The following is a 288,358-nucleotide window of genomic DNA, read 5'->3' as shown; positions in this document are numbered from 1 at the left end:
GGCGGGGCGGGGGAACAACGGCCATATCGGTTCAGGTCTGAAAGGCTGGGGTACGGCCAGGCGACGCAGACCAAGAACTCACGGCCGAAGACCACGGCTCCCGCATGCGCCAAAGCTGCCGGACCAGGATGGGGATAAACTCCGCTCCTCATACCAAACTTTACGTGACAGCCAGCCGAAGTGTGAGACGAGATGACCGATGGAAATGAGATGGTTTAATGGCGGCTGGCCTAGCGAGCGCGCTCCGTCTCGGGCCACTACCAACTTCGTCTTCTTCGTCACTATACGTCGGCTACTCTTCTGCAAAAATAATTACGTTGCTTACTTCCACGAAAATCGCTGGTCCTCCTTGAACTAGGAAGGTGGTGAATTCTGGGTTTTGTCTTCAGCCAGAAAGTTCTTAACCCGCGAAGGCATCGGCTTCACCTTCTATGCGGATGTCATCACAATATGGGCAACGCTGGTATCGTTGGCGCAGAAGCAGCTCTACAAGCAACTGCATACCTTGTTGTTGTTGTTGCCTTCGTGACATGGCATATCCCCATGACGGGGGACTGGCCAGGGTTCAGTGGGGAGACCACGTACAATAAGATAAACCCATACCTATAGTGTAGTTTACCCATTATGTAGTTTACCCATAGGGTGAACTACATACCTGGTCAAGCAAATCGCCGAAGAAAGCGGTCTCCAATGCTCCCCAAACTTATCAGGCTATACGGGACAAATAACAATTCCCCGGGAGAAAGTGAGCTCTACCTGAGAGACTAGAAAATTCAAGAAAAAAGGGTTTTAGATAGTGCTTTGGGGCTGTGGTTGAATTGAAAGTGGACTGTACCTCCAAGACTTTTAAAACAGCAGCAAACCAAATTTCGAGGATAATTTGAAGCGTATCCTGGAACAGGAAAGAGATGAGGCAGGAAGACACTATTCTCCTGGTCCAAGCCCTAGTCGTAAGCAAGATTACCTACAGGCTCCTCTATCAAAGGTTAAGAACCGTTGATAGAAAGGTTATTGACAACATCATGATGGGAGCACGTAAAACGTCCCTAAACCTCTCAACACCATCAACGGAACATTTTCATAGACTTGGGGTACAAGCGTGCTTCGAGCAGCTATGGTAAGCGGTTCTGGAGAGACAAAAACAAATCCTAAAAACAAAGCAGGCGGGTAGCGAGATCCTGTCGAGACTCGGGCTATGTCAGACACTAAGGACTAGTGAGAGCAAGTCTCGAATCCCCACACGCGAAAGAGAGAAGATCCACGTAAAAGCGATACCTAGAAACATGCACCACGAGCAGCAGAAGGGCTCAAGGAGAGCCACAGCCTAATCCGTGGCAAAAAAAAACATCCAAACACTTAATTGCGATCTAAGTGAACCGCCTATGTGGTCAACAACCACTAAAGGCTCATTATCAGAGCGTCGATCTATGCTAAGGACCCTACGGAAACGGAATCACCGGCCATAGACGTAGCCATCAAGACCACAGGGGGAAAAAATGGCACGTAGTGACGGACTCCCAACAAGCCGGCAGGGACTACCTTGTCAGAAAACCACAAGGAAGGCGAGCATACCATTAAGGCGGCTTTCCCATTCACATAGTATAAAATGAATACCTGAACACGAAAGCCTGGACGGAAACGAGGCAGCGTATGATCTAGCTTGAGCTCTCACAAACCGGGTGGATCCCCCTTCATACCTCACCCACTTCCTAGGACAGTACCCCGACAAGTTAGCTGACCAGCGGAAACCTGTTCCAGCAAGCGTGGTTTATCCAGCTAGTACGCAAGTCAGCTGCCGCCAACGGAGCCCTATACTAGGGGCCCCGATCACCCAGTTCCTACAAATTCTCGAGATAAAAGTTTCCTCTCCCTCTCTGCCTCTGTCAGCAGCTGCGATGCTTTAGCGTTATTTGCAAATAATGATACTTCTGTGACATGTCTTTTCCATTTTGTAATCACATATCTATCCGTGCACGCAGATGTGCAGTTTTGCATGCGCATTGTTTTTCGCCAGTATGCTTCCGAAATAAAACACCCAGACATCAGTTAGCGCCCATCCGTTCTTCTTCGTAATGTGTTAGCGCTCTAAGCCTTTGTATCAAAATGCAACACCAGCCAGCAAAAAGCTGCACTTTGCTCATGCAGTAATCGCGGGTCCACTCCTCGATGTGCGAACTTTTCGTTAATCGCTGCCGCTTCAGAACGCTGTGTGTCACGCATATTTCAAGATACGGCTGCAAAGAGTGTCATCTGAAACGCGACTCGAATACTGAAACCCCAAACTCTACAGCTAGCATTCGCAGCGAAATTTCGAATGGAAGGGCTTAAGGGCTGGGGAAACTGCATAGTCACAAAATCGGAATAAAGTACGATGCGCATTGGATAACGATTTATTTCATCCAGTACATTTGAGCTAGGGGACGCAAACTCACCTCACCACGTCGCCTGCACTGGCGACTCTCTCTCCCGCGAGCCAGTACCCAGAAAGAGAGGAGGAAAGAGAGAAAGCGCAGAGGGCAGCGAACTCCTCATACTGTCTTGACAACTTTCATTTTTGTGCTTCCTTGAATGTTACTATGTGGCAAAGAAAGTCAGAGACAGCGGACATAGCAACACTGGACAAAAGTACAGTGCCTATTCGCTGACTTGTCAGACACTTTCAGCAACCGGCCGCTGTCAGAGTGCCAACACCGATAAAGAAGTGCAGGATGGGTGCAAAAATACAGAGATGATACTGGAACGGCACTTCCCAAGCAAGGCTGTATTCTTTCAGGCCAGCGGACAGCACGAGAAGGCCTCGGGGCAAGCGCGTTTGAGACCACCGAGTTAGGGGAAGAGCTATGTAGCGGTACGGCTGCGTGCTGGCCGAAGCTAATGACAAATCATTCCAGTTGTCGATTTTATTGCACGTGCTATAATAACGAACACATCTCAGAGCAGCGCTGCGCTGCGATAAGGTGTTAAGTAGGGAGATTTTGATGCTCCTTGATGACTGCCTTTTTTGCGAGTAAACGAACGGTACTCCGGGCTTTTGTCCTCATCCAGCAAGAGACCTGAATGAAAGGAACCAAGAAAGAAAGAAAAAAGAAAGAAAGAAAAGAAGAAGTAAAGAAAGATAGGAAGAAGGGATCAATCATTATTTTGGTCAGAGCTATTTGGTTAATTGTTACAAAGATTGATACAATGCCCGTCCTGTGTTGTATTCTCTGGTGTGCTTGTTCCCTTGCGCTCGATTAATTTTTTGCAAGAGATAAACGCTAAGAAAGTAAAAAAAGTTTGAGGTGTGAGCAGTAGGAGGCCTACATTTGAGGCATGCAGCAGTTAGCCCTCGTATCAGCGCGAATACTGCAGCCCACTGACTGCAGAGGCTCAATGTCAAGTGGTGGACACGTCAGCACTTCAGCAACGCGCAAAACTTGCGGAACTTTTGCGCGCTCAAAGTCACAGCGCTACCTGGAGGGTTTCCGAAAATAAGCACTTTTTTCTCTGTTTTAAAATTTTATTTTAACTGCGATTGCACTCTTAGGGGATTCATCACCGCTTTATAGGGTCGCCGTCTTGACGTCATTTAATGAAGTACTGATTGATGAGAATGTGATGGAGGCGATCGTTTTCTCATGGGCAGAAGGAGTAGGTAGTCGCGAGGATGCGCCATCTGAGGAAATATGAAACAAGGTCACGCGGCTGGGTGTGAGGATGCAATGCAGTGGAGGCAAATGTGAATGATACGCCCATGTACGGATGCTCGGTTACCCTACAAAGTGAGATGTTGTTGAAGGAGTATTTTAAATTTAGCTGCATATTCGTTTTCTCACCTGCCATAAAAACTGTTTTGTGCACATTGATTACCATCTCCACAATACTGTCCGACTGTGTTTAAGGCATTTTATAGGATAAATTCATCACTTCCTTATTTTCTTCGTGAGAAATCACGCAGTCCTCTGCGAAGAGGCGAACAGCGACGTTCACATCGCTGTTTATATGTTCAAGAACATCATAAATACAACCGTAAGCAAACACTGACGCATGAGGGGGGTGGTGCAGACTGAACACAAACTGCGCCAGAAGCGTACTTGAAAAGTTGCATGAGCTCGTAATAGTATGCGCGGTAATAATTAATTGAAATACGAATCAGTTCGTCTCGAAATAAAAAAATTAGTTTAAGTAGGAACGTAATGAAATACTCGCAATCAGAAAGCCAATCCGGCGCTACACTAGTTGCTATACTCTGTGTTCAGTGCTGTATATAAACTGCAGTGCGTCCCGCAGAGGGAGAAAACTAAGGGACGTTTTTTTCCTAATACTCCCGTGCTGAGTTTTCTGCAATGCATCCACAGGGGATTTTTTTTTCTGTTTGCCTGGTTTTAGCAAACATTTAGGCATTTATTGCAAACTGACATTCATTCATTTTCTTTTCTGTCTCCTTGGTATCCTATCAGATTTTATAAACTAAAAGAGCTTTGTATCGCATTTAAACAAAAAGAAGAGTTACTGGTCTGGCACAACGGCCAATCATCATCATTACACTTTTACAGACACCTCGCAAGCCTTTCCACTACCTGCTCAGACGGTTTGAAGCTTCTAGCTGGACAAGGTAAATTTTGAGTTTACACGCGGTTTGCGCTCTTAGAGGTATACCTGGAAACACTCTTTGAAACCTTTACGGAAACGAGCTTTTTCAGAACCTTCCAATTCACTTTGTCATAGCGTATATATACGGCTTCACTTTTGCAGCATGCATTATCGTGTTCCGCCCCTGCGGCGTGTTGCGCTCCAGTATAGGAGGTCTCCCTTTGCGCACAAGCAAAGCAGCCGTTGACGAGGGCCACCGTGCTGGCGGTCAGCATGGCCGGCGCAATGAGGCCCGCCAGCTCGTCGATGTGCAGTGGTGAGAGCAGCCGTACCGCCGCCATCGCCACGCCACTCGACCAGAAGCTGGCCCAGTTGCACATGCACAAGGTGGCCACGGTCCGGCTCCGATTCTGCGTCAGGTGGGTGATAATGGTGGTAAGGATGCTGCTGTTGCTGCTGCTGCTGATGATGATATGACTAGTTCAAAAGCACAAATGAAGGGACTTCTTGCGACGAACGTGCCCAGTTCATGGCGTCAACTGTGCACGCGTTCTACCAGGGCAGTAGCCCGTGAGATCTTTGAAACCTCTGCTTCGCCTTGGACTGCCCGCAAGATAGTATACTTAATGAGTCGCTATATGAGTTCCATGCGGCCATCTGGCCAAGCGATGGCACTGAATGAAATATGGTTCGAGGTGTTGGCGTCACATTCATAATGCTGGTCTGACATGATCGGCGAATTTGTGCCAAGTTTTGGAGCCGCCTGAATCTGAAATTTGGATCCTGGTAAAACAATCCGATAGGCTTTCTGAGATAATTAGATCAGTGATATACATCATGTATGATTAGGCTTCCAAAAAGAACTAAATATAGTAACGTCTGTGCCGGCATCAGTTACGTAGAACGCGCTTGTGAGTGAAACAAAAGCATTAGTACAGAAGTTTAGTGAACGAAGTAAAAATAGTATCGCCCAGTCTGCGAGTGGTACGCATACTTTAGGGAGGGCGAAGAAAAATAAATAAAAGCAAAGTGACCCTCCCGCACCGTGTAGGGTTCATTGATGCACATACAATAGGATGTTGTAGAAAAAGAAAAAAAAACGATAGTGCCCTGCCGGCACCGCCGATTGGCATAACGGGTTTGACGGTATGCAGTCGGCAATTCTCGCACAGCTGGTTTAGGAACGGTCGCACCGAAACCGAAGCATATAGCCGGAAAAAGCCACTCTCTCTGGATGCGACGCCGTAATTGCCCCGCATCTTGTTCAATGGTCTCTCATTTGCGATCGAACACCGATGAAAAATGCGGTCTAGCAATACCTCCTGGCTGGCTCGGTGCATCATTCAGTCATTAGAACACTGTGTGAGAAATAAAAGACGGTAACTGACAAAACGTCAGTGCATACATAAGGCAAATGCTTTTCTTATTTGGACGCAGTATACCCTGAAAAGTTCCCAGAATATGAGTAAAAAGTACTAGATATACCCTCTTGAGGGCTTTTAGTTGCACCTTGTTTGTTGCCTTCGTTTCTGTTCTGCCGTACTTGCAATTTTTCCGAGATTTTATTGAAGATTGTGCGGTAAGAGCGATTGCGGTTACAAGTGCAGGAGGGTCTTCTCATCATGCGACCAAGGGGTACGCAATTTGAGTTTTGAAGAGACATCAAGCACTCACGAACCTAGCAGATAGGCTACGCCGAAAACATCTACTCTCTTGAGAGTTGCATTTTTGTGGCGATAGCCATACTAGAATTCACTGCAAGAAAGCGGCTTTTCCGTTGGAGTTTAAGTAGAAGGTCGCAACGAAAAACTGCTGTGCTCGCCATTGCAAATGTCGCTTGCTTCTTACTTTTTCTTATTTTGGCGAAGAATATTTTTCACATTGTTTTGATAGTTTTGCTCTAAAATTAGATAATTACGTTGCGACACGGGCGCCTAACACAATGTGTTATTAGTCACAAAAGATATTTACTTCGACATACATGCAACATCGCAATTTCTTCCCTTCTCAGCGTTCGGCTTCCATAAAGAATGGCTGATTTCATGCTGAGTGTTTCTGAATGCAACGCTACGTACTACTACATCCTGTGAAATAGATGACCACTTGCAGCTCCTTACCCCTATTACTTCTGCGTGCTTCTTGAGGTAGGTGGCCGCGTCAGGTTCGCTCAGCAAAAGCTTGAGTGACATCACTCGCGACACCACCTTGGTGTGATTCCACGGTAGCCCGAAGACGCATGCAAGAGGTCTGAACATGGTGCCCACAGCCGCCTGCATATGACAGCGGACAATATCGGATAGGCGCATGGAGCGCGACGAGATAGAGACGGGACGAAACGGATCACTGCGATCGTTTGGCATCGAGTGTGTGGCAGTGCTTGCGGTGTCTTACACAAATGAACGGCTGGAGGGACATCGCGATTGAGAATACGTCAGGTAAGCCAGGAGAGCCTGGGATTTTTACTTAACCTATCGTTGATTCTTCGCTCAGAGCCACAGAATGCGACGCGTATGATACTAGAGAGCACATGCGAAGCAGGCGCGGTGGGTGAAGTCTGGAGTTTCTGTTGCCTTTTGACACTTGAAAACAAAACCAATGAAGATATTTGCGCACGGAAGAAAATGCTATTATATGGTAGAATGACAGAATAAAATTCCTTCAAGAATCTTGTTAATCTCTAGATTATAAGTAATGCTTTTTATTGCATGCTACAATCGATATTCTGTGAAACAATAAGTCCGTTTTCGACTTGAGTCCTGTATTCCTGGGCACTGAAGGAACACTGTGTCAGTAGAACAAGTATTATACTTGCGGTGCCCTGGGGTACGGCGTCATCTGTGCCGAGAAAAGGCACTGCGTTGGCACAGAAAGAATGGCGAGGTTTAATAAGTATGCACTGCCAACACTACAATGATATGTGCGCACCTTCCGCACTTGAGTACAATCTGCTATGCAGGCAGGCACTCAGAAAAATCCGATTTTAGACCTCGTAGTAATGATCCTGTAGCTCTCTTAGAGCTTTAAGCACAATCACCAGGGTGCTCTTTGCTCTTCAGACCTTCAGAGTAAGCCCGTACAGTCTTCACAATCAGAAGCGGCTTTATTTAGAGCATGAACATGATTACATCAACAGCTATGCAACAAGAAGCGGGAACAAGAGGCGTAGACCCGTGACGGTGAAATTCAGATTGACGTTTCCTGCAGGTATCATATCAGTGAATGAGGAGATACTAGACCAACACCTATCTGTAACGTAAGCATATGCTGTAGCGCTGCTCTAGCCGGCAGGGGTGAAACACTTAAGGCTACGCCTCATAATATTACAATCGTGCTCCTTTGTTGTGTGTTGTGTGTTGGGTTTTATGGCACATAGGCGGCTAAGGCCATCATGCACCAAACGCCGTGCTTCTTTGATACGACCCCCCTTAGTATTGGCGATTCGAACTATGGGTAATTTTCGTGGGGACCAAGCTTTTTCATTTTTTTACGTCTCATTATTATGGAAACTCTTTGTCCGGACAACAGATTGTGTGGAAATATAGGATGTCCATAGGGGTTCATGTATTTTGCGGGTTAATATGGAGAGCGGGAAGGCGAAAATGAAGAAATGACCTAACCAGGTATTTCTTTTCCTTAATTTTGAGTCAAGGGCACTAACAAAATGCAGCGGAAAAGAACAAAAGCTTGAGTGAGAACATTTTTTTTTTAGTTTTTATTCTTTATATGGCCAAGGTGCCTGGTCGACGAGAGTTACTATATTGGCCGTATTGCAGGAATGGCAGTGAAGTAAACTCTCTCTACAGCTTGTGCTACGATGAAAACCACATTGAAGAGCTGATAACGAAGTACAGATAGCACAAGCGGTTCGTGGGAAAAGAAAATTCGTAGTAAGAGATGCGACACCATCCTGTGAGACGCCGTCACGTGTTTTATGAATGTCTAGGCGCTTCAAACTGCAATTCACTGTTTTAAAGATAATGACGACTAATGTAATGGACATGGGAGCTCCGAAACTTTTGTCTAATTTCCCCTTCACGGCCAACCACTGCACAGAACTGGATCTTAATAATGTGCGCTTTCCTGAACACTTTTCTGTCTTCGATATTCGTTATTATGGATGGCTCGCTTTATGCACTTTGTTGCTCCGGTACCAATGTGTCCATATTAACGAGGCACGACTGCACGTGTAAGCAGAAGCCTTCAAAGCAATTTTCTGATTTCGCATTGCACCCATGACGCCGTACCTTCTTAAGGAAAAGCGAATCACAGCTTAAAGCAGTATGTGAAAATATGAAGCATAACTTCAAAGGCGGTATATTTTAACATGGCGAATAAGTGCGCAAGGCAGTCTCCCCCATTGAGGATACTGGGCTGGATCGCATCACTAACACATGCAAAAAACACTTGGCGGAAAGATTTTTGTTTGACTGTGTACGCACGGAGGTGGTTTCTCGTTAGAAGTTGGGGAGCACTTTGAAGAAGCAAGAGTGTGACAAAGTGTGCAACGGCATTTATATGCATTTATATTTTTAAGCGTCACAATAACTGTGTGTTCAGATGCGGGACATGTGCCCAAATGCTCTCTATAACCTGGATGTTTCTCCGAATAGCGCACAAGCTTCTCATTGAGTCAGACATGCTGCAGCGTGCGCTTTATTTGTCCACTAATATAGTCACTCTAACTAGACAGCATACACAGCTGCACATGAAACACGAATTATCAAACGCCATGGAGAGTGAACAAATGCAAACCGCGCACTGTAGCCGACGATGGCGCAGACGATACCCCCAGCCGCTTTCGGCGTCCACGAGCGTGACCTACATTTGCAAACATGGTTTTGGTCTTTATGAGCAGCCATAAGCCACACAGGCATTTCGCTGAGTCACTGTTTAAAGTACGACACTTTTCTGCCTTCGTCGAGGCTGGAAGCCGCCCAAAATGTTTCCAAAAAAGCGGCCGTGCTACTGTTCTCTTAGTATATTTCGGAATGTCGAGCACAGAAGTTTTGAAGACCGCATCTGGTGGTGAGGAAGAAGAAATAATACGTGATGCATGATTCACGTGATGAAAGGCATTATATAGGTGGCCGCAATTCCTGAGCTTTGAGCAAAATAAAAATGTCATAACCTGCTTTCTATGATGTTTAACCGCTCACGCCGATATGTGTTGCTCCAACTTCGGAGACTCATAATGTTTCAAGGAGCATCTCTGACAGCAGCAGTGTGCATGAAGTAATAACACTGACGAACAAAGAAAAACTTACGTCGGCACCGATTGGCTCCACGCCTGCGCTGTCAGCAATCCAGCTGATGATCGTGCCTGCGGCCGCGTGGAACGTCACAGACGCGATCAGGCAGCCGGACATGCTTGCAGCCAGCGTCAAGCATACCATAAGCTCGCTGCTCAATGTTTCCACGCACCAAAAGGGCTGCCTGCGGCCGCGACAAAAACCACAACAGATGTTTTTCTGCGAAACGTTTGCGCAAGAGTAACCAGGCGCGCAGTGCTGGGGGCCAGATCCCACTGCGGTTCCGTCCGGGAACCAGTTCCTTTCGCCTCCTCTCATTGGCCGTCCGTCGTCACGTCCGGCGTGACGAAAAACTTCCGGAGGCGGCTCCGCGTTTTTCGATTACGTCACAGGGCGTGGCCACGGCGCCGAAAGGAACCGTTTCGCCGGCCGGCACAAGAACCGCGGCGAGTAGGTCCGTTTCGCGGGAACCGCTGTTGCACGCTTGTAAACAAACATGGCGGCGCCCATGACCCCGTATCTTTTCGCGGCTCTTTGCAGCCGCACTGGGCAGAGAAGGCCCAGAAACAGGGAAGATGCCTTCGATCTGCCGGAGTAAGGTTTCCGCCGCCATTTCAGGATGAGTAAGGCGCTGGTGCGTAGGCTGTGTGCTGATCTTGAGGGCGAAATCGGGGCAAGGGGGCCGACCGGACTGCCGACAGAAGCGAAAGTTCTCTGTGCGATTCGGTTTTTTGCAACCGGGAGCTTTCAGACTTCTGTCGGCAGTGAACTGACCATCCAACTCTCGCAATCCTCAATGAGCCGCTGCATCAGCGCAGTAGCGCTAGCTATAACTCGGGACGTAGGTAAGCGAAAAGGGTGGGTAACCTTTCCGTCCATGCCAGCGGAAAAGCAGCAGGCAGCGGCAGAATTTTTGCACCGCGGCAAATTCCTGGTGTTGTTGGCTGCATCGATGGAACCCTCGTTGCCATCAGTCAGCCCAAAGGCCTCAGCCCTGGTGAAACGCAGGCATTCATGACCAGAAAGGGCTACTATGCACTAAATTAACACGATGTTGGTAAGAACTACAAGTGTGTCCACTCGTTAAAACAAAATCATAATTCGCGAATTTCAGCCGCCTGTGTGAATTTCGTGCATTTGTATGCTTAAATTTTAATGCACTCAAAATCGGAGTGAGGAAACGTCATTTAAATTGTCGGGTAACCTGTTAACGATACTTATGAGAAACAAATTCTGCCGAGGTTTCCGCTTTATTTTTTTAATATACTGCATTCTGCATCGCAATACGGTTATTGTGGCCCTACATGAAAACAGTTAAAATTGATATATATAACAGCGATACTCGACAAGGCAACATATAAATGGCATCATTTATTATTAGAATTATTTCTGGCGTCAAAACATGCGACCCTTTCACGAGCCACAGGTGTTCCTCCATGAACTCTACAAGCAGAGTACGCTGTCGCGGCGAAACATGGGGCCCAAGAGGCCGGCGAGTCGCTGCTTCTGCCATGTTCAATTAACCATGTTCAATGTACCTTCCTGAGATTTTTTATTATTTTGTATTATTATTTTTTTTTCATGTTTTGTTGCCATGTATTGTTACAATAGGCATTTCTTCATTTAGTCGTGTCAAAACGACTGTTCTTCTGACATGCTTTTTGTTGTTAAATGTTTGTCAAGTGCCACCTGTCGTTTTCATATAGGGGGGCGGGGACCAGTCAAGCTGCGGTTGCAGCTTTTAGCCCCGCCTCCCTCCATCTTTTTTTTTGATGGAAAATAAAGTTTATCTTATCTTATCTTGTCAGAAACGGAACCAAAGGCACACGAAACTTCAACGCGCGCCAAAAAGCGCATGTTTTCCCAGACGGCACTGCGCGCGCGGCGTATGCGACACCATCTACCTACAGAAAAGAGAAACATGGACCAAAAGAAACGTCAAAATAGTTTTTTACTGCGCTCTCTTGCACGTGCTGCGACTTCTTATCAAATATGTACTACAATTTATTTGTACTATTCGATTTCTTATTAAAACAACCTATTTTTTAGTGTACGGCCCCCGAAAAAGTCAGGCAGTCGTGGGCCGGGCTCCCGCGAGGTCGGGCGCTCGCCGATTGGCCGTTGACTTCCCCTTCTTTCTCCTCCCGTACTTCGCTGCCGTCATTTTGACGTGACTCCGAAAAGGAACGGTTCGGGGACGGAACCGAACTGGAATCATGCCCGTGATGTGATCTAGGCTAATTTCGACAATTTCAGGGAACAAGGAATACATTAAAGGAAACAATAGATTAATAATAGGCCGGAGTATTTCACCATGAGGCTGAGGGACAACAGTAAAATCTGGATCCGGCTCGGGCAGGCTAAAATGTCTGGATGGAAATAGTCTCCATGATTTTAGACACACGTTCAACGTTGTACGCGGGTTTGACGTTTGTAAACAAACTTGGGTGCTGATGATAATCCTAATGGGCCCGGCTTTTGAAAAGGTTTCCGCCGGTGCAGGGGACGTGTGTTGCGCTGGTTTTGGTAAGGCAGAGCAGCACTTGAAGCATTCCGCGCAGTGTTTGATAAAGCGCCGGTGCAGGTGACGGGCCACCTCTCTTTCAAACAAGTGTCCTGAGGCTAAATGGCAGTGTTTCCAGTGGTAAGTACGTTCGACAGAACTGTGTTAACCCTTGACTGCCATAACTTATGCCACATGACAAGTTCGCGAAATAAATTTTAAGGAGCAAGTGTTAAGATAGGTCGATAGGCGATTGTTCTGCACAAAAAAAAATGTCATTTTTTTCAAGACCAGGGCTTTATTTGAATTGCTAAGCTCGGAAGGTCGGACTTATGGACTATTTGGTAGAAAAAAAATTGACTTGGATTTCAATTTTCAGCATCTTTTATTACGCGATGATGTCACCAAAGGTGAGTCAGCCGCTTTGCCATCGCCACTCATTCTAGAACATCCTCTATACGAAGCAATGGCATTGTGGTTAAAGAGGATTTCTAGACATGAAAAACGCGACCTTGTTTTCCATTCTGGTGTCGCTACAGTGCGCTGTCGCTTAACGCAACCAACTAAATGCATAATGAAGCTGCTTTCAAGATAGGTAAATGCAGGACATCTGTCCCGCTACTGGTCTTAATTCTTGCAACTTGTGGACGTGAGAGTTGCGAATTTTTATACTTAAACCAAGGCTCAGCTGAAATTCATTTCATCTATTCGACAAGTTCTATTACACGCATCAAATCTGGAGGAATAACACAAAACATTTTGCACCACGTGCGCTTGCTTTACAGCCAGGCTACAAACACTCCGCAAATGAAATCATAAGTTAAAACAGAATAGTTTGATGGAAGTTGCCTGTCTGGTTTGGGTTTGTCTTAGAGGCTGCACACCGCACTACCTCCTGTCATCTCCGAAGAAGGAATCAAACCGGTTGCGAAACGTCGGGTTTCCAAACCTTAGCTTAAAGGTAATCTCCCTCCCCCTTACCCCTGCCACCCCCTCCCTTTGCCTGTAAAGTATATTTCGTTGTCACAGATTACGATCCCGGCTAAAAAGAAATGTAAGCTAGTAATTTGCAGCAACGGCGCGTATTTTTTGTGATAATTCAGTTTAACAGGTAACACGGTATTCTAGGGCTAGGTATTCTAGGGGTGGCAACTCCGGACATTTTTCGAACATTACAAGTTGGTAGTCATATCACACTTCTTGGAGCCCCCTCTTTTTCCCACAACAAACTGCTGGAGTTTTGAATGGGGTGCCTCAATGCCTGTACGTCCGCTAGTTTTGAAGGTATAGCAGCGCCGCTTAATGGCGGCCAAGGAAAGAAAATTGGCCTGCCTTGCGGCAAGATATTGAAAGCAAGCGGCGTCCATATGGCCGTGCATAGTCCTCCGTCTTGAAACGTCGTCAGCCTCACTTCTACTGCGTTTGTTTCCAGTGCATGGATCTACCGTCTTCAGAGCCGTACGAAGCTAAGCTGTGGTGCCGTGAATAGGGGCAGTCCGGGCACTGGAGAGAAAAATAGCTCGCGCTATGCTGGTTGGTCCGGCGTGCTCAAAGCTGATAGATATCGTGAGCAACCAGGTCCCTGCACGTGTTCATCCACAGGCGTGAGAGAAACTGTGCATTAGAGTGCTCTGTTCAGCAATTGCGCATGTAAAAACTGCACGTCAGGCAACAAACTTCGAGGAGTTCTCAGCAAATCACAGTTCACTTGAAACTGAATACCTTACTGCAAACAATAATTCATTGTCAAGCCGAAATAATAAGAGGCCTAATTTAGAGTATATTCACAAATCGTTCACATCCGCCATTGTAGCATTCCGACTGTTAAGAATCGCAGAAGCAACTAAAGGTAGCCGCGTTCTTTAGCTGTCAGTGCACCAGTTTAAAGAACGCCGAATGGGCGAATTTGATGCAATGCACCCCCTCCTACAACGGCGAGTGTAGACGCAAGAGTTACAAGTGCATAATCAAGTTAATGGGCAGAGAAATGACGAGGAGGCTCGCGACCTTTCGCTAAAGCATACATTGTAGCGACGAACACCGGAGCTCCTGCCGCAGCGCGTTTCCAACGTTGTTACGCTCTCAGATTCGTCCTTAGGTGCCGATTTTCAATTGCTAAGGGCATAGGTGGACTTTATATTTCTCAACATTGTGTGCGTGTGTGACTGTTTAGCGATATGCAGAAAGCAAAACCAGCGTAGGACACACAAAAAAAAGTAAGGGGTATTTGCGGTCAACGGAGGCCCAAGCATGGCCGCCAGAAAGTATGAGCGCAAGAGCACGATTGTTTTCTCCTTAAACTGATTATTTGCGTTGTCTCTCACTGTTGAGACTTCGTTATTGAAGACCTCTTCTCTGTGTTTAGGGGCCCGAACTTAGCCCACATGTAAAGGTTTCCTAGAGCTCCACTTTTGAAACTCGCGTGGCTAGTGACTGGCAGCGCGCTTAGATTCGCCTTCGATTAATGCAAGTTATGTAAATGCTTAGCCTTGGATAATTTTTAGCATTTTCCACTGTGCTAGCCCTGAAAACTTTTTCAGTACCCTAAATTTGTTGTAATATCCGTAGCGCAATGCAACCAAAGCCTGTGGCTCCATACCAGATGCATTCATTCTAAACCAGACGGAGGGGGGGGGGGGGGGGGCTTTGTACTTCCAAGCAGCGTCTGTCCTGCCAACACCTGGCATGATTAACCTGAATAATGTGGACTTAAAGAGGCTGCGAAACACTGCTTGAACGGATCCCGGCTACATTTCAGATGGATTCTTTATGTCACACAGATGCTGACTCAAAAAGAATTACAGGAATCGATGGATAGGAACGGGAGTTATTCAATATAGAAGTTTAAAAATACAAGCAAACAAAATGGTGCCCTCAACTCTATTTTCGCTCAGCTTCCCCTTTCCATTTCACTCTCCCTACGTCGAAACGAGGCGGAATCAATCAAAACAGCCTATCTGAGCACGTCGCGGAAGTCTGCACACCATGGTTGCCTAATCGCTGCAACTCTTTTTTGTTAAGGCTGGTAGCGCCGTTTTCATGGTTACAACAACGTGAACGCCCATCTGACCCAACGATGCTTTAACGTCACGTCGACGGTGCAGAATGGAACACTGATCACTTTCGTTCTCTTAGTTATGGATTCCAACTCGAGCGCGAGATACAGCGACGAAGTGACGGCCACCACATCACGCTAGATACACATAGCAAGGCGCGGACCGCTACTGGTTACCGCCTACCATGGCCCGCCGCTAGGAACGCGCTGATTGGTCATGGCGAGCAAGGTGCGCGCGCTGTTGACTGAAGAGCGGAGCTATCTGGCGCCGCCACCCGGTAATCCTCCACAAGTTGAAGACGCGCGCTGCTAACTGTGAAACGAATGGCTTTTTTCTTTACATCCTTTTTTTGGGACCAAAACTAACGCTGGTAGAGTGCAATGGCTTGATCGGATCGATTCCGCAAATCCGATCTCAGATACATAGAGGGCAGCCATAAAAGCTGTGTGCTAGGCCTTAGGATGTGTACAGAGAGGCGCAAAGTCCTTCGATGAGAAGAATAGCCAGAGCCTCTGGTGGTGTATTTTTGCTTTACTGGCTTTACAGCGCTCTTATTTAAGACAAAAAAGTTGGTTTACTCCATGTAATATAAAACGCAAAACTTGACAAAACATATCTCTATTTATTAACAAGATCTGAAGTATATTTACCGTTTGTCCTACCATCAAGTACCGCCCAGTGATGTCATATCCACTGCAGAATACCGCCACTGCATTTTGACACCGTCGGCGCCATGAATTTGTTTTTGCGAGCTAATAAAAATATTAAGAACAGGAGCATACGCGGTACGACCGATGCTAATAGCATCACTATAACTCGTTATATGCAACCAAATAGCAAAACAATGCACTTATTATGTGTTTCGGGGCCACTTTAACAGTGATCGTAACTTTATTTCTCTAGAAGAGTGGCTTCAACTGCACCCGTGGACAGCGCACGAACTATATACTCATTCTGTGCAATGCGCACTTTAGTAGTGCAGGTGCCGCTCATTATGCTCAAGGGACATAAAGCGATAGACCTATTCTCAAAAGACGTTATAGCACATTTTACAACGAGGGCTGATTCTGCGACCCCCGCCCCCCAGACACACGCGAATGTTTGTCGAAGAACACGTGACACATGACCGTGCCATCCGTGGACGCTCGGGTGGTGCTCGCACTCTCCCGTGATCACGTGACCACGAGTATCTGTTCCCCGGTGTCAGGCGGCCACCCTGTGTACACAGCCTGCACCTCGTGCATTGTGCAAGCTAGGTTCGTTGGGACACGCGGTCGTAAGACGCCGCCAAACAATTCAAACCGACTCCCGGGTGTTCGGTGAGTTATAAGTATACTAATAAGGAAAAGCGAGGTAGCGTTCATAGTGAGTGGACACTTGGAGCATACTCTGAAGAAAGAAGGGATTAAGGGAGAAGTGAAAAGAGAACCGATGTAAAATGTTCATGCTTACTCTACCTGAGTCTAATGGACACGACTTATGCAATAAGGTGTAAAGGGTGGTGAACTTTTTTATAAATTAAAGCGCTAATAGACGACGGTTATTTCGCCTATTGGTGGCCTTCTACCTTGGGTGTCCGGCTCGTCAGCGGGAGGTTGGTGGTTCGAATCTCAACCACGTATACTCGCCGGCGAAAAAATGGGTACAGCCTAGCGCGATTTCAAGTTTAACACGTTTGTTCTGGCTGAAAAACAACAAGAAATTTCTCCTGCCGTGACGGTTCCCTAGGAATCCTTCTGCAAGCTGAGCAGATGTATTAGTTGAAGCTTTATCGAGAAAGTAAGCAAACTTAGATACTACTTTATTCCGAGTTGTTTAAGCATGAAGTGATCACCTCGAAATCGCGTTAGATTTTAAAGGCGTCCTTCCGCTCGGCGCTAGGCATTCTCAGAGGCGTGCGCTTGCCGGAGGCTCCGCAAACAACGCTGCGCCCTTTCGGGAGAAAACCCTGTTTTGAACAGCTCAGCCTGCAAACGTGGTTCGTGTCGCCGAGTCTATAAGTGCGCATTCAAGTTCTTTCGTGCGCCGATAGATGAACTAGTGCATGAGGCTCTCCAAGCTTTAACCAATCCTTGCTAGAAAGAGGTAGTGATTTTTTTCTTTCTGGACATTGCAAGTGAGCTTTATTATCGACATTCGAAGGTAATACGCAACAGACAGCTTCAGCTGTGCGTACGCAACGGCTTAGCGTACACAAGGAGTTTGCGCGGACGGTAGTGCGCATGCGCAGAATGGAAGCGCAAGCCCTGCGTCTTGCGTACGTGCGCTAGCCAGCGGACTTTGGGTTGCGGCGCTTGCGTGGTTGCGTGGTTAGCGTTCACAAGATGGCGGCGCCCTACTCGCGCGCTTCGGAATAAACACATGTCTCCGCTAGATTCTCCAACGTAATAGCTCGCTCAAATGGTAGCGGCTCGCTTTTATTTCGCCTACTTTTGCCTACACGTAGCGGTATAAGCGATAACTAGCCCCTTCTTATCACATAATTTGGCGATTTTCAAGTTCCTAGGCCTAACTAAATGCAGCGTGTTTCCCTGGTAGCAACGACACCTGAAAAAGCAGTTTTCTAGCTTTTAGTCAATTCTTACATTTTCTTCGGTTTGCATAGTTTTTCTTTTAAGAACAAAAAAGGCTCGCAATGCACTCACCCTAGTTATCAGTAACTACGGATGAAAATTTCTTCAACTGAGCGTTGATGTGCTTTTACGTCTTGTCACTAAATGGCGCTTATGTTTACGCGTGCGCCTGAGGGACGCTACGGCACGGGAACTAAGAGCGTCATGTTTACACTATTCACAGCGTACGCAACGCAGTAAGAGATGCGTACGCAAGCTTCCTGCGTACACAGCTAAAACTGTCTATTACCAAAGGATATATGCCGCGGAAGTTATAACTGTTGTGCTCCGAAAATTTGGCATATTGGGATTATGGCCGAGAATTACTCGCCCTTGATGCGCTCTGCCATTTATTTGTTGACATTTATTTATTTGCTTATGCAATACTGCTCAAGCTGTGATGCTGTACGCAGGAGGGGCAGGCATGAAGTACAGACACAAGTAATAGATGCTAAAAACAAACCAAGGGACAAATAGACTGCGTCCGCAAATCGGCACAAACAACCGAGGAAATGCCCGCGCTGATTGTCAAAATAGTATAACAAAATGGTGAAACATTTAAGTCACACGTGGGTAAGTTCAAACCTGTTACAACTCAAGGCTTTCAACGAATGATTCAGTAGTTCAGCTTTCCACAGCACTGGCTGGCAGCCCATTCCACTCACGTGTTGTATTCGGAAAGAATGAGTTTGAGAATGTGTTTGTATGACCGAAATAATCTTTTAACTTTTTATTGCTGTGTGGTCGTGTGGTTCGCCTGCACACTGGCTGAATGTACACGATTTTGCTGATACCAGGTTTATCGCAAGTTTATGCCCCTGTAGATAGGCCTAGTAAACAAGGCCAACGCACCACCCATCATTTTCCACTATAAGACTTTCAAAACCAGTGCTCACGAATTGTCGATGCTGAAGCCACCAGTCTTCACTTTGACCTTGTCTACTTCAGGGATGACGAGCTTGCTCATGCAGACACAACCCAAGGAACCAAGGATCGCGCTAGTCATGATGTCATTCAATGAAACCTGCACGAGAACGGGCAATCTCGTGGCACAAAAAAAAATGTATCGGATACCTTTGTAGCAGCGCAGCAAAGCTGTGGTGCTCACATGTGAACAATGTGTTGCATCACTCCCGGATATGCCCATAGAGCGATTTTGAGTCTAACTTACGCCAAACAAGCCTTGACACATTTCAAAAACAGTGACGTATTCAACGAAATTATTCACCCACATCTATGCCAGGAGTTCTAGAACTCGTCTTGACCGAGCAGGCAACAATATAAATGGCCGATAGCTTCACAATGTTTTGGCAACCCTGTCTCTTGTCCTCTGCTACATTTTTAGAGCAAAATACTTTGTTCGTAGGGCGGTCATTTCGCGCCAAACGTCCCTGACGTTGCGCTTGACCATCTCCAATTTGTTCAAAAAATTCATGGAAACTTAATTTAATATGCGTAATCAAATCCTGAAATATTTTTGCCGAAAAAAAATTATTTGTGGGGTGAGGGAAGTTTGAATATTTAGAAAAGGCGACAAACCAGGCACTGCTCAAAATTTAATTTAAAAAATTCAAATTTATAGAAAACACTTCGGAATTTTTGCAGTGAAATTTGCACAGATTCTGGCTTTCGATAAATTCGGAGCATGCAGCTTTATACAGAACAAATGTTTTTAAAAATCAAAAAATTATGAAAATGCGCCGTTTTTTCTATTTTAAATATCATCTTTCTCTGAAAAATTTTGAAATAGCCGTTTTGTTTCTGTAGATGTCTAGAACCTATAACAAATGTTAGAGGTGATGAAACTATGTACATCGAGGTAAAAAAAATAAATTTGCAAAAATTTTGTTTTGAGCCAAATACACTCGTTAATTTCTTCCAGAGGTGGTCTAAGTAAAAATACGAAAGATAGCGGGTTGCATAGAACAGATCATTGCCTTTCATTTCTGACATTTTTATACAGTAACTTTTTGTGTAGAGTGATAACAGAATTTTCGAAGTTGAGCTCTCGCGCCGCAAGTTGCATAGTCTCTTAAGTTAACGCCTCTTCACCGCAGAACCCAGCACCTGGAATGGCACGACTATTATGACCAGATAACAAATGTCATACATTTTTTAGGGCTGAAGCTGAAGAAGATATCTTGCAGCATTTAGCGGATGGTATAAAAAAACGAGATCGTTTCGCCTTCGAAGTTCGAACAGACCCGCTTTGGTCGCGGAGAGCACGCGCCTCGTAGTACACGTGAATATGCGAAGTGCACACCGCTGCGGGTTTGCGGCGAGTAACGCGAGCCGCGCTATCGGTGAGCGCGGCCCGCTCGCGCGTAGGTGCTTCACTCGCATGAAAGTGCTTCGCCAGCATAGTGGCTCGTCTACAGTTGTATATGAAATACTATTGGAGAAATTGCACTGTTTAAATTAAATACAACCGAGACATCACATCGGAAGCAACAGGGCATGAGTCTCTACCGGCCACAAGGGTCACGTACCACATGGTGCTGCTGCGACGCGGAATGTTTAAACACAGGGGCGCTCTGATCATCTCCAGATCAGCGTCTCACAAGCTCTTATGCTGTTGCCTACGTCTGTCATGGCGCTGGCAACAATGACTGAGTGCGACAGAACTACACCGAACTAGCTCACTTCGGCATGTGCCGCCCCGGCAGCGTTGAGAAAATCTTTTCGCACGGATACCTGTTCGACTACTCAACGTTGCCATGCTTACCTGCAGTGCACACCTCACTTAAGCACAAGAACTCTACATTTCGTCTATCCAGTGTCGGAAGTGTCGTGCTCTGCGGTGAAGAGGCGTTAAGAGACGACGACGCAAGTTGCGGCGCGAGATCTCAACTTCAAAAATTTTTTTTGCACTTTGAACAAAATTTTCTCTATAGTTAATTTCACAAATGAAAGACAATAAATTGCTCTACGTAACCCGCTGTTGTCCGTAATTTTATTTAGATCATCTGAGGGTGTAATTAACGAGAGTTTTTGCCTCGAAACTCACTTGTTGAAACTTTACTATTTATTTTTACCTCGATGTACGCAGTTTCGTTGCATGTAACGTTTGTGATAGGTATTAGGCATCTATAAATTAAATAAGTTGTTTCAGAATTTCCGTGAGCAATATTATATCTAAAGCAAAAAACGACAAAAATAGTACATTTTGCATACATTTGTTTGATTTTTAAAAACTTTTATGCCGTTTAAACCTGCATGCTCCGAACTATATCGAAAGCCAGAATCTGTGCAAATCTCAATGAAAAAAAAATTGTGAAGTGTTTTCTAAAAATTTGAATTTTTAATCCATTATTCAGCAGTGCCTGGTTTCTCGCCTGTCGTAAATATTCAAACTGCCCCCAATTCCCCATTAACTTTTTCGGCAAAATAATTCATGGGTTGATTACGAACATTAGGATAAGTTTCCGTTAATTTTTCGAACAAATTTAAGATGATCGAGCGCAACGCAACGTCTGGGACGTTTGGCGTGGAATGACCCAGAAATTAACAAATGTTTTGGCAATTTTTTTTTCTATTTTCAGCACCATGTGTCCCGTTTTAGAGGCGGAATGGCTCAGCAATTTCCGCCGCCCTTACAGATTACGTCTCCTCGCTTGACACCGTTGCTTATAGGAATTTCATTTCTCACTTTATGGAGGACTATGGTAGGTGTGCAGTCGTTACGGATATCTTCCAGTATATTCTTATAAGACTGTTCTACACCCTGATTGCACAATGCCTGCATGACTGGTAATGTTTCCACCGAGTCAAATGCGTTCTCGTAATAAGAGAAGGCTATATATAGGGATTGGTTATATTCTACACATTCCTCTATCACCCAATTGATAGCGTGAATATCTTCTATTGATGAGTATCATTCACGAAATCCTGCCTGATATCTTCGTTGATTGAAGTCTAAGTGTAGTTGATTGAAGGATGCCGCGATGGCGTAGAGGTAAAACACCCGCCTCGTGTGCAATACGATCGGGGCTCGAATTACGGTTCCGCGAAATTCTCCACAGGGTTTGAAAAAAAAATACTCTGTGTCTCGATGGAATTGAACAGCCAAGTCTGAGGTGCGGCCTGATCTCGGTGGCCAGAACCGACAGAACACTCCCTCACTTTGGCCACCCTTGTGTAGTACTCGACCACAACCTTCTCTGAACAAAGCACTTAACACCCGGCTCTCAGTCCCCAGCGGCTAAGGCGGCGGTCGGACCTGTGACGCAGCGGTGGGTGCTAAGAATCTCTGGCTCCGGACAAGCCGCCATTGGAAACTGAACCTGTCAACGTTTAACGCTCGAACCTTATCCAGTGAGGCTAGCGCAGCAGTGCTGTCGAGGAACTAGAGGGTATTAAATGGGATGTCATAGAGCTCTGTGAGATTAGGAGAAAAGATGAGACGTGTAAAGTACTAAAGGGCGGACACGTACTGAGCTACCGTGGATTAGCGGACAGACGAGAAATAGGTGTGGGTTTTCTCATCAATCAGGATACAGCTAGCAACAAAGGAGTTCTTTAGTATTAATGACAGGGTGGCAGCTGTCGTAATTAGGCTTCACAAGAGGTGCAAGCGCAAGGTGGTGCAGGCCTACGCACCTACACCTAGTCAGAATGACCCGGTCGTTGAAAGCTTCAATGAAGATGCCGGATCGGCAACGAACAAAGTAAAAATTCAGGGGGGCACTTTGTTTACGTAAAGTGCGGTGAGGCGAAAGCCTTTAGGGCGATGTTGCTGCTTGTGTCACTGATGTGTGGTTAAGATGATGATTAAGTACAAAACTGTTTGTGAGTCTTAAATGCTGGAGACACTGTAGGGCGTTTGGGAGGCATCCGTTTGATTGGACGCCTTTCCGCAAGCTCTCTGCAGCGTTCTTACGGTAGACAAAAGCTTTTGTGGGACTCTAAAAAAACGAAAAATGAAGTGAACTACATATGGGTTGGCTGGAAGTAGCGTAGTCGTTAGCACGTTCGATTGTGGAACGGAAGGATGGTGGTTTGAATCACGCTGTGCACAAGGATTTTTTTCTCATCGGGTTGATGTCATTTGATTGACAGCTATAGTGTTACAGTTTCCGCGGACGGCCAGACGGACGGACGGACGGACGATGGACAACGATGAGCCATTAAAGACTTTCGCCTTAAAATCATAGCCCACAGTTAATCTGAAAGTGGGCAATAAGCAGCCCGCAGAACAGGCGGTAGATGACTATGGGATCGGCTCTCGCAATAGCAGTGAGGAATAGAGTTCGCAGAAAGAAGTAACTTTCGGATCATGAATACCTCCTTCTGCAAACGCGAGAAGAGGAAGTAGACATGTAAGGGCCCTAGTGGTAAGACTAAAAATGAGATAGACTTCATACTATGCGCTCATCGTGCATGATATCGATATCCTCGGAAAGGTGCGTTGTGGCAACCAGATAAATTATGTCTCGAATTAGCTTAGACTTCAAGGGAGACTGGAAGGAACTAGTAAAATGGAAGCCCATTAACGAGTTAGGGGTAAACTGGAAAGTAGACAAATTCAGAACACCGCTGCCAAACAGATATTCGCCTTGAACCGAGGAAGACAATGTTAGTGTTCAAACAAGGAACGATAACCTCACAGCCGTTATTACGGAGCGCGCGGTAGAAGTGGGCGGTGGGATGGTTAGACAGGATGCCGGCAAGCTATCTCAGAAGACGGAAGATCTGTTGCCGCCACGGTGGCTCGGTGGTTATGGCGCTCGGCTGCTGACCCGAAAGACGCGGGTACGATCCCGGCCGTGGCGGGTGAATTTCGATGAAGGCGAAATTCTAAAGGCCCGTGAGCTGTGCGATGTCAGTGCACGTTAAAGAACCTCAGGTGGTCGAAATTTCCGGATCTCTTCACTACGGCGTCCCTCATAGCCTGAGTCGCTTTGGGACGTTAAACCCCCTAACGACAGAAAAGATGTGATTAAGAAACGCCAAAGTATGAATGCGTCTGACCCTAAAGACAGAATATAACTGGCTACATTAATCAATAAGTGCAAAGTAGCCGACATAAAGAAGTTTAATATGGAGAGAATCGAGGATGCCCTGAGGAACGGAGGTAGTCTAAATGCGGTGAAGAAGAAGTAGGCCTAGTCAAAGACCATACGTATTCATTTAGAGGCAAAGACGGCAATGCCATTAGCGATATGGCTGAGATAGTTAAATGAAGTGAAGAATTAAGCACAAATCTATACAGCAGCCAATGTAATAAGAACGTTAATGAGAGGAAGTAGGGCACAGCAACGGGACATTCCACCAGTAACGAAAGAGGAAGTAAAGAAAGATTTAGGAGCAATGCAAACGGAGAAAGCAGTTGCGGAAGATCAGGTAACAGCAGCTCTTTTGAAGGATGGAGGGGAGATTATGCTAGAAATACTCCACCCTGTATACGCAATGCATTATGACCTCGAGCGTACCAGAAGCTTGGACGAACGGTAACAGCATCTTAATTTATAAGAAAAGAGACGTGAAGGACTTGAAAAATTGCAGACCTATTAGCTTACTGCCCATTGCCTACAGGGTATTTACTAACGTAATCACAAATACAACAAGGACAACCTTAGACAACCAACGAAATGATCGTTTTACAGCAGTGGGTGTTAAAGGCGCATTCCTCGACTTCGTGGAGTTCTGTACTGTCCTCGCGTCTTCACTGCGCTGCACAAAAAATGAGCGCGAAGGGCGGAGAAAGGCGCAGCATGGGAAAAGATAAATGTAGTGGCGCGCCACCCCATAGCAAGGCGATATGAACAGGCGCAGCGCAATTGGCACCGACTTGCAGCTATACTGCCAGTTAGAGTGACGGCTCAGTACAACCACTGAAAGCGGATATACTGGCTTGTAAACTCGTTGGAGAAGTTTTCCACTGAATCGATTGGCAGCTATAGTGACTGCCTCGTGGCGCTACGTGGTGGGGCAAGATCGAAAGTGGCGAGCTTGGGCGAGCATGGCGAGTTGCGGAATACCGCAGCTCAAAAGATAGCGAGCTGTAGAATAAAGAGGTTGAGCCTCTACGGAAGTCTGAAAAGGAGCTTTACTATATGAGGATCATTTGGCGAATCTCACGCTCTCACTATTCCCATCCCAATTCCCACAATCCATTCCTTACAACATACGTCATATTCCTCAGGACCCATCCCAGCCCGTTACGTCCCAGGGTAGATCAGGGGAGTCTCCCTGGGCCCGCTCCTCCGACTGTGGGTCCCTGTAGTCGCTCTTCCCTATTGACTTCTTTCCACCTTCCGGTGGGAAGATCCCAACTGGCTCGTCATTTATATAATAAAATTGGGATTATAGACGCGATACGTCAGTGGTGCAGGCGAGGCCCAATTTTTTAAATTTATTTAAATGCCTCACACTACGTAATGCTAGTCTTTTTATTTTTGGGAGGCGTGAGGCCCGCCGTAATTATTATCCGTCTTGGTTTCTTAATTTTGAAAACACAGTTACCCTCGGCACTATAGCGCAACAAATTCTGGCTCCATAGCACAAAAGTAAATGCGTCTTCGAGAAGCACGCAGGAAAAGCAAGCACTCCAGAGCACACTCGTCAAAATAGCCAAAAGTTGTTCTGGTAGAGCGGCAACAGTAACTTAGATTTCGGAATTCCAAAAGTTGATATGGGTATTACTTACGGTGGGCTACATTTCTCTCAGAATGACTGTGGCGCCACAGTTCCTACTTGTCACGTGCGCCATGTTAGTCTTGGAAGCGTACTTCAATAGTCGGACGCCTATGGTGTGCGCTTCATTTCTTCGTCCTTCATGTTTTTTATGCTACCCGATCTGTGCCATCAATTGCCGATTTGCCCAAGTATCCACCCTTCTCAAGGAAGCAGGTGATCACTGAAAAGACCCTAGGCTGCGCAACAGGCTCCCGTAGGTGGGTTCGAGTGGCGTTAGCGACATGTTCATCACAGGGGCTTTCAGATAACAAATATGCGGCGGTTCATCTTTGTGGCACATTCGCATCGCGAGATTCGTCGTTAATATTCGCTGCGAGATTGTGCCAGTGCTTGGATTAAATACGGTTGCATTTTGTGCGTGGATGCTTTCGGATTGAAAGAAGTTACCTGCAACATCATAAAGAAAATAAGCTGCTATTTATGTGCAAACACAAAACGCATTCCGGCACTTACGCCTGCGTCCACGAGCTCGGGAACGACGTTGGCTGACCAGGTGGCGAAGCCGCAGGTCAGTGCGGTGAAAACTTCTGATGGTGTCATCACCGACATGTACGGGTGCGCCAAAAGCAGGGACTCGGCCTGCAATGGCAGATCGACGAGAGAGTTTTGATCACTTTGTCTTCCTTTGTGGTACGGAGGAAAGAAATGACCGCTTTACGTTATGAGACTGAAGCATAAACAGAGGAATTAGTTGCCAGGTATTACATGAGAAACGAGGAAAAGCTTCTCGATACTGCTTGATAGCTTCAAATGTATGGGTTCAACGTGACCAGCCAAGCAAAGCGGACATCATGTTTAACGAGTTTTTGCTGTAAAAATTATTGCCACTTTTGTGTCAAATATTACAAGTAACTGATCAAAGCACATTGCTAGGAGAGTTGTTCGCTCCCCGTTAATAAAGGCACTGCGGAATCAAGAGTTCAACGAAACAGTGCACGGGATAAGTGCAGACAAGCAACTGATTTTATCCGTAAAGAAACACACACCTATGTATTGTCACGTAGCGGTGACGGTAGTCCAGCAGTCAGGAAAAAATCGAAAAAACTTTCAAAAGAAACTCTTTATTGGAGCTGACTCGAGCCCTCAAAAAACTGACTGACTCGGCGGTCGTAGAACAGAATGCCCGCCGCTATCGGCCGTGCTCAATTTAAAGCTGACAGCGAACTTTCGAGATACGGCGCGCAAAGTAACCGCAACAGTGTCGAACCAAGTAGAATCGGTTCCGCCGGGCTACGATTATTCCAGGTAAACCTGGTCGCATCTTGCGACGCAGACATAGTGGCAAAGCCACGCAAGGACGGCACTGAACACAAATAAATAAACACTGCAAAGTTTTTTTGCAATATCTTTAAACTCGTGCCAGAAAGTCATGGTTCGTGCAATGCTTAGAAGATTCCTTTCTAATTTATACAGAACAATTGAAGGATTACTTACACAATGGTTTACTTTTATGCGTAAGGAAAAACGGTGTGTGTGTGTGTGTGTGTGTGTGTGTGTGTGGGAACAGTGTTGGTCAATTGGTCACTGCTGGTCAAAGCATTAATGTATGTCAGGGGCACCTGTTTGAAACAAGGGTGGGGCGGGAGGTCCCCATTCTCGGCATTTCTTGTTATTTATATTTATCAAACCAATTTGTCAAATTCATTTTCATTATCTATATATTAGCTATTTTTCCTTATATATGAATTGTACTGACTGAAAGTTTGAACAATTTTGAGTGCCGAACTTGTATCTTTACGTCTTCGCCCTGGATTTTAACCACCAATCTTCCGATCGCTCTTTGATAACGCGTACCGGTGATTCAGTCCCATTACCTTTGTTATCTATAAACCCCATTGGACTAAGGGAGAGTGACAGCGCCAGTATGGACATGTGGATGGGCACTGAAACATTACCCTAAAATATGTTCCACACTTTCTACGGATTTACCACCCACTGCTCATATGCCATCTTCGTGGATACGTTGCTCTTTGTGCCTTCGCGTTCAAGACACCCTGATCTCACTTCAAAGATTATTGCACTGCCTTTTTGAGTCATTATTGATCGATTTCTTCTTGATTTTATTTTCTATTTTCTCGACAGGTCAAGAGTGCACTTTTTTCCTATTCAGTTAAACCAGTTCTTAATCTCTGTGGTTTTGACACGGCGTTTAACGCTCATTATTTCTCCGTTCTGGTTTCCTGCACACTTACTGGATAGTTTTCTCATTCGTTTTCACCACAGTGAATCAACACCCTTTGCGTACAATTTTTTAAATACCTGAGCTGCCTACCTGTTCTTTTCCAATTTCTTCACAAGTTTTTCATGGAATATCACTCGTTAAGTTCGCGTGTCATCTGGTGGCGGCTTTTGCTGACAATTTTGTTTTTGTCTGGGATGGCGGGTAAGGCTTGCCTCGCATAGACCTGGGACAAGCACCGCAAAGCAGAGGTAATTAGACCCTGCTTTGTTTATTCGCAAAAGTTGCTGTTCTCTTGCCATTCATTTGGCCATTGTAAACATTCACGCCGGTAGGCGGATTTCATACCTGAGACGCACTTCACGGACGGAGTGGCACAGCGCTACACGCAGTCCGGAGCACTCTTCCCTGCATGTGCACGGTCCTGAGGCGTAGTGCGGCTAAATTTCACAATGATTGAAAACTACTAGTGGACCTCATCGATTAAGCACATTTTCTCGAAATAGGAAGATAGACACAAATAATATCTCCACCTCAGTTGAAATTGTGGCGAATCGTTACGGTATGCCGGTAGTTTTAATGATACAGCACTTAGAGCACGTTTACAGGTACTGCGGCGTTGGAATTGAGATTCTCTAAATGGGGGAAGGTCGGTGGGGGGGGGGGGTAGGGGGGGTGAAATTAAAGGGAAAGCGCAGCCCTATAACTGTCTCCTATAAGAAGGGAACACCGCAACGGTGCTGCGCAAGACAGTGGGATTCAAGATATATGTGAGAGGAGGGGGTGATGACAGGGGGAGGGGGAGGAGCACGGCGAAAGGAGCACGGCAAAGAGCGGCGCCAAAAGCACTAATTATCGCAAGGTGTCATGCGAGCACCCACCTCGCGTTAAGGCTACCGCATAAGCGGATGGCGGGGAAGGAATTTCTGCGCAATGGAAGAAGTAGGATGCTGCGAAGGGTTGGGGGCATGGAATGCCCGTAAAGAGACGCAAAGTCGACCCAAGGCGGGAAGGGCACGCAAGCAAAACAGCCTGACGGCAAAGAGAGCGGGAGGCCACGGGAAACGAGGCGCCCGATGAGGTGAAGCGGTGGCGGCAGAAGCGGATGAGTCCGAGGTGTCCCTGTCCATGAACACGACAACGCAGACTACCGCACATAGATTGCGAAGGCGTGTCAATGCACCCCGTGTGTGCCGACAAGTGCGGCCAACCCCCGGGAGCCCACGCCACCACGAGAAAACCCAGAATACGAGCCGACGGGCCGATCGCTCGAGTAGAGAATGCCTTAGAGGGCGGACGTAAGTTTTAAAAGGAAATGCGACAAGAGACGCGCAAAGAGAGAAATTAGCGGGCACGAAGTGCTCGCGAAGGGAGGGGGTCTGATGGACACGAAGGAAAAGCGGGCCGTTGAGGCGCGCCGAAAAGGGCGAGGTGTGAACACCCGCAGGGAATGCCTTGACGGCAGGAAAATTTGGCAGTACCGCATGGGCGGATGGCGGGCAGTGTAGTTGCGCGCAGTGAAGAAAGGGAGCGAGGAAGGCACGAAGAGAGGATGGCGCGGAAAGCGCGACGAGAGGAGTGGAGACGGCCCCGGGCGAAAAGAGCGCGCGAACAGAAGCGCAGCGCGGCGAAAGGACCGGGCGGGAAAGTGCAGCGAGGCGCCCGACGGAGCGAAGCGGTGGCGGCAGAAGCGGATGAGTCCGGGGGCCTCCCATCGCGAACGCGACAACGCAGACTACCGCCCTTAGATAGCGAAGTACGCGTGCACGCACCCCGTGTGTGCCGCCAACTGCGGCCAACCCTTGGGCGCACGCGCAACAACGAGAACGCCCGGAAAATGCGCCGAAAAGCGGACTGCCCACGTGATAGCCATAGAGGGGCAGAATGGAGATTAAACTGAATAAGAAGCCGTGAATGTGGAATGCGGGAAAAACCGCAATAAGCGGGCACAAGTAGCGCGCGAGGGAGAAAAGCGGGCCGGAGAGGCGCGCGGATAGGCGGAGTAGAATTTACTCGCAAAGGAGTGCCGTGAAGGCAGGAGAATGAGAGCGGGCCAAAATGGCGCGCGGGGAAGAGGATATTAGGAAGCCCCGAAGGACAAAGTTGCCATTGAGGCAGGAGGGGAAAGCAGGCACACGAGGTGCGTGCGAAAAAGTCACCGTTCGTCCAGGGTCCACAGGGAGATAATGTCCGAGCAGCAGACACACGCGGACACCGAACAGTGGTAATCCGTTCGAAGGAGGTGGGAAAGTCTGCTGGGTAAACCGCTGCAGTGCAGGCGCACAGGAGTTTAGCTGCTGTAGGACCGCAGAAGATGAGGCGCAGCAAGGTTTCCTTGGATGACGGTTGAGTAATCCATGGTAGCGGGCCGAAGTAGGGCGCGCGTAGTGGAAGCGAGGGCCTCGGAGGACGCCCACGGGCGAGAACAAAGGGCCTGGGTGAGAGACGCCGGCCGCCGGCGAGTGCTAGGTTTTCCATAAATTATGAGACAACATTGCTTATTATTTTTATGATCTTAATGTTTATCTGTGTGCTATTTTAGTTATTTCGTTACTTGGTCATTTGACGCTGTGGTCGGTAACACACCCCACGCTCAAACCTCGCTACGAACCACGCGCAGCGCGCGAAAAGAATAATTTTCAAGATGTACTTGGGGACTATGTTGGTCAGTTTTCGCCAGCTCACACTGATGTTAACAGGTTTTGCGTTCCAGCTTTCGCCACCCATGTTTCGCAGAAATGTGATTGTTCTCCCCGAAACCAAGACCCGTTTCACTTATCTTTGTGATGAAACCGTGAAAAAACAGGCACATTAATTACGAAGCAGCTAATTCACCAGTTTGAAACTCGGAGGACTTTCGTACAAATGCAGCCGTAGTATGTCGTTTGTGTCAGCCAATATCATGCTATGTCAATGTCAGCCAGTCTTGTACACACTTAAGTGTAGGTGGCTTTAAACTTCACGAAACTGAACTTCGCGTTAGCTTCTATTAAGGAGATACAGGTTATTCTGGGATATTTAACCTCCTCTAGACATGAATTTCTTTATTGAACTGTCTGTCAGGAGAAATTTGAAACTCAATGCATAAATAGTTAATATATATGCTGGTAATGGGGCTTGTCTTGGAAAAGGCCTGTTCGTTTAACGGGACACTGAGGAGAAATTGATGTTGCCTTGTACAGATAGAATGCCAGCTACTGATCACAAAAACGCCACTCTTACTGAAAACAAAGATCTTGTAAGGCAGAAAATAGCAAGAGCAAAAATACAGATATCGCCGCCACAGGCCAATTTCGCAAGTAGAAGCGTCTTAATGAAATAGGAGTAAAGACTCCACAGATCTGTGAAGCTGACAAAGGTGCATGAAGGTTACGTGTTTCATTGATATTGAAGTATAAAAGTATTGCTTGGAATCTGAACCTGGCATCGTTTAACGTACGAACCTTATATAGTGTGGCTGGCCTAGCAGTGATGCTCGAGGAACTAGCGGTCATTAAATGGGATGTCATAGGGCTTATTGAAGTTAGGAGGATAGGTGAGGCTTATACATTGCTAAAGGATGGGCACACACAACGCAGGGAGCTATAGAAAGAAAAATGATTGATGTAGCGTTAAGAAACCGGAAGCGGGCAGAGTGGTTGAGGGAACAAATGGGGGTTAATGACATCCTAGTTGAAATCAAGAGGACGAAATGGGCTTGGGCAGTGCATGTAATGAGAAGGCAAGATAACCGCTGGTTATTGAGGGTAACGGAGTGGATTCTAAGAGTAGGCAAGCGTAGCAGGGAGCGGCAGAAGGTTAGGTGGGCGGATGAGATTAAGAAGTTTGCAGGCATAGGCTGGGCGCCGCTGCCAAAGAACAGAATCAGTTGGAGAAACATGGGAGACGCCTTTGCCCTGGAGGTGTGTAGTCAGGCTGATGATTATGATGGTGAAGTTTTGTTTTTAAATAACTAGTGCACATTTATCACACGAGGAAGACGGAAATGAACAACTTCAATGTTGGAAGCCGAACAAAACCTGCGAATGGCGGCGCAACAGGCGGAGAGCTCAGTTTTGCTATGTTTTCGAGTGTTTCGTGGCTATGCGCTCTGCGTGCCCGCATGGTTTCGTTATGCACCTCGCTTTACAAAGGCGGAGCAGCAGAGGACCTCCAAGTTCCTCTATAAGTGCTGCTCGGATGAATTTCGTCCAACGGCGCGCAATAGTGACAAGGAAAAAGAGCTGTGTATAGCCAACGTTCAACGTGCCTCTACGTCATCAAACGCACCGCTCAGCGTATTCGTATCGTCACCGTACCAAGATGATAGGCTTCATAACCAGCCCTACGAAGACTTTTATTACATAATTTAAATATGCCCGCACGTACCAGTCGCTACACATCAGTCGTGACGGTGGCTCGGCGGTAGCAGGCACGCAGTCGACTTCTGGGCGCTAGGACTTTCTCGCCAAAGTCGCCGCCTGGGACCTCAAAACATCTCACTCTGGTGCGGTTGAGGTCTCTGAATGCAGGCCGCTGTTCTTTGCAAGACCTTCGTTGTCCAAATCGTGAACGGGATCCACCGTAACTTTGGTGAAAACGTAAACGAAGCGACGACGGCTGATAGAGGGCTTCAGCGTCCGGCCGGCAGTAGTTTTCATTTCGGCTGCTGCTGGGCGAGACCGCAGCGCTTGACGCCAGCAGTCACGAAGTCTTCGTTTCCATTTCCGCCGCTTTACGTCACTGTTGTGATATTTCGTTATAAGAGAGTCCTGAGTTCGAATGGTAGTGGCGGGAAAAAGGTTTTCGATTTCGAATCCAAATTTCTTAACAATAAATGCACCTTTCGCTGCCGGACAAGCGGCAACAAAGCCACAAAATGCTGAACTATTACATTTTACCAAGAAGTTTTGTAGCGTTATCTTCAGCGTCATTTTAAGTAGCGCTACAGAAGGCAAGTATCTTTTTCTACACATTTCTTCAAGTCCGCTCTCCATTACATTCTTCTATTCCGCTGAGTTCTTGCCATGCAAGTGTTCTGACTAACGTTTCAGTAAGTAGGTCTTCAATGATTGTTCTGTGAGCAAAGCTATTTGTATAATTGGTAATTGCAAGATGGAATATACAGTATTCATCATTAGGTGGTCTTGATGCAGCAGCTGTATTTTTTTCATGGAGCTCAGTGACAATGGATGCATAAAGCTCTCCTCTGTGAACTGCGTAGTCTTTGTTCTATTAAGACGAAAACTTTCAGAAGCAAAGTATTCTTATCCAAGGTCAGCTTTTTATTTGTCACTTATTCTTCTTTCCTAAGCTGTGTTTATGAGAGCTGGCGGTTTGGCAAGGTTATCACCTGAACTCCTGGCAGGCTAGGCTCCTTGGGTTCTTGTAAAGTACTTTTCACAAATAACACTACCAATGCTTCACTTTCTGGTTCTCTCCAAATTTGCAAGCTGTTTACATCTCTAGCGCTTGTTTATTTTGGTGAGCAGGTACGTCGTGGGCTCCTGATATTGTTCCTTTTTCACATAGTACTTTTATTTTTATGCGCAGGTTGCTAATAGTGGCTTTCGGGGCGTCGCCTAGCTGGCTGAAATAGTTCAATTTCTCGTGAGTACGGTATATAGCCTGCACTTTGATTGTTTCGCTTTGTTTTTCTATATATCTGCTACCAGGTTTGTTAAACTGTGCATCGTTACAAACAGTTCACCGTTGGGATTCATGTAATAAAAATCCTGAATATCCATAGAAAAGGCAGTGTTAGCTCCCAGTAAGCTGTCCTTTAGCACTTCTACCAAGTCTGCTTAGCTTCGGAGGGTGAACGGGTCCGCTGGCGTCAAGGTGCTCAGATTCGCCTTCCGTCACAATAGCTCTAAGTGGGCGTCCACCTTATGGGTCTTCCTTGTGAATAACTCCTGAAGCTGGTCGTTGCTGCACTTTTCCGCTGCCTTAGCTAAACATTCTTAGCTGCTCTGCTTTAACAATCTCACTGTGTTCGTTTTTGCTTATGCATGTTTCATCGAAGCTGGTTTGAAGTGTTTTTATATCGCTCTGTACGCTTTTTCACTGAAGCAATCCGTGCTCTGAACAACCAAATTCTCCTTCTTGTGTGACGGTAGCAAGCTTGTGAACCCACTTTGACGGAAATCGTAAAGCACCGGGCGAAAAATATCCTTCTTTCCTTTCTGTCACCGGTCATGAGTGCGCAGGAGACAATCTACGCCCACAGAAAGGCATCTGTCCTTTTTTCTGCAGTGGTGTTTTCGCTGCGACTGCCCGGACCTTTGCAAACAACTCATGCTTCTCGACATGCGAAGGTAGGCTGCGCAGTGGTCACTTTCTGAGAGGGGCGTCCTTGTCCGGTGGTAACGCAGTGCCATCATCATGAGGAGGCGCCATGTTTTTCTTTGGTAGGTGGGGTGTACCCTATGCAGTAAAACTCAGTCAGGCGTGCAGAAACGCGAGACAGATACTCAAAATCACGCATGTAGACCCAATCCTCGTGCTCTCCAATACTCATACACTTCAAACAGTCTTTTAGATGCCTCAACTGCCTTCAAAACTGCGACTTTACAATCCTGCAGATGCGCCTGCGATCATCAGATCAAGGCTTTATAGAACACCAAACAGTGCGCCGACTTCTTGTGACAGCGAAAAACATTTTCGGCAGAGTGAGAGGAAATGTTTCTTGCATTTTGTAAATGCGATGGCACACACATAAACGCCGGCACAATCTTGCCAAGCTTTTTAAAGTTGAACATGCACCATCGCACCCAAGAGCTAACATATTTGCACGCATTTTTCGCAGAGTATTTTTTACCGAGTGTTTGTAACATTTACAGACAGGCATTATTATGTACAAGGGTGAATTTTTCTGCGTAGTAGGGTCAGCGGGGGCGAACGCCTGAAACTGGATGTGCCCCTGTTATCATTAGCCGTATTTATTAAATTCTAACAATTCGTTTTTTTCACTACAATTAAGCGCATTAAGGTAATTGATAAGTGCAACTAGTCGTGTTCTGATTCGTCCTGAGTGTTGGAAAATATAATTTTCAGCAGTTCAGCGGTTGAGGGATGTTTTGCTTTTTGTCTGCATTGAACCAAAACCGGACGGCCCGAAAATCGCATGAAGTCACGTCCACAAACTCTCGGTGAGTGTCAACCTTGGTGGCGCATAGGGTCAGTGAAAGTTTCTATGGACACAGGGTCCGCTTTTGAGCTGTGTGCAGGGGCGTTTACGACTCCCAACCAGCTCAAAAGCTCTGGAAGGTGAGGAGCTCGTTCTCACCCTACATGACCACAGTAGCTTCATAGGCGCTGTAACAGGCCGACGATATTGCTCTACAGCACACCCTGTGGCTTGAGAACATTTAGGCAACCCTGTACGTGTCACGCATCCTGCTACTGTACGGCAGGGGTTCGAGCGGCTAGACTCGGCCCAGCGTTTCCTGCCGGCCCGCCCTGCAGCCACACTGAAGACACTAACACGCCTGTATGAGAGTAAAGAGGGAGGAAGCTGTCCTCTGGCGTTATCGCTTTTATAAAATGGATAGCGCTGGAGGACAGCTTAGTCCCTTCTTACTGTTTTCTGTTTAGAAGGCAGGGAGGTGATTAAGATGAGTTAAATATATTATTCCAGTTCAGCCCTTCGAATCACGATCCTCTAGTTGATTAGCGGAGCGGTGCAGCTGAAGACAACTGAAAAAATTAAACCTAGGCACCTTACCTTTGCTTGCGCAAAGGTAAGGTTAGGTGACTGTATTTAACGTTTAAATATAGAAAGCAAAATAATAGAACTTGGGCACTTAGTGGTGAGAGAAGCTAAAAGAAGATGCAAAGAAGCGAAGGTTATTAATATGTATTATCGCGGAGCAAACCTTTATCGCCACCAGAGAGCGTGCTAGAATGCCGCTCCCTTTGCCACCTGGTTTGCATGTTGACGATATCTGCGTGGGCGGAAGTACGTTTTTTTTTATCTCGCAAGCACACCAAAATAATTTTTCCTTCCCTGCTAGATATTTGACACAATGCTGGGAGGTGATGGCGGTGGTAGTGAGATGTTATTACAAATACCCCTAGTCCGCGGATGTAACAGGCCCGCGCTTTGTGAACTATTCAATATAGCACTTCTGACAATGGCAGATATTTACGTTGTTGGTTGAAGCGCACTTCCGTGCTTACTCGACTTGAGACATAGTAATTCACGCTATAACAAAACGAAAGGAAGGCTGCACTACTCGTGAACATTTTTTCTAACGGCTTTGCCGGTATTCGCAGCAAATTATACCGTTACGTTCCACTTTGTTGCTTTCACGTTACTTTGGTATGTATGACTCCCGCCTCCATGATGATCCACCTCATATAGAGAAATACAGAGACATCTTTCTCTAATCTACATTTTTAAGTAGCGCAACAGGAGCCCATCAACTAAGTGCTCCTCGTGATGCGGGAGTATAATATATCGTTTCTCAACAAGGCAAAGCACTTGCCTCATCCCGCGGGCCTCACCTCTCGTGCAATGCCTGTTATTTCTATTTTACGAATCACCATGTTTGCCTTACGGCAATCGTCACTCAAGGCGACCTGAGAAGAATGCTATCAGGAAGCAAATAACATTTGAAACCATCTGTTTAAATTATCGTTAACAATTGAAGCAAGCAGTGATGTTTCCCTTACCATTGGCACAAAGAAGTTGGACACGGAAGATATGGTTTCAGTCAAGGTAGTCCCAGAACAAAATCTAAGCATACGAAACACGCTGACGAAGCCGGTCCGCAGAGGGGAGCTACAGTGGACCACGTTGATCCAGAAAGCCACAAAGAAAAATCTGGGTAGAACCTGCACAGACAGCAAAAAGATTTAGGTTGCAGAATTCTTTGTCTGCTTTAGGCTTTGCTGATCCATAGTGAAATCCGCAACAGGGTTCAAGGTGCATACCGCAAGTACTTGCTACGAAGTTCCGTTGGCACACGACTGCAAGTATCTTCTACGCAAAGACCAAGACCCGGCTCATTCTAATCGTCCTGTCCTTCTTCCAGTAACATACTTTAAACTGACCTGATCATTTTATTTAGACGTTGACAAGTCCTGTCGTGGAAGCGTTGGCTAGCACCTTAACGTTTTCCACTGCCCTGTTCACTTTGGGCTGCACTTCATAAGTTCGTTCTTGCGCCCTTTCAAAACTGCGTCACGTTTCCATCTTCCTAGTTCTATCCGACTGCTGGTCGCAACAGTCGTGAGGCGGTCGCTGTTCACAAATGCAGAAAAAAAGTGTTTTGTGTGCGAAGGCACCCAATTTTCGGGGCCGCCATTTTGAGTCACAATGGAATACCACCCGCATGGGTGCTTCGGAGAAGAGGCTTAAAAAAAATTCTGCCAGTGGCGCAGTGAGGCGAAGCCTCACGTCCGAAGCAAGAAAGGCGGCGGGGCGTCGTCAGCACCCCGAACGATGGCACACATGCAGGCGCACTGCAGCTGATATTCCTCTATTTAGTGATATCCACTTTTCCTGCGTACTAAAAACTTAAGAAGAGGAAGGGGTTGGATCCAGAGCACGAACAGCGAAAATGCTTTGACTTGTTGCATGCAATGCCAAGGTGTGCGATTTGCGCAGAGTGGTTACTGTACTGTTGTTCGCCAAACTAGCAGGACACGAAGCGACAGAGAGATACAATGTACTTTATTCGAAATTCAAAGCAAAAGCATAAAAAGTAGAGCTTTTTGAAAATACCACAAAGTCTGATTGAATGAGCGCATGACCGAGTTCTCGGGTGGTCACTGTGACAATGGCTCCAGCAGCAACTCTCTCTACGGCAGTATGCCTCTCAATAGAGGCTGGTGACTCACCGTGAACACCCATTATGAATATTTCACATTACATTTGCCCGTCGACGGTATACTGGCTCGATGGTGCTTATATAGAAGGCGTATTTATTGTTTGTAGTCCTTGGGTTGCGTCGGGTTCGCCCGGGTTTCTTCAGGCCCATACTCAGAAGTAACACTTGTGAGGAATGATGTGGTCAGTAGACACCTCTGAGCGCACGTCATCATCATGTTGCTATGTCCGCTACGGTAGATATTAAGACGAACTCCAGCAGATGGGGCGGGTGACTCAACACAGCCTCGAATTGATTGAACAACGCCCGAAGGCGCAGCACGGGATGACGTCTCGGTCACGGGTTGTTAGTAGTCTAGCTACTTGCGTTGGGGGGTTAGCTAGTAATGCCACAACCCACGCTGGGGTCCGTGGTGGCTCTGAACCTGTTGCAGGACTCAGATCACCATCTGTGTATCAATCGCTTGCACCCTTCCAGAAGGTATTCATCACAAGCTTGTAAGCGTCATTCATCTTAACCGCACTGCGCAATCGGGGTGGGCATTAGCAGCGATTTTTGCCGGATGCTTGATCATAATAACAAAATATTGCTCCAGACTGCCACCGCCGTGCCGTTTCACGAGCGGCGTAGAACTCACCATATTAGCCAGTAGGACCTTCAGAAGCCCTACCGAAGACCCCTGGGGTCTGCAGTTGGCGTAATTACGATCTTTCAACGCGCCCGCAGGCCTCAGCGTTTCCCAAGGATGGCCCTAGCTTTTGGCCGGATGGGAGAGGGATGGAGATGAACCCAGGAAACGCTCTTGAGTGGAAGAAGAGCTCGCGATTAACAGGAACGTCGCTAGTCACATGGCTTTAGTCAGTGGAAACTTGCCTGCGGGTAATACTGGCCTAATACCGAGCCCAGTAGCCCATTCCTGAACTGCAATGGCTTATAAGCCCTCCTCTCAGTGTCTTCTATATTTGGACCTGTATAGGGCCCGCCAACACCCTATGTCAGGACCGGCTTGTGCAGGACATCGCTCGTGTGGCCTAGTGGTTTGAGCATCCGCCCCGCATGCGAGAGGTGCTGGGTTCGATCTCCTGAGCCCCCGAAAACAGCCACGACAACGGACCCAGCCTATATTCAGTGTTAGCGGCGCTTGAGTATACACGCCTTCGCTATAGCGTAGCAATGGATTGTTTTGACCATATAGGCCCGACATTTCAGTACAGTATGACACACTTTAACTGTTTAATGAGAGCTACTACACCACATACTGATGATTATACTGAACGACACGGATGAAGCTGCAGTGCATTAGCATAAAAAGATGAAGCTTCAAAAACGCGCCACTAAAGTAGAATTGTTAGAGAATTTGTAATTTAACATGAAAAATATGGGGAAGCCTCAGATTCAGGTGGAGGTCAACGAGCGCAGGAAATCGCGATGATAAAACAACAAACCCTAGAGAACACCTAATTTGATGAGCCATAATGAAATTTTAAGTTATTGTTATGACATAAGTCTTGCTCTAGCAGATTGGAAAGCCCAAAAGGCGATTCTAAAGGGTCAGTCATGCCCTAACCTCGAGTGCAAATCTGCTTTTCGGCGTGTAGATGGACTAAATGAATGCTAGAAGATAGCAACACAACTAATTTTTGCGAAGACCCTTTTCTCCACATATCATGTTGCTTTGAGAGCGCGTTGCTCGCAAAAAAAAAAAACCGGCACGTCCAAAATTAAAGGCAGCGAAATTTTAAAGGAATTTTTGTTGAGGAAACACAATTTTCGAAAGGCTTGTTGTTAGAGCGCTAATCTCGGTAGCAGGGAATGCGAAAACATGAAGGAAAGTATTATGTTACGCAGGCAGTTCTTGCAATCGTGCACAGATACATAGGCATACAGTTGGCACTGGTAAATGTACCATGGCGCTAACAGAGAACTTGAGTAATGATCAGAAATCTTCAACCAATCGTTTCAGTAACAAGCACACCCAATATGGAGGAATCCATAAATTCATTATGCGTATCTAGGACTCTCTAAAATTGGTCTCGAATGTTGGATACCTTGTGAGCTTCCTGGTGACAAGGCAAAACTAAAATTATGCAGGTTCAGAGCTGTATTCCTCCCGTGACCTGGAATACATAATTTCCTGAACCTTCTTTAATGCAGAGTGAATAGTTATGTGTGGCTGAGATTTTTTTAACCAATCATAAAACGAAGCTTTATCGAAAAGATACGAATACAAGGTTTTATGGTTGTTTGTGCACTTAGTCATTGCCGATGGGATTGTTCTCAAAGCCCGTCATTTCAAATGGTATTGTCTTGAGTTTGGCATCTAGGAATGAATTATCAATGTTCTCAGAATTCTCACCGCACTAATTTTATTCTTGGCCTATTCAATATAAATGACGATGTGAACTTTTCAGAGTACGGTTAGAAAGAATGTCATCGAGTTAATAAAAATAATTTTGACTTGGTCTGGCTTCACGTCCAGTAGCTCACCCGTAATAGGAACGGTGCCTCCACGTCTAAGACATCACGAAACTCGAAGCCTGTTCTCTGCAGCGGCGAGGTAATGTTGATGCCAACGGCGAAGCCGCCGAAGATGGCGTCGAGGCCCGAGGAGGACAGCTGTGCAGTGGCCCTCAGCTCCGAGCCCAAGCCGGTTAGGAAGGGGACTAAGGCCTTCCACTCGAGTAGGGCGACCGCGGACACGTACCAGAGGACAAAGCTGCGAGACACGTGCTTCACAGAGATCTGCGTCAGTGAGAACGTGGGGAAAAAACTCCACATCACGGTGCTGCTTCTTCCTTAACGTCTCAGGTGAGCTCCTGTTTATGGCAAGGCTCTTACGAAAACTTTTTTAGACAGAGTAAAGACTGTCCGCAGATTTTTGTCACTAAAGTCTTTAGATTTTCTACAGACGAGCCTTATAGACTAGTCTACAGAGACTAAAATCCTGTCGACGCTTTATACACAATGAAATATTTATGGCCACACACGTTTAGTATATTTTGTCTACGGACAGTCTTTAGACTATTAATAGGCAAAAGAAGCATCTATACGAAAGCAGCAAAGTGCATACGAAGCCTACAGAAAGTATGTAGACCTTTTTTGTAAGAGCGGACCGATCGCTTAAACACACCACTTCTTCGTAGTGCTCCAAGGTGCGTATGATCAAGTGAAATTTCCACCTTCTAAACTTAAACTGAAACCTGATACCGTGCAAATGCGTTGTCCTGCGTTTCGAAAGTTGTAAAATGTACGCAACTAAAACCGACCTGACGAGAGGATGTGTTGTCGGGCTAGCTGGTGCGCGCGCCAACTATCGCAAACAGCGCTGATAGGTGACGGTAGCAGTAAAGTTGCATGCCATGAGAGAACATTTCCTGAAATATACTCAAAGTTCTCTAACCCAGGCACTTTTTCATGCAGTAGCTTGAAAACCCTGTTTGCAGTGTAGTAGCAGTGTGATTTCTGGTAACCGAGTTGTTTTCAAAATAAGGCAGCAAAGACGAGGAAATGCCGGTAAGACCGTGGTATCAATTCCGCACGCTGCGTCGGGGCTCGAAAAACTGAGGTAAGGCCGGGGTTCTTGTACCCTTTACTTCTTTGAATTCGAATACGCGTGTCTGTATCCTATTACTGAGAAAGGAAACAAATTACTGCAGTAAGATAGGCAGCGATCTGTTAGGAAGTGCAGCCAAGCTAAGAAGCAGAAAAATGGGTAATGAATCTGTAAAACCTAGTGTGTAAGTCTAATCGCTGATAATTCTGAACTCCTCTGTGGCTGGTGAGTACGCGCGTGCGCTCGCACACACACGCACACACACGCGCGCACACCCGCACACGCACACGTGCACACACGCGCACACAATCACGCGCACACGCACGCACACGCGTACACTGCGATTCCAGCAAGAGCCTAGTCAAAGGAACCTCTCCCAGCATCCATGATTCTACCCTGAAAAAAACATGGCTGCCAAAGAAATAATAAAAATGGCGGCAAGCGTGCGCCAGAGGCCTACAGGGCGAATCAATGCGTATGCTCGGGGTGAAAAGTCTCTGGACCACATGATTCGCAAACCGAGCGGATAGCGCTATAACACGCCCTTTGGGCACCACACTTAAGGAGGTAAAAGTCAAAATCCTCTCCTTTCACCTCCACAACTGTGGGCTCCAGCCGGCGGCTAATTACAAAGTCATCAGGTTTGGTTACGGATCAGGTTGTCCAGAGACTTTTGTTGATAACGGACGTGCATGCCGGTTGGACAGTCTAAACTGCAAGAAGTGTGTGGGTGCGTGTTAATGGCATCGTGGAAAAAGAAACTGCTAAGCATAGTCGGGAACAAAAAAAAACCGCAGCGATTGGAGAAGTTTCAATTTGTGTCTGGCTGGCCATGACTTTCACATTGAATGCGGCACCCGCCCAGCCTGCCCTCCCGTTTTGCGCGCTGCAACACGTGCAGGAAGCGCTCACTGAGCACACAGTGCAGCTGTTGCGCTCTTTGCGCACATGCACCGTTCTATATTTGTCCCTTCACGGGTCCGCGAACAACAGATGGCTCTGTGGCGCGTCGTTGATAACCAGCTGGGCAGATGTCGGCTAGAATTACTTCGTTAGTGCAGATGCCGACAATGAAGTATCATGCCCTGACGAAGCTATTGGAGGTGACGTGCAAACACTCTCCTGCCCCGAGGAATCTGATGAATACGGTGACAAGAATGACGACGTGCCACCAGCTGCCGTGAATGCTTGAACCGTGGTTGGTTTCATCCAGAATTGTACAGGTAATTGATTACTTGTAATCAAATGCATTTTCTTCAAATTTAGTTACAAATCAATTAGTTTTAAAATGGTAACGGTTCAGGTAATTCAATTACTTTTTCTCTAATTGATTACTAGCAATCAGTTTCATGTTTTTCGAAAGAAAGTTGTAGCCAACGGTACAGTTCTGAGAACCTCAACCTCACGCAAACACTTCAGCACTAGCGGGATGTTTCCTTCCTGACTGAGCGACAACGGAACGGCTGCTAGAAGCATTGTGCGTGATCGTGCCCGGATCACAAGCGGGTTACCGCATTGTTCTACGGCAGTAGGGCGCCGCGGTGGCTCGGTGGTTATGACACTCGGCTGCTCATCCGAAAGAGGTGAGTTCGATTCTGGTCGCGGAGGTCGAACTTCGATTGAGGCGAAATTCTAGAGTCCCGTGTCCTCTGCCATGTCAGTGCACTTTAAAGAGCCCCAAGTGGTCGAAATTTCCGGAGCCCTCCAATACGGCGTCCCTCATAGCCTGAGTCGCTTTGCGGTGGTAAACCCTCATAAACTTTTGAAATCTACGGCAGTTTCCGTAAAGAGAAATGTCATATGACTGCTCTGCAGGGAGGCCGGGTCATGTCACCTGGCGCCTCAACTAACCCCCAACTAGGGCGCAGCGATGTTCATGCCTAGGCGAGCTAGAACCCAGGCATCTATACCTCGCACTAAACCCTACTCGGAGGGTTCCACACAAAGCACGGAGCAACAACGAAGCGCTACGCTTCATAGAGGACTTCGAAACTGGCATGGAAGCATTGTGCAGCCATACAAGCTGGTGCGCAATGTGTTCATAGGCTATAATACCATCCTCCCCCACAGCATTCACTGAGAGAGCGTTCAGTACAGCTGCTGTGGTACTCGCGACGGAATGCGGAAAAATTATAGCTACAACTTCAAAAAACAAGTCACCTTGAAAACTCACAGTGTGTAAAAAAATATCAAGCAAGCCTAAGTTGTTCAATTTTACACGAAAAACTTGTGCGATGGCAAAAAAAGTTGAAAAGAAAATGACGCAATAGCAATCGATTACTTTTCTGGGGCTGTAATTGACCACTGTAATAAGTTGCATTTTGGATGGAATATTCGTAATTGTAACCATTTATTTTCTCTAACGACCACAAGGCTGGTTATATTGTATAAAACCCACAGCTATGCAGCAACGGCGTCGGCAGAGAGCTGATGACCGCGCTGAAGAACTTCGAAAGGGCAGTGATACGGTCAGCTTTGAAGGAGCTCATGCGCTCAACGTACTTCATTTAAGAAACGCATGCCAATTATTTTAAATCAGCATTTTAATACTGAGTTAATAACCCGCAAAAAAACCCTTTGCAGGCGTTGTCTAGCAGCAGAGGCCCCCTCCCCCTTACAAAAAAAATTTTTGACGTCACCATGGTATGAAAGAAAATAAATTTTCTACCCAAGCAACGGGGAATAGAACCCAGGACTTTGCGAGGCGAGTACGAAACCCATCGGCAACGAAATCGATTGGGTTCCTGGCGATAAAAGGTGAACCTATAATGTACCAAGCCGAGGCTGGTTCCTGTAGAAGGAGGAGGGTATCGCTAGAGTGGAGCCATCCCCAACATAAGGATGGTTAACGTTAAAGGAGAAGGGTATTGGGATAGCTTAAGAAGGCGCAACCGGTGGGCGGCCATTACTGGAACCACTTGGAATGTGCTTACTTTGGAAGGAGGAGGATATTTAGAGGGCGGAGGAGCCTCTGCTTTCGCGTGCTGTCTCGTGGTGTATTCTTTGTGTTATCTGTTCCGAGGTTAGCGCACCCCTATGTCATTATGACCCACCTACCAGCCCCCTTTCAAGCATTGCGGAGCAGTCTGCAACCGGAGGGGGTTTACCTTGGATGGATGAAGGCATGGCGAGAGTGGATGGCGCATGAAGAAGGTGGTTTTTGCGGGAACCACCCTGAGGGTGTTTACTGCGTGCCTGGATCGGTGGACCTAAGAGGACAGTGGTTCGAAAAGCCAGGATGTGCATAAAACTAAAAAGAGCTCTCTAGAGCTGTTCAGGTATATAGTCGCTCTCACATTCTCCACCTCAGCATATCACTAGTTACAAATATCTTATAAGCTGTTGCTGGATTGGGCGTCATACATTGGTAACCGTGATGTCAGTTTTTCTTCGTTTTTTTTATTTTCACTCGTGCTTTGCAGCGCGAAGGAAAGCGAAGCATTGCATTCGCACCGCCTCCGCTCAGATTTTTACGGCCCTGGAGCGGCCGCCCGCTGAGAAACTAATTGTTAAAGCAGTACTCCTCTTGTAAGCGATTGATAGTGCTAGCATAAAATAAAGAAAGAATAGAAGGTGTGCATTGGTACTGAAGATCGTGCACGTATCTGCAGCAAATTTCTTTAACCTCCCTCATGCCTTCTCTTCGCCTGGAATTTTTCCTCAAACAATCCCCCGGCCAATTAGAAGGAAGCAAGTTTGGAAGCGAATTAAGCCTCACCCTAATGTAATAATTTAGGAGAAATGTAAATGGTCGCGCCAAATCATAATACGATATCGAGCCAAACCAACACCAGCTGAAGCGTAGTATATTATAGCGCCGCCAGCATCAGTGAGTGGATGTTGTTGGCAGACCCTACGAACCAAGGCGGCATCTAGGGCTTCTCTAAGCTCATATTTTGTTATGCTTATTTGTGGCCATTAGCAATTTTATTTCTACCTTTTACGCTATAATATTTTAATTTCTATCAGAGTACGTAAAGTTTTCTTTTCTGCTTTCACCCCTCGGATTTCGTTAATATACACTCTGAATATTTTTCCGCATAGAGTCATGCCGAATACCGGTTTGAAGCGTGAAACGCTCATCTTCGCGACGTTAAGTTCGTTTCGAGCACAACATGACTTAAAATACGCGTGGTTTTCGTGTACTACATAAGTCTGACGATTGTTGAAAAAACCTCCACTCGCGTTCTTTTACGCCTGATGCAACGTTTCATGCGTGACCGCAAAAGTCACGGTAAGGAGAAATCGGTTTTGCCGATCGCGCTTCTCCTCATATATATATTAGCAGACAAGGTAAAGGAAATGAGGGGCTCGTTTGACAAACTTATAAAGGAAGCTAACCATAACCGAAACCAAAGTGCATAGGGGAAAGTTTATTATTTTTTTTCTTAATCTGTAGTGCTGATCAGTGGGATAATAATGCTCAGGTTAATCTATCTTTTAAGGAAAATTATAAAAGTTCAGAAAAACAACCATGCCGCCGGTGGGATCCGAACCCTCGACCTTCGAATATCGCGTCCGGTGCTCTACCAACTGAGCTACGGCGACGGCTGCCGGATCTGCAGCTCTCGTGGGTATTTATGTTTATTGGGTGTAAGCGAACCTTGAAGCATTCACCAGCGCCACTCTCGTCCATAGCAGTGGACGTAGCACGTCCTGTATTACCGGGAGTGTGACGTGGAGCGTCATCTAATGGCGAGGGCGGAAACTGTGCGAGCTCCCTCTTATAGCACCTATGACATCAAGACTGCCAGAACCGAGACCCTCGTTAAGCTATTGGCAGATAAGGTAAACGAAGTGAGGAGCTCGTTTCACAAACTTATGATGGGAGCTAACAGTCACCGAAACCAAGGTGCATATGAGTGGAATGCTTATAATTTTTTCCCCTAATCTGTAGTGCTGATCAGTGGAATAATAATACTCAGATAAATCTATCGCTTAAAGAAAATTACTTATAAAAGACGAGGAACTCTCTTTTTTCTTTGAGCAGTAAAACATACACACACATCATAGAGTAGTTTTTCTTTTTTCTTTTTGTTCTTTTCTTGTCTTTCCGTTTTTTTTCATTTTTTTTCCCCTGTGCTCGATATTCTCGCTTCCGCAGAAGGAAACCTTCCTTGCTTAAGTCTTCTCGGCGAAAATACAACCCTCTCCGCCTCTGGGACACGTCTGTCACTTCCGTATTTTAACTTGTATTTTAACTTGTTTCACAACCCTGCTCCTTTTCCCTAATGGACGCCGACACTGTTGTCTTCTACTCCCTGATGTGTCTGTATGTTTTTCTCCTCAAAGAAAAGAAAGAGAGAGAGAGTTCCACCTCTCCCCCTACATTTAGGTATGTAAATAACCACATCTCTGTATTCATTTCACTTGAAACCCTGATGAAGGACGGCCCACTGTCTGAAACCGTTAGTAAATAAACCAAAAAAATTGTACCAGTTTTAACCTTTTCACTGTGCAAGTTTTGACTGGCCCGTTGAGCAACCCCGACTGCTTTCACTATATATATATATATATATATATATATATATATATATATATATATATATATATATATATATATATATATATATATATACATGAGAAAGCCAACAGTAACCGAAACCAAGGTGCGTTGGGGAATGTCTTTTTTTAATTTATAGTGCGGATTAGTGAAGAAAAATTCTTCAATTAAGCTTTGATATAAAGAAAACTACTTATAAAGCAGCAGAAAAAAAACCATGCCGCCGGTGGGATCAGAACGCACGACCTCCGAATATTGCGTCCGGTGCTCTTACCAACTGAGCTACGGCGACGGCTGTCCAATCTGCTGCTCTCGTGGGTATTTATGTTTATTGCGTGTAAGCGAACCTTGAGAGTGTTCACCAGCGCCACCCTCGTCCATAGCAGCGAACGTAGCACGTCCTGTATTACCGCGAGTGTGACGTGGAACGTCATATAACGGTGAGGGCGGATACTGTGCTAGAGCCCTCTTATGCTACCTATGGCAACAAGACTGCCAGAACCGAGACCCTCGTTAAGCTATTAGCAGACAAGTTAAGGGAAATGAGGGGCTCGTTTGACAAATACATGAAGGAAGCCAACAGTCACCGAAACCAAGGTGCATTGGGGAATGTCTTTTTTTTAATTTATAGTACGGATTAGTGGGAGAAAAATACTTCAATTATGCTTGTTGCTACGCCACCGCCGAGAGATTCAGTCCATTGCGGGCGCAAGTCAGCCCAAATAAAGAGTTTTATTTAGGCACCATTTTCGCAGCGTTTCTGTTCCCCGGAGTGCAGCCACCATTTAGTGAGATCTAGTAGAGGTGCGGAGTAGCCTTCCTTCATGTTTCACACGCCCCCTTTAAGTCATGACGCCAGCCCTCTGCGCTTCGCACCTGAGGAATTGCCAGCAGCTCAGCGAGCCAGCAGACGTCTCCAGGGAGAAGAGCCTGAGTTCGGGACCCTGCCGGACCGCACCAGACAGCGAAAAGAAGCAGCTAAAAGCACCACTAGTTCGCTAAAGATGTCGACCTTGATCATACTGCAGCAGCTGCGGGTGCCGCCAAATTTTAATGGATCCCTAGGCGAAGACCCCGAAGAACGGTTGGACCAATATGAGCACGTGGCGTCATTCAACTATTGAAATGATGCAGCGAAACTCCGGCACATGTTTTTCGCACTGGAGGGCTCTGCACGCGCATGGTATGAAACCCACGAGTCTTCTCTAACGACATTGGAGCTATTCAAGAAGGAACTCTTGAAGGTATTAACAATTGTCGTGAACGAATCCTCGAATCCAAGATCTAGCTTCCGAATGAGCCCTTCCGCGTTTACGTGGAAGAAATGAAGCGCCTCTTTCGCTGCGCCGATCTTGGGTTGACCGAGGAAAAGAAAGTTCAGTTTTAATGCGCGGCGTAAAGGAAGAACTCTTCGGCAGCCTCGTCTGCCAGCCTCAAAAACAGTCGACAAATTCATGCAAGAAGCCTGCATAATTGAGAAGACCCTTGACATCCGGGCTCGGCAGTTGGATCGGCCTTTCTCTGTATGTGCAATATGTTCGGACACGACGACCACCACCAGCCTCAACTTCCGCGAAATCGTCCGCGAGGAGGTACGCCGATTCCTGCCATCCTCGCCACAGCCGCAAGTAGCGACTCTCATGGACGTGGTAGGGGAAGGAGTGCAACAGTGACTTGGCACCCCGACGGCCACAGAACCCCAAGCAATGATCTATGCCGCCGCAGTACACACTCCTCAGCCCCAACGACAACCCGTACGTCCTCTCCGACATGAACCACTTGTTCTCGAACGCCGCCTCCCAGCCCCCGCTGGCCCAGTCTATGAGAGCCGCTCAAACCCTAGGAATTGTGACGCCTGGAGGACTTTCGACAACCGGCCGTTGTTCTTCCACTGCGGTGAGGCCGGCCATATTCTTCGTCACTGCCCGTACCGACGTATCGGTCTTCGAGGATTTGCCGTTGAAGCCAAACGACCACGCTTCGGCCAACATCCGCAGGAAATCTGCGAGTACCTGCGTCGAGAGGAGTACACGCCGAACCGCCTTTCGCGCTCACCATCGCCGTCAACCTCGCGCTTTCTTCGCAACGCCGCAGCTACGCAGCCGCAGTACTAGGAAGTTCTCCCAGCCCCCGTAGGGGATAATAAAGACAGCAACCTCTGGAGGTGAGGTTGCTCACGAGTGAAGCGCCGAAGATCCTCCACTGACCACGCCCCATGAAGACGCTGCCCCCGCTACGCCACATGAAGACGCTATACTTGCTGCACCGACGCCGCAAAAAATGACAACCTCGACCACGACGTCACCTGCATTTCTAAATGACGCCGGCACACAGAAAATATTCGACGACACGCCCCACCCGCGATTCGTATACGCGACGAAGCCGTGACCCGACGCCGAGGCCGAATTGCAATGCAAGAGCCAGGACACCAGACTTAGAAGTGACTCTCGACGGCCGGGAAGTTACCGATTACTCGGTGATGAATGAGTTATGGAGGTTTAACGTCCCAAAGCGACTCAGGCTATGAGGGACGCCGTAGTGAAGGGCTCCGGAAATTTCAACCACCTGGGGTTCTTTTAACGTGCACTGACATCGCACAGTACACGGGCCTCTAGAATTTCGCCTCCAACGAAATTCGACCGCCGCGGCCAGGATCGAACCCGCGTCTTTCGGGCCAGCAGCCGAGCGCCATAACCATTCAGCCACCGCGGCGGCCGGTGAAGAATGGAGTATTCATTGCTCAGCTAAGAAATGTCATGACCGCTTGGGATGGCCCTCAAATTCGCACCATAGGAGGCCACCTCATTACGCCATCAAGGCGATGCACAGCGCGAGTGATTTTCAAAGGACATACCTATCCTGCGTCTTTTTTGTGCTACTGCAATGGTCCCGCGAAGTGATCTTGGGCATATATTTTCTTAATGAGCATCAGGCGATCATTGACCTGCGATCAAAGCTGATCACACTTTCGACGGACGAGGCCATTCCTTCGATGAAAACTGCAGAAAATCACGTTGCGCTCAGCGTCCTAGAGGATGAAGTGAGCGTTTCACCCAGTTCAAGCGTTATCGTGACCGTAGGCGCAACGAAAGCCACTAACGCTGAAGCAATCATCGAGGGGAACATGCAGTTGCTTCTAGACCGATTAATCAGCATAGCAAGAGGCATTGCACAATTCCTCAATGGCCAGGCCGAAGTACTGCTGACTAACTTCAGCGCAGAATACCGGCACATGAACAGAGAAACGACGATTGCTTTCTTAGACGAAATATCCGACGAACGAGACTACTTCGCCCTCTCCAAACCATCTGTAGAAGAATCGCCTGAACAAGAGATCTCGACCACTTTCGACATAAACCCAGCCCTGTCCCGGAACAGACAAGACCAGATCTGCAATCTCCTTCGAAGCTACAGTGAGTGTTTTTCGTCATCGCCGAAGGTGCGACAAACGCCGATTGCCAAGCATTGCATTATAACGGACCAACCCGTCCGACCTCTCCGTGAAAGCCCCTACCGTGTGTCACCGCGAGAACGACAAGTAATCCTGGATCAAGTGGAAGTGCTTCGCGACGACGTCATCCAGCTATCAAACAGCCCATGGGCGGCACTGGTTGCTCTAGTGAGAAAGATAGACGGCGCACTTGGATTATGCGTTGATTACCGTCGCCTGAGCAAGAAAACAAAAAAGGACGTCTACCCCCTCCCCCGCATCGACGACACTCTGGACTGGCTTTGCAACGCCAAGTATTTCTCATCGATGGACCTCAAGAGCGGCTACTGGAAAATTGAGGTAGATAAAAGAGATCGCGAGAAGACGGCATTACCCACTCCGGGTGGGCTGTTTGAGTTCAAGGTAATGCCATTTGGTCTCTGTTCCATACCAGCGACGTTTCAGCGAGTAATGGATACAGTGCTGGCAGGCCTGAAGTGGCAAATGTGTCTGGTATATTTAGACGACGCCGTTGTCTTCGCCTCGAACTTTGAAGAGCACCTCAAAAGACTTCGAACAGTACTAGACGATATCAAGTCGTCTGGCCTAACCTTGAAAGTAGAGAAGTGCCACTTGGCTTACGAAGAGCTGCTGTTTCTAGGCCACATCGTTAGCAAGGATGGAGTACGCCCGGACCCGCAGAAAACAGCAGCTATTGAACAGCTTCCACCGCCGGCCGATAAGAAAGCAGTGCGCAGGTTCCTCGGACTGTGCGCGTATTACCGATGATTTGTGAAAAACTTTTCACGCATCGCCAAGCCCCTGACAGAACTGACGAGGACAGACGTGGCATTTAAATGGGAACCCCGCAAGCAGAAGCCTTCAAAGAGCTTCAGCGTCGTTTACAGTCCCCCCCAATCCTCGCGCATTTTGATGAAACCGCCGATACTGAAGTTCATACCGGCGCAACCAGCGTGGGCCTAGGCGCAGTCCTCGTTCAAAGAAGCGACGGCTGGAGAAAGTCATCGCATACGCTAGCCGTTCCCTTTCCAAGGCCCAGGCTTACTATTTGTTGAGTGAGAAGGCCTGCCTTGCCATCATCTGGGCTACGTCGAAATTCCGTCCCTACCTGCACAGACGGCCGTTCAAGGTAGTCAGCGATCACCACGCGCTGTGTTGGCTTGGCAATTTGAAGGACCCCTCTGGCCGCCTCGCTCGATAGAGTCTGCGCCTCCAGGAGTTTGACCTCATCGTTGTTTACAAATCCGGACGCTAACACTCTGACGCTAATTGCCTCTCACGACCGCTGTAGATGCGCCGCCGCCGGACGACGATGAGGACGCCTTCCTGGAGCCCATCAGCTCCAGCTCTTTTGCCCAGCAGCAACGCTCGCACCCCGACCTAAAACGCCTCATCCAGTACTTGGAAGGCAAAGTTTCTTCACCCCCCGCCTCATTCAAGCGAGCACTTTCTTCCTTCTGTGTACAGAAACATGTCCTCAAGAAGAAGAATTTCGCAGCGAAAAAAAACAGCCTAAATCCTTTCTGTACCTGCTTGTCTTCGCGAAGAAGTTCCACAGGCTTCACACGACGAGCCCACAGCTGGACATCTCGAGTTTACTGGCACCCTCCACCGCATTCAAGACAAGTATTGCTGGCCCCGACTGTCTGCCGATGTAGCACAAAATGCGAAAACCTGCCGAGATTGTCAGCGACGAAAGACCCCCCCTCACTCGGCCAGCAGGATTTCTGAACCCCATTGAACCTCCCTCAAGGCCCCTTCAACCGATCGGCATGGACTTGCTTGGCCCTTTTCCAACGTCAACGTCTGGAAATAAGTGGATCATCATAGCGGCCGACTACCTGACCCGCTACGCCAAGGCAAAAGCCCTACCGAATGAAACAGCAGCAGAAGTCGCCAAATTCTTCGTGGAGTGCATTCTCCTGCGACATGGCGCTGTCGTTGTGTCATCACGGACAGAGAAGCAGCATTCACGGCAGAAGTAACGGAAGCCATCCTGCGTTACAGCCAAACCAGCCACCGGAGGACAACTGCATACCATCCGCAGGCCAACTGACTGACCGAGCGCTTGAACAAAACCATCGCCGATATGCTCGCCATGTATGTCGATGCCAAACATAAAACCTGGGATGTCATCCTGCCTTACGTCGTCTTCGCCCACAACAACGCAGTGCAGGAGACCACCCAGATGACGTCTTTTAGGCTCGCCCATAACAGGGAGAGAAGGACCACGCTAGACGCCATGCTGCCCACCCAACGTTACCGAATAAGAGAACGTCGACGTCACGCTCAAGGACGCTCCATTCCCACATTGTGTGTTTATTTTCGCACGATCCGCTTTATCTGTTGTTAGTCGCATTGTTTGTTTTAATGCATCGGGTCGATGCTTCTTTGATAGGGGAGTAATGGCACGAACCTTTGCAGTGTTTGTTCCTTCTCTAAATCAGCCGCCACGCCACATTATCGCTTTGCGACGCAAGACGCGACTATATTTATCTCAATTAATCGCAGCCAGGCAGAGCTGATTCTACGTTGTTCCAGACTGTTCAAGTAACTTTGCACCCTTTATCTCCAAAGTTCGCTATCAGCTTTAAATTGAGCACCAGACAGCGGCGGGCATTCTGTTCGACGACCGCCGAGCACGCTTGTTGCTACGCCGCCGCCAAGTGACTCAGTCCATTGGGGCGCAAGTCAGCCCAAATAACGAGTTTTGTTTAGACAGCATTTTCGCAGCCTTCCTGCTCTCCGGAGTGCAGTCACCACTTCGTGATAATACAGTTGCATTACCTCTACGAATTTCAGGCTGCTGGGTGAATCGCACTCGCGCGCAATAAGTATTTTCATTGCTGAAAGGCAGCACAAATAGGTTTCCGCTATAGTAAGTACCGCCAGTGCCGCTTCGGGTGGGAGCGTAAGCTGCCGCGGCGGCAAAGATGAAGCACCGTGTGCATTAATGATGGGTTCTCGCAATGACAACATTGAAACGGGCAAAAAAGCTTTTTTCTCTTAGCGGCTCAAGAATAGCAGACGTGCTGAAGCCGTAACTTCGGATTTGCACGTTTAACTGCAAAACCACCAAAATGCTCTCACTACAAGAAGTCTGTACTTCGTATGGTGCCGATTGCTGTGACTAATAGCCTTTCTCTGGAATGTCATTCCTTAAATTCGTGACGAAAGCTTGATTGATACAACGAAATGTAGACAGAAGGATCTTCAGGTTAACGATTTTTTCTGATTGAGGAATAAATTTAAGATACCGTGCTGATCCTATGTTCTTTAGATGTAAATAGAGTTCAATAATACGAATTTCAGAACAAAGATTTTCATGACTATAATATAAGCGAGTTGCGATCATTTTTTAAATTTGCTTCGATGTCATGAATTCCCCTATACTACAAATTTTGAATTCTGAACCGATATTTTTATAATATCGCTCGTACCGTCGCCGGAAAGCGACCTGACATGCTATAGCAAGAGCGTACTACAAGAGCACGAAGCGAACACGTCGCTTCAGCAACAAAGCAGGGGCCGAGAAAACTGGAAAGGCTCTTTGGAATCATTTGGGTGGCATCAGTTTAAGGATCGATGGCAGTATTATATTGTAATTTATGATCAGTAACAAGTTTGCTGCTCGACTTGTTATTTGAATCCTTTGAGGCATTGCATCCTAAAAATATTCACCTCTACGCCATAGAAGTAGATGTAGAATCTGCTATTCTTTCTAGTAAGTTTTTGCAGGTTGAGCAAATCAACGACGTACTCACACACGCAGTGCGCAGAAAGGAACTGCACGTTGTGCATAAATAGAAGGTGAAGGAGGAGGAGAGAGAATTTAAATGAAAAAGAGAGGTCGGCCTGGTTGTTGACCTGGCATATGCTACGCCAGGATAACTGTAGAAGACGAAAGCAAGCGTCATGGCCATTAATAAGCAGAAGTTATTGACAAAGCACAAGCTACTGTTGTATTGTTTTCTTTTCAGAGCAGTCTGTACAAGCCGCTACAAAATGCGACCAACAGCGTCCAGAGTCCTCGGCAAGTAAATATTAGTGGGGAGCAACCACCATGGCTGTTGATGGTAAGTTTCCATACGTCTCCATTTCGCCACATGACTAAGTTTTTCGAAACAGTCGTGTCAAGTGGGACTCATTACACACAAGCTAATGTGCTCGGTGCAAAGAAGGGATTATGCAAGGGACCGCTGTGTAATGAGCCGTGAGACAAAGCAGCGGCAAACATGGCATCCCTAGGGGAACCGTTGTACACTGGCACCGACACATACCTGCGGCGAAGGCTAGCTTAAACTGCCCCAAATTCAGCAGTGAAAAAAATCGTTTATCATAATCGAAGTTTTACGCTTAATTCTAAACCTGTTCATTTTGCCAACACTACTCATTTTGAGGTGTGTTTAACGGAGATTTAACGCCACAATCGCAATGCGAGACTTCGATAATAAATATAGTTTTTATAAATTTGTAGTTCCTTCACTCAGTGTGATTTGTCAAGTGTTCGATCCATCAGGTACCACTTTGTGTTATTAATTTTATCTTTGCCAGGTTTCACCCGTGGACATCTTTTGCCCGTGCATTTCGTGGGGCGACGTGAAGCATCTGGCTCGTATGCGGCAAAAAGCCCCAAGAAATCGTCAACTTGCTACTTGGCACATCACAGAAAAGACCTTAATGCTTTGTTGGTGCGTATATTACGTGAAGGGCATCACGTACGCGGCGGCTTGGTTCAAGCAGTGATAGGATGTATCGGAATAGCCGAAATTACATGCGCACAAAAAGGGTTACGGGATTTTGTTGTCGAAGGTACACTTTGAGAGAAGTACGCTCAGGCCGGAATGAAAGGGGAACAGTGCCTGCCAATAAAACAAAAATAGCTGTGTAGTTGCAGCTGCAGGGCATAACTAATCTGATTCATGTTTTAGGGCAAAAAGGTCTAACGAAGTATATATTAATAAAATGGTTATAAACGAACATCTAGCTGCAGAGTGGAAAAGTACAGCATGTGTGTGCTCTCGTTTTATTCCGGTCAGACTTTACATAGCAGTGTTCACGCGCTCCTTTAAAATGGCATCAAAGAAACATCTTGAGCCTATTTTTAAGTTCATATGTCTTTTTCTCTGATTGTTCTTCTTTGCAAGCGTATTGTAACTTATTATCAATAAAAGCTTCAACTCATATTTAAAATTCGTTGTACTTTGCGTTACATTTGTGCTCCTCAGCTTTGCTTCTACATGTAAAGCCTGACAGCATTCTTCGATCGCTTAATGTTCTTTATAAACTTACAATTGGTAAAGCCACAAGATTGCACATTAGTTGTAGGACACGCTAGGTAGACTTGCGCAAGATAATTATAAAAGCTTTTCATGCACTGCCTTCAACCATGCTTGAATTCGCCTAAAAAGTACTCAACAAATTTCGCGCTAAGCTTTCCGATTGGACATAACAGCTATCGACTTCATGAAATCGGTATTCATTCATAAAGACGCTCCTAAACAATGCTGAAATGAGATTGCATTCTCTTCCACAACTTTCGTTAGCTATGCAGTCCATAGGTAGGAACATGTTATTATGAAAGTACAATATTTGAATGACAACAAATGATTAACTTTTTCTTACAACTTTCAGATCCAAGTTAAGATTGTAAAGGCAATAGCAGTGAATAAGCGTATATAGGCACAATTTTTAAATGTTAAGATACCGACTTGTTATTCAGTGTATACGCGAGAAAACGCGTTGTTGTGGGGGCATACTTGTTTCAGGAAACATAGCACACAATGAGGAATTGCCAATCTTCAGCAGTGCGTAACCACGTATTAAGTGCCGTTGGTACAAAATGGTGAGCGAAGCCAATGAACTAATGAAAGGACTTGTTTTTGCATATATGCTTGTATAAAACCAAAGACCAAACCTATGTTTTGTTGCGATCGCCCAGCGCATTGTTGTTGTTGGTCCATAGGTGCAAGATGAAAGCGAAAGTTAATTTTTTTAATTACATATTTATTCATTTGCATCAGTACAAACGCGGCGCAATAAAAATGACCTGCTTCCACCATTCTTTTTAATTTATTTGTTACGGCCACAAGAGCTCAAGAATGCCGCATCAAGCAAGTAAACACCCACTATTTCACGTTCAGCGTTAGGTAGCTCGCCACACATGGATGGCAAGCGTGAGCTCTGAAAGTGCACCACACCTAAGACAAGCATGGAAAAAGTTGCCTTCACTCATGCTTTGCAAGCGTTAAGCATCCCGTGAGTGATGCTCAAGAAGTGTGATTTTTATGCGTGAAAACACACCACACTGAAAGCAAGCGTGATAAAATCACCGACACTCACGCTTGCTAACAGTGAAAAGTTTTTGAGTGTACACTCTAAAAATTTTCACGCTTGGCAAGAGTGAGTGTCGATGATTTTTTGTACGCTTTTTCAATGCGTGGTGTGTTTTCACGCTTAGTAAACGTGAGTGTCGATTGAGAAATCACGCTTCCTAAGCATGACTCACAGGAGGAGTAACGCTAGCCAAGCGTGAGTGGAGGGATTTTTTGAACGCTTGTTTTACACCCTTGTTTTCACGCTTATGTGGCGAGCTTTCAGCGCTCACGCTTGCTATGCGTGACTGGCGATCTCCCAAGTTGTAAACGCAAAATAAAGGTTTTTCACTTGCCCTGCTGTGTAGGCCGTCAAAAAACATTTAAATAAAGCTGAAAGGAGAAAATTATTTTTGCGCCGCATTTATGGTCTTGGTGGCTGCTTGTAAAATACGGATATTTGCCATTATTTAGGTAATTACAAAAGTTAACTCCCAATTTTCATCTCGCGGCTATATGCAAAGAAGAACACTGCGCTGGGAGAACGTAACAAAAGATAGCTAGCTTTTTAGAAAATCATAATGTCATTAATAGTACAGGGAGAAAGCAAAAATAAGACATTTCTTCATTAATCCGTTGGCTATCCTCACAATTTTGTACTTTACGGCAATATCGCGTGCTTACGCACTGCTCAAGACTGGCAATTCCTCATTGTGTGCTATGTTGCCTGAAACGACCAAGCCTTCACAACAACGCTTTTTCTCGCGTATATGGTTCGTGTTATTACAAGCGGGTTTCAAAACACTTAGAAAGTGGCCTATCTACGCTTATTAACTGTCGTCATCTTTACAATCTTAGCATGAGCCTGAAAGTTCTAAGAAAAAAGTGAACTTTTTTTGCTGGAACCCTTGTTTCATGACATCTTCCTACATATGGACTGCGTAGCTAATGAAATCAGTACAAGAGAAGGTCACTATGAATCACTATGAAATCAGTACAAGAGAAGTTCACTATGATGCATTATGAAAATAGTCATTCCGTAAAGTTGGTAGGTTTTATATCATGCCAGAAATTAAGATTAGAGAGCGCGAATTTATTTAGTTTTCTGATGAACCCAAGCTTCGTTGAAGGTGGGAAGAGAAATTTTCCTAAAATATCTTGTGCAAGTGCGCCTAGCCAGTCCTACAACTAACTCTCTGATGTGTGTTCTTATGGCGTCATCACTTAAACGTTTATAAAGAAAATTAAGTAAGTAATGTGGTTAGGCTTTACATGTAGAACAAAGCTGAGGAGCACTATACCAACGCGAAGTAAAACGAATTTTAAATATGAGTGAAACTTTTTATTGATCATAAGTTACAAAAATGTTTCGCTAGAAAAGCAATCCGAGAGAATATATATGAAGTAGAAAATGGGCTCAAGGTGCATCCTATATGCCGTTTTAAAGGAGCGCATGAAAACTGCTATGGGAAGTCATGCCGGAATGAAACGCGAGTACGCATATACCGTACTGTTCCACTTTGCAGGCAGATATTCATTAATAACTATTTTATGAATATATACTTCGGTAGACATTTTGCCCTTAAATATTTATCAGTCTTGTTTTGCGGAAGTACACAGGTGAGATATTTTGTTTTGTTGGCACGAGCTGTTTGTTTTTATTCCGGCCTGACTGTATACTTCACTCAAAGCGGAGCTTCGACAACAAGATTCCGTAGCCTTTCTTGCGCGCATATAATTTCGACTATACTAGCACATCCTAACCAGAGCTTGAATAAAATCGCCTTATACGTAATGCCCTTTACGTAATATAAGCGCAAACAAAGCACTAAGGTCTTCTCTGAGGTGTGTCGGGTTGCAATTTGAAGATTGCACGGCCTCTCTGCAGCATACCAGCTGCTTCCTGTGGCGCCACGAAATGCACAGTCCAACGATGACAGCGGGTGAAACCTGGAAAAGAAAAAATAAACAAAATAAAGTGGTACCTGATGGAGTGAGCCGTTGATAATTCTCACTTAGTGAAGTAACTGCCAATTTATAAAAACTTTTTCACTGGTGCAGCGGCACACCTTCACGTTGCGAGTGCGGCGTTAAATCTTCGTTATACGCGGTAGAATGAACAAGTTTAGAATTGCGCATGAATGTTCGGTAGTGGTAAACAATTTTACTTATCGTTGAGATTGGGGCAGTTAATGCGGAATTCTTGGCCGCAGGTATGTGTGGAGGCCAGTGTACGACATCCAGTTTCGCTGCTGCTTCGTATCACGGCTCATCACACAGCTGTCCCTTGCAGAATCCCTTCTTGGTCCCAAGCGCATTAGCTTTTGTGTAATGAGTTCCACTTGACAGGGCTGTTTCAACAACTTTAGTCGTCATCTGTGAATAGAGCGCTTAGCTCTGTTAAGAAGAAATACCATTGTAAAAGCTGGCGAAATGCGGATGTATGGAGACTGACTATGAAAAGCCATGGTGGTTGCTCCCCAGTAATCCTCCCTCGCCATGGGCTCAGGACCATATAGGTCGCATTTTTCAGTAGGTGGTGCAGACTAGTCTGAACAAAAGAGCTCAATATTAGCTTGCGCCTTTTCAGTTTTTCTTTAAAAACGGCTTTGATTGCATGGTTTAGTCTTCTAGAATTACGCACAACGTGCAGTTGTTTTATGCGCACCACGTATGTGAGTATGTCGTTGATTTGTTCAACCTGCAGGGAATTTACTCACTAGAAATAACGCCAGATTCTACGTCTGTTTCTAAGGCACAGAGTTGAGTTGTTTAAGGACACAATGCCTCACAGGATTGCTACAATAAGTCGGGCAGCTAAGTTCATGCTGAGCAGAAATTACGATATATACTACCATCGATTCCAAGCTGACGCTACCCAACCAACTGCAAGGATCCGTTCCAGTTTTTCTTGACCTCTGCTCAGTTGCAGAGGCGAGGTTTTCGCTTTGTGATCTTGTAGTCCGCTTTTACTATTGCTTATCATCTACGTGGCTTGCCGAGGACGGTAGAAGCGAAGTTTATAAATATATCGGTTCAGAATTATAACTTTCGTAGCAAAAGAGAGTTCATGACACCCAAGAGAAACAAAAAATGGTCGCAAATAGTTTAAATCATTGTCATAACAGTCGCTATTGAAATTCATGGTAACCCTATTCACATCAAAAGAATATGCGCTCAGCACAGCGTCTGAAAAATATTCGTCAATCAGAAAAAATTGTTAACCTAGAGTTCATTGTGACAACGTTACGTTGTATAATAAATATTTCGTCGCGAATTTCTGGAATGGCATTCCAGAAATAAGCTATTATTCTCAGGAGTCGGTACCAAACAAAGCACAGGCTTTTTGTTGTCACGGCAGTTTTGCGGATTTGCTGTTCTTGAGCTGCTAAAAGAACAGCTTTTCTGCCCGTTCCCGTTCCTATGCTGTGATTACGAGAACAAAGCATGACCGCAACTGTGTTGCATCATTGCCGCCGCGACACCTCTACGTACCACACCGCAGACCTATTTGTGCTGTTCCCCAGCAATGCAAATAATAATTGCACACGACTGCTACTTCGCCCAGCAGACTGAAATTCGTAAAGGTAACAGAATTCTATCGTAAAATATACGGTCAGGTTGTAGTGCCACCCACAGTCACATGCGACTCCAATACTATACTCTTATATCGATGCGTCGCGTACTCTCAAAAAACAAGCGAACTGCAGCCGCGATGTCCAGCACAAACAGGCACGTTTTTAGTGTGGCCTTAACGCGCCGTTCTGTATAATGTGACAAGTTTCAACGCGTCGTAATGTAAGATTCGACTGTGAATTGCCGTATGCTATATTTATCTCGTTTTCGATGCACTCCGCGGGGAACGGTGGGAGCAGGCACTTTCGACTCCCACGCGCGAGCTGCCAGGAGGCTCAAGGAGTGCAGGTGGTACTACTCCTCTCCAGAAAATGGCCACTGACGCGAACCGCAACGCGGCCACGACACTTTGGCGCCAAAGAGCACACGCTAACGAGCGCAAGACGCTGAGACAGGCGAAACTGGATGGCGAACGAGACGACTCACAGCAATGGCAGCGAGAGCAACTCTCCTTTCTTCCTTTCTTCTTGTCATCTTTTCCGGTCGACCACGGTCGAACGGAAGCTAAGAACTTGACCAAACCCTAAGGCGATGTTCAGAGGTAAATAAGAAGATCTCTTACAGTTTACTCTGAAAACGTCGTTGCAAGAAAAATATTTCAAAAACATATATCGAGTGAAGACAATAAAAATAATTTGCTTACCTAGATGTTCAAAAATGGCCAAAGGGCACCCACAGTTCGCGGAGAGCGGCGCCAACATGGCACGTGAACTCTGGGCAATCGTACTCGGTGTTCTTGCACCTACTGCGCGGCACACCAAGCAGGTCAAGCGTTGTCAACGTACTCATAACATTGTTGCTTTTCCTCCACTCTTCACCATTAGAAACGAGCACACCACACAGCACACGCTTGAAACGCAAACAGACACGACGCACAAAAGAGACAGCTATGGCCGGTGGCTCCAACGGCTCTGGCGGTCAAACCACGTTTTCCCGCCAAAATCACTGAAGCAAGCGCCTCCTTTCATTGCCTTCACATGAAAAAAAGAATAGATGAAAGGAAGTCACAGCAGCAAATCAGAAGCGAGCAACGACCGCGTCGCCTGCCTCTGTTGGGGATATGTATCAGTATATATATATGCGTGATCAGAAAAAAGGAGATCGGCCGCACGGGTTTTTTCTTAGTGTGAGGTTTCTGGCCATCACGAATGGAATCTTGCATCACGCGTAAAAGAATGCGAGTGGGGGTTTCCTGAACGCACTTCACGCTTGCATGCACGAAAACACTTATTTTCAGTGAGGTGGGGCACAAAACGATGTTCATGCCTGTGAGGAGCGCGTTTCACGCATAAAACCGGCCCGTGGCAGGACTCTATGCATGAAAATGTTTAGAGTGTACTGTAGAGGGAAAACTGCATATCCAGCCCGTGCATTGAAAAAAAAGGGCAACGTGTGGCACCGTCATGATCTAATTATTCGGGGTGGCAGCAGCTGAAACGTTACCTAAGCCTGACCATGAAATGTTTCAACCTGGCTACCTAGCGTTTTTTCAGATGGCGGCGTGCAGTTCAGCTCTGAAAAACAAACGAGGCGTCGTGTTTGGAACATTACAGACATTACAGCTACTACTGAAGGCGCGTACCTACGGTGATGTCATCAGTTTATATTCTCTGCTCATACTATGGTGGAACTGAAGAGAAATGTAAGAGTAATGTACGCGTCTGATATGAGCACGGATCTGCCTCTGACCTGGCGAGTACACTAGCCTTAATAGTGTCAATGCGTTTCAATATCCTTGTTTGGTTTACGGATCAACGTAGCGGATGACTACCAGAAGAGTAGATAGAGCGCTCTGTGAGGACTTCTTAGAACGCCAGATGGTACCAATAGCCGAAATACAGCTATACATAAGCCCGGTGATTTTTGTATTTCATATTCGCAACTAAAGAATGGTGCTTATTCTTTCATCAGGGGAGGATGGGCCCACAGTATGATCGCTCATAAGCAGTGTTGCTTTTTTTTTGGTTTACACCAGTCACCATGTATATTTAGAATTACGTTTACACTTACAATCATATTTGTCTACGCATACGCTTACAGGTACGACCACGCTGAAATATTAGACTGAAAACGGCAGAAAGTCGGCCTGTTGCCGCACCTGCATTATGCGCAATTCTGTCACAGCAGTTTGTGGTTGTCTATATGTATATTTATTTAAATTGGTCATCTTTATTTCCTTTCTTATTGTCGTGATGATTTTAAAACTTTTTGTTTTTCTAGAGCTCTGTGTGGTTGGCACATTGTTTTTAATGTGATCAGCAATGCCTTGTTGTCCATGTAGTGGCAGGTAACGTACTGTCTTTGCTGCAACTAGGCGTGAACACTCAGGCCGCGCCGCTACAGTACACAGTAACGCCGCGTGTCATAGAAGACGCCTCACATCTGTGAAGCGAGTGAAGCGCCTCTCTTCGAAGTCCTAGCCACCTTTCTTCCCCTCCATCGTCCTCGCACTTTGCCTTCCTGTTAAACTGCCAACGCAAACATCAACGCCGCCGAACCAGGAAACGTGCCCTTGATTGCTCTGGTACTAAAAAAAAGGAATTCCATGCATTAAATGATTATGGAAAGGCTACTGACGTTTCGAAACATCGGCGTTAAGAAGGAGCCGAAAACTACCCTTCCGATAAAGTCAGTTTCGTCTGTACATATTACCATACGCGCGTTGGCATTTTCCACAACGTGAAGGTTCTATAGGCACGGCATTAGATTTAAAGGCTGTTTATGGCTGCTGAGGAAAGAAATAACAAATTAGTACAGCGGGAATCAATTTGCGCTTGTTCAGTAATACCCTGTTAAAAGGTTAAAGACCTGCGTTGCTCAGTCTGGATATGTCTCCCTCATGAGGATGTGGATCTAGAAGGTGCCGAAAAGTTGATTTGCATTTATGTTCGGTTTCGAAGTTAGTACTTGGTTTTCCTTTATGGCTGCTTAACTGAATGAATAGTCACTTGTCATATATCAGTAGTGAATATTCACGTTTGCGCACGTTCATGATCATGGGTGACTGTTAACGTAACCTACAACAAAAGGCGGCACTTTAAAGGAGAAAAAAATGCGATTTTAAACGCTAAGGCTGTCTCTACAAAAACTTATTTTGACAATCTATTTAAAGGCAGGTAAAAATAGAATAATAGGTTCTTTTGAGCATATAAATTGACTTTAATCTTTTTCAATCCACGTAATAATTGCATATCCTATAAGCTGCACGATGTTGTGCACAGCCACAGTGTAAATTTCGACAGTTCCAAAAATAAAAGAAATGCTGGCCACAATCAAAATTTCAAGTTGCTAGCATGCTCCTGCGGACTGTATCTTGTGGCCAAGGTTTTGCTTTTTGACTCCCCCTTTACCTTAGTCTTCTCTTGCTGGTCTCTACTGTTGATGAGTAAACCTCGCTTCCATTTCGCCTACAAACAACACCTTCAGAAAGGCTGAGCGTGTCTTTCTTGATATCTACATGTATAACTTCACAGTCTATCAGAACATGTTTAATATTTTATGCGCTGTTCCCGCAGGCTACGCGAATACCGTCTTCCTGCTGTGTTTACTTCTATATTGCGTATTTCTAAGGCAACGTGATCTGGCCTCTGAATGGAGGACACTGCCTCTTGAATTGTGATCAACATTTGTTTTCCTTATTTCAGTTCTTCTGGCTCTGTTAATGATTCTATGATTCTTCTGAGTACCTTTTTTGGCTCCTGTTAGTAGTCTCTGTTTCACGGATTTTTTTATGTTAATGTCAACTTCCTTTTTCCTCTTGTTGCCTGTGAACTCTGTAGTGAGCGCCGTAGTCCATATTTTCATCCTCGTGCGCGTCTTCACTGCACAGTACCTGAAAAGTGTGGTTCATTCATTGATTCATTCAATCGTTTAGTCATTCATTTTTATTCTCCAATCGAAAAGAAGGAGCGGGGATTACAAGCTGTAAAAAAGGTTTATAAAATTCCTGGCCCCTTACCAAGTCCAGATTTCTTGGACATCACTTTTAATTCCTAGGCAGCTGTGATATTTTGAGACACTGTTGTGAATATATTGATCCGAATGGTATAACCTTCCGATGCGTAGCAAAATTTTGCTTTTAAGGTTTGTCCGGCGCTCAAACCTAGCAGCTGTTACCGTGGCCATCAAGTTGTTTTTATCCCTGAGTTCGACTAATAAAGAGTTCGACTTTAACTCCAGTATCTTCTCCTCTGGAGGAGAGATTGTGCTAGAGAAGCTGGCCACACTGTATACACAATGCCTTATGACCTACAACGTGCCAGAAGCTTGGAAGAAGGCTAACATTATCTTAATTCAAAAGAAAGGAGACGCTAAGGACTTGAAAGATTACAGAAGGATCAGCTTACTGTCTGTTTCCCACAAGGTTTTTAACAAGGTAATCGCTATTAGCGTCAGGACAACCTTACTTTTCAATCAACCAAATGATCAACCAGGCTTTCGTAAAGGTTATTCCACAACCTATCATATTCACACTATCAATCAGGTGATAGAGAAACGCGCAGAATATAACCAACCACTATATGTAGCCTTCATAGATTGCGAGAAAGCATTTGACTCAGTGAAAACGTCAGCAGTCATGCAGGCATTGCAGAAACAGGGTGTAGAAAAGTCATGTGAACATACTGGAAGACATCTATAACGACTGCACAGCTACCAAAGTCTTGAATCAATTCAGCAATAAAATTCCAATAAAGAAGGGTGTAAGCCAGGGAGACGGGATCTCGCTCATGCTATTCACCGCCTGTTCACAGGCGGTATTCCAAGACCTGGGTTGGGAACAGTTGGAGGATTAACTTCATTAACTCTTCTTAATGAAGAATACCTAAGAAATCTGCGACTGGCTGATGAAATTGCCTGGCTAAGTCATTCAGGAGATGAAAAGCTAGGCAAGATCACGGAGTTAGACAGGTAGAGCAGAACGGTGGTTCTAAAAAGTAATATGCAGTAAACAAAAATTCAGGGGGGCAGTTTTTTTATCTAAAGTGCGGTGAGGAGAAACCTTTAGCGTGGTGTTGATGCTTGTGTCACTGATGTGTGGATAAGATGTTAAGTTCACAATTCTTTGTGAATCTTAAATGCCGGAGACACTGGAGGGCGTTTGGGAGGCATCCGTCTGACTACACACCTTCCGTCAAACACAGTCAGCGTCCTAGACAAGAAGAACTACATATGCGTTGGCAGAAAGTATTGTAGTGGATAGCACGCTCGGCTGCGGAACGGAAGGATGTTAGCTTGAATCGCATCGTGCACAACGATTTTTTTCTTATTGAGTTGAAGAGGGTTACAGAAGGACGGGCACTGCGACTATGAGCCATTACAGGCTTTCGGCTTAATAATGTTCAACAGGCTCGCAAGGAAACAGCAGTTTACAACTGTGAGCTAGCTGCTGGAAACAGTATGGAAATACGCCTACTTAGGGCATGCAGGTAGTGACCGCTTTTCCGAATCAATACAGTTTCTCTCAGTTTACAAATATTCCTCAAGAGAAGACTATTCAACAGCTCTATCTTACCGGTACTCACATATGGAGCAGAAACGTGGAGGGTAATGAAAAGAGTTCAGCTTAAGTTAAGGACAACACCAAGCTATAGAAAGAAAAATGATAGGTGTAACATTGAGAGACCGGAAGCGGGCAGAGTGGTTGAGGGAACAAACACGGGTGGATGACATCCTAGCCGAAATCAAGGGGAAGAAATGCGCTTGGGCAGGGCATGTAATGCGAAGGCAAGATAACCGCTGGTCTTCAAGGGGCGGATTCCAAGAGAAGGCAAGCGTAGCAGGGCGCGGCAGAAAGATGAGCGGAGGAGGTCAAGCAGTTTGCGGAGATACGAAGGCCACAGCTGGCAAAGGAAAGGGAAGACATGGGAGAGGCCTTTCCCTTGGAGTGGGCATTGTCAGGTTGATGATGATGTCTTGTCCTCAGCGTCCGTGGTGGCAATGTGAATGATGGCTAGAGCTGCTGGTTATCTGTGCATGGCATGTACTGGTTAATTTCTGCGCCCCTTTTGACAGATAAAGTGTACCAACTAGAGGCCAATAAGAGCCTAGTCGGATCTGGGCCCGTGTTTGACCAGAAAATAGGCGAAACAAAAGCTGTATTATTGACGGCGACATAATGACCGCACAGACTGCTTGGTCATTCTACAAAGGATGAGTCTTTTAATGAGCCAGCAACAGCAAGGAGGACGTGGAGGATAGTGCGAAAGCCAAGGAGAGATTGTAATTTTTTGCCAGAGTGTCAAAGAACCTGGAGTTCATGCGACAATAGCCTGGCCAATTTGACAGCCATGTCTGCAGCTGCCTTTATTCAAGCGTGTAAAAGAGCGAAAATGAAGGGAGAAGAAACGAAACTGGAATCCCGCGTCGTTTACTAGCAGCTGTCCGTTCTTTTTATTCTCCCCGCTGCCCCAACGACCCGCAGCAGGAATAAAAATTTAATTGTGTAGTTGAAGAGGCATTTACACATGCTTTGACGTGCGTACACGGGATAGCGTTGCGAGAAAACAGTGGAAGCCTTCTACGCCTGCAAATAAGGAAATATCTGTTTATGACTGAAGTAAATAAGCCTTGTCTGGATTGCGCTTTTAGAGACACTCAAGCGTATACCGAGTGCCCAGCCTCTGGAGCTTTTCTGCTTATTATGGACATCCCCTGAGGCCTACACCGGATTGGGGTGGTCGTGCCGCGTGTCCTCCAAGGACTTCAAAAGACTTACGTAAGTTACTCAAGATTGCATTCGTCCTTCCCATTATAACTTCACTCTCCCATTAGACCACTACCAGTGGCGGGCCGAAGCGTTCCTTCGAAACGAAGTCGCGAGCGGAAACCAGATGGGGAGAGGGCGACTGACCCGAAAGCATTCTAATGCGTAGCATTTCCTCCTGGTACTATGGTCTTCGCGAGGAACTACATCTCGGTGTTTCAGCGTGTTGCAGACGCGCACACTACACAAACGGATTGGTGTCATTTTCCTATGTGGGCGCTGACACCGAAGGTTTTTCGTCATCTCCGGCCGTTGCTGGTGGTGGCGCGTCAAGAGCCATCGACGTTAGACGTGTGTCGCCTAGGCGTGCTTCGCGCATCGCTGGCGTCAACCCTTCTTCGCATGGCTCTGCGCGGCTAAACACTGGGGTTTGTAGAGCGACTTGTGAGCGCCCTTAGCTCTGCGGTCACGCGTTTACTCTGTGCTTTGCGGGCTTGGCTCTGTTGTCCCCATTTATTGGTGCTTATGCAGGGCTACGCCTTATTTTCAGCTCCGAGGATCATCACTGCATGATTTTAAACTGCAGGTAAATGCGTTACAAACGCATGAACTCTCAGTGAGCGCTATCTTCCCTCCCGAGTGAGGCCGTCTACGTGTGGTGGAGGCTGGCTGAGCATTTATCTTGCTCTTTGTCTAACCCCCTCCTCCCCTATTTCCTGTACAACGCACTCAAACCCATATGAAAAAGAAACTGCCGTAGGTTGCGAAAGGTCCTGATCAGCGAAGTTGGTTTTTCATATTTGACTCTATACACAAAACAGCAAGGAACAGAAAGCACAGAAACGGAGCGAAAACTATTATTTTTTATTGCATTGCAATTGTATTATCCGGGCAGTTAAAAACATGAAAATAAAAACAGCAAAATTTGGTGGTATCAGGTGGCTTGAGTCTACACATTTTTGTCCTTGGTTATTGGACATGCGCAGAGGGTCCAGCTTTTTTCACTTGAGCAAGTCCACCCCTTGCTTCATCACTGTGACTGACGGGCCACTGGCGGACGTGCCTTCACTTACGGACATCACGCAAAAAGCTTCAAACAGCTCTCTTTTGCATCGTATCTTGGTATCAAATGAAGGCTGTGGTGTTATCGAACAGTGGTATGCAACCCTTGCACCTACAGCAATGTGCCGCAATGTGTCTTAACAAGCCGCATGACCTGCGATGCTCTCGGAGCTTTTCGTTCAGGCATCATCCCGTCTGGCCGATGTATGCCCACCTGCATGACAATGTATTTTATATACAACTTCGGAGTGGTGTAGTTGTGTAAATCATTAACGAAGGCGTCTCTGACGGTGAGTTTTCCGATGATGAAACGGGTGGGCTTTAGCGAGTGGCTCTGTCAGGGCAAAACTTGCATTATTGACCTACGGATATATAAAAACAATGGAGGATGCTTGAGCTTGACCTTTAAGAATGGAACGTGACAGCGTGCCCGTTGTCCGTTGCGCAAGTCGCTCAGAGTCTCTAGGAGGCCTCTGAAAACAATACAGACACTGCTCAACACTAGCGCTCGTAGACGGCTGCCGTTCCATCACACCTGTTCCGAAATGAGTGACACTACTGCGACACAGAAAGGTCGCCTACGCGCGTGCCATCTACCGGGGTGCTTGCGCCGTGGTTTCAGTGGGTGCCAGACGCAACTAAATCGGGCGCAAATGCGAAAATGTTTTGTCTAATATTTAACGCTTGGGTTCCAATATGTCTTGTGATCATTATTTACAAAATAATTTTTCCTCTCTACCGGTTTAATTCGTGCTTTAAGGGGATATATAAATTAAATACATGAGTGGGACCAGAACCACCGTTAATGCCAGAACTATATTTTATTAACAATATTCATCTCAATAATGTGTTATGCTAAAGGTACCTTCGCGTTAATATACCTCATAACCTTTCTTGAAATCTTCATATAAAATTCAACATTTCGAAGATTAAAATGCAGGCTCTTATACATTAGAAGAAATGTTTCTTTCATTGAACAAACTTCTACACGGTAATATATTCGGCCGACTTGATTATGCGTCCTACAGGTGCGACTCCGTCGCAATTGCCATAATAAAGGAATTAGAGGCTGTACAAAATGACTGCGTCTTTTTCAAAATCTTAGTTAACTATCATCGGGCAGCTGGAGTTACGCATATTAAGTCTAGTTTTCATCTTTCACTGCTCTCTACTTGCCATATGCTTAACAAAATTTCAAAAATTTGGTACTAATAGATACGTGATATCCACCTCTACACAATATTAATGGGGCCAGAGGGACCCAATTGGAGATAACTATAACCGCCACTGGTATAATTAATTAAAATTTATTAATTAACTTCTTAGTGATTGAAGTAAGCGGCCATGCTTATATTGAAAACTATGAGGTAATCGCAATGCTACACAATTCCATTTGGTCGAATTCTCTTAGCACGCATGTATGTCGAGATTTTCGCGTCGAAATTTTCAGCTCGATTTGCATACTCGGGCATGCCCTACGCTGACGCTCGGTGCGAACCTCCTCCCGGCGTGACGTGGCGTCTCGCCTGCCAACGAGGTAGAGTGGTCAGTGAAGCTAATACCTGTTTTGCCTTCATTTTCGACTGTGGAAATGGAAGAAGTGCCCGACGCAGCAGTTTTGTCTCATTGGCGAGGAGTTAAGCGTATACTGCCACCGCCTTACATGCGTAATTACGCGAAATCTGTCGAAACTTCGGAGGCGTATATCTCAGAGCACGCATGCCCTAGAACAACTCTAGGAAATGGAGCAGCCTAGAAATCCGACCCCCGCCTATAGACCAACATCCGTGTTTACTAACAAAGCGGAGGTTTTCGGCTCGCGGATCTGACTGGGGGTGGAAAGTGGTTTAGCACCCACAAATATACACGGAAGAAAAAAAAATTTGGAAGAAGTTTTTTGATTTAACAGTGTGCCTGTGATGCCGTCCCTTCGTGAAGTACAACCAAAATAATCCTAGACCAAGTTTTGAAAGTACGAAGCGTCATTTCGGAGGCGACGTATGTTTAAAAAATCGCGAGTCGTGGGCTTGGAAGCCTCTTGCCGCTGAGGATACGAGGTGGTAGAGCGACCCATAGAAACACATGTAAGCAAAACTTGCCAAATTATATTTCTCGTTTCACTGAGCACCCATGGAGGCGCGGCCGTTCGTTTACAGCTGGCGGGTGCTTCGAAGGAAAGCTAAAGAATACTGTACGATAAATGTGCGTTATGAAGCCGGACGCACCGCAAGAGGCGCCCTATCCGCTGGGTGTTTCTCTGAATTGCGGAAACTTCTCGTGTAGTTCTGCCACGCACGCTATATTCCCTCACAAATATCGCCGTTTAAACTATATCAAGGTTTACTTTGAAGGCGGTCCCCAAACAGTACGATGAACTAACTGCGCACTGTAGCAGACGAATAGCACCGTGTTTGCATACATAGGTGGCGCTGGCGGACGCCAGGGCTTTACCGCAGGCGGCCGGGGGTGTCGTCTGCAGTGCCGTCTGTGCGTGGCTATAATTCCTGTGCATTATATGGCGTTTGAGAACTGCTTTTTCAGATAATGCTGTCTAGGCTGTTTACTTTTACCGACTCTATTAGAGGGCAAATTTTGCACACACGGAAGCACGTCCGAAGTAATGTCGGACTACACGAGAAGCTTGTGCGATTCGAGGAAACACTCAACGGATAGAACGCCTATTGGAACGCCTATTGGAGGTAAGGCCGGCTTCATAAGGATGTTTATCGGGACGTTTTAGTAAAAAAAGCTTTGTAATTACCATACTTTCTGACACACTGCATCAAAACACTTGCCGACATTTAAAAAACAGGCGCGTTCATTGGTATTCTCTGAACCGAGCACATATTTCGGGAAGTTTTGCTTGCATGTGATTCAATGGCCCGCACTATGTTCCGTAGCCCCTGCCGGCAGTCACCCGATGCGCACGTAACACGGCGTTTCAAAAATGCATCATCTTTGAAATGAAGCTTTCTACTATCAGAACCTCTTATAGGATGAATCTGGTTGTTCTTCAGGAAGGGATGACATCACAGGGGCACTGTGAAATCAAAAAAGGCTTTGAAAACTTTTCCTTCCATGTGTTCCTATGGGCACCAAGCCTACTTTTCACCTTCCAAGTTTTTCCCTAGTCGTTCCAGCCGACGACAGCAGCGCGACAGTATCTTTCTTACGTCACATATCGGTGTTAGTCTATCCAGTATAAATATTCACGCTAGCCGCAGTGGCTATAAAGTTCATTAATATATTATAGTCATTTTGTTGTCCGACGGTAAGAATTATCTCACTTTGTGTCCTCCACGCCGTGTAACTTATGTGCAGTGATGGTTTTCACGTACCACTAAGCGCCTAATTCTAAGAAATCAGCATGCTTAGTTTTGAACACCCTGTAGTAGTAGTAGTAGTAGTAGTAGAAGAATTTATTTACGACAAACAATATACAAAATTTGTCATCGGCAAGAAGGCTAAAGGCATTTTCGCCTGACGAGGCCATCCCACCCTTGACAGCCCATTTGAGAACTATGTATGTAAAGGCACCATCACTGATCTCATCTCGCATCTTCCACAATTAAAAAGCTGCAATCCGTCATTATTGGAAAAGGCCGCCGCGGTGGCTCAGTGGTTATGGCGCTCAGCTTCTGAACCGAAAGACCCAAGAATTGACCCCTGCGGCACGCTATACAATATATTTAACATTGACAAAGGTTCATTATTTATTCTCACATACTGGGATCGATCAGTTAAAAAACTTCTCATTAGTTTTAATGTAACAGTTCGTATACCGTAGTGATCAACCTTATTATTATTTCATGGTCCACCGAATCAAAGGCATTTTTGATGATCAAAATATATCCCTATTGTATACACTCTATGTTCAGTATTGTGTATTAATTCGTTTTTAATGTTTAATGATGCCTGTCCAGTTGACTTGTTTGTTTGGATTCCGTATTCTGCTTCATAGATTGTTATTTTTTTGTTATAAAACCTTCCAGTCTAACGTTTATGACAACTTTGAAAACTTTTGAAAACACGGGGAGCACTGATATCTGACGGAAGTTACTGGCTGAGTGATCACTCGCACCCTTATGAATTAGGCACATTCTTGGTACTTTGAGCTCGTCAGGAAATAACGCTGTCTCAAGCGTACTATTTATATAATGAGCTAGAACATCAGAGATTAGATCGGAATATATTTTATTTAAACTGACTTCATATCGACGAATCCAGCCACTGTGCTTTTATCAAGATGTGATATCAATTTCTAACTTCGAGCAGTATAGTTAGTGACATTGCTAATGAGTTCCGTATAGTAGCTTTGGGCAAGACAAGCGCTTGTCGAGGTGGGCAAGTAAGGCTATATTTTTCACCGACTATGAAATGCTTATTGAGTATATCGACAGTCTCATTGTCATGAAGGTTTCCCTGTGGAGAGGACACATGGGTAATTCTTGTATGAGAACTGCAGCCAGTAAGGGTTCTCACCTCTTGCTAAATTTACTAGTGTAACTGAAAAAACATGCGAAAATATTTTCGTAGTAGTCTAACTTTCCTTGCTAGAAAACGAAAAAGAAAACCTTGTTCGGAAAAAAGATGTTTTTCTCACAATTTTTTACTGTGAAAACATCCCTCTTCTCTTGCTTCCAAGAGAGGACGCAGTTGTGATAACAAACCCAAAAGTTTTGAATAGACTGTAAAATTTCGGAAGCACTAAGTAGATTCTAGCCGTCAAAAAAATTGTTCTTATTGAGCCGTGTACCTGAGACAAAAAGGCGGTAGTATTATATACGCACAAGCCATAAGAAGCTATAAATGGCCATTAGAGTATACTGCTCTTCATGTATACTTTTACACTTATACTATTCCACTTATATTGTACCCAACTGTTCCACATTGACTGTGCACAATTTTACGATAGCAAAAATATTATTGGCATTCATAAAACTCTATTCTAGTTTGTGTGAACAGGTGATAAAACAGCCTGCTCATGTTAATGAGCAAGTGCATTGCTATGACTAAAAATCTCTGGTCCGAAGAATTGTATTATTCCCTAGAAAAAAGAACTTTTACATAAAAAATCTGCACTTCACTACAACGCACACCGCAGTGAAAAGCTTCTGCATTATTTTACCTAAATCTAGGGGCACTTTGCTTTTTACGCTGGGCAAACAGTGGGGCGCCGTCTTCACGCTGAACGCTACCAGCGGCGGCCAGGGCGGCTTCGTCATTGACGATTGGTTGCATAGCGTCGAGGATGGTCGCAGTTTATCTCCAGTGACCGAGCAATTTTGGTGTTATCTGTGGTATTATCTGCACAGCTGTGTTATAGGTGAAGACTACGTGAAGCGGGGCGGCGTCTGAGGTGTTTTGTTTGATGTCAGCGTGCATGCGCGGCATGCCTTTGACGGCTTTGTTTACGCACCACGTTTGTCGGTTTGCATGTGAACGCAATTTTTTTACATCATTTCTCTTTTTGTTTACTTATTTCTGAAGTTTAACTATAATACCTCAAAGCCAGGCCCTTATATGTCGGGAGCTTTCACACAAGCGGGCTGTAGTCGAAAATCTTTAATGAAAGAGATTCATCTCGCTCATTTAAATTTGTCTGCGGATGGTAGGCGACTGCCTTCCGGTGGCTTGCTTTGCTGTAGCGCAGGATGTTTTGTTTGAGGTCAGCAGGAAACTCCGTTTCTTCGCCGCTAATCACGATCGTTAAAACAGGCATTGGTATGCCCCGCTGTGTGCTACAGTCCGGACACGGAATAATATTTGCCCGTCAAAGGTGGTTTGAACGGGTTGAGCTGGAGCAGTGGGCCAGCGGGGCACTCCACTTACACTCGACGGGTCGCGAGAGCAAAGAGTGGCGGCGCAGAATAAGAGCACGGCTCCGCTCAGCGGTAGCAGGCGCCGCATGTCGCCCCGGCTTACGCGGACGATGTGGCCCATGCACATCGCCGCCAGGGTCCTCCAAGCTGGCTCCGTGCTGCACGCACGTATTCTGTCCTTGAGGATAGATTTATGCAAGTAACAATCTCATATTATATCAGTTACCAAACTCTAAGGAAACATGCTAACAAAGTGAAGCCGATGACTGTTATAGTCATACAAAAAGCCGTAGTCTGCCCTGCGCTACAAAAGCAGAGTCCGTAACACTGAGGAACTCAGAACTATGTATGTAGCCTCCCCCTCCTAACTCGGCTAGCTCGGAAAACTTCAACACATCACGCAAATGATGAATGATTTTTGTATGGTCCGAGCTCTAATAGCGCACAAGGACTCTATTCACGAGTAGAACACAACGGCCTAGGATAATACAGCTTGTCTACTTCAATTCTGTTGGGCACTTCGTCGTTGGCCCAAACGGCTCAAGGCCTCCGTTGTATCGCGCATAGGCCACTGAGAGCGGAGGATGATAAAAATACAACAGCACCTACTGGAAAAAATTGCTATAATATACTTTCTCCATCCTGTCTTAAGGGGAATATTCATATAGGAGGTTGTGGCAAAGTACTAAACCAGGGTGCCCAAATACACTTGTGGTGAGGGAGCGTGTTGGCTCTGGCCATAGAGGTTAGGCGCACCCCATTCCTGGTCATGCAATCCCATCGACACACGGTTTTTTTTTTCTCAGGCAGACAACTGCGCGACATCAGAAATCGAACCGCGGTCCTATTGCACACGAGCTGGATGCTCTACCTCCAAGCCATAGCTGCCAGGACCGGGTTAATTGGATACGTATGTGGTAGCTTTGTCCTGCCGTGGGCATAGTCAGGCTGCTGCTGCTGATAATAATGATGACGTCCACAACACACGTGCTGTTAACCTTTGTCCACCCTTGGGTCCTAGGAATGCAAGATGGGTAACGCAAGACGGTAATGCGAGACGGTAACCGCGTTTTTGAAATTCTAGAAACTCATGTGGATATAACTTATGGTGGGCTACCCGCCCCTCAGTAATCAAGGAGCCTAACAGTAATTGTTAAAGAGTTAACTATTTATATTAGTTAACCAGGCTTCTAGCTAGCATATCTTAGCATTATTCTGATGTACTACACTGCTGACAATCATATGCCGAAAAAAGCGCTCTTGTAACTAAAGAAGACTATTTTTAAAAATGTTTTAAATCTTAGGTGAAACACCTTGTATAGCTAACCGCGAAAAACTTTTTGTTTTGCGTTTGAAACACCCACTTCTCAGAGCGAATAGTTTTTCAAAAAATTGCCAGTGCTAAAAAGATTACACTTTAAAAGCTTTGGTATTCGTATTGTGAAAAACAGATACCTTTAATTCGTGTAGTATACTATTGCGGTACGTGCATGGTGTCCGTGCAAAGGCTATGTTAGTGCCATGAAAAACCTACCCGAGCCCCCGCTTTTCTATTAAAAACAAGTTCTGCACGCACCGGGTTCTCGCTTTGTCATGGCGCTGCGCTTACAGATTTTGCCAAAAAAAAACACGAATTAGGAAGCGCAAAACCTTTACCACAAATAAGGGGCAGCCGCGTTCATGCTGAGAAGTCAAAAAGGAAAATTTATTTTCAGGAAAGCAAATGGCGCAGAAACTGTCTCACTATCCTGATGGACATTCGAACCACGCCGTAAGTTAGGAATATAGGAGGGAGTGAAAGAAGAAAGGAAAAAAGAGGTGCAGTGGATGCAGTAGTGGAAGGCTCCGAAATAATTTAGACCAACTGGGGATCTTTTACGCGCACTTAAATTGCACAGCACTCTGGCACATGCGGGTTTTCCAGCGAACTAATTCATGTAGTGAAAATCGTTTCTGCATGCAATGCGCGGCCTTCGCTAGTCTTCGAAATGACTCGAACGCAGTCCTCGGCGAGTGCGGTTAACATAAGTTGCGCTTGTCGAAGTACTTCGCCCTTCAAAAGAAGTGTGCAGAGCAGTGACGGCAGCAGACTGCTGAATTCTCAATTTACAAAAAAAATTTGTTCCCTTCCTTCAGATTTAAATGTGCAGGCAGCACAGCTTCCCGGTGAGCAAGCCAAAATTGCTGCCTAAATGACTCCCAGCGGGGGGGAGACACTGTGCTCATCTCACTTCGGGTCAAGGGCCTTTGGATGCTTCGGATCTCAAATGAACTGCGTGCGTAGCTGCACTTACAGCCACAAAGTGTACAAAACATCAGTAAAGACTACAGGGATTAAAACAAAACTGAACGACGCAAAAAAGCCAAACCGTAGCACGGTCTACAAGCCACCAAATATCAACCTAAAGAGCTGTCTGGCCTCGGGCGTCCATGGTGGATGAAGTGCAGAGCCGCCAGCTTTTCCTCTAGTGAGTAGTAAGAAACTATGCCTTGGCGCGCCGGCGCTGTTCTCCAGCCGCCCTTATCTAAAAACGCTGGCGTCGGCGGCGAGCGCAAGGACGTAGAGACAAAGGTCACGTGACTCGCGAGGCGCGGCAGGGAGACGGCTCAGCTCCTGTGTGCTGTAATTATTCCATGGGCGACAAAAAAAGAGGGCAACAACAATATGAGTCGACAGGCCCTGCGGTCGTAGCGAAGCGACAAGCAGAAGCGGGGCTGCATCAACAGTATAAGCATGCCAGGCAACAATTTGAAACTGCCTATAAAGTAGTGCACCGACTACAAGCGGATGGCCTTGCCCACAAGTGGAAATGAATTCCCAAGACTCCCGAGGAGCGCGCTGCCGAATTGCGGGCTCGACAAGTTTCGGAAACTGCAGAGCAGAGAGCCCTTCGACTCTAAGCGGACTGCTTAGGTAAGGAAACTCAGCGGAAGCGGTAAGCGGTGGAAAGACAGCAGCAGCTCGTCGCCGCAACAGGCATCTTCAAGCGGCAATTTCTGTACAGTCCATTTGCCCATGCATGCTCTGCACGTGACAGACTCTGGAACAAGTGGGACCTAACACGAGTGATTACGAACATGCTTGGCGTTAGACAATCATTTCCTAGATGAGTTAAGTGGGTTCCTGTGTGAACTACATGTGAAATGTCCTTAAGGCAAGAAAAGATCATTTTATACTCTGTGTGTAATGGTCGTGTGTATCCTCCCAAACCTACTAATTTGCTTCCGTTAACTCCGGCTGCGGAACGGCTGATCTCGCGCCGAATCCCGTTTTTACAGGTTCGCCGATTCTTGTACAACTCTGGGAAGTGCGGGATCAAAGGGCAGATAGTTAAGTTTCCGGTAGAGACAGAAACCGCGCTCAAGGCTTTGCCGTGTAAATTTGAGAGTGATCATTCCATTCTGGTAAACATTAAGCGGAAAATGGTTAGCCAAACGTCCTACCTTAGGACTTGGCTTCAAAAGACAGCCTTATGCCGTGGAGCTCAACAGAGTACTTCATAGCCGGACAGGACTACACAGGGGCGTAAAACTGCTATCGCACATATAAAGCACTTACAAACAGGATCAAATTAGCAATAATCTGTCTATATGCTCAATATTTTCTCAAAGGCGCTTAGCAGAGCTTCGATGTAAGGCTTTGAACGGGGTCAGCTGCTGCGGTGGCGCAGGAGGGATCCTGGTTTTTATAACACGTACGTTTTCCGTGCGTGAGAAGGAGCTGATCGCCATACTTTAACGTAGAATGATTGTGGCGTCATTGCTGCAGCCACGCTGCGAAGACGACGAAAACATCGAAGGAGAAGCCCCCGCATGAGGAAGAAAAGGCAAAAACACGATGCGAGCCACCGTAGGAAGCGGCGCCTTTTCTCCTTCAACTGACGCTAGCGCCACTCTAGCCGTAGGTTCTGTCCCTTCTGAACAGTTATTTCACCACACAGGATTTAGAGACAGAAGGTTTGGTACTGAAGCTCCTTGCCTTAATTTGGCAGTCGTTAGAATAAGGAGCCAGTAACAGTGGCCACAACACTCAACATGGCATTTAATGATAATGATTTCCTGAACGACTCTAAGGTTACAGTTTTCAGGAGCAAGCGGTACTTACACTAAATCGGCCACGAAGGCCTCTGCTTTCTCCCTGAACTCCGGCCAGTTGTCGAGGGCGTCGCTCGCGACACGACCGACCAAAGGGACCACGGTGACGATAATGGCTCCGACTACCGCAAGGTTCCGCACGCTGCACCATCCATCCGCCCCCTGCGCGCTAGCCCGGTAGGAGCTGAAAACCAGGTACGTTCCGAGCGCGAACAGTGGTCCAAGATTCGTCGCCAGATGGGGCTTAAATCGACCCGATTCTCTGCAAGGCCAGATAGACGATTCATTCGCAGCTTATTCTGCTAGCAGTGGGAAAACGTTTAGAGATTTTCTGACCCGCCGGATAACCTGAGCATACCCAGCAATTCTGGACAAAAGCAGTTTTGAAGGGGAAAGCATTTATGAACTCATTTTTTCATATAATGTAAGATTTCTCTATAACAACCAACATATCTGCCGATAAACTGACGGCAGTCATGAATTTTTGTTCCAATTAACGTTTTTCTATCGTCAAAAAAGATCCACATTGGTTTTCTGTGGGAGTTTTGACTGTTTGATGCGACCGATTGAAACAATTTAAAAGGAAGATTTCGCTACATATCAGAACAATGGACTATTACCTTCAATACTACCCTAAAAGTAACTTCCAACTTCCCAAATATCGAAATGTTTGTCCGAAACAGCTGGACATGGATGCGAGAAAATCAGGGTGTCCACCACGAATGGAGATTGCTTGGTGTTGGTTGATAAAAAATGGGGAGTAAGAAAACTTTACGGTCCTTGTATTTTTCAAAGCAACAGCGACGGCAGCCGAGGAGCTGCATGCTTTGCGGCGCACACGCGGAAGTCATACTGCCAAAACTCGTCCTGCATCTCTAATCATAACATATTACCGCACAACACCCATAATAACTTATTAGGACTGAGGTGTTTCGATAAATTTCGACAGTCGACCCTAGGAGGGTCCTTTCCTGATTTCAACATCTATTTTTTGTGTTTGGGTGTTTGTCAGCTCTATAAATCTGCATTCATAACTCGCTGCCGCCGGGAGAAAATCTTGTACGGTGTTCGGCTGCTGAACACGAGGATGCATTATAAAATCAATTTATTTGCTGTGCACAACGGTGCCTCATTCACTCTTTGTCCGTTCACTCCCTCTTTCATCCCTTCTCTCAGGGCAGGGATGGTGTGTCCACCGAGAGTGAGACAGTTACTGCGCCTTTCATTGTGCTGATAACCAGCGCACTCTTCTCGCCTTCAAAAGTTCAGCCTGTAGTAATACAACACGCACGTCCGCTGGGTTTCTACGTCAGTAACAGCTAACTCCGTAAGCAGCTTTTAGAGTGATAGCGAAGAAATTCATATAGAAAGACTACCAACTTATAATGCAATAGAAAAATGTTTTCTGCATTAAAGCATGGCGCCTTGATCTTTTCAAAATACCGTAAATCAGTGGATTTGACAGCCGATAGCTGCCTCCAAACACTTTCTAAATATTATATGCTCCTTAGTTGCTTTCAACATGCTAAAAGCGGGGACCCTGAACCAGCGCGCACTTGAGAAGCTACTCCAGCGACTCATATGTGAGCAGAGGACCGAGAGCAAGCAAAGCAATTACAATAGTACTTGATTTCCTTTTCACCTTTATGTGTTTCCCTCTCCTGCTTGGACATACAGCATGTCCGCAGTATTCAATAAATACAAGCTTTAGATTCCATATAAGAGATTTATATCGGTCCTGTCCTGCCACGCAAGCTGCTCGAGATCATTGCAGCCAAGACCCACAGAACATATTGAAGATAGGGTAACACTCCCCTAAAACACCATCGAACACCGGAAGCGCTTTTTACGAGCGGCTATGTGCTGTACAGTTTCATTACTAATCACCGCTGCCAAGGCCTGAGATAACACAGCGCGTGCACGCAGAGTATGCCCATGCCTTATCCCGTGTAACAATTGTGGCAGGATTAGAGAGTTTTAGCTTCACGTACGTACAGAGTTCAAGTACGCAAACGTGAGAAGTCTACGTAGCATACGCGCATGTCGTTTCAATCCGTTTTAGTTGCACGTACGCGACAGATGCCGCGCGTAAAGCCCCTCAATGAAGCAAAAGTAACGCAAAGCTTTGAACTTGCCGGCTTCCCTCCTCTTCTAGCGCGCCGCCGGATAATCGAGCCTCCCGTGGGCCGAGGCGCCGTGGTCACGTGTTAGCGCGCGCTTATTTTGCTCCGCAGCAGACGCCAGCGCCATTGCCAAGGGTTAGGATTTGCGCTTCGTTTTCTTTCTGTGCAGCAGTTTTGGCGGGTTGGCGGGAAGTGTTTTTCCATCTTTGACGGCACATACGCGTTGCGGCTATGCCCAGCTTCAGTTGCGCGCACAGATTCAACAGCCAAGGAGACAGTGGGAAAACGTTTTTTTGTAATTCCGTCCAGAAAAAGCAAAGCGGCTCTCCGAAAGGTTTGCATGCACAGGATCAGCTGGGAAAACTTCTGTAATGTGTTGGATTGACCACTTTGTGAGGTGAGTGGCCGTTCTTCAGTTGTCAGTCGTGTGTTTTGTTCGGTTTAATTGGTGCGAAGCGCGAGCGACTGCAGTCTTTATTCGCAGTAAATGCTGTTTGGCATAGTTGTAGATGGACTCGTTCGCTCGTAGGCGAAGAAAGCTGTGCTTCTTGTTGTCTTATGCCCACAGTGCCAGCTCTTCTATATTCTGCAGGTGCAGCTTTGATGTTGCGCGCGTTTCGTGGCGTGTCGATGTGGTTGATGTCAAACTCGTTCCCAGGCTCGACTCGAAAGTTACGCTTAATATTGTTTGAGCTCCCATGTTTACGTTGCTAACGTTGGAGGTCTAGCGTTCATCTTGCGCACTGCTGAAGGAATTTTTATCGCAGTCGGACTCCTTCGCTTACAAACCCCAAACTAAAGAGGCGGTTTTCGCTGTTTGATACACGCTGTACATGCTGCTTGCATCATATGTCTAGCTTTTATGTTGCGCGCATTGCTTGCTGTATTTGGGTGGCTAGAGATGGACTCCTTCGCTCAGGAATTGGATAGTATAAGGGTAGTTCTTGCCGCTTGAGCCTGCGTTGTTCATGCAGCTCGCGGTGCAGGTCTATCTTTCATGTTTGGCGCATCGCTGTACATATTTGTTTTGTTGCAATTGGACTCCGTTGCTCACGAACTCGACGCCAAGGGGGTGGTTATCACTGTTGAAGCCCCCGCTGTTCTTGCTACTCGCGATTCCTAAACGAACCAACGTGTTTGATTCAGAGAGAATTGAGTAAATTCGAGTATTGATTTTTCAGTATTTGAGTTTTTTTCTGTTGCACGCTACATCCACCGAAAGCGATTAACTGCGGCAGTCCAGGCTACAGTGCGTTGGGCATGCAGATTACAAGAGGGAAGGCAATGTTCTCTTACAAGCCAATATTGCATATGCTTACCCAAGATGATAATCACCTAAACAAGCAGCATTCGAATGACTCATGCAGCGCTGTAGTTGCTCACAAATCAGCGCTTAAATGCCTTTTTTGTTTGCTCTGAATCAACCCAAACTATTAGCCCTACATCAAAATTCTGATCACAACCGTGTTACAGTGCGCAGCTATAGGGCTTTGTATTCGCCTATTTACAAACAAACATTAAGTGGCTACCGTCAGTCGGGTACCTTTAACGGTAGCCTGCGAGGTGTCCGAGGTATATTAACTCCGAAATAATAAGCTTTCCTGCACTAAAATAATTGAACTTCAGACGAGTAATCACCTACTCACTGAACAGCACAGCCTGTTGCACGAGCGAACACGCCTTTGAGAGAATATATTATAGGAGCATTAAACCGCCATTCGTACAAATAATGCCTAGGCCGCACATAAAGTCGCATGTCGGTTCACTTGCTCTTTGCGGAGTTAAAATTTTAATAAAATCGGGCAAAAGACTTCGTTTGAAAAAACACGACTCCGAGACAATCACTATAGTGGCGCGAGCTCGCTCGCTCACTCTTCACTCCACTTCCACCGTGTGCACCGCGATCACAGCGATCGCAGTACAAAAAGTTCTGATAAAGCAGTGCAACGTGGGTTGGGGCAGTTATTTCAGTAAGTAATTTGTGTACCTCTCAAGCCATGCGGCCGAATAAGAGGCAGAAAATGCAACAACAAATTAATTCGGGCGTATGGTCCGCTGCGCGCCAAAGCGCGAGCATTGGGAACACAATGCGCTGAGCAGGCACACGATGAAAACGGCGCTGTTTCTCATCCTAGAAGATCGAACGGCGCCCAGTGAGCCAGCACAAAACTTGCTTGGAACAGGCAACCTAACCCGCGCACCGAAACAAAGACCAAACTGATTCAGGACGACATGATCAGGGCACTGAGTATTAGGACAGAAAGCACAACGTTAGCGACCATCACCGAAATTAAATCTCCTGAAAGAGCTCTCCCAAGCTTCATCCTCTGACTACGCGCTACCAACTGTGAAAGAGAGCTCAAGAAGAATGCGCTCAAGATCATGGACTCAACTGTTTGAGGCTTGCCTGCACCTTCCTTACCTCAACGTAGTCAAAACGCAAGCCACTAAGGTCGAAACGCTCCTTAAGGAGGACCAAAAGTGCGCCTTTGGCCTCCCTGTGTACACGTTGAACGGGCCTCTGACAACCAGATTCATCCAGTCAATCGTTAAAGAGGGGATTCACATGCGCTATACCAAGCAAATTCACCGCTTTATGGATTATCCGCAAGGACGACGCTCCTTCCCCACACTGACTACAAATAGACAACGGTACCCAGTTACGATCGAGAAAATCAGCCAGCCATGTGCACGGCACACTCGAATGTGCGCAGCATTGATTCTCAGAAACGCGATCTCGGGGCGCAATGCCGTACAACATAGCTTGAGTTCAAAATGCATTGCGCAAACCAAGTCCGACCTCTCCTCCTTTCTCCTCATTATATTCCTTTTCTCTATCATTTAACAAGAGAACAACTGCAGTATCATCGTCAGAACGCATATATTAAGCAAACATCACCAGCGACATTGCATGCAACTAGTAAATTACACTCTTAAATGAAAGTTAGTCGTACGTCAAGCAAAAAGGTACTAATCGCTGGTAACATATCTTACTACCCTGTTAGTAACTGGAGGTAGTACAGCACGCAGTAGTAACATTCATTATTCCTAGAAAGTAGTAACATGAATGACCTTATGAGCAAAAATTGGTAGCAAGCGCTAAATTTTGGCAAATAACTGGTTCTAACCGCTGTGGGGAAAACCTTGTTAAGAGTATGCATTATATAACCTTAATAAAGAACCTGAATCCTTGCTCAAGTATAAAACGCATTTTGTGGGTACGTAGAAAGGAATGACGGCCAGTTTTGCAGAGTACTCTCTGAATAAAGGCTGTTGTACTTACTAAGAAAGCATAGTAATTGTTTTTCATCTATGTTGTATGTGTTTTCTAATGTCGTCCAGCGTGGTGCGTTAACATTGGCATATTAGAACAAAAATTGGAAACTACACATTCGATGTAATCCGTGCCCAGCGCGCGAGGCATTGACATCAAGCGAGCAATCCCAAGCGACATAAACAAAGCCTCAGGAAACAAGAAAAGCACATACCAGAATCGAACACATAAAGACGACGTGCTCACTAAGCACTTATGAATAATCTTTTCCCCATCTCATATAAATTGTAAATTTGACGTTTCGAGAAGGGCCAGTTGCTGCTGCCTTAGAGTCTAACATATCGCTCTTATAATTACGAACATGCAGTAAGATAAACATTAAGTTTTCCTGAGCGCATCACATGTGAACACACTTGGTTAGAAAATTAGGTTATGACATAACTCTTTGTGCTATTTATTTTTATAGCGTTCCTTTTAAGGGTGAAATGAACAATTCCTCGTCTAGTAATAATGAGCAACCAGGCGAAGCATAACGTTAGTGAATATCAATTTTTACTCGCTCTGTGTTTAAGAGGTGTTATAGATATGGCAGCGAACAATCAGAGTTAATAAACAGCTCTACTTATTATCTTTTTACTACCTTTTGTCTAGAAGTATAGCACAAAGGCAGTGAAAGTAATTCCTCTTCTTGCGAACGATTCCCTGATTAGTTTCATTGCTCACATTTACCAATGCCTTTTGCGGTCCAGCGAGCGAAATATTTGAACATCAGGCCGCAACGTTGTAAATACAGTTGTAATTAGTTAGTTCGCTATATAATAACTGGGAATGTTGTCGTGAAGCTCCTACTTGATACTCTCTAGTTCAACTAGCAATCGTTACCATTTAAACTACATTGCTTAGCAATCACAATACTATCTACCTGCTCTGTATTTGCGGAAGTAAATAGAACCAAGCTACTAACTTCCAGGCATAGATACTAAAGATCATTGCTACAAGCTTTTCTACGTAAGTGACATGTCATTTTTTTAATAGTACTGCAACAATCAACCGAAAACTCCGAATAAAGCCGTATCATACCACCTGACCCCCGAAATACCGTAGGCCTGTTGTCCACATTGTCACCACAGCCATGTAAACTACTACATGACGCATATTTCCGTTAGGCTTTCCCTCCGAGACACAGCATGCATTAGACAAAAAAAAAAAACAGCCTCAACACACGGACAAACGTATTCTCAGCACCCTGCAAAAGAATGCCTAGGGAGGGGAGAGAGGGCTAAATGCGACACAAATATGCAAATCACCGCCGTTAATTCTATTCATAGATATCAAAAAACAATTACTGCTGATTTATTACATACCTTCCTGTCTTCACACTCATCATATGTGGAAAGGCCAGCTGAATAATAAGACTACAAAATTTAAGGAAATTTAAAACCTCAAAAATTCGCATCTTGCCCCACCCCTTGGGACAAAATTAGATTCTGAACGGGACAATGAGGTGCCCTTCGAAAATCACCGTATTACTCACGCGTGCAACGAATGCACACGATGCTGGCTCCAAGCGCATCTAGACAGTCTTTTAGATTTTGAGCCTTTTCGAATGACCGACATTGTATCAAGACCGAATACGCTACTGTTTTGTTACATGGCCCAATACGGCCTACTCAGTTCCACCGCTGGAGTGTGCGTGTAGCCTGGCTACGCGATGTCTTTAGATTTCCTTCCCTTGCCGCTATTTTTTTTGCGTTTTAGTGGCACATTTATTGCGTTTCGCTCAGCCGCGTTGAATTTACACGCGAGTCTGTTCCAATCGTAGCGCGTGAACCCAAGGTTTGCGTGTTATTGTAGGCCAGATTGAACAGAGCTTGCTCCATTGTCAGAATGTGTGGTACAAATATTTATTCATGCCAGCCGAACAGATTGCGAGGCTGAGGTTCGCAAGCCTTTTTATGCAGTGCCTGCTTTTAAAGTCCTGTAATGTTCCTTACTATTCTGTAGTGGGAGTCTTTCAGGGCACTAAAACACTTGATAAGGCCTGAGCTGCTTGTGTCTCTGCAGAGCTTCCTTCGTGTTTTCTGCGTGCTAACATTGTTTTCCTTTTGTAGAATACGTTTGTGTGTGTGTAGTGGCTGTTTTTTTTTTTTGTTCAATGTCTCATGCGTGCTGTGTCTCGGAGGGGAAGCCTGCCGGAATGATGCGTCATGCAGTAGTTTACATGAATGCTGTCACAATGTGGACAACAGGTCAGATCTTTTGATCAAGCAACAAAACCGTGTTGCAATAGTTGCACCAGAACACAACAACGTCGCGTTTGCCCAACGTACAGCCGGCTTCGAAAATAACTGTATCTTAATTACTTCAGGCCCAAGAAATCTGGTACTTTGAAGTCGAATAACCGAATGTAGTAACTAAATGCTTGCGTTAATCTAGGATGCCATATTGATTAACATTCACAGTTTTCACAAATCTGGCACGCCAAATTTCGCCGCCGCTGTCTCGCTGTCCAAAGCTGATTTCACAACTTTTTTTTCTCTTGTTAGAAGGGGCCAATATGGTCGACATGAAAATGAACTGTAGTGAATAGGCAGCGGGTCATGGCGCATAAACAGAGTTATTACGTTTGCTCACAAAGAAGGAAAGAGGTGCTGAGTGCCAAAATGTCGCGTTTTGCCCCATGTCGTGTTTTGTCCTCATTTCCATACATTTCGCGCTGTGTGAACCCTGCGAAATATAACCTTGGATATTTTATTGGTTCAGGGGACGAATTCTGGAAGCCAACGATGCGATAGTGCTGTATGCGCTGGCTCTCATGACTATGCTGTGCATGGACGCATGGCAATCACGAACTACTTGCGCAGTCAAACATCTCCGTGAATCGAGTTCCCAATTAGCCGGCCCTGGCTTCAACAACGCTGTGAGTGTGGCAGTGCGTCATTTGTATGCGGGTTTGTGGATAGCACTTTTTCAAGATCGAATCGAATACCAATGTTGATAGTAACAGAACAAAATTAAACAGGCATTGATTATTGTTTATGAATAATCGGTACTTGCGCTAATATTCGTAAAACGCTAAACGATAATGACGGCGATGTAGTACGGCGCAGTAATTCAAGGGGTTATGTCTATGGCTGTCAAAACAGAACACACAACCCTAATCTCCAATACAGGTGTACTCAATGCGCGATGAATATATTAACTCGATATCTGTCATGTCATACATGTGTAAAACTCACCTTTTGCTACTGGTGACGACAGCCTACAAACTAGCTCCACATCTCAGTACATCAGAGAGGCGAAAGCTACGTTTATGAATGTCAGATTCCACGATCGGGTGTCAATGCAAGGTTTGCTAAGCCCGGCTGAGCTCTGCAGCGCCGTCCTCTCCCGGAGCCATGCATGCAGTACTGTACATATTTTTTGTGAAGACCTAAAAACTTCCCGCTTCAACTGCTCGCTCCTTTAGACTGGAACTGCGCATGGAGCTTGGGTATTTCGGTAAATTTTGTCCCGTAGTACGTTTCACAAAGATGCTTGCTTCAGCTGCGCATTATGCAAAGCCGCAATCGTCTGTCACGTGATCGACGAACCGAAAGCTGGCAACGCCGGGTCTTCGCCAAAAGAAGGTGGTGGCACCAGCTATTCTCTGCAGGGAAATCGCCTCGACGCGAATGGCGCTGAGGTGAGCGTCGCAAGATGCGCGAGTCTTTTGATGGCTCCATTGCCGCCCTTCAGTGGTAGCGCGGCGCCGCCGGCTTTCAGTTCGTCGATCTCGGCTCAGATGATTACGAATTTGCATCATGCGAGGCTGAACCAAGTAAGTATCCTTGTGAAACCTAGACAAACGTTTCCACGACACCCAAGCTCTGTGTGCAGGCCAGCGGTTGAAGCGGGAAAATTTTAAAAGTCTTCACGAGAAAGGTGCACTCTACTGTATGAAACTCACAAGCGCTACCGCACGATTTGACCGCGTCGCGGCGCTGTGCCTAGGATCCCGCGCAAGCCGAATCGCGATTGGGGTGGGCACTAAATTACTACGCTAGGAATAAGAGCAAGACCGGGGGGGGTCGGGTGAAGCTCGGCGTGTGAAGCCTTCGCCGTGCAGAGGCGCCACCACCCGCTCAGCCACCCATCTTCACCATCCAAAAGGCCTCCCCTCAAACCCCTTTCCACCCAACGGCTTGCACCGTGTAAAGCAGAAGCCGAGGTTTCAGTGAATGAGTGGGCGGCGGCCGCCACCCACCTACACCCTCCAGAAACCTCCGCCCTCCAGAGGCCCAGGAAGCAGCGGAACGAATAAGCGGCAGCGAAATCATATGGAAAGGCGAACTCGGAAGGCGATCAATGTAAATGTGAAACATAAACCAACACTGCTGACGCACACTTGTCCCAACACATCGCAAGATGGCTCGCAAGTTTTTTTAGTCATAGAAAAGAGTACGTCGATCGTTAGTCCAGCTTACTGTCAGTTATTCGTAAAGTATGCTTAAACTTCAAAATATACTGATTTATTTTTACTAATTTTTAACAGGCAGCATTTCATCCGTTCTACAAATTTATTGAGAGGATATTTGATTCACTATTCGAACATTAAGAATTTTAGCACACTTCTAGTAAGCTGCTTTCAGGCTTTAGTTTCAGCTTATAAAGACTTACTCCGCTTTCGTAGGCATGCCGACGAGCTCGTCAATGATGTAGCGCGAAGGGCAGATGTGCAATCCTCGGGCGCTGACGCCATCTGACCAGACGGGAAGGGGGTCGGTGGGCAGCGCAGTGTCGTCTGGGAGCAGCTGGTGACGACTGGGAGGCAGCATCACGTAGCACTGTTGGACGGGCACCAATCCCTCTAGAGGACCCTGTTGCAGAGGACAGGGCGTGCTGGTCGGGCCATGATCTGTTGTAGACATCTTCCCGTCCTCGGCAGGAGGTTCCTCTTTTGGCCCAGCCGGACATGCGTCTTCAGGCACCAAAACATTGCCATTACCTTCTTGGGCAGCCATGACTACAAACTGCCGTTTTCTTCTTCCTCAGTACGACAGAATTGACCATGGATTAATGGATGGATGGATGGATGGATAGATGGATGGATGGATGGATGGATGGATGGATGGATGGATGGATGGATGGATGGATGGATGGATGGATGGATGGATGGATGGATGGATGGATGGATGGATGGATGGATGGATGGAAGGATTGATGGATGGGTGGGTGATTGGGTGGGAGGTTGGATGAATGGATGGATGGATGGATGGATGGATGGATGGATGGATGGATGGATGGATGGATGGATGGATGGATGGATGGATGGATGGATAAGGCTGAACCTCTTAAATTGGGCGGTGGCTCAAGCCACCTAGCCATGACTTGGGAAATTTTACTCTTGTCTTGATTTTAGCCACCAATCAGATAGCCTTCGCTTGTTTACTTCTTCTACCCGCTTAAAATCTACTTTTCCTTCACTCTCCTTAAACCGAAGTGCTTTGAATAAATCAGCCTCGCTGCTTTCCACTGTAGGGTGAAGACCTTTAATGAAAACTATCAAGTGGTCAGCCGTTTCCTCCACCTCTCCGCACGCAACGCACAATGTGTCTATCTCGTAGTACCTGACTCTAAATGTCTTATTCCGCAAAACTCCCGTCCTGGCCTCAAACAACAAAGAGCTTCCCCTACAATTATCATAAATATTTTCTTTGGCAATTTTCTGCTTAAAGATCCTGTATGTTACCAGTGCCGATTTCGTCAGCATCCCTGTTTTCCACAGAGCTCTCTTTGTTACTTTAACATTTTTCTTAACAAATAATAGCTCATTCGCCCCTACTGCTCTCCAGATATTTGTTTGTCAATTTTCTAGTTCGCTTTCTCCATTTTTTGTGAACATTCCTTATGTACATATATCTGAAAACTTTCCTAGCCCACTGCTTCCCCCCATTTTTCTCAATCGCTCCTCAAATGCTATCTTACAGCTAGCTTCTCTGCTCTCGAACGACTCCCATCCCCTATCACCCTGTACCCCCTGATTTGGTGCATTGCCATGTGCTCCCAAAGCTAGCCTCCCTACGCCGCATTGTTTGATTTCTAACATTGCTTGAACATCTGGTCTCACGCACAGGACCACATATCCGAAAGTAAGGAAGGGAACCATCATCCCTTTCCAGATCCCTCTTACCCGTTCATACCTATTGTAATTCTACAGTGCCCTATTTTTCACGACAGCTACATTCCTACTAGCTTTATTCATTACATATTTTTCATGCTCTGTCCGATACTCAGCGCCGTTGTTTATCCACACCCCAAGATACTTGTACTCATCCATTGCTTCTAGCGTGAACTCCAATATTATATGCTCACAGACCTCATCATTAAATATCATGACTGTAGACATTTCCGCAATAAACTTTAAACCTAATCTATATGCCTCTGTAACACAAAGGTCTATTAACGTTTGCAAATCTTCCTTGTTGTCAGCCATTAGCACTATATCATCAGCGTACATTAGTTCGCGTAATGACTGTTTAATCCATTATCTTTGCTTGAAAAAAGAAAGGTTGAAGCCTTGTCCGTTCCTCTCTAGTTTGGTTTCTAATCCTTGCAGGTACAACACGAATAACTAAAGAGACCGAGGACATCCTTGCCTAGCTAATCCCCCGCTGTATCCCTATAGGCCCTGATACATTTTCCCCCTTTTATAAGCACTGTGTTACATTTATATATGTCTTTAAATATGAATTAATCCTTCTTCCACATCCAATGTACCCAGTATGTCCCAGAACTCCTCCTGAATATCGTTGCCGTAGGCTACCCTAATATCCAGAACTGCTAGCCATAGGGGCACGTGTTCCTTCCAGCAATCTCTAAACGGTGCGTGAATGAAGAAAGATTGTCCTCTAACCTAATTTGTTTCCGGAACCAAATTTTTAGCTCCCCTAGCACCCCCTAGATCTCCAGCCAAGCCTGCAGTCTGTCCTTTATAATCTGCATCACAACCCTGTAAGCTACACATGTCACACTTTTGAGACGGTAGTTAATTATGTCAGATCTGTCCCCTTTCCAATTTATATCATGTTCATACTAATTACTCTCCATTGATAGTGGGCTTTGCAATTCACTATCATTTTGTTCACTACCTGTAATAATGTTTGCTTCAATTTAGGTCCTTGCTTCTTTATTAGCATAATCAAAATCGCATCTGGCCCGGTCGACGTGCCACTAGGAACCTTCTTCTCTGCCCTTTCCAGCTCTCTTTGCTCAAGTGAAGCAATTACAGTAGCCAGTCTATCCTCCTTCGATAAATTATGTGCTACCTTTCTTTCTTTAAAATTTTCTGTCATCTTTGTTCCAATGTGTTTCATTGCTTCATCGCCTTCTAGTCGAATACCGTGATCTGTAACAATAAACCTTTCATCTAGCCTAGTCTTATTACTCATTGTATTTAGATGTTTCCAGAATTTTCGAGCTGCTTTTCTATCCTTTGTATTTATTTTTGACATCCATTGGGCACCCTTTCTTCTAATTGTCTCATTAATCAAATAGGATGCTTCCTTTCTACACTTAATGGTGGTATGCCATTTTCTGTCCACTTCAGCCTCTGGTTCCCGCTCTTCTTTGAATATCTGTGTTCTCTAGACGCTTTTTGACGTTTCTCTATCGCCTTCCTTACCTCCTCATCCCACCAACTCTTGGGTTTGCGTCTTTTCTCCTTTGGCTTGACTCGCACCTGAGCAAGCTCTAGCTCAATTAATCAAGTTAATTTGGTATAAGTCCAATCTGTTTCATTATCCTCAAAAATTACTTTCTAAATTAGTTTGGCTGCGGCTTCCAATTGCTTTTCTGAATAAAAATTCCCCTCTGATCGTTCACCTCGCTTCCGTCCTACATTGGTTTCTCTTTTGAAACTCAACTTGATTTTCGGAAAAGCGAGTGCCACCTGTCCTGCAAACAGGGAAGCTGCGCTGGCACTTTTGGTTGGAAAGGAGTTCTCGACCAAACATGTGCAATGCAGCGTTCAGCCGTTCACGTGCGCTCGTTTTGTTGCTTTAGTTTTCTTTGTTTGCCTGAAAGATGCATTTGCTAAAGAAAGAGGATGATAGAGGAGGAGACAATCCCATTTCCGTTCTTAGAAACGGGGCAGAGCGAAGAGGTTTCGTGTTGTGGCCTTAAAAACGACCATATGGGGCAATACCTGCACTGCTACATCACCGGACGCCGAATAGCCGAATTGAAAATGTGACCACCGCGGTGGCTCATTGGTTAAGGCGCTCGTCTACTGAGCCTGAGTACCCGGGTTTGAACCCGACCGCGGCAGCCGCGTTTAGATGGAGGCGAAACGAAAATATGCGCCCGTGTGTTGTGCGATGTCAGTGCAGGTTAAAGATCCCCAGGTGTCTATATTGTTCCCGAGACCTCCACTGCGGAACCTCTTCCTTTCTTCTTTCGCTCCCTCCTTTATCCTTGCCTTACGGCACGGTTCGGATGTCCACGAGATAAGTGGGGAAGTTAGTGCGTCATTTCCTTTCCTGAAACCAATTTTCATTTCCCATTATACTATTACACTCGCCCACGCAAAGCCGCATGTTCATGCACATTTTGAGTTTCAACTGACTTCATGCAGCACTTTTTGCCGCAGGCCACACTAAACTGATTAGTAAAAAAATTCATTCTACTATCTCAATATCGGCTCATCCTGATACAGCAGAGCGTTGCTTTGCGTACTAACGTGCCGCAGGAGCGTTACAATCCACGGATACACGCCAGGTTGCGCTCTGCCATGCTCCCGCTGTTTAAATAGCACAGCATGACATTGTAGCGTTTATGGTACATATTCCTAGTACATATCATTCGGTTTTCACCGAATACGCAGGGGCGTCACTGGCAAAACTCTTCTAGAAGACCGAGCTGTATGCACTTGGCAGTAAGCGCGAAATATAGCCGGAACACCCGTTTTGAAACGTGCTAGATGTGGGAATTACTGGCCCCATCAACGGGTTCGTCTTTTGCGCAATGTATCTAGTCGCGGCTTTTATTAAGTCCAAGTCTCGATTTTGCAAAACACGTGGTGTTTAGATAGAAACGCGTTGCAGTTACAAGGCAGTTACAAGGCAGTTACAAGGCAGTTACGTGGCAGTTGCAGCTCACATCAGTCGCCGCACTATAGCGCTGGAATGCAGGGCCGGCTAATGCTTTCCAACCACAACCAAATTACCTATAGAGGGCGCTGACTGCAACTTCACCGTGCATGCGCAGAAACTGTTTCGCAAATGGTCAATTGTACTTGTGCACTGAGAGCGTCCTATCGTTCGTAGCTCTCCTTCGGGCACCATTACAACTGTGGGAATAAAACCAAGCGCAGCAACCACATTTTGAGGAGTCGAAAAGCCGGCAGACAGCCACGAACGTTACTCGAGCAACTCGAAAAAGGCCGAGTGGTTCATGTGTTACAAGCATGGCGGGCGCTTGCGTCCTCGACAGCCGGCAGACGATCCTGGCAAATACTCAAACAATATTTCGACGCATAGCAGCACCCACTTGTGGCTTGGCTGTGCATCTATGTATAGGTCCCTCCTATATAAAGGGGAACAAAGCATTCAGTCGATCATATTACTCCATAATTATGCGTGACAAGCATGCGTCATTCCTGTTTTATATCAAGGTTTCCTCTTTTCGTACAATATCTAAAAGTAATTTTCAGTTTTAGTAGGGAAATAACCGTAAAATTTCTCTTTTTGTGCTAACGGGTTGTTCCCTTTCAAACTGGGCGGACCTGCAGTTCGTTAAGTTTATTTCATTGGGGTGCTTTATAAAGTTAGCTTTGTAACATTCGTTTCTCGTTTTCATTTGCACTCTCCATTTTTTGGGTTTCCTGTTTTTATATTCTTCGCATTCTTTGAAATTCTATACCACAGAAGATAATTCAAAGGAGTATAGACACCTAATTTTATTTGCTTGCTGTTTTCTCCGCAATTATGGTCAAGACATCGGAATACATTGTTCTCCCCATGGTACTCGTCATGACAGCTAAATAATTTAGAGTGGAAATGCATGCGCTGTTTGGGGTTTCAAGATGGCTGGGATATCAAAAGTGTGCTTGTCACTTGAGGCATGAAAAAAGCTGCTGTGCAATCACTGATACGTCCTTTTATTCGCCACAATGCTTCTAGCCAGCCTGCTTCAAGCGCAGCTGGTACAACAAACGACGTGTCAGCGTATATATTGCTGCAAAAGCTTTGTAATGTTCTTGTGTTCACGTTCACAATAACCAGCACGCGGCTTTGTGGTGAGAGATGCAACTAAATGTACGTAGAATTTTTGTTGCTGCGGGCAACTGATTCTAAGTTGCTCGAGATTATCTTAGATGCTTTCAGCGCCTTATTTCAAAAAGCGTGGCCAGGAGCAGCGGCGATTCTATCCTTCAACTCCTTTCAACTGGCGCCGTCATTCCTATGCAGTTGCAAGTCAGCCCAATGAAGAGCTCATTTAAGTGCCCACCAGTGTGTTCGTCTGATGTTTACTTCGCTGTCACCACCTCGTGACAACAATGAAGCTTTTTTCATTTATCACGTGACCTACGCACAGCTACACGTAACACCGATCTTTAAGTTGTTAAAACCGAAATAGCAGCAATAATTTCAATTAGCAATTGTTTGGCGTTCGTAGTGGAATATTGGGTCATCCATTCGGCGGCAGTACGTGCATTCGGTTTCCTTTTCATTAGAACGCGGTAATCCATCGATATAAACCGTAGTCACATTGAACACAGTGTACCCCTTTGCTGAAAGTAACCAGGATGCCCGGTTTGCTTCTCAGTTGTACAGCGGAACAGTAATCGCCTCCATCCAACCATAAATCACTGTGAGGGAAGCGGAACCCTTTTTCCCACCTTCAAATATCTTTTTGATGTTAGGAAAGCCGTAGGGGCTCCACTGTAGGAGAGAGAAGCAAACCATGCAGCCTATTTATTTTTTGCAAAACCTGTACCTTCAAGAAAAGGAGGTGAGATGTAGACCATTAGATTATGGGAGGTGCTGCAGTATATAGTGTGACTAGCCAAGCCGCAGGAAGAGTGTGTAAGCGTTTTAAATTATCAACTTGTCGAGTAGATGCGCGGTTCCTTTATTGTTTATATTATCTTTTATTCAGAGACTGCCCAGAATTGTCTGAACGAAGAGGGCCCAAGGGGTGGCCAGGCGGTTCGTCAACTGAAAATCGTTCTAAACACTTTGTGGAAATTTCCTGTGCATCAACGTTTTGCCACTTGATCATGTACGGAGTTTCCATGAGGTCCGCAAGTCAGAGAAGTTGATGACGTCCGGAAGAAAGAACAAGACTTTACTCATACTCTGAGATTGGCCTAACAAAGGTTCGCACCTCTTTTTACTTCATTCCACTTGCTCGCAGTCACGCCAGATACTTTGAATCGAAAGCGCTGGAAACTGACAGCATGTCGACATTCCTCTACTTGAGAAAAAAGTCTTAGCTCATTCCGTTGTCGAGAATAGGTGCAAGAATGAAATTCACTGTAGGGAATTGCGTAGCATAGTCTGAGACCGATCCCTCCCTAAGACGCTGGCTTCCAGAGTGGCACGCGTTTCTCTGCTGGGGAAAAACTATTGCAGGGAAAATATAAAGAATTGTTTGATCAAAGATTGTTTAATTGAGACTTATAGCTGAATCAAGGCTTCCAATTTGGTCTTTCATAGAACTAGCACTACTTGCTAAAAATGCATGAAATGCTGATTGTTGCTAATTAGTGACCTAGCGATTTACCAACTTCTAACGGCGGTGTATTTTTTTCATATTGGCTGTGGGTACATTGGCTAGCGTAATCTGGCGGTGATTATATATTTTTGATACTTTCATAATTTGGGCATTAGAGGGTTCAATAGCATTTTTGCTCCAAAAAAACCGCGAAAGCACTTTTCCGGGTAAAAATGCATTTTCCGCGCCACCATGCACGAATATAAGTTAGGTATGTTTGCAGCCAGGCAGCGTCAGTTTAAATTTTAATTTATTACTAAAAAAGTAAGCACGTGTCAACGAACAGTGACTAAAAAAATCCCGAGAAGCAATAACAGCATTGATCCTTGCGAGACTCATGTTAGATTCAAGTAAGCGGAGAATTTGTCACTTTTGATACACTCTGGGTACATTGGGACAAGTAATTTTCAGTGCTTGTAATTACAGTCGAACCCATATTCAACTCTTTCTGTTTATAATGCAGTGAATGGGACACAGACTCGAAGTCGGTTCAAAAATCCAAATACAAAAAAGTCCGCTTGACCTGCTTTGTTAAAATGAGGCACAAGAACCTAAAAAAAAAATTTAAGTGGTACGAAAGAAGTTAGATCCTTGTTGAACCGATGGCCTTCTTTCAAAAGTAAATTATTATTTATCACTTCGTGTGTTACATCTGCAAACAAAATATGTTAAACGCTTTGCATGAAACGGATCTCAGTGAAATGGATTATAATTTAAAATGTCTTTCCTTCAGCCCCCTTTATTGGTTAACGTACGCTGAGCACAACTGTAGAAAATTATTGTACTTTGTAAAAATCGATTACATCACACATTCTCGCTATATGTATATGTTCCGCAGCAAAAGACGCACTTCTTGCAAATAAAATTTTATTAAAAAATTTCCACTCGATTCCAACCACTGACGTCTGCAGTCAGTGACGTTGTGTTCCCTTCACGTCTTTGTTTGTGTGTGCGCAGTTAGCTTTGTGATAATGAACGACAGACTCACCCAATAACGTGCGGTCTTACTGTGCAACTAAAATGACGCCGTCATTACCGTCTTGAAGTGAATAGCAATATCACCTAGCGTCAGGATCTGGGCCTAAAAAACTTTGTCAGCGCACTGCAGTTTTCTGGCGTAATCGGCATTTGATGGAGAGGGCTGTCTTCAATTTTCTGGCTTTTTTTTCAAGTGATAAAAACTCCGTTTTTCAGTGAAACTAGTGTCGTTTTCAGTAGAGTGCGGTCATCTATCGACCCAGGACGACTTCAATTTGTCCTCAGTACCCTTTAAAGGACTACAGTTGTAATCTTTCAGACATCTGCCAGGAGACCAGCATCTACTACCTAAAAACACCATAATAACTGCGAAACTGATTGATCGCAACACTTTTAGAATCGAAGAGGTATCCTGTGAAGACCACGTGTCTTCAATTCGTCAATTTTCTTCAGGAGGGCTTAGAAGCCTCTTGCTCTGCTTACGGGCGCATGATGACTGTATCACGTTTGGATCTGAACTCCATGACTGGTTTGGCAGTGAAAAACATTTAAGTATTCAATAAGGCAGGTTAATTTTCCTAGCCGCCGCGGTGGCTGAGTGGTTACGGCGTTCAGCTGCTGGCCCGAAAGACGCTGGTTCAATCCCGGCCGCGGCAGTCGATTTTCGATGGAGGCGAATTTCTAGGGGCCCGTGTACTGTGCAATGTCAGTGCACGTTAAAGAACCCCAGGTGGTCGAAATTTCCGGAGCCCTTCGCTACGGCGTCCCTCATAGCCTGAATCGCCTTGGGATATTAAACCCTCATAAAAAAGGTTAATTTTCCTACATTATACGAAAGACCCATCCTTTGGTGATGAATTCGTTTAAACCACCGAATACGACCCGCATGCACTTACACACTGTGACTAAGTTTTGGGATGATTAGGCATTTTGCAGATGTTTTTCTTTATTCCCACAGAATCTGATTTGCATTCTATTATATGCCACTAAAAACGCTGAAATTTCATGAAGTGTTCTCAACTCTTGCATTTATTCGGTTTCAGAATCAGAATCATGTTTATTTATCCAAGAAGGAAACACAGCCTGGATAAATGTATACAGAAGGAGGTCCCGCAGTGAGCGACCGCACTGGGACCTCCTATATTGTTAACAAAAATGCTAATATAAATGCAAACATAGCATTAGTAATAACAAGTTGATGAAACAATCGTGCCGCTACATATTTCCGCGGCGACACCCATATTATATACAGGGGTGAGTATGCATATACAACAACCAAGAAGAATAATGAAAGTAAAAAATAGAAGTTGTACAGTGCTTATAGTTTTACAGTTATTCAGTACTACTTATACATTACAAAATTACTAAAAAAGGAAAAAATGTGAACAGTAAGTTGGCGATAGGGAAAATAGTGCACATATTAAAAGCATGCGGTGTTCGTCTGATGCAATACCTTATAATTCTAAAACGTGGGACTTAACAGTTATTGTGAACTATTAACGTTTTTAGTTCATTTTTAATTTCCATACAGGTTTAGTATTTTTTAATTCCACTGGTAAGGTATTCCGTAAGGAGAAAGATGAAAAATAAACTGTTTGTTTCCCATAATTGGTGCGTACCTGAGGCAGAAGTATGTTCATGTTAATAGCAAATCTCGTGGTGCTGGTGTTGGTGAGGTCGGGCTTTGGAATCAGTGGAAAGGAAATATGTTCATTAATTACATTGTATATGAAGATACCAAGGTTATGTTGGGCAAGTTGAGGTACGGAGAGAATTCGCAGTGAACTGAGTATTACAATCGAAGGGGCTGCATGTTAGTTTTCGGACTGCTTGATTTTTAACTACTTGTAACGATGTCAAATGAGTATTGTAGGTGTTACCCCAGCATGTTATACAGTAAGAGAGATGGTAATGTATGAATGTGGTATACAGGGTTGAAAGTACAGACGGAATAAAGTAAGAGTGAGTTGTGATGAGAATTCTTAAGCCATAGCTATCTTCAATTTAATGCCAGAAATATGCGAATGAAATTTTAGATGGCGATCTAATTCTGCTCCTAAAAACAATGATGCTTCGCTGACTGGAATGACGTGCGGTCCTAGGCACGTGGGGGAAAAAAGGCAGTTAGGCGTTGAGATGTGAGGAAATCAAACTTAGTTTTATCAGCGTTTAATTTTAACATATGTTTAGAACACCAAGAGTACATATTAGCTAAATCTTTAAGTTTATAGGTAAGCGCTGTTATTCTACTATCGTAGTTATATATCGTGGTATCATTGGCATATAGTATACACTGGGAAGACATAAGGGATTTGGGTAAACTGTTAATATATATTAAAAATCAAATCAGGCTGAGGACTGATCCTTGTGGCACGCCCATGTTAGAAACCTTAACTTCAGAATAAACACCAGATACACAAACAATCTGAGGTCTATTCGAGGTTTCTTCTGAGTTAGGTCAAGTAGCTGTTACAGATTGATCCATCAATTGTTCGTGTTTTTTACTTAAGACAAAGACGTCTGTTTTCAATTCTTAGCACATACTAAGTCTTACAAGGTTTTCGGCACTTTTTTAGCATAGTTGTGTTCCTCTTTGGCGTGTATATATCCCTAAATTAGGGAGTATTTATTAAAACAAATCAGAATAGTTTACCAGGTGACATAGTTTTCATACGCGAACACAACAGAGAAACGGTTAATTAACTTTTCACCATGTATAAAACCATCATCGATATGCAGAAAAAAAGGCTTCCCTAGACTAATGTTGACAGGTAAATTGATGATTAACGCCCATAAATGCTATAGAGTTATATTCTACTACGATCATTAATGCCTGAAATAAGGTGCACATTATTATGAAGATTCAGCGAAATAAAAAAGTCGATAAACAAGTCGAAGCTGGTTCTTGTATTTGCTGCGTTACAAAAAAGGAAAGAACTCTGCGAGTTGGTAGGGTGTCATTCTGATGAATAATGCCGCGGAAAATTCGAAGAAATGACAAGCAAAGCACTGTACTCAAAACTTAATTTTACTCGAGCTGAGCAAGGAAATATAAAGATACGGAAAACAAAAATACAAACAAAAAGCGTTAAAACATACAAAAAAAATATTTGGAGGCTCGCGAGGTGCGAAAATTGCTGACTAGAGCCCCGTTCAAGGAGGCAAACCACGCGTGCGTTAAAGCTACAGATAGCTGAATAATCAGTATTTCACCTTGTTTTAAAACGCACGTACCCTCGGTAGTGTCTTGACTGAGCTGAAGAAAATGAGCAGCCAAAATGACAGAGGCGGAAAGGAATGTCAGACAGGAAGCATAGCGCAGTAACTACACAGTACAGGGCGAGGACAGGGCAAGCGCTACTTTCAACAAGTGTTTATTGCGGTTCCGAAGCATATATACATGTAAACACCTTTGGTTCGCAAGGCGGAAAAATAAAAGTAAACTACAGAACTGCCGCCTTCCACCTACGCTAAGAAGTGCAGCTCTGTTTTTCATAGGGCCACAGACGGTCTGTTAACAGAATCGTCACCTACCCGTGCTATCAGTGACGCTTCCGCAATATCCCTGGTGAGGCCAGTGCGGTGGCTATACAAAAAAACTGTTTGGTCGAACACGGAATAGAATTGTGTTTGAGGGTCACACCTTTTACAATGAGCAGCAAACAATGTTGCTGACTTTCTTAGTGTGCTCTTGCAGCGGACGTTCAAGCATCTCCCACTTTGGCCAATGCCAGGCTTTTCAGAGAAGATTTTAAGCAGTTTTCAAAAATGCGCTTTTTGGGGCGAAAATATGGATTTTGAGGCATATTATTACCTGTGTTCGCGGACACTAAAAAAACCGGAGAATCCTTTTAAGTAGTAAGCCGTTAAGTGGTAAGCTGATAATTAACTTTTTAACTATGAAAGCTGGGCAACTGGTCGCAAAAAGAGATTTGTAGCCGGTGGTTAGTAATAGCCATATTAATTTTTAAAATTTAGAAAACAGGATTATGCCCGGCGTTGTAGCTCGACAAAATTGGTCTACATCGCGCCAAAATACGTGCGCTTTCGAAAAGCATGCAGGCAATGGAATCTTTCCAATGCACGTAACTAAAAAAAAATTGACGACCCACAGCGGCAAGGGTAATCGCGTTTTAAAAATTCTAAAATCTGATATGGCAATTACTGACGGCCGGCTACAAATCTCTGATTGCAGCTAGGCGCCTTTACTCTAACAGTTAGAAGTTAATTATTCAAAATTAGTTAACCAGCTTACTACTTAAAACGATTCACCGGTGTTTTGGCGTCCGCCAACAATGGTAATACTACTGAGAAAAAGTGAAATTTTTAACTCAAAAAAAACTATTTTTGAAAATTACTTAGCCTCCCCTGAAACACGTGGTATAGTGCTTTCAACATGAAAGTAGCGTTTTGTTGACGACGCCCCTCTGGCAAGGTACAAAGGCATCCTTGTGCTTGATAGTGCAAACCGGGTTCCGCGTACGGGTCGGGCAACTTAACCTACAACTTTTTAGGCGCAGTGAACAAGACTTTAACGCCAGAACGTTGTCCCACTTCCTTAAGATTGTGCGAGATCCCATGCACGTAGGGTAGGGCTGCTGTCTTCTCTTTCTCTCTTCTTTGTTTTTCTTTTCTCTTGTTTTCAGCTCTCTTCTCGTCCCTCATGAGAGACAGATTTCCGAGTGCTAAGGAGTACATCGCCAACGGTAGCCCGCCGCCTCCAAACAAGCCACCTGCGATTGAAGACTTTCTGCAACTGTGTGTTGGTATGACTAGCAGGTAGCACTCGACAAGAAGGAAGGCAAAGTATTCCTCTTAAGCAGCCTTGATTGCGCAGAACTGTGCAACAGGGGAGGCTTGTACGCTCTTGGCTCATACAACCAACACAAGTGATCTTTAACACACAGCGGCAAATCTGAAAACCTCATGCTATTCTGCTAGGGCATTTCGGAGGTGAAATTGAGTGGTTGGAACCATGCATTAAAAGAGAGTAAAATGCGCGAGACAATAGGGTAAGAAAGTGCAAACGAATCGTCCAAACAAGTGTGGAGAAAAGGATTAATAAAACAGATGTATCCAACACAATTAAAAAGACATCAACGTACCAAAAACTTTATAAACCCTAAGATCTTCCAGCCGCTTAAAAAGAGTTTTGTCTCTACCTGCTAAGCGCAGATCACTTAAAATAGGTGCAATGCGCGTCCCTATGCAAACACTCTGCTTGTGTAGGTAAATGTTGTAAAAGGCAACAAAGGTGTCAGGTAGCAAGATAAGAGCTCTAAAAACCGCTCGTATTCTTACCACCGTCGTTTAGAAAATCAACTGTGCCGTACTCACCGATTGCAGCCCCAACAGAGGACAGCATGCTGTCATGTATCAGAGAATAAAACAAATCTTTTATGTCGACGGAAAAGGCGGTTAGACTTTCTTGTCACTTGATGTAACGAAATTAATAACGGCAGCTGAATCTTTTGTCACGAACGGGTCACCTACTGTAAGCAACTTCAGCTTAACTTGCTAGATGTCTGCGAGACACTTCTGTCACGTGCCAGACTGTGATGCGATCACGCGAAAATGACATACTGTCATATGGGTGATAGCCGAGAAAAACATTTGCAGAGAATCATAACCACTCTCTCAATTTGCTTAACAACGTTCATCAGGCTGAGCTGTTGGTAGAACTTCTTATCTCGCGATTGGAATCTCTTCAACGGAACCTTTCGGTGTGACTTAAAGACAGCTTGAACAGCTTCCGGGGCTTCAGCATAAAACATATCTTCCCTGAGCACAGCAAACCCGCCCTCCTTGCCTGCAGGCAGAACACAGAGGCCGAGTTCTTTGAGAGACTTAGCCGCACGCTCTAGTTGCACATCAGGGCCCTCCTGTCCGCACTCTGGGACCACCTTCACCCACTTGGGACAGGCAGGATGCGCTGTCCTCCGCCGGCGCCCTCCTTGCCATTTCTGTAACTGTAGTTACTGTGCTATGCCTTCTGTGTGACGGCGAACCAACACGCCCAAGCATATTTTCTCGTGAAAATATCAGGGGAAATTCTTCGAATATCTTGTAGTACACGGCTTATTTGGCAAAATAGTGTATTAGACTGAAGGTGGAAAGCTTATCTTTCACTTCCATATTAACAGAGCAGCTCATTTTGCTGGCGCACATAACTTCAGTCCACTAAAGTGCAGAAAATTAGGGATTGTTTTGAGCAGAATATGCTGCCCAGTAAGTTCTGATTTCCTGAAGCGATTGTAACGAACTGGCATGAGGTGTTGGTAGGCAATGAAATGCCGCCAAGATTACAGTAAGGCGACAGTGACTTAAAAAAGTATAGATTGCTTTTTTTTTTTTGCGCCAATCGAAAACTCTTTGCCTAAATAAGCGAATATCCGGATGTAACGCTGAGAAAAACGTCACAACTGTCTAAAACCCAATTTTTCTATACGGGAGTCTCGTTTTCTCGTGATGCTCAACATAGGCGAAGTGCGACATAAGGGGCACGATATATAAGGAGTTTCAAAAAGTTAAAAAGTTCATAAAAATAGGGATTTCGAGATGTAGATAACTTTCTTTTTTTGGGGGGCGGGGGGCGGGAGAGAAAACGGACAGCCAGGGCGGACGCCAGTTATTGCAGAGATCGAGTAATCTAGACCGCCAATTAACTAATATTCGTTAATAAGCATGATAGTTAGCATAGTCCGGTGGGAAGTGCCAACGGATTTTGAAGCCATTGACTACACAATGCATTTAAGCTTTTTGAACAAAGAAAAACGTCATTCAGTAAAGTTGTAGAGTGCGGAAGAACTAGGCGAGAAAACCCACAATTGAAACCGCGCGTACGAGGTGCGCAGCAAGCTAGGTTTAAGCTCAGCGTCCGATGCCGCTGTGGTGCCGTGCCTATATGGCGCTAAATACCAACTACCTGTGCACTGCACCCCGTCATGCGAATTATTTTGCTTCGCCGCTAGGTGCAAGCAAAAGGATAGTTATCGCAAACTACGAGCTGGTTATTTATAAAAGCGACGCAAGAAAAGAAACTGTATGACATGGTTGAGGTGAGCACGCTGTTTGAATTGGGCGCTTTATTCACTCCAACATGTCTTCAGGAGACGTTGCGACTGCACCGAGCTTCCTGCGCACCTCATACGCTAAGCTTCCGGTTTGTAGGGGAAAAAAGCGCCGTTTTTTTTTGCGCTGCAGAGGTTAAGAGAGTGACTTTTTCTTCGTTTGAAAAACTGATATGGCATTGTCTACACTCGAAGACAGGTATCTGCGTGAGATCCTGGACGAATCTGTGATTTCGCGTTAAGTCGGGGGTCCGTCCGCATTTCCGGAAGTAATCACGTGGCGGATGAAAAAAGCAGACCACGAAGCGAAAAAGCGTTTTCCATTTCTTCTACGCGTCGTGCGCGGACACAAGATAATTGGCCTGAATACGTGGCGTCAAGTTACTTGATGCAATGTTCGGCCTCGAGATCGGGGATTCGGTCCGTCGTGTGAATCCACGTTAAGTGACTGCGCACATGAATTACCTTCCATCCTCGACGGCACTAGCAATGATAACTTTCCTGCTTGATTCGATGCGTTCTGTCGAAGCCATTCTGCTTCACTGTTTCGCATAAATTTTTTTCATTTAGCTCCAGACACTGACTGTGGTTGAAAGGAGGAGGAGGTTTTTATTGACCAGTCATTTCTTTACTTTTTCTGTTTTGTACCAAGTGAATAAGGATTGGAGATGTTTCCATGCACAGCTCTGTAGGAGCAGCACATAAGATGATTAATTTGGCGCAATCAGTTATGATCTCTGTCTGATTTTACTGCTCCTCACTAGCAACATCATCAGCCCTGCTATGTCTGCTGCAGTACAAAGACCTCCCACCGATCGACTGTTAACTCCATCTCACTGCGGCTGCGTCGGACTTACCCCCCAATTTTTTGATCCCATCTGCACACCTGACAATCGCTACCTCCTGCTACGTATACCTACCCTGCGCTTCGCGCCCATCGTTTCCATTGCATAGGCACGAAAGGTGTCCCCGAGCATTGTCAGTGACATCGAAATCCTCATTTTTACTAACTACCTCACTGTGTTAATTAAAATGGTTATTCATTCATTTTAGTTAATTATCAGCCTAAGATGATTTGTATAAAACTAACGTTAACCGCAGCTGACAGTTCGTCCTTCAAAAAATTTTCTTCCTACTTTCAGCTCTTTATAGTTAGGAATTTTTGAGTGTTCGCTGAAACACCTGGTATAGTTCGTATGGCAAAACTATAAAACTCTATGGAGACGGCGACTGCCGTATTAGCAGTGTCGCATAGGCGGCGCTGAGTGTCAATAGTGAGCGGGACGCTAACCAAGAAGCGTAGGTTTTATTGAAACTGGAGTGGTTTGAATTATGTATACTTTGAACAAAATAAAAATTGTGAAATATATAGATGCCGTCAACCGCTTTTCCCGGAATGCCGATAGTAGTGCCACTGGGAGCATAGGGGCACTCTGGTTTTCTGGAAACCTTACTAGATATTATGAGAAAGTATGGTTAAATTGTGGACGATGCAGGGGATAGTTCTGAGAGGAAAAAATTAAGGCTTATTAAACTTCCTCCAGCAAAAATAGAAAATATAATTTTGTGTATGGCACTCTGTCCTGCTCATAACGCTTAGTATATCAACTCTGGACGACTACTTCGAGAGCCGCGAAATTTTAACTTAGCACAGTGAAGCCTTTGGTTCAGGCTTCATTTCCTTTGCCAATTTAAAAATAGCTGCCAAAACCCGGAGTTCTGCCCTCGCTATTGTCAGTATAGGTAAATATCTACAAACATATGCACATATTGTCATAATATTCCCCGGTGCTGGATGTCGCTTTAAGCATAGGCATAGAATTGGTCTACGTTACGCCGTATCTACGCAAGATACCATGGAGGAAAAAAACTCAGGAGGGAGCGCGACGCCAAGCGGCCGGCCTTCGGAACCCAAGCGCTCGAGAAGCCGTTTCCTCCTCCCCGTTCTTTCGCTCTTCCAGTCAGTGCTTAGTATTTTGGTGTTGGTATGTTTTAGTGAGCGTGTCTGCGCGGCCCGTGGCGTGGCCGTCTTCAGCAAGGAGGTTGATCTACAGTCAGTCTTCCGCGCTAGTCCGCGCATACGCGCGCCCAGCGGCGCTAGATGTCACCGCATGCTATCACGTGGCGTGGTCACAGGGGGACCGACTCTCTTCTTTTAATGCATTTTTACTTTTTACGACTAGCCTTCAACTTTCCTGCCGGATGCTCCCTCCTCATTTTTTTTCCTCCATGTAAGTTACATTCGGTCTTGTTCCAAAAATCCTACTCAAGCATGTATGAGCAACAATACTGCCCGCCAATGCGGGACCTGTGTTTTTAATAAGCGATGAATTCCTCCTGGAAAAACCTCACAAGCAGATAATTCATGATTTTATGTTCGCATCAGCCTTCACAAACTGCACTAAGCTGGCAAGCTGACCGAATTTTAATGCAATGCTTTGGTAGTTTATCACCACGGCAACAAATTTCCGTCGGGAACCCTTCTTTATCTAAGTAGGGCGTCACCATTTCCAAACCAGGAAGACTTGTTGCCTTTAATTGCGACAGGTCACAACCTTTCGGTTTAGCATCAGCATGTCGAAACGTAGCTTTTCATCGCTTGCCTCATCCACATTTTTAGTTTTTCGTATTTTCGCAGGCGTCTTCGCGTATCTCGTGTCTCGAAAATATGACTGTGATCCACGCTGTATGACCAGACTTTGGACTTCATATCTACCATGATACCCTTGCTTTTCTAAAAATAAGCACAGTTGACTGTAAGAGGGTGTTTTCTCATTGAAGCAGGCGAACACTCTCCGCCTTTGCATTAGAGCTTTCAACACAATGTGTCTTGTGAACAGACCTCAGTTCGGTCCTCGCATAGTGTGTTTCCATCCTTGTCCCGGCATATTTTGTTCGTTTTATTGGGCGCTGCGTTTTGCGTTTTCGTCATTTTGCTCCCGATCCTATGGGCGCAAATGCAGCCAAGTGGCGGCGTCCTTTCTTTCAGCGGCCCAAAAAAGTGCTGTTTTGCTTACTAAATAAAAAACAATGAGCATATCATCCAGTTATCGGAAGCAAAATTCGCCTTTTCGAGTTCGCACTCTCAGGCATTGAACGGCATTAAAAGAAGCTATCCAGAGATGGTATTTCGGGAAACCGTTTTTCTGAGGTGGTCAGCGAAACGTGTGGTTTTTAAATTTTTCAATCCCGCCAGTGTTGTCTTAGAAAAGCTACAAAACATCTTCAATTTTTCAGTCAGTGAACTGACTGAATAATAAAAAAAAAATACGATCCGACTCATTAGAACACAGTATTCCTTGTGCAGCGCAATTACTATTTTAGAAGCCTCCTGGGCTGTTTCATTTTAATTATGTTAAAATAAATAAGATCGTGCGCTTATCAAGCTCGTGTGCGCACACAGATTTATGCTTGCTGCCGTCCAGAAGATCACTATTGCGGCGACCGCATTTTGGAGAATGCGAAATGGAAAAGTCGTTGTATGCTGTGAGATTCGAGTGAAATTTGGAAATCGCCACGTGGTTTAAAACAATCCGGAGCCCTCTACTACGGCTTTCCTCGTGGTCTACGCGCAGCTTGATGGCGATAAGCTCACATATCACACTCGCTGTCGCTGTTACGCCATCCCACTCGCTGACACTTGCAGCGCGGGTTTTCATCAAACTGCCTCACAAGATGTGAAGAGAGCGTGAACCGGATTAAAATTCAAGGCGTTCACACTCTGATATGCATTCAACAAGTGTTAAGTAATTTACATCTGTATACGGTCAGGCGAACATACACCGATAGTGCCGGAGTTTGAAGAAAAAGCACCCCTGATTTCATGCGGAATTTTCTGCGCAAAAAAAACGAATTCCTCCTTTAACCGAAACTATTCTGAATGATTCCTTACATATAGCGCATGGTCAGGCACATAACGTGAAATTTCCTTTCGGACGGAGCCGGAGGGAACATAATTCGTTTTTTTTTTGGAGGGAGGGGGAGGGGGGCGGCTGAAGAAGGCCGCCCAGCCTTGTGGGCGACATGCTGATGCAACTTTTTTTCGCAAGAGTAATTCCATGGCACGCTCCCTTAGAGCGAGAGAGATTAAAATCTTTCACGCTCACGGCCTAGGTTGCTAGAACTCGAAGAAGGCAATTTGTCATGCGAGTATGGACAGATCGAATAGACAAAAAAGGTGTACGGTGAAAAATATCTACGCTGCATGCCCTGGAGCTGCCGCCAGGCGCAGAAAGTGTCTACTTCCGCCCGGCTGCCCTGCACTCTCCGGTTCTGCAAGGATATTCTACAAATGTACCTCGCAATTTATTGTATAACAAGCGCTCGCACTAGCAGCTGTGGACACGCAAGGCAGACTGCTTCCGGCACTACAAAAGCGAGAACCTCAGAAACGGCAGAAGAGGCGGCTATCGCCCTTGCCATCAATAACACTACCGCAGATACTATACTAAGCGACTCTAAATTCGCCGTACGCAGTTATGCCAGGCCGGGGCAGGATTTCTCAGGCAGCAATCAACATACTGGGTCAAATAAAAACTTACAACTATTGAGTTGATATGGGTCCCCGCTCACTCGGGGAACCCTTGTAACAAAGCAGCACACATCAAAACTCGAGTATTCGTCAGCCGAGCAGGAAACGCGGTAAATACTGAGAGTTTCTCAAAGAACGACCCAGCATCATACCACGACAATACAAATTACTTTAAACTACAAAGGAGTAGCTTCCCTCCACCAGAAAAAAAGATTTGATAACGAGCATGATACCACCTGGAGGCCATAGATGCTTTTGTGCCATAAAAACGTAATATAATCATCCACTCTAAAGTCATTCAAACAAACAAATTTAACCTCTATATTCGTATCTGAGAAACGGCAAGTAAAGCAGTGGTAATGTACGGTGCTATGAAAACACCTGCGAACCACTAGTGGAAGCAGGCGAGGTGGTGCCCTCAACAGCGGCTTTGAAGGCGAGTTAGTATTTTGAATCAAATATGTCTCAGTTGAACTTTCACGCCTTCTTCTCCGCACCAATGTCTGGTCTTTATTTTGTGGCACCTAGCACCTTTATCGCACTTGCGTAGAGCATAGCCTGACATTTATAGAAGGAGAAGCCGAAAGAGTCCTTGCCTTATCGGGCTTTCGTTGTCTCCCCCCCCCCCCCCCCCCCCTTGTTTTTCCCTCATGCAGCCCCTATCACTTCCCTCCAAGGACAGACGGCGCGGCAGAAATAATCAGTTGGACGCCCCGGTGGCCAACACGTCGCTAGCGGGCACACAAGCGAGTGTTCAGTGCATCAGAATGGACGGGTTGTTCACCTCTCGTCGGTCGCCTGTGATGTCTCTGGGCGGCGGAGCCAGTTGCGACGACCCGCTTGCCACAGCCGCGGCTGTCGGTGAGTACCGTACTTATAAGAACATGCACAGGCGCGGAGAGAATCACGCTGAGGTCCAGAACCGCTGCGCATAACGTAGTACGCTTGCGCGTCACGATCGACGGCAGATCGCTCTCCTGGATGAATTTGAGACCTCGCCTTATCAGCAGGCAGCGCTGTTCGGTGCGACAGCGGTTGCTAATTAGTGCCAGGGATACTCTCGCGGTGGCCCTTTGCGCAAGCCGATGCAATGTGGCTCATTGTTCTTGTTAATGCTTCGCTGCTGTAATCCATGCTAGCTGGCGTGGGCAGTTTTCAATATCTTTAGTATGATCACGCTTCCGTCGACCGAATGCCAGTTCTGCCACGTAGTATATGAAGGGCAGAACGGAGGAAGCAAGAAGGCTATAAAATAAGCTGCAATCTTGTATAACCACCTTGCGGGAAACTGGCTGGACTCGCGGAGCGCATGCCGATGGCATCAATAGGCTGCTGTGCGACATGATGCAGTCCCGACGGCTTGAAAGCCCGCCGCGCAGAGTCCGGGCAACCGCTCACGCGCGGCCCTCGCAGCCGCGACGCTCTGTGCAGCTTGTTTTTGCTCTCTTTGCAGTCGTTGATTATGGCCGCTGTGAGTGCCCCCCCCCCCCCCCCCCCAAAAAAAAAAAAAGGAACAGTACGATAGCCGCGCCGGAAAACAGTTGATTGCGTCCTGAATTATCCAAAACAGATATGGTTATAAAAAGACTGAAATAGCAAAGTTTGCGCCTCTCTGTGCGTAGGTGCACGCTCGAAGGCTGTTTTCAGGAGATGCCATGGAATCAACGTAAGGGCTTCAGGAGCGTCATTCGAGAGGCGACAGCGCACTGTCGCAACTTCACTTACACTGTAAAAAAAAAAAATGCTCCACTGTACAGAGAAACCCGCTGGTAATGCCTTGACGGAGGGTTTTCTGCACCATGAGCTACGGACTAAATGTCAGAAAGAGAGACTCCGTATTACGACTGTCACAATCGTAGTAACGGAATGTTACGCTATGCTATGCACGAGAACAAAATTGTTTTTTCGCAACGAATGCTTCTGCGGTTTTCTTATTAAATGTTAAACAATGTGTATCCACAATTCTTTCGTTCACTCGGGAGTCATTTCATCTAGAGCATATGCGTCTTCGTATAGCTTCTGCCCACAATGTTCACTGCAGATATAGCCGTCCAGGTGCCGAAGAAATAAGTATTATGTAAAAGACTTTCCTTTACGCATATTATGTATTGCATACGTGCAAAGAATGCAGCTTAGACTGAAGGAGTGGTGTTTGGGTGAATGCAAGTAAATACGTTTTATTTTGAGGACAAACTAAACACATTGTACCTCTGCGCATTGCTGTCGGATCGATCTGAAAAGCATTAAAAAATCTTGATCTAGTAATCACACAACCCCAATTATAAATTTCACAAGTGCATTTGAACCTTCCGCTATTGAACAATCGGCTTTTGCAGAAGCGTGCAAAAGTCATTTACTGAGAACCAAACCGTTAAGTTTCATTGCCCAAAATTCATTTTTCCTGACAGTAAACACTAAAACCACAGGTCTAGAAAGAAGCAGAAAGAATGCGCTTGCCCTGGCGGCACTGTGCAAGAAAATACATGCGGTTGTCTATCATTTTGTGCAAATAGAGAGTAGCTCAGGATGGGTGCCAATTACAATTCAATGCAGATGCCTTTCAGTACATAGTACTCAATGCACAACTTAGCGAGCAAGGAGCATTGGTAACATCTTAAAAAGGCCGGACTCTTGCCCACAAGCATGATGATGATCGTGATTTTTTTATGGCGCAAGGGCACCTGAGGCCAAAGAGCGCCATGGCACAAGGTATTTTGTTCATCTCACGGTGGAATCAAAGACCTATTTCCCAAGCATTTCACCCTAAAGAAGACGAGAACCAGGCCAGGGGAAAGCTTGTATCCATTTTATCACTGGTGGGTACCCGACACGTGCCTACAAGCAATCAAGAAGCACACTTCCCCAAACCTTATGCTTTCACTCACAGTTTTCATTATCATAGCATGCGCAAGAAGATGAACTAATATCTGATGTCAGTGAAAAGGCAGTCACAGGAACCGGTTGCAGCTGACTAAAGTATGCCAATATCTCTGCAGTGTGCCTCACGAGGAAAGAATGCTCAAGTTTCCAGAAAGGGCTCTTTGCAGAAATTTAACCGAATGTCGTTCCCATGGGAACCTTTTCATAATGATGACCCAGAAAGACGAAGTGTCCTCATGTGTCTGATGCAAAAGAAGGATGAAGGCATTAGTCTTTCTGCTTCTTCACCAGCTTTGTTACGTTTTTTACTGGTACCGCTTCGCGCAGCTTCAGTCTCCTTGACATTTTGTGAAATAATTCCATATCCGCGAAGCATCTCGCTAGCAAACATTTTGGCTCTGATGGAGCAGAAAAAAAAAGACCCATGTCCTAGGCCTTTTTTTGTGACACTAAAGGAAGGCTCGCATTTTAGGGTCAAATTACGAAGAGGTCTATGTGGCAACAAACTTTAAGACAGTATCTGCAAGGGCTCCATGTTCTGAAGCCTAAGAATTTCTCATGAGGTGCCCTGTAGATGTATCAGATCACCTCGGTGAGCTGTTACCGGGCTCTGTGAGGGGACTGTCACTTGACATCAAGGGTATGTACTTTTCCTCGCCACATGCTGCAATGATGTATATGTCAAGCGAAAGCATAGAAGGCCATGCGCAGCTGTTACCTTTGCTTCTTGCTCGTTGAGTTCTACAGTGAGTACTACGTAATGACAGGCGGTGTCTGCATCGACTCGTGTTTCACGCCCGTCCTGTGCGACCTCCGCCTTGCATGACATGACAGGCAACTCCATACCACCCTTCATGCACAAAGTGTCATCAGGGTCAGTGGGTGTCAGCTTCATGGTCCTGCGGTTTGTGCTGCTTTTTCTACTCTTAACTTATTTACTGCTTTCATTCTCCACTCCATGAAGCGTGAATGTGCTACAATGGGCTGCTCCACGCGTCGTGCAGTAACCTGGCTATATTTTTTTCATACATCGGACGCACTCAGCTAGCACGCCATGCTTATATATTTAGCACATAAGTGTACATGTGAGACACATCATTAATAACCAATTATCACCATGGTATCTCGTGCAAGAATATCTAAATGCTACTCAATTCTTGCTCACATTTTCAGATACATTCTTATTAGATTAAGAACATAATTTGGCTACATAAGGAGAAGCACAGCACTAAGGTACTGACCAATTGCCTGAAGCACTGTCCGCAACTTCACGTGCCATCATGAATACAGGTACATTTAAATGCACGCTGTCTACGTCTTTATCATGCCATGCCGCTCCAGCACTTCGCTAGTAAAATTTTCTACCAAAAAATAGTAGTTTTGTTTATGTTAGACTGGTCATACTTAACTTTATTATATACAATGTAATTCTCATTGTACTGCCCCAGACTAAACAATACCAATGATCATCACGCCTTGAATTTTCTCATATACGATTAGCAATTTTGGTGCAGTTATTATGTTCTTATAAATTTTGATTGAAAAAACCTGGCAAAGTATTGTTTCAAAATATCTGCCGCAAGGAAGAAGGAAGCTAGCCAGATAACCTGAACCAATGATTTCAGTTGCATGCAAGCATCAGCACTCTTGCACAAAAATGTACAATTTACCGTGTTTCACCTTTCCGAATTGAATTTCATGCTGCAAGCATTTATCTATGTGAAACAAATTTCACCTTCCATTCTGCATAAAGGAAAGAAAATTCCTGTTATTGTTTTTTTCGCAAGCCTCTTCAAGTACACAATTCAGCTAACTACTCTGCAAATACGTGAATCTATCAGCATGAGTAGGGACGAGAAAGGAGACAAAACAGGCGCCCACTCGCAATTGAAGTTTATTGAGGTGAACAGGAAGTATATAGAAAAGCCAAACAACACCACAAATCGGACAATACACATAAGCTACATCACAACCTATGTAAAAGATCGCCCTTAACATTCCTCTCATCTAGAAAGTCGAACTCGCTGCGTGTTAGCGCTATGGAAAGCACACCACTCACGCATTCGTCACCGAGTCATAAGATGTGTCTAGCCTGGATAATTTTTCGATTAATCTGCTCCGAACGCATCACCAAAATGCGTGTTGCCGAAAGGAATGGCTAGGAGACTTCACATTCGTTGCAGTGTACTGATAAGTTAGAAACCCTACCAATATCCAAATACTTCTTGTGCACCTGTAGTCTTACACTGATACATCTTTCAGCTTCAGCAGCATAAACCCAACCACATGATAATGGTATCCGACACACCACATACATTTTGCAAGGCACATATATGTTGCCATGTTTCACTCGACACGTGGGTATCCCTAACGAAATTTACAAAATTATTAACAATTTCACAGATTGTAGACAACTTATTAGGGGCCGACAACACCATTTTTACGTCTTAACTTCTGGTCACATTTTTCAAATTTTGCAACAATCTATGTGTGTACAGTAACACAGTCACTCTTTTCGCATCTCACTGACTGGACCCGGCCTGATCCTGCCAGTCTCTGCGCAGGGGTTTCAGCATTAACATGCTAAAGGGAAGAATGGCGCAGCATCAAGTATCGAGGACAGCAGGACAGCACACTCACGCACAAGTGCCAACCTTGAAGCGGATACAGAATCCAAGAGCACGTGCTTGACATTAAGCGTTGCAAGTCAAGAAAACGAGGAAACACGGATTTGAATATTAAAGATTGAACGAGCGCGAACCTTGGCTGCCAATGCTGAATGTCAAGCACTTTGATTCTGTATCAGCTCCAAGGTTGGCACTTGTGCGTGATTGTGTTCTCCTGCTGTCCTCATTACTTGATACTGCACCATTCTTAACTTTAGCATGTCGGACAAACTTGCCCATTCTTATACGCCCAGCTTTAACATTTTATTCCACGCTCCTGCAGTAGCATGGTTGGGAAATCATGCTTTCGTTAGCCATAAGATCCGCTCTTGGAAACCAGTTGTCACGCTGTGATAGCATGGCTTTATCAGTACTGAGCCTAGACTAGACGACGAAATGCTGTCTTTCACTAGCGTTGAATGGTTCGACCATCAGTCAGTCAAGTAGCTGCTTAATACTCCTGGGTGAATATCGCCAGCACGTATGGCGTGCGCAGAAAATCAAGGTAAGGTTCAGAAACCGCAGCTCTTTCTCTAGGGACATTTTTTTCCAAGGTGAACTTAAGACAAAGGCCTTCCTCCTTAAACAACTTCACAATATGTACAGGTACCACACTATCGCAACCATTGCAAAAGACCAGAAAATCATAGATGTAGCGAAAAATTTTTCCCCCAGCCTATGCAATTTCTTGGCACTCATTTCGTTCACCCTGCATAAGAAAATATTGCTTAGCACAAGGGCAGCCTTTGAATCGATACATTTGGCACTTTTGAACATATACCGCACTGCCATACTCCACAAACATGCTCTTTTGTTAAAAAAAGGATGTAAGTGCCAAAAAAGACTTATATTACACACCTGTTCCTAAACACATGCTCATCGTTGTACTCCGATATGCACATTCACAAGCTTTTCACCAGATCTTCATGCCGGATAGAATAAAATATTTCTACAACGACAATAACCTCAAGAAAATTCAATGCATTGTCATTCTTAAGATACTCAACTACACTGCAAATAGAGTACAAAAAACGGATCACCAAGACGCGAAGTATAAAGATGGTTTGGCAAATAACTAGAGCCAAAATGTTGCATGAATCCTTTTCTGAAATTTATCTGAAGAGCATGTTATTGAATAGCATTTATTTGAAGAGCTTGTTTGTAGTGTATTGCGGTGCGGTATGTATTCAAAAATCTGGTATATGTAGTGGTTCGAAGGTTGGCCTCGTGCTAAGCGATATTTCCTTACTCAGGGTGGATAGAATAAGTGTCAAGAACGTGCATGGTCTAAGGGAAAAAATCTTTCGCTATGTCGATCATTTTATGGTCTGTTATAAAGGTTGTGATAGCTTGGGACCTGTACATATTCGTAAGTTGTTTAAGGAGCAAGGCCTTTATCTTAGGTTTACCTTGAACCAAATGTCCTAACAAAAAGAGCTGTGGTTTCTGGACCTCATCTCGATGCTCTGCACACGCCTTGTGTGATGCCGCTATTCACCTAGGAGTGTTAAGCTGCTACCTGGCTAGAGGTCGACCTTTCCAAGCTAGTGAAAGATAGCATTGCACTTTCTAGCCTGGGGTCAGAATTGATGAATTTATGCTTTCACAGCATGACGACTAGTTTCCAAGAGCAGATTTTAAGGTTTAAGATCGCAAGATTTTCCAACCATGTTATTGCAAGAGCATACTATAAATGTTTAAAGAAGCTGAAACAGTTTTGCTGTGACCGGCGCAATCAGACTGGGGCCAGCCAGCGAGATGCCGGAAGATCGGCTGTATTCCCTTCCAAGAAAAGTTCATGACTCCATTTAACGCTGCCTCCTGCTCACAAAACACAAGCATCATTCATTGAAGATTCTACGTGCGAAGCAGAAAGCAAAGCTTTAGTTTCAGTGGCCTAAACTAGGAGCGAAGCACAAAACATCTATAGCCAAATGACTGAAATGAAATAGAGGGTAGGGTAATAGTGGACATACTGATATATTGCATGCAAGATATATGAATAATATATTGTGATATCCAACACTGCTGCCATTGCCTTAGCCAACTACTTTATAAATATCAAAAAATGCAGTATCAGAAAAGTACTGATACAGTACTATTAGTGTTAATAGTAGCAGTGCAAGTTCCATGAAAAAAAGAGCCCCGTGCTGGCTGTAATTCCCACAGCAGGCTTATGACAATGGCCAGTGTAAAGGAAAGAGGAGGAATGACTGAAAGAGAAAGAGCCAGGGGGAAGGAAGGTCGCTATAGGACTTCGGATATGTTAGGGAAATAAGGTTGTTTAGACAGTGAGCACAAAATAAACATTACCAAATAAGTAAAGACATACAAGACGAGCCATATATATCATTGTGCAGGATGGAAAACTTGACCTCATTTAATCCAAATTATGTTTTCAATATACCTGTGCAATAAGTGATTATAATTATTAATAGCATAACTTACCGAGTGAAACAAAAACGAGGAATAAGGGCGGTGAATCAGCCATAGGCGTGATGCCTGTGGCTTGTGCCTTCCTCTTGGGAGACAGCAGGATCATTGAGTTGAACGGAAGTTCTCTGAGACTAATACATTCGAAACAGGATATATCGATTTCTGAAAGGATCGAAAAATAGTTCGATATAGTGAAAATTCAGTATACAGATAGAGGCTCAAACAGCACTCAAGAACATGGAAAAGTATAGCTTACGGGTCGCAGGAGTCATGTACCACAAAGTTCGGGCATGCAACGTGAAAGCCCTTTATTTCACGGAAAAAATTACTCATTTTCGTGGCTGAATCGTTATGACGCTCGGCTGCTGGCCCGAAAGACGTGGGTTCGATCCCGGCCGCGGCGGACGAATTTCGATGGAGGCAAAATTCTAGAGGCCCGTGTACTGTGCGATATCAGTGCACGTTAAAGAACCCCAGGTGGTAGAAATTTCCGGAGCCTTTCACTACGGCGTCTCTCTTAGCCTGAGTCGCTTTGGGATGTTAAACCCTATAAACCATAAACTAAACCATTTTCGACTGCTTTTTGCTGTGAGTAATGAAGTTGAAAACGCTAGTGGCGATCTTCTCGGCAGTGTCCAGGCACGGCAGCCACGTACCTTCCACTTCGCCGCAACAATGCCGAATGAGGCTGAATGCTGGCGCCAGTTCAGCGGCTGTGGACGGACGCATCTCTTCTGGAACACAGTTGTCCTCGTCATTGCTGAAATCGCCTTCTTGGGCGCCAGCTATTCCGACCACAATGTCATCAGCAAGGTCTCCTACAGCCTGAACTTCACTGTCAGCGTTTACAAGTCATCAACAGTAAGTTCCGACGAGACGACGCCGGGAAAATGAGACAAGTCACGAAACGTGTCCTCCAAGCATTAATTGCCGTCATCCAAAGCTTCAGGACATTCATCCCCAGCCACTTCAAGGCCTGCTTTGCCTAAACATTTGGCTACCGTGCCCTGTTTTATGTCGAACCAAGCGCCGGTAATTATCTGGATGGCGCCGAGCAGGTCACTCCTAAGATCAGTTCCCATGAGGAGGTTTATGAGGAGCCGCTCAACAAGCTGAATTTTGTAGCCTACCTTGAAAGCCCTGGTCCATGAGCTGCAGTCTCGCTATGTTCAGTTCAATATTCTGCAGCATGCATGTCATTTTATGGGCCGAGCAGTTGTCTAACAGAAGGCATACTTGGCATACCGACCTGCTCAACTCGGCGTCCCGAGCCTGACGCCATTCAAAAAAAAGTTGGCGTGTCATCCAGGCCTTTCTATTACACTTGTAGTGGATGGGAAGCTGCTTGCCATTTCTGAGAGAGCGTGATGGCATGCTCTTTCCAATAACAAATGGACGCAGTTTTTTCCGTAACTAAACCGCCATACACATTTTGCTCATTTTCTTCCCGTCACATGATCTCCCACAGAGATCGAGTGACTTATTCGGCAGCATTTGCCAAAAGAGACCAGTCCCGTCTGCACAGAAGACTTCGGCAGGTGAAAACTTTGCAGCGATCTTCGGCCACTCCTCTGAAAGCCACTGCTGCATCTCCTGGCGGCTGGCAGCCCCACTTTCGCATGAAATAACTTTTCCCACAATGCCGTGGCGGTTTTTAAACCGTTGCAACAGTACCACCGCAAAAATTTTCTTCGCCAATGGCCGTGGCAAACTGTTCGGCCTTCCCCATTAACATGGGGCCATCCATGAGGATATTTTTCGCTCAGACTTTTGAGAAACCATGGATACAGCGCCTTCTTGACTTTGTCGAAAGCAGCAGGGTTTAACGACATGTCCCCAGGTGACTTTATTGACCTGCTTTGATCGTGATGTCCGGCGTGTTTTTCAACAGTGTATTAAGAGTGCTCTGCTGAATGCCGAACGCATGTGCCACGGAGGACTTTTCGCCATTCTCGACTCGTCGGGTCACCTCAGGCCTTGTTGCGAAGTCTAGATTCTTTCTCTTATTTACGTCCGTAAGCTCACTAAATGACAGCAGTCAGGCACGCTACAATTGGCACATTAAAAACAAAAAGGCGCACAAGAAAAATGCGACAGCCCCTCACTGTCCAATGTATTCGACTGGCATCGGTGGAGTGCATGAGTCAGCGAAAGAATGACAAAGGCAAAAAGCGAAATGAAGGAGAGAGAGGAAGAAAACTCAGCAGAAATGCGCCGTTAGTGGCAGTTGTGCCACTTGTGGCTCTGCGGGCGCAACCACTGCCTGGCTCTTTCCAGTTCTCTTGTCTCCCTCACCAGTGAGGAGGCGCTGCGATCACTTATGAGCGGTTTGACCGATTTTCTCTCTTTTCCGAGGAGGCATGGCTTGCGAACGTCGCCGCTCGCCTCCGTGCTGCGCGTTTGTGCAATCGAAGATACGAGTGTCTTTGTGGAAAGCGCACCTTCCAGGCGTCCAGTGCGGCGTTCGAAATACTACGCAACTGTCCAATTCTTTTGCACAGTACATTCAAGAGGATAATCTTTGTATTTGATATCGCCAATAATCCGAAATATGCGGGTTCGATGTATTCGAGTTCGACTGTAGTGTAATATTAACAGAGAAGTAGTAACAATAAAACATGCAATGTAGCTGAACGTTGTTCTAAGCACCTGAGAAAGAAAAATAGCATGAGGAATAACCAAGTATGCAATTTTTGTAGCTGCACCTTTCTTCACGCATCTGTCTAAAATATATGCGTATGATTTGCCGCAAGAATGTCTCGTTTAGACGTTGTTTCTGTTATGGCAGAAATGCACAATCAGGCTGGAATGAAATGCAAAGAGCGCCTATGAACAAAACAAGATATTTCACTTGTGTGCTTTCAGCTTGAGTATGCAGCTGGTCTGATTCCAGTTTGAGGACAAGTACACATTTATAAACACTTTCTATATGCAAAGTAGAAAAGTACATGGCATGTATGTTCGCAATTCGTTCCAGCCTAACTGTATATGCAGAACGTGTCTCGAATGCATATCATTATCAGTGAAAGCTGTCACTTCCAACACCAAGCAGACATATGAAACCCCCAAGAACTCCTGGAAGGCAAGAGTCTGGAGACAAGCTTCTATACACACTCTGAAGGATGCAGATTTGATGTCTAGCATAGCATATAAATACTTCTGCATTAATAGTCAGCATGTAAGGTAAATACAAGGTACTTCTGAATTTGACCACATAAAATTTGCTTTGGAGAACACAAAAAAATGCTAAAGTGTCATTTAGACTCAACATTGCATGCTGCGTAAACGGAAAGAATAAAAACAAAGCAATGCTCTTCAAGACTAAAATTCTGAGGCATGCTGATGCTGCTACTTGAACAGTAGAATGCTTACTTAAAAAATCAACGCTTTTCTGAGCAAGCAATGAAATAGAGCTGTAGCTCATGAAATCTCTCATCATTCTTTTTACGAAAAAGGAATTTAAAGACTGGAATGCAAGACTTCCTGCCATAATAGAATTCTCCTCACACTTGGTTACACAAGCCAAGGCTTTCGCAGCATGTACTAGAGCTTGTGTTCTTTTTGCAGCATCACCCGGTTGAAGCGACACAAAATATTTACTTCCACATGAACCCGTGCATGTAGCATAATCACAGAAAATATTTTTTACACTGCACAAAGATACAGCAGCACAGTGGCGCGACTGACATACAAGAGGCTTCAGTGACAGTGCAAACCCATGATCTGAAATGCTACACAAGACCTGTGATGCTACAGCGGCTAAATCCTTGAGAGTAGTATTCAACAGCCGTCTAAATGCTCTCGTGCTCGGCTGTTAGGGGTGCTTTACTGCGAAGAAACAGTAAACCTTTGCCACTAGTCTAATCAAAAGTGCACCTCATCGCAACTTCCACTAAACATTTTTCCCCCAGTGGAACGAAGCAAGTACACAGGGAGCTCGAATGGCAACGATACGGCGTGTTAGGCTATCATGTCACACTTCTTAACATAAACGATGCATGCACGCTCTGTACCGGACTGCCAATCAACCTCAACAAGACAAACATGCTTATAAAGAAACAGCAAAGTACGAAGCTCTCCAACCTCGCAGCAGAACTATCTAGCCTAAGCAATAATTTGAAGCTAAGCAGCAGAAGAAAATTTATCAAGACCAGGATTGAGCAAAAAGAATCATGGAAGAAACCTAAAAGCAGGAACAGGTAATGAGAGTATACAGGAGCGAAATTTAGGCAGTGGAAGACAAACAGTAAGTAAGCTCCGATATGTTTATGGTGTTATTAAGTACTTACAAGGAAGAATTGCAGTCTATGCTTGAGGACCTAAGCACAGAAAGAACTACTGACATAAAAAGAGTAAGCAGAAACCACAAGTGAAGTCCATTAGTATCCAAAGGGACCAACAGCCTATGATGAGTAAATGAACATTAGAAGTGGTAGGAAACTCTATGTAAACCAAGTAGAGTTTGGAGAGCTAGACCATGAGAAAGAAATTATCAGGAGATTCAGAACTGCCTGCAGTGAACTCAGTGGGCATTCCTGTGTTTTGAAGACGCCTAGTGATTTTGCTCATAAGAAAAGTCACATCTTGAAACTTGGAGGCTAACATAGAGGATTGAGATTAAATTCAGGAAGGGTAGGACGACACAGAGGTGAAAATGTTAGCAGTAACAATGGACTGTGGCAACACATATTTCAGAACAAGCCTGAGCTGTCAATATTCTGGCAGAAATTAAAACAAGGACATGGGACCTAGCCAGGGCACACGATGCGAAGAATGAATCACTATTGGCCTCTTAGGGCAACAGAAAAAATTTGATGATGGACTTTAATGACACAAGGGCATCTGTGGCCAGAGTGCCCTAGTACAAGTTAGTTTTGAATACTCAAGGTGAGGTCAGAGACACATTTCCTAAGCATTGCATTCCTGACAAGCCCAGCACCAGGCAAGGAATCAGCTTGTACACATTGTATCACCACAAAATGAATTTCAACAGAAGAAAGTTATAGAAGGAGATAGCTGAGTATAAGCTCACTAGATAAGATTAGGAGATTTTTTAGGAAAGTGTGGCATGCAGCTGATGCAAGACACAGATTAAAGATCAATGGAAGAGGCCATCGTCCTGAGGTGAATGGAAACTAAACGATGATGATAATGAAATTCTCCACACTCCTGCTCGAGCTGTTCAAAATCAGCTCAGGTTTAATGCTTCAAAATGAGGCACGTTTGCTCAGTGTGACAAAAAAATTCATGTAAATTCACCCAAAAATTGGTATCTTGGCAGTATCAGGCTGCAGGTGCAGAAGAATTAATCCCGCCTCAGAGAAGAGCTACATAGACCACAAAATATTTTAGGGCAGTCCTAAACTGACAGCTGTTAACAAATATTTTAAAACTGTTTTTCACTGCACAAACAACGATACCTATTTATTGCCGGCCGTGTGTTAATGTTAATGAGGTTCTCCTAGAAATTCTAGTCGGAGCTAAACTACTAGTTGCCTTAACGTAGTTTCTATAGCAACAATGAAGGACTTAAACACTCAGATTATTCAAGTAGAAATGTTATTCTTCATGGTGTGCCCTACAAACTTTAAATTATACTTAAAAGTAATAGAGCGGAGCACTTGTGCCACAAAAACTAAACCTCAAAAACAAAGAGAACACAAGCTAAAGGTAATCACAAATTGTCCAGAACTTGACTGTTTGACAGAACAAAAATGAAGGGAAAACTCTTCACAACTGGAGCAAAACAGAGTGATACCGAGCACACATTTGAAAATTGTTTCATCGAAATCCCCAGTGTGGTCCTCCAGCACTCGTAAGCCAACATGTCATGAAATGTACCTTGTTTCTGGTACATGTAAAGAGTATACAGCTGATCCGGCATTTTGATATGTGAACAATAACCCTCAAGGACCACCATGCTGAATGCTTTCGAGAGGCTGTTCTAGTAACAAGACTGCAGTGAAACATTTATCAAGTTATGCTGGCGTAATAATGCAAACCGTTAATCTGAGAGTTCGCTACCACGCAACTCAGAGATAACTCCTAAAGTACTGCAATCGAATGCAAAAAAGACTTCCCTATTTATAAACAAAAGTCAAGACGCTGCAATGCAATAGGACGACGAAAGTGCTGCAATAGAGCAATAGCGATACAATGTACACTTGAAGCAACATAATCTTCTATCCTTAATTATGGCATGTAGCTGAATCTAAATATCATTGTTTTCCTTCCTCTCTGGCGAAATTAAATTTAGATCGTGAAAGAGCTCAAAAAGACAAGGATACAGAAAGAGATGGCCACACGCTGCGTTATCTTCCAGTGTGTTTTTGAGTGCGTCTACAATCTAAACATGGTTAACAAACTAGCCTAAACCCTGCCGTTATTCCAAAATTAAGCCTTTCACAAAGTGGAAGCCCCTTTCACCATAAAAGGCGCAGCATAACTAATCCAACACTTCTTTCATGATATGTTTGCTCTAAGAATAAACACTGGTGAAGATTTTGAAGTATTACTTGTCTTTCTGATTTTACACATGTAACATGCATGTGTTCAATGAAATGACCATCTGCCCATCTTGATCATTGCTCGAGATCAGAGTATAATGCACCATGAAGGGCAGGCTCTGCTTGATCTTTATGTTTTCCTAACGATCCATGTACGTGCAACCCTTCTGCTGGCATGTATGCAGCAGGTATGTCAAGCTAGGTGAACTGTGGTTTTGCTATAAAGATGAAATGGTACTTGGGAAGCGAATGACTTTCTAAAATGCATTTAACATACATACGGGGGCTTTAACAGCGCCTGGTGAGAGGAACATCCGTGGGGGGACCGCAGCAGTGGCCTAGTGATCTGAGCATCCGCCTCGCAAGTGGGAGGTGCGGGGTTCAATTCCCAGTGATACCGGGTACCCACCGGTGATACAATGTGTACAAGTTTCCTCTGATCTGGCGCTCGGCTTATTTTGGATGAAATCCTTGAGAAACGCGTGGTATAAATGGCCAGTTCAAAACTTGAAGTAAAGGGCCAGTTTAAAACTTGAAGTAAAGGGCCAGTTTAAAACTTGAAATAAACTTGTTGCAATATATACAAAAATTATTTGTAAGCTCTCTCTTACATGACATCAGTTATTCATATTGTAACGTGCTTTGCGTAGACGACGAAGGAGAGGAGATCAGAAGCGTAGAGAAAAAGGAAGCTGGTCGGTCTGATCGGTTTGAGCTCTGCGCCCCGTCGATAAATCTCTTAAACACCCCAGACTCACTCAGTGCCTGCTGAGTACGTAACAGTTGTGGTGGACGTTGCTGGGTATCACCCCGGATTCCCCTGTTCCTCGACGCAGCCGCAGAGATGTCGGATTGCCACCACTTCCACTGGATATGCCTCAGGACGGCGGCGCCGAGCAAGCAGCACCCGCGGCGGGCCACTGGCAGCATCACCCCGAACCGCGCACCTTTGCTGGAATGTCCGATGAAGACGTCGACGAGTGGTTGACTAATTACGAGCGGGTGAGTCGCTATAACATCTGGGATGCCACAGTGAGGCTAGCCAACGTCGTATTCTTTTTGGAAGCGACAGCGCTGATTTGGTTTGATAACCATGAAGACTCTCTTACCACGTGGGAACGTTTTATAGAAGAGATAAAGAAATGTTTTGGTGACGGCTCTGCCAAAAAGAAACGCGCCGAACAGACGTTGCTTCAACGGGCCCAATCACCTGGTGAGACTTGTACCATGTACATTGAAGAAATCGTAAAGTTGTGCAGGCTAGTGAACCCGCGGATGCTGAAGAAGATAAGGTCGGACATTTACTTACAGGGATTGCTGAAGATGTATACAACTTCCTTATTAGCAAAGACAGCTTGAAGTCGACGGCCGACGTCATCAATCATTGCAGAGCGTTCGAGGCTTTGAAGCTTCGTCGTATTGTGCCGAAATTTGGGCGCCTGGCGAATGTCACCTCTATCGCCAGCGTTGACGTCGCTGCTCCAGTGTCAATGGCTGACATGATTCGCCAAATTGTGCGCGAGGAACTCCTCCGGTATCAAGACCCCGTGCGCCGGGATGACGCCCAGCAAGATGGTTGTGCATTGCAGGCAGAGCCCGCAACACCATCTACTTCTTGGGTTCCAGCTGGCGTTTCGCAGAACTTCGCCGATCGAAGACCCCGCGAGGTACAGTCTGCCTACCAGTCTGTGGGAAGACGGCGTGCCTACACAGGCGACTTAGCGCGACAGCAGGCTCGAGATGATTACAACCAACGTTCTGACCACGCTTGGCAAGCATCATACGTTGATCGCTGGCGCCCGCCACCTGTGTGTTACCGCTGTGGCATGACCGGACATATATCCTGATACTGCCGACGACGAGGCCCGATGCAACCAGATCGTCGCCTGTGGCCGAACACTTCCCTCAACCCCGATGCGGCAGTTCAGCACCCAAGGCCAACATCCTCTTAGGGTAGCTACCGTGCGACATTGCTGCGAAACACCTCGCCTGCCTCCGACCGCAGCCTGACACCACCACCTTCACGTCAACGACGCTCACCATCTCCTCGACGCCGCTCGCTTCCTCCTGGAAACTAGACGGCGCGGCCGATGGAGGTGAGACCGCCGGCGAGCCGATATCATCAATCCCTCTTCCCGTGTTTATGTTAAAGAACAAACTTGAAGTGCTTATCGACGGAATTCGAACTATGGCGTTAGTAGATACCGGTGCGACAGTATCTATAATGATTTTGAATTTCAAGAATAGTTTGGGTCGAAAAGTAATGTTTGGTTGGGATCGGGCTGTGGTGTTTCGGGGTGTTGGGGGTGAAACATTAGTTCCCCTTGGTGTCTGTTCTGCGAACGTTATTATCGGTGGTCAAGTGTTCAGGAGTGAATTTGCTGCGCTGTCACGTTATTCTTGGAATTGACATTTTGCAGCAGTGTGGTGCCCATTAGACTGTCGTACTGGAGGGATTTCATTGGACGCAACTCTGATGTCGGCTCTTGTGGAAAGCTCCTCTCTTGATTTCGGAGCGTTCTCTGTGTCAGAGGACACAGTTGTACCGGCGATGTCTGCCGGATTTGTGCCGGTTGTTTCATCGAAAATTTTGTGTGATACCTTCGATGCCGTGGTGGAACCCATTGCACTGACGTGTGCCAAGAAGAGTGTCCTCGTGCCCCGTTGCGTAGTCCGCGTAACTAGTGGCGGCCACACCGCGCTGTGGACAGTGAACTATTCGGAAGAGCCCGCCGTGTTACCTCGTGGCTCGAAGCTTGCCCATTTCGAGGAAGGCTTGTCGGTTTCCGTTGCGGCGCTCAGTGATCACGCTTTTGAAGAACCGGGACACCCCTGTGAAGAGTCCAAAGCTCAGGCCATGATTAATAAGTCCCTTTCCACGACCGAGCGTCGCATTTTGGTGGGACTGCTTTCGAAGCATGTCACAGTGTTAGATTTTTCCAGAGACCCTCCAGTACCCATTCCCCGTTCTCGCATTCATCATGTGAACGATACTGGATCCGCACCTCCAATACGACAAGGCATTACCGCGTATCACCAGCCGAACGTGAGATAATACACCAAGTTCATGACATGATAAACCGAGAAGTTATCCAGGAATCTTCAAGCCCTTGGGCGGCCCCAGTGATCCTCGTGAGAAAGAAAGATAATACGTGGCGGTTCTGCGTAGACTATCATCGCCTAAATGCCATCACAAAAAAAGATGTGTATCCGCTCCCACGCATAGACGATGCCATCAATTGTCTACACTCTGCTTCATAATTTTCCTCGGTTGATTTAAGGTCAGGGTACTGGCAAATACCAATGCACCCGAACGACAAAGAAAACACTGCATTTATTACACCTGACTGACTGCATGAATTTAATGTCATGCCTTTTGGACTATGCAATGCACCTGCCACATTTGAATGATTTATGGACACTATTTTGCGTGGTCTGAAGTGCCAGGTTTGTTTGTGTTATTTGATGTGATCTTTGGGAAGACATTTAGCTAACATAACAGCCGCCTCGCTATCGTCCTCGACTGCATTGAAAGAGCGGGCCTGGTCCTTAACTCTAAGAAGTGTCACTTTGGTAAACGTCAAATAATTGTCCTCGGTCACTTGGTTGATAAAGACGGTGTCCTGCCGGATCCCCAGAAAGTTGAGGCTGTCGCCAACTTCACAGCGCCGCAATCAGTCAAGGAACTTCGCAGTTTTTTAGGGCTGTGCTCGTATTTTCGCCGTTTTGTTCCGCGGTTTGCCGACGTCGTCTTCCCACTCACGTGCCTCCTACAAAAAGACGTGCCATTCCAGTGGACCCCTGACTGTGAGTCTGCATTCCGCCATCTGAAATTTCTCCTGATGTCGGGACCCATTCTGCGCCATTATTGCCCGTCTGCTCCCATCGAAGTTCACACCGACGCCAGTGGTGCCGGAGTTGGCGGCGTGCTCATCCAGCGCCACGGCGGGGATCAGCATGTGATAGCTTATGCCAGTAGGTCGTTGAGCAAGTCGGAACGAAACTACACAGTTACCGAACAAGGGGATCTCGCGGTAGTTTTTGCTGTGCAACGCATTCGTTCCTACCTGTATGGCAATGCTTTTACCATCGTCACCGACCATCATTCGCTCTGTTGGCTCGTGAATCTCCGTGACCCATGTGGCCGACCTGCCCGCTGGGCTTTGCGGTTACAAGAGTTCAACTTCACTGTCGTGTACAAAAGCGGTCGTCAACACGCCGACGCCTTGCCACCGGATACGGGCCGGTGTAGTTTCGGCTACTAGGCTTTGTTCCGGTGCAACGCCAGCGGTGGGGATGGGTTGTCCGGGGCCCATCCTCTTGGGAGCTGCAGCGACGCCCACGGCTGTGAGGGCCAGCCGAATCGTGAGGTCCGTTGTCTGTGCGGAGGCAGGCCTGGAGGCAGACCAGGTTGGACCCACGAAATCCGGTGGAAAGGAATGTCAAAAGTCAAAAACCTCCGCTCACGGGAACGTGCACGGCTACTAATGCTCGGTTTCTGGCTACGAAGAGGTCAGGTCCGCGCGGTAGCGTGCCGACGCACGGTTTCTGGCTACATAGAGGCCAGGTCCGCGCGGGGGTTCCGACAGCCCGAGCTCCTCGGAATCGATGTCCTCGGGGAAGCAGTTTCATTGCGGATCGCTTATGATGGGTGGCATATTGAGGACGCCGAGGCTGACCCGGTCTTGGGGACCACCGGGGACGCCGAGGTAGAGGGTGTGCAGTAGGACCAGTGCGAAAATCGTCGATGTGTGGAGTACCGGTGGAGTAGGCCCGGCTTATCTCACCCTATGCCCGATTCTTGGTTCGTGGCCCGGGCGCCCGGCCTTGAATACTACCTCCTCAGTAGGTGTGGAGCAAGCAAGGCGAGGAAATAAGTGCATGGTGGTTGGAAGGTAGCACAGGTGGGTCCCCCAGGGTTACCGGGTTATGGTGCCGAGGGCCAAGCGCCGATAGGCTGACGACCTCGGCCTCTGTTGGCCGGACCACACCACACACACTTCCGAAGTCTGAAAAACCGCGAAACACAGTCGACGGCTAGTAACCGGCCGGTCCGATCCAACCCTTAAAATCGTGGAGGAGCAGGGGGCTGCGGACCCCAAGTTAGGAATTTTTTTTTCTTTCTTTCCTGTCTCCGACGGTCGGAGCCATGGGTGGTCGTGCATCCCGTGGGGGAGTCGCACCATTGGAAAAGCTCGATGCCCTACCTGTCATGGCCAGGCAGGCCAGAAATGGAGTCGATATCAAATGAAGGATCAGAGCAAAATCTCGCTGTCCCCATTCCCATCCCAATTCCCATAACCCTTTCCCAATTCCAATTTTCCATACCCTACATCCCACCCCCTCCGCTACGTCCTAGGGGAGATCAGGGGAGTCTCCCCGGGCCCGTTCCCCCGGCGATCGGTCGCTTGTAGCATTCCCCCACCCTTCTTTTATTTTTCCACCTACGGATGGCGAAACGATGGATTGCCTTCGGGCCATTTCATTTATTTTACGTTTGGGTCAAGCCTGTTATACGTCAGTGGTGCAGGCAGGAGCTTATTGGTTTACATTCTTTTTATGGCAGCTCCACCATACTATATATATATGTCTGTCGCGCTTGCCGCTTCCGACGACTGCTTGCGATGGCGACAACTTCGACGACTACCTCGCTTCTGTCTCACCCACGTTTCCTGATGCTAACCAGTTCAAGACTGAACAGCGCAAGGACACGACGTTAAAAGCACTCTTCGACGCCGCCGACCATTTCCCTGCTGCCCGTTTCTGTATTCTCGCTGGTTTACTTTACAAGAAGAATTTCACGCCCGGCGGTGCACGGTTCCTTCTCGTCGTGCCGGAAAGCCTTCGCATCCCTGTTCTTCCACTGATGCACGATGATTCCACGTCAGGCCACTTGGGAGTAGTCCGGACCCTCTACCGCACACAAGAACGTTTTTACTGGCCCAAAATGCGTCAAACGATTCAACAATACGTAGCCAGCTGTGTCCAGTGCCAGCGTTTCAAGATCCGTGCATCGTGTTCACCAGGCCAGCGGCAGCCTGTCACACCTCCGACCACTTCATTTGAGCAAGTGGGCATCGACCTGTTAGGCCCTTTTCCCCGGTCTGCGAGTGGCAACCGCTGGGCGATCGTGTGTGTTGATCACCTAACCCGATACTGTGAAACAGCAGCTATACCGTCTGCCACTGCTTCCGATGTGTCTAATTTTCTCCTGCACTTTCTCATTCTCCGTCATGGACCTCCTCGCGTTCTCATCAGTGATCGTGGACGCCAGTTTACTGCGGATGTTGTCGAAGCACTTCTTCGTCGCTGCGAATGCAATTTTCGTCACTCGACACCGTATCACCCACAAACGAAAGGCCTCGTCGAACGCACAAACCGCACGCTCACCACTATGCTAGCCAAGTACGTAGATTCTGACCATAAGAACTGGGATGATGTCCTTCCTTTTATTACGTATGCCTACAACACTGCACGGCATGAAACAACTGGCTACAGCCTCTTTTACCTCCTGTATGCTCGCGTTCCCCGCCACTGCATCGACACCATCCTTCCTTTATCTACGATGAGCCTTCCATCGCCCCTACACTCTGCCGAGCTGAAGAAGCACGTCGAATTGCTCGCCTCCGCATTTTGGACTCTCAGCAACGCTCTAAAACACCGCTACGACATTCGCCACCAGCCCATCTCCTATGACCCTGGCGATCGAGTGTGGTTGTGGACGCCGCTCCGGAAGCGCGGTTTGTGTCAGAAGCTCCTGTCCCAGTACACTGGCCCTTTTGTTGTGCTTGAGCGCATCAGTGATTTGAACTACGTTGTCTCACGCCTTACTGAGAGCGGCCGATGCTCACGAAAGACCCATGTGGTGCATATTGCTCGGCTCAAACGCTTCAGCCCTCGGAACACTGCTTAGCTCGCCGTGGGAGGCTTCGTCTGTGGAGGGGGAAGTGTAACGTGCTTTGCGTAGACGACGAAGGAGAGGAGATCAGAAGCGTAGAGAAAAAGGAAGCTGGTCGGTCTGATCGGTTTGAGCTCTGCGCCTTGTCGCTAAATCTTTTAAATAAACACCCCAGACTGACTCAGTGCCTGCTGAGTACGTAACAATATTATAGTGTTGGTAGTACACAAAATCATTGTCCAGAACATATACATGCACTGTTTTCGTTTATATCTTACCTGTTATGTGCTGTTATGGCCTGTTAGCTGCTGGGAAAGAAACAGACAGTGAGCAATGTTGTGTTCCAGCCTTTGTTCTGGTGGAATTGGAATCATGTGAAGCGCAGCTGAAAGAAATTGTTTCATACATAAGCATATTTAATGCAACACAACAAGTGCACAGGCCCATGATGAGTTTCGGTTTCAACTAATAGCGATCATTTTACTACTCTATTCAACATATGATGCAAGTAAGTGATGCTGGAGGCACAAAACTGTATTGTGAGGTAACAAGAGTTGATATGAGCAATCATGCCTTTAAAGGATATTGTCGATATACATGTTCCTGAATGAAGTAAAGTGATCCTTAGCAGCATTCAGGGGAAAACAGCTTTTCTAAATGCCATTTGACATAGGAGGTCTTTTATGAACCAGTTGGAAATCTAAAGAATCTGACTTTAATACCGCGCTATGGGTGCTCTAGCGCTAAAGTAGTTGCATACAAGCAATTTGTATACAACACCCCTAGTTTTATGGTCGGTCTGTACTGCACAAATTTCACGCAAGGTAGTGAGAAGTGTGTGCAAAAAACAGACCTCTGTTTGCTGAAAGCGACAAATAAATACGGGGTTTTTAAGGCAAGACAGAAGGTACAAAGTTCCTTCTGCAGCTTTTGAACCTCAGTCCATTCCTTTGAAAAATATAAATCCCGGACCTCCAGTGATTGAGGTTTCAACAAATAACATTTCCATTGTAGCAGTGCAAACGCTGTCTTTTGAGGAACGACTTTTAAGAAGCATGCGTTTCATGGCAGCTGTGAAGAAGCCCTGGTAAAAAGAAACCAGTCACGACACACAACCAAGCCCCTGTAGCCGGAAAACGGCACATTTTCAACTATATTCTCATGATTTAGCTTTAAAGCAAGAGTTAAACAATACAGGTCCCTTGTTTTCCTTCATGATTTATCACTGGAGTATACATTCAAAGATAACCATAGAAGATGCGGTTATCTGTACATAGTAAGGGCTTACTTGAAAGGTAACTCGCCATACATGGAAGGCATGGTAGAGAGAGGGTAGGCAGACGGTTTGTTGGCACAAACAAAGTGAAAAAGGGAAGGGAAAACCTCAGGGTGCTTGCCAACGTTTCCACAAGAGGACTTGTTTTCGTCTCGGGTCAACATATTCAGAGGAAACTTAGAATATCTCAAGTGCATGGTTGTAAGCTCTTATTGCGAACACGCGAGCACATGGCTGTGCTCTTTGGATTGCCACTGCGTCCGACGTTGCCGCACATCGAAGTGAAGGGAGAAGTGACACGAAGCGCCACATCCAGATGCATCTTTCCTCCTGCATCATTTTGCAGTGATGACTGGCTGTGTCGCATGCAGTGGACCTCAAAAGAGTGCTGCCACGCGCTTGCATGTTTGCACTAAATGTGGCCAGCTCTGTACATTCCGGCACTGGCGTAATTCTTTAAAAAACCTTGCACATGGTCAGCGGTTTCCCAACCCATCAATTCCCCCTCAATCCGATTTCCTCCTCATTTCCTGTTTTCTTTAATTTATCATTATACATTTACCTTATGCCCTGCACCTTCTTATGTCACTTCTCGGAACCCTAGGCATCCACACTCCTCCCCCCTTATTTTTGCCTTTTCTCGGAACCCTCCCTCATGTTCTCTTTTTCCGTCAAATTGTTTGCCCCCCCCCTGGTATTTTATTCTGCCATCCTGATTAATTTATCCTAGTTTTTCAGGTAAAGGCAGCCAGCCATACCAACCACTTGTTGCAGCTGGGACACAAAGCCTTTCAAGCCCACTACCTCTTTACGCTCACACCCCGGAATTCCTTTCTACTGAGCTGTCCTTTTCACAGTTTTTCAGGTTAACCGGTTAATCTTCTTTAGCAGCCATCATGCCTGGACAATGCTCACGCTCCCCATCCTAACGCCCTTCCCATATCGCACCCTCGTCCCACACACGACACCTTTATCCTCGATGTAAAAACCTTATTTAAACTCCAAAAATGATGAACGCTTTGCCAGACGAAGACAAGCCCTCTTGATGAAACTTCGGGAAGCACTCTGAGGCTTTTCCCTCCCTTATTCAGTTTGTGAAATATCAGGGATAGGTGTTCAAGAAGCCATATCACTCTAAAACACACTTTTTAGTGGCATGAAAGGCTGAGTGCCTTCAGTCCTGAGCACATTCCGAATGATGCTTTGGTAGCTTAATTATCAAAATACTACATATGAAAAAACAGATAATTTGTGGGGGCTATTATGTGCTATAGGTGAAATTATAACATTATCCTACAGAAATTAAAAGAAACCATCAGCACTGAAATCAATGTACAATTTGACTGTAACATACGGCCCTAACAAGACAATCTAGTTAGATGTAAATTCCCCTTTCGCACTTCAAAGCTGCATGAATTATTTCTAGAAAGCGCGAAAACAGGAGCTCACACAAAGTGCCAAAGACAAGAATGCATTATAGTACCACTTATGAGGTGTTTATCGGCAACCGCAGTGAGCAAGGCTATGTAAATATCAATCCAGAGATGCAGAAATCATAAATAAGTGCAATTAAATTGAGACCTTGTCTGGGATATGAGTGGAATGGCCACCATCACTTTAGCAACAAGATGATACTGTACGAATCATACCTGAAACAAAATAACTTAACCCCTTGCAAGTCCCACACTATACCCAGTACCAAGTTAGTGCTAAATGTAGCCTGAATCTTTATCCAACAGTAAGCATGTGAACTAAAATAGGTCTTGTTTGATGATTACATTGTTTCACTTCTTAGGGGACTATAGACACCAAATTTTTGCTTGCATGTTTTCTTCTTTCAAACAATGCGTCAGACATTCGTGTGCATGGTGTACTCTGTGGTATACGTGTGAGACCGCTAAATAATTTATAATTGAATTTCTTCCGAACGCTGTTTCGTTTCAATCAGTCGAACGATGACTGTCACGCGTATTTGGTGTTTAGGTCAGATGGGGCATAAAATAACAGGCTGTATAATTTCTGAACATCAAATTTTGCCATTCCAAGTATTGGAAGAGGCTGGTTTAAATGTCGTAGTGACCTAAAACTACCTATTAGAGATTATACTAGTTTTCTAGTGCATCAGGTGACAAAAACATCGACTTGATGTCACAGTCGTCGTTCGGTTGACGAAACCGAAACAACAAAAGAGAATAAATTCAGTTATAAATTATTTAGCGGTTGTAGGCAAATACCACCCAGTAAACCAGTATTTTAATGTCTAACACATCGTTTTACTGAAGAAAACGCGCAATAAACTTAGGTGTCTATAGTCCTTTCAGCACTCTATGATAAGAGATCAGGTCATCATTCAAATTTTATTTGCCATGCTGGGATATCGGGTGAGTAGAGTGATTTTCAAAATTCCTGACAGTTCATGCTTCTTGCTCATTCCATTCACCTGATAATCATTTTGTGCAGTGAACTTTTCTGGTCATTGCCTGTGCACTAACATCAAGACATCAGTAACTAACAGATATGGGCGTTAAAAACTGATTGAGAATACAACGCAAAATTTAACAAAAACCACAAGTGTTTTGTTCTCAGAAGGCTACAGAATTTTTTATGGTTTATGGGTGTTTAACATCCCAGAGCGAATCAGTGTATGAGGGACGCCGTAGTGAAGGGCTCCAGAAATTACGACCACCTGGTGTTCTTTAAAGTGCACTGACATCTCTCAGTACAAGGGCCTCTAGAATTTCGCCTTCATTGAAATTCGACTGCCGCGGCTGGGATTAAACGCGCGTCTTTCGGGTCAGCAGCCGAGCGTTATAACCACTGAACCACCGCGGCGGCTCTACAGAACTCCTTTCTCGCTGAGATGAATGCTCGAAATATCGTCATGAAGAGCAGCGTGTGCGGCGATAGAAACAATCGCTATATTTAACATATTTTCTATCAAAAATACAGACAATTGAAGTCAATGCAACTTAAAGTAGCTATAAATTAAAGTTTAATGTCTGTACTTTGAGTAACTGAAAGGGAGCAAGTTATTCTAGCTCCCTTCTCCCTGTAATTGGACTGACTAATGGCTCCACTCTAAACTGTGTTTAGCCCTCCATGAACTCCCATGTGAAAGTACTAAGAAGAAACTCACAGCACCCAGAATGATGTGGCACCTGTTTGCAATCAATCTATCCCCTGGCACTTCGAGGTTCCTGAGCACATTAAATATAAGTAAATATCTGCACTCTACATGAAGTTACTCATAGCGTGGTACATACTGACAGAAAGCATGATAGCTAAATGAATAAGATAAAGACGTTTGTGGGGACAAGGTTGCCGCAGCTGGCACAGGGCAGGCATAAATAGAGAGGTATGGGAGAGGCCTTTGTCCTGCAGTGAATGTAGTCAGGCTGCTGCTGCTGATGATGATAATAATGACAAACACTGTAGTATTGGCCCAGGCTGGCCGAGTGAAAGGAGCCATCACTCAGTGGCTTCAAAATGACGTAAGAGGATTCACTGGACAAAGAACAGAAATTTATAGACTGAATGACCCTTATGTGTGTTACGAGTGCATGCACTTGAGAGGTGATAGCAGCTGTAGACGCAGCTGTCCATCAAAGTTTTGAATCTGCCGAGATAACTCATGGGGTAATGTATTCTCTGTTTTGCTGCCAAAGGCAAAATCACCAACGATTGGAGTTGCCTTGCTGTTCATTGTCAATATCTACTGCTCAAAGTAGAGGAAACTATGGTATTTGAAATACAGCATTTTATATTATGTTTTGATCAAATGCAGTGCGAATGAAGCAGACTACAGACCTCTCTTATGAAGTTTGCACTCTTTACCTTGCATCAGAGGAAAATAAATTTTTGTACAGTTGACCTACTGCTTGTCACTGTCTTAGAAGAAATGAATCCAGGTCTCAAAAAGTCTACCGAGAGAATACTGGTGCTGCATGTGCATTTCTCTGAACTGTTCTGAAATATGTAGAAGTTACCAACTTTTTACTTCCTGATTGCATACTGTAATCTTTGCAAGAAATATTAGTTTGACGGACTGGAAAAAATAGTCAGGAATGGTACCTATGATACTCTGCAACAGGACGAACAGCAGATACACTGGGCTTCCACACGGGCTCTGCTACCAGGCGCCCCTAGCAACAGTAGTCCATTGTCCAGATCCAAAGGAACCATGTGAATTATTATTGAAAAGTTAAGTTTAACGACAACAGATGCATGAACACAAAACAGCTTTCCAACGTTGTTTCAGTGGGATGAATGGTTCCAAATCTCTAGAATATATCTGGTAGTAAACAAAATACCAGAAGACCATCTCGTGCGCAGAATCATTTCAAAACAGATTCGACACGCAGTACCAACATGAACAAATTGTGCTTAATTGAATCCAAATGTTTACGCTGATCGGCCAATGTTACTTCAAACAGAGACAGAAAGCGCATGCATATTTTACTGATATTATCGTGAGCATAACAAGCGACGAGATGCAGGGTTACAATACCAACAAAAAACCGCTTTTAAAAATTTGAAAACAAAATGCTCACCTTCTCACAGGTTCGCCAAACCGGAGGCGTTGCCATGTGGCTGCCGCCAGCTTCATTCGCGATGCACAGAAACAATAAAAATGCAGTGCCGCTGACTTTCTTTGAGCAATTTCAGTCTATTAAACTTCCAACTGTTCGCATCGACTACACAATTCACCTTTGCAAGCATGTCTGCCCTCCATTTATTTGAAATTTACAGAGCTGCACGGGAAATTCATAGCGCCATTCGCGTATTCGCGTCCATGCTCACGTCGCTGACGTCGTAAAGGCGCACAACGGCAAAACTTACAAGATTTATTTAATTTTACGGTAGTTTTTAGCTGATAATTTGAATGGTTTGAAATACATTTTTTTTTCTTTTGGTTGCATCAACGTTATTATCACCAGGGCTGCAGTGCAGCTTGGCCATGGCTAGCCATGGCGAAGGCAGAGCTCTAGCCAAGCCTGCAGTCATAACCATGCGACCATGCGCACAGTTAGCGCAGTGTGGAGTTGAGTGAACCGGTGCTTTGGAATGGTGTTTCTTCTTCCGTGTTCGCTGCGAGCGTCCTGCGCGTGTGTGTCGTTAGTTTTTGCGTATGTGTGCAGCCCGAACGCTGCATTAGAGTGTACAACCTTTTGCTGTCCAGCGCGGCATCGATGCATATTAAAACGATCATGCAAATTGTGCGTTACAATGCCAGTGGCCCTGCACGAAAGAGGTGATTTGAAGACGACAGAAAAGCTGCTCTCCCTCGTGGGATTGCAAGAATCTGGCGAGGAACAATCGACGCGCATTTCGGTGGATGATTCCGTTTATCACGCCAAAATATTCAGCACTAATGAGTTGCTACTGCATCATGATAAACACCTGTATTATGTTTGTTACAAGCTTGTTGGGTGTGAACGTGGCCATGAGGGGTATACGTTGAGCAGCGGCCCTCAGGACGTGGCACCAGTGGATGCCTGAAGACGATTGCTGTTTTCCCGCGACCTGGCGCCTTGGATTCAAGCGCATGCTTTTGCGTTAATTATTTGTCTTAATTTCACATGTAGTTGTACGGTCGCAATTATTACAGCTGCATCGTGCAACCATATCGTCTGAAGAGCACTATTTTACTATTTTTTTGAGGAAGGAGTTGGGAGAATGAGCGGCTGCTCATATGCCACTATTATTTTGAGCTTATTTTCTAAATATATGCCATGTTGGTCCATTCTCTCCTCTTGGTTGCACTGTAAGAAATGCATTTATTTGGCCGAAATTTATTCGCTGTTGTGTTGGCACAAGGTTAAAGGGAAGCTGAAGCACTTTTCGAAAAAAAAATGAGTTCTCTACGTCATTTTATAGCATTTGTCTGCTGATAAAGCATATCTTATTCAAAAAGAGCGGCAATAAACGCAAATAGTTGTTTTTTAGAAGTAAACGCGCCCCATCGCCTCAGGGCACCGAACCAAAGCCGCTCTTGCCCGCGATTAGCCGTGACCGTCGTGACGTCTTCTACGGAGATCTCCGGCCGGCACCGAGGGCGTTGCTGCGTAGCGCGTCGCTTCAGCTGGCTTTTAGGGACCACGTTTTAGAAATTATGGATAATTCAAGCAATGTTGAGCAGTTTGGACTTAAGCCATACATGTTCGAGCCATCAGCAGCTTCAGAAAACGGCGGAACCAACGACACCGCGGAGTGCGTCGGCAGCGAAAGTCAAGTCGCGACGTTTTCACGTGTTGGAAATCTCGACTCGATGGATGGGTGGATGATAGCTTTTATTTCCACCGGAAATGAAGACCCCTTACTACTCACCACCCCCGGCACGCAGGCCTGAAGGGCGGGGGCCGGAGCCTCCATGAATGAAGGCTAACAAAGAAATTTTATCTCTTCGCGGCATCAGCCGCCAGGCGGATTGGCTTGTTTCTGTCGAGCGGGTTCTTCGCTGCGCCGCAGGGCTTCCGAGTTTTCTCTGCTATCACTATCTTCGTCGACTCCGGGGTAGTCGGCGCATTCCAATATTCTCTGCTTCCGGGTAACTGTGGAACCGCCCGACTGTCGGAACCTGGACGAAAGCGCGCAACCTATTCCGAAATCGTTGAGAACTACAGACTAAACAGAGAACTGGTGTCACCGCCTGATAAGAAGCTAACTAATAGAGAAGTGAGCGCACGGCGGCGCCTGCAGGCCGGAAGTTTCGTTAACCCAGTATGGACTTTTCACATCCTACCAGGGTAACACGAAAACCAAATCTCGACTGATACGTATGTTTCGCGTAGGTGCATACGCGTGCATATCTTTTGTGTAGGTGCAAGTGGCAATAAAAAAAACGTAAATTGCGTCGAAACGTTTTTGTGTACCGCTGCTGCATAAAAGCCTGGCCACCAACTTCTTCTAACGCCTGTAAACATGACCTGATTCAGATCACCGGCAAGCTTACACGAGTCGCGCGAGGTAAAGCATTTGTTTGTTCATTTATTTATAGTTACTTGCCTAATTACTCCTGAAGGCCTTTTAGAAATACAAAAGAATGCCAAACTGGATGATATAGAGTTGGCGCACTGCTGTACTGCAGCGCGAAGAGAGGAGGCGACCGGAAGGAAGCTCCAGTGAACGCTTTCCTTCTATCGCATGTTCGGGCTACTGTTCAACCATGAAACTTCTGCATTTACTCCCGTACGTTGTTTTTTGCATGCTGAACACGCTTCTGAACAATAATTATAGCTGCGCTTAAGAGCTCGCAGTGCTGCTCATAAAAAAACTACTGTGTTGCGAGATATAGTTGCTGCTGTTGCGTATCGAGATAACCGGCAGAATTGTTTGTGGCAGATATATGCATACCGCGACTCGACAACTTTGCCGTTCTGACTCAAGGACAAATTTGCATGCATTTTTGTGCTACTGTCGATCGTCAGCTATGACCAAGCGCTCAAGAATGCAAATGTCTGCTTTGCTCAAGCATGCTAGGCTTATATAATCGTTTTTTTTTTCAGTTAGGTGCAGCTGCATGTGCTGCGCGCTCATGAAGGATTAAGAGAATTGCTTGTGCTGCCATGAGGTGCAAGCAATCAGGTAAATGTCAAAAGGAACGCAGTGCGTAACGAGCTCAAAAGAGTTCAAGACTGTGTGTCTGAAATACAATGCTGGAAGTGGCCTTAGCTCAACATGGATGTGAACCAGCTGGAAAAGGCAAAGAGTTAACATACAGGTAAGAAAGTAATATAGCGAAAAGAGAAATATTGATGCACATATTTTATGCAGGCAGTTTCGGCATGCTGCGTACCACCAGATTGTCTGGTTAACGTGGAAGAGGCTGGGGGAGAACCACCGGTGGATTCTACCACGCTGTGTGCTGAGCGCTGTTCGAAAGAAGTACCATGCCAAAAGTGGTTAATATACAGGCTTCAAGCGTTACGCGGAAAGCCCGAAAGAGAGAAAGTAAAGGGCACTGGCAGATGATTATGTGGATCTGTGGTTCGGTAAAGCGTGGGCCGGAGCAAAGCAAGCGCAGCTGGACGGCCGGGCGACTCTCCGTGAAAGGCGTCACTTCCGCCGTTCTTACTCACTGCCGTCCCCCCCCCCCCCCCCCCCCCCCCGTCCCCCCGGCGCTTTCGGAAGCGACGAGGGCGTGCCGGCGGAGGATTTTTAAGAAGCGATTGCAGCTCTGTTTGCGAATAGAATCGGGAAAAAATTTACACACTTGATTTTCAAGGTCCTTCCTTCCCAACCACCGCGTTTCACGCGATTTGAAAACCGTTTCAGCTTCCCTTTAATGACTGTCTTTGTACTGTGGTACCATGTTCAAACAAAAAACATCATTGTACACTTTCCTTTCAGAATGTCTAATGGGGTAATAAATTACTGGCCAGCGAGTATGCACTGTGATAAATGCGAGGAACGTCACTGAATTAGTTCACACTTGGCATGGTCTGTGATCATTAGTGGTTACATATGCCTTGGTGCCTGCTGCTTTCCAGTCTAGGGGCGAGAGGCGTGTCAAGCTCCACTTAGCAGCTTTTCCCCTCCACTCTCTACTGTTCAACATGGTAAAATAAACTGAACATAATGCGTGCTTGCTCAGACCTAGATTAGACTACATTTCCCTTATTTACTCTCAGGGCCGATCGGCGTCGGAGAGAGGAGTGAGTAACTAACATAAATACCTGTGTAATAGGCAGAATAATTAAGATCATTATACACAGCAGACTTGAAGGCTTCGGATGCAGTGATGGACACGACGAAGACAGAGAATATCGGACAGTTGAAAACGTAGAAAAGTAGAGACCTGCTTGAGTTTGAACTCGACTTAAGTTGAATCACTAGCAAAAAATTAAGAAGGCACAGAGGACTGAGGCCAGAGTTAAAACTGTAGTTTAACAGAGGAAAGCACCTCTCAGCAATCCAAAATGAGCACATGCAAGCAGTTATGTGAACACATAACATGGAAAATGAAACTCCTCTTTGACAGATGGAAAGCTAAGGCACATTGCTTATTGCGATGTTGCTTAAAAAGCTGGTGTGTAGTTGTCCCCTTCATATTGCAGCGGGTAGACGACCACTCCACCAAACATCTACGTTCTTCTGTCCTTGAGGAATTGCACGATCTGCCGACAGCCGGCCACCTTGGCGTGTCCCGCACGTACGCTCGAGTGCGGCACCGCTTCTTTTGGCCTGGCCTGTATCGTTCCGTCAAGCGTTACGTTGCCGCTTGCGACCTGTGTCAACGCCGGAAAAGGCCCTCCACTTTGCCTGCCGGTCTTCTACAACCCATCGACATACCTCCGGAATGTTTTCACCGTGTTGGCCTCGACCTTCTTGGCCCTTTTCCCACGTCCCTCTCCGGTAACAAGTGGATCGCTGTCGCAACTGATTATACGACTCGGTACGCCATCACGCGTGCTTTGCCCACCAGCTGCGCTACCGATGTCGCCGATTTTCTTCTCCAAGACGTAATTCTTCGCCATGGCGCCCCTCGTCAACTGCTCACAGACCGCGGTCGTTATTTTCTGTCCAGAGTGATTGATGACATTCTTCGTTCGTGTGCCACGCAGCACCAGCTCGCGACAGCTTACCATCCACAAACCAACGGGCTTACGGAACGGTTCAACCGCACGCTCACCGATATGTTAGCAATGCACGTGTCACCGGACCACCGCGATTGGGACGCAGCCTTGCCTTATGTGACATTTGCGTACAACTCTTTACGGCATGACACAACAGGCTATTCCCCTTTCTACCTTTTGTTTGGTAGGCACCCCCTATTGCCTTTGGACACACTCATGCCGCCTTCTTCAGTCCCCACCACTGATTACGCTCAGGACGCCATCGCCCAGGCCACGCTGGCTCGCCAAATAGCCCGTAGTCGGCTCCGTGCCTCTCAAGCTTCCCAGAAGTTCACCTACGACCGCCGGCACCGGGCCGTCGAATATCACCCCGGATCACTCGTCCTTCTCTGGACGCCGTCGCGCAGCGTCGGTCTCTCCGAGAAGCTCCTTTCTCACTACCGTGGCCCTTACCGTGTGGTGCGCCGTGTCACCGACGTGAACTATGAAATTGCTCCCCTTGCGTCCTCGCCATCGTCCTCTGGCCCCTCTACCGACGTCGTCCATGATGGCGCCTCAAACCTTATCACGACGCTCCTACACCACCACTCTAACGCCGAGACGGCGTTTCATCAGCCGGGGGTCCTGCAGCGGCTAGACGACGACGACGACATTGAGCGAGTGAACGAGTGGACGAGGAAGAAGACGAGAACTCATCTCTGGCTGTGTTCTGAGTGCCGCCCGTAGCTGTTCATTCGTTTTTGTAAATAACTGTAAATATATTCTTTCCCTTAACAATATCTTGTCTTTCACACCCGGCAACTGAAATGACATGAAAAATAAGCATCTCCAATCGGTCTAATTACACGAGAGGTACACATCCCCAGATGTTAGTGGCTTGGTGTCTCATCTTACAGACTGGCTTGTTTAGTAGGTATAAACTTTACCGCATGTAATAGGCATGCCGTAGCCTCGCAGGTTAAGTGTTTCATAAGTCGTACAGCATATTTTATACGATGCTGGCATGTTTCATTATTTACATCGCAGGAATATGCTAGCCCAGACTAGAAAGTTTTTAACTGAACAGAAAAAAAGAATGTTCATGCCCTATCTTGGCCACATTCTTAGTACCATATAAAATTTTTTAGCCACATTCTTAGTACCATATAAAATATAGTACAAATAAGGAACTTCACATTTTTTGTCAGCTTCTTCTTTCCGAGCATTGACCTTTTGCAAGTTAGAAAGGTTCTACAGTCTTCTGTGGCTATCGGCTGGCCCACTTGTTTGTCAAAGCTGCCGAGTACACAATGGGTCGTGTCAGTGCAAGCTAAATAAAAGATGGATAGAAAATTCATGCTTACAGAATACTTCCAGAAAAAACTGCTATTATTTCCTACTCAGGGTGAGGGAACAGCATCGATGGTGCACATCCTCCTTGCCACTGCAGCATTTATGGCTGCTCGTTACTTTTTGGCAGCGTTTTATTTATCTGCAGGAAGACCAGACATGAATGGGCGGCAATAGGTATCTACTAAATTAAACATTTCAATGAGCAATATTTTGTTCTGCCTGTGCTTTTGTTACTCATGAAGGAGTTAGCGTTTTTCATTGATGGTTGTGTAGCAAAGATGTGTCTGCTACATTGCACTGCGTTCGCAGATTTGTTTGCCTAAGCGTTTGGTTTTCTCAGCGGCTCGTTTCCTTACCAAATGGCAGAATAAATTTGGGTTTCAACTTGTGCACTTCCATCATGTTTGCACTGTATTTTCAGCTGGTGTTCAATTTCAGTTTGAAGTAGTGGTCTAACCGTTGTCTCTAAGTGTTTTCTAACTGTTGACCTCCTTGCGCTGCATTTATCACTGAAAGCAAATGTTGCAGTAACATTTTTATTTAACGTTACCCTGTCTGGTGGATAGCACGTGGCGAAAACATTTTTTTATCGAGTCAACATTCTTCCTTTAAGATTATGGCAAATTGAGGCCTTTGTAATTTAACGTTGCTCACGATTTGTATCAATCACTCAACCTTGAAGCAACATTATCTTCATCTTTACACATGAGGTTAATCTCCTTAGACATGCTCACGGCCATTCGCCATGCTAGTCTGCGGACATGGTTGGCTCTGAGTAAACCAGACAGATCGGAAATGAGACGTCACGTGACGCCTATAGTCAGCGGGCCAACGGTTCGTCGTGTTAAAGTGGCGTCACCTCATAAGCACCTTCTGTTTTTGCTGCATTTAAGCTAGTTATTAGCACGTTTGGTGGCACACAACGCCGTTGGGGTCAACCGTAGTGTCAATCGTGTTGAGTTTTGATCAAAATAGAATGTTTAGGTTTTTTTCCCTGCAACTACTACGTAGGAACACGGACGTTTCCTTCATTACTAGACTGTAGTATGGCCATTCCCTACGTTTCGTCCAAAGCAGAACTGGTTCGTTTTTAAAACGTACAGAGTCTACGTTATATGTACGGAATATTTTGCAGTGTAGCGGGGCCTCTCGGCTGAATGTAGGCAGAGAATTAGGTGACGTCGCGAACCGACTAGTCACGTGATGTAGATGGTGGCGTTGCAACTTTAGTTAGTCGTCGGTAATTGACATAATTAATTAACGCAATTAGCGACGTCGAGGCCTATCGGTCTAATTAGTGATGACACCATGCATGTGACGTCATACAAAAGTCCCGTTACAACGATAGAGCAAGGGTTTGATAAAGAGCGAATAAGTTCCATGGGGCCCAGCAGCTTAATTGGCTGTAGCGCACCAAGCGGTGCGGTGAGAAACTCCGGTTTTCGTTTCAGGTGCGCGCAGTTTGAATGCTTGCATGCGCTGCGGAAAGCCATGCTCTCATGGCGCATTATTTTTGTCCTGTATGGTCTCCTCTCACATATTTTCGGTGCAGAAAAGCGAAAAATTATATTGCAAGCGCTCTCGACCGGCCATCAACGCAGCTGCGCCACGGGCTTCGTCAAACAGGGTCAATCCAGAAAATACACCAGGTGCTTTCTGAAATGAACATTTATTTTTCTCCATATAAGCCCATAAAAAACCGATACAGTTGATGTCGCCATTCGCCACAGCACTAAGCTCCTTCCGCGCTTCTTGTTAGACTAAAGTTACTGCAACACGGCTCACAGCGGTGATTATCACTCCCACCGGGCACCGTCAGCTCCAAAATGTAAATTACGAGCAGGTGTCTTTGAAAAACCTTGCGCAAAAACTGTGTGGACAGGCGAAACGCGCGAAAGTGGCGAAGATGCGAACAAAGACAACATTCTTTTACGAATCTCGCATGCGGAACTTTGATGCACCACATACAAGAAGACATCTCGCAATCATTAACGAACACTCCTCCATTGCACGACGTTATTCTCAGCTCCCTGAAAGTTATTGCCCATTCCACGGCCAACTGTCCTATTTGCTCCACAAATTTTTCGTACCGTTTTGGCAACAACAAAGGCTCCCAACCATATATAGTGTGTTAGGAGCACTGAGAACAAATGCGCGAGTGCAAGGCATGTCTTCAGAAACCTAGAAAAGAATTTTTGGCGCACAAGCTCCTGATTTCAAGCTTTTAGAATATCCTACGAGTTTAATTTATGTTCCTTGTTATGTTTTGAAAAGTGCTCTCCTGTATTGTCACTACGCGGGTGCAATGCGTGTTTTCACTAGAGCAGATGACGTCTTTGACGTAGAAGTTTTTAGTTTTTGAACTTTTCATGCATCGTCTTTTTTTCCAGACACTCTTGAAAATTAAAATTATGCTTCCGTACTAACTACGCGAGAACACTCGTCTTTGACACGTCCGCCCATTTTTTTGAAGTCGACCACATTTTAACCGCCCGTGAACAAATGTCACTCGAAAGAAGTTGTGTATTGTAGGGGGCCATAAAAAATTTTGCGTCCCCGTAAAGTTTAATGCGCAACCATGCGAAACTAAGCGCTAAGTAAAGCGCACAGCGCACAAGGCAGGCGCAGCGACCGGCGTGCTCGCGACATCACGTCAGCAGCGTAGGCATGCCTTTCACAGCAGCGCCATTTTGCGCTGGCCAGCGTGCTCAGCGAAACTGCTTGAAATGCAGAGTAGTTTGGCAAGAACTGAACGTTTCTCACCTTGCCGCTTTAGGAAACAGCAGGAGTGCTACGAACTGTGCCAGAAGAGTCGGCCGGCCACGAAGCGTGCGCGCCTGTTCACAAATTGCGTAATTCATGGCACCGGCCGGCGTGGCGCGAAGCGAGATGCTGTGTTGACGTGTGCAAACCTCATCGCTCTGAGCACTTGTCAGTCCCATGTCCTGGTGTACTGCTTGAAACGCAAGACCGTGCTTCTACAAGTACTAGTATGCGCCTGTGTGATCGTTTTTGATCCTCGATCTCCTGTCTCGTCCCATTCGCGCAGTCATGAGCATTAAAGGCTTCCGCCTTAAAACATGGAGTCAGCGCGCAAAAACCCGTCTGCCTCATCGGCCCGTCTGCTCCGTCGCCGGTCGCCGGCGCGTCCGCCCGCGCGAGTCCGCTCACGCATTAACGCCGGTGCAGCTAAACAGAGAGCATACCAACTAATCTGTTACGTATTTACTGGGGCCAGAATTCACCGAGTGTCCGACCTTTAGAAATTCCTTTCTCTTTGCAACAACGGTGTAATGTAGAGCCACACCAAGTCACGTGACAGTGGTTAATTGTGACGTCACACCAAGTCCATTCGCGACAACGATGTAATGTGATCTCACAGCAAGTCCCGTGACAACGATGCAGTGTATCGTATACAAGTCCATTTCACTGGGAATGTGCAGCGTTATTTACAGCTCTCTTGTGTCATTTATTTACAGCAGGCAACTTGCTCGTTCTCTACGCGTGCAAGTTTTAAGCTTGTCTCGTGGGTTAGTTCACCAACCTCAGGTCGTGTCACTATTCCGAATCTTTTTGTGATGTGGTTGTCAGCTAACAAATTATGTTTTTTATTAATGCGTAAGCCTTTTCTTAGCTCTGAGTGGTATGGACGGAAGTTGTAGACTGAAATTTATGGCCGGAAGTTGTCCGCAGGAAGTATTAGTCACAAGTTGTGTGATACATAAAACTAAAATGTAAAAGTTGATTATGCAACTTTTCTTAAGCAACATATATTTTATGAAATAAGAACATAAATTAAATTATTAAATAACAATGAAATCAAGCAAAAAAGCAACAAAATAATTAAAACTAAGAGAAATAATTTAAACTAAAAAAGAAAATTATACATAATGAAACAAAAATTAAAAATGGAGGGAGAATGGGGAATGGTTTAGAATTGCGGTCATAAGCAGACTTCAGTGCAATCCGGTAATTTTTTTACTTGACGCTTTTGCCTATCTTTATGTTCGCTTAACTCTATCGACACAATTTTGTCTCCACAACCTATTCCTCGAAAGTTTGGGTGGTGAAGAACAGTTCCCAAACAAGGAGCTTTAACTATACATACAACTGTGCCTCTCGGGCATTAAACGGTCTCCGAAAGGGGCTCTAATGAAGTTGCGGTATGCCTGGGATGTTAAAGGATAAAGGACGCCGCTTCACGAATATCATTCCACAAGAATTTCTTAATGCGCTTTTTAGAACATGAGTGATCTGTAGTAGGAATCTGGATTTCAGCATCATCAACCCTTTCTCTCTACACTCGTCACTGTTTGCACAATGAAAGGTCGGCGCTCCATCGCCGGCCCCAACACCGGGGGCGGAGCTACCTGGCCCGCCGCAGCTACGCGGCTTACTGACAGCGGCCACTGCCGCTGCCTGACGTCTGAAGGAATCTAACAAATGGCTATATCTGAACATGCACACACAGAAGCGTGCGATGGAGGAGAGTGCGAGCATGAAAAAATAATCAGAAAGGACTCGCCAACTTTCGCGAATGATTGTTTGGTCTCTGCTACGTGTAGAAGTGTATTATATATTTGGCTCAGGTGGTTATGACAACGCAATGCAGTGATCGAGGGAGTTTATGTGCACTCCTGGGAAGGTGTTTAAGACCCCCTTTAAGAAAAATACTTGGGCCTGTTGGTACGCAAAAACCTTGAAATTCAGCGCGACACGCGATGCGAAGACGAAGAAAGTCGACACAGCGAGCGATTTCTAAAAATTGCGTCGTTAGTCTGCAGTCGTCGTGTCTTATTCGTCTGGCCTTTTCTAAAGTGTACTGCCGAACCTGTAGACTTTCGGAGATATATTTTCCCGTCAGAAATCACGTGGATGTGATGTCGAGTTTTGATTTCTAATTATGCCGCCATTGCTAAGTTGTCGACTCATTTCGAAGAGGGCGCTGGCTCCACACATGGTGTATTGAATATATCAGCGTCTATGAAAGCTACGCTATCAGTATACTTCTTTCCTGGTGATACTACTGCACACGATCGGTGATCAACCACTGGAAGCGATGCGAGGAGTTTCAATGCCAGTCACGTGGCATGCTTTGCTAGCCCAGCCGATCATGTGGCATGCGTTGGATGCAAAATCGGTTGCTAGCTTCTTCGATGCTGCGCGTGCAGGCATGAAGCAGGCAGCAAACACTGCGTTCTGCGCCCATATGTACTACGCGAGCGTAGTCGCTGCATCGGTTTAACTTCGTCGAGTATCGGAGACGATGAGGCAGGTCTGCCACAAGTTGCCGCGATCGCTTCAATTGCGATAGGTAGTGTTCTGTCTCTGGAGCAACTCGTCATCATCAAAGGTATCGGCGAGGCACATGACCGTGCAGGAGAGGTTGTGAAGTGCAGCGGCATGGCCTGCTTACGTGCATAAGAAAGACATTAAACAGCAATTTTATGCAACTTTGTATTTTTCGCTGCAGTATAAAAATTTCGCTTACTACGAACTTCGAATACAAGGAACGAAAACGGCACGATTGTCAGTTTCATAAGTGGGCTCTACTATCTAAGGTTGTAATTTGTCCCGAGTCACGCTAGCATAAGCGGCAATGAAAGAGCCGACATAAGTTCTGCATGAGCGCAAAGCCTCGAGGATCCTATCTGAACAAAAACAACACAGACACAGAACTACCAACACAAACATTCAACACACCACCATTTGAGTCCCGGAAAATGGAGTTGAAGGAAATGTCACGGGTAGACACCATTTTTTTAGGGTTCACAAACAGGAGGACGGTTTTTCTGGTCGAACCCTTCAGCACGCCAGACTCTTACGGGGAGGCAATAAAGGAGTAGTTGGAAGCGCGCAAGAAGTGATCGGCTCCAGCGGACAACCTCAACAGAGAGCAGGCCACCACGCTTACACGAGTGCAATAACACACCTGCCCAAGCAGAGCAATATAGTATAAAATGGAGCCGAATAGATACATGAAAGCGTACGTGTGGTGTGAGGGCTACGCCAGCGGTAGAACACTTCCATATACTCTATTATCCAGCAAACACAGACATTAGCGCCAGCTCCTTTCATGGCGACCGGAAGGAAGCCAAGAAGAGCTGTATATCGTCGCCATGACAACGGTATCCAGGAGAAAAAGTCTGCAGGCCCGAGCGGAATCGGGACCACCGCCGTAAAAGAAAGCGAAGCTTCGTATCACGGTCACTCAGGCAATTCGGCCCACGGCCGCAGCCTTATCGTGCTACATGCGTGGGCAGGAATCGTTTAGTTTTAAGCATCACTTCACCTCCAGCCTCCAGCGGCGCTGATGTAGTTGGAACCGAAATTAACCGGAGTTTCATACCCCTGCCTGTTGTACGGCGTACCATGTCCCCTAGGGCAGTGAAAAAAGCCCTTTACTACCCAACATAACCAGCCCTATGTAGTCTACAGACATGGGAGGCCCCTTTAAGTGACTACGGCCTGAGCACACAGATTATATGCTGGTGATGACGGACAAGGCGGCGGCGGAGGCCAACGGAATCCTGGAATAGGAAAGACCGACCACTGAAGCTCCAAATCTATCTCTTCGCTCGCCCCCCCCCCACCCCCCATGTCATAACTCTTCCGAAATAAATGTTATTACTACTGCTACAGTCAAGAAACTGCGTGATTTTAGTACACGTTAAAGTTTTTTTGGATTATGTTGGTTGAACGTCCCAGAGCGACTAAGGATATGAGGGACGCTGTAGTGAGGGATTCCAGAAATTTCAGGTACCTGTTGTTCTTTAACGTGCACTGAAATCGCGGAGTACACGTGTCTCTAGCATTTCGCCTCCATCGAAATGCGACTGCCTCGGCTGGGGTCGAACCCTCCTCCTTCGAGTCATCAACCTAGCACCATAGCCACTGAGCCACTGCGGTGGCTGGTAAATTAGCGGTTAAATGGGAAGCAGCTTGGGAAAATGAAGTAAATAGCAAAGTCCGCTTCATGGAGCCTATTTGGGAGAATTGAAGACATTCAAGCATCAGGAACCATTTATGGCAGTAATTGTTTGCCATCCTTGCAATGAACACATACAAGTTCTTAACTGCACCCAATTTCTTACTTACAGAGCACTACAAACCTCTATGTGAAAGATGTGGAGAAGAGCTCACAGTAAATTTGCAACATTGCTTCCTCGTACCGAGAATTAAAAAAATAAGGAAAAACATTTAACTGTATATTTGGAAGCGAACACATTACCTTTCACCCACATTTACTGTTAGGTGAAAATGCACTTGCTGATTTAACTTCTGTTTTTCGATTTCTATAGGAAACGCATGTCTCAAGCAAACTCAGTTCATAAAGTGAAGCCTTTTAAAAAAAAGGAACAGATATTTTAACATCGTGATTAGCGTGTGATAGACTTGTCTGTTTATATACCATAAAAGCCAGCCCAACCCAGCACAACACTGAGTATCATGCTTCGAGTAACCTTTGGCGTCATTGAAGGGGGCACGCGGTTGAAAAGCGCCACCCCGAAACTTCTAAATGCCTCTTGGACCCTCTACGTAGCTGGGAGGGGACAACCTGCAAATTTCCGGTGTGTTTAACATAGCGAGCCCGCGCTTGTAACGCTTCCGTAAGGTATTGTGAAGGAAGGGATTAATAACGCCGACAAAAGGACAGAGATGAGAAAAAAAAAAGACAATTTGTACGCTATCTTTCACTGAATTTTCCGACTTGCGCAACATGCTTACGACATAAATTTTTTTCAAGCGCCACACATTCATCACTGTAACATCAGCATTAATTAACTTATTAATGCGTTTGCTCAAACATTTGAATGTCGTGTGCCCGCCTACGATGAGCTATAACTTGTGTCCGCACAAGTGACCGGCAGGGCACACAAGCGCTCTATACGGATTGTAAACCAGTATTCGCTACATATCGGCATGCAGTGATGTTTCATGTCACTGCTGTATAGCTCATGTGAATGCTTGAAGTACTAACATGGAGGAGCACGTTGCACAAATTAGCATAAACATCGCCACGTGCACCAATAAACGACAGACTTTGGAGACGAGCGTGATAGTAACGCGCATTTATAGCTAGAGTTCCAGGGACTCCGTAACTTCCTTTTGAGGGGGGAGAGGGCAAGACGTCGAGTTTATTTTGTTATTTATTTATTTATTGTTCATTTCCATAATTAATTTTATATTATCATTAATTTTTATTTTTCAATGTTCAAAGGTTGATGCAAACTGTCATGTTGTGGTGGCGACACTCCAGCAGTCGGGACGACAAACGAAAAGGCTTCCAAAAGAAAAGGCTTCCAAAAGAAACTGTTTAAGGGGCTGACTCCCGCTCACTAAGAACGGAATGACTCGGCGGTGGCAATAGTCACAAGCGCGCTGCGCGGTCATCAAACTGATTGCATGCAGTTCTGGGCCGCGCTCAATTTAAAGCAGCCAAGGAATCTTCGAGATAAAGAACCAACAGCAAGTACAGCAATCGGAAAAAAATGCGGAAAAATTAGCACGTGGCCACGACCAATAGAAATAAGTCTTGTTAATCTAGCATTAGAAAACAAAATGAAAAGCCGTTTTCCGGCGGTTTTGAATGCGAATGATCAAATGGTGAAAAGATGCACGGCAATATAAAATGAACTGAAATGGGAAGCTTTATAGATGTGCGGACGAGGATTGATCAATTGATCAAAAAAGTTCCGGAAGATTTCTTTAAATTCTGGTAGTCATGATCATGTACACTGGTCAGACAGCCGACTTCTGTTGGGAGATGAGCGGTTTAGGTTACTCATGTACGAAATGCTTTACAACTGGCTACAAAGCCAAGTAGCTCAGCTCCCCTGTGCCTTGCATTAAAAGAGTCCTAGAACTGAAATGTTTCATTTGTCAGAAATCTGATCCAAGTGCAAGCAATAGAAGACTGGGTGGGGGGGGGGGGGGAGGCGCTGCCTCCTCTGGAAAAAATTATTTTGGTGGAAGGGAGGGGAGCACCGCCCCTCTTGCCCCACCTGTTCCGGGGTTCCTGATAGTAGCTCTGCCACGTCCTATACAACGAGGTTAACGAAGTTTTCTCTTCTCCGTACAGCTGTGCTCAGGAGCGCAGCCCGTAATCCACAGCACAAAAGGAGGTGCCAAGAGGGCGAGGAGCTGGGAAGGCTGGGAATGACCTTGAACGGGCGGGTATGGCGCCGGGGAGGAGAGAGCAGTGGGTGGAGCTACGTCGCTTCTTCTGCGCACTGCGGATGCGCGCAGCTTTTGTTCCCAGCCCGGCAGGCGACACGAACTGCAGCGCCTTCGACTCAAATCTTCGCCTTGGCCTCAGCGCCAAGGAAGAATATATAGATGACCACAGGACCATCGCTGGACATCAATAGATCTTTCATGCAGCGGCGAGACACATACGAACACAATGTGGGGCGGTAAAGATTGCAGGGAACATGGGTGGGTGGGCAGTGGCCGTGCGCATCACTCAAACTGGTATCTAAACGCGCATTTTCAACGGGATAGCGTTACGGGCCCGGTTCGGGGAAAAAAAACCGGCGTCGTCGTCATTGTCTGCGGTTAGCGAAAAGTCCTCAAAGAAGCAACCTAGATGGTCCATTTTGGTGGCAGGTGGGCCTTTTAGGTAACGGGACATTGCGACGGAGCAAACTACCCACCGTGGACGTGGCAGTTAAATTAATGAATGGTTACGAGAGGTTGCTCGGGAAGAGCAACCTGGGTCTCACAAGCTCAATGGATGGAAGCACCTGCCTTCGCAAGGCAGTGGCGCATCGCTTAACCGCTGCACCACTGCGCCAGGGTTGGTATGAGGACTCCCAGCGATCTATGAGTGTAATGTAGAGAATGGTCATTTCCGCGTATATGGTGATCACCCCAACGCCATCGCGTCATACCCTTAAGGCGAGGCTAATGTCTCCCCTCCAGTTTTTTTTTCCGCGATTGAGCCGAGAAGGAGTGCTGACAGCTATAATCTTCCTGTTAAATGAAGTAGGCTTCTGAAGTATCGCTACCGAGCAGTGCTCTCCCTTTCCCACAAGTTCACTGTGGATTTAAACTACCACACAGAGTTGGTTGACACCTGAATCGTTCTATGCAGGTAGGCGTCAAAGGAAGCTGATAGCAAAGACAAAAAGTCACATCGTTTACGCCTGCTTTCGTTGAAGTTCATGATTTAGGCAACAAAAATAAAAACTGTAATTTTTTTATTTCATACGCCAACTCTCCGCCGCACGTGCGTAGCGCATCGACGGACCACGACATCCCCGGGCACCTTGCCGTTAACAACTGCCGAGGTAAATCAGTCCAAAGGACCGGATGCCTCTGCCGAAGCTTGATGGCGCTCTGATAGATGAACGTTTGTTTATAGGCAGAAGTATACTAAGGCCTAGCGTAACACATGGGCATCGGTAACACACAAATGATCCATGCAGACGACAACACGGTTTCCGGCGCTCGTATGAGCTGGTCTACCCACGTTCAACCGTGCGTGGCGCTCGGCTGTGTCCTGGGAAAACGTATCGTGGTATTTGGGCTGACGCCGAATGCTTAGACTTCAAAGGCCGCTCGGCGGGGGCGAAAAACCACTTTAGACCCTGCTTCCCGTAAATGACCGCCCTTTTCGGCTCTTCGCGTTCGCTTTTACCTTCCTACCAGCGGCGTGTTCTCGATCATAGCGCCGCCGTCTTAGCAGTGGCGACACGCCGATACTCAATTGGTTTTGTTATGCTGGCGCTGCCTACTTGGAACGGCAAGCATCGCGGAGCACAAATCTCAACGAATTTCAGCAGGTGCTGCATCCACCTCATTCCAATCTATATAAAAAATGTTAATTATGCTCTGAATGAGCCGTAGCCTTACACTCACGGACGACACAATTTCACTCATTCTAAACCTAAATTTCACAAAGTGGAGCGACAGGCGATGTATCACAGTCATTCGGTGTTTGCCCAGACTGGGCAGTTTCCCAGGGCCATCTATACCCTGGGAAAACGCAGCGAATGCCACCCTGTCTTCTCCAAAACAGGGCCAGCCTGTCGATATGTAGGCGGCCCCCAAGGCTTCACCACCTCGAGGGGGGCACGAAGCCCGTGCTCCGGGGGGTTCTCCGCGGACCTGTAGCTCCACTCGAAGGTCAGTGGATGTAACTGCTGGTGCGTCAGCGTTTTGACGATGCAAGGGCCGCACAGCTTCCTTCAGCGTGCAAAGAAAGAAAACCTCCGTTTAACGGGTCCAGAATACAGGTAAATTAACTTTTGCCCTAAAGTTGCAAAAATAAACCTGCTTTTTTACGATGTGAAGAAATGTACAGACATTACAGGTGTATTAGGATGAAAGCTGCCCGTCACCCTGTATTCGGAAAACAGCCTAAATTCTCAAGTGTTATCAGATCTTCCATTGTGACTGCGAGCGATTCGAACAAAATTTTTGGAGGGGCCGCGATTTCTACACATTGCGACGTAAAACAATCTATGTATGAAAAAGCCTATGTTAGCAAAATTCGTCAAGTAATAAACCAGGGACGTTTCATGAAACTCATTCTGTAACGTTTTCGCATTCGACACACGCACAGATAAACCGCAGCTTTCTTCGCGCATCACTAGAAAAAACCAGTTGCAAACTATGTGCAAAAGTGGTTCCCACAGACCAATTTTCATTGGTTCACAAAACGCGAGAAGCTAATAAGAAAAAGCATTTCTCTTGATTTTATGTGAACATATATTGTTTAATCTTTGCCTAATTGTAGGAGAAAGCGGTTTCCTAGATATTTCATGTGTTTTTACGCTCATAAAGGAAGCTTCTAAAGACGTTCTAACATTTCAAAATGTTCCAGTGGTTTCTTAGAAAGAAGAGATCTTCAAACTTGCTTTTATCACATGATTTCCTTAGTTGCTTATGTGACATAAAACGCAGTTCAATTAATGCAGAGCGGAAGCGCCGTACCAGCCAAATAAACGACATGAATCTCTGCGAATACCACGTTGCTCTTCAAACGGAGACGTAAAGCTGTATCATCCTAAAACCTGCAGCTTAGCACACTGCGGGAAACACGGTCCACTGAGCTCGTGATAGATGGCTTGGGCGGCGTCGGCTCGCAGGTTGAACTCCGGCAACGACGTGGTGTGGAAACGACCTTGCATGTACTACATGATCCTTGGAAAGAACATGCACAGTGGTGCCCGCTGTGTTGACTACAAGAGCTAGAAGAACCCACCACGTGCATTCTTGGTATAGGCTGCATACTGCGGTACATTTTTGGGCACCATGACGTGAAATTTCCTGATTTAATTCAATAAAAAAAAATAGGACACGTTGCTTCCTTGTGAGCTGTTGTTACACTAACTCTGGCCTGTTGCTGCAAACATAACTGGCAGCAGCGCAAATTCAGTACGCCAACGAACTCAGAGGGCCCCTTTTCTCCGCAGAGCTGCTGAATCACGGTGGCAACGCGGCGGACGCGGCGGTCGCAGCAGCTGCAGCGCTCCAGGTGCTGAAGCCGTACGCGACAGGCATCGGAGGCGATTGCTTCGCCCTGTTTTACGACGCGGAGACTCGCGCCGTGCGGTGCATCGACGGAAGGTGGGCGCTCACATGGCTGTTATTTGCTTCGCACTATTGAAAAAAATATGATGCGCCCCAGAATGCGCGAGTGCAGAGACAGGTAAGAAGAAATAGTGTCGTCGCCTAATGCCGCTTCGTCTGCTAGCAGGGTACTGCTGACGGCTTCTAAGTCACAACACACATGAAGGCGGATTAGAATGGCAGAACGTTCTTCGGGAGCGCTTTCACCGTTTTCTCTTACAGTTAGAAGTGGTATTTATTAAGCGGACAAAATCGCAGCTGATGAATTCCAATTGGCTCGCAAAAAAACTTTTCATTGGGCACACGCAGATGCCCAAATGCCTGCACTGTGGATACACATATCAAAGAAGCCAGCAGTCACCGGAACCAAAAAAAACAAAAGCATAAGGTGACTTTTTATTTGCGGTGTTCATCAATGGCAATTTTTGTGTGACCATCTTATCCCTGATAATTGAGTTGCAAGTAGAAAAAACCACACGCAGACAGTGGAGTCCGTATCCACGGCCGCCGTAAGTCACGTACGGTGCTCTACCGGCTGAGCTATAGCGGTGGCTGTCAAGCCATCCAACTCCAGGGGGTGTATAATGGCGAATTTTATTAACACAGCAGGAGCGGAGGCAACGAGCAGTGAGAAGCAGAGCAGAAGCGCAGCTAGAGTGCGAAGTTGTACCACGTGACGTGCCAATCTGCTCCTGTTATGCCGTCGGATCATGATGCTCCTGTTAATGTTCTTCCACTGGAACGCAGCAGCATGCGAGAGAGCGTTTCGAGCCAATTAGAAGTGCTCCTGTTCACCCAATAAAGACCGATATAAGTTGCGTGAAACATATTGTTGAGAGTGCTCACCAGTGCCACCCTCGTCCATAGCTTCGTACATAAATCGTCCTTTATAACCGAAAGTGCGCAAGCGCCCTTTCCCCGTGTTGGGCTTCATTGTGAGCGCTGGCACCATTGCCGAAAGACAAAACATTCAATGGATCCTTCTCCCCATTCACCAATCGCCAAGTGCGCTGCGAGGTTACTGCCGAATTGCATAAAAAAATCAAGGAACCCTCTTCCAGATACCACGTCACACAGAGTGAAAAAAAAATCAACCCAATAGTATCCTCGTTCGTAGTGTGGAAAAGTCTCACAGATGCCCTGACTCATGCTATAAATCACCAAAATTTGCCGGCAATGAGCTCCTGCTTGAAATCCAAGTCACGGTTCAACATTCAAACCTCCCAAACATTTGGTGGTTCGGGGACGTTCTCGTCTCAGTCACTGCTCATAGATCTTTGAACATTGTCCTTGGTGCAATGTCATAAAACGACTTTTTGAGCCTTATAAAGAAGAAGACATTCAGGAGGGATTTAGTGAACAGAACGTCATCAGTGTCTATATGAATAAAATATTGAAAAGGTAAGAAAAATTCCTACAAAACACCTGGTCGTTACTTTCAAATTCGGCACTTTTCCCGACGCAACTGAAGTGCGATACACAAAAAGCAACGCCCAACCTTATAATACCCACCTTCGAAGATGTTCAAAATGCCAAATATTCGGGCACAGTGCGCATAGTGGTCACGGCTGGAAACATGTGCAAAATGTGCTTCGACCCACAACCCTATGGGGACTGTGGCACTGCTTTTTCAAAGAAGAGGGTTATCACTCAACAAGAGCACATTTTCACTCCCATCTAACACAAATTTCGCCGATGTGGTGCTACGGTGCGGTGCATCACATAGGCCTGGCAACGCGCATTAAGGCTGGCCCCCGGTCGAAGCAGCTTACGCTACTCGGCCACTTCCAGAGCAGGCTAAGCGGACCCCTGAGTTGATGGGCCTCAAGTCCTCTCTCCGCAATAGGAGGTCTAATACCAATTTACATGTGCCCTCTGCATGGTCCTCCAGCATCTCTGAAGAGGAGATGGACACGAGTCAAGGTAGCTCCATGGCCTCGGCGTCAGATACACGGCAGCAATCCTTGGAACGGTCCAAAAAGAAAAAAAACAAAGCTCCGAATCATGAGCCATTCAAAACTTTTTCCTCAACTTTACAAAAATAGGATAAGATGGCGCTCATAGTACGGTAGAAGTGTAGTGGACTTCTGAAAAACGTGTGATATAGACGACATCTTAACAGCTCACTCACATATCGCTTTGTGCTTTAAAAAAAACATAGTCTTCAGCCGCAACCGAAGGCAGGCAAGCAGGCTGTTGTGTGACATTGTGATCATAGTGCGAAGTAGTGTAGCAGTTCAGGATCTGCAACTTAAAACTAGATTAAAAGCTCGAGCAGATGTACAACTTGAATTCAGAATTATCATAGTCTGCTTTGTATACCCCGGTCGGTACCTTAAAGTCACCATACATGAGTTAGAGGACCCTTCAAAAAGAAACTAAAGGAGGCATACCTTGTACTGGACGTTTTAGTGCACATTCAGGTATTTGGTCAAGCGAAAGAAGACCCTGGAGGCAGTGTTACAGATTATTTTATTCAGTTGATTAGCGTTTGTTTGCTGAACACTGGTACGCCTACATGCTGCTTCCCAAACCCAAGAAAAAGGATTTTATAGACTGATCTTTCAGTTTCGCCTCCGGTTTTACAGATTTAAAATGGGATGTCCTATAAAACCCACATGGGAGCGATCAATTACCAGTCATAGTCAGCTTATCACCCACACCAACACTAATCCCAACCAAACCACGGTATTGGAAGCTGCGCCTAGCAGTCTACGCACTGATTAGAGCCCAAGCCAATCTCGGACAAAATATATCCATAATCTTTTAGCATCAGTAATGAAAATGAAAAGTTCACGACTTTTATCCTCAATGCCACAAACCTAGCCATCCCCGGTGTCCTTAGGAATTGTGCGATGTATGTAAGAGCGCAAGGAAGCGAAAAAAAATAACGAAATAAAGCTGCAGTCATATTTCGTAGTTACCCAACACTGGACAGCCTTATAAATTTCGGAAACGCCAGAGCTAAAGCACAGTATTTTCGTCACAGTGCCAAAAAAACATGCAAACTTATGTGTCGTCTATATCATTTATTTATTTATTTATTTATTTATTTATTTATTTATTTATTTATTTATTTATTTATTTATTATACCTCAAGGGTTCCTTCACGGAATATTACATGAAAGTAATCACACCAAACAAAAATGAAGGAGCAGGTTCAGAAAATAACTGACATGTACTTCACAATCCCTCTTCTGACAAACGCTGATACACAAAAAAGCGTAAGGTTTATGTAGTTAAACGTCCCTAAGTAAATAAGGCTATTCGCGAAGCCGTAGCTGAGAGCTCTGGATAATTTCTGTCACCGGTGTTCTTCAACTTGCACTGACATCGCACAGTACACGGCACTCTAGAATTTCACCTCTACCGAAATGCGACCGTCGCGTTCAGGATCGAACCGGCGTCTTTCGAGTCAGCAGCCGAGCACCATAACCACTCGGCCACCGCGGCGGCTCCCAGCAACAGGCAGATATATTGAGGGAACAATTCGGTACAGTCTCTAGTCCTTCACACTACAGACGCTCATTTCTAAACCAAAAAAATAGCGAAGAAACATACTTCCCAGAAGTTGCCCAACTGACGAACCTTAAAATAATTCACTTCCACTCTGCGAAGTTAACATAGCCTCCTCTGATGTAAACAGACCACTCCAGGCTCCGACGAAATGTATTTCGGAATGCTGGTTCGTCTGTCTGAACACTCTCTAGACGCACTCAAGAATTTTAAAACAAAATATAGATATAATGAATATGACCGGCGGGTGGGAAAAAGAAGTTACATTACCATTCTTGAAACTTTGAATGCCGCCCACCACCCATAGCAGATAGGGGTCCAAAGCCGTGAAGAGCTGTCTAGCTAAACCGTTTGGTTGCGTTGGGAGTAGAAGGTCAATATTTGCTCTTAAATAATATGAACTCCTTGACTTCCAACAGTGTGGTATTAAAAAAGAATGCTCAATAACTGACCATCTCTTTCGCCTCTAAAATAGAGATCCAGCGGCCTTCATACACAGACAAGAGTGTCTTGCGCTTTGATCTGGAGAAAGCCTAAGACATCACATAGAGGTTTGCTATTCTGCGCGACCTGTGAGACGTCGGCATCCGCAACAGGATGCGGAAAAACTTGAGCGAGTTTTGGTCTAGCCGTTCACTTGGAGCGCTTTCTGGTGCCCCCCTTTCAAGAAATTTGACTCAAGAGATTAGTGTACCTCAAGGGATCATTTTAGGTACTAAACTCTTCAGAGCAAAAATGAGCTACATAGCGACAACAATTACAAAGTTCCATATGTATTACGTCTACGTCGACGGCCTCCAAACTGGGTGCAATTCATCTAGGTTATCAACATGCAAGAATCAAATACAGCTAACGGAAAATAACTAGAAATATGGGCAGCTAAAATAGTTTGAAATTCTCCGCACAAAAGTAAGTGACTCCTCTGTTCTCGCTATGGCGAGCACTGCGCACTGATCCCACCCTTTATTAGACACTACAACTAAACACGAGCAGAAATTTTTACGCATAACATTGGACAAAAAAAAATCACATTCCTGCCTTATATAGATACACAGAAAAATAAAGCCTTCCGATATCTGAACATATTTGAAGTTCTCTCGTAGAAGCAGTGGGGTTTTCGAGAGGCCGTGCCCTTTTAGCATTTATCGCTCCGTTGTAGGCATTTGCTTATATTATGGATGCATAGTGCACGTGTGTGCCAACCAACGATATCTAAATCGACTGGACCTAGTGCATAACCTCGGTTTGCATCTCTCAGATGATGCATACAGAACATTTCCTATAAATGGCCTTCTGTAGAAAGAAACCAACCGCCCCTTGCATACAGAAGAACCGTGCTTACATGCGCATAGTACGTTCTCAAGATATGGTCCGTATTGATACACCTCTGTCCTTCGCAGTTATACAAGCTGCACATTCGGAACACTGTCCAGCAATAAATCCCAATCGATCATGCCTTTAATACTACTGCACTTTGAGGATAAATGCCAACAGTTTGGATTTCTAAATGCCTTTCCCGATATTGATTCAAGACACGATTCACTGCCGCCATTATACTAACTTCCCTCTGTATGTCACTCCACGTGCTACAAGAATTCTTCTGAGTAAAAGTTAATTACGGATGTTACGCAGAATCTTATAGGCATGATTTAAGAACAACCTCGAAAGTGCTGAAGTATGAAACAACTTTTAAAAACAAGAAGTGTTCTTTCATTTTTACTGCTGAACTTTTGCTGCGTGTGCAGATGTGGGCAAGATAATAAATGAGAACTCTCAAAACAGCATAATGTATGCAGATTCCCTGAGTCTACTTACGGCGCTTCATTGCAGAAATGCAGATTGACTTTTAATAGGAAGCATTATACAGGATAGAAAAAAAGGCACAACGCAATATAGGGAGTACTTACTAATTGGTACCTACCCAAGGGCAGCCATATGGCTACAAAAGGAAAGTGTACAGCTTCCACAGAAATGTCGTAGACAAAAAAAAAATTCGTCCTGGTCCGGGGTTCAAAGTCGGAATCATCGCTTCACCAGTGCAGTCGCTCTACCAGCTGAGCTAACCGGGAATTTTTTTTCTTTATTATGAGGTAACCAGGACAGCTAGCATATGATAGCACGAGAGTGAATTGATCACTAACTCGAAGTGGGAACAGTGGTGCTCAAATTTTTTATGGAATCCCTCAAGGTGGATTAGATTTGTAATATAGGAGTAATTAATTATTGGCATCCACACAAGCGCGTTCATACAGCTGAAAATTAAAGCCGAAAGGGATTCCCCTAAAACATTTAGCCAACTCTGTTCTCACTTCGAGTTATTGATCAATTCTCTCGCCGTCCCGGCTAGCTCAGTTGGTAGAGCGACTGTTCCGCTGAAGCGGTGGTCGCGGGCTCTAACCCTGGAGCAGGAAGAATTTTTCTTGAACTACGAAAGGTTTATAGCTTTCCTTCGTAGCCATATGACTGCACTTGAGTGGATGCCAATGAGTCAAAGATACTGAACGAAGTTAATACACAGTAAATTTAAAGATGAACGACAGCGACTAGGGATCATGAAATAAACAACAATCTGCACTACACAAAATCTATCGTTGGTGACTGGAATTCATGCATGCTTCAGGAAGGTATTATAGAAGTAATTTTATGCCGTCTTCGCATTGGACAAACACACCTTGCATATAGCTTCTTACTGGCAAACGGAGACAAACCTTTATGAATTATGTGCAGACGAAATCACGGTAAACCCACCTTTATACTCATGTCTGAACTAAAAAAAGTAAGGATGAATGCTTTGAATTATTTTACACTGAACTCATTCCTTTCTGCCCATTGTAGCAATAAAGTGAAAATTCACTTGATGATTTGTCCCTTGAATCAAAGTTTTTAAAGGAAACAAATGTTTTAAACAAAGCAAAGTTACAATGGTTTTGTCGTTTAAGCACAAAAAACGCACTTTAACCCTATGTTTGGCGCATGATAACCTTAGCCGCTTATTATGTGCCACAAGCTAAATTCAACTTTACTCATGGAATGATAACAGCCGAAACACAAGGATATGTGATTGTGCTTTGCTCGGCACCTAGCCAAGTTTGAATCAGCGGGAGCGACAAAGCTGATTCATGTGCCACAGAAGGCCGTAATTATACATCGCAGCATCTAAGTGCACCGCGTAAAAATAGCATGAAGTTTGTACGGAAAGAACTGCGAGCCAAATGGCAAGATTTGTGGGGAAACGTAATAAAAAAAACACGTAGAAAGCCGATCCTCAAGGAATAGAAATCATGTACTCTTCAAGAGTGCTTCATGAAATTAGTTTTATGTCGTTTTCGTGCCAGCCACGCCCATTTAACAAACAACTGCATTCTCGCAAAACAAGAAAAACCAAAAAGGGAAATATGCGGAGAGATGGACACCGCATACCGTGCACATTGTGAGCCCAGTGCGCTATCTACTGGACCATCGCTACAACTGATGCAGTCCTCTGAATGCGTCGTTTATATATAGAGCATGAAATAGGATAGTGTAGGTCAGTCGGGATTTCTCAAATGCATCGGTATTATTCGTCCAATGTGTCACTGTTTTATAGTCGTATGCTTCCACAGCAGTCCATAGCAGCAGCAGGAGGAAAACGAAAATTCGGCCGCACTATACATAGGCTGGAATAAAAGCAAAAACTAGTGCTCTGACTCCGTGAGTCAGTCTAGACAAGGCCACTCAGCTGCAAGGCTACACAACAACGAGCACACTAGCAGAGCGTGGGGATCGTTTGTTTCAGGTATGTGTCATAAGTTGAGGAATCAAAGACCTTTAAAAATGTTTTCTCCCCTCTGCATAAAACGATATTCAAAATAGGCCGCCACCTGCTTTCTCTCTCTCCATCGTTACTTTCCTCTCCACCTGCGATCGAATCACTAGAGAGCCCGCTTCGATGGAACTGTACTTCAAACAATGATTATAGCGCACCACGCAACTCACACTCATACAGGGTTCTTAAAGCGTAGTGCACATATCGCCACATTCTTAGCTGCCGATCTGCCAATTTTCATGCCGCTATGACTTTCTTGAAGCAGCAGTCTTGGTCTACGCACGGACGGTGATGGTGCGCTTGTTGGCAAACAACCTTACCCATTTTTTTTTAATTTCTTGCGTACTATCGAACACTCTGATTTCAAAAGGCCCCAATTTCAAGCAGCAAACATTCCATCGAAGTCTGTGACTCACGGCTGAGCAAAGCAACAGAGCGGGGCTAGAAGTAATCTCGTTCGTCCTTCCTTTCTCTCTTTGCTTATGAGGGTTAAACATTTAGTGCTTGAAATCAGCACAAAGCAGCTTCATCCCGAAGTAAGTCATCTTTTCGCTGACCAAACTGCGTCTTCGGAGACTAACAGTCGTGGTTACTCACGAAAAGGCGAAAAACTGCTTAGAGTACATTGAGGCTCAACAGCCTGACGAGCTCACAATCCCGGTTGCGTATACTCAGTTCAGATGCCTGCGCATTGTCTTTTGCGCGCGCGAAGAGTTCAGACGCACCCGATTCGCAATGGAATCGCCCACACGTGAGCTGCCTGTTTCAAGTTGCGGCGTAAGGTGCCCATTATATGTTTGGCTCTGCGGTAGTGGAAGATGCCGCCTGACTGGGCGGAGCCTTGGCAGCTGAGCGGACGCGCTAAATCTAGGCGGCCTCTGACAAAAGAGACATATGCAATGGATGGATGGATGGAGATATATGCGTGCAAATACGGCCATAAGCGCTGCCAGAGCTGAATTCGTGTTTAGAGGGAACCATACCAGAGGAATATGAGCGGCGTTTCTCCCATGTACTGGCCCTACCAGGGAGGCAATTTCTAAGTTTATCGCGAATATGCGGGAGAGCTTTGGTTGTGAGGCTGCCGCTGGCACCTGTGAGCGGACGCGACAAGGCGAGCGACGCCACCTGCCGACTCCAGAGTACGCCCTCAACTTTTGAGTGGTTCAGAATCAGCCTGTCCTGCTGCTGTCGGACCATTGCTTAGATGGAACATAGATTAGCATGTAAAAGAAACTTTCACCAATAGGAAATTCACACCATATCTGCAGCGGTCCAAGCCCGGCCTCACTGACAAGGGAGTTGTTCGCTGCCGGTGCAGATAGCGGCATGGAGGCTACCGTACCTGGTGCCGTCAAAGGCTGGTTCGACACCCTGCGCCACTGTGGCAGTGGACGGGTAAGCGCCTTCCTCGCTATGACGCCTGTTGCACATACAACTTTTGGGGTCAGGTCATCCCGAAGGCCCCTCTTCTCGATCTGCCATGAGCTGTCACGCACTGCGTAAAGTGGAAGGCAACTTGTCGACTATGTCTTGACGAAAGAAGGCAGACTTGGTGTGAAAAGACGCTTGAGTGCTGCCCATGCATCAGTGCTTTGTATTTTCGTGTTAAACAGTTTAGAGGTGGATACGCAACCGATACAAACTTCTGTCGTGCTCATACCCGGAAGAGTATAAGGGTGGAAAAGAAAGGCGCGCAAAAAATCTTCCCAAATGAAGCTTGGACAACGCGGCACCAAAAACGTTCGGTAAAACTACAGAGTGCATGCAGTTAATTTTGAAATTTAGGATGGCTACGTAGGGTACTCGCTTAATCTAGACAACATGATTTTTCGACAGACAAGAATTGATGAACAGACCCCCCAATTACAAGTAAGGACACCTGAGGGTGGGGCTTTCTTATTGTTTAAGACCTGTACACAAAGAATTTCAAGGACGCAGCCGTATTCGACACCCGACTGCGCGGGAGACATCTGTTCACGGCTGCTCGAAGGACAGGAGAGAGTCCAGGCACGGAGCTTCTCCACACTCTGCTCGCTGTCCATAGACCACCTGCCCTGAGGGTCGTGAATAATGTTTGTAGCATGACGCCTCGCTTTGTAAAAGTAGGTGGTGATAATGAGCAAATCACTTCATTTTCAGCGCATGCGCCTTAATCGCCTTAACGCACGTGGTTATCTCTATGCGGAGCTCCAAGCATTAAAAATGAGGGCTAGGGCGCTGTTACATTTATGAGGCGTGTGTACTGGCGTCTTTGATTTAAACAGTGTAATGCGTTGGCGGGCATCTTACGCTACCAATGACTACATGTGCTACTAGAATTCGGTCTATTGCTCTTTAGCTTTTCTGACCGAGATGCAATGATGGAGGATATCAAACTGAAGTCGTGAGTGCTTTTCGGTGGCGTAAGCCACCGCGGTGGCTCAGTGGTTATGGTGCTCGGCTGATGACTCGAAAAGACGTGGGTTCGATCAAGGCCTCAGTGGTCGAATTTTGGTGGAGGCGAAATGCTAGAAGCCCATGTACTGTGCGAAGCGAGTGCACATTAAAGAACCCCAGGTGGTTTATATTAAAGAACCCAGGTTGCCCTTCACTACGTCGTCCCTAAAAGCCTGGGTCTCTTTGGGACGTTAAACCCTCATAAACTAAACTTTCCGGTGGATAATAACCAGCAGTCCCCCTAATTTGGGATTGCTTCAATAGCTGAGAAACAAAAGGCAGGCACACTCGTAGAACACAGTTTCACAAAAAATCCGACCAGTAATGGAACCCATCCTTTCTGCCAGATGCAGTGGAAAAGCAATCAGTTAAGAAAAGTGGCGACAGAAATATAACAGTTCGAGGCGACAACAACTTACGCTCGAAATAAGATGGTCGATGCAGCGCGTACAAAGCACTGAAGCTGTTGCGTAACACCGCCGATATCGCAGGTGATTGATCACTTTTATGGCTGGCTGCTGCGAGTGTGCAAACAGTACTTTTATCAAACTTTAATATGATAATCCATCATGGCGGCTTAGTGGCTACGGCGTTCCGCTGCTGATCCCTAGGATGCTGGATTGAGTCACGGTGGCGGCGGGTGCAGTTGGCTGGCGAAGAAATGCAAACATATTTCCGAAGCATTTCACCGCAAAGAAGCCGACCAGCTGGGAAGGAAAAGCTTGTAGCCATTTTATCACCGGTGGGTACCCGGCGGCACTGGGGATCGAGCCTCCGCACCTTCCACATGCGAGGCGCATTCTCAAATGCCTAGGCCACCACGGCGACCACAATTACTGAGTTATCCTTTTTTGTGCCATCGTTCTGTCTCTACCGGTCCGCGCGAGGCACAGGCTGGGTATCTCAACGGCCGCCATACCAGGGCTTGAATAGACGGGGTACATATTGCTGGACTCGACTTAAAAAGCACTGTGCTCGGTCGCTCGGAGAAAAGAGCCGCTTGTCCCGCATGATATCATGCTGACAAATCGGTTAAGCATTAATATAACGTGTTGAAATCAAGTGCGAAACCTTTAATCAGAAATTTGTAGATTATCAATAGTAATGCGTATTTTTTTATGATGTATTTGTCTGGAAGGCTTTTTATTCGCTTGCGTGAAGCCGGATTGGCAAAAATTATTGTGGGACTCAGGAAAGAAGGAAGAATAAAGTTTCCAACAAGAATCAAGCATTCGGGCGCTCAAAGTGAATCTCTCTATGCGAATCGGAGCGAGCCATGTCAGAGACCAGTACCGAAGCACTGGCGAGCATGTGGTGGTCGCTATCTTCCTTGGCACGATCATTTAATGCTGCATTAGCTTCTTCGCGATTATGCAGAAATTTGCCTGGGAAAAACTGGGAATTGATTTCAGAAGGCGCATCTCGTGCACACAGGTGGGGATGCGAGAAGTGCTGGCACCAGCGGTGCGCCTAGGGCGCGGAGGCTTTCCGGTGGGCGTCAGGAATGCGTCTCAATGGTCAACGTACGAAGTCAAGCTGCGCGGCCTCGTGGGAGGCCGCTTCTTCTTGCCCGTGCCCTGGGCAGGACAAGTGGTGTACAACGCGCCACTCGCTGACCTTCTTGAGGTACGCTTTGGGTATGCATGCTTGAGACTGCTGCATTGTCTAATTATAATGATTACAGAGCTCCAAAGGGTTGTCAGGATTTTCGCATGTATAGACACAGAAGCAACACCCCTTTTAGAGTCGTCGGCATAAAGCACGGTCATTTGTCTCAGAAAAGTTTTTCGCTCAGTGCCCGCTGCGGTTTAAGGGCCGCTGAGATCAATTCGATCTAATTTATCTTCGTAGTGCAAATCAATTGTTTGGATCCTTATCGCCACGCTGATGTCTCTTCGGCAACAAACGAAACACTGCTGGGAAAACTGTATTTGTAAATTGAACTTCTTTTTTCTGTGTCAGTATTGGAAATGACTCCTTTATCACCGTGTGGAAGTGAATGGCAATGTGGCCTAGGCTCGGAGATCCGCAGCAGAAACGAAAGCAATGACGTCACCATAGCCAGCTCTGAAAAGCTTTCGAAGCCGGCGATACGTGTATTTCATTTTTGGACTTTTCTATCCTATCATATAAAAGCTCTGGTTTCATTGCAACGAAGTAAATTAGCTACGTTAGGCAACGTGCATGGTCTTCAGGGGCCCTTTTTAGGGCATAGTTGCTCCTTAAAATTTTAAAATTCTACACACCACTTGGCATTTAGTCTAACGCCAGACACCGCGACCATGAAAGAAGCAACTCTGTTCGTTACCTGCTTCCTGATGACGTGAGTGACGTTAACCCGTGGCTGGAAATTGTCATGTTAAACAGACATTCAGGGGAAGGTTGAACGGTAATTTTGCTCTGGCAAATTACTAGCATTTTTTTAGTGTGATGAGAACAATCTAGCTAAACAAGTGCTGATTAAATTTCCAATTTCTTTACTTCCTCTCGACACAATATTAACCCATGGGTGGCGTTGCGCGGGTGAACATGCCTCCAGAGCCTGTAGTAGAAATGATAAACCTTGGTCGTCGAACCATGACAGCCACAGAAAAAATATGGTAATTTCTACCTCGACATGGGCAGTAATGTAGCAGGGACAGCTGCACTGATGGTGGTTGTGTGTTACACGTAAAACTATGAGTTCATTACGCAAGGCGAATGTGAGTGCTCTACTGCCTTGCAGAATGAAGGTGATATTGTGTGTTCCTGTTCAACGACGCATACCACTTCCTGATTGCTCGTGAAATACAATCCCAAATAAAAAAGAGCGGATCCATCAGTGCATGTTCATTGCTAGGATCTTGTCTATGCAAAGTCGGTTTCTCATTGCTGCCGGAGTAGAGCCAAAGAAAAGACGCTGCCCAAGCGAGGTGGGCCCGAACTCAATGCACAATGTGCCGCGAAGTGTGTTACCCGAAAAGCATTCGGATAATACTTTACAACTGCAGGATTGGTGAAGAAGGAATTGCATCACGTGATATACAGCGTGTTTTAGGGAAGGCGAAGTAGTTTTAAAACGTATGGTAAACTCTACCTTGCGCTATCATGCCTGTAGCCGTGGCGGGCGATATAAATTTTGTTCCAGGCAGTAGTCAGCGGACTAATTGGCCAGCACCTGTTGACATAGCAATTATGATATTTCGGTGTTCAGTTGTAATCAGGAAACTGTATGGGATAATCAGTGCGTCCGATATTCATCTTTGACTCTGGGAAAATGGAATTGCCTGTGGCGCAACAGTGCTCGGAATGTCAGCGCTCCAGACGCGCACGCCCAGCGCCCAGTGGTTGATGTCACTCGGAGCTGAACGCGTCACATGCATCTCTCGCTTTTAGCGCGACAGCGTTCAAGGTCCCATTCGGTGGAAAATTGGCCGTCGTCCTATCGATGTCGGGTGTTGGAGTCGCGAAACTATGGATTGAAAAAAAGGTTTTATGTCGCATGTCGAGCGGCGTAATTGAAAAGTGATTACACCATTACATAAATTCGAATTACAGGGTCACAACATAGCTCAAACTTCCTTACATCATATATATATATATATATATATATATATATATATATATATATATATATATATATATATATATATATATATACTTATGAAGGGAGCCAACATTCACCGAAACCGAGGTGCATAGGGTAATGTTTAATTTTTGAAAATGTGTAGTGCTAATCAGTTCGATATTAATACTTGGATTAATCTATCGCTTACAGAAGATTACTTATAAAGCAGCAGAAAAAACAACCAAGCCGCCGGTGGGATCCGAACCAACGACCTCCGAATATCGCGTCCGGTGCTCTTACCAACATAGCTACGACGACGGCTGTCCAATCTGCTGCTCTCGCGGGTATTTATGTTTATTGGGTGTAAGCGAACCTTCAGAGTCCTCACCAGCGCCACCGTCGTCCACAGCGGCGGACGTAGCACGTCCTGTATTACCGCGAGTGTGACGTGGAACGTTATCTAACGGCTAGGGCGGAAACTGTGCGAGAGCCCTCTTATGCTACCTATGGCATCAAGACTGCCAGAACCGAGACCCTCGTTAAGCAATTAGCAGACAAGGTAAAGGAAATGAGCGACTCGTTTTGACAAACTTATGAGTCCCGGAGCCAACAGTCACCGAAACCGAGGTGCATAGGGTAATGTTTAATTTTTGAAAATGTGTAGTGCTAATCAGTTCGATATTAATACTTGGATTAATCTATCGCTTACAGAAGATTACTTATAAAGCAGCAGAAAAAACAACCAAGCCGCCGCTGGGATCCGAACCCACGACCTCCGAATATCGCGTCCGGTGCTCTTACTAACTGAGCTACGGCGACGGCTGTCCAATCTGCTGCTCTCGTGGGTATTTAAGTTTACTGGGTGTAAGCGAGCCTTGAGAGTGTTCACCAGCGCCACCCTCGACCATAGCGGCGGACGTAGCACGTCCTGTAATACCGCGAGCGTGACGTAGAACGTCATCTAACGGCGAGGGCGGAAACTGTGCGAGAGCCCTCTTATTCTACCGATGGCATCAAGACTGCCAGAACCGAGACCCTCGTCAAGCAATAGCAGACAAGGTAAAGGAAATGAGGGACTCGTTTTGACAAACTTATGAAGGGAGCCAACAGTCACCGAAACAGAGGTGCATAGGAGAATGTTTATAATTTTTTAATGTGCAGTGCTAATCAGTGGGAAAAATAATACTTAGAATAATCTATCGCTTAAAGAAGATTACTTAGAAAGCAGCAGAAAAACAACCATGCCGCCGGTGGGAGTCGAACCCACAGCCTCCGAATATCGCGTCCGGTGCTCTTACGAACAGAGCTACGACGACGGCTGTCCAATCTGCTGCTCTCGTTGGTATTTATGTTTATTAGGTGTAAGCGAGCCTTGAGAGTATTCACCAGCGCCACCCACGAAAGCAGCAGATTGGACAGCCGTTGCCGTAGCCCCGTTGGTAGAGCACAAGACACGATATTCAGAGGTCGTGGGTTTGGATCCAACGAGCGGCATGGTTGTTTTTTCTTATGCTTTGGAACTAATTGTCTAAGCGAAAGATTAATTCAATTATTATTATAGCATAGATTGCCACTACAAATTAAAAAATACAAACATTCCCCTGTGCACCTTGGTTTCGATGGCTGTTGGCTTCATTCATATGTTTCTCAAATGAGCCCCTCATTTCATTTGCCTTCTCTGCTAATAGCTAAACGAGGGTCTCGGTTCTGGCAGTCTTGATGCCATATGTAGCATAAGAGGGTTCTCGCACAGTGTCCGCGTTCGCCGTTAAATGAGGTTCCACGCCACACTCGTGGTATTACAGGACGTGCTACGTCTACCGCTATAGTCGAGGGTGGCCCTGGTGAACACTCTCAAGGTTCGCTTACACGCAAAAACATAAATACTCATGAAACAGCAGATTGGACAGCCGTCGCTGTGCTCAGTTGGTAGAGCACCGGACGCAATATTCGGAAGTCGTGTGTTCGGATTCCACCGGCTGCATGGTTGTTTTTTCTACTGTTATGGAAGTAATTTTCTTTAATCGACAGATTAATCGAAGTATTATGCTACCATAGAATGGCACTACAAAGTAAAAAAAAATAAATACAAACATTCCTCTGTGCACCTTGGTTTCGGTCACTTTAGGCTTAATTCACATGTATATATATAAAGTAAGTTAATTGCGCTGAAACGAAAGTTTTGCACTTAGTGAGGAATTGAACGCCTGACCCTTGGATTGCGCGTCAGGCAATCGCTATGCCGAGGCCACGCAGGTACACTTGTACGGCTCGGATAATGCAGGGTTTTATACGCATGTCATATAGTCCTTCACATATTGTGATAGCTTACAACTGCATGCTAAGAGTATGTGCGTGGTTAGAGAGGCACTAATTAAAGGGATAGTCATTAAATGGGTTGCGAAGTCCACCAGAGTCAGGGATTATGTACGCGAATATATCCTTGTGTCAAGTGACATTTGTGTCTCATGTTGTCTGGCAATATTAGTAGAGCATGCGATTCGGCAATATGCTAATGAGATCAAGTGAACTCGCTGATGGGACTATTAAACCTATCGCACCATACCCTTAAAGGCGGACTACAAGTATCCCCCAAGTTCTTCCTCCGGCTCCAGCGATCGCAAGCGGCGTGCCTCGGCCACCGTTTGCTGCAACCTCCTCGCCTGCCAAATGTAACTTGTAATCACCAGCGCCGAATGCAGCCGCGAAGCGCGAAAAAATAAACGGAAGAGGAAAACTTGTTAGGTCTGGAAACCACCGGCATGACTTTCTTTCGGAGTACTGCATCATTTGCTGCCTTAATCTTTCCGCCAGTTAGCGCGGCTGCAGCTGCATTTGGCCATTTTTCGGCGGCTGAGAAAGTCTGCATGGTTACCGCGTATTTGAACGCGGAACAAAACTTTACTTCAGACCGTTTTGGAAGATTTTAGGTGTGGACACGGCGGCCAACGCTGTTCTCAGATAAAGCCCTTCAGCTCCTCCAAGCGCCAAGAGGCGCGCTTCGCTCAGTGACCTGTGGCGTAGTATAGCGGCAATGCTTTTTTAAAGGGAATAGGCGCTTTTTGAAGGCTATTTTATGTTCTGATGCCGTTGAAAAGAAGAAAATGCTTTTTCGGCATAGTTTTCGTAAAGCTTCGCTTTTAACTCCATTTTTGTGAAGCAGCTGCCTCGAGCGCGCTTAGATGATCGCGGAGAAGGCGATAAATTTTGGCTCGTAATTTAAGCCTGCTACACGAGAAGGCGCCAGCGCATTGATAACCAAGCATTAACCGTCGCTCGTATAGTTAGTTTTTTTTTATTGACATGGACCGGTTACTCCTTTTGTACACAACTGAAGGAAAACACGAACTATCAATATAACGTTCAACAAAGCGCAGTTACAACACACACAATCCACAAGACAAATAACAAAATGGACACGCCAGAAATGCCAACATAAAAGAGAAACATAAGCTATAAGTAATGATATTACGTGTTCACATGAAATGAGGATATACTGTAAGCAATGATGTAAGCGTTGTTGGCTGGTGCGTTAGTCCGCCCACTCAATTGTTCGCCCGCACCACGCCCAATCGTTTGTTCGCTGTTTTCTCGTTAGCTACTTCCTCAAATCATTCCAGCATTTCGTCCTTCTGTTGTCCCCCTCGCTGCACCATGCCTTCGTTCACCTGCTCATTATCTCCCTCCTTCACTCAGTCTTTTGCTCGTTTGTGATCTGACCGCTTGTTCGCTAGATTTATTTCTTTGACATTCTTCCATCCACCTGCTCAAGCGCGCTCATGTTTTGCGATATGCTATGCCCGGCTTCCTTGCCTAAATTTACGCCAACTGGAAAGTGAGAGAACTTCCCTTATCACGTTTACACCGTAGTAAATTTTAGTTGCACATGATTTCCCAAACAAGTACGCTGAGGGCGTCAGCTGTGCACATATTGGTCGGAGGTTGCTTGGATGTCACGAAAGGGCAATCATAAGCCCGACATAAACAGGCGGCGTGATGCAAAAAGAAAATGTAGCACAGAGAAGCGACGAACCACGGCATTGCACCAGGTGAGATTCTAGAGTCCCTCGCGGTGGGTGGTTACTTTTTGGGTCGTTAAAGCATGTGCGCTATATCTTCACAGAGTTCTCTGATGAACCTTTTATCGTAAGAGGCTTGCAACATTGGCTTACCCCACGCTTGCTAAAATGCTGGTTCAAGGCACCCGCTCGGGTTAATTAACAAGGCATGCTACTGCGAACCACTAATTACAATCATCAAACCAGTCGTGTCGGTAGCTGTAGTGTCATCCCCCTTACCTTCGCGTCGTCGTCTCAAGCTGCGACCAGGAAACTCAAATATCAGGCGTCATGTGAAATTAAAGGAAGAAATTACAAGTAAAGTCTATATACTGCAGCGAAAGATAAAACAAGAAGCAACAGGCGGCGTCCTGGAGGCAATATGGGTGGCCGAAAACAGTCTAAAAGACCCTGAATGGCTTTAAAATCTTTTAGAAAAACAGAAAAAGATCGCCATGACCTTATGAAGTGCCTTGCTCAACTCCCTGTCACGCCAGCCGCCCGAAGTTAGTCTACGCCGGCGTTGGTGGTGCATAACGCTTAGCTCCAGTGGCACCGCCTAGCCATTGAAAGCTGTATACACACGAGCGCTCCACACTTTGATCCTTCACCGCGCGCCGTGGTATCCGTGCAGCATAGTGGGAGCATGGAAAGGAAGTGGCGATTACAGGCTAACGCTGGAAAGAGCGGTGAATCAGTTCCACTCTACAGAAGCGGATGGAGAACAGAATTGCTATTCCATATAACAGAATGGGTCTTGGTCCTTGCGTGCCCGCACTCCGACTCACAGGTGGAAGGGCTTGAGGCTTAGAGATGAAATACTTGGTTCATATGATGAAAACCAGCGGTCGAATGTGATGACAATATTGCTGATTTTTGTTAACTCAGGCGCACTGTCGACCACTTTGGTAGGTAGCGCTTTATAAATCAGGAATTGTATCGAGGAAGCACGGTGACTACACGAACCAAGAATAACACCGTTTGGACGTAACGCCTGAGTGGCCCTGCCAACATACATTGCATAATTATCTGGAATGCATGCTGGGGTCAGCTTAACTTTTTTTAGCACTACACAACGTAAACAACTGGCTTTCAGGTTCTACCATAATCTGAAGACCAGAAATTGTCATGGGTCGATTAGCGCTTACGGTTATAAGCACAGGCTTCACGGGCTTTAAGAAGGCTTGGCAGGGATACTCGAACTGTCGAGTGCCCTAATGACCTCTCTCGCTGAGATACGTAAATACTTCAGTCGCGAGCATCTACGACGAGCTATCGATGTGACCACGAATGACGCAGCGCCTGGGCCGTGACGGCGCGGGTGCCTTTTACGAGGGACCCGTGGCCGAGGCAGTGGCGACAGCCGTACAGCGCGCTGGCGGTGTTCTGACCCCCGACGACCTTCGCCGGCACCTGGAAGCGAGCTGCGACGGGCTGGTGGAGCCGGTCAGCACCACGTACCGGGGTACACGAGTGCACACGACGCCGCTGCCCAGTCACGGCAGCGTGCTCCTCGAAGCACTCAACATCCTTGAGCGTTTCGAGCTGCGCCAACTGGACAGTGCTGCCTATGAGCACCTAGTCGTGGAGGCGCTGCGGCTGGCACTTGAGGATGGCCTCGGGTGGGTGGCCCACGGGGGACCCGCACAGGACGGCAGGATGACCTCCAAGGAGCACTCGAAGACCAGGCTCGTGGATCCCGAGCGGTGAGAATAAGCAAGTCCGCGAAACCTGCTTCATCGGTAATTACTTTGCAGTTTTTTTTTCAGCCGTTGTACCGGGGGAAGATGCAGAGAAAATCATGTTTTGCACACCCACTCATGCACTTATTCGCATTCTGCTCAACGATAACGAAGCGCTAACAAAGTCGTTCAGTTCACTTCGCTACTACTACGTCTTGTTTCCATTGAACGGTAGATTAATTCTTGAGAGCCCTGAGTGGAAGGTTTCCGTAGGTTGCAGTGTGGGTTTCGGGAGAGGACTTCAGGGCTCCAAGTATAAGAGAGCCAAGCGATGACGTGTTTTGAAAGGTAAAGAGAGGGCAGGCGAGGTTAGATGAGGTCAGATTAGAGGAGCGGGTGCTGTTTAGTTTGGCTGTAACAGCGTCCATAAATCTGCGAAAACTGAAGCGCTGAAAGCCGTTCATATCCAGAAATTCTGGGCAATGCATTTTTCTAACCGGAAGTTATTCATAAACGCCATTTTTGCATATCATGAGATTGTACCATAGCGATCAATATGCCCACAAAGCCCTCCTGTGGACACTTTTAGTTTTCTGCTATTTATTGCCAAAAACGCACCTCTTTGGTTTTCTATGACAGTCTTAACTACTCGAAGCGAGCTCACCACAAACATTTAAAAGCCAGAGTTTGCTACGCATCGGAAGGTAAAACCATTCCCATTAGTATGTTCATAACAGTATCTTACAATAATCCACAGTTTCCACACAATTAAAAGTGATATTAGTGATATACTTGAAGGCTGGATTTCTCCTTGAAGAAAGGTGACGGAACATGAGCTAGATTCTGCTGTCCATAGTTTGAAAGTTAAGAACGGCGCTTATATAGCCGTTTCATCGATACCGAACTACTCACACACCCAGACTCACCTTTACCGATATGGTATGGATTTATTTATATCAGAGCGATCATATTTTTGCTTCCCCACAGGATACCGGTATCCGAAACTTTTGTTTCACCTCCGCAGTCGTTACAGGAAACTAGTGGGTGTGAACCTGGTTCATTATGCAGTGACACCATGTTTGCGGAGCCGATCACTCATAGAAGGATTTGCTGACAGATTTATGCCTTTCCACACATCAACGAAACGCCATATGCCACCCCCCTCCACCAATATGCATTTCACAAGCGGGTTTGCATGCTTCTCCTGATCACTTTGGATCAAAGAGCCAAATCTGAGATAGCAATACGAGTTTCCAAAGTGCCAAACCTACTGCACGATCCTTGTGGGTCACAGCCACAATATTCGAACTACGTATGTGGTACTTCGTGCATGCACGGCATAACAACTGGTCTCTCATCCTTTTTTGTAATTTCACAATGCCCGCTGCTTCTTTTGGTGTTCACATTTCTCAGTGAAGTCTTGGCAACTGAGTCTAGAATCGAAGGGTACACGAACCATTGCCACTTCAGAATGTACCTGTCAAAGCTTTCCTTCGCCTTGTGATTAGATTACACGACTTTCGTAGCCGCAATCCTCGCAGCTATGCGGTGGGTGGAAGCCATTTTTCATTCCACAGCGACAATTCTTGTTCGCGGAAGCCTGCACACACATCCAGCAAATATTATGAGAGGCAGGCTTCGCGTACCAAAATTTCAAAAGAACTGCGCTTATGCATGTTTTGTTTTGAGGGTTTTTGACGACGCGCGCTTGGCCTTGCCACAGGGCCAGGGACTGTAGAGGAATGGTGCTACCAACATCTCCGGAGCAGTCGCACACGGTTTTTTTGGTGACAGCCGACGGCAGGGGCAACGCTTGCGCCTTTATCAACAGCAACTTCTATGGCTTCGGATGCTCTGTCGTCGAAGAGCATGGGTTTGCAGTCCATGTAAGTCGTATATGTATCCCCGTTACCCCGCCTTCGTTTTTCTGGAGGCGACTTTGCACCTGTCCTGCTGCACTCCCGTTTAGCTAGCGCGACGCACGACGCAGTGGAAACCCCCGGGTTAATTTAGACAGCTTGAGGTTCTTTAGCATGTGCCTGTGCCGCCGCTGCCGGGATCGAACCCGCGGCCTCATCCTTGGCAGCCAAATGCATCACCGCTGGAGAGTCGGGCTAAATGATGAGCCGAGTCTGTTGTGGTACCGCTACAGGAAACTGCAACTGCTGGTGTCATTTGACACCGAAGAGATAGAGATAGAGATAGTGTTTTTCTAGCTGAAACACACAATGTGGAAGATTTTAAAGGACAGCGCTGCGCGAATATCCTGCAGCAAGAATTTTTTCAATCCTTTTCGTAGAAGCGGAGTTCTTTGTAAACAGAAGTTGAATTTCAGAATTTTCGCGCATTTCCTTCTCCTACCGTCAGTTTTTGCACGCTCAAGGCAACACCCTCTAGAGAATTTGAGAAGGCCTGAGCACTCTTCCCGTGACGTCAGGAAAAGAGGCCCACAGTAGCCACCACTTACGACGGAGTTGCTGGAAACACGGCTGGGGCCTACCCAGCAGTAATATGCTTCCATTGATCAATCCACTCTTCTCTTCAACTAAATGCTAGAATAAAGAGCAGGCACTTTACGGGGCATTTATTTAGATACTACAGCCATTAATCAGCTTTGCAGCTTTGCATATATATCAGTATTGCAGCTTTGCAGAAAGTTGCATATGTAGGTACTAAAGGCAGCAACTCTGTCACGTTGCGCCTTCTCGTCTTTCTCAGTAAACGTTTATCTTCGTACATTACTTTAAATAAGTTTACCTATGTTTTAAACCTTTACCTTCCTTATATCTGTACCTACAGTTTTATGAAGCGGAGCTATAAGGAGTAATGAAAAACACTCGATTACCTTCAGACATGCGTATGTAGAGTTTTATTGGGGACACATGCATTTGTCAGAATCTTGCTAACTAAACAAATGTATACACTTCTGCCGTCCACCTAATTACAACATTGCAAGCAGATGTCTTCGTTTGCTGATTTGGGACTTCGACTGAGGTCGACGCCGCTGTTCCCAATGCTCAAAAGTAGCCCCACCACCGATTTCTTGCTGTTTTGCTGCAGATGGAATTGAGAAATTGGTGCCGATTTTCGTTATTGGCGTCTTCACAAAGTAAACTGTCATGATAAAGTCAACATTTAGTGCAACTGGATACTTCATCCCGATAGCTTGGTCTTCAATATATGCAGCAAATAAAGCGTTCATTTCCTTACAAGATATGCCAGGATGTTGACCTCTTGGTGGTGCCTATTCCGTCAAGTCAGGTTTAGAATCTTATCCACTTCCTACTTTTTACGGAATTATTCGGCAGACTTTCTTCAAGCGCTTTCTTCAAAGCAGCAAACTCAAGACTCGCTCGCTTAGAGTCAGACATAACTTGAGGTGCATGGCTTAGAAAGATCAGATGAGCATTCTAGAAACTTTGATGGGATTACGCCTGTGCGCAAGCTGTGTAATTGTGGTTCTCTCTGTAAGCGTCGATGTAGGAAGCCTCTCGCACGATGTTTGCCTCAATAAAATGAAGTTCGCAAACCTAGAGGGAAATTCAATTTTTTTTTTAAATAGCACATGTAACTTAGCACAAGAGCTATCTCTTGACATGCTGCTTCGCTGCTTACAATTGTGATAAGGTTCCTGGTTTACCAACATGTTTCCATAGTGCAGCGCTAAATGTATCCTATTTGTCAGAAATGACTATTATTTGGAGACGTTCTAAACATCTTACCTGGGAATGCGGTAATACAACGCTCCAGGCGTTCTGTTCTTCACCCCGGAGAAACTTGAAAACGTGGTTTTTGGGCCCTGATTTTTTATTAGTCTGGCGATTGGGCACGCAGCACTTGTTAGGCATATCCTGGCAGGAACGTAATCCACATTCCGCTCCAATGAAGGCACTAGCACAATACGTCGACGACACACAACCGCAAGCGCAGCACAAGTCGTAGACTCTGCATGCACGGACAACCTACAGAAAAAAGTGCGTTCGGAAGCATGTCTCGACGTGCCACTCCTTGGCTTGCCCCTAGGCAATCAAAGGAGTGTCACGTGTTTGCGGAACCCATCGCATTGCCGTCGCTGTCGTCGCCCTGTCCGACTTCTCCGAATAGGTGGGGCTAACCATTGTATACTTTCCTGGCATCATTTACAAAACCTGTGCATTGCTCGTAGCTTCGAAACGTGCTGCACGCAACTTACATGTAGGCCTCTTTTGCGTGATGTATCTAAGGTGGGCAAAGAACAGGCAGCAGGCTTTAAGTTCTTTAGAGGGTGTTGCTCAAGGTCGGCGCTCCTCGGCCGGCCCTGCCGCCAACGCGGGTGGGAATTCCCTCGGGGCGGGGGGGGGGGTGGTTATGACCCCCTGGAGAGACGTTACTGACTGGCCGCGGCTGTGGTAGCTGCGTGACAACTGAAAGACCCTAATCAATAATATAGCCATCTCTGAACAAAATTTTGCAAGAGCGAGGGACGGTGGAGGGTGCGAGCATGAAAAAATCGCCGGAAAGGACTCGCCAACTTTCGCGCGCGATTGTGGGTTGTCTGCAGCGAGCAGAAGTGTATTATTTGGCCCAGGGGTTCTTGACGAGAGTATTGATTGCGCGAGTTTATGTTCTCTTGCCTGAGAGTGTTTCAGAGCCACGTTAATACGCCCCCTTTTCGATACACCCAAGCACCTAACTCCCGTCGAGGGTGCTTGGATGCGCAAGGAATGGGGTAGTTCCTAGACCTTTTGAATATGTTTGCACTTGTTCATCAAACGTGCTTCTAATATGTCATCAGCTGGTCGAGCTTTACATTTGACATCTGCAGGTTTCATGCTTGCAGCTACGACAGCAATTTGCGCCAGTTTAATTTTAGAATTAGCTGAATTATCTTATTCAACTGCTGCCCACCACTGACTCCTAATTCAGGCTTGCGCAATTAGCTCTAACCAATAGTTTTAATTCCTAACGAATTAAACTAATGGGAATAAAATTGTCTGCAAGACGGATTTGCGAGGACAAAATTAATACAAAGAAAAACATTAGTATTCGCATCTGGTTGCGTTTAATATGTGTACAAATGTGTACAGTAGCCACGTTTACTCGACTGGGTAAAGTCGAGTTCATTCTTTGGCACCAAAATAAAGTTAATCACAGCGTTCCCAACGCTTCTTCGAAACTGGTAACCACGAAGCCCACAGGTAAAGTTTAACATGCTGACGTGGGCGACCTGGTCACGTCTTCCATACCCATACACATAGCGATGACGGGAGGACCTATCAAAGGGGTAGACACTGTATGCATCTTTGGTGTGCTCATTCAGCACGGCCGATGCAATAGTGCTACTCTAAAGAAATTGGCAATAATGGTCAACCAAACCACCCAACTCATCAAACGGATCTCAAACAAAAGGCGAGGTATAAAATAGCGCGACTTATGCCGCCTCATAAAGGCCTTTGTCCGCAGCAGAATCTCGATACCCTACCGTACCTATACCTACCTCAAAAAGAGCGAAAATGCCAAACATGACAGCCTTATTCTTCAGGCATGCAAGACGGCCCTCGGGTTAACCAGAAGCGCCTCCACCGACAAACTCCTTGCCCTGGGAACACACAACACCGTAGATGAGCTCACGGATGCACACACCTCCTTGCAGTTGCACAGACTCTCGAACACCAAGGCGTGCAGACAGGATTTTTTTTCATTTGACTACTTAAGGGTCTCGTGTTTAGACATTGCATGAGGAAGTGGGCGTCACTTGGCAAAGAAATACAATAAAAATCATAATGAACTTTTATCGATGAGCCGCTTGAATTCTAGTGGGTCGATGATGGCGGCAGCTTTGGTGGGCAGGCCATTCCAGTCCCGTGCTGTGCACAAGAAAAATGACTGCTGAAAGTGAAAGTATGGGCTTGCCTTATTGCACTGCACTGGGCTTGCACTGCATTATATTGGCTGGAGCGGGCGATGCAGAGGGTTCTCTTTCTGTACTTGTTATGAGAAGGCAAAGAATGAAAAAAAAATTATGAGAAAAGCTAATACGTTCTATCTTACAGCGTGAGGCTAGAGAGGGCAATTTGATTTGAGCTGTATTGCCGGGATACTTGGATTGTACGTATAATTGGACAAAATGAAGCATGTTGCTTAGCTTTGGACAGACTGTAGGGCGTTAGTAAGGTTATCGTGATAAGTATCAAAAATAGCATTAGCATACTTCAGTTTGGGTCGCAGAAATGATTGCAAATCAAATTGCTTAATACTGGTAGAAGCGAGGGAAAGGTGACGGCGTATATAACCAAGAGCGCGGCTGGCAGAATTTATTATGCATTTAATCTGAGATGTACAACTTAGGACATGAAAAGAAGTTTACGGGTCAAGCCACACCAGTGTTGGTATGCCTCAGATCAGTATTTTTGATTTATTTTGTCTAGCTGACATCATTTCTTGTGTACTCAGTACAAGGGTCTTTCTTCCTTCCAACTCTGTTGTGACGTCGCCGAGGTGATCAACGTTATGCGAACTCATGCTTGCAGGAGAGCGGCACGTCGCTGACTGACCGCAGCAGCTAGGTTTTATCGATTATAGAATAGTCAATATCTCATACAGCAGAGTGAAGATGACAATTATAGGCGATGTTTTGTACTGAAAATAGCGCGCATCGATTTACAGTAACCTTGTGGAAATGAAATAATTTTTTCGAGCGCCCTTTGTAGAAGCACCGATTATCATGATGGTCGACAAGGTTTATGAGAACATTCAGAGAGCAATGAAACGGTTGTCAATGTATTGGTGCCTGGTTTTAGCCGCACGGTTTTGCTCGCCCTCTCGCAAACACCAAGCTGTGCAGCTAGCATTTCTGAGTGTCCAGAACCATGGCGCGCTGCTCCCTGGTTATCTGGAAGACCAACATGCAGCATTATTCCAGGAACTGACGAGTTATGCTTTCCATGGTGTACCGCAGTGCCGCGGCCGAGGCTTCAACGCCCTTGCGCGCCACCCAAACTGTGCGGGCCCTTTCAAGAAGCCATACCACACTCTTATGCCTGTGCTGGTTACGGACACTGCGAGCGGCGACTGGCTGGCCGCCCTAGGCACAATGGGTGGCTATACGCAGCCCCAGGTGGACCTGCAGATCTTCCTAGCAATGGCCGAACGGGGACTCGACCCGCAAGCAGCTCTCGATGCGCCCAGGCTCTACATCGGCGTCGGCAGAACCCTGCGAGTGGAGTGAGTGCGCAACATGTAGGCGCTCACCGAGAGGTTCACAACTCGAGTCGGTGGCACAGCATCGATTTGGGGCCCCTTTCTGTCGAGACTGATGAGAAAAAAATTATTATGTTTACTTTTACTGGCAGTGATAACAACGATCGGTGTCATATTAACTTTAACCTACAATACCCAGGATGCGAATGTACCGCGGTTCTCGATGTGGAGCAAATTGATGCGCCCTTTTATACGGGTTCCCAAATACTACGAAGCTACAGGGATCCGTTTCCTTTCTCTTCGCCCATAAATCCTAAAATCCTGGGCTCGTCCTGAATCGCACTCCTTCGGGAAGTAAACTATGATGACCTTGCATTTTTTGTTCGAGGTGTATCTGGCAAAGAGCTGTCAAATCGGCGGTTGCATTGACTGGGTGCCGTGGCAAACTTCAGCTTATTAAGTAAACAGGCAAGTCCGGCGTTCTAATCTGGCGCACTTACGATGTCAGGCTATACGTTTCTTTTCTAACGGTGGCTACTGTTGAACTCGATGTAAGGGGTCATTGCTCATCGCCGACGCGCCGCTGTTTTTTTTTTCCGGCTTCGAACCCCACACTCGGCACGTACTACGCATCACTTTTGCGCACATTGATTTCCACACACGCGGTTTATAGTTTGGTTTGAAAGTAGTCGAAAATATGTGTTTAGGATTTGTAATTCAGTTAACTGCATGCACTACTGCTGAAAAAATTTTTTCAAATAGGAATCACATTCATCAGCAGGTGCTTCCGGCCTGTCTCACTGCTTACGAGTGTCGCATTCGAAGGTTTCCGCAACAGCATCTGCTATCGTTTTGTAATGGGAGTGCTGTGGGAACTAGAGGAACAATTTAATGCATTAAAATTAGCTGAGACTGAAGCCTCCAAACTACAAAATTGTAACTGGTTTTGTTTTTTTTTTGTTTCTTTTTACCTTTAAGGTCAGCGAAATATCTCAAAGTGAGTAGAACAAAATCTGCCCGAAGGCGCTCGACAGATGGTTTCATTGGTGCGGTCTTCACCCCTTATGCTTAAGCGGAGTGACGGTCTATGCGTCAAATATTGCATCGCGCATTCTTTAAAATGTATATACTGTTATTTTGTATAGACACCATCGTTGTTCCTTTTTTTCTAGTGTGGCAGCGCTACAAACTGTCACGCTGATATACCCACTCTACAGGATGAAGGAAGCGATGTTTTGATTCTGGGGTTTTCAAAACTCTAACCCGTGAAACGCGGCGGCGCGAGCCATGGAGCTTCCGTACTGTAGTGCTCCTAAGTATTTAATATCGTTTTTAATAAATTATTTGAGCGGGGTATCAAATGTAATGCCAAAATAAGAAGGCAGCGGCACGTGGCCTTCTGAACTGCGCCAAAGCGGCTGCGCAGAGCTTAAGCAAGCTTTGAAAAACGGCGTTCGCAGGACTTCTGTGCCCGTGGTTGTCTTCTCATAGCGTTCACATTCAAGATCTACGCCAGCTGAATGAAATTATCGCGGTGTCGTTCGATCAGTGCTGTTTCTCAATATCACTGCTTGAGATACTGCACTCACGCTCTGCAGTGACCCGCTATTTCTCGAGGAAGGATTCCCGGAGGACGTGGCGGCCAATCTCGAACGGAGGGGCCACCGCATTGAGTCGTGTCGTGCGCGGCGCTTGGATCCCGCCCCCACAAGCATTGCTCACATTGTCACTCGAGGCTCCTGGTGGAACAGTACTGCCAAGGTGAGATCGAAGGGAGTTAGGTAGACAACCTGCCTGCCTTCGCTAGAGAGATGGAGAGAGAGCAGTTTTGGTTCACGTAAACGGGTGCAGCTTACGTGCCGTTAAATTCCAAACACGGCCTTCTGTCTGGCTCAGCCACAATATTTCCCATACTTCAATTGTTGTGTATCTGACAGGACCTTGCTGAACAATAGTACACACACGTGAAGGAAAGAACACAGCAAAACGGTACTGAATACGGGTGAGAGATTAACTGTGGCTGTTTAGGACAGTCTTGGGTATTCAAGTCACGCCGTAGCCAAAAAAAATTACTCTTGAACCATAGTCGAAAGAACACTTCCATGTACCGTCTTTGTCAAAAGTAGCCAGGAAGCAGCAGTTCCTTTTTTAGCTGTGCACTGGAGTACTTCTGGCGCCCCTTAAAGGCTTAATCTTTATAATACAAGAAGAACCATTTTTATTATCTTTCGAGACCATTGGGTCCGTAGCGATGCCGTGATATCTCAACTATACACCTGAGAACCAAACCCCACTACCTGGTTACTTTTAGCAAAAGACGGTACACTTTCTCTGAGTGAATCTAATCCGGCAAGCATGTAAAATTTACCATTTGGCTCATTCCCTGCCTCTGCCAAAAGCGTTTCCCGTACTAAGGAGCAAGCTGCAGCCGCAGTAATGTGTTGAGCGAAATGTGAGCATCGCGATGCCCATTAGCGTTCTGTATGAGCTCATACAAACTGTCGTTGAGACGTCCACCTGTCTGAGCAATTTGTACCTCTCGTCGCATTACAGAGAGCTTCAGGGTTCCACCCTCCGCTCAGGTGACAGAGCAAGTCTGATTAATTTTTCAGACATACACGTGCAGCCTCTGGCTTAATAGGTAGCTTATTGTGGGCCGAAATTCTGATTTTCCGCCGTCCATTTTTTTGTCTCGATGGCACTGGTTTCCCCACGTTTGATACCGGAGACAGTGAGTAAACTTGATTACCAGCTGAGGGCCCTTATTGCACCAGCTACAGATACCGATGACAGAGGGGCAAGAAAGTGCACTGAAAAGACTGTTGCAAAATACGTGTGGAGAGCAGTTTTTATAGCTTGAAAAATCTTTCTGTAAGACTTTGTAAGATGCACAAAAGAGTAACTTTGGTCTTCTGCTATCTTATTAGGAATGTGAAATTTTCCTCGTACGAAACCACTGCATGTTTCTGCTTCTCAGACCTCGCTCAGGAGATAGCATTTCTTGTTTTTCGAAGCTTTTGCAATTCCATTTTTTTTTACCCTAAGAACAAACAGCCAGTTGCTTTAACTATGTGAAGGAAAAGAGTGTGCCAGCCGAACAAAACTTTCAAATACGAAATGCTGGCACGTCTTTCTGGATGCATTTGCAAAACATAAATACACATTTTTCTTTCTGACCACTAGGAGTGCAAAGCGCTCTATTGAACGAGGGACATGATAGCGCGAGGGTGGTAACTACAACACAAACATTCTATCTCTACTCTCAGCCTGGGTTTAGAAACTTCAACTGAATTTTTCCGAGCACCCCTTGAAATTTGGTTAAAGATGCAAAGAATACAATTACAAGAAGTTGCTAAAACGTTAAACTCTTTGAAGTTTGAATAGGTCCATCAATTGGCACGAACTAAAATAATCACAAGGGTGCTGAACGGGGCAAGTTGAAGAGGATGCATGGTTTTAAAAGAATAGTGCAGAAAAAAGAACGAGATGGAAGCAAGGGATCACTGAGAAGCGCCATCCCAGAACTTAATTTCTTGTCAGGAAGTGTGCAGACTAAATAGCCACGAATAGATGAAAAACACATGAAAAAAAACACCAATACAATGCGGTTAAATCAGCAAGTCAGAGAGATTAACAGTCATAACAAGAGAACCAAGTTTGAAATTGAGATTGGGTCACTGCTGATTGCAGGTAAGATATCTCATTCTTAGTCAATGCGATAGATATGTCGCTTACACAGTCGTCACCACTTTTTATGATGCAGAGAACTTCTATTATCCCTCTTGTGCTCTGGTCGCGCGCTTTCCCAAGCACAACGGTTTTATGAACAAGGGGTCGACTTTTGATTTTTGCTTTATGCCTAGGCAAGTTTTCAGGTGCATTAGGGCCTAAAGAATTCTTAAGTTCGAACAGGCGGGTGTTTAAAATACTTCGGTCTGGCCAATACAGAAATTTTTGTAGGAAAGCGGGGTCCTGCCGAAAGTAATCATCTGGGTACCGTGCATCACAACTTGGCATACTCCCAGAAGGGGTTCTGTTATGTAAAGAAGAAGCATTATGGAAAAGGCTAGCGGTTTATTTCAGCATCGTTTTAGGACTGAACCCGTGAGAACACGAGACGGGTGAGGCAGACTCGGCGAGCGCTAAAAATGAGACGTTTTAAACGCGTGACTGCTTCTCCATCGGCTGATGACTTCAGCAGAAGCGAACCACAGCAATACACCACAGGTTCTGTCATGGTCGGAGTCACTACTTTTTTCCTCTCTTGTCGATGTTGTTGTATCCAGATGTTGACGTGCAGTGACAGAAGGCGGGCATTGTGAGCGACCAGGGGGACATACTTCGCAACTGGTCAGTTTCAGACAGGTGTGCAGTCCTTCTGACGTTGACACATGGAAGGCTCTTCTCAAAAAGTTATTTATTACAATATGTACAAACCGAAGGATTTCGGCATTTCCGCTTGCTTCCGCGACTCCGGAACACCGTCGGCCACCACACGGTCAACCTGTCCGGCCGCCGCTCAATAAATTCGCGCCTCCAACTCCGCAACACCGGGACCACCACCGGCCAGACCCGACCAATCAGTCCGGCTAACACACACCAACCTCCCGCGCTCTCCTTCACGCACACTCATTTCGTTGAACTCCTGCAAAAACTACATCCTCAACCAATAGACAATCCTCCCGCCAAAACTTCCTCTTTAGCTGCCGATAGGTGACTTTCCTGCCACCTTTCAGACACAAGATGTGACAACCCAAAAGAAAAGCATACAATATAAAACACACGCCTTGCTGGAAACTGGCATGCCCAACTTGAAGATGCTACAGCAAGAGGAGAGGAACACAACTTACCACACAGGCGTCGCTGTTAGCCGCTCTGGAGAGCTAGCAAGGAAGGTAAGAAAAAAAAACGCACAGCGCCGGTCCACCCCAGCCGTCCTGTCGTCGTCTCGTGTTTCAGACCGACCGACTTCTAAAAACACGCCATTCTTCACTCGCTAAGGCGTGGGCCGAGAAACCCGAAACTCGGGCGCGACGCCGTTTTCAGTATTTCTCTTTTGTCGGCGGGTTCCCCCGCTCCCCTTCGGCGGCACTCCTCACGCTTTACCACGACGTACGTTAGCTTCGTCGTGACACCTCCCCACTTCCTCTCCACTCTTTCCCCCATTTTTCCCGCATGTTCCAAAAAAAAACATGCTTGCCCTTTAGGCTGGCTCAGGACGCCGCACCTCTCCCTAGTACGAGAATGCAATAAATCTTCCCCTCGAGATACACTCCGAAAAGGAATACAGGCATGCAAGTACATGACAGCAAGGTACACTGCTAAACACCACACCATACGCCACAGGATCGCAAATTTAAAGTTAGGGTCAAATATACATGAAGCATGCATGCAAATAAACAGAAAAGCAAGAACAATTGTCCAACGAGGCGAGCCTCGATCATCGCTGCTCTCATGCTCCAAGCTCAGGGGTTCTTCTGCTTGACTAGTTCATTATAGACCTTCACTGTTAACAAGCAGTCAATTTTGCTCGGCAACTCATCTGTCACTACGCACAAGATGGCAACGTGCGACCCCCCCCCTCCCCTCGATCGATTCTTAGTGGCACATGCGCGAGCTCAGCCTCAATGTGATGTCCGAAGGCTCCTTTCAATGATACTCTGCCTCGTGGGTCTACCGTTTCCTGCGACAGCAGTGACCTCCTGACCACTCTGATGTCCACGCCCGAATCCAATCGCGCCAAGATGAATTATTCGCCCGAACAAAGAGGAACATCCCCCGCATATGTCCCCGCCAACTGAGTGCTCGGTTTTGCTCCTGATCCGTGCCCCGAATTTCAGCGCTGTGAAAGGTTACTTCTATCACTCTGGCGGTAATATTCCTAACTTCTGTCTCTAGGCATTCTCGGGCCATATGCCCTAAACAGCCACAGCGGTAAACACGATGTGATGCAGTGTTATTTCTCTTATCCGGCTCCCAATTCCTGCCGGCAGAATGCCCCTCTGTGGCAACGTTACGAACACTTAAGCCTCCGTTTCTTCTTTTTTCTCCAGTTTCTTGGCACTCTCTAGCCACATCACCTTGTCAGCCACACCGGTAACATTGACGCATCGTTGTATGTGCCTTAAATGGCGCATAATACGCCACCATCTGTTCTTTCCCGTGGAGAGGCGATGTCACAGCCATCTCCTCTCTTCTACGTCCTTCACTACTGGCCATATTTATACCTGGCACGCTAACTTCTGATATTTTCCCTCGACTGCTCTCCACAGCCTCGACTACTTCTGTGAGTCCCTCTATTTTGAGCCAGTTTTGCTTTCCTCAAGTGCTACCTTTCGCAGCGCGTCATTGGACAGGACCTCTTTCAGTTTATCAACCACTACCAGATCCATCAGCTCCTGCATTTCGCTCACTTTTCTAGTGCAGATATAATAGGAATAATAGCTCCGCAGTCGGTATCCGAACTGGTGCCACGATTCCTGCGGTCTTTTTGTAGCCATGTCGAACATTCTTTTGTATTGCGCCGGGCTTAGTCGGAACTCCCTCAAAATTACTTCCTTCAGTTGTTTGTACTCAAGTGTTTCTTTCCTCCCACTTTGCATCGCCATCCATTATATGTGGTCGGTGAGGTAAGGAATTAGGGTGATGGGCTGCATGCTTTCCGGAACTCTGATCTAGTGGAACAGCATCTCCACAGAATCAAACCACCCCTCAAAAAGTGACTCATCTTTCGAGATTCGGGGCAGTGCACTGCTCAGCATTGTGGAGAATTTTACTGCTTCATTCTCTTCTGAAAGATCAGTTGTGCCCTGTCTGCGTAATTTCTCTGTCTCGAATTTAATTTTGACCCTCTCTAGCATCATCTTTTCAATTTTCATTTCTATATGCACATTGGGTCCAGGTTGGCCCTTTTCCGTGCTTGCCTCGCTCACTCCCCCAGTCATGCTATCATCTATCTCTGGCGATAGTAGCTTACTCTTTCCCCTCGTGAGCATAAAGCAACAAAACTGAGAGCAACGCTGTTTGCTCACCGTTTTTCTTTCGCCGCCTTGTCTTCAAAAATCATGAGACCAAGATCAAGCGTCCTCTAACAATGAACTTCATTCTAACAAGCCACCAGTTCTGGTACGACTCGCCGCCACATTCTCAAGTCCCGTTGCAATTATGTCCGTCCTCCATATCTCTGTTGGTGTCCACGATTGCTCGCCACACCTACATCGGTATCGAAGCTGCGATGATCAGTGATTATCCGTCTCCTGTGTCTTGTTCTTGTGCGGTCGTTCTTCTTTCTTGATGTTCGGTTTTTCAATCCTCTTCGCCCCCCAAGGGCAAACGTTGCTGGTGAGCTGACAAGCTCGACGTCTTCTCAACTTTCGTTGCCTCTGTCTTTCTCGTTCCCGTCTCAAAGCAGCGGTCAATTGACTCGAATCCTGTCGGCTGCGCCAGTCACGTTATTTTTCTTTCTCTCTGTTGATGCTGTTCGATCCAGATGTTGACGTGAAATGGTAGAGGGCGGGTCTCGTGAAGGACCCGGGGGACGTACTTCGCGACTGGTGAGTTTCAGACAGGTGTGCAGGTATTCTGATGTTCACACTTGGAAGGCTTTTCTAAAAAAATTATTTATTAAAATATGTGCACACTGAAAGATTTCGGCATCTCCGCTTTAGCCAAACACAAAACTTTAAACTCCCGCGACTCAGGACCACCGTCGGTCACCACACGGCCAACCCGTCCGGCCGCCGCTCAAGGAACTCGCGTCTCCAACTCCGCGACCCGGGACCACCACCGGCTACACCCGACCGATCTGTCCGGCTGCCACAGATCAACCTCCCGCGCTCTCCTTCGCGCACACTCATCTCGTTGAACACCCGCCAAAATTACATCCTAAACCAATAGACAATCCTCCCTTCAAAACATACTCTTTAGAAGCCAATAGGTGACTTTCCCGCCACCTTTCGGACGCAAGATGTCACAACGCCAAAAAAAAGGCACACAATATAAAACACACGCCTTGCTGAAAGCTTCTGTGGCCAATTAGAAGATGCTACAACAAGAGGAGAGAAACACAATTTACCACACAGGGGTCGCTGTTAGCCGCTCTGGCTAGCTAGCACGAAGGTTAAGGAAAAAAAACGCACAGCGCAGGTCCACCCGAGCCGTCCTGTCGTCGTCTCGTGTTTCAGACCGACCGACGTCCAAAAACAGGTCATTCCTCTTTCGCTTAGGCGTGGGCTGAGGAATCAGAATCTCGCGCGCGACGCCGTTTTGAGTATTTCCCCATTGTCGGTGGGTTCCCCTGCTCCCCTTCGGCAGCACTCCTCAAGCTTTACGATTACGTACGTTAGCGGCGTCGTGAAGGTCGGCTGAGAAACTGTGTTACTAGCTCCAAGCGAAAGTCCGTACACACCACTTGCTTTTGAAAATGCTGGCCGTTCATTCATTCCACAGCGTGCGAGTTGTGAGAAAGAGGCAGTATTTTTTGAAAAGCTGTGAATGAAGGCGTGTGTTTTATATTGTGTGCCTTTTTTTGGCGTTGTGACATCTTGCTTCCGAAAGGTGGCGGGAAAGTCACCTATTGGCGTCAAGCCGTGCAAGTGGGCTCAGCTGTTACCTACGCCGGGTCCCTTCGCCAACGGGACCCGGCCATCTTCAGTGGGATTGATGAGCAGGATGTCGAAGATTGGCTCACGTCTTACGAGAGGGTGAGCCTTTACAACAAATGGGACGATGCGACAAAACTAAATAACGTAATTTTTATCTCACCGGCGTGGCTAAGCTGTGGTATCGGAACCACGAGGTAGACATCCGAACTTGGTCTGCTTTCAAGACAACCTTCTCTCAAGTGTTTGGCCGTCCAGCTTTCCGGAGACTCCGCGCCGAACAACGCTTGCGCGAACGGTCCCAGCAGGTCGGCGAAAGCTTTACCAGTTACATATAGAAGATGTCATTGTGCTATGCAAGCGTGTCAACCTCAACATGTCGGAAGCTGACAAGATTAAACACATTTTTAAGGGTGTTGACGACGACGCCTTTCAGATGCTGGTAGCGCGCCACTTGCACACCGTTGCGGAAGTCGCCATCCACTGCCAAAGCTTCGAGGAGCTGCGGAAGCAGAGGCTCCTGACTCGAAAGTACCCCCAACAGGTTGAGTCGCTTGCTGGACTGACGCCCCACCTGAAGCCTCATCGCTGCTGCAACAAATTAAAGGCTGTTCGGGAAGGAGTGGAGCGTAAGCTTTCTCTTCTGCCGAGCCCTGCAGAGCGAGCTCCATATTTGGCTCCTGCTCTTCAGCATGCCATTCAAGAGCAGGTTGCCGAGGCTCTTCCACCCGCCCATCCGCCGCCACCTGTCGCCGCTCCCCTGACATATGCTGACACCGTTGCCCAGACGCCGCCCCCTATGGACGCTCCGCTGACATACGCAGACGTCGTCGCACGTCCTCGACCGCCTACCAGTTCTTTGTCTCCAATACCTGCGCGAGCTGTGGCTCCTTTTCTTCGACCGGCTCTGTGAGTCAGCAATCCCTGGCGCACCATCGACAATCGGCCCATCTGCTACAATTGCGGCTGGCCTGGTGATGTGGCCCGGCTTTGCCGTCGTCTTCTCCCAGTCTACGCGCCATTTCTTCCAGCTCCCGCGTACTGGCCTTCCACGAGTCAGTACTCCAACACTGCTGAGCCGTTACAGGTGTTTCATCGAACTAGAGAGTGTACGAAATGCGACCGTCAACTTTTCCGCCCTATTTTCACCTTGCTTTACCAGCAACACGCCGTGAACGTCAGGAATTTTAAGCTTTTCTCCTTTGTCGTGTGCACGTAAACTACAAAGAGACCTCACAAAAAGGAGATTGCGTTTCTGACCGGCAAAAAGAGGCCTCAGCCTCCTTGCTTTTCACGACTTGCAATTCTCAAAACGAGAAAAGCATATTTCTACTTCGCAACCTTAATCACCGCGGTGGTGGAGTGGTTAAGATGTTCTGCAGCTGTGCTCGAGGCCACTGGATAGAATCATTGCTTAGGCGGCCGCCTTTATATATGGCGGTGAAGTGCAGGACGCCGTTGGGATGTGTGATGTGAGGGCGACTTAAAGGATTTTAGGCGGCTCAAAAAAATCAGGAGCTGTCCACTTAAGGGTTCACTCATACCCTAAATGAAGCTTTCCGCTCTTACACGTTACAAGCCGTCGAGCATAACCTTGCTGTCATTAGTGCGATCCTTCTTAGGAGCGAAAGAAGTTCAGGGGGGCTGCACTTTAAGTCAGCTGGGAGTTAACTCCCGAAAACGGTGTGTTAGGGTTCTCTAGAAAAGGCACATCACAAACCTTCTTGATGTAACACCTTGCGTCGCAATATTTCTTTTCTGGTGTTGGATTGAAAGCTCTGCTAATCGGCTGCCACAGAAACTGGACGCCTCCATCCGTGATATTTAGAAGCCATGTCACGTTCCGATTATCCTGAGAATGCTCTCTTGGGTCTTTCAGAAATATACGACACAAAATCCTTCTAGACAAGCTTACGGCTGCCATTCGACTGAAGGATTTCTGGAATCTTGAACCTTTGTTTAATTGAAGGCATGACTCTAACGGAAAGATGCACTACTTGTTTTTTTTTTGAAGTCGTGTTAATTAGTGTACTTTGTAAAGTTGTTTTCCACTATATTTGGCTGAAGGAATAAAATAGGGATGATTATATAAATAGGTGGAGGTTTGCTTATTTAATGAAGTCTATCGTTGCTAAAGCGACCGATGCTGAGGTCCCTGTGTCCAGCCATCGGTCGCACTAGATATCATTACAACATCAAGTACTTTACATATGAACCAAGTGCAAGCAAAACACTTACGGTGCACTTGCTTTGGCAGTGTTCTTGGCGTAAATTTGCACGCGCTGTAAAATATGTGGGAAGCCACAACCATGTGTGCATTTGCAGAGCGACGTTAAGGAATCGGGCCCAGTCCTTTGGTTCGGCTGTGACCCCCGGTGTGACGGCACCGCAGCAGCGGCAACACCTTATGATCTACCCTGAAATCATGGCTGTGGATGCACGCAGAGTGTCACACCCTCCTGCTCACACCGCACGACAAGCGTACTCAGCGAGAGATCCCGACCACAGCCCTAGGTCAAGCCAACGCTGATGCCTCGTCCCCATTGTTTAGGAGCACTGGTTATAATAACACGAAAAAAGTGAATTTTCGCGATTTCTGAATGTTTTAATGTACCTAAGTTGTATTGAAAAGAATTAAAAAAATCAACAACAAAAACTGCTGTGACTTCACTGCTACTTTATTTGCCGGCGTAGTCTTCGAAGCTGAATCTTGATATACTGGCCCGGCTTATTCCCGTTTTGGCTCAAGAGCTGGCATTCAAAATGGGCATTTTTGCAGCATGCCTTCGCTATAGTAAGTACGCCGGCTTGGCATGGAAAAAGATGTCGGAAAATGCTGTGCTAGTAAAAATGTCGCCAAAATTACTGGGCATTCTCTAGGTGACATGATCTATAAAGTTAATGGTGCATTCCCTCTACGGTTTCTTCCTCACTCTTTAACATTGATTAGTTTCAGGGGATTCAGTGAGATTTCCTCCAAGCTCTCACTCACGCTTGCTAATGCTTGGAAAGGATATCAGGGCAGTATTATAACATTGCGTCGTTGCCGAACGCGTCACTTTCGGAGACATACTATCGGTCGAAACACCGCAAGCGGATCAGGCAGTTCGGATGCAGTGGTAAATACCGAAGAACCGGGCGGTGAAGTCTCGCAGCTTGCATACGCTCCTACAGCGGATGCTCAACGGCTCGAGAAAAATAGCCAACATTACGGTGTGCTCTGAAGCGGAGCCTAGTTCTTCAGAATGGCCTTATCTGTAGACACCTTTAGCATATCATGTACCGTGCTACCGTGATCGTTGCCAGAGTACCGGGAGCTCGCACGCCGTCAGTGAGCAAGCACAGACCACCTTTAGGGCGCCAGATGGCGCCACGTACCCGGCAGCTGCTCCCGCGCCTGCCGTATCGGGACCAATCATCACGTGTGCACTGGCGGTGGGCGAGCTACCGGTACTCTGCCATAGTAACGGTAACACGGTACACGGTATGCTAAAAGTGTATAATGTTACTGCGTTTTTCAGTTCCTCAGCTGGCTGTAAATTGAGCATGAAGCTTTCGTTTCGCCTTATCTTGCTTGTAACCAAATGGATGGGCAAGAAATCTTTCCTAATTTTAAATCGTCTGATGATTAGGCAAATTCTAGGCCTAACTGGGTTTATCGCTTTTATGACAGAAATGGTCGACTGCAGGAAAACAATATGCCGCCAATATGACTTGAGCTGCATCTGCATTTCCGTGCGTAGAACATAAAAGGAGTGATTTGACAAACAACCTAATATCAAGAAAAATACTTCTTCAGTTAATGCCAACGTGCAGGCACCATTTCAGGTGCTTTTTTGCTGTTGGAGCGTCTCGCACCACTTGTCGTTTCTTTGTCCCTTGTCGCGGCGTTCTGTTTGTAGTGAAACAAAGTACCAACTAGCTCAACTCTCCGTTTCAATTCATCATCAGCGTATGCAGTGTATAGCAGAATGAGCCCGCTCATCGTAAGGATGGTCAGTCGTCAGCGAAGCGTCATTACACCGACACGTATTACATGCTAAAAGGGGTTTTTCGAAGTAGTTAAAGGCTGTCGAAGGTCGCGGTGCAATGACACTGCATTGAGCTCGCCAGTTAGTTTTCGGGCGTTAATGGGAATTGGTGCGCTTTGCATTTAGCAATTGGTAAAGCTCTGAAAACTTCATCTGCTAGGTCTGCCAACGCATACGTGACGAGAAAGAGCAAGAAATTTTAGATGTAATCGAGTTTATTTATTTACTCCAGAAAAAAGAAATGCTTAACAGCGATACCTCGCGGTTCTTACAGTCTGTGCAAGAACCTTGCGTGCAAGGCACGCAAGAAGAGATTACTGTCGGCACAGACTTCTGCTCACAGCAGAAGCTTGTTATGAATGATGATGCACACGGCAAGTATAGGTTTCTGCATCATAGAGGTTGTCACGCCGTCTTTCAGGTTCACCATGGTAGCGTGCGAGTGCACGCCAAAAAGTTTCCTCTCTGTTACTTTTCCCCTCGAGCTAAATGTAATGCGCCGTTCCATGCGAACAAGCTAGCAACTTGTTATATACCATCACTGACCGTTGTCTAAGCGATCGCCATCTGTCACTGCAAAGCGCTAGGCAGTTGCGAAAAATACATTTTTTTGTTCAGGACTTAGAGGTAAAGAAGAGTATATGAAATATTGTTTGTTTTTGTCCAGGTCCACAGGGGGTAAACGAAGCAGCTTTGTATTGTCTATTTACTCTGGCCACGTATACGCACGTTAAGCCTTGGCGTAAGTGTTGTTTGGTGGTGTTTCATATGTGGACAAAGGACAAAAGGGGCGCTTGACCTTTCTCTGCGGCGAGTTAAAAGCTTCGACTGCAGTCATCGCTCTACATTAGCTCACAATTGCAACAGGAACACTTCCGGCGTTTCGGAACAATGGGTGTCGCCGAATACGACTTGAACTTAGAATGAGCGCCCAGATAAGATGCGTAAATACTCCGTATTTCTGCAACAAGTTTCTGTTTGAAATTCTTTTTTATTCAGTGGTTTTGTTCTCAGATGCACGGTTACGCTTCCTTGGTATTAAAACTGGACTTGAAACGCACGATCTCTATAGCGAATTCATGACGAACAGCATCGTAAACAGCGTGTAGTGAGTACGCGATATAACCTGCAAGGTGTCATTTGAAGTAGTGCTGTCCATGCGCTACCTTTGCGGCGCTATCTCCTTAGTATAAATAAAATATCAGCCTGTTCCTGTCACTCGAGCCAGCGCGGACAGACGGACATGAAGCCGGGAAAAGATGTTCAAAATAGCTGCAACAAAACGTTCTTTTTGCCTAGATGGCTCATGTAAAGGGAAGTAACACTGCACCAGAAGAACCCCGAGAAAGACGATGGAATGGTACGATTAGACCTCTGGCGTCGTTTTATTTTCTGTCTTTCCATCCTCTTGTAAAGTCCTTTGCCGCCCTGTTGTTCCCTCAGGTCATGTATGCTATCGCATTTGGAACCAATAGCGGGACGTTTACCCTGGTAGTAATAGGAGGATGTCGTCAGCACAGTAGCTTGAAAAATAGCTTGCCTATCGTGCAATATTATATGCAAGAGCTCGGCGTTGGTGAGTGAGGCTGACGCGCATATTTTCTTGTTAGAAGTGTATAATCACCCATTCTGGTATTTGTAGCAATGCTGTTATGCTTACTACGTTCTTAAGTTTAAATAATAATTCTATTATTATTTTATCTCACATAATTTCCAGGCCCGGAGGCATTGCAGAAAATAGTGGCAAACCACAAAAATAGACAGCAAAAAAGCGAAAAACAATTCTAAAGACTGGCACATAATACAGATGATGTTTTTAACTTCGGAGATGACAGCCATGGAGGGAGGAAGGTGATTCTAGTCAGGTCTGGTTCTCGGAATAAAGGAATCGTGATACAGTTTAGTTCCGAGGATAGCACACCAATTATAAACGTGTGATCAAAACGGGATGAAGTTGTACGAAGGGCAAGCAAAAATATGATCATGTAGGAAAGCATTATGGTGATGAAATCTGTGATAAAGACACACCAAAAACATTTACGGAGCAAGGAAAGGTCCGGCAGCATGATGATGTTTTTCACGGAAGTAATCCTGGAGTACCAGGAATAGTAAGATAAGATGAAAGGGCTGTGCGGTTTTGAATAGATTCGAGTGTAGTGAACAATGTGATTGACTTGACCGGGATCGTCGACAGTGGTTGCATATTCTAGCTTGCCGGGCCGCACCAACTTTTTTTACAGGCTCATAGCTTTATCAAACGATGCGCGGCTGATGTGTTCGGGCGCAAATATCCAAAGAACACGCGTTTAGCGTTATTTGTGACGTGTTGAACTTGCGTATGATAAGCTGCGGGAAAAATATATACCGAGGTATTTATACAGGTTTACGAATTCAAGTGCAAAGCCGTGAACAAGTGTGCGTGCTTTCATTAATGCTAGCGCGACGTGATGTATGCATGATTTTGCATTTATTACCATTCAGTCGCATGAGCCATTTATCGCGCCAGTAGGGTGTGCCTCAAAGGCCGTCTTTAATCATATGAGAATCAGTATGGCGGGTTATTTTGCAATAAATAACACAGTTTTATTTATCTCCTTAATTCCCGTAGAAAGCCTTTTTATTTAGCTATTTATTGCGTTGTTAATTTCAATGCGTTTAATGTGTTTATTTGTGCTTGGCATTTATATTTGTGTTCTACCTTTGCGACCCATTATTACCATTAGTCCCCCCTCCTTATGTAATGCCCCGTTGGGGCCTTTCAGGGAAAATAATTGATGAAATGATGATGAAAGCTTAACAGAAGGATGAGTAATGCAATTAGGATGATCATTTATGTAAATTAGGAAGAGGAGAGGACCCAGCACCGATTCCTGACATGCACTCGATGTTACGGAAGAGTAAATGGATGAACAGTTGTCAGCAGTAACTTACTGGGTTCGATTAGATAGAGTCTTTAATCCAGTTTTTTCCATCGGGGTCAATTTTAAGCGTACTAAATTTAAAAATTTGGAGGTCATGTCAGACAATATCGAATGCTTTCGTGAAGTCTAAAAAGAGAGCCTACACCGAAGATTTGCTCAGTTTGGGAAAAGAGGTCATCAGTAAAAATACATATTGTGGTTCACACGAAAATGGTTCCTGAAACCATGTTGGATAGCCCAGAAGAAAGCTGGACACAAGGAACTAGATCAGATGAGTATTTAATCCTATTGCTGAAATATCGTACATGGTACGCTTGTGAGTTTTAGTGAGTGATTGTTCCCAGGGGAATAACTGTTGCCCCGTTTGGGGGCCGAAAACGTCTTGCCCACACTCCAATCACATGGAAGTATCGAGGATTAACCACTGGAAACAAAAGCGTCGAAGACGTAACAAAAGAGTACGGTTCCTTAACTCTGAATATCTTGAAATTTATTAAATATTCGCCTCATTAAGATATTCTCACATTTTCAATCAACTTCTGAGTGCCGACCCAATCGATGGTAGTGAAAGCCATTGCCAAAGAAGCGCAGTTTGTTAAAGATGGCATTGCAGCAGGACGACGTTTGTGAAAAACGGAAGCAAATACTTAATTTAAAGTGCCTCAGAAAGGGGGGGTTTGAGGTTGGCTCTAAAATGATTTCATTAAGTAGAGTACAGACCACTAAGCGTTCATGCCACGTACAAGGCCTCAGAAGCGAGCGGATAATTTACAATAAAGTTTAAAAATTCCCGCTTTCGCACCTCGCGGCGACCAGTGGTGGCGGGCTTTCGAGCGAAATCTGGCAGACGACGTCACATCTTGCAGAAGAGGTCAGGGGCCGGGGGTTCTCATTGGTTCGGTATGCCAACGTGACCACACGCCAGTCCCCGTAAATACCGAATTAAAACACGAGATACTTTAAATTTCTGCTTTTTCGGAAAATTTTCTCATCTAAGAAAGGAAAGTACAAATTTATATGCAAGTTTACGCCGTTATTGTGTGCAGCATCAAAAATTAGTAGTGCACTTCCAGTTTTCAGTACTGTCGTCTATTCGTAGCTTGTGTGTCAGCCCGCCGACGGTGCTGTTAAATCGGGAACTATACCCAACGTGTTTCCAACGTGTTAGAAGGGGACGCACTACGGCCGCCTAATGTAGACACGAAAAGAACGCTCGCGAACAAACGTAGTAGAATTCATAATTTTAGAAGCGGTTCCAGTGCGAACGTTCCAGCGATTTCGGTCGCGACTTCCGTCGCATGCACGACCAGAATGGATGGGCCGTGCTGTGTGGTCGGTTGTAAACAAAGGGACCGGCAAGGTGTTACCATTCGGCACGCTCTGCCGAAAGATAAAGGCACGTGAGCTGTCAGGCTCCAGCCCATCGAACTCTCTCAGTTGGACAAGCGCAAGAGCACCCGTTTCTGTGGTCGGCATTTCTCGCCTAACGACTGCTGCTACAACCCGGAGTTCGTGGGGCGAAAGGTGTGAATGTGAAGAAGCTGGGACTGAAGCCGAGATCTCTGCCGACGTTATTTCTTCCAACGACGAAAGTAAGTATTCCTGCGTGCACAACTGCAATGCGGCACTCTAAAAATTAGCGTACGATGGAGTGCGTGAGTCACAACTCCAGCACCCTCTATATGTTTCAGCTAGCCAGTTAATATATATATATATATATATATATATATATATATATATATATATATATATATATATATATATATATATATATAAGATGCTACAGCAGTGACATATTTGAGTGGGTGTCTTGTGTGTTCGTGTCTGCTGTTTTACTTCTTTTTTCTTTTTTCTCTTTCGGCCATTGCTCTGCAGTTATCTCTTTGCATTAATTATTTTTTGCTTTCCTGTAAGCAAGCCTTTCCATGTAGTCCCCGTATGCAAACCGCATCTGGTTTTAGCGGCTCACGTGTCACCATTTGGGTAGTCGCAACCTGTGCCACCTCCTTGGGCCATCATTTGGAGTCGCATGGGGCCACACAAACGCGGCCAGAGGTGTACAGACGCCTACAATTGGCGTACACTTCCGTTCTTTTGTTAAGCCCCACCACGTTTTCTTTATTTGTTATTGCTTTTCTCTATCTTTTTTTTTATGTAACCGCGTGCCCATCCAGCCTGGCCTTCCTCTTACACCTCGTGTGTGTGCAGCGAGTGCACGCGTAAGCGACGCGGCGCCTTTCCTCTCTAACATGGGTTAAGTGTCAGTGCTGTGTTCCGCTCTCCCCTTCCCCTTTTTTGTTTATTGGTTTTTTTAAGCCCTCTGTATCTCACGCTATGAGAAGACGCGTCCATGCACTGTATGATCATTCTTGACAAAGACCAGTCCCTGGTCGAAACGTTGAATAAATTCTTTACGTTTTTCAATGTGAATTCCCCAACTTATATTTTTATTCAGTGGCCGTGAAGAATTATATATATATATATATATATAATAAACTGGCTAGCTGACACCTGAAATGCACATGGCACTATAATAAACATACGTGTGCCCGTCGTGCGATTTCAGTGCAGGATCACCTGTGCCGTACGTACGTGTACATGTGTGATTTGGCCGCAGGCCGCAGTCCTCGCGACAGCTAGAACATTTCAGTCATTCCCAAGGAAGTAGGGCTACTGCAAAAAAAATGCGATTGTGGCTTTCAAAGCCTTCGTTACCATTCATTTTGTTTCGAAGGAAAATGCGCGTATAGCCTCTCAGTTATGGCAAAATTTTTCGGTCCGCAAAAATTTCATGAGTTGAGAAATGCTGGCCAGTGTAAGGAGGTCGGGAAAAGTAATGCTATAAAGACAGGTCTCCACTCAAAAGCGCTATAACAGTTAAGCAGATACTGAAAACGGCTGGGCCTAATATTTTTGCGTTTGTTTACTTTTTGTTTTCCTTATCAGTTCATCAAATAAACTTTCTAATGATATAGCTTTCTCTTTTTGGAACTAATTGATAACATTGCTTTCAGAATGCAGTGAAAAGAAAAAGGCTTCTTTATATAGCAGTGTGCAAAAGAGAGCAAGTTAATTACTTAAGAAACAAATAATTTTGCATGCTCTTAATAAAATAAACAAAATTAACAACACTGCATCAAAAAGAAAATATCTTCTTGCGTTTGAGTGCTGGTTCACATTGAGTGTTCTTGATATTGTGTTTTATTATGCTCAGCAGTTAGTTTATTACATAAGAAAAATGATGTAGCTCAGTCTTGTTTAATATACACATCATAGAGTATAAAAATTATGTGCATCCTTACGATGCTGTAGGACTCCGAATTTGGTTTAAGCGTCAAGTTCCACCACAGGATGTGGTAGAAAACAGTGAAGCCACTGGAGCATCTACCAGCCAGATAAGAACTGCAGTAAGTTGTAGCTCAATTTAGCTGCCGCATGACACTTGTCTTAGTTCTTTTCTAAGCTAGGAACTGTTTTCTTTTCTAAGCTAGGAACTGTTATCAGTTACTGAGCAACAGCTGCACTTATTAGCAGTGTTATGACATACCACGTGTCTTACACACACCCAATGAAATCTTTTCAATGCTGCTGTGCTGTGGACAGCCGTTGCATGACATAAGGGGAAATCGGGGTAGTCCCACTGATACGACGCCCACAAGGCACACCATTTTGACTCTCTCTTCGCGATTGTGGTCCTTTGCTTCCTACACATGGCCGACAAAGGCATATACCGAGCAGATGATGTTTACAAAAGTTAGCTGTACAACTCACAACGCTGCTTGTTTGTGATTGTTAAGTATTTCAGCTAAAGAGAGGCCTTCCGTTGTTCTGCAAGAGCATCAGCATGCATAAGCAAATAATAGTACTGCTATACACACCAGTCCAGTGACCATGCCATAAGTTCACAACTTTCAGACAATTGCATCTGCCATTTTTAGCAGCCACTTCTTAACTGCACGTGCTCTGCAATAAGGAACACGGTGGGAACACAGACCACAGATGAGTGGCCTGATGTGCCTAACACACCGCTGCGACGGTCTCCTGGTAAGTAGTATGCACTCCGTAACATGTTGGGGGTTCCAGCCTGAAAAGGCTGGAAACCACTACTAGTATAATAATAAGTGCACTATTCAGGTAATATGTTTTGAAAATTGCTGCAGCTATACAGGTAAACTTCAGCATCAAAGCTCTTGTTGCGGCCAGGACACAGACCGAGCCACCTGCAATGCTGCCTGCCCCGCTGTCGCCCATACCACGCAGCTTCAGAGCGCAGTGTGCGTCTGCGCCGCAGAAACAAGAGGCAACGAGTGTGGTGACGGAGAGAGTTGAGAGTTCTGATTGGGATATAGGTGAACAGCCAGCTGCAGAGCACGACACCACATACATGCCATTATTTGATACAAGTTTCGGCAGTTATGTGAAGTGTATGATTAATACTGTAACACCTACGCCAGTATCTACTCCTGTCACAGCAACCTTATGGTCACTGTTTGGTAGCTAAGCCTGAGAATGTGAGATTAATTCTTGCCCTTAGTGAACAAATTTTGATGCACGCAAAATGCGGAATGCATCCGTATGCCAAACGATGCGAGAGCATATTTAAGAGCTCCATTTCACTGCAATAATTCAAAGCCATCAACTATGGTGCATTTCCTTTCCCGTTTTTCACTCTTTCCCTCATACTACACGAGTGGTATCCGTCGAAATCGATACACGAACTACGGCGCTTCCCTTTTTCCTCATAGCTAATTTATGTGTGCATGGGCTGAAGTGCATCATGAAATAAGGTATATGCAGTGTTTTAAGGTATGTTGGCATGTCAGTTACTCCAATAGGTGTTGAAGTCTTAATAATCTCAGCGTTAGCGCCAAACGGGCCTATGAAACGTGGAAGCCACCATGAGTGTTTACTTTGACAACATTCATTTCGCATTGTAGGAGTGGACTTGTGAAAACCTCGGAGAAGGGCAGCTCAGTGAAAGGTCCAACCTTTTGTATTGCAAGGCAAAAAATGTATGATGAGTGCATGGCGATTGGAATGCAGTGGAATGCTATTTATTTTCAGTTCACATGCAGACGCACCTGCTCAAAGTAAACGAAAATTTATTGTATTTGAGAGATGCCTGGGAGAGCTAGTGGGCACCTAAAGCACCTGCTGCCATCCCTGCCGCAGCCACTTCACTGTGGAGGGCACACTGCTCACAGTGTAGGCTGTGTGCGCACTAGGCCATAGTTGCACCTGGGAGAGCCAGCCACGTGTGGGCGATAAGGCTGCTGGCAACCTTCTACTGGCTGTGGCGACACTGTTCTCCGGATGTTCTGTGGCTGGATCACTGCTTTGTTTGAGGTTCATCAATGTGCAGAAAATCTGCGGGAGAACATTCTGCAATTATCAGCGGGCCTACTTTGCTGCCCGCTGTAAAGAAGGTAACGGCTGCATGCTGTACAAAGCTCTGAGCAACTTCGCAGCCCGGCACAAGCACCAGTTTCATCAGAGAAAGAAATCATACAAAAACAATGCGGCTGCGTTTTTATGGAGGAAAAACGCCAAGGCGCCCGTGTGCTGTGCGATGTCAGTGCACGTTAAAGATCCCCATGTGGTCGAAATTATTCCGGAGCCCTCCACTACGGACCTATTTGTTCCTCTCTTCTTTCACTCCCTCCTTTATCCCTTTCCTTACGGCGCGGTTCAGGTGTCCAACGATATATGAGACAGATACTGCGCCATTTCCTTTCCACCAAAAACCAATTATTATTATTATTATTATTATTATTAGTAATGATGCAGGCCTACTTCATTTGTTGTCTGGAAGGAATTTGAATTTGAAAGCTCTAAGGATGCATGCCTGTGTATAGCTGCAAGTGAGGCTTCAAATGAACGTATTTCATTTAGCTTTTAAAATTAGTATGGCAGACCATTCTTCAAATCAATATAAGAGTTGGAGCTGGTACTATGAACATTGGCTTGTGGCTGTCAGATTCTGACGCTTTACAATGTTTTGACATTTGAAATATCCTTCGTTCAATGTTGCATCAATGCAAAAACATATTTTCTTTGCAGGATTTATTTATTTATCATTTGGCACTGAATTTAGAAAAAAAATTGTATTTATCGCTCCTTGCAGCTGCCTTTTCAAGCATTATTTACCAGCATATAGCCATCACTTAGGCCCCAAATTTTCTGCGGTATAAAATTAAAAATTCTGCTTACTGAAAACAAAGAATTGCGATTTTTTGCGGGAGGTATCAAATAATGCTAGAGAATGCATACTACAAAGTGAATTGTTTTCAAGCTTTTCATGGTAGCTAAAGTAACCTTCGTCATGAAGCTTGGGAGCAGCTTTTTGCCGGCCTTGGGGCAAAGGACTATGCGCGAGTGCAGAAAAGGCGGCTATGGACGAAGAAAGAAGGTAGTGTGGATCGCTGCGAAAGACAAAGCACTAAAAGAGTTGAGCAGCGTAGGAGAAGAAAGGGCAAACTGGTACAGGACTGGGCAGCTTTCAAAACCGAGTAGCGGCAGCAAGGCAGTGATGCGCACTGCTGCCGCATCAGCGCCGGCTACATGTCTTAAATGTATTGTAGGCTTCACTTCCCTCTATTGTGGCATGCGAATTTTAAGAATCGCCCCCTGAGTAGGATGCCATCTGCATTTTTGGGGGCTCTCGGCTATGGTTGGCCAGCCGTGACATCACAAGGTCACGTGACCTAAAATGTAACGAACGGACGCAAGTATTAACCATTAAAAGCTCTCGCCTTAATGAGATAAATCCGTGATTATTTTTTATCATACAGGCATTCCCGCTGAACTACTGTCAAAATAATAGCACTTAGAGAATGTGGCTGCTAACAAATTCGGGGAAACATGCTTAAGTCAGTGATCTTTCATGAAACAGCAACAAACCAGGGACCCTAGCCATGACTGCAAAACCCTAAAATATGGAGTCTATACCATGTACTGAAATATGGGGCTCATGTATGTCCCACAAGTGAGCTGTTTATTGATTGAGCAACGAAATGAAAAGTATGTGCTGTCTTGCATGCACCTTTTTCAGGAGCAGCAGGCAACGCTGGCAGAAGAACTGCAAGGCATACAACTTGAACTGGGTAATGACGGTCGCTGTGACTCACCAGGGTACAGCGCAAAATACCTGACGTACAGTCTGCTCGCCGTGAAAGTCGGCAAAATTGTCTGCACAGAACAAGTTTATTAAAGAGGCGAGTTCTCATCACCTGCGAACAAAGAGCAATGCAATCATGTCACAATGCTGACACAAAGATTGATCACCTGGCTTGTGTGTAAAAGGCCCTTGGTTTAAATTCCACCGCCATCGCAAAAAATAAATACGGCTGCATTAGAAAAACGCATTCCATTTAGTTAAAATATCAGCAGTCGTGCAAGCTATGCATAACCAGGAAATAAAAGAGGCATATGTAAAGGTTTAAGAAGCGGCCTACAGAATGCACAGTAATCATGCTCCTTTACACGAAAAGGTCAAATAGTAATCAGAAACATACAAGCTGACAAAATTCTTGCATTGCTCACTGCATGTTTTCATTGGGAATGAAAACTTGTTATAAAAGCTAATGAACAGCACACTGGAAACCATTGATTTGCTAATGACAGTGCTCTCAATTCAGGGGAGGTACTGCAGTGCGCAACAGAGGAGGTGAACATGTCAAGGGCAATGGTACGACTGAATGCGACGAAGAAAAACTGAATTAAAGGGAAGACAGTTTAAAATGAGTAGTGAGTTATCGTAAGGAGAAAATACACATAGATTGGTCAAGTAGCACCTGCTCACCAGGAGCACAAGAAGGAAGCCTCCATGGAAGTTATATAACAATAGGGCACTTGAAATACCCCTCAAGTGAAACCGCACCTAACTAATATTCCTCAGATGAAGCCGAGATGAAGAGAAGAAAATGGTAGAGAACAGATAATTGGCAGTTCCTTAGCATAACGAAAAGGATTCCAAGAGAAGACAAGCACAGCAGGGTGAAACAGAGTCAAAGAAGCAGGTGACATGGGGAACTTCGCAAGCCGCAGCTGACACTGGGCAGGGTTAGTTGTAAGTAATGGACACAGCTGGGCTGATAATTGTAAGGAATGAAAGAAGCTGCTCAATGAATCAGCATGTTGTAGTTTTTTGTTTCTTTCACAGTCACGTGCAGTGACAAACAGTGTGGCGATGTAAAAGGAAGGGCTCAGAAAGTGCCTGGAGACCCTTGAGAATGCAGGTGTCACCGTATGCTTTCTGACCGCAGGTAACACTCCAGGGCTCTGTACATTGCTAAGGCATGAAAAGCCGATGTGTCATGTTTTGCTAATACCCATGTCACATGGGCATTTTCAACTGGCCAGTGAGTTCGGACGCGGTAGCCACATGGCAGTGACGAAGCTGCGCAGAAACCAGCAAGCCATGCTGGGTGTGGAATATTGCAGTTGCACAGTCGATGATTGCCAGTGTCATCTTTGAAGCTGCTTGTCTGCTTGCCATAGCTGGTGGGATGGTGCATTGGAGGCCCTGCAGGAAGACAATCAGTTCTCGCCCAGAGCCTGCCACCAAGAATGTCAATAGCCACTGAGCTGTAAAAAATTGTGCCGCTGCCACACGACAAGCTCGAGCACTGCTGGAAGATTCCATTTTCCCCCACAACGCTGCTGTGGCACCACTGTCACCAGCAATATTTGTTGACTTGCAAATACTCAGCCTGCAAATTTTTTAACTTGAAAAGGCTGAAACTGAATTGTTTAATGTTACAGCACTAATTTCTCTAGAAATGAAAATTGCTTTCAGCGAGCTGTAGTGGCATTTATGCAATTTTGAGCAAGCCGATTTGGGTGTTTTTATATGCCTGGAAACAATGACCTTATGTTAGCTGCAGTGTTTTGTGGGTTCCCATTTTTTTTCTCCGCAAAATAAGCTGTATTTTTTTAACTGCAGTAAACTTTCACCGCTTTACTACTATGAATTCATTCATTAAAGCTTGGCTGTGGTTTCCCGCCACTGCTCAAAGGCCATTCAAATCTCACCACAGCTCTTCGCTCCTCTGTTCATTCAATGGTCATTACAGCTGCCAATGATGCAGCGTCCAATAGGCTTTTGAGTTGATTGACTACCAGTTTCATTTGATTTCATTTATTGAACCCTCAGGGCCAAAGGCATTAAAGAGGGGAGTGGTTACAAAACAAAAATACATAAAAAGATACAATGCATACTACAGAACAAGTATTATCCTCATCCTGTTTAACAATGTTAGCTAGTGCGGAACGAAAATGCTGGTTATCAATTATGTCGACGAGATCTGCGGGAAGGCGGTTCCATTCACGTCATGTACGAGGCAAGAGAGACTGAAATGCTGTTTTAGTGTTACATGTTTCAATGCCAACTTTTTGGCGATGATCAATGCGATTTGACACGTATCTGGGGGACGAAATGAGGGAATCGCGCTGCGTGCGGTTATTGTATAGTTTATGAAAAAGGCTCAAACGAATTGTCTGCCGGCGGGATGCTAAAAGAGGTAAAGAAAAATTACCTTTCATGCTTGTTGCACTTGCGGTAGGGTTAAAGTTGGACAGGAAAAAACGAGCAGCGTTATTTTGATCCAGCTCAAGCAAAGTTATCAGTTTTTTCATGATGCGGATCCCATATCGCTGCGGCATATTCCAGATTAGAACGTATTAGTGTTTTATAAAGCAATAATTTCAATGAAGATGGAGTTTTGGAAAAGTTACGGCGCACGTAGCCCAACATGCGGTTAGCTTTGTTAGCAATGTACTGAATATGGCTCGTCCAGTTAAGGTCAGCAGAAATATGAACACCCAGGTATTTATATGAATATGAACACCCAGGTATTTATATGAAGAAACCGCTTCTAAGGCAACGCTATTTAGGTAGTACACAGGCGGAGAGTTGGAACTTCTTGATATTCGCATAATTTTGCACCTATTATTATTAAGTTCCATAAGCCATTCATTACTCCAAAGAGAAATGCTATAGAGATCACGCTGGAGAATGTTAGCATCGTCGAGGGATTTTATTTCGCGGAAAACAACGCAGTCGTCAGCAAACAAAAGAATAATAGATGATACAATGGAAGGGAGATCATTGATGTAAATAAGAAAGAAAAGGGGCCCAAGCACTGACCCTTGTGGCACGACCGATTAAACTTCGCTTTAAGGTGAGTTAAAATTATTAGCGTAATCGAACTGCGATCGGTTAAGAAGGAAGTATTCAATCCATTTCAGAACATTGTCGTCAATATTCAGTTGGGTTAGCTTTAAAAATAGTAAGCGGTGACATATCTTGTCAAATGCTTTCGAGTAATCTAGGAAAATGCGGTCAGCTTCTGATGCGCGATCTAAAATATGGTGAAGTTTGATGGTGAAGCTGGCAAGTTTGGTTTCACAAGAAAATGACCTCCGAAAGCCATGCTTTGCGGGTGTAAAACGAATTAGACTCGAGAAAGTTCACAAGGTTAGTGAAGATGACATGTTCTAATAGTTTTCAACAAGTGCTAGTGAGCGAGATGGAGCGATTATTTGTTGGGGATGTTCTATTTCCTGATTTGAATAATGGAACCACCTTCCCGACTTTCCATTGTGTTTGCAGAAGGGAAGTATCCAAAGTCTGCTGAAAAATTTTTGTTAGTTTTAAAGAAGTGTAGACAACTGTATTTTTTTAAAGTTTTGCATGAATGGAGTCAAAACCGGGCGATGAATGAAATTGTAGGGCATCAATAAGTTTAGCAACGCCAGATGAATCGATGACAATGTGAGGCATAGTTGGGAAATTATAACGGAGCGGAACGGGATGTTTGGTGTGCGTGGGAAGTTCTGAACAAAAGTTTCGTTAAGTTCTGATGCGCATAAATGAGCCGGAATAGGGTCACCTGGCACATCCGTTAAGTTAATAGATTCTTCGATATGCGGGTTGACGACGCGCAAAAATTTTTAATGTTCGTAGATAGCATGGATGGTAAAGTGTTAGAAAGGAAGTTATCTTTTGCTCGCTTATGCGCAGTTATATAGGCATTAGCGGCAGTTTTGTATGCGTCCAAGTGAGCGTTACATGGTGATAGCCTGGTTGTACAATATCCGCTTTTTTCTGTTAGGTAGGCGTCTTATCTGGGCGGTATATCATGAGGCTTGAGGATTAGAAGTGATGGTGCGTCTTGGAACATATCTATGAGTTGGTTCGTGAACTTTGGCCGTGAACATATCCCAGTTAGTTTGCACAGAGAAATCGTCAAAGTTTCTGAAGAAGCTTCGAGTAAAAACTGATAATTCGTTGTTAATGGCATCGAAGTCTGCTCTAATATAATCTAGTATGGTCCTTTTCATTCTTGAAGGTTTAGGACAGACACTGTTAATGTTGATAATGAGCAAAGAGTGATCACTTATGTAAGGTAAGTAGGTGATGGCTGAAGCAAAGTCAGCTCGATTTGTTAGGATCACATATAAAGTGTTGGCTGCGTTGACAGATTCTGGTAGCGTTAGTTACTAATTGAGTAAGTAAAAAAGGGGAGCGTAAATCAAGAAAATCACTGGCATCGGATGAAAATTGAGATAGGGTGGGAGACTGAGTAACCCAAGAAATAGTCGGAAAGATAAAAGCGCCTAGTAAAAACAAGGAAGCCGATGGAAATCTGCTGTGTATTATGTAAAGTTCGTCATGAGGGTCGTTAATGAACGAGCGTTGAGAAGGAGGATGATAGCATACGCCGAATATTATTTTCTGATGGGCGAGAGTAACTGAAGCCCAGAAAGTTTCCAAGCCACAATTAGTGTAGATGCATGATGACGGTATGTCTTTCGAAATAGCAACGAGTACGCCGCCTCCCCGCTGATTAGTTCGGTCATTGCGATATACTGCGAAGCGATGTGTGTTGTGAAATAGTTCTTTATTGTGAATTTGAGATGATAGCCAAGATTCTGTGAGTGCGATGATATGCGCAGAACAGGTGTCGATTGCCGATGAAAGAGAAGTTTTCTTAAGATATTTCTAGAGTTAGTATAAAGAATCATAACATCAGAAAGTGAGGTATGACCACTGCCCCTCTCGCGCCCTTAGGACGCCCCATGTATCGAAGCGACTGATCTTTGGGGCGCGTGTTCAGATGGCAGCTCGATTTCATCGATTGTGTCGTTATATAGATTGTACATGAAGCATTTGCCGCGTATGTATAGCTTATTGTAGCGAAAGCGAAATTTGGGAGATCCCGGATGGCCGATTCCAAATTCGGTAAGTTTCCGTCTCGCAATTCGAGTGGCGGGTGAAAAATCCTCGCTTATTGAAATTTTGTGTTCTTGAAATCATTGCGATGTTGTAGGATTAACTCCTTTATTTTATCGTTGGTAAACTTTGCAATGATGGGTCTGAATTTATTAGCGGAAAATATCCCTAAACGATGAACACGCTGAAATGAGTAGTTTGTTAGCGAGTCAAGAACATTCGTTAGTGCATTGGTCAGTGTGCTTTCAGTTTGTTGCCACGTTTCAGATGAATCTGTCAGTCCTTGAAAAATCAAATTATCGCGGCGTTACCTGTCCTCCATACCGTCTAGGCGTTTTTGTAAATAGTTATTTTGTGAAGTTAAGCGTTCAATTGATTCTTGCATGCCTGCAAACTCATGGCTGAAGGTGTCAAGAACTTTCCCTTTCTCTTCTAGTTCGTCAAAACGCTTCTGAATGCTAGTTATTTTTGTTTCGATGCTTTTCTGCCCAGCCTTCATGGATTTAATATCTGCGGTCAGTTCAGTTTGTGCTTTCGAACTTTGCAATGAGCGGACGTGAACATCTTTGACCAGTTGAAAAATTACGGTCATCTGTTGTGCAGGGTCTTCGGGGAGCGATTCAATTTCTGATAGGGATCAAGTGGTGGGGCCGGGGTTCGTTTCTATGTCGCCGGAGCACAAGAGTAGGAAAGCCATAGAAAAGCAATCGCACACCGTTTCACAGAGCACCCATGGGCACGGGAACAGCAGCAAGCAGATGTCATCGCTCTTTTTAGCGTACAAGGAAAACGTACACACCTGCATCGGAGCAAAGCGGAAGTCAGGAGTCATGCTTCTTGCATTGTTCTCGTGCCCACTGAATCCGAGGACGGAGAGGCCACAGCATAAATTCCTTGCGGGCGATGATGCAGTGGTCGATGGGGTTGAACGGCCGAAGGCGAGCGATTTCATCGGGTGCGCAGGGATGAAAGATATGTTGAAGGGGCCATTGTCAGGCAGTGGCGGTGGTAGCATCTGAGCTCATGGGCATGGGGGAGATAGCGATTCCGGTATCAGCCAGGTGAAGAAGAGCGTCAGCATAACCTGCATCGGAGCAAAGCGGAAGTAAGAAGCCATGCTTCTTGAAATGTTCCCGTGCCCACTCAAGGGGGATTCAAAATGGCACTCTGACCCGGATATGCATAAGTCCTGATGTTGTGCTGCTTCTGAACACAAATATTTTTCTCAGCCATTACAGTGCCTTGCTTGTCATTGTTGTCCATTTTCAGACAGACATCCCGGTGTCAGGCGTTTCGGCCGGGTGGAGAAGCCAGGCATCAAGCATTGGTTAAAAGTATGGCATGTTTTTGAAGGTAATTAAGGCACCGTGTTGTTGTCGCGAGAGGACCAGGATATGCTTTGCAAGCACGGCAATTTTATCTTTGTTCTAGGCCTCAAGAAAAAGCTCCAGGCATGCAGCCGCACACACACAACTCCTGAGGGATAGATTGTGAGCATTATTGACCACCTCTACTGGGCGGCGGCTATTGGCCGAGGAGACGGGGACCTCGTGGTCAGCATGTGGAGCAGCTTGCTGAACCATGTCTGCAACAGGCACAATGGCCATGTGGAACCCTACCAAAAATGCATACATAGCTCTCTTGGCAAACGCCAGTGGATGATGCGAAGAGCTGGTGCCGAATGCTGTTACTGTAATACTTAGTCAATGTTGAATTTTAGGCTCCGTTAATGATATTAAAGCAGCGCTAGACCAAATATCTCTTCCGTCAGACTCAAAGGCTTTCCAAGAGCTACAGAAAATTGTGAGCTCCCCTTTGTTGCTGCATGACATCTGTCAGCTGTGTCCTGACATGCAAACGTTTTCGTAATAGTCGTTCCACAGCCTGGTTATACAGTTTGCTCCCAAGGCAAATGCCTTCTCAGAGGAAGTGATGCAAGCAAGGTACACGCGCACTTTAACCTGTGGCATGCAAGCAGATGAGACGACCATTTTTCTTAATTCAGGACTCAGCTGGCTGTGATGCACTACAACGAGAACTCTACGAATGTGAAAGCGAAGACAGCTCACGGTGAACATCGGTGGAAGGTGAAAACATCCAAGGCGAGAAAAGGGCACTTCACTGTCCGGTAAAAGAGGAGACAATATACAGTAAGCAAACAATTGTTATATTTCGGGTAGCAGCATTTCACCGCGGCAACCAGTTGTTATATGCCGGGTAGCATGGCCGGCTGTTATGCAAGGTAGCGTTGTTGGGCCGGAGAAGAGATGCGGAAGGATGGAAGCTGACATTTGGGAATGGCGGAAACACAAACCGGTTTACTGGCACATAGGAAAACTTATTTGCATGTTTTACGAAAGAAAGAATAAAAAAATTAAGAATTAACAGTTCATTGCGTCGAGCGGCTGGATGAGCCTTATTGGCGAGGCCCAGGGCCTTCGTTCCTACTCAGGATGTTCGTTAAATACAATAAGGCTTCGCCCCTTTCACCAGGTGGTATACAATTGAACACGAGGCAAAGATAGGAAGAGTCACCGCACATAACAAGCAGAGCCCCGTGGGAATGGGCGAGGAGGATTCAGAGGTCCGCTGCTATTTCGCTCAAAGCTGTAAGTCCATCCAAAGACAGGCACTTGTCAGTCACCGCTAATTTAAAGAAGGCACCGTTTCCTTCTTCCCCGGTCATCTGACCTCCGTCGGTTGCTTCTTGCGAGGAAACAGACAAAGGGAAGGTCATCTCCCCCTTCCTGAAGAGCATGGGAAAGATTCCGCAGGCATGTTCCCAGCTAATCTTTTTCCGTGTAGTCCGCGTGGGGTCAAATGACCAGTCGAAATTGCCGCTTCCACGTGATTATCCCGGTCGATTGATTCTTCGCTTTAATCTTTTTCGGCTGATGTGCGTTCCATTCATAACACAATGAAGACTTTAACATCTGTAATATTGTGGTAATGAAATCATTTTTCTTGAATTATAGCCTTTCTGTATGGGCCATTAGATTTGCAGTAATACCAGAAGACTTACTATTTTATCATTCAGTGGAAACACACATGCTGAATTAGCAGCAACTTGATGCCACTTGCACAAACTTGGATAGATACTTCGTCTAATACTGCTGTTGTGTACTCAAACAACGCCTAATTTGCTGTTTTCTCCGCAGGTTAGGTTACAACCTCTTGATGAATGTTGTCGAAAGTTGCGAGGGCTCCTCCTACATAGAAAGCTTTCTGAGCAGTGAGCCACCAACTCTACACCACATGACAAGCCACTACAACAGGCCCGAAAAGCAAGACCACGTTTCTACCAGGCATTCCACATTTTCAAAAACACTACCAGACGCACTCTCACTGCCTGCCCTAACATTGGCATCATCATCGTGAGCACCACCTATGAGCACAACGTGGCACAACGTGGCGTGCCTCACGACAGGAAGGAGAGATGGGCTCACTGCGATTGGGCATGAGGTAGCAGGCGAACAGGCTACTAGAAGCGAGTTGGGGCCCGGGCTGAGAGAGAGCTCTTCTGGTGATGGTCCAAGGGCAGGCGCTACGGTTGGCAAGCAGGACTGGGCAGGAGGCGCTGTGGGACGGGAGCTCGCAGGTGGATGGCCGTCCACAAGGGCCCGTGGAGGAAACTTGGGAGAGACCGAAGTTGGGAGCGGCTCCAATGTAGTAGCTGGCAGAGGGAAAACCGAAGCAGCTATGAGGGGGGATTCGGCCAGTCGTCGCGAGTTGAGTGGTGGCACTGCTTCAGAGCCCGGAACAGCAGCGCAGAGAGTCGGCGGGAGCTCCAAGCTAACATACGCCTTCAGGCCGTTCTTGAATTCGGCGTAAATGTGGGGGCCAGGAGGCGGCAACCGCAGCTTTGCCAGAAGACTGGGTGGGAGTTCGCGGCTGGCGTGCTGATAGCGCAGCAGCTCGCTGGACGCGTGGTTGATGTGAAAGTGCGAGTCCAGCAGCACCAGCCGCAAAACGGGGTCCCTGGCATAAAACGCAGGCAGGCCGAGCAGCCGAGGAAGGAAGGAGCACTGATACGTCTGGAGGAGCTCACCGGATGTAATGGTAGGCGCGTACATGGCGGCGAGAAGAAGCTGCCGAAAACCGAGGGCGAACAACGGGCATGCAGCGGCAAGGCCAAGTAGAGGGACAGGACGGGCAGGAGCGCAGTGCCGGTGGCGGAGGCGTTGCGTGCGTCAAAGCTGTCGTCCGGACGAGTCACCAGATGAAAAGGTGATACACATTTAATGGATGGTACCGTTGCCGCGGCTGGAGACCTGCCGGAGCGGGCTGTCGACGTTGCTGGCCAGGCGGTTTGCCGAATGTGTGCTGTTCAGCGCGATCCAGATCGCACTTCCAGCTTCATAAGCGCCGCTGGCGATGCAAGCCCCGCTACACCTTCAATGATTCCAGCTGCGCAGAGTGAAGCAGTCCAGTGTGCATCAAGCCCAGCACATCCACCTTTTCAGCTGACCTGTGCTGTTATCCTAAGCTCTGCTAACACTGAGAACCTTTTCCCCCTGGAGCCATCAGCCCCCCTTATACGCTCACTACAAATGACTTGGGGGGTCTGATGTATCAATAAAACTCTAGAAAGAGAATAAGTGCACTGTTTGGAATTGTTTGTTTTTATTTTCTTTTTGTGTGCTTGATTTATACCATTGTATTGCATTGACGTTTTCTTTTTGCAATTCATTTTGCAACCATGAGTTTATTTTTATTATTTGTTACTTTTTATTTTATTTCAGCTGTAACCTGACTGTAATCGTTTTTCATGTGTTTATACAATTTATTCCTGTCCTGCAAAAACCACATCTATGAGGATAGCAGTATGTTGTAAATAAATAGAATAAAATGAGGGAGGGCTGCGGATAAATTTCTACCAACTACGTTTCCTTAACATGCACTGACATCGCACAGTTCATGGGCGTTTGCATTTTACCTCCATCAATATGTGGCCAACATGGATAAAATAGAACGCGCATACCCGGGTCAGCACCTGAGTGGCATAACGATAGAGTCGCCAGAAAGGCTGAAGATGTTCATTCCTCACTTGATGTGCTGATGACGGTCCGAATGTTTACAACATTGTCAAGGCTAAGTTAGAAGCCCATTTTATGCCGCAAGTCATGTGAATGTGATCTACGAAAGGGCAAAAAGCAATATGAGGAAGAAAGCCCAGCAAACCGGTGGAGGCTTTCATAACAGCACTGCCAAGATTGACAGATACATGCAGACACACATACAGAAGACAAAGCGAGATACTGCAGGTGGATGCTAAGCTCACCGTGCAGAGTGCTATCATTTTCTAGCGTGGACCCCTGTTGGGCTACTTACGAATGTACTGAAGCCCTTCACCTGCTCACTTTAGCATCATTTTCTGCTGCATTCTGAGCGGCCTGTTTCGGAAGCTGGTGCGTAGTGCTTAGCTGGGCCCCAGCAGTGGCAACGCTAAGAGCGATGAAGAATCTTAAAGGCATCCATGGCTAGGCACCAGATGATGTGATATCCAACAGGACAATAAATAATTTAGTTTCCTTGAATACGTGTTAAAAACTGAAGTGCAAAATACCACTTTTATGTAAGCAGCGCACACCACCAAAACTGCAGATAAAAACTGCAGTCTTGCTCTTGCTCTTTGTAGACCACTAGTAAACTGGCGACCGCCAGAGTGGCGCAGTGGTTATGGCGCTCGGCTGCTGGCCCGAAAGGCGCGGGTTCGATCCCAGCCGCGGGGGTCGAATTTCAATGGAGGCGAAATTCTAGAGGCCCGTGTAGTGTGCGATGTCAGTGCCCGTTAAAGAACCCCATGGAAAGCAGCCCAGTTGCTGCTACCCTTTGACCGTAGTGTCCTCGTAACATCCAAAATCTACTCAATGTTTTCCCAGCAGGCACAGGTAGCACTTTGTGCTTCATGTAGTGATCCTACTACATTGGTGAGAAAAAAAGTGGCGTATGAACGATACTGCTTGCACAGATAAAGCCATGCTCAAAACTTTAATCCCATCAAGCACAGGTATCTGTAGGCCCTAGAAGGGCCTATATAAACTTGTTGCTGCCTCGCCGAAGCAATGCATTTTGTCAACAGTATCAAAACAGTTAACGACAGACATGAGCCGATGGAGGCACTAAGCAGCAAATTGACAGTAATATGCAGTTAATGGAAAATGTGAACATCATGGCAAGAGTGGACCATTACATGCGCTATTGGGCAGGGTGCGGAAAGCCCACGTAGCTGGCTGAGGGAAATTCCCTCCGAATCCTGCACACGACGCAGGCTGGCAGCACCACACGGTTGGCTCTCCAGAGCTTCCCCCATATCCAATGGGTGAATGCCCGGTACGCAAGGAACCGATTAGCTCGGAAACAACCAAGGGTCATGGTGAACATAAAACTGTGTTTCAGTTGTAATACACTTTTGGATGACCTGTACAGCTCCTCGCCCTCTTCCAGGTTGGCGCCGTTCTTCCGCATCGCCCAATACACCGCCCTGAGAACCTCAGGGGTGCAGCAAACGCTCTAGAATGCGCGATGCTGTGTCACGCACCCTTTCTCGCACTCCGCAACTACTGCCGGAACGTCGCGGCAGGAAACTTGCACCAGTGGTGTCGACATTACACCGAAGAAGCCGCAACTGCGCCTGCGTCAGCCCTGAATGTCAGCCCTGCAGAACACAGATCGACGGGCGGCAGCGCAAAATATTGATGAAAGCAAGCACTCACGCTAGCTATTATTTACCATTTTGTATGACTTACAGAACTTCTACAACTAAGAATATGCGGACGATCATTACCAGACGCATCACTTACCCCCCGACAGCAACGCCACCAGCGTCATCGGGAGGGTCCGGTGAACCCGCCGACGAATAGCTTTCGTCGTCGTCGAAATTCAACGCCGGGGTTTCAAACGGCGTTTTCTTGCATGGCTCGAAGTTCGTCTCGGCACTCTTCTTTATCAAGCGTTTCTCGAGATCTGGGTCTATAACGGCGACAAATAAGCAAATAAGCAGACGTTGCGATGATGCGCCAGGCGTGAAGCGAGCGAGCGAGAGAGCGCGGCAATCGGAAGTAAACAATGGTGACGTATTCGTAGGCGGAGCGTCGCGCCAGCTTGTATTATTTTTTTATGACTCCCTTTGGCGTATGAGTTGAGAGGGAGAAGGCGGACTGTCATTTTTAATCACTTGTATCTCTAGTGTTGCGCAAGCTAGGTCGAAAATTTTTGCGGGAGAATAATGGGCGGTTCAGTATATATCAGTGTACTGGCTTTTCTTACCCTCGTCACAAGCCCCTTTCTGGGTCCCTTTAAAACTGAACAACAATGGCTCGGCGGGACCGTAACATTGTCAGGACGGGTTACTTGGATAATTTTCCTTTTATTGTAAATGACTATATCCCACAATTTACGTGGATTAGGTATTAGATGTAACGGTAAGGTAATATTGAACAATTTTCTTTTTTTGCATTTGGAACAGCGAAATCACTCTTCGTGAATGTGATATGATTCTCAGCCATCAGCACGGTCAGTTGGTTTGGCGCGACAAAGAGCACATTTCTTTTTGTTACATAGGTGGCGTAGACTTCAACTTAACTACAGAGAAGCAGAGTTATAAATAATTGTTCTTGTTAGCACATAGCGATCAGTTAGTGTTTAGAGTTCGCTCTTGTAGACAGACCAATTGTCTTCAATGGATGTGTTAGAAGTCTTGTGTGTGGTAAGTAATGACTGATTCTGATTCAGCTCTAATTGATGTTCAGAGACATGCGCCACGTGGTGGTAGCCAAGCCAACCAGATGCGCTTGGCCCAGATTGTTGATAACGATGCCTAATGCGTTCCTACCCTGGGGAAACGCGGATGAGAAGGGCATCGTAAAGGCAATAAGGGCGGAGGAGCTGTCTTCTCCTGAATGAAACTTGGACTGCATCGTTAGGGACGGGAGCAAACATGTGCGATTGCATAAAGCACCTAACTTCTTGCAAAGGAGCGAACGTTAAAAAGCGAGAGGCGATTGCTGCAGTCGTGAGGTTGGTTCCTGGGCGCGTAATACAGCACGCTTGTGTTGTGGAAGATGTTTCCCCGAGCTCGTAGCTTGTATTTCACGACAAGGTTACCGGCGCCATGTTCGACACAGAGCTGTCGCAGGCTCGCACTCATTGATCTGCGAAGAGTTTAGGCATGATAGGCCGCATGTAGGCAGATCCGAAATGTCAGATTCATCCAACGTGGTTTAAAATGGGCCCTTTGTTAAGGACGTGCAACCCAAAATTCAGTGGCTGCCGGTGCGCTTTTGGAATGTAGCGACGTCGGCAATCAGAAGCGCCTCTTGCAGCGTAGAGTGCGACAAGCCGATCCTCATGCTGTTAGCGGCGGCAACGCTCAAGCAACACATAAAACCTGTAACCAAAGTCAAGGAATTACTTGTGATACGCCTTAGTGCCTCCTACGGCTTTCGCTTGCTTCCAACGCCTCCTTGTTTCTGCTTGTACGAGCGCACTGTAGGGTCTTGACGATAAAGCCGCCTCGCCTTGGTTTGATTAGCTACGATGGCACGCACTGCACAGTCATCACGCCGACGCCTATTCGCCTTGCTTCTGCTGCACAAAGTGCGGGGTTTTAACAGGCTCTCTAGAAATTTTCCCGGTCTTAAGCACTTCCTTACCCTCGTGCAGCATCAAGGTCCATTATCGCATCCCATCTCTGATGGAGGAAACGCTACGCAGCCAGCCAGCAAGCCCGCCAGACCATGGTGGCGTGAGCTGTACGCTCCGCTGCGGAAGACGAGGCTGGGCAAAACAGCCCGAGCGGTCTTTTGCACAAGGAACCGCTGGGTGCCGAGCGAGGCGCTATTTTACAGCATGAAATGCTTTTAGCTATCATTCTTGACAGATTCCGCTGAATAGCTTCCGCCACAGGCCTCGCAACGTCAAGGGTTGGGGGTACGACTCTGAGACGGAAAAAAGATATGTGCAGTGGAAAACGTCACTGGCGCTGGTGGCGAGGGTGGGGGACAAAAATATTGACAATAAAAAAATCAGAAAATAACGTCAAAAGAACTACAATTGTTATGTTCCCTGCTTAGTTCACACTTTAGGCTCGGACTTTTTCACCGATGGTAAGACCGCTAACTGCCGGTTTCCTTACGCTATTGTGATACATAAGAAACCAATATTCGGCGCGTCAAAGGCCTTAAAGTCTGCGCACACAGAGCCATTCGCGTGCCTCGTTGTGCAGAATTTCGCTGCATGAAATGGCGCGCGACACTGCGATGACAAATCCCGAAGACCCACCAGGCAGCAGTAAACACCAAGTCCAATGTGATGTGAACAGATTTGCCAATTCCACCTCTTAGCTGAGGCGGTGTTCCGTTCACTGCAGTAACACGGCGGTGCACTCAAAGCAGTTAATTAGTAAGGACGTTGTTTATTCTTGGTCGCATAATGGTGACTCCTCTTCATCCTTTCTTTTGGAAAAACAGGGTAACTTCGACTTCCACCTCTATACTGGGGCGAAGCGTGAGAGTTGTCTGTTTTTAAAACTTCTACAAGATAAAGCGCAACTGTATGGCGTCGTTTTTTCTCATACGATATAGTATAGCATGCGAGCAATTCCCATAGGTGTAAGTAGACTATGATAAACGCCGTAGTGAAGAGTTTAGAATTTATTTCGAGCACTTAGTGTTCTTTACTGCGTGCTGATATTGCACAGCCCACGTGCGTTGTAGCAATTGACCACCGGCGAAAGGAGGCCGCCGCGGCCGGGATTCCAACCCGTGACCTTCGTTTTGGTAGCCAAAAGCCATAGTCATTAAGCGACCGCAACGAATGCAAGTCGCAAAGGCTGTTGAACTCCATTTAGGAAGCATGATTTGAAAGAGCTTCTGAAAAGAGTAAAATTTACCCCGAGTCCATCGCTGCAGTAAGGAATATATTTTTTGGACACAGTGGCGAAATTTAAGTAAAATTATAGAACCTTACCTGCGGTACAAAGTGCTGAGTGGCGCAAACGTGAACGTGCTGTACTCTCCACGCACTATACTGTCAAGAGGGAAGTTAGCAAGCTCCTTTAATTAGCGAACTAGAGAACTTGACGCAATAAACGCAACTGTGTCGACAAGCGAATTCGTACAAACAAGAAGCATTACTCGAGCAACATTCGTGAGAAGTGTGAGGTTGTGACGACGAAAGGGTTAAAGCTGCGTTCGGGAGTAGCCTCTTTTGGCAGAATCTCAGGTACGACTCCTTTTGGCCGGCACGTCCATCGGGGCGCGGCTAGGGCAGCTCACACGTTGGCGGCGAGTACTGACATCCGAAGGCGTCGGCGAACGCGCGCAGTCGGCGAAGAGCGCCCCCGTCGCAGCTACCCTCTGTCCCGCTACCCCGCGCACGGCAGTCCTGGGAAGCAAGAGTAGAGTTAAACACATCAAGCGGATATATTTCTTGAAACTTGTGTGTGTCGACGGTGCTTTACGAGAATTGCATGAAACGCTCGTGAAATATCGGTTGGACATCGTATCACACTGTTCGTTGCGATGCGGTAAACAGTGATTGCCAGGGTCAAACCCAACATTCCTAAAAAAATTCCTCAGAAGATTTGTGCAGGCTCTCGGTAACACTCATGCATGCGATGTGCGTGCACAATTGTTAAAGGTAAGCTTTCAATATCATTCTCCAAACTTGGGAGAGCTACACGCGAACGTTTCTATATGCGCCACCATGTGGTCAAATGACTGAAATCCCAAAGCAAATAATTAGATACAGTTTATTGACGTTGCCAATACCTTGGAATCAGGCCATGTATTTTTGCTACAAACTTGAACCAACTCGTAAGTTCTGAGACAAATCTGATTTGCAGATTCTTCTCCAAAGCTCTTCTTTCAAAGTGTACACTCATCCTGCAAAATTCTAGATTCTGAGGAATGAGTATGATGCCACCATGAACCAGCGCCACCGCTCTAGAACAACGTCAAAGAGAAGTCTCATTGAAAGGGCCCGGGCGGTTTTAAACTCGGATTGAGGCGGTAAGTAATGCAAAGGTTTGTAATAAAGGAGTAACTACTCATTGGAATTCACCCAAGCGCAGCCATACGGCTACGGAAGAAAGCTATACAGTTTCCAAAGAGACTTCGCAATTAAAGAAAACAACTTTAAAAAATTAATTACCTACGAAGTTTCTTTGGAAGCTGTATAGCTTTAATTGTAGCCGCAGGGCTGCAGTTAGGTAGATGCCAGAGTAATTACACCCTTATTACAAATCTGCTAAATCTTGAGGGATTCCACTAAATATTTGACTGACCCTTAGGCAATGATTATGTGTAAGCTTGGGTTTGCAAAGAATCGCACAATATAGGTTAGTCCCTTTTACCTGCTGCCAGCGATTCCGCAATAAAAATTACTTCTCTTGCAGCGAGTGTTTGAATACATTACAAGTGTTTGAGCTGAAAAGAGGCCCTTTTGAAAATGATCCCTCTGCTTAAAGTCCGCTTGACCAAGAAATGCAGATCAAGTGAAGAAGTACAGTTGAAACCACTGAGGTTTGGGCCGGGCTAGCAATAACGCATTCGTGGTGTAACGAACTGTTGCTCCGCAATAAAAGTTGCGGTGAAGGATGTAGGGACCAAGGGCTTAGCTATGCGAAACCTTTTTTTTTGAAAAAACATCAGATGTGATCACCTTCATATTGGTTCTGGCTGCCCGCATCTTTGAAACTAACCGCGAATGTTGACGAAGCAGCTGAAGCTTTTTAGTAAAGAACACGTATTGTGCGCCGTATATTACTCATCTACTAAGCATGCTTACAAATGACCATTGCCTCGTCTAATTTCGTCATGCTCATCAGTACGTTGCAGTCGCGCGACGTCACCTTGAAGCATCCGGCTGTGAAAAGCTGTTTGACCGGGGTGAGGTCCACATGCATGGGTAGCCATTGCGCGGAGCTGGCGTTGCGCTGGATCACCGCGTTCATAACGTGTCGGGCGCACTCGAATGCGAGAAGGTTCTCAAACACGTCTGCCGCTCCCGAGCCATCTGCCGGTGGAGTACCCCCGCACTGCGGCTCGGGCTGTGTACCGGGCAGAAGGAGCCTGCAGCCAGGAAGGAGAAGAAACGCGAAAGTCAAGAGCTGTAAAATTTTTTCTCGGAATCTTCAAGATATGCAAATCATTGAAGTAGCGCAGGGCTTGGCGCTGGTTTCTGCGAGTACCGTAATACACTACGAGGTTGTTGCAGATTGCGAGACCATTGACCAGGATTCGTTGGATTTACACCGTCGCGCGACAGAAATTCCCCTGCCATTGAGGCTAATGAACGTGCTTCTATATGCGCTGCTCAAAAGGCGTTCTCAGCTCGTCCCAAAGAAATGTTCCGCTATCTAGCGAGCAAACAATAATTGAGAGAAAACATAAAAATCGATGGCTATCATTCCGGCACACAAAGTAGTGAAATCGTGGGTGAACCAAAAGACGCGAGGTGAGACGAAGATCGAGCACATAATTCGTGATGCTTTATTGTCGGCTTGTGAAGCTCGCTTCAGCGTTTTGCTTTGAAGAAGCGAATATCTGACCACTTTGATTGACTGGGTAGTGAGTTTCTTAATTTAAACTGAACCAATTATTCTTATAGGCCAATGACAAACAGGCCAACGATTAAAATAATAAAACTGTTAAATTACAATGTGCCTAATCTCTTTGCAATCGGGCAAGCTGTACCGCGCAGGAGAACGCGAATACAGGTTTAAACACGTGCAAAAAGAAAGATTAGAGAAACGTTGGAGGTTGTCGGAAAACGCCTACAACCAATGTAAATAGGCTCCGTAGCCTAGAAAGAGGTACACTTGAAGAACAATTTTGTGCTTCCTACGTACTCAAGTGCATCTCTGAACAAAATTGTGCTTTATGTGCAGAGAATGCTTTCTGTGCCACGCCCGTCTCTGCAGAAGACGCCGGGGCTCCTGATAGTGGTGGCCTCCGCTTTTCATCTTTCCGCGTAGGTGAACCAAGACTGACCTTCCAACCCACTTTCATTCGTATAAAAAGAAAAAAAACATCCACTCTCCGACCCTTTCTTTCAGCCAATATTTACGGCCGGTAGTTCCTTGTGAGTCGCGAATATTTACTGCTTGAAAAAAGATAATTATTTCTATATATTGAGGTTCTAAGAAAGAGGCATACCTGATCTTCATGAAGAGGTTAGTTAAGCACGGAAACAAACGCAAGCACACGCAAACAAAAACATGTACACGCACCAAGAGATGTTGACTGCTGAAAGGCGAGCAATGCGGTTGCGTCGCTCTGATAAACAAAACAGAAGTTACTGGGCGCACAGACGAAATAATGTATTTAGTTCACACTGTCGGGGGTTTTAAGAGAGGCGATGAAATATGAAGCACATCACAGCTGATCAGGAGAACGAGGGACTGCACACTGAGAGAGGACACGTCAGACAAAAGTTTAGCGAAAAGCCGCCATTACACTTACTCTAACCCATGTGAGGCTCCGAACAAGCGGCGTGACTGTGGCGACAGTGCACACAGGGGCAATCCATGTTATACTGTTCTTGAGTTGCTTTGGATAAAAGCTGCGAGCACACTGCTGCCAGACTCCTCTGCTGCAATACCTGCTCTGTAGTGGCAGCCGAGAGACGACAGAGCCCCAAGAAAACACAACACACGCTGGCCAAGTTAGAAGACCGAAATGGTGGAGTACTTAGAAAAGATAAGTGCAGTGCATGCTGTGAAGCCTGCGACCTCAGAATATGCTTTGTTTCAGGCTCAGCAATATTTTAAGTACAACCTGTACAACTGTGGCCTGAATGCGACTTTCCCCCATTTTCGAGCGAAGACCAATTCGCCAGCGCTTGTCTTGCTGCTATGAATGAAACTGAAAACGGGACTCAACCGTAGGTTTCTCTCCTGCTGCGTAACATGTTTTCGTCGAGGGCGCGTGTAAGAAAAGCCGGGTGCATAACTCTGAACAAGGCGCCTGGCGGCCAAGTGACCGAGGCCAGCCAGATTCAGGGCAGGAATGCTGTCGTGCCCGTATAGTATAGTGACGAGCACCGCCGCTGGCACGACCACCAGCCCGTCCCGAGACACCACCACGTCCATGTTGGTCGGATCGAAATGCAGGTCGGACGAGCTGGCGGTGCGGTTCCTCGCTACCACCGCCTGCAACCAGTCGCTCAGGAAAACACCTGAGAACGAAGAGCGGGAAATAAGACGTGGTCACGACGACGGAAATGCCCTCCAGTTAGACGCCGAACAGTGCCCGTTGATCTAAAAAACATTGCCCGACGTGCACTGCGAAGTGCTGAGGCACATACCAGTTTTGCATTGCAAGGAAATTCCTTAACCTTAGGCAACTAAAAGGTGGGTTCAGATAAGCGCACTGAACTGGCTGAACTGGCAACCATGTGACGCAAATGTCAGTTTTCTGAGTGACCACGACCGCAGCACGTTCAAGATCACTCAGAGGAGTGATGATTTTATCACCAGGTGGTCCACTCGTGTAAACCCACCTTAAGCAAAGGATGATTCGGTCCGCGGTGTTGGAGCGAGCCTCCTCTGCCAGTCCTCGGTGTATGACCATGCACTATGAATTTCGCGAATGACTTGTATGAGTGAACACACTTGGAGGTTTTATTTGTTACTGGCATGCGTTTGGCAGAGTATGAAAGTTGGCCTTGCGGGTAGTCTGCATCTGGATGTATCCTTGAAGGGACCATTACTAGGCTGCTTTGAATTGCTTGCGATCCTTCCTAGCCTAGCACTGAGCGACTACTCCTTTTGCTGCGCCTGTTGCATGATCCCGCCTTGCACTGCCATCTGCCAGTTGCTCTGGTTGGCTTAGTTAGCATGGAGCCATTGCCTGTGTTGGTCGCTGGTCGTGGTTCGGGCCTGGGAGAATTTTATTTCAAAGTACGAAAATTTGTGATAGCTGCATAGCTTTTCTGTGCTCCCGTATGTCCGCCCTCAAGGGAAACGTAATTGAAAATATACCTTTCTTTGAATTTCACGCCATTGTGAAACATGACTAAACTTTTGAACTAGCAGCAGAAATGAAGGGCCATGACTACTCAGTGTCTGTACAGGTAGAAAGGGCACTGTACGTTTAGGAGCGTACATATATATATATATATATATATATATATATATATATATATATATATATATATATATATATATATATATATATATATATATATGTGTGTGTGTGTGTGTGTGTGTGTGTGTGTGTGTGTGTGTGTGTGTGTGTGTGTGTGTGTGTGTGTGTGTGTGTGTGTGTGTGTGTGTGTGTGTGTGTGTGTGTGTGTGTGTGTGTGTGTGTGTGTGTGTGTGTGTGTGTGTGTGTGTGTGTGTGTGTGTGTGTGTGTGTGTGTGTGTGTGTGTGTGTGTGTGTGTGTGTGTGTGTGTGTGTGTGTGTGTGTGTGTGTGTGTGTGTGTGTGTGTGTGTGTGTGTGTGTGTGTGTGTGTGTGTGTGTGTGTGTGTGTGTGTGTGTGTGTGTGTGTGTGTGTGTGTGTGTGTGTGTGTGTGTGTGTGTGTGTGTGTGTGTGTGTGTGTGTGTGTGTGTGTGTGTGTGTGTGTGTGTGTGTGTGTGTGTGTGTGTGTGTGTGTGTGTGTGTGTGTGTGTGTGTGTGTGTGTGTGTGTGTGTGTGTGTGTGTGTGTGTGTGTGTGTGTGTGTGTGTGTGTGTGTGTGTGTGTGTGTGTGTGTGTGTGTGTGTGTGTGTGTGTGTGTGTGTGTGTGTGTGTGTGTGTGTGTGTGTGTGTGTGTGTGTGTGTGTGTGTGTGTGTGTGTGTGTGTGTGTGTGTGTGTGTGTGTGTGTGTGTGTGTGTGTGTGTGTGTGTGTGTGTGTGTGTGTGTGTGTGTGTGTGTGTGTGTGTGTGTGTGTGTGTGTGTGTGTGTGTGTGTGTGTGTGTGTGTGTGTGTGTGTGTGTGTGTGTGTGTGTGTGTGTGTGTGTGTGTGTGTGTGTGTGTGTGTGTGTGTGTGTGTGTGTGTGTGTGTGTGTGTGTGTGTGTGTGTGTGTGTGTGTGTGTGTGTGTGTGTGTGTGTGTGTGTGTGTGTGTGTGTGTGTGTGTGTGTGTGTGTGTGTGTGTGTGTGTGTGTGTGTGTGTGTGTGTGTGTGTGTGTGTGTGTGTGTGTGTGTGTGTGTGTGTGTGTGTGTGTGTGTGTGTGTGTGTGTGTGTGTGTGTGTGTGTGTGTGTGTGTGTGTGTGTGTGTGTGTGTGTGTGTGTGTGTGTGTGTGTGTGTGTGTGTGTGTGTGTGTGTGTGTGTGTGTGTGTGTGTGTGTGTGTGTGTGTGTGTGTGTGTGTGTGTGTGTGTGTGTGTTAAAAAAGAAGAAAGATCAATCTGAGCGGCACATCGATCTTTGATTTCCCGACTACTGCGCGCGTCCCCCGTGCCGCACTGAGATGCCTCTGCGCATGGCAGCATGTTATCAGTGCCGACAGAAGAGGCAAAGAAACAGCGCCACCTAGCAGATACTAAGGATGACATGAGGCAGCGTTTGCACACCTTGCACCTCCGGGTAGTGGCTGTAGCGTGCGTTCAACTTGTCCACGCTATCCTCTTCGGGCGGGAAGCCTACGACCACGTCAGAGGCTTCCACGGACGCCGTACGCAGCCATCGCGAAGCGTTCCTGGCCAGGCAGGAGCGTACATCACTGACCAATGCCTTCACGTTGTCCTTAGCTCCGTGGTGGCCTTCGCTGGACCAAGTTAAAGAGGGAGGAGATTAAGAGAAATGAGAAATCCTCTGGGCTTTCGAAGCAGCACGAAAAGCAAGCTGTTGAGGAAACGAAGAGGAATTTAGAGCCCTTTGCAAGTACTCGAGCGAGACCAGGAGCCTGAAGTGCTCTTGGCAGTGCAACTGGCGCCGTTGCAGTAAACTTTGTAAGGAGTTACATTATTAGTTCCCAGAGTTTCGCGTTTGCTTTCCCCGCGTAGTTCGTAATTCCATTGGCCAAGTGTGATCACATGGTTGAAGAAGCATCCATGCATTGCCCAGAAGTCGACTCCTCTCTACCGTTTAGCACTAGACTGCTGCTGACAGTCCATTGGTACACTTACGCTTCTCGTGCTGTGTGGCATTTTATTTTGCCCTAATGCACATGCTCATTGAAAACATGGCTTTCTGATTAAAACACGCAATTTAATGAAAAGTGTTCGCCCGTTGTTAAAAATAAAATGCTGGTTGACTTGTGGCATTTACAACAGATTAGGCCACCCATCCAAATATCTGGTATTTCGTTCGTTACTCGTTGAAATAGGTTTGGTTTGGTTTCTGGGGTTTAACGACCCAAAGTTGAAATAGGTTTGGTTTGGTTTCTGGGGTTTAACGACCCAAAGCGACTCAGGATAGAAGGGACACCGTACTGAAGGGCTGCGGAAATTTCGACCACCTGGGGTTCTTTAACGGGCACTGACATTGCACAGTACACGGGCCTCTAGCGTTTCGCCTCCATCGAAATCCAACCGCCGCGGCCGGGATCGAACCCGCGTCTTTCGGGTCAGCAGCCAAGTGCCACAACCACTGAGCCACCACGGTGGCTCGTTGAGCTAGGTCGTGCTAGAGCTGATGCATTACTTCCAAGCTGTACCATTCATTGCAACGGTATTTCTGCTTGAACAGTGCAAGTTCGGCAGCGAAAAGCAAGCCGATTACACCTGCGCTCGTTCTAAGTGCTACACCAAATGTGCCTCCTGCATGGAAGCGGCTTTTTCTCACAAATTATATGCTTGGTACCACATTATGCGCAACTCTAGGAACATAAACACCAAATCTAACAGTAGACTCAGTTGCTTTAGATGCTTCGGAATCTACTGCGCTTGCAGGTCTTCTGTCGTCGCGCAGAGGTTTGTCTACTGGTTGAATTGGTTCCGCAAGCTCTGTGGTAATCATTTGAAGATCGTGACAGAAGAAGAAGGGCGTAAAGACCGTTCAAGTTATAGCTGCAACACTGCACACAAACAAAACGTCGATTCTATTATATGCCGCTCCTTGCAACTCTCTCTGTGTTCTGTAAGAAAACTTGCACAATTGTGTTGCTCTTCAGCAAGCCAGCCGCACAGCTCTAAAAGCTGTCGCCTTGCGTGAATAGTTTCAACTCCACTGGGAATGGGCTTTTAAAGGGGGTAGAGCTGCGGGGCCTTGTACTCAACAGCAACTGAGAACACACGCATATGATCATTCGCATTTTCCAACTCAATTTAAGGTCAGGTTCGCTGGGGCTGGACAACCACATCCCCATAATTGCCAGACCCGCAACCCTCGTAACATGCTCAGCACTGCATGATGCTCGTGAAGTAAATTAACTGGTTGCTTGGAAGAAAGCACCGCAACTGCAAACACTACTTTGGAAAGCATTCTGTACATGATTTTCAATACAGCCCGAGGTCAACATTTATTCTGTAATATTTCGGCTTCATAGACCGACCGCTATGCGCTACTAGTTGCTAAGGGCGTCTGAATGTCCCGATGCACGCTCCTCCAAGGAATACGAGTATGCGTATTGACGAGACTCGCTGTGAAGGCTGCCATGTTGTCCCGAGGAAAATGCTTCAAAACAAAACAGATCGAAGCCGTTGGACACAAAGAGAACGCCGTCAATTATCGCACGAAGCGCGTAGACGATTCGGAAAAAGTTCAGCAGGCGCGCTGCGCTGCCTTGGATGCCGCGAGAGTACCTCCTCGACGTCCTGCAAACGATATGCGGCCGCTCAAGGCTGCGATATCGTTGTCGGAGTGACTCGATCAAGCGAATGGCTGACGGCACGTCCCGCATTAGAGTGAGTGACCTTTCAATAGTGAAAGTGACGCGTTCAATGTGACCAAGACCAACATACTTTTACCGGTGAGTCCGGTGTCTATAGGTACTGATAGTTGCCATGACTTTAAAGTGGGCAATGATGGAAAAAGGCCGGCATCGAGGGGCAACACGTTGCCTATTCATTCCGTGTGCAGCAGGTGCAGCCTGTGAGATTCCATGCACTTGTGGCGCGATGTATGTCAGCTAAGCTGGAAGATGGGCATGGGCAAAATCCCTGCGTAGAGAACGCGGCAGGACCAACGTAATCGACCCCTTCTCCCACAAAGCTCCAAATATAATCGTTCTTTTTCTTGACAAAAAGAGCTGACCTGCTTAATCGTTGCTCCTTTCGACATTCGGAATAATAGCGTCTAGGGGTGTGCTAATAGATTTTTTACAAAATCGAATCTAATGAGAATAGTGTAGCTAAACCCCGAATCGGTTACCAATCGAATAATTCTGCGAATATTAGCTACTTCTGCGAATAATCGCACCAAGCAATTCTTCTTAGGAAACAGCCAAGCGCTAGCAACGACGATGTGACGTGATCCTGTACTATGGAGTTAAAGCTATAGGTGCCAAAATACACGACACTGACTTGTTTTAGGAGATACAAAACATCACGTCAGTATTTTTATCTATGATAGTCATGTCTATTGCACAGAAAACTTTTTTACACTTATCACAGTGCATTAACTGTGGCACATCTCTTGTTTTAGGAGATACAAAACATCACGTCAGTATTTTTATCTATGATAGTCATGTCTATTGCACAGAAAACTTTTTTACACTTATCACAGTGCATTAACTGTGGCACATCTCAGTCGGTGAGATGAGCGAAAGCCATGGACTCCGAAATCGAGCATCAAGACATGTTTTGCTGAACTTTCCCAGTCTTAAAGGCCATGTATGAGCACTACGAACGCAGCCGCATGAACGGACCGTGTCGCGAAGCTGAACCCTCCGCCCAGCGCAGACCAATTGCGGCAGGATGCTGTTCGGCGTCGGATTGGGCCTTTTATGTACCATCTCCGAAAAATACTACGGCGCGCCTCGATCATTTGAAATTCGTGCAATTATTCAAAGGCTATAAGAAAGCTTGAAGTCAAATTCCATTCGTTTTGAATATTGTTGAAATTTTAATATTTGATTTGTTCAGCGAATACAATAGCAGCATATTCTGTGTGCAATTCTAAAATTTCGAATATTCACATACTAGTATTAGCGTCACCTGAATTATCAATGCACTTGTAGTTTTGATATATATCTTTTTTTCCACCAACGCGCTGTAAATGCGCGCGTTTTGACTGGGTGTATTTAAGTTTTTTGTGTAACATTTTTTGTTTCCTCGTCTATCCGTTCGTTCTGGTTTAATGCGACGACGTTGAAGCTGCCATTCTGCAGAAAATACGACGTCGTCGGTGCCGTCATCGGCGTTGTGCGCGAAATAGCAGGTGGCCCACCTGCCCCCTATGTCACATGACCTTGTGACGCCATTACAATCTGCCCACTGCGGCAGGTGGCAGCCTGACGGCTGGATTGAAAGCAAACTGCCCACTGTGGCCGGTGCCGTTAAATTAATGATCCGCCGCGAGCGGTTGCTCGGATAGAGCAACCTTGGTCACACAAACCGCACTGGCAGCTGTGTTTCAAACAGCACAGCAGCCGGGCAATGGCGCATCGCTTAACCGCTGCACCATTGCGTGAGGAGTGGAGGACTCCCAGCGATCGTTGAATGCAAGCAGAGGAGTACCAATTCGTCTTATATGGGCATATAGGCAGGACCAAGGCCACAGAGAAAGAGTATTACCAACATGTACAGTGCCTGCGAAGTCATACGGAAAGAGGATTGCAGGCAGCTGAAAGGACCAATTAACGCTCTAGCGTGATATTCTTAGGGCGGAGCTGAAGTGTCTCCTTAAAATTTTTGAATATTATTGCTTACCTCTGCTTAGTTTTTTAAACTCCCGTCTTGCCGTTTCCATTCTGGGACAGATAATGAATCAAGTTGGCTCAAAAGATGCTCGGAAATTCTCAACCCTTAATTCAATTTGCTCATTCTCCTACGGCAGTTCAGCAGCACCTCGCTAGACTCTGTGTGGCCAAAAAGCACCTAACGTTAATCTCGTGTGGTCTGAATACGGACACTAGAAACAGCTGAGGTGGCTAGCGATGCACCATTGAGTTCGCGAATCGGCAAGAGTATCAGTTATAGCAAGCGCGCAAGCGCTGCGCGGTGAGAATCAGTGACGGGACGCTTACGGGGGCATCAGAATGAGGGCGGCGAGAGGTACAGCCATGATATGTTTCACCCGGTTGATGCATCCCACGACAAAAGTGTTCTGGCTCAAGGTATTGGCCACAGTCCTGTCAACGTAACGCGCCAACTCTTCAAGAACGCTCCAGCTGGTCCACACGTAGAGGTTGTCGCCTGCGCTTAGGGAGTCCCAGACGGTTGCGAGCACCGGCAGCACTGGCGGGTACACGTCAACGGCAGCTGAGCGCGGATACGGAGTAGAGAACTCCACGGCGTCTGCGAACGCTTGCGCGGGCAGCCCTATGATGACCACCTGGTCCGCCGTCGTATCCACCACGATGGGTTGCTACTAGGACAAAGAACCCAAAGGTGAAGTGCCTATGAGTAAGGTTTGGTAGTGTCATCACCATCAGGTAATCATCACCAGCCAGGATAACCGCTCTGGGACAAATTCCGGGAATATGCATATCTCCAACAACAAATGACGCAGCTGAAAACGGCATAGACATGAAGACGACACAGACGAAGTGCTTCCGAGCGTGTCGTCTTAATTTCCATACAATTTTGAGCTGCAGCATCTCTCTAGGAAGCATGTCTGACCAAGCGCTCACACTTTTTAATCAATATCTCATCACACCAGTCTCGTGGCCGTCATGGCCTTTCTATCCCAGCAAACTAAGCTCGTCACTCCCCTCGAGTCTCTGTTACCTTCGGCTACGTTTTTATTGTACCCCGTTACACGGCTGTTTTCAACGGCAGTTCATCTGAAAAACAGCTGAGCGATGCAACCTTTGTGTTCACTCTATCAGTCCAAATAAAGCCAACAATATCTCATCATAGCTATGCAAGCAAAGGCCACTTCCTCATCCTAGTGTAAACTAGAACATCGTCAAAAGACATCTACGTCGACAAAAGCGCGAAGTCACGTACATAATTTTAACAAATTTGTGTTTTAAGGATATCACGCTGCTGAAGCCCTTCTTTCCAGGTCTTGCTTTTTGGTGTTTTGATTAACAGTGCTCTGAATGCGAAGCTCACTTTAATGCACACATACACTCTAACATAATACAAGTGGAAGGTTGTTGTAGTTCCACAAAGTGGAAGGCTTGTAGGAGTGCATGCATGGTTGCGTCTTAGAGGGTGGTGTGGAGAGGGGGAGGCGAGAAATTTTCTAATAAAGACCCACACTAATTTCACCGGTGGGCTCTGCGCATAAAGTTAAAAGATAGTTTGTGCATGTGAAACCATAGCAGAACTAATCGAAACTAGCCCTTGAATGCGTGGCTGCTTTAAGTCTTTCTGGAACAGCATCGCAGCTGTTCGTGAAACACACAGGTGCGGCCAAAATAACAGCAGCATGATGGTGCTTTGGACATTTTATCGCACGTTCCCGTAGAGAAACTGTGATGGTCTCTTGGGGTTATACATGAACGTACCAGCGGCATTTGTTGAAATATACATAGACATAATTTTGGGAAGGTAAGACCTCAAAAGGCATAGTTTACACAAGCGTGCTCAGTATTCCTTTGCCCGCGACTGCGAATCTGAAGAAGTATCTTTGTAGGAACAGTTAGTTCATGATCAACGTTAACACAGCGCGAAAGGACACGGGGGAAAAGAACGGAACGAACAGGACACTAGGGGCGCGATTGCTACGAACCGTCTTTTATACATACACCGCGGCATTATCAGGCGAGACATGGTAAAAATTACATGAAAAAGAAAAGATAGGGTACAAATACTACATCCAAAAAGTGAGCATTGACAATCATTTCAGTCTGAACCTATGCGTGTCCTTGTTTTTTTCTGTTCGCGCCGCGCTAATTTTAACTAAGATGCTAATGAAACAAAAGAAATGTGTACCGTGTACAAATATCTAATGAGGGTACCCAAAATTTAGGTGTCAGTCGTCGCTCTCTATGACGAGTGTAACAACACAGGCCATGCTCCCAAGTTTCTATTATTGCTGTGTCTGTGTGCGCTGCAGATTTTTATAGGCAGTCTCACTACTAAGCTTAGACAATCAGGTAAGCGGGTGCTAGTGTTACGAGAGAGCGGCTAAACTTCCCCTTGTTTGTTCTGGATACGTCAGGACTTGCATAGGCGTTGAAGAACATCAGGGACTGGAAGCTAATTCGGAGGCCTCCACCACGGCTTACTTCCCAGTGGAAGGTGTTGCATTAAATGCTGCGAAAAATGTAAAGTTTTAAAGATTACCGAAAGAATCAAGGAAGAAGCGCTGGTTATGGTCCAAATCATGACACAGTAGTTACGTGAAACGCATCAATAACAGGATATACTTTTGGACCAGGTCATTTTTCTCAGCGCTAACAAATAGGATAGCGTTGCATGTAGTAAAAAAGCATGGTGCAACATCCTGCTGGTAGAAAAGAAACCAATGCTTTCTCCTGCCGCTGTGGCTGTTCAGCGTTCGCGCGCCTGCGTGATGTATAACGCCACTGGCTTATCCCATGTCCTACCTTGCCTGGGTTGCGCTGCGCAGCGTCCGCGGCGACGGCCAGTGCTTTGTGCACGTTGGTTTGCAGTGCAAGCACCTCCCGGAGAAGCACTTTGTCCGCCTGTACTCCCGCGATGGAGGCGAGGTATTTAAAGTAGATGGGCAATCTTTGGAACAGCGCCCGGTGGACATGTGCTCGCGTTACCAGAGTCGCAATGTCCAGGCTCACTGCCAGATTGTCCGGAGTGCCTGCGGAGCGGCGTGCAGCAACACGCGTTGAGTGCGTGGAGCTCCATAATATTACTTCGTACTGCTACTGCGGGCCTAAATTGCTGCTAGACTCTTAGTTTTGCGAAAGTTTTCTTTTCACAGCGTGAGCAGTTATACGGAGCCCATCCGTGTCTTCTCGTGGATGAAGCCCGTCCAAGGTCACAGATCAAAGCAGGCAGGAGAGAAAGGTAACAAATGGAGGGGCGGCGATGTAAGAAAGCGAAGGAGGGGAAAATTGAGGGACGCTGTTGCTCACAAAGCGATTCTTTAGTAAAGAAGGTTGCCGGGCTAGTTGGCTTCGCATCTTGAAACTTGGAAAATCCTTGGAGCAAAAAAAATTCACATGCAAAAAAGAGACGAGGAGACGACGGACAGCCGACTCCTCGTCTCTTCTGTGCACGTGAATCTTTTTTCGCCATGATGTTTTTCCAAGTTTCAAGACCGATTCGCAGAGATAAACGATGACGATACGATGTCACCCGTCACTCGTTATGGAAGCCGCGAAGGGGACCGCAGCTTTGCAGGGGTGCGCTGCAAGCGCCAGTGCAAAACGCCCTCTCAGGCCGACTCCTGATTAATGACTGAGCAGACAGGTCACCCTCCCATTAAGTAGCGGCGCGAGTAGCGCGCGCTTCCTTTTCAATACGGCCAGTTCTGCACAAGCCTTACACGTGTTGGCCTGCCTGAAAATCTGTTTGCGCAGTCATGTGCTTTTTCCCTCTGCTTGAACGCTGGCGAGCCTCGGAGATTCAGGAAAATGTACATTCTGAGATGTGGGTTCAAAGAAATAGTGGACAGTGAATCTTTTTTTCGCAGCGCAATCTTGAAAAAAGGAGAACTGCTATAGGATCATGTATACTCTGCGAAACAGATTATTCACGAAAAGGCCTATACCGAAGCAGTGAAATGTATGTCGCAATAAATGAGATCACTTACTACGTGGAGTTCGAGGTGAATACCTATTTTTTTGGAATAGTCATTTTTGCAAAACACTTGATTTTATTGGATGGCTGAGGAGTCAGGTGCACGCAATTTTGTTGACTAAAAAGTTAGAATTTCGTTAGGTTTTTCGCTAAATAATGTTGAAAATAATCGTTTAAACGTAAAATAAAATGCCTTTAAAGCGATAATCGAGGCTGAAGATAAAAATAAAAGCATGCATGAAATGCTCTTACCAGCCGCTCGCTTTTCTTTAACAGAAAAAAATGGTCTAGTTAGGTTAATAACTATGTTTGAGATAAGTGGTTGGTATATTTATTTTAATGACGACTACAGCACACGCGCATTCTGAAAACCATTTATTTGCAGAGCCATCGCTCATATGCAAATTCTTTTTAAAAATTTTTTACATGCAGTAACGTAACTTGCGAAAATGAGCCGGGTGTCACACTTCGGATCAATGAGGTGATCACTGGCCTTGCATCACAGGTGTCTGCATATATAACACAGCTGTTGACGTCAGACTCCCCAACAATGTTTTGCATTACCTGACTGGCGGAGGGCTTTACTGGCAAAAAAATCAAATTTTTTAGCGGCGATGTATAATGCTAAGCACTACATGCTTCGTGCTCTACAACAAAAACTGTCCCGAAATAACTTCACACGTGCAACACACCAAACATTTTTGGCAAGAAAAAAAAGCTTACTTGACCCTGTTCACAGCAGTTATCTAGGCTTGCCATCTTTCCTTCTCAATCGTTTCATACCAAACTATTCCGGACAAAATCATTTTTGAGCGGTAAAGAGTTTATGAGCGAAAGTTTTTCATATATTGCAAGATTTCATTATAACAATAAATATATCCGCAAAACTCCCATCGACAGGCTTGAAATGTTTTTCTATTAATGTTTTTGCTATATTCAAAAGCGTTCCCCATTGGTTTGCGATAGGTGTCTTAACTGCTAGGTACGAGCGAAGAATAGATTTTAAAGATTTTGCTACACAATGAAAGGATGGACCATTACCTTCAATATTTCCACAATACTACCTCACAATGTTTCAGTATTCAAAAGTTTTGTCCAAGAATATTGACATGTATAGAAAATCAGCAAAATTTCAGGGGCACCTTATGGCTCTTCATGTTAAGGGAACTATTGTGGCGCGCCCTCGACTGAACAATAAATTACTCTAATCTTTGAACGCCGCGGAATTCCAGCGATGACTCACAACGAGCGGCAACTTCTCTTTTGTGCACCTGCGAGCAGGAAGGCAAGTGCACACAAAGAGTGTGCCAGCGGTGCGAGCAGCACGTGTACCAGTCAAGAGGTTGCTGACACAATGCACTCCGCCGGCGATGTGCCCGGACAGAAATTCGTCAATAACCGTCAGGGAAGAGGCGGCGCTGGTGCAGGAGGAGGTGGGGGGGGGTGGGTACTTAAGCTGCGCTTCCTTATTTAATCGACTGTGTCTTCCCTCCCCCCTTGAGCGGCTGCGGTTAGGAAGCGAAGTGCTCAGAGAGAAAAACCTCAGCCAGTATTCCCTCGCCAATTATATTACCGATAAGGTATACATAGGTATACAACAGAGGGGGCGCCACTTTAAGACGGATTGCAACTATTGTCGGACACAAGAATAAAGCGCCTTTTCCCCGTCAAGGAAACCCGTTCCAGCCAATGGCGTCGGCCGATTGTTATAACCGCGCTAGCGTGACAATGCAGGGAGCGGCGCCACAATGAAGAGGGGGTCTATCCTCGACCATGAAGGGACACGGCCGGTCTGGAGGTTGGCGCCTCGGGACTCGAGACCGGCCGTGGGAGGGAGAGGACTATCCCCTTTCGTCTACCACTCCCTGCTTTATCACACTAGCAGGCTCATAAAAATCAGCCGACGCAATGGGCTGAAAAAAGGTCCTTTGACCGGGAAAAGCCGCTTAGTTCTTAAGTTGCATCCGACTATTGCATGGATGAAGCAAAGAATTCAAGAGAGCCTTTCACGAAACATTTTTTGAAGCCAGTCGTGCATGCTCCCCCTCCCCATTTAGCCGCCGTCTCAGCGCGCTTGCGCATACGCACAAGACAATGCAGTAGACGATGAAGCTGCACCAAATGTTACAATTGGCTGTGCCGTCGGCCAAAGACTTCCAGTCGTCCTTGCGAAAAAACATGACTTCCGGGAAATATTTCGGCCCGCAGTTGCGTGCAGTTCCGATAGCGAAGGGTTCTGACTTTTCCTTCTTCCATGGGAGCTATAAAGCTTGCGACGAGTGCCGCCGGCTCTTTCCGAATGCGGCGATAGCGATGAGAGCGCGATGAAGAAAACGGAGGAGGAAACAACTTTAGCGTGAAGAACAGACAAGAGCGCGCTGGTCGTTCGCCCGAGGCAAGGCTCATTGATTGCGGAACACTGTGTTCGCTACCCAAGCCGAAACCAAGAGCCACCTCCGTTCGCCACTGCCTGTTCCGTATGCGGTAGCTTATGGTTCGAGTACCGCAGCAGCTGCGCTAAAAACTGAGCTGCGGAGTAAGGTAATCATTGGCTATTTTTTTCACTGCATTGCACTTCCAGTTTGCAAAGGAAAGCCGTATTATAAATGAAAAGAAATACGTAGATGCCTTGTAAGCCACTGTGATTGCGGCGAAAACTTCGTCTTCGCCGCGACGAGGGACATCATGGTGAGTTACATGTAGACTGGCGATGTGTGAATAGTACTTATTCCAAACCGAATAAGATACGAACTGTGTATTTTTGCTCTCGAATATGTTATGAATAGCTTCAGCAAAAACCTAATCAAATAATCGTACTACAATTCGCTACTTCGGGCGTGCGAACGAAAGCAGCAAGACGCTAGCTGTGGCGTATCAGCGAGGAGTTATAACCCATGTAATTATAGCTATAGCTTTTGAAAGCTGCAGCACTGATCTCTACTAGGAAGACGCAACATGAATATTATTTTCACTAATGTACAAGAATTACTCTTCAATATGCGAAAAGGGCGCGTGCTATGAGCCATGGGTCTCAGAGACCCGGCATCGCGGCAGGGATTGGAAAGATGGCTAAGCCCTGCCGCCTCTTGCAGTCTTGAAAACCACGTAAGAACGTTATGAACGCCACCACTTGAATGAAGCACAACGCGGCGCTGAAGGCTCTTTCCCGCGCAGACCACCCTCTGCAGCATACTGTACAGCGTCAAAGCGGGGTCTTTTCTCGAAAGACGTAAAAAAAAATTGGCTTTACACTGCGCCTTTTAGTCGAAAACCATTCGAGAACGCCACAACACATTCGATTAATTTCGAATGATTTTAAACGTGCACCATATGATCCGTTGACTTAATCGAAAAAGTAGATAACCGGTTCGCTATTTGAAAATTCCGAACAGTCGCACATTCTTGGCGAAGGCGCTTTATTCGAAGCTAAATATTCGCATTTCAACAGAAGAACGAATCCGCCGTGATGCTGTACGAAGGCAGATGGCGGGGCAGGTGCTGTTCGCTCGACGATTACGCGTCCGAGATAATCAGGAATTGGAATTAAACGCCGAAGGGCAGAACAAGACGTAACGAAGTTGACCGGACATAGCGCTGGTCCTGTGAACTTTGTTCCTTCATGCGCCGTCTTCCTGTGTTTAAAATCAATTGCAGTAATGCACCCAGAAGCCTGCAAAAACGTCCTGATATGTTAATGAGTGCCGATATGGTTTAGTAAGCTGAAATGCCAGCCACGAGGTCGCTTACATGTATAGACTGCGTCATCGCCACGACTCAAGCCCTGGAAATCTGCACAAACCTTCGAGGCTGCACGGCTCTACGCGTGGAGCACGGCGGGGAGCATTCAAAATGACAAAGGGGACTTCAAGTGTTCGGTGCACTCGAATGATTTTCTATGCCCATCAGAAAAATTTGGTGTGCCTGCAGAAAGAATTTTATACTTAAGGTTTTGCAGCGTTGAGAAAAAATCAGTCATGATAGTCACCATGGTGGCGCAGAATCACTCGGGAATTTCTGCGGTTTTCTCTAAGCTATAGGTTTAAAATATCTCCGCTCTGTTAGGTGGTGTTCGATACTGGCTGCGAGCACGTGTCCATGAAAGCTGGATCCATCCATCCATCCATCCATCCATCCATCCATCCATCCATCCGTCCGTCCATCCGTCCGTCCGTCCGTCCGTCCGTCCGTCCATCCATCCATCCATCCATCCGTCCGTCCATCCGTCCGTCCGTCCGTCCATCCATCCGTCCGTCCATCCGTCCGTCCGTCCGTCCGTCCGTCCATCCGTCCGTCCGTCCGTCCATCCGTCCATCCATCCGTCCGTCCGTCCGTCCGTACTTGCACTTATCTACTACCTCTAGCGTGACGTCCTGTACCGTATGCTTGCCGCCCTCATCATTGAAAGCCATGGCTTCCAATTTTTCTTAGTAAGCTTGAAACCTAATCGATCTTCCTCTGTAGTGCAGACGTCCATCAACGTCTGCACAACTTCCTTGTCGTCAGCCATTGTCATCCACGTACATCAGTCCTGGTAATGACTGTTGAAATAATTCTCCTTGCGTCAACTGTCTTTGCTTGCTTTCTCGTTGGCACATAAAGTATTTATTTATATAATCGCTAATAGAATCAGCGGAACGAAATTACCGGGCAGGATTTCGTGAAGGCGGCTCGCTCACGTGCTATATATTCGCACTGTAAAGCGACAGATAAATGCGCAGAATATAACCAACCTTATTTACATATAGCCTTCATAGATTACGAGAAAGCACTCCAGTCAGTCGAAACCTCAGAAGACGTGGAAGCAGTACAGAACCAGTGTGTGGAAGAGGCATAAGTAAATGCATTGGAAATTAGCTAGAGCGGGTGCGCAGCCACGATAGTTCTCCGAAGAGAAATAAAATTCCATTGACGAAACGCGTTAGGCAGAGAGACATAATCTCTTCAGTTCTATTTATCACGTGTGTAAAGAAGGCATTCGGAGATTCGAACCGGAAAGAGGTGGAGATGAGATTTAGTGGAGAATTCGTTAGTAATCTCCGACTCTCTTATATTGCCCTGCTAAATAACTCAGAGTGCAATTTGCAAAGCACAATCAATTATCTAGGTAGACAGGAAAAGCAGAACGATGGGTATAAAAATTAACGTTTGGAGACGTGATGTTCACCAGCCTCGCAACAGAATAGCAGTTTACATTAGGTAGCGAAGCACCGGAAATTGTAAGAGGAAACACCTACTTAGTGCAGGCAGTGACCACAGAGCTGGACAAGGAGTGAAATAACTACAAGAATAAGAATGCGATGGAGTGCATCTTGCAGGTACTTTCAGGAATGGCAGGTTACGAGTATCCCTCAAGAGGAAAGTATATAAAAGTTGTATCTTACCTTTACCCACCTAAGAAGTAGAAACGTGGAGGTTAACGAAAAGGGTTCAATGTAAATTAAGGACAACGCAGACAGCTATGGGGTGGCAAATATTGTCTGTAGCATAAAGAGACAAGATAACGGCCGATTGGGTCAGGGTACAGACGCGAGTGAATGGTATACTAGTCGAAATCGGGAACAAACAGCAAAAGCAAGGCATGTAATGCTAAGGCAAGATAACTCACGATGGTTAATGTTAACGCACTGAATTCCAAGAGAGGTAAGCATAAACATGGGGTCTCAGGAAGTCAGATCGGAGCAGGAGACTTCGAAGTTGGCTCGATTGAGGTGGCTGCAGCTTGCACAGCACACGGTTAATTGAAAAGATGTGGGAGAGGCCCTTTTACTCCAATAGGCGTATTTAGGCTAATGAGGATGAAGACATCCAAGGCTTTTCTTCTTTCATCTTTTCAATTTTACAGCAGGCTACACGTCGTTAAATTGCATGTCTAGGCGAAGAAAAATTGAATAGCGGCTGCGGATGGCGACAGTAGCCACATGTCCACAATGACTGGGTTTTTTCTTGGCCATAGTAACCATGCGTTATGTAATCCTCAACCCCCCCCCCCCACTTGCAACAGTAGCTGGTTTTGGCTAGTTGATAAAGGTTTTTCGAAACCGTTTACCATAATCTTTGCGCTGCATTGTATTGCATAGCATTCCATTGAAGTGCTGTAAAGAATAGATAAGCCTGAAATGCGGCGGATAAGAAAATGATGAATCGATTGCGCATTTAGATGCCGCTTCTTGAACCGAGCTAATCGTGTTTAAGTTGGGAGTCTCTTCTTCCACACAAATGATATATAGCTCCTCAGCAGCCTTATTTGCCTGCTGCAACGCAACCTGAAGTACGAGCGTTGCAAGGGCACTCACTGGGCACGATGCTGATTAGGCCCCCCAGCATGTAGACGAAGGCCAAGCGCACGTGCAGGGTCAACATTTCCGTAGGCCCTGTGGCTGTGCCTGCAGGAGGTCCCTCCACGCTAAGTCGCTCGCGCGTCAGGAACACCTGCACATCAGTGTGCCTGTTGACTCCAGCGAACCAGCGCTGCGTGCAGGACAAGAGCAGTCCGCTGGCCTTCTGCCGAGCGTCTTCTCGGGGCAGCGGGCTTAGCAGCAGTTTCGCGGCCTCCTCCACCACAGCCTACACGTAAAAGTGTAAAGAAGCACAAGTGGATATTTACAGCCTGAAAAATTTTGACTGCGTCAATGAGTTTTGATGGCATCAATAAATTTTTATAACGTCAGTGGACAGCGTTAGCTTTTACACAGAGTCGAAGGTTATACGTTAGAGTCTGTAGAAGAGTTCCACAAACACGAAGTTGTACGTAATAACTGACAGTGCTCCTTCGTGGTCTCCAATGGTGACTCTATTTGTGACTCGCCATAAGATGTGCCTATTTTTGTGCGCACAGAAGATTTACCCTATAATTTCTACTATAACACTAGGCCTGGTCTGTGAGGTCACGTTTTAGAGACATACAGGAGCCACTGAAAATGATTTTTTCTTCCCAAGGTTAATAACGAAACTGGTTACGTGAATGCCACTCTCAGTAAGTGACGACACAACAAGGTTTCACAACATCTGGAGTGACTGCGCTGTAGGCGGGATCACCGGCAAGGGTCAAAACTGCAGAGGCGATAAGCAAGATTCTAAAAATAAAATCATTTTTAAGTTGAGGTAAGGGGCATGAACCCCGTTTGTCGAGTCCACACTAAATGGACACTCTTGGCACATTTGGTTCACTGACTTCTGTCGTCAACTGGTCGACAAGCTACCATCGCAAATGAAGCATAATAAGCATTAGGAAGCATAATAAAGAATATAAAGGTAAATTAATTGCTTAACCATGTGTACCTCACAATGATGGCACTTTTGCAAGTTTCAATCCCAAAGTAACACGGGGTCCTTAACACTCTCAAGGTGGCCCACCTTGACGATGATCACGTGCAGGCTTTCGAGAACGCTGGTGCTCAAACCCGTGAAGCGACCGCAGACGTGCTCTTCGAAGTTGTGGCATGGCTCCACGAGTGGGTTGAGTAGGCTGCGCAGCGTGTTAGCAGCCTGAACGCAGGGGTTGGCATAGCACACAGTGGCGTTTGGCCACACCCATGAGGGCTGTGGCGACGGCGGCTGCGAGGGATGAGGCGGCGTCGCTGAAGGCCCCGACTGCTGCACCCGGTCGGAGGTGGCAAACGCAGGTACTGACGGTAGCCGCTACTGGCCCGAGCGCATGCGCAAGTAGAGACTGCTTCCTCGCGCCGAAGGCCCATCGCAAACTCATCGCCGGCTAATCCCTATTGCGCATTTATGCTAAGCTCATGAAGACGAGCGTGGAAGGGTGGCTCTCTGGGCGGTTTGGTTTATGACACTTAATACATGACCACGGTAGAAACGGGCGATTTAAAAAAAAGACGCAAATGGGATGACGCTAGAATAACTGATAGCTATTGTCGTTAGTTGTTAGCTCAGCGTCGGCCATATACACCTTTTCTTGCCTTATTTCGGTGGTGCCACCCACTTCGAAAATGAATGACGTGGCCTCAAATGACGGACCACTTTTGATCAATTATCGCTGCGTAGGTTCCGAGGCGCTATTTCCCGTGCGGAAACGCTTAGACAGGAGGGTATGCCGCACTTATATAAACCGATGGTTGTGTAATGTACGCAAGTGTTTTAAATCTGAATGTGAGCAGATACATAATCTGAGCACATTGGGGTCTTGTAGCATTAATTGCCCTTTGCTAATATTAACTAGAATACAAGACACGTTAAAGCTGGTGGTGATCGTTGGTGCGGATTCTCATTTACACGCAAATGCTGCATGAATTCTACAAGACAGACGTTATGGCACCCAGAACAGAACAGTATGCTCTATTTACTTATCGCCGCATCTGTATGCACGTTACCTCTCTACTGCAAATAGTAATCCAACAAACGAGGCCCCAGGACCAATGCTTAGCGGAGATTGTTGGAGTGAGCTTCTTTTTTGTCTTTAGTGAGATTGCGCAGGACTACTTTTATCGCAAACTACTGAACCGAAGGTCGGCCATTTATGGCTCATTATAAACCGTTTTAATTAGTACGTTCCTAGTTTCGTTCCATGTGGGTCGCTGGCAGTAACTAGAAACTAAGCGGAACTTTTTACACAGAAGGCTGTAATAGCTTTGTGCAAGGCATTTAGTGGAAAAAAATTTACTTCGAGCAAAATATTCCTAGTCAGCTACTCTACCGGCACTAGCAAAATTTTGAGCTCGAAAAAAATAATTCGTTTACAGTGTCAATATAACGCGGCGTGATACTGAACCATTCGCAGAGTTCCATGTGCCTTGCAAACAGTGTCGCAGGGCAGTGAAGCCTTAGGCAATTAATGAAGCCTTCTCTGTCCATGAAGGCTGCTAAAAAAACATGTAGCAAAGGACTTTGTTCACGATTTGTAGACAACTTCTCCCAGAATAGTCAGCTCTGATTCGCGGTTTTTGAATACTCAGCTATGTAAAATTTCAGGTAGTATCCGGGTTGGTACCTTGTGCGTGTAATTCTACTTTTCTCGTTAAAAAAGAAGTCAGGCGAAAAGTTTGTTTTTGTGTCTGCGTATGGCGAAGTCCTCGCATAACATATGGGAGACACTTAAACTCCATATTTAAGGGTATGTCCGACTGCGTTAATAAGGTCCTGTCAGCGGTGCCTCTTGCACACGACATACGCATAAAGCCCCGCTTTAATCGAGCCGCAAGAACGTACCTGCGTTGTAAACGGTAGCGTCCCTACCGACCGTAGTATAAGAGCTTCGATTTACGACTGATAATCCTAAATTTTCTTGTCAGTGCAGTTCTTTTACTTTCTTATTTGCACGTCCTAATGGCGTACAAGTCATGTTCACACGTTCTTATCGCGAATGTTCTAATGTTTTATTCACTTTTCAAATCCGCTACTCCACGTGTGACGTAGCCACCTTTTCTACCAACCCGCCATTGACCACAACGCCAGATTTTCTGCAGAACAGGAGCTGTTGGGATTCAGGTAGCGTGGTCAGGCCGGAGAAGGGACGAGTAAAGATGCCACTTGACTTTTTCGAACAAACACACGAACAGGTTTACTGGCACTTTTTAGAAACCTATTTACACAATGTATAAAAGACCAAACAGTCAAAATTTAAAAGTTCATAGCGTCGAGCGACTGGATGAGCCGTGTCGCCAGGGCCCAAATTCTTCGTTCCCGCTCAGGAAGCTTGTTAATTAATTTAAGGCTCTGCCCTTCACCAGGCGGTGGCCAATTTACCACGAGGCACACCTCTTGAACATCGGAAGAGTTGCACAGCACGTAGCAAGCAGAGACACTCGTTGCAGAGTCCACCCGTGGGACTGGTGAGGAGGAAACGCAAGTCCGCTGCTATTTCGCACTGTGGTGCAACAGCATGACAAGCGACACGTGTCTATCGAACACAGGTGAGGCTTGCGGGCGCCGTAGGCCGCAACTGCGGCTGGCTCTCACCAATTCGAGCCCGGCTCCTGTCGGACACGGTTAATTGCTTGAAGTTACCGTTCCCCTCTTCCCCTGTCGTCTGTCCATCGTCGGTAGCTTCTTACGGGAACCAAAGGGAAGGTCATTTGCACCGTGGGAAGAACGCTACAAGATACTTCCCAGCAAGTCATCATTTTTTGGTGGTGTCATCGTGGAGTCAAACTACCTGTCGAAATTGCCGCTCCTGTTGCCGCCACCGTGGTCAGCCCGGTCGATAAAATCTGCGCCTTAGTCCTCTTCGGGTGGTGTGCATCGTGTTCATAACAGAGCCTTACGCTGTCACGAAAAAGCAACAATGTCAATCGCTAGTTAGTTTAAAGACCTCAGGAATGACCCCATATATGTTATGAGACTGCAGAACATTGCACTTAAGACAAGCCATTCTTAGTTGAACGCGAACAGCGAGCTCAACAGAATACACGAAGTACATTTGCGTTTCAATGTTTTATTGACTGTATATATTGCAAACAGAAACATTTGCAAAGCTTATACAGCCCTTAAGAAACATTTTCAAAGCTTATACAGCCCTTAAGAATATGCATTCGGTACTACAGCTTCAGGAAAGGTATTTCTGTTGCTAGCATGGCATTCTAGACCACGCCCTGGACCATGGTAGCCCCTACCCTCCTCCAAAATAGAAAACCGCAACCACCAGAATGTCAGCACGGGAGTTTTTGGCACGTCATAATGCCACCGCTTCTCGTAGAAAGCGAGCAATACAGCTGCAAGGCTTCATAGGCAACCTGCATGGAGTTCAACGGGTGGTATTACGATTCGAACGTGATTTAACCGGAACAAAAGTTATTAAGCACGAAATGCTTTTAGCACCCAGTTTATTGATAAAGCAAGGCAAACGTCGGTCGGGAACCGTGCCGAACCTGCTGACGAATATCAAGAAAAATCTAGAACTGAACATGAAGTCGAACTGATCTAAAATATCTCGAAATTTTCCGTCCGATAAATATACAGCACGAAAAACGTTCTGAGCGGGAGTCAAACCAGCGGCGTCAGAACAGAGCAGTTCCATTTCCCAATGGCTTAGAGCACTTGGCCGTGGCGGCATTTTTGTTCCGTTATTGCCTTTATTTCACAATAGAAAATAAATTTTGGACAAATCGGACATCTCGCGCCTTTCGCGCGGCGCGTTCGAAAATTGCAGCCCTTCACGCTCTCCGTTTGAAATCGCAGTCTTTTTCACGACGCGATTGTTCGCAAAAGACGCTGAAGTGTAGGTTAACGCAATGGCATTGAATAAGGCGAAATGGACTTTCAGAACGCAGAGCGATACGTTGAACATGCTCCCCAGTACGAAAAAAAAGCAGCTGAAAGTGGCAGTAATAAAGTGGCGGCCTGCCTTGTGCCGAAGCAGTAGAAGGTGGCGCCATCACGCTCTGTAGCTAGCGACCGAGGTCGCAGTCGATTCCGCGGCTGCTAATACATTATTGCACTTGCGTCAACGCTGCAGTCGAAGTAGCGGCGGCGAGGATGGCCGGCTGAGGCGAATGTCTCAACTTATTCTGTAGCGCGTGCTAGTGCAACTTCCTCGTCATACACACATGGCTGGCGCTGGTCACCGAGGTGGCCACGCGCGAAGAGGAGCGTCGTAAGTCGAGAGCACTGTCCAGATAAGAAAAGGGGTGATGACGAGACTTCTCAACATCTGAGTGCGTCTGCAAAGCATCTATGAGTCGCACAAGAATGCGCTACGCCTCTTCCGCAATGAATTTCATGTTTACATCTGCTGTCCTTCACGACGCAGACTGTTTTTAATGCGAAAGTTTTATTAGCCTTACAACCTGGACAATGCGGGTGTGTGGTGAATCCTCCAAAGTTATTCACGTGATGCGGGAAATAGCGAGAAATAAACGTGACTTTGAATGAGAGTGATCTTGCCGGCCAACCTGAAGGAATAAAAGAACTTGGAAAATGCGAGTTTGTGGTGAAGCCTCTAAAGTTTGTCACGGGCGGCAGGAAATCACGAGAAATAAACAAGACAATGAGTGTGGCCATGGCCAACATGGAGAAATAAAACAAAATTGCCGCGACTTCCTTTCTAACCAGCGGCGGCGCGAAGAGATCAGCTTCGCTGGATACTGCACGCAAGTGCTATCGCAGCAGCCGATCACACCTCGTATTAAACTGCTTTACTCTCTTGCACTGCGCATTGCACGTCGTCGTCTTCATCCACTTCCATCTGTACGCAAGTCACGAAAGGAAAGGAAACGCACCCTTAGGTATACGTGGCGTTGATAAATACGTGCCTTGGTTGAAATCGCAAACGGCAGAAGACGCATACTCTCAATATCCACTACCACTAAAATGAATGCTGCAGCTGCGCTTCAGAAAACACGGCCACATTCTTAACGCTGTTCGCTCTTTAGAAGCAGTGCGCGACTGACGGACAGTTACTGCGGTCAAAACCAAGACTATCGTGTTCACCTTGCGACATGCGCGAGCTAGTCATTAATCGTTGATGTGTGAGTCCTCGACAGCTGCACCTCTGAGTTTCTGCGAACAGATTTGGCCGCAGGTTATTGCTGAATGCTAGTTATAACAATCGTCCTAGATACCTCCAACCGATATTTTTTTATTTATTTATTTAAGCATACTGTAAGCCTAGTTAGGCTCTTACAGGAGTGGGCAAAATAATGGGACAATTATACAAACAATAGCATATCCAGTATAACATACAAGAGATGCAAAACATGCGCCTGCAGTAGAAAAGACCATAGCAAGTAGGCTGAGACCATCAACGGTCAAAGGACATGCGCATTGCTATACACGTTCATTTTGAAGCATTTAAAACACTGGAAAGGAGAATGACGAAACCACGAAGCGATACAATCAGGTCAACACGATGCTCTTTTGCTCTTGTTATTGTAAATTCTGTTTTTCAAAAAACGACTCTACGTTTTTCAAAAAAGATATCAAGAGAGACGTCGTCCATGAATTCGTGAGGCAGATTATTCCATTCTTCAATGGCTAACGGAAAAAAATGAGAATTTATATGTGTTACATCGCGTTGGGATGGGTCTGGTGCACTTTTCATGGTTTAATCGCTTCGAACGATGATAAGGTGCCTTGATTTACTAATTTCTATCAAGTCTTATGCGATCATTTTAAAGAATAAAAAGAAACTTCATCGAAGCAACGCGTCGCCGACAAGCAAGGGTAGGGATACGCGCTTTAGCTCGCAGGGAAGATACGCTGTCATGACGTGAGTAGCAAGAATAAATAAAACGGAGGGCCTTATTTTGCATTTTTTCGAGTTCATCGCTGAGGTAAGACTGATGGGGGCTCCAAATGATGGTGCCGTATTCAAGGATGGGCCTTATGAGGGTATTATAGGCTGTTAGCTTTACATGAGGAGGAGCTGCTGACAGTTTTCTACGGAGGAACCCGAGCTGTTTGAATGCTTTTGCACACGTGTTGGATATATGCGTGTTCCAGCTTAGCTTATGAGTAAATGTTACGCCTAAATATTTCACCGTATCCACCCTCATTATGTTAGATCCTGATAAATTGTAAGAATATGCAAGAGGCACTTTTTTACGAGGAAAAGAGATGCAACACGTTTTGTTGATATTAATTTCCATTCCCCATGTTTCGCACCACCTGGCAATGTTATTTACAGAAGAATTTAATTTTAACTGGTCGTCCGGTCTACGTACCGTAGTGTACAGAACGCAGTCGTCAGCGAAAAGCCTTATTGTTATTCCAGGTTCAGCGCAGGCATGAATATCGTTGATATATATTACGAAAAGGATTGGTCCCAAGACGGATCCCTGTGGGGCCCCGGAGAAAACGTTCAGTCGTTCGGATTGGGCATTATTCATTTCAACATATTGCGTGCGACCTGTAAGGTAAGATTTTATCCAGGTTATTACTTTTGAGTTAATGCCAATAGTACGGAGCTTGTCGATTAATTTAGAATGTAGAACACGATCAAATGCCTTCCTAAAGTCGATCAGAATGGCATCTGCTTGAAGCTGGGAATCGATCACTTGTGCAAAATCATTTGTTATTTCTAATAGCTGAGTGATTGTTGACAGTCCTTTTCTGAAGCCGTGTTGTCTGCTGTAAATTAAGTTATTTTCTTCCAAAAACGTTGTTATGGATTTGTTGATTATATGCTCTAATAGCATGCAGCTGCAGCTAGTTAATGAAATTGGTCTATACATATCTACAGATAGTCTGCTGCCGCTTTTATGAATTGGAATAACCTTTGCACATAGCCAGTCGGACGGAAGGGCGCCCGTTTCTAGGAAAAGTGTGAAAATTTTGTGCAAAAACGGGGCCAGTTGTTCCGCGTATCGCTTCAGAAATGTATTTTATATGTTTTCTGGACCAGGACACTTTTTCACATCAATCTGCAAAAGCAAGTTCACTATACCTGTCTCGGTAATCACGATATCCGGCATCAGTGATTGTGGCTCACTTATGATAGCGCTTGTAGCAAACTCACGAGTAAATACGGACTGGAAATGTTGATTGAAAGAAGTTGCGATAACATGGGGGTCTGTAACCACTCTACCGTCTATTTCCATTTGTGATACACGGGGCTCAGGGCTCGATAAATACCGCCAGAACTTTCCTGGATCGCGAGTAATAAAATTAGATAAAGTTGTTGAGAAGAAAATTTCCCGCGCGTTCTTAATTTCCAGTCTTAGTTTGCTCGCAAGTTCACTTATCTGAAAACTGTTTCCTTTTCTTCTGCGCATACGCTGTAGTCTTCGTTTCAGATGAATGATGTTACGTGTAATCCACGGGGTTTTCCTTTTTGTTCGTTTTATCATAGTAGGTACAAATTTTGCCTCACACTGTGTTATCGCTGCTTTTACGTGTAGCCATAAGTTATTTACACAGCGGGAATCTGCACAAGAAAAACTGTCGAGGATTGATTCTAGATGATCTATAATGCCTACATCTCTGCCCTGCTGTAGTCTTTAATAGTGACGAAAGTGTTACTGTGATTACGATCAGCGTGGTGCCGCAGGTGAGAAAAAATGAGAAAGATCAATTTATGGTCCGAAATCTCGTTTGCCACACTAATTTCAGGGCAGAGAAAACTAGACACAAATGCTAGATCTAGTACGGAAATTGCGGTTCCTTGGACACGCGTTGGCTCATTTACCACTTGAGATAGCGAAAAACTAAACATTATATCCAAAAGCTTTTCGCAGTTATTTATTTCGTTTTTTTTCGATTGTTAAGTTCGTCCAGTCGATACCTGGCAAATTGAAATCGCCTGTGACGATGAATTTTGCGCGAGCGTTAAATTTGCTATGAAGGAAGTCGTGCATTTGAAGGAGGTAATCAATTTGCGCATTCGGTCGTCTTTATATACCGCCCACAAGTACCAAATTGCCCTTAATGTTGACAGTGCACCAGACACTTTCATGGTTTGGTATGCCACATTCTTTATGGAAAACGAGGTTCTCTTTTATTGCTATGGCTACGCCGCCTCCACGCCCATCGCGGTCTGAGCGGATCAAGGCGTAGGAGCTGGGAACTATTTCTGAGTCGTGTATATCAGAATGTAGCCATGTTTCTGTTATTACAACTACATCCGGCGAGTACAGCAACAACAGTTCTTCAAATTTATCGGTTTTGTTAACGTTACTTCTGGCATTGAAACATAGTAGTGTAAATGCTGCTGAAGCCTATGGTCAGTCGCTGCTACCTGCGGCACTTTTGGCTGGTGCACGTTCGGATTGCTTTAGCAGCACTCGCTTGTTTTCGCTTTTGTCCCACATGTACAGGTCATCGTTTATCTTTAGTTTATTAAATATCAGAGCCACCTTATCACCATTGTCTCGATTTATCTTGGATGATTGCCAAAGCCTCTTGCGTACTTCACGAACCGGTACTGAATAGTCCTCGGTGATTGACCAGTCGCTACCTTTCAGTTTGAAGCAGTTTTGAAGGATTTTTAGCTTTTCGGAGAAGTCGTATAATCTGAGTACGACAGGCCGTGCCCGACCTGCGTTACTTTTTTCTAGCCGGTGGATACGCTCGATAGATCTAACATCAATGCCTAGAGTTCCTTTGAATATGTCATTCTTGACCCATTTTCCAAGTTCCTCAGTATTTTCGCCTTCGTGTTCTTCTATGCCAAAAACTATTATATTGTTCCTGCGATTTCTGTTTTCAAAATCATCATGTTTGCTCTTCATTTGTTCTAACTGTTTGCCCATTGCACTCAAGGCTTCCTCGCATTTTTGTACCTTTTCATTGTAGAGCTGAAGGGAGGCAAGACTAGTTTCTATTTCGGAAAGCCGGCTTTGCACACTTTGCAGACCTGTTTCTAAGAGATTCTGGGAAGCCTTTATGGATGTGACAGTAAGAAGAATTTGTTCTATTTTATCGGCATTTGGACCAGGGTTTTCCTCAACGTCGCCGCTGAGTTTTAACAGCAAACAAATAACGCGCAACGATTCTGTCAAGCATTGACTAACAAGGCCAGGGCTCGGCAGCACCACCAGAAAAACACAATTGCTTCTGAGAGAATCATGAGAAGGTCGTTTTTCACCAACCTGTACGAAGCAAAGCACGAAGTTTAGCATCGTGCTCCGGGCGATACTGCCCTAGTGGAAAGCGAAAAAGGCGGCCCATGGCTACCTCTTCCACAGCACGGTGGAGCCACAAGCAAGAAACAAGGTTAAAACCTCTAACGTCACGTGAAAGTTCCACTTTTGTTTTTGCAGCCATTATTGTTCTCAAGGACAGACAACCCCCACCTTCGTGTCCCTTGGGTGGCCGTTCTCCTGGCTGGGGTACGGTGACGAAACGAGCTTCGTCGGCGCCTGGTAGGCAAGCGTGACGAGTACGATGCCGAGCAGGCCCCCGAAGCCGAGGCCCGCCAGCCATGAGAGGGCCATGCTGATGCGGCTGCGCTCGCTTTCGCCGCCCACTTTGGACATCCCGTCTTCGTTCGGTGCCTGAAAAGTCGTCGAAGCAGCATCCGTTCCAGGGTTCTGCTTTCCGGCTGCTTTGATCGGGAACTTCCCACGGGGAACCTGACGTCGCACTACAGCGAAAGCAACGGTACTCGTCGAACGTTCAGTCTCAGTTTTTATAGCGAAAACTATGGTAAGAACTTTGGGGTTAACAGCACTGGTGTTCCCGTTATTGGCGTCGCAGTATGTTGTAACTGGAAAGTCCGACGATGCAGGGGTATGGAGGTCAATCCCCTGTGCCGCCGGGCACTCCTCGGTGATAATCTCTACAAGCTTTCCGCTGGCCTGGTGCTCGGCTTAGCTAGAGTGAAATGTTTGAGAAGTTGGTCTTTGACCACACCTTGATTAAAGGGCATCAAGTTGTGCCGTGGCACTCTGTTCATAAAGCTATCTTTATGTTACAAATATTAATAGTTATCATCAACGTGCTGTCAAAAGGTGGTGGTGTAGATCCTGATCCATGAGGACAAGGGGACGTGAGAGCCGTGGTTCTCAATTATCCACCTATAGTCGTCGGCCGAATTCGTGGGGAAGGGCGTAAGAAAGGGGATTTGGGTGGGGCCCAGCCGTCTATATTCCTTCTTCACCTCGGGAAGAAAAAACTGGTACTTGTTTTTACTGTCGCATCCCTCGTTTCTGAGGCCTTAAACGAAGGCACCAGACGCAGGCATGCGGGGACGAGAAAAATTCACAGCGTTTATGTTGTATTGCGTAAACGTTAACATTCAGTGCGAGCTTTGTTGCATGTGCGCATGTGTGGCAGCCCTGAAGTTGCAGCCCTGTGTTGTGTTACAGCCCAGCGCTTGCACTCGTGATCGCAGCGCTCGGCGGCGGCGTCGCAGGAACCACCTTCTTCCATATCATGTGAGAAAAGATTTTACCTAGCCACCGCGCGCCACTGTGCACTCATCACGATACCAGAGTCTCTCCTCGAACACGCGTAATACTCTTGGCAGTGTGGAGCGCTCCACTGTGTTGTGGAACAAGCGCAACCAGACGCCTTGATAGTGGCGGCGCGGCACCCCTGGCAGCTTCTGTCGTACTCTCTCTTTTAACCGCGTGTGTTAATAGAGCGGACATGAGTAGTGCCACTCGATCGAAGAGAGTCGCAGATCGAGATCTCGCTGTACAACCTCTTTAGGCCCGCCACTTTGAAATGCTGTGAACGTCTCTGAGCCCGGAGAACTCTCCCGCTCGGCACACTAGGGCACGCGATTTTTCTGCTTCAGTGGCGCAGCTAGAAGCCACCAACCACAGCCGCTTCCCGAGAAGACAACGGTCGTGTCAGGCGCAAGCTACGACGTGGTGGTCCCCGGCAAAACCAGTGCGCATGCTCGCTTCTGCTGCCTGTCACCATGGAAAGGTGACACGCCGAGTTCACGCCGTCGGCCAGGCCCATTTATCGCCACCGCTTCAGGAGTCTTTTGGCATCCTGTTGGCATGCTGTTCGAAAACAACCGAACAAGTGCTTCCTACAACTACTCCACTGGTATGACTATACCATAATTTCTGTCTATATATTATAATTTCTTCCCATATATCATATTTGGACCAACCTATGTAACAAATATGCTTGAGAGCAAAGGAGCGAAGCTGCAAAGGGAACAACGCATGGATAAATATACGGCAGCTCCATGATTGGCCACTAATTCAATAACTGAATAGTCAGGATATATTGCACGTTACAACAGTTTTATCTGCCTGGCTTCTGAGACTCCAGGAATCCTTACAGCATGGTGTATGATAGCCGAATGTACCAGCTAAGCACTAATTTTCAAATGAGGAATATTTTTCGATATACTCGCCGAAGCCACAGTTTTAATCCTTGGCTTTGTATTTAATACTGGTACGAATTACAAGATAAAACACAGTACCACTCGAAAAAAAAACGCTGTTGCGCCACTTCGAAAAATGCAATTGCGCTCAGGCTCCAGCTATGGCTAAAACTAAACCAAGAGTGCCACCTGATGCGTAGAACTATTCCTGAGGCTGCAAAGCTAGCTGTGTGCCCTCACCAGCCTCGAGTAGATATGCCATCCCGTTGTCGACAGCAAACAATATTGTACTCCGAAGGCAGAATCCGCAGCAAAGAAAACTGCTGTGTGTCTATCTAAACGATGCATTCTAACCAGAAAGAAGAATTTTGGTGTTTTGCAAAGTGTTCTCTGAACTGAAACTCATCAGCACATTGGCACTTCGGAGAAGACTATTTAGGAAGTTTATATGAAAAGTTCTTTCAAGTAACTGCTGTTCAAGTGGTAAATAAATTACTCTAATTGCTTAAAGTACAATCAGTTCGTTCAAGTGCTTTTTAACTATGTTGCGCGATCAGTTTTCGAAAAGCTTTATGGGCTAACAGTAGGCTGGTTAACGAATATGGAATAGTTGCCTTTTCAGTTATTACCGTTAGTCTTATTTGTTGTGAGGTGTGTAGCCCACTGTAATTATTACTCATCATTCTCCGGAATTTGAAAACAGAGTTACCCTTCACTGCCCTGGCACAACAAATTTTCGCTATTTCGACCAGTTACGCGCAATGAATTGGTTGCTTTTCTTGCAATCTTCTCGAAAGAGCCAAGTATTTTGGCGGGGTGTGGACAAAATTCGCTGCGCCACAGCGCCAAGGACAACTGCGTTTTCAAAAATCTAAAAACTTAGAAGGATATTGCATACGCTATACGCTTCTCAACAATACACTTGTAAATAGTCTTTTACTCGCATTTGGCAGCAGCCGCCGCTCGCGTGACACACCTCGCCTAAAGCTCTGCGGTGGTTTTCTACTTGTTGTTGCTGCTGTTTCCATGGCCTCTGCATCTGTGTGGCACTCAGACGTGCGCCGTCTTCGTGGCTGCCATTCCGTGACCACCGTTTTGAAGTTGGCCCCCTTCTTCACACGATACAGAACCCGCTCTACCATTCGTGTGGCATTCCCAGGCCACTGCTGCGACACATCGGTGTCTTAAAGACTCCATCTGCTGTGGGCGTTTTTCGCTCGTATTTGGCAGCAGCTCGTGTGCCACACCGCGCCTAACCCTCTCCGGTGGTTTTCCAGGTTGGTCAGTTTTCTTTTGTCTCTGATCTTGCCTTGCCGCTGCTGCCAACAAAAAATTTTCGTTGCTGCATTTCTGTATTTCTCGGCTCATCTTTTGGCATGTCCCATTGCTGCGCGTCTAGAGGAGGGCTGTCTGAAGAGCACTTGCAACTGACATGTTGTGAATGCGATTTTTCCTTCCGCACGGGTGTCTGCGTGGGTGTGACTGATGAAACATTAAAGGAGAAGCGAGGATAGTTGAGAAAAACCTTGAAATGTCGGGTCTGTAAACTCAGTTAAAGTAAATATGCTATCACAGCGACGACCAACCAGTCACCTGTTAATATACCTGTAAATTTCTTAGGCATAACGAGAAAAGATGAACTCTCTCTTTGCCTCCTTGAAAAAAAGTGGACGGAATTTAAAGGGGAATTGGCGTGCTTTGTGCTGAGTTTCACAGGTTCAAAGAGCGACTCGGCGCCCAAAAGAAGAAAACGAAAGGGATCAAAGGTCGAGTTGCAGAACCGGAATGCTCTCTGCCGGCAGTGAACTAACCGCGATCAACTCTAGCATCAATGAACTAGAATAGCCTAGTCGATGTCTAAACCTCGAATTTCATGGTATCATTCAAAGTGAACATGAGGACCTACTGGCTAAGTTTAACGAGGTGGGTGCCGATGTCTCTCTTGGATCACTAACCCAAGAGGATATCATGGGCGTGCATAAGTTGCCCGCGCAAAAAGGCAGAACTCCAGTCACTATGTTCCGGTTTTCTTGTCAGAAACTTAGGTACAATTGGTTTGCGAAAAGAAGCGCCCTGCGCGATGCAGATAGTTCTGTCTCCGTCAAAAAAAAAACGTGACCAAGTATTCGCGAGACCTGCATGGGATAGTGAAGGAGCAGACGAAAGGATTTAGATTGAAATTTTCTGGGAATATCAGTGAAAAAATGTTGGCCAGAAAGAAGGCAGAGACTCCGCGTTTGCCAGTCGGTCAGACAGGGAAATTGCTTTACTGGCTCAGTAATCTCTCCCTCCTCCCAATATAGTGGACTGTCACGATATACTGGTTCCACATCAAGTAAATGTTTGCCTGGTCTAAAGTAATTTATCGGCCCCATATAATATTGTCTGATCCTTACATAACAATTTTGATGGCTTTTCATATTTTGTCGACAGTCTGCAGCATAATACTGATGCAATTCTGTTAACTGAAACGCGGACCGTGTGTGATCCGGACTTCGTGGAATTTCCCGGATATGATCTTTGTTATCTTAATCGTGCTCTTCGTTGACGAGCGTTGTCATTCACGTAAAAGACAGCCTATAAATAGAGATGTATTACTGACTACTGTTTAATGACCCCTGACTGTGAAATTCTTGCGCTTCAGATTGAGGAAAAAATTGTTTCTGTTCTTCACAGGCCGCCGTCAGGCGATTCAGATAAGTTCCTAACACACCTCGATAAAGTTCTTGATTTTACTTCGGAAGCTCTGTACTCCATTATTTTTGGTGGTGACCCCAATATAAACACACTTGAACCTTCTATTACAAATCGCCAGTTGAATCATAAAATTACCTCGAATGGTTTTACAAACCTTATCGCCACGCACACAAGGATAACACTTCATCCAGTACCATCGAACTTTTTTATAGTGTACGATGTTCCGCCCGTTATTTCTACTGGTACTATTGCTTCAGATATGAGTGAGAACTGTGCCATTTCTCTATCTACCGCATATCTGTCCACCGAGGTTGAGGTTGAGGTGTTGAATGCTACAGGTGGGGTTAGCCTTGCTTTATCTGCCGGCAATTGCTCCACCGCAGCGTCCTTTCGATATTAACAATGCCGCATCTACCCCGCTAAGCGCACAGTCTCTTATTATAGCACACATTCTCTCCCGCAGTCACCATCTATGAACACAATCAATCCACACAGTTCACATCACAGTCCACTCCAGAAGTCACCATCTATGCACATATTCAGTCCCAGTAGAACATAGGCCATTGTAGTGCCACACTCCATACACACATTCACTCACAGTATAAAGGAGTCCACTCCGGAAGACATCATCTACGCACACATTCAATCACAGTAGGCCATAGTTCGTTCCTGCTGTCACCATTTAAAACAAGATACGTGTTCTGCAGAAATGTTAAAAGAAGGCGTGCAGCCTCCCTTCTGCATGTCTGGTTTCCACTCGGGTAGACAATGTCCGGCACTGTGCTGTGACGGGTTCCTGTCTTCTTGAAGGAAGCGAACATCACATGCCTTTCCGCGTTGTACTCTGGGCAGTACATAATATAATGTTCGATATCCCCGCACACACCACATAAAGAGCAGAGCGGAGACGATGCTATGCCGGTCTTATGCATCCATGCAGGAGTGCGAGCAGAGGCCGTGCGAATTCGATGTAGAAGGGTCGCCTGAGATTTTCTCACTCCCTTGGTCACACATGGCTTGTGGGACGCACTCCACAGGTTACTGAAGTCATCGAGCACCGTTTTCCTGCAGAGACTGTTCCTATCTTGAGGTACGTTTTTTTGATAGAATCCTTGAGAGAGCTTTATGGGCGAGACTGTCTGCCACCTCATTACCGTTGACTCCTATGTGAGAGGGCACCCACTGGAAATGTAGAGTAAAGCCTCTGCTGTGCAGATTTTGCACCAAGCGCAGAGAGCTTAGAGACAAGGCGTCAGTATGGAATCCGCGCTCTAACCTCTGAAGGGCAGATTTTGAATCAGTTAGGATGACAACAAGCTGAGCCGGACAAGACCCTAACTTCCGTAAAGCCGCCTCAATAGCAACACTTTCAGCCGTTGTGGAGGATACGACAGCAGTACCGCGTACGGACCACTTACAGTCCAAAGAAGGAATGTAAAAAGCCGCTGTGCTAGCTTGCTTGACCTTGTCCTCAGAACCATCCGTGAAAATAGACCTGGAGGAAGCAAGTGGTGTATATATATATCTATTCCAGAATCAGCGTGTACGAGTGCGTCTGCAAATGCCTCTGCCAAGCAAGCAATAGGTTTTTCCTTGCGTATTGCAAGAGCTTCAAAAGGCTTCGAAGGGCGAGATTCTCCGGAAAATGATCAGGTAACTCGACCGCCGCAGTTGCTGCTAGCTTACTAGAAATCATTTTGTCAACAACATCACCAGAAACACGTTCTAAGTGCTTTCTGCACTAGTCCCAGTTGACCACGTTGCTAATTTTAGGACCATGCATACGAAAGTCGGCAGCAAACACAAAAATCGGATAGTGATCACTTCCCATGCGTTCAGGCGCTGTTGATCAACTCACGCGGACGTCAGGTGAATGCAGTGTCACGTCTATAGCTGTCGCTGAGGTTGGAGGCCGGAAAAAAGTGGGGCTTCCGTCATTGGCAACACACAGGTCCAAGCTGTCAATAACCTCTACAAGTTTGCGTGCACGGGAATCCGTGTTCCTCTCACTCAAAACGGCATGATGGGCATTAAAATCGCCGCAGATGATTCCAGGTGCTGGGCAGCGGTCGCAGAGCTGCTGTAGAAACAAATCTGATGCTTTCTTCTTCCGCGGAGACACGTACACGGATGCAATAGAAAGGGTTCGAGAGCCAAGCTGTATTCTTACAGCCGCCTCCTCAATGTCATCCGTGCAAAGATCGGCAAGGCTTAAAGGAAGATGTGGAATTTCTCTTCTTATGTAAAGCGCAGCACTTCCTGCAGGAAATGACTTTATGCTGCAGTTTTTATGGGCGACATATCCAGTCAAACATCTCCCGCTTGGCAGGAAAGCTTCTGACAGGGCCAATACTGGAACACAAGTCTCTTTCAAGAATAGTTTTAGTTCAGCTAACCGACTTAAAATCCATGCGCAGTTCCACTGCAATATAAACGCCACTTTTCGATGCATATGAGATCCACGAGGTTTAGCCCCATCCATTTTAGTTCGCAAGGAAGTTTGCTGCGAAGGTGGAAATTAGGGACTCAAAACAAAGCACCAGCTGTAGGAAGTTCTTCAGGTTACCAGGCGCCATCGCTGGAACATGTGAACGCTGGGCCCCAAACAAAACATGAAGAAGGTGAGACATACCTTGATTTTTGAGCTCCTTATTTTGCGCAACGCACTCACTTACTACATCGACAAAAGATGCCGACAGGGACACACTCTTGGCCGCAGTAGCAGGTTTTTTTGTCACTTGTGCATATGAGGGTCCCCCTTGCCGTGGAGTCTGGCTGTGATCCGGCCGCTCAGGAACGTGGACACTTTTTGCTGGAGGTCGAATAGTCGACTCGCGCGCACTGGGCCTTGGCGTCTTGCTGGACTAAGGTCTCTTAGGGACATTGTTGGGCAACGCAACATCAGACTCCAATACTGGGAACTCGTCTAATCCTGGGACAGGCGTCTCAGTCGGTGGGGTTTTTGGACCAGCAATAAAGGACATCCGACAGTGCAGAGCGCTCACACGGAAGGGGCAGCCTCAGAAACCCGCTGTATGATCGCCACCGCAATTGGCGCAAGCAAAATCTGCCCTGCAGGTTTTAAAGTCGTGGTCGCCTCCGCACTGCTGACAGCGTCGATCCTTTGTGCAAACTCTGGCCACGTGCCCAAACCGTTGGCATCTAAAACACTGTGGAGGAGCTTCAGTGAAATATGCAACGGCGTGTTTTGTGAATCCCAGATCAGTTTTTTTCGGGGCGCTCTGAGTAGGGAACGAATGTCAACACGATAGAGTTGGTAGGTTTCGCAGTCCATTCTTTTCCTGGAGACTCCACACGACGTACAAGTCGTTTCACGTGCAGCACACCTTTTTGTTTCAGATAATCAAGTAGGTCGCGTTCTGAATACCACTTTGGTACACCCTTAATAACACAGGTGTTCTTCATGTAGGACTGGGGCAACCGCACGTTAACTTTGATGCCAAAAATCTGAGAGCTCTGCAGGAGCTTGTCAACCTGCTCTTCCGTCGAGGCATCCAGCTGAAGAGCCCCGTGCATGGTGAACCGACTTCGAATCGGAGCTGATCCCAGCAGTGATTGAATGGCCGCGAAAATTAAGGTGGGATTCTTCTCTCTTAAATCAACCCCCTTTTCTGTGGGCTCAACCACTACCGGGATCCCTACCGTTCGTTGCTTGCGATGACTCACCAAATTGAAGCCCTCGTTGTCCACGTCAGCCATATCGGCCACTGACTCGTCACCGTCCACGATCGTTGACCTAGCCCCACTAAGCGATGAGGTCTCACTGGACGGGTGGTCGAGTCCATGTTCTAGTCGCTCCACAGCCTGGGAAGCCATGGCCGCCTCTTCCGAGCCAGCCTACATTGAATGGCGTGGTCCCTTTAGGCTTGCCGGCGCCGGAGCAGCCGCACTCTTCCCGTAGGGTCAGTACCGCTTTGAAGATGCTGCCGTCCCCGAATATTCAAATAAAACTAGGTAAATTAAGAAAAATTAGCTAAATAAACAGAGATGAGGCGACAGGTGATCGAACAACGTCTTCGTCTTCATCTGTCCACCGAGTTACGCACAACAGAACAGTTTTTGTTATCTGTGTATAATTGACGTGAAACTTGCCCAATTTCGTGAGTCTGTAGCATTGCAGCCTGGAACTGTGTTGCTGCCTATTCTTCTGTTGATGAGTCTTATGAGCTGTTTTTAATTACTTATAAAGAAATTTACAATAAGTGTTTTCCCTGGAAGACAAAGAAATTAAACACGAAACTCCGTGATACTTGGGTGTCTGCGGTATACTCCGAGATGATGAAACTGAAGCCCAGGATTTTCAAATGTTTCGTGTCCAATCGTAACCCTGTGCACCTAGACGCTTTTAAAAGATACCGCAGCAAGCTAACTAGCGAGCTGAGCAGGTTTAAATGTCCTTACCAATCGCGTTATGTCGCGAGTATGAAAAGTTTAAAACGTTCTAGAATTTTCTAATTGAATAATTTCTAAATAATTAAAAAGAATACGAATCTGGCTCAGCTTGCGATTGATGGCTTGTCCTATTCCCCTTGTATTTTGGCAGATGATTTCAATGGCTTCTTTACAGGATAGAGACCGAGTGGTTCCACTGCCGAAGGTATTAGTTTTCTTGAAAATGCATGTTTAGAGACTTTAGCTTTGCATTGAACGAATAGGGAGGAAGTTCCCAGCATCGTAATGAACCCAAAATTGACAACTTGCACCGATTTTGATGTCTTCCAAATAAAACCAATTATTTTGTTGCGGATCTGTTAGCTCCACACTTAAGCTATATCTTTTACTTGTCGATCACTTTAGGTATATTTCTTGCATGAATGAAGTATGCAAAAAGTGACTGTTATCTTCTGATGAGATGATAGAAATATGCTGACAAACTATAGGCCAATTTCTGTCCTTCCTGTGTCTTCGGAGGCTCTTGAGAAAATAATGCTCAAGAACATGAATGGGTTCTTTTCAAAACATGCCCGAATAAATGCTAGTCAGTTTATAATCTGCTTTACTCTTGCAAAAGGAAATAATTTTGAATAATAATCAAGCTAAGAACTTGACTCTTGGTATTTTCGTCAATTTCACAAAAGTTTTCGATCTTCTTAATCATGAAATGCTACTCACTAAACTTGAAGGTTATGGTGTCTGCGGTTTCTCCCTACAACTTCTTCGTTCTTTCTTAAATAGGTGCCAACAGGTTGTTTCAGTCGATAGTCACAAGTCTCATTGCCTTCTGATTCAATGTGGTGTCCCTCAAGGTAGCCCTCTGTTTCCTTTAGTTTTTAATGTCTATGCGAACGACATCGCATCCATAGCCCATAATATAAGCTGTATTCAATACGCCGATGACGCAAGTTTTTTTTTAGTGGCTCCTCTGCCGATGAAATAATCAGTAGAGAAAATCTGGTTCTTTCTGCTCGCCATAAATAGTCTAAAGCTAATGGTATAGTAATTAATTCTAGCAACACCAAAGCTGTCCCTTTTTCGTCCTCTTATCATGGATGTTATCGTAAACAACACCCTGCTGCAAGAAAATAACATCATTGAAATTGTGGACAAGTTTCAATTGCTCGGTGTTGTTTTTGACTCTCGTATGAGGTGGTCTGACCATGTAACGCATATCGAAAGTAAACTTACTAGATCTATTGCAGGGTTCCTCTCAAGCCTTCAGAAAGAATTTTCCCCAAAGTGCAGCTTCTATATTTCAGTCGTATATAAACTACTGTCATCTTGTTTGGGGCACAACATCCAAAGCAAACCTAAATATCATACTCAGTCTCCAAAAGAAAGCCACTAGACTGATGGCTGGTGCAAGTTACACTGCCCACACGTAATTTTATTTCACTCAGGGACGAAGTGAGAGAGTAAGAATTCAGTGAATTCGCTGCTGCTGAGACTCCACATAGAGTTTTGGAAGGCATATCATCCCAAATAATACGCACCTCCAGAACAGACAAGCGAAATCTTAAACATCTAGAACAGCGACCAGCTTCAACGAGTGAGGATGTCTCGGGGCAAGGAAGTACATCAAAAATTTTTCAGGTCAACGTGTAAGAAAGCAGCGAAATAATTTTTTTAGATGGAAATATCGCAAGAAATGGGAACTCTGTGGTTTACAGCAAAAATGGAAAATTCCGACGGTAGCATCCAGTGGCATGCGTGATACTGCACATGACACCACTAGTTGATGCCAAGTCAGGCTTGGAATGTCATATTGACCTTGTGTATCAATATTCATGCGTTTTAGTGATAAAGTACGCCTCTTGTGTTGATCATAAAGGATAAATTGTTTCACATAGCTTTGTTTACCAGATACACGGACAACTGTTAACTTTACTGAATGAAGAATGAAATTGGGAGGTAGGACCCCGGTATACTGTTAACGCGCATTCACACCTCTGATTCGTGGACGTCGAACGACTGGTCGATACGCTATGGGTGCTCGCTACTGGGTAGCGCTTGGGTTACTGTAAAAAATCGAACGAAATCATTCGTGCGGTGTGCGCGCTTCGGAGGAGTGAATGTTTCTTTAGTCCCTCTCACCTCAGGTACGCAGTTGTATTCCAGCTTCCGTTGATTCAGGGGCGAGGAAAAAAGCAAAGAGAATTCAAGAGCGAACAGATTGGCGCATGAACTGGAAGGAAGGACTAATTGTCGCTTGTTTGATTTTTCCACTAGGCAGATACCATTTTTTTAAAATTCATATTGAATATTAACAGGAATGGAGTGGGATAGAATGATTGGAAAAAAAATTAGGCACCCTCTTAACGATTTCTTAAAGGGCGACTGCATATGTTTTAGAAATTGACAAGCTTAAATCGGTCGAATGTGTGAAACTTGCAGGCCAAGCATGAGAAATCCTTTCGGGCTATCAATTGATAAGATGGTGTCACCACCGACTGAAATCGAGACGGCCATCAATCTTCTTCGCAGCGCACAGCTCCAGAAGGGGGAGGGGGGTGCATCATGTCGTCGAAGGTACCAGTACATTTCCAACGCATAAGCGCTTGCTTTCAAGGAAAAAAGCTAACGCCACCGAAGGCAAAAGTCTCCGAGCGTTTTTTTTTTACAGAATCTAACTAGGCACGGCAGGGTGCAGTTGGCGGCAGCGGCAATTTGAAATATGTCGTTCCGTAACGTCACTCAAAACTTTTCCGCACCCTTGGGGTGTTGTTAGACGAAGCCTAAAATTTAACAGTCGCTTACGTCACTGCTCTAAATGCTGACCCAAAAACACTTGGCATGCTTTACGTGCCGCCAATAGAGGCGTGAATCCTTTAATAGGGCCGCATGTTCGAAATGTGGTGCAGTTGCCGTTTAGCGAAGGATATGCGAAGCAATTAGGTTGTTGGTTTTTCACTCTACGTTGTAATTCCGATGTGCTTCCGCCGATTAAATTTTCTACCCTGTGCCGTCACAAATGTATGTAGACATAATTACGAACTACTTCAGAGAGACAGCGACATGGAACCTCTCTATCCGTGAGCTTCTGGAAGGCAGATGCTAGGGCGCCCCACCTTCGCTCATATACCATAGTTTCCCACCTGCTTGAAACCAAATTTTACCGCCGCTTTCACATCACGCCACTTTTTCCCGCCACAATCGGTTGAAGCTAGAATTTCCCGCTGTTATCACATCCCGACCCTTTTGGCTCTAAATCTGTGAATCCATCCACTATGCCAACGTAATCTATTTCAGGTGAGTTTACTACCAAACTTTGGGTCGGACCAACTGCCATATTGCGGTGGTGGGCCAGCTGCCAAATTTTGGTGCTCCTTTGGAATTTCAACTCTGACGGTGCTCTCTGCGAAGTGGAAAATTGTGGGATGCCTTCGGAATTTAAAATTTGACGATGTTCTCTGATCGGTTCCTGTAAATTCATGCGACCCTGATGACGTCATCTGTCAGCTGACCAATGAAGTAATTTTGTTACGCAGAAACCGGGTGTGTTTTGCAAGATGGCAACCTAAATGCGATTGCAGCAAAAAACTTTATAGTGCTTTGCCACCTGCTGTCACGGAAGGCGATAATGTTTACATGTAATGTTATTATCACTGGACGGTCCGCCACGGTTCTTTAGTGGTTATGGCGCTCAGCTGCTGGCCCGAAAGACACCGATTCGATCCCGGCCGCAGCCATCGAAATTCGATTAAGGCGAAATTCCAGAGGTCCGTGTACTGTGCGATGTCAGTGAAGGTTAAAGAACCGCAGGTGGTCCAAATTTCCGGAGCCCTTCACTACGGCGCCTCGCGTAGCCTGAGTCGCTTTGGGACTTTAATTTCCGATAAAGCAGATCATTCCTGGACGGTAGTTATCAGCTCGGTGGCTGTTGCCGCGGCCAGCCTATTCGCGTCGCAAAAAAAGCCACGGGACACAAACGGTGCCGAGGGACGGGTACTTTGAGCAGACGGTATGTTTTGTCTGATTACAAACCGACACTTACGCTACGAGAGACACCATTGTCTAGTGATCTGAATTAATTTCTGCCATATGACTAACTTTGATGTTAAGTCACATCGCACACTCCAAGGGATGTTCTGCATTTTGCCTCAACCGAAATGCAGCCTCCACCGACGAGATTCGATCCGTGTCCTCGGGCTTTGCAGCCGTAGGGAACTTCCACTAAGCCGTTTCGGCGGGTGTGCATGTGAGTGTGGCTTCCTGCGCATTTACATCCAGCTGGCTTCGGGTAAACGCGCCTAGACAATTGGAAATCCTTGCGCAACGTTTTCTTTTAATTTAAAAACTGTTACATCTATTGCTAACAAACCGCTACAAATTTCAGGTTGCAATGCGTCATCTGCACGTCAACTATTTTATTTTAATTAACGACATCACTACCAAAATAGTTAACATGCCTCACATGCTTTCTGTGGGTCCGGAAACACGACACTATAGTAAATAATAAACCGTTTTTTGGGATCAGAAACATAAATTTTATATATAACAGGCAGTTTTCGCTGAAACACATAGTATAAGAATGCTCCGCAAAGGCGAACGCAAGCCAGAATATTGGCACTCAAAAGTACATATGTAATCTCATGTGTACTCATCAGCCAGTTTCAGTACGTGACAGCACACATGCGACGGTTATCTGTCGCTGACAAGTTGTGCATTTGTGGAATACTGCACAGCTAAGGCACCTTTCTGGACTTTCCTTTAAGCCCCCCTACTTCGTTATTATTCCCTGTTTCTGAGGCGCTGCAAAAGACATGGCTATTGGTTAAGCTACCGCGCTGCGTGTACATGCTGCTGCGTCGTAGTAGCGAATTGTAACAGATCAAAGTCATTTAACTTACCTCATTTGTTTCTCCAGTTAGCCTTGCAACTGAAACGTTGGCAGGTGAAACTTCCCCTGTCAGCATCTTCTTCTTCAGCTTCGCACGTCATCACACCTGAGAACAACATGCTATGTGTGCTCAGCAGTGTTGCGCTTTGGGTTCCCTGTGTCTTCTTTAAAACAATAAATTCGAAGAGCAGCAACAATACCAGTTGGTTACACGATATTTTCACATTAACCACAAATGTGACGAAAAATAAACCAACATGAAGCATCAGCAAAACAGATTAATGTGTGCAAAGGGGCCCCATACAGACGAAAAGATTTGTATGATATCAGACACTCCGCCGCGCACTTTCTATTTACATAACAAGCAGGCTTTTTCCAAAAAACGGAAATTATGTCCGTCAGCGGGCACAGTGCTGAGGCGCTGCTTGCTGGGAAGCGCCATAAGCAATAGCTGTTTTCATCTAGGCAGAAAATAACGACGACGAGAGTGTACTGGACTGGTTGAGGAGGAAGTCCGTTGCTTTAAGTAAAGGTCCAACTTTTGCTTGTTTCTCCTCCATGTCACGCACGCGGTGATTGGGAGTGGCTATTCGTAGAATGGGGTACAGCGCATTTGGCAGGTACTCTCGGATCATGAATAAAAATTTACTAAACTACCTCAAGAGAAAAGTATACAAAAGCTATATATTACCACTACTTACCTATCAGGCAGAAACGTGGAAGCTAATTAAAGCTGTTCTATTTAAATTGAGAAAAACGCAGCCAGCTATGAAAAGGAAATTAACAGGTGCAACGTTCAAAGACAGGAAGAGAGCAGGGTTTGTCAATGAACAAACGCTGGTTAGTGACGTCCTAGTCGAAATCAAGAAAAAATTGTCTTGGGCAGGGCATGTAATTCGAAGGCAAGGTCACCTTTAGTTTTTAAGTGTAATTTGAGTGGATTACAAGAGAAGGGAAGCATTGCAAGGGCTTCAGAATGTTAGAATGGAGGATGAGATGAAAAGTTTTCAAGGATAATGTTGCCGCGGCTGGCACAGGAAACGGTTAAGTAGGAGATTTTGGAGAGACAGACCTACAGCGGGCATGGGCAGGCTCGTGAAGATGCCACTCTTGATGTTTGTATTACTGGTTGCTTTTCAGCATTCAAGAAGCCTATCTTGCATTTTAAAATAAGGAATTGCCACAAGGCTATTCAAGTTTGTGGCAGAACAAAATTAAAGTTAAACAAAGAGCAGCCAGGTAGCCCAACTGCACTCAATTACGACATTGACGGCCGGCAAACGTCATAAAAAAATCTCGAAGACTGCGATTCAAGCGGGATTGATGGGAATAAAAGAAAAAATGAATCAGTGGGTAATATCCTCAGCAGGAAAGAGGGTGTCGCATCAACAAGGCTCTGAAATACCAGGATTCGTCAGGGGGATATGAGATGCTGCGGTAATTTGGGAAAAATTAAACTACAACAGATTTTCAAGAATATTTCATGCCTACAATGTTGGCGGGTAATGGAGCCACAACACAGATGACGAATTGCCACATCGCTGAGCGCTCGTTATTTATTTCAGGCGCTGGTGTTCGCCTCATTCGGCTATGAAATTCCTTCTGCATCGATCTGGCTATGGACTTCATGAGCTTCCGACGTTGACGGCTTCCTGGTTGACTACAACCTTTCTTCAAGCCATCTCTATGCCCGCTGCCGATTTTGGACACGTCCGACCTTCTGACCCTACGGCATGCAACCATGCCAGCTGATCCGGATGACTTCATAAAGCGCTCGGTCAGTAATTATGAATGGTCCTGTTTTCGATATCACGATGTCTGTAATTTAGCTTTGCCGTGCATACCCCATATCTTGAACCGTTATCGCGCTTTTTTTCCTCGGTTGTCACAATAGAACTAACCGTGGCCCTACGACTCAGGCTCAAGAAGGCAAGCTAGGACTTATTTCGACCACAGTAGAGGCTACGAATTCTCGAGGCTACGAACGATAACTTCCCGAAGGAGTGAATAAGATTCTGAACATTCATATTTACTTGCGAAATGAAATAGTCATTAACTTGGAAGTGCCAGGGCTTGGCCTAAAAATTCAGCTTATTCGGTGATCAGTTGTTAAAACATAATTAACGCACCCGTTGAACATCGAATATAAAATTGATGATCTTGCAAAGCATTCACACAGGTATAACATTCTTTTTATGTCATTCGTGATGTCGATAAATCCGCAAACTGGGTATCCTCCGACTGCCTGGTGCACATATTCTGTTCAAATCTATTTGCGTTCACTGTCACCTCAGTGGCCGAGCTCACTTTTCTGGTCGTTTCTACCGACAAAGGTTGGCTCATTTAGTCAAGCTGTTTATAAAAGCGAAATTGAATCTATCTTAGTAAGGGCTACAAGCTGTAGAGTACGACACTCAGCACCTCTCGAAGATGTTCGGAATTTGTTCTCGATGAACGCCGTATGCAGCTGCAATTTTCTAAATCAGTAAAAAACGACGGTGTATACCCAGAAGAAACGACGCAAGAGTGTATACGCGAAAACGTCCTGAGTACCGGTGTGTCTGGGTGCCTGGAAATGGAAAAGGTGCGCGCTCGGACTGTCAGTCCATGCTAAGTCCTCGTTCGGTTCGGAATTGTGGGACGTGCGGTGTCTAAGTCGTCGGCTAATGGATAGCCCACATTCCTTGTTGATCCAAGTAGTAAATAGTGATTATGTTTTGCTTGCTTGCAAATATGCATATGTGAAGAAGTGAAGCAACAGAAGCGACGAAACAATCTGAAATGACCTGTTGCTTATGATGAATAACATGCTCATTCTAGTCCGGAATTGGCGTGTTCTCATTCGGGGGCTGCTTGATAGGATATATATATATATATATATATATATATATATATATATATATATATATATATATATATATATATATATATATATATATATATATATAAGATTCTTCGGCCCGAGAACTCCCACGCTCCTGACGAATAATGTCTACCACTAACAGCCAAGAGAACCTATACTGCCAAGCCACGCCAGTTTTTTTTCGCAAAATATGTGGCAACTGCTGCATATACCTGTGTTTGAAAAAAAATAGAAAGGTTGGAGGAGGAGGTGGGGGCTCAATATGCAGAAAAAGCGGTTTTCGAAAGACGTATAACACTTATGACCCTGTGCCTTTCACAAACCCCTTTTCTCTCAAGGACGGCAGCCTTTAAATAACATAATAATCCCAAGGACGACCGCCATTGCCAAGGTGAGGACCAGACTTTCGTCCAAACCCACGGTCAGCGTAGTGAGGCTTCCCCTTCATTCCCTTCATCAAAGTATGTGGTTAAAGGTCTTTTTCCTGCGCTCTCGTGTGCCGCTGGCTCCTGCGCGAGTGGCAGCGACTCAGCAATCAGTGATGAAACGTTCCCCTCAGTTTTTCTGTCTTCGCTACAAAAAATTCCAACTGCCTGGTCATGCAAGTGGACTTGCCTATACGGTGGGTTAGGTTTCTTAATAACGGCTAACCCTCGATTTCAGAGATTCAATTCCACTCGAACTTGAATTCCTTAAGTCTCAAGTCAGCTCCATTGTCTTTCATAAACCAAACTCGACTTGAAAGCCTACTAGCGATCGTCTTGGCTCGATTCAATTCAATCCAACTTTCAAGTCCGCTCAGGGGCTAGCTTCAGGCTGCATTCGTGTTTTTTTTTCAACATGACCACCTACTGAACAGATGTCGCGCGGAGGGTAGCTGTTTTCGAGTTTGCTTGCCATGCCATGGACATAGTTTTTCTCAGTCCCATTCGTTGCGAAGATTACACGGCCAGTGTTATGTGGTCGGGGGAACCACATGGAATTGTACGATGAGGAGTTCCTCGCCCGCTATTGGTTTTAGAAGAACGCCGTGTGGTAGCTGCTGACCATGTTACCTGTGCATGAAAGCCGTGACAACCGCTTGAATCCTGTGCCTCTGATGCTGCAGTTGTTTTTGGCTTAAAATGTTTTACGGAGCTGGCACTTTTCAGACTGTGACCGGGGGCCTGGTGTGCATTTCGCACTCTACGGTGTGCCGCGCACTTGTCAAGGTCACCTTGCTGATTGCCAAGCGCCTGCGCCCGATGTTGGTGCAGTGTCCAGCTGTCTCGCAGCTGGGAAAGCTGATGGGCGACTTATACTGCGTCGTTGAATTTCCAGGAGTTGTTCGCTGCATCGACTTCAGGCATGTCCGCATCACCAGCCCGGTGGCAAAAGCGCGGAAGTCTACCGAAACCGCAAGGCTAATTTCTCTATCAACGGGGACAAAAGCAACTGAAATTGAAGTTATCTGAACAGTTACGACTGCTCACCTCACGTGAATTTGTTCATGCAGTGCACGTGCTGCCATTTTATTTATATCCCCGCGGTGTTACTAACGTAAAATCACAAGCATGCTTGCCCGAAAGATGCGGGTTCAATTCCGGCCGCGGCGATCACATTTCGATGGAGGCGAAATGCTAGAGGCCCATGTATAGTGTGATTTCGGTGCACACTAATGTGCCCCAGATCATAGGAATTTCCGTAGCCCGTTACTACAGCGCTTCTCATAGCCTGAGTCGCTTTCGGTCGTTAAAACTCCTAAAACCACACAAGCATGCCTGCATAGAGTCCTGGCAGATATTGAAATATGTCTCTTCGGGATATGCGATCGAGGTCCAGGATTTTTTTAAAGCCAATACTTCTTTATAATGTAGCGTCGCTCTCCATGAAGAGTCGCACTCAATCATTGTACGTCTTTTTGTTAATTGGTTGCAGACGAGAGCGGGTATTGGGCGTGTTCAAGAACTGCGTGTTCTCAACGATAGGCTATCGTGTCAGCATTCGCATTACGAGTTGAAGAAATAGAGAGCGCCGTATGTCGCCCTACTTTTGCTCATTGGTCTCATTGCTGGTTTAGTGCAGGTTTTAAGCGGACCACAAATGCAGCTTTTCGACATTGTTGCCGACTGTCCAAGCTCTGTCCAGGACAGCCGGGTGTTTGATAATTCTCGCCTGCCGGGAATCTACGAGTAGAGTCGGGTGTCTGGAGTTCTGCTAGGAGGTGCTGGCTATGCATGCCGCCCTTTTGTTATGACACCACTGTGAGACCCTGGCCGTGCAAATTCACTGCAAGGAATGTTAGTTAATATGCTGTCAATGTCATTTCAGGAGAAAGTTTGTCCACTCTTTCGAGCAGTGGTGTTAAATCAACACATAGAGGGTAACTTGAAATATTCCTTTATGCATGCAGGTACCAGAAAGCCCACAAAAAGACCCGTAAAATGGTTGAAAGGACACTTGGTTTCTGGAAGCGCCGCTTCCCTTGCCTGTATAAGGGGCTCCAGCACAAGCCAAAACAAGCTGCAGTCACCATTACAGCCTGTGCAGCACTGCACAACTTCGCCTGTTTCAGGAAGGAGCAGCAGCCTCCGATTCAAATTGCTTCCGTCTAGAGTGCTCCACTAAGCCGCACCAGCACGACAGGAGCAAGGCGGCCACAGCACCCGCCACTTATTAAAGCTGTCACCGACAGCGTGTCGGGAGTGCAGTCATTACAGGTGCTCATCCGGAAAAGCTTCACATAGGTAAAAAATGCACAATTCGGCACACTCTCCCATGCATTTTAAATCAAGGATGTTTATAATGCGCAGCTGGTCAAGCTACCCGTATGCTTACTTTTCTGCAAGAATGAAAGAAATATTAAATTTTTTTCTGAGCTTTGAAAGATTTTGAGTTGCGAGCTTGCTGCACTAACAAGCTGCTGTTCTCTTGATTTTACTCTTGAATTTCAATTAAGGCCCAGCGTTTGTTGCTATAGTGCTCTATTTCGAATGCTGTTTTTCAGGAACGGTTGATTGATCTTCCAGAGGGGCGAAGAGCATTGCGCGCTCCTCCCACAGGAGTCCTATCCACCTTTGTCACTACATGGGCGTGGAGTCTGCCCATAAAAAATTCTTGTTGTTGACCCTGCTGCTGAAGATATTAGTGGAGTTCAGTTAATTACTTTAAGAGCTGCTGCCTCAGTGACATTGATTACACGCGTGCAAAAATGACCAGATTTGGTGTAGTACAACAGTTTGGCCTTAGCAGGGGCAGTCACAGGGCTTGTGCATCTTTCCACAGAGCACTCATTTGTGTTGCTGCTTTGCTAGTGGCATGAAAAATATAGTCCTCACAGCAAGTAGTTCTGCTACACTGTCTTTGCTGCTTTCACCAGGCTTGCACTTCAAACTTGGGCTCTTGCATGTCACCTATGTGTTACTTATAAATTTATATTTTTTAAAATAAGTCATTAATTTCAAAGATATCTTTAATGAAAAAACGCACTTTCATCATTGCCTACAATGATGCAATTACATATCAATGTGTGCTACCACTGCAAAGTTGTGTTTTGGTGCGTTGCAAATTAGTTAATAAGTGACTCCTCAGTTTATCGGCTGTATTGAGTTCAGAATAAGCTAGGAGTGTACTCTTTTTATTTGATTTTGTTGCAAGGTGCTGAAGAACGGCTGATCCTTCAGCTGTCACACAAGAGCCTTCTTTGTAAGGAACTGATGTATTAGCGGTTGGTAGTGCATTGTCGTTCTCTTGTATGTGTAGTTGGTTGTGGTTGTCATGGTGCGGTGCCAAAGGTCCAATATTTAGGTCCTAAATTTGCTTCCTGACATTATATGTATGCCTCTTTCAAATCAATACCGTACGACAGGGGCATAGCGGGCAGCAGCTGGCACTGAGAACGAAGCAAAGTCCGCTGGCGCGAGAATTGCAGGCATGTTGTGTCATGATCGAACATACCAACCGACAGCTTGTGACTCGTCCGCATTTTAATTTCGAAGTGTATAGGTAACGATAGTACAATGAACACCTGTAACGGTTGCTACGGCTCAACAATCTGCCTGCCAGTAGTTGCATTCAATAGTTATTATTGTGGCATCTTTTGGAATTTTTAAGGGCTTTGAGTGTGGGGGCGAGGGTTAAAATAGCTGAACATGGGTGTCACCACCATATGTATGTTGGCGTATGCTTGTTTAGTCTTTTTCATGCCTAGTGCGGGTTGTTCCAAGAATTTTATGGCCATATTTTCAAGGATTAGATTACTTCACCGTATTGGCACGTTTTGGCATTGGACTGACTCAAGTAATGGGCCCATCTGTTAGAGAGCTTCGGAGGAAATAGAATTAAGGATTTAAAATCCAGTGTAGGAGGCACTAGATCTAAGGCGATAGGTTAGATGTGGCAGCATAGATATAATTGAACTTGTAAAGAGCAATGTTGGCCATTGTGCATTTAAAGAGCGTTGCCTCTTGCATGAGAGATTGTTGTGAATCTTAATTCCTGGAAACTTGAATGTGGCATACAATTTTCTCTATTGGTCAGTTTTACAACCCGATCAAAATGCACGACATAATTTTTTGTAGCGCATCTGTCGCACGACACAATCTTGTGTCACAAGAAAAGCTGTCTTGGCGTGCCTTGTGTCGTGCGACAAGGTTCGTGTCGTAAGTTCTTTCGAGCGAGAAAGGTGTTTGCAGTCGGTGCTGCCGCACGACAGACATCTTTCCTGTATTTTGTCGTGCAAGAAGGTCCCTGTCGCAGCATTTGTCGCGCGGCAGATTTCCGTCGCAGGTACTGTCGTGCGACAGAGGGAGTCGTGCCGAGCGATAGAGGCTGCGTGCCTCAGAAAAGTTGCCTGTCGTGGGTTCAGTCGCGCGAGAGATTTCTAGCACGAATCTTTTCACGCGACAAAAGTACCTGTCGTGCTGCGTGTCGCGCGGCACAACAGCTTGTCGTGGGATATGCCGCGGGACAGATACCTGTCGTGGGATGTGTCGCGCGACAGATACCTGACGTGGATTGTCTCCCGCCATAGATAACTATCGTGAAATGTGTCGTACGACAGATTCTTGGCGATATAATTGTTTTATTGCAGAATTGATATAAATACTGTCATGCCGTCGTGTGGCAGCGCTAGGATCATTTGACCAAAGGTGCGTTAAAGCGCGTTCACTGTGGCGAGTCGCGAAGAGGTAGCGAGGTGCTCTGGTCTGTTGGTGACGGGCACCGAGTGAAATGAAGTACAAATTCACATTGGCGAATCGAGTTTTCAACTCGCTTCCCGCGCCCTGGCTGTCTCAGCGAAAGAGAATTGGCTTAGAGGCGAGGCACTGCTCTAGCACCCACTTTATTCCCTGATTGTGTTCCCACATGACAGTGTGACGAATGTAGTGCATGCTCAAGAGCAATGCGGCCTTGAAAGCAAAGCAAACTGTAATGCACAAGCGACGAAGCCAGCGGTGACTGCGTATCCGCACGTGCTTGCGGTGGCGGCATGTATAGACAGCCACGACAGCGCCTGCGCACCAATTGGCGCGCGCAAGTCGAATGGCGCTACTGAAAGTCAGTGTCTTCCTGGCCTCTGTGACGTGTTCAAGCCATATAACATAATGTGCCGCTACTACTACATGCGCACAAAAGGCCAAGGACACATATACGCGCGTCGCGGAAAAGAATGTTAATCGTCAACCAGGGAAAATTACTCGCCATAATCATCCGGCCATCACAAAGGCAGCATGTATGTACATGCACGCAGTTCTGTGTATAAATGTTCAAAGCAACCCTGATATCATTTTTCCACATTTCAGTTTTAAGAGCGTCAGCTCTTACTACTTACGTTCTTCAAGGACACGTCTGTCAGCAGCGAAGGTCAAATTGACCAAGACAGTTACCACACTATATCACATAGCAACAGCGGACACGTCGAGCCTCAGTTGTCACAGATACCTTCAATCCGTTTACATATGCCAGTATAGCGGCAATCGAAGTGGAACCCCGGGGACCCCCATTCGCATAAAATTTGGGGGCAGCCCGTTTGGCGCAGAATGATCGAAGTGGTGTCATTTGACTTGTCATGTTCCTGAGGATAAAATAAATAGTGAGATGAAGCCCAAAATATGTGTGGGATTCGCACCGACGACCTTTTGCTCCCAAACCATGCATTGCGGGGACTTCCACACAGCCATATAGCCTAATCGTTTGTGTCAGAGGGTTCCAGATGCGGTGAAATGATTCGTCTTGTTGTAATGCACACGTTTATACAATTCATTAACTAATATATAAGGAGGAAACATACCGAATATAGCGAAGGCGGCTGTAAATCGCAACAGTAGTGCGAACTTTTTGAAGTAAATGGCGCTGCTTGTATTTTAGAAGGAATGTTTCTGAAACTAAACGCCCTCAGATGTTTTTATTTTGTCTTCTCCACGATTGCTGAGCACCCTGATCTAAACACTTGAAGCTCCCATAGCTAGCGCTCTTAAGTCCAACACTGATCCAGTTTTGGCGGAGAATTTTTTTAGCGGCAGTGACGGGCCGCTTATCATGAAATTGCAAAAAAAAAAGTTTACGACGTCTTTTATTGCCTTCGCTGAAATTTCATCACGGTGACACGAAAATGTATCTAAATATAGAGAACAGCATATGCAGCCTAAGGTGAACGGCGGCCGGCGAGTTTGAACCAATTTGAACATGGAAACACAGAAACGTCGCGCGCATTGGGCGCTGCCTCCCGCCTTCGCTTGAATTTCCCGGCGGAACAAGAACCCGCATATTGGTCAGGTGACGCGGCGTTATACCCCGTGACCTCGCGACGCTACGGATTGGGTGAGGGGTTCTGTGAAAAGATGTCACAAGCGCAACTTCCATAAAAGGGTGTACTTGTTCGGAACTCTCTTCCCCCCCGTGTCCAATGGGATTAATTAACTAGCGGGAACTCTGGGACTCGCTACTGTTAACGGACATTTAATGCCTATTCAGGCTTGTAAGCCGCAAAGGGCATGCGACCAGCAGTCGCTTGCGATCAGGCAGCAGCTCAACAACGCAATTGCTCACACCTGCAAGGGCGACCTGCGTGCCTCCTCGTTTGATTCTCGGTCGAAACGAGAATAAAGTCTTGGGACTGACGTCAATCGCGCGCATTCAAGAGTTTCGTCTGCTTTGGCACAGTCTAGCTCCTGCCCCCCCCCCCCCCCCCCCCCCCCGCGCGCGGTCCTCTAAAGTGCTCTGGTCCCAGTGTGATTGTGTGTTAGGTCAACCTGAGCGAACAGGAGGATGTCTGGCGGTTTTGATGTGCAACATGGCAATACAGTTAAGCGCCATGATAACGTACCGGCGCCCTTCTCGGGGCCGGCATGCCAGACTGGATGCCGGCCGCCAGCGTCAGAAAAATGCGACAATAATATTTGTTCAAGTCCATACTAAGGCGTCGGATGAAGTATCGTTGGCCAATATCGAGACGCTGGTGGAAGCGATAACAGGAATACAAAGAAATGTCTTCCCATAACGCCTTTAAGTGCTGCTGCTCAATCGCGGCTCTCCTGGCCTCAGCTGGCTCCACTCCTGATGGCGTCGCGGAAACCGAGCATATCTTTGTGTTACTATGAGACGAGGATCACAGTAAAACGATAACGAGAGCAGCATCTCAGCGCTAGCCACTTCCGAAGTGCACTAATCTCCTGCATTGATGTGAAACCGGCTGAGCATAGCGACGAATAGGGCATCCAGGGATCAGCGCGTAGTTCAATGTCCAGCGCACTCGCGGGCGGCGTCGTTGCCGAAAGCTCGGCTCGCTCACTGCGGCTCGCTCACTGATTGGCTCAACAGCTTGCGACTTGCACTCGGAAGGCTGGAAAATCGAGCAGCGAGCGACTGGCCTGCGACTAAGCGATACTTTATGCCCACGTTTGCAGTACTGGTAAACAACATTTAACACCCATATGCTTGGGTTATCGGCTGCATTGCGGCGATTCTTAATTAAGATCGTCCGCGACGCCATCGTCACCGTTTATGACGCACAGGTTGAGAACATCAAATCCAGTACTTGCCAAACAGCTCGTATTTATCGAAACGATACGAACTCAAAAACGCGGCTGCTTCGATGCGCTAGTGGGCTCTTGCTGGTTAAATTACACGTGATCAGGATGCGGCGAGTGCAAGCCACTGTTGCATATTAGCTAAACTGTGACACAAGTATCGACGTAGTTTCGTAACGTAGTTTATATCAAAGCAATCCGCTTGTACTGGTTACAGATTAGTCTGTTAAGTTTAATGATCTCCGGTGAGCGTGCAAGTGTCGCGCCAATTAATGCATCGCAGCTGCTCTCTATCGTACCACTCGCGTTCAACATATCCACTATGTTCGCCAGCTTGATATACGGCGCATTTCTTCGCTGTTTTTTCGCAACTTCAAAATTTTATCTGGCATCAAAAGATATTGCAGTCCGTCAACAGCGTCGTCTGTACGGGTCCCTCGGGTCCCTTCAGGGGATCACAGGATCGCAGCTTCTTCAAACGACATGCCAGAAAAGTATCTGAAAGCGCTTTGATATTCATAAATAATGTAAAAATAAATTTAAAAAATACATAGGATTTGTTGTGAAGATAATTTAAAAATTCGTGATTTAAGAAACAAATTTCTTTGTGGGTTGCAATTTTTAAACGAAGCGAAAGCGCAGTCGTCGGCGCCATTGCAGTGCCAACGACGCATCGCGTTTTGTATTGTTTGCCTCTTTGAGGCATTGCTTGAGTGCTTGTACGGCGGACACGTGTGAAGAATTCATTCAATAGGAAGGGGAGCAGGAGTGTGTTTTGGAACCCAACGACCAGAATTACGGCCTGTCAACATTGGCGAGTTTCAACGGGTAAGCCATGAACAAGACAGTGCTGCGACGTCTCGTCATCTGTAAAGGCAACGAAGACTCCTGCGCGGTTTTGCTAAGCCTGGATGAATCGCATGACCGGAGAGTACCGCTCTATGTTTCTTTGCTAATGATCTGTATTCACACGCGCTCTTTGTATGCGGGCATATAGGAATGTGAGTGGAGGCAGTCTGCATGCTGTTTCTGCAGCTGCAATGCGGCGCCAAAAAATCAGGCCCTATATACTGCATGAGAGGTGTTGTTCTCATTGTCGTTATGTGCGTTTAGTACTCGCGTGCCGTGGTACATAAAAATTGCACCAGATATCTCAACAGAGCTACGCTGTCGCTTGCTAGCGCTGCGACACTCAGTGCAAAAGCATGGATTTGCACTGCGTAGAAGACGATGAGCGAGAAGTGCCGCGCGATGGAGCGCTCGCGCTAGGCCAGCTGCGATCAGATAGCGCACTATTTTTTTCAGGGTTGGTACTTATCGGATTAGTGCTTGCGCCTGAATATTCGTCATACTAAATTATTCTGAGACAGTGATCGCATGTGGAAGGTTGATGCATATTCCTCGCCTTGTCATTTGTAAACTTATCTGTTCTTCCACAATGGAACAGGATTTGAGGCAGTGTTATGTCAAAGTTAGATCAATCTTGCGTCTCCTGAGCTGTAAGCATCGACGCTTCCTCTCCTTCTGAGAACTGCGAGCTGTCAGGGATGCAACTGCACACTAATTTAGGATTTCTGCCTTTTTGCTATATCCCTCGCTTGTGCGGCCCGCATTCAAGTCGTTCGCCATTGGCGATGTTTTTTTTGTTACTTATTTTCCCTTTGTTATTTATTCTTGGTTGCGTGCCATCAGCTGTGCTGCCGGCAATTCTCTGAGCTCGGAACTCTTCCCAGGGACGGGATCCTATCCACAGACCTGCCTTCACCGCAATCACGAGTGTTCTTTGGTACTTTTTGTTTCTCTTGCCCTTACTTGCATTGCCAGTCGACAAATTTGTGCAGTTTTTAATTGTGTGCAGATTTGTTAAATGCGCTACCAATTTTTGTACGATGGTAAGCTGTGCTGTGAGATATCAAGCTTGTTGCTAGTGAATGCATGCTTTTTTCCATGGTCTCAATTTATCCAAGGCAACGTTCAATTTAATACCTAGACATTGGAGCAAGGCACCATGATTGGAATTAATGAAAACCTGCGCATCCTATATTCCAACTGGTGTGCGGTATTTCAGCCAGCTCATCTTTCAGTGTGGTTATGACAGTCATTGTGACTCTTCCCAAAGAATGTATACAGGTGCATTCACATAAAATATGTTCATTTCTTTTGTCATGGGCTAGCTAATCGGTTTTTATTTACTTATATTACGTCTGATTCTAGTTTTTAAAGCAGTAGAAAAGTTCCTCTCTTGTCATTCATGACACTGCTACAGCCACTGACAGCTGTTGCTCTGGATGTATTTATTGCAGTTTCCAGCTGCCAGCATCTATTGGGCCATGCGTGCTTCCTGCCTTCGGCTATGTCACCCTCCTTAGCCGTTCATGGTAGTTGTTCTTTTTCAGTGATGCATATCTTAGCTGCCTATTTAGAAAAATATTTTCAACATAGGCTTGCAGCAAGGTTTAGAAATGCATGCAAACTCTACATGCTCTTCACAGCAGTACCTCAGCTTAAAATTACAGGAACTGTAGACTTGTAGAAAATATAGTCGCTCATGTAGCACTTGACGCAGCTGCTGTTAACATGAAGGTGCTTTGATATTTCACACCTGTTGCCTGTTATGCATATGTGGCCTCGAAAAGGACCTATATGTTCATTTATCCCTTTAAAATCATGGTGCTCTACAATGATTGTTTACCAGTATTTCTGATACAGAGACCAAATTGTCAGTCGGTATTGTAACATTGCACGATGGCACCAATCCTTGAATGGCATAGCATCCTTGCAATGCACTGGGCAACCTGCTGTCAGCACAGATTTATTGCCGGGCTATTGCCACAGCATATGGTTATACTGCAAAGTTTGTATCTCTACCTTCTTAAAATTGCATCTTTAAAAAATTTAAAATGAGTTGAAGGAAAATTGAAGGAAACGTTACAGTAACTCTCTCATATTTTGGTGGACACTTGAACCGTGATGTAAGGGAGGGATAGAGAAGGAAATTAAAAAAGAGGTGCCGTAGCGGAGGGCTGATGCCCTTGTTAGATGCCCCTCTTTAGTTAAGCATAGCTCGAAATTAACACATTTGGTGCAAAACAAACATGGAACTTGCACGCTCACGAGCACCCTCATGCCATTAAAACAAAGAGTGCCAATGTTGCCGTACTTTATAGCTTTGCTCTTAAAACCGCAGCTGACTGCTGCTCAAAGTTGAGAGCAAACATGTCTCCTTTTCCTCATGTGCAGTCCGCGGTGCTGGTGCCATTTGCAATGATGACTGACATTGAGTCGCATGATGAGCAACCAGTCCCTGGAGTTAGTGATTTTGTCTGTCGTGTGAACCTGCCGTTAATATTAGTGCAGAACAATGGTTCTTCAGTTCATCTTAAGTAACCATATCCTGTGCCACCTGCTACCATCCTTTTTCCTGAAATTTTCTAATCTCATTTGGCCACCTGATTGCCACCCATTCATGCATTCACCTACTCTTGGAATCCTTCCAGTGTTTTAGTGTGGTATTGCGTATATCTTCTCTGCATTGCATATGCATTGCACTTCCTATTTTTTCGATTTAGTCAAGATATATCAGTTCCTGTTTCTTGCATAAGCAGCTGTGCTCTTGCTCTTTAGAGGGGAGGGGTACTAAAGTTTAAGCACTCAAAATTTTAATTTTTACTGGTCGTAAACAGGCACACGCTAGCAAGCTTCAATCAAAGGCGCTGAGTACAACATAATATTGGCTTACCTAGGAGTGACTTCAGCCTTTCACCCGCATTAAGTGAAAACAAGGGGTGCAGCCTCAAATATTGGAACGTCGTTCAAATCGCCCCTCAGCAGTCACTGCTTGCTAGTGATGCTGATGGGGTCCTGTGGGCTTGCTAGCAGAACCTGTTGGCATATCACCGGTCGGTCACGCACATAAAACATCTGTGGTCACTCTACAAAGACTAAAAAAGCGCTAATAATGCCTAGGTATTCAGTAGTGTGAAAGGCTTTGTAACGAGCGATGCCGACGAGACTCTGAAAGTCGCCTAGTCAGGCCTTGGCAGAAAGCTGGTGACCGAAAACTTGTTACCGACGAGAAAACGAACTGAGTATCCTCTCTCGTCTTTGTCAGCATGCCGAGCGTAAACAATAACGAAATACACTTCATGTATGCATGCGTGAACAATGACGAGAGATAAACACCACACCACAGTGCCAGCCTCCTTCTGTGACGAGAAAGCCTAGTGAGTACGTCTGTGTGATGATGATTGTAGAAAGCGAATTCTTAAGTCCTAGCGTATGAAGATTGTCATAAGTGCATTTTTGGCAGAAGTGACCTGAAATCAATGGTTGCTTATTGCATAGAATACCTAGAGTGAACTAGATGTGAGGATGCTAGATGAGGCGATTCTCTCTGTCTAGCAATGAATTGGTTTGGGAAACGCAGACTTGTGAAGAACGCCTTAGTTATATCTGATTTCGTGATGTTATTGCTGTAGTGTCAGTGATGAGGAATTGTAGTTCATGACTGAGGATATAAATATTCAGTGCGCAAAAGAAGAGAGCTAAAATGATCAACAATCTGGAAAGAGAACATTTTACGATAGGCAGGGAGGTACTCGAATTGGTAACAGAGTGCATCTAGGCCAGGTCATCAGCACATCTGAGCCAGGTCGTGCACAAATGCTGAGCAATTGAGAGAAATGGTTGCCAATAGATTGGGGTTTAAGGCCTTTGGCATGCACTCAAGTTACGAACAGCTCCTAGCAGTATGCTCAAAAGGGAAAAAAGAATTTAAACTGCGTTGCTGCTACAAATTTGTCGGGAAAAAGTGGTACACTAAAAGGTTTAAAATAGCAAACAGTGCAGTGAACCACTGAAAGAAAAATCACAGGGTTAATGCTAAGAAATGAAGGAGAGAGCTGCGTGAGTTGGCAATAAATGCGAATCAAAATATGAGCTAAAATTTTGAACAGACATAGGCAGGGCATGCATTTTTAACTGTACTTTTGGGTAGTGGAGTGGTTGCAGGCAACAAAGAACTCTGATCTTGCATTCATTTTATGGAGATATTGCTTTGTGCTTTAGAACCCAGACCCTGTCATAGGCAGCATATAGTTGTGATGAATTATCAGTGCAAATATGTGGCATTGGTAGACTAGAAAAACTCTAAAACCTCATCAATGCATGCTTACTCTCTCTGTAGTGAACTTTGTAAAGCCTGTTAGTCACCACTTTGATGCATGTCACCCCTCCACTACAACGTTTCTCATGGCCTGAGTCGCTTTGGGATGTTAAACCCAAATAAACTAAACTAAGCATGCCACCCTAAATGGGAGCCGTGGTTATGGTACTCAGCTGCTCACCTGAAAGGTGCAGGTTCAATTCCAGATGAATGGGTCGCACTTTGATGGAGACGAAATGCTAGAGGTGCACGAGCTCTGTGATGTTAGCACACTTAAAGACATCAATTTCTCTAATATCTAACATAGCCTGCGCCGCTTTGTGTTGTTAAACCTCATAAAACCAAGCAAATTTAGTGGCTACATCATTTCTGAAAATTTCTGTAAATATATATTTATTTTCTAAACAATAACAATTTTATACACCTCTTTTCCTTCATCTTTACCTCTTTTATTTCCTTCCTCCCTGAGTAGCAGGTCAGTGGTTTTGAATGCCAGCTAAACATTCTGTTTTTCATTTCATTAAAACTCTCGCTCTATTGCTTTGTTAGTTGTATCTGCAGTATATTATTATGCAGAAATATGTGAAGCTTAGATCCAAGAGCTATGAACTGGATAGTAAGTTCGATATTCAAGGGTAGTGAGTTTTATATTCAACCAAAATTACATTACTTATTACGCTACCTATGCAAACATCTTTTGTAATGGGCTACCTGGCACAGAAGTGCTGTGACCTGCAGCGGTAAACAACTTTTCAAGGAAAATTTCTCAGTTACATGCATAAATAGATTGGACAAGCTCATGCACTTGTGAAGCTCATAAACTTGAATTTGTTTTCATAACCTTCACTGTGATGCACTGACTAACTGGAATACACTGCAAATCTTCACTTAAGTTATACCTACCTAATACAGGAAGATATTCAGTTGCTCAAGTATGGCTTTAGTAAAAGTCTCTTGTGCTGAAATGAGTCCACGCCAGCTTGCCTTTATGAACCAGAGTATTTGCAGATGATTTATGGAGTTTGTTAGCTGGCAAAGGTAAAGCATGGGGGCAGTGTTTTGTATTGTCCACAGGGTATTCTTGCAAACTCCAGTATGTGTGTCATTCCTTTCTTTTCATGCAACATAGTCTTCCCTTCACATTGATGCCTGAAACAAAATGCTGCACACTTCACCGCTGTAAAGCAGAAGGCCATTGTGCTGCTCTACAAATTGACATCTGGCTGCAGCTGTAGTTGTGGCATGGAAAATTCGCTAGGTTATATTTACATCTATTCGTCATGATACAAGCCACTTGCATGCCACACAAACTTATTGATAGTACAACATCCAGCACTTTTGCTGTGGATAGTGCAGTGCTAAATCGAGAATAATGATGGAGAAAGCAGACAATATATTTTGCCAGAGTCATCAAGAATGACAAATTTTTTGGAAAAAGAATTTTTGGGACGCTCCTCAAGAGGTTACAGAACTTTTATATTTCACTACCATCACACCAATTATGGAGTATTACTATGCAGTCGGGGACCCTCTCGTCAGAACCTATTGTGATATGCTAGAATGCATTGAAAATCGTGCGGCGTGATTTGTCACCAACAAATATATTTTTGATTATCGAAGTAACAGTATCAAGCAGGAACTGAACTGGGAATCTCTGGACGAGCGCCGTTTACGAATAAAGTTAGAATTCCTTTACCGCACTTATTTAAAGGAAAGTACTAATAACCCCGAAACTTATTTGCTGCCAACTGATTTTGTATCCTGGTGGCACAACCACGACTAGAAAATACATGACATAAAATGCTGTACTAATGTGTTCAGTGTTTTTCTTTCCGCATGCAATCAATGAATGTTGTAAGCTGTCTCAATGTATCGTTGAATGCCAGCCCGAGGCAAAGTTTCGAGCACTGTTGCCGGTATTGTGATGTGCACGCATGCTCAGCTGCTGGTTTTCTGCTTTTCCTCTTCTTGTCCTTCCCGGAACAATTGACTGATGTGAACGCGCTGTTGACGCTCTTTTTATCGTCTGCCATAGACTCTTTCGCACCCTGTACAAAAGGTTGGCACATGTTATAGGATTGATTGTGTATGTATGCATTCCCCCTGCAGTTATGCCTTCGTGGCGCTGCAGAAATGTAAATAAATAATTAAACTGCTGAAGATCTGCCATAGCTGCAGGATTACAAGAGTGAGAAAAGCAGTGGGAGGCCCTGAGCCAGGTATAATAGTGAAATTTGACTAGTAGCAGACGGCGATCATGCAGTTTGTGGGGGACTGCAAAATTGGAGACTTATGGAAGAGGCGGCTCAAGTGCACCATCTGGTTTTGTAATCCAATGTGTAGGGCCCTTCGTCATTGGGTAAAATCTGGTTTCTTCCTACTGTTGCACCCTAAGAATATTCCTAAAGACCACTTTCATCCCATTTTCTGTGGAAATGTGCCTGCAAGAAAGTGTGGTTTCAATGTGCACAAAGCTGAGGGACTGCTGGAGTGTAGTGGATGTCACATATTTCTTCTGACAGATTTTTTAAACAATTCTGGTTATTTTATTTCCCTTTTAACATTTATTGTTTGTCGGTTGCTTATAATTTTTGGATAAATTGAAAACAACATGCGCTGACTGGTGTTTCATTGGAAAAATTATACCCTTAATTATGAAGCTGTGTTGGAAGGTAGGTGTGGATTTAGTATGCAGGCTTTGAATTTCAGTGATTGTTTCTGGAATGCAAAATGGAGGACAGGTCTCTGCTGTGCGAGTTTGTTTGGAATGGAGCGAAAATAACTGGAGCTGCATTTGTTACTCTGTCACCCAGCCAAAAGTCTGCCACAGGACCACTGAGCTTCTGAATACCTATGGTTTAAAGCTCGAAGCTCTGGTAGCCCTTTCCGAGATTTTCTGCATTAACCACTGCAAGGCCAAGGGCTCAGAGCTGACAAGCATTTGAAACCAGAGAACTATACACAGTAGTGCTGGGACCGTGCAGCAAGTAAGTGTTAACGAGGTCACGATATACGTGGCTTACTCTAGAAATCTAGTGTGAAAAAACAGTTTCGCTCAAGGAAAACACTGTTTTTTTCTTAGTCGGTAATTGAAACAAAGCAATACATATAAAATTTGATATCTCACTGATCCCTCATTTTTTTCCAGCTAAAGACCAAGAGTTGCATGGAAGTTGTGTAAGCCACCAAGTTGCGTGTGATTTGTGCCAGGGACCTGGAGCACGCTGAAAAATTAGTGGCTTGGGAAATTTATGAATGGCCAGTTGTATTCACTCAGTAAGGCAAGGTTTTTCTGTAAGTACAGTTTTTGTCATGACATTGCTTAGGGATGCATGCAATAAACTGACTACTCTGCACCTGCCCATGCTTCAAGAACAATGGAGTACCTAAAAAAATTAATTGCCGAGAAAAAATGCCACTTTTGATATGATTTTTCAGAAAAGTATTTGAATTTAAAGGGCTCAGCGTGTTGCGAAAAACTTAAAAATTATGAAGTGCTTGCTGTGGCCTTTTGTCAAAATTTTCTCTCCACGTCTTTGTTGGCCTGACGATGCAGCTTGTCTGCATGAGATTGCGTGAGAGTGGCTGCTACCTACAGTTCGCTTTTTTGTTGCTTTTTTATTGGTTGTCACATTCTTTGCGTGGCACTGTCATGCGGTTTGGGAAGTAATCTGATCTGATTTCTGAGTTGGCCTAAAGTGCAAGGTTTTGCATGTAAGGCAGGTTTACGGTGCCCCCTTTTTTGTTGTAAATGCTGTTTGGTCTTGAGGGTTACTCCTTTTTTATTGTGATGCAGTTTCATTTACTTCATGCATTTATTAATGAAGGAAGCACTATTTTTTGTAATAAATGAATATTCATTATAGCTGCGGCTATTATAAGTGCGCTTGACTCTAAAATGGCTGTCTTCCGGCATTGAGTATTACATCTTAAAATCAGCCGGAAGACACAACACAGAAGAGGTGAGCACAATGCGAGGCTGGCCTAACAACTGAAATTTTATTGATGGAAAGCAGCAAAAGAAGACCTGCAAAGAGATGCACGCGCGCAAAACCCCAAAGCAGTGAGCGCGCAAAAAACAATCGAAAGGCACTGGCGTAAAAGTAAACCATTTAAAAAACAAATTCCTTGCGGAAAAGGTTCACTGACAGTTTAGCCACGCACATATCCATAGCCTTACTGATGTAGTAAGCTTGAACAATATCAGGACAGAATTATCACTACCCTAAACCACTGATGTGCCGCAGAAATCAGGCGTGCAAAGAGGTAGGTCGTCCTCTGATTGCATTCACGAGATTGAACGTGCAGTGTCAGGTAAGAATTCGCCTTCCCCTCTATACAGTGAAAGTGCTATCAGCCAGGTGACATTCAGACATCTGCCTGTGTGCCCATAGTAGTTTCAGCTACAAGGCAGTGGAGCGCAAAAAAACCCTTTAACTTTTGCAACTGGTGAACACTGTGCATAGCGGACGATTACCCGTTGTTGTATCAAGCCTAGTTTGAACGCTGGAGCTAAGGACTCCTACCTCGCTTTTAGATGTCAACACCACAGTAACATCATACTTTGGTGCGACTTTCTTGAGACGGTACGAAATGCCGTGGAGGTAACGTATAGGGCCGCCTTTTTGTGCTGCTCAATTACGTCAGCCTCATGCGAGTGGTTTTCCTTTCCCTCGAGCGAAGGCGTCCGTGTGCTGTGCGATGTCAGTGCACAATAACGATCCCCAGGTGGTCGAAATTATTCCGGAGCCCTCCACTACGGCACCTCTCTCTTCCTTTCTTCTTTCACTCCCTCCTTTACCCTTCCCTTACGGCGCGGTTCAGGTGTCCAACGATATATGAGACAGATACTGCGCCATTTCCTTTCCCCCCAAAACCAAATATTATTATTACACTCTGACAGGTGCGCGAGATGGGAAAGTGGGAACCTAGGTGCCATTGGCTTCGAAAACTTCTCCGAGAAAGCATTGTCAACACTGTCATGGCATGACTTCCGTAAATCGGTCGTTATGCATGCGATTGCCAAACCGTCCTTCACCAGCCTCAAGTGGTTCGACTCATAGCTAAGAGGCTTTCCCGATCTTGGGCTGTGGCGCCAACATATGTCGTCGTCCGCAAAGCGCAGGTCTAAATTAAGAAACTCCAAACCGTTCTGCTTAGTGAAATTCAGACGTAAAAGATAGGCTCTGACTGCATGCCTTAAAGATTTCTAAAACGTCTTGTGCCAACTTATCTGAGCCCTCCTTGTGCATGAAATTAAGGTATCTATCAACATAACGAAATGCTACTATGCCGAGGTCTTCCAAACAGTGCTTTGATGAGGTATCGACTCTGGACAGAAAAAATGTCGCTGAGGATCGGTTAGACCTGGGACCCTCTGCATATTTTTGATGTCAATATCGCCCTGCCAACTCTCAAAATTGGAGTTCGGTGGAGTTTTAGTTTCTTATTGACAGCAACCTGGGCAGGCGCTCTGCAGTGAGCATCGACATGGAGGGCCTGTACTATTCATTGTCACATGATAGACTTTTGAGGCGTGTGCAAGGCTGCATCAGGATGAACAATGAACATGTTTTTACAGATGATTGTACGATTTCGGCTGCTAGCTTCATGGGGCTGTTGTCCTTTCACTGCAAATCCGCATTTGTCAGTTGGCAGGGCGGTATTTACACCCAGGTCTTACCATTGTTTAGCAACATTTTTTTTGCCTAAAGTCGATAAGGCATTAGAGCCCTGTTTCGAAGACATTGCCATAGTAGCATTTCGTTATGTTCATGACTACTTAATTTTTCTGGACATGGAGGGCTCAGGTAAGCCGGCACAAGATGTCTTAGGAGTTTTTAAGGTGTGCGGTCAGGGCCTGTCTTTTGCATCACAATTGTCTAAGCAGAACCATTAGCAGTTTCTTGATTTTAACCTTCGCTTTGTGGGCGATCATGTTTGTCGGGGCTACAGCCCAAGATCGGGGAAGGCTCATTTTAGCTACGAGTCGGACCACTTGTGGCTGGGGAAGGATGGTGAAGAGGTGCACTTGTCGTTGGCTAAGGTCAGTAAAGATGGAAACACTTGATGGGTGTGCAATAACGTGCATGACATCAGCTTTACATAGGTTATGCCATCACTGTGCTGAGGACGCATTCATGCAGCAGGTTTCCAAGCTAATGGCAGCTGGGTTCCCACTTGCCCATCTCACCAACCTGTCAGAGCGTGTTTTCACTAGCTCGAGGGTAAGGAACACATACTCGGATTATGGTGATATACCTTACCTCTATGTATTTCATAGCGTCAACAAAGTCGCGGAAAAGCATAATGTTGTTGTTGTCTTAACAGCGAAGTGCAAGACAGGATGCATTTGCGCCGCCATTAAAAAACGGTTCATAAAATTATGGGCAGTTGTCCACAATGGACAGTGCCACATAAAGAAAGGTTCACGACTTGCAAAAGTAATGGAGTTTATTGCGTTCCACTGCCTCATACCTGCAAATACTATGGGCAGACCGGCGTGAGAACAGCACCAGGATGCGGCCACCTAATCCGCTCTGCTTCTTCATCCAGGTTACGGCATGGGTCTGTTCAGCAATGCGCCGCTCTCGTCACCTACCCATGAGATCAGCAAGCTGCCCTGCCACTTCAACGACACTTGTGATGCCGCATGCCCGCAAGACAGGCACATTTTCATCGCCGTCCCTCCATCGCATGAAAGATCCAGATCAACAGCGACATCATTTGCTGTCTATATGAACAGCTGGCGGGCCCCCGGCGCCCTTAGTGGGCGTGAGAACAGCACCAGGATGCGGCCACCTAATCCGCTCTGCTTCTTCGTCCAGGTTACGGCATGGGCTCTGTTCAGCAATGCGCCGCTATCGTCACCTACCCATGAGATCAGCAAGCTGCCCTGCCACTTCAACGACACTTGTGATGCGTCATGCCCGCAAGACAGGCACATTTTCATCGCCGTCCCTCCATCGCAAGAGAGATCCAGATCAACAGCGACATCATTTGCTGCCTATATGAACAGCTGGCGGGCCCCAGGCGCCCTTAGTGGGCGTGAGAACAGCACCAGGATGCGGCCACCTATTCCGCTCTGCTTCTTCGTCCAGGTTAGTTCTGTTACTTCTCTGCACGCTAAGAAATCTAATGACGTGTGCCTGTTGCTGTTCCCACGCCCGGGAGTTTTGCTTTGTGTGTTCAGTGAATGCTTTGATATTGTAAACCAACTTCTGGCGTTTTACGGGGACGTAGAGCTCAACCCTGGGCCTAACACGAGGCATCAGGTAGAGGACTCTCTTCCTGACGTCCAGTTTAAGCAGTTGGAAGATATGTTTGCAATACTGGAGGAGACTTTGAACACGCGAACTGCGAAAATGCAACTGGACCAAAAGGCTTTCATAAAGTCTATTGATGATCTTAAGAAGTCCCAGCTGAAGTTAGAAGAATATTTGAGCGAAATGAACAAAAGATTAACTAACGTTGAGCGCAAAACTGTTACCATTGACGAAACCGAGAAGGAAGTACATCCTTTTCAGCAGTTAGTTGACCAACTTTCTAGTGAAAACTCTCAGCTGCGCGCGCGCCTGTCTGAACTCTGAAATCAGAGTCCTGGGCTCAGTCAGAAGAAAAGCTAGTCAAGGTTCTTTCATCCTGCTTCGAAATTCCGTCCTCTGAAATGTCTAACGATAGAGCGCACAGGCTCGGTGGGTTCACATTGGAAAAACGTCGACCAAATATTGCCAAATTTTTATCCTTCAAGGTAAAGCAGAGAATACTGCTTAAATGTTCAAAGCTCAAGGATGAAAAAATTACGCTTAGCGAGGATTTTTCTTTCGCCACCCGTCACGCTAGAACAAAATGGTCGAATTTGGCAAATCCCAGCCGCTCACTTTCAAGCTTCGCTTCAATAGGCTTTGCATAAAAAATAAATGCTACTCCTACAATCACTCTGATGACTCCGTTCATGAAATCCCAAGCGCCTTGCCGTTGCCAACCGACCGTTCTGAGGACCCTACGAATGATACCCACAGCGCCTCCGCGCCACCGACCGAACTTGTTACCAATTAGCACTGCGCGAGGGACAGTGGAACTAAGTCCCCGGCCTTTACCCCACTTTCTTTTTTGTTGACAAATATTCGCAGCATAATACCTAAACGAGATGATCTTTGTTCTGTAATTGATGCTTGCGATGCTGACATTGCATGTCTTACTGAAACCTGGCTATCGGCGAAGATAGATAGCTGTGAACTTCTTACCTGTAAAAAAGAGATATAACATTTATCGGTGCGACAGGGGCTCTAGGTGTGGCGGAGGCGTTCTTGTAGCTGTTGCTGATACTGTTGTCTTTTCCGATCCATTTTGTAAGCGCGTTGGAACTTGTACTGGTTGAAATTTGCACATGCTCTAGGAAATTGATAGTGGGCGTTTGCTATCTTTCGCCGTCTACCTCCCCCACCTTTGTAAACGATCTTCATGATGTAATTCATATGATTACAGTCCGTTATCCGAGCAGTCCCTTTATCTTACTGGGTGATTTTAATTTCCCCAACATAGTGTGGTCTAATGTGAGTTCTTATTGTGAACCTTTTTCAAGTGAATGCGACATGTTCTTGAATTTGTGCAGTGATTTTAACTTATCCCAGCTAGTAACGCAGGCAACTCGAATTTCACCTACTGCGTCTAATATCCTCGATCTGGTACTCACCACATCGCCTGATTTTTTCCAGCCCATATCATACTTGCCAGGGTTAAGTGATCACCTACTCCTTCATTTTGCTTTGACCTGCGCAGTTCTCCATCAACGTAACCACAGTAAATATATCCATGATTACAAAAATGCTGATTTTGATGCTATTAATCTTGAACTGTCTGTTTTTTTAGACCATTATTTGCTAAGCTTTCATGATCGCTGCGTGAATGCTAACTGGAGCCTGTTTAAAGAAAAAGTTGCTGCGCTCACTGAAAAATATGTTCCACGCTTAGTCATCACCTCTAACCGTCAATCACCATGGTTCACTAAATCGTTAAAACGGCTCTGTAATAAGAAAAAACGCATGTTCCGCTCTGCAAAACTAACCGGTTCCCAAGAACGTTGGACTGCTTATCAGGCCGCGGCCCTTGAATATAAAAGTGCACTGAAGGATTCCAAAGATTTGTTTTTCAATGACACATTACCTTCCCTTTTGATAAATAACCCTAGGCAATTTTGGAGCGTAGTTAACAAAAAAGACAATTCA

General features: G+C 45.9%; 3 protein-coding genes, 1 long non-coding RNA gene and 1 pseudogene across 4 annotated transcripts; 2 read left to right on the top strand and 3 right to left on the bottom strand.

Moving 5' to 3' along the window:
* Positions 1-5,915: 5,915 nt before the first annotated feature.
* On the bottom strand, positions 5,916-88,223 carry LOC144124585 (putative transporter YutK). Its single transcript, XM_077657366.1, has 10 exons — positions 87,880-88,223; positions 77,834-78,085; positions 56,355-56,391; positions 40,172-40,426; positions 36,525-36,686; positions 26,144-26,269; positions 18,889-19,016; positions 9,837-10,005; positions 6,690-6,842; positions 5,916-5,930 (listed from the first exon to the last, which is right to left on the bottom strand). Exons 1-10 carry the CDS (start codon positions 88,221-88,223, stop codon positions 5,916-5,918), a joined length of 1,641 nt encoding a protein of 546 aa, XP_077513492.1.
* A 20,034-nt stretch (positions 88,224-108,257) lies between these two features.
* Positions 108,258-191,186, top strand: LOC144115837 (glutathione hydrolase-like YwrD proenzyme). Its single transcript, XM_077650339.1, has 9 exons — positions 108,258-108,417; positions 153,548-153,701; positions 162,297-162,423; positions 164,899-165,090; positions 172,369-172,775; positions 174,475-174,637; positions 179,689-179,954; positions 181,529-181,691; positions 190,856-191,186. Exons 1-9 carry the CDS (start codon positions 108,324-108,326, stop codon positions 190,949-190,951), a joined length of 1,662 nt encoding a protein of 553 aa, XP_077506465.1. The 5' UTR covers positions 108,258-108,323; the 3' UTR covers positions 190,952-191,186.
* On the top strand, positions 122,896-123,891 carry LOC144116501 (uncharacterized; annotated as a pseudogene).
* A 7,616-nt stretch (positions 191,187-198,802) lies between the features above and the next one.
* On the bottom strand, positions 198,803-208,732 carry LOC144115835 (uncharacterized). Its single transcript, XM_077650338.1, has 2 exons — positions 208,517-208,732; positions 198,803-204,006 (listed from the first exon to the last, which is right to left on the bottom strand). The coding sequence occupies exons 1-2, from the start codon at positions 208,730-208,732 to the stop codon at positions 203,818-203,820; spliced, it is 405 nt and encodes a 134-aa protein (XP_077506464.1). The 3' UTR covers positions 198,803-203,817.
* A 6-nt stretch (positions 208,733-208,738) lies between these two features.
* LOC144115836 (uncharacterized) lies at positions 208,739-224,505 on the bottom strand. The gene is made up of 3 exons (XR_013311569.1): positions 224,220-224,505; positions 219,572-219,791; positions 208,739-208,801 (listed from the first exon to the last, which is right to left on the bottom strand). It is a non-coding gene; the product is annotated as an uncharacterized LOC144115836 (long non-coding RNA).
* Positions 224,506-288,358: the final 63,853 nt, after the last annotated feature.

This window comes from Amblyomma americanum, chromosome 1 (genome assembly GCF_052857255.1).
Source record: "Amblyomma americanum isolate KBUSLIRL-KWMA chromosome 1, ASM5285725v1, whole genome shotgun sequence".
NCBI classification, from domain to species: Eukaryota; Metazoa; Arthropoda; class Arachnida; order Ixodida; family Ixodidae; genus Amblyomma; species Amblyomma americanum.
This window is presented reverse-complemented; position numbering and strand designations above follow the sequence as displayed.

Bases quoted from the DNA above. Each gene is read 5' to 3' on its own strand.
- LOC144115837 (XM_077650339.1), top strand. From the start codon at position 108,324: ATGGACGGGTTGTTCACCTCTCGTCGGTCGCCTGTGATGTCTCTGGGC. The intron at 153,702-162,296 runs GTGGGCGCTCAC...CCATATCTGCAG, and splicing joins GTGCGGTGCATCGACGGAAG to CGGTCCAAGCCCGGCCTCAC. The intron at 172,776-174,474 runs GTGAGAATAAGC...GCCTTGCCACAG, and splicing joins AGGCTCGTGGATCCCGAGCG to GGCCAGGGACTGTAGAGGAA.
- LOC144124585 (XM_077657366.1), bottom strand. From the start codon at position 88,223: ATGGCTGCCCAAGAAGGTAATGGCAATGTTTTGGTGCCTGAAGACGCA. The intron at 56,392-77,833 runs GTAAGTACCGCT...TGCTTGTCTTAG, and splicing joins GCCTTCGTGGCCGATTTAGT to GTGTGGTGCACTTTCAGAGC. The intron at 19,017-26,143 runs GTAAGTGCCGGA...GTTCTCGTGCAG, and splicing joins CCGAGCTCGTGGACGCAGGC to GTTTCATTGAATGACATCAT.
- LOC144115835 (XM_077650338.1), bottom strand. From the start codon at position 208,732: ATGCTACCACCGCCACTGCCTGACAATGGCCCCTTCAACATATCTTTC. The intron at 204,007-208,516 runs GTGTGTACGTTT...GTCTTCCTGCAG, and splicing joins TCCGCTTTGCTCCGATGCAG to GGCCTCCAATGCACCATCCC.